Source organism: Athene noctua, chromosome 4 (assembly GCF_965140245.1).
Source record: "Athene noctua chromosome 4, bAthNoc1.hap1.1, whole genome shotgun sequence".
Classification (NCBI taxonomy): Eukaryota; Metazoa; Chordata; class Aves; order Strigiformes; family Strigidae; genus Athene; species Athene noctua.
Window position 1 is genome coordinate 64,445,228 of NC_134040.1, and position 286,254 is coordinate 64,731,481.

The 286,254-nt window shown below is 38.3% G+C and overlaps 1 protein-coding gene across 1 annotated transcript; it reads right to left on the minus strand.

The window, feature by feature from the left end:
• Positions 1-52,132: 52,132 nt before the first annotated feature.
• LOC141960443 (serine-rich coiled-coil domain-containing protein 1-like) lies at positions 52,133-186,091 on the minus strand. Its single transcript, XM_074905942.1, has 6 exons — positions 185,992-186,091; positions 178,907-178,984; positions 149,915-151,273; positions 147,168-147,355; positions 96,586-96,676; positions 52,133-52,257 (listed from the first exon to the last, which is right to left on the minus strand). Exons 3-6 carry the CDS (start codon positions 151,227-151,229, stop codon positions 52,133-52,135), a joined length of 1,719 nt encoding a protein of 572 aa, XP_074762043.1. The 5' UTR covers positions 151,230-151,273; positions 178,907-178,984; positions 185,992-186,091.
• Between the last annotated feature and the right edge of the window lie 100,163 nt (positions 186,092-286,254).

Below are 286,254 nucleotides of genomic sequence, written 5' to 3' on the forward strand. Positions count from 1 at the left end.
GCAACCTCCCATTCAGCCACAACACACATTCAGCTAAGTACACTCAAAAATTTCTTACTTAAAGAATTACAATCAATTGGGATCCAGGCTGTATCACAGAATCGTCTAGGTTGGAAAAGACCTTGAAAATCATCCAGTCCAACCATTAACATATCATTGGCAGTTCCCAACTACACCATTATCCCTAAGCACTATGCTGACCCTACTCTTAAATACCTCCAGGGATGGGGACTCCACCACTGCCCTGGGCAGCCCATTCCAATGCCTAAAACCCCTTCTGTAAAGAAATGCTTCTGAATATCTAGTCTAAACCTTCCCTGGTGCAACTTGAGGCCATTCCCTCTTGTCCTATCACTTGGTCCTTGGTTAAAGAGACTCATCCCCAGCTCTCTGCACCCTCCTTTCAGGTAGCTGTAGAGGGCGATGAGGTCTCCCCTCAGCCTCCTCTTCTCCAGACTAAACACCCCCAGTTCCCTCAGCCGCTCCTCGTACGACCTGTGCTCCAGACCCTGCACCAGCTTCGTTGCCCTTCTCTGGACACGCTCGAGTCATTCAATGTCCTTTTTGTAGTGAGGGGCCCAAAACTGAACACAGGAATGGAGGGGCGGCCTCCCCAGTGCCGAGTACAGGGGTAAGATCCCTTCCCTGTCCCTGCTGGCCACGCTATTGCTGACACAAGCCAGGATGCCATTGGCCTTCTTGGCCACCTGGGCACACTGCTGGCTCCTGTTCATCGGGCTGTCAATCAACCCCCCCAGGTCCCTCTCTGACTGGCAGCTCTCCAGCCACTCCTCCCCAAGCCTGTAGCGCTGCTGGGGGTTGTTGTGGCCCAAGGGCAGCCCCCGGCATTTGGCCTTATTGAAACTCCTCCAGTTGGCCTCAGCCCATGGCTCCAGCCTGTCCAGGTGTCTCTGCAGAGCCTCCCTACCCTCGAGCAGATCAACACTCCCACCCAGCTTGGGGTCATCTGCAAACTGACTGAGGGTGCACTCAATCCCCTTGTCTAGATCATCAATAAAGATGTTAAACAGGAGTAGCCCCAAAACCCAGCCCTGGGGGACACCACTCGTGACCAGCTACCAATTGGGTTTAACTCCATTCACCACAAATCTTTGGGCCCGGCCATCCAGACAGTTTTTTACCCAGCAAAGCGTGTGCCCATCCAAGCCTCAAGCAGCCAGTTTCGCCAGGAGAATGCTGTGGGAAATGGTGTCAAAGGCCTTGCTAAAGTCAAGGTAAACAACATCCACAGTCTCTCCCTCATCCAATAAGCAGATCACCCTGTTGTAGAAGGAGATCAGGTTTGTCAGGCAGGACCTGCCTTTCATAAACCCATGCTGACTAGGCCTGATCCCCTGGTGGTCCATTATATGACTTTTAATCGTGCTCTAGATGATCTGCTCCATGACCTTCCCTGGCACCGAGGTCAGACTGACAGGTCTCTAGTGTCTTGGATCGTCCTTTTGCCCTTCTTGTAGATGGGTGTCACATTTGCCAATCTCCAGTCCAACGGGACCTCCCCAGTTAGCCATGATTTCAGGTAAATCATGAAAAGTGGCTTGGCAAGCACATCTGCAAATTCTTTCAGTACCCTTGGGTGTAACTCATCTGGTCCCACAGACTTGTGTGCATCCAAGTGGTGCAGCAGGTCTCTGACCACCTCCACTTCAGCTGTGCTGACCTCAGTCTGCTTCCCCTCCCCACCTCCCAGCTCCTGGGGCTGGGTGTCCAGTGAACAGCCAGACCCACTGCTAAAGACTGAGGCAAAGTAGACGTTGAGCACCCCAGCCTTTTCCTCATCCTTAGTTACCATGTTTCCCTCTGCATCCAGTAAAGGAGGGAGATTTTCCCTCATGCTCCTTTTGCTGTTAACAAATTTATTGAAACATTTTTTGTTATCCTTAACAGCTGTAGCCAAGTTGAGCTCTAGCTGTGCTTTGGCTCTCCTAATGTTCTCCCTGCACAGCTTCACTACATCTTTATAGTCTTCATGAGAGACCTGCCCCCTCTTCCAAAGGCAACAGGTTCTCCTTTTGTTCTTGAGATCCTGCCAAAGGTCCCTGTTTAGCCAGGCCGGTCTCCTTCCCCGCCTGCTTGTTTTTCAGCCCACGGGAACAGCCTGCTCCTGTGCCTTTAAGACTTCACTCTTTAAGTATGTCCAATCTTCCTGGACTCTTGTATCCTTCAGGGCAGCCTCCCAAGGGATTCTGTTAATCTGTCTTTCGAACATGTCTAAGTTAGCCCTCCAAAAGTCTAAGGTGGCAGTTTTATTAACCTCTCTCTTTGTTTCTTGAAGGATCTAAAATTCAGTCATCTGATGATCACTGCACCGTAGACAGCCTCCAACCTTTAGCTCCCCCACAAGCTCTTCCCTGTTCACAAGAAGCAGGCCCAGGAGGGCACCTTACCTGGTCAGCTCACTCACCAGCTGTGTGAGGAAGTTATCCTCCACATATTCGAGGAACCTCTTGGATTGTTCCTTCTCTGCTGTGTTGTGTTCCCAGCAGATATCTGGGAGGTTAAAGTCCCCTACAAGAACAATGCAACTGACCACAAGATTTCTCCCAGCTGTTTATAGAAAGCTTCATCCACCTCACCGCTTTGGTTAGGAGGTCTATATCAGACTCCCACAGCAAGATCTGCTTTATTGGCCCTTAACCTAATCCAAACACTCTCAACCCTGTTTTCACTATACTTGATTTCTGAGCTCTCATAGCATTCTCTCACATAAAGGGCCACTCCACCACCACTCCTTCCCTGTCTGTCCCTCCTGAAGAGCTTGTAGCCATCGACTGCAGCACTCCAGTCATGTGAGGCATTCCACCACGTTTCAGTTATAGCTACTATGTCATAGTTGTCGTGCTGCATCATGGCCTCAAGCTCCCCCTGTTTGTTGCTCATACTGCGTGCATTGGTATAGACGCACTTGAGATGAACTAGTGAATCCAACACCTTTTTGTGAGTGTGGGCCCCATTCCCTACCAGACCCTTCTCAGATGCTTCCATGGTCCTAAACATCTTTCCCTTCTCTCAAATGAAGTGGCAGAGGGAGAGCCCTCACCAATCCACCATCCTTCAAGCCTTGGCATGCTTCTCTTGAGCTTGTTCCTAAAATGTCCAGTTATCCCCCCGGCCCCCCTCATATCTAGTTTAAAGCCCTGTCAATAAGCCCTGCTAAATCCTGCCTCAGAATCCTTTTCCCCCTCTGGGACAGCTGCATCCTACCTGTCTCATTTGTCACCAGCAGATCAGGTGCCTTATAAACCTCGCCATGGTCAAAGAATTCAAAATTCCAACGGTGGCACCAGTCTCTCAGCCACGTGTTAATCAGATATGTTTTCCACCCTCTATCAGTGTTTTTCCCTTCCACGTGAGGGATTGATGAAAACACAACCTGAGCTCCCGATCCTTCAATTAGCCACCCCAGTGCCTTGAAATTCTTTTTGAGTAACTTAAGACTTCTTTCTACCACCTCATATCTGCACTGTACACTACATTGTGTGCAAAGAAACCTAACACAGTATAAAATAGTTCAAGTATTTGAAACAGACTCACTTATTGGTTTTTGTAATTTCAGGCATTTTAAAAAACATTACCTCTAGCAACTGTAATATGCATTTTATCATTTTATATCAATATCTGATTTTAAAAGCATTTTAGAAAATTATAGGGATTTTTGAATGTGATTTTTACATCAGACCTGTCTGGAATTGATTTTGTAATCACAACTCTCTTTTGGCAGAAAATGCTACTAAATGCAGAGGATGCAAAGCTAGGCTAATACTAAAAGCAAGGGTTTTGCACATGATACTTGCATGCAATATATGTCTACAGCCAGACTAAGAAAAATGAGGAAGAAATCTACAATTTAAACATCATTTTCACTAATATCACACAGCAAGTAACTTTACTATCATAACCAGTCTTTGTTACCTAGGTGTGAGAGACTGAAATGTCACATGACTGTCTCAAAGCTTGCTTGTGTCTGTGCAAACCTCCAAGAGAAGCTGCTGTGGCCTGTGAACTGGTCTGGGGGATGCTGCCCAGAGAAGCAGAAGTGTGTTGAAGGATGCACCCCCCCCCACTTCCTTGCAGTTGCATTGTCCAGACTCTTTAGATAAGCCTCAAAGGGACAGAGGTGTGCTGAGCTGGCCCCATCCCATAGCCATTTGTGGCTCCATTGTGTAGGCCAGACCCCATGCATGCATTGCTAATGAAATGACAAGAGGCAAACGTTCCTGCCCTTGAAGCTGGATGAAACAAAACCTGTTGGACCACAGGAAAAAAAAAACAAACAACTAAAGGCGAGCAGATATGCTGATCAGCTGGTACGATGAACTTAAAAAGGTAGCAGAAAATCTTGCTCTTTGTGCATCCACCATCGAAGCCAGATCCGTGTGTACCCTTCACCGAAGAACTGAAGACTGAGGACCAACGGGACACCGCTGGATCCATGGTGGTGACTATTCTTGCAGCCCTATCCCGCTTCCTTGCTTTATTTCTGTGTTTTCCTTCCATTCTGTCCTATCGCTACCCCTCTTCACCTTTTTAATAATAAAAACCTGGTTTGGGTATATGGCATCTGACCACGTTTGTGTCTTAATCTTGCTCTTGGGATCGTATTGGAACCTCCCCTGACATTGGATCGGGACTGGGTACTTGTTCTTCAAAACACCCCCTTGTGCTGACCAGTTTTGAATGCTCCTGTTCCAAAGATTTGTTTCAATTAATACCAAGTACTGGTAAGAGCTCTCACAACATAACATACTAACTTCACAAATTCTGTTGTTCCTAAAAAACCTGATAGAGAGCATTATGAAACAGCATTACTGTTTACTAATATTTTTTTAGGAAATCTACAGCACAAAATATAAGCTGTTTTTTGCATAAGGCAAATTCTTCTGAATGTAGTTCAGTCTCCAAGATAAAGACATTTTGCCTCTTTTCCAGCTAAATATTTTGCCTGCAGTAGATCTTCAGATCTGCTATATTAACTTCTTTTAAACATAGATTTCTTCAGACTGCCCACAGTGATACATTTCATCCGCAACCAAAGATGGAAATAAATCATAAAAACAGACCAAATAAATGCTGTAACTGACACACAGACTATATCCTAACTGCTGCCCATTCAGGTTTCCTCTGAGATGCATATTTTATGTGTAAAATACTGGTGATTTGCAGTCAGTCATAGAGCACTCCAGCCTTTGTGCTAATGTCTGATTTCCACAAAAACCACAGCACATACAGAAGGACAGGAATGATGTGTAAACAGTTGTCACCTCCACGCAGAGATGGGACACAGCTGGAGAGCATCCTTTCCAGAAAGGCACCTTCTTTTAAACACAATCTTTTTCCTTCCATGTGCTAACCCCACCATCCACACCTCTGGCTCTCCCTCGGGGTGGAATCCTATGTTTTGAGAAGCTTGGATTGCATATTCGTTCAAAACAGGGACTGCTTAGATAAGTACCACTCCTCCTGGCATCTGTTGCTGGAAGGCTCTATATTTCCTCGGGGCTTTATGTGGTTTGGGTTGCATTTTAGAGGACATGGGAAGCAGTAACTGTTCATATATTTCTTCATTCTTTCTTCTTCTTTTAAGAAACTATACCTTAACACTACCCTCTTTTCAACCTTCCCTTTATACAAAAGAATATTTCTGCTTATCCCTCTACCCCTCAACCCAAATGACCCCTTACATTTCAGCTCTCCCTCAAAATAGAAAATGATGCATCTGTTCTTACACCTTGCTTATATACAAAATTAAAAATAAACCACCCAGAAAGTCCCCATGAAAATTCATCTAAAAGTTAATATTTTAATATGCAAGAACAAAACATTTTAGTATGCCCGTCTTAAAAGGGTCTAAAAACGTGCCTAAAAAATCTCAGTTTTCTTTTATCACTTTGTAACTACAACCTTGGCACTCATATATGTAGATATATATACACACATTACGAGACATCTTAACTGTAAACAGAAGCTAATAAAAAACCCCTACACCAACAAACCTGATCTAAGGTTCTCAAAGTTTATTCATGTAAGTAGTGATTCAATATAATTTGGCAGTATCTAAAAAGCACAGTAATCCTTGTCACATCAGGTTATTAGTCTGCCAGTCAGCTCTGTCTTCCTTTCCACTAGCAATATTAACAACTGGATTTTAAATATATTTCTTTTCCTTTGATAGTTCCACATATGCATTTTCACAATGACATAATTGCAAAGAACAAAGAATGAAAGATCCAAACTGTATGTTTAAGCGAAGAGGTGACATTAAGACATATTTTTGTGAGGAATACTGGGCACCTGTCTTACTAGAGAGAAAGAATGATTTAGTCTTATAAAGAGTCAGTCAAATCTCATAGGAAATATCCTCTGCTAGACTGCGGTTTCCAGCTTGCAAGCATAGAAAGTATTTTAATGCAGTAAAAGGGCTATAAGCCGTAACAAAAGGAATAAGAACAACCTGGCAAAATAGCATGCATTTTGAATTGAGGGTATGAATTTCATACAATTAAGGCTGTGATTTTAAAAACACTTGACAAAGCCATTCTTTGAGGCTATTCAGATAGCTCATCAAAAATGTACTCTCTTCACAAACCTTAAACCTGAAAAACAAGTTAAATATGTCAAGTAAATTATGCCAAGTGATACAGTCACTTTTGAGATCCAAAAGATACTTAAAGGTTGTGTCATTGAACATGGTAACAAATGTTGAGAACTCAGCTTGCAGAGCAGAAACCACAGCCCTAACTTGGGAACCTGAGGTTATTATAAAGTGGGTGGAGAAAAAGAAGTTGTTTATAACTAGAACAGGCTCAGAACAGGAACCCTGAACCAACCTGTGTGAAAAACTCAAGGGAGAAGACTGTCTTACGACTTTTCCATTCAAGGCAACTAAACTGCCTGAGAAATCCAAAACTGTAAAATTACCATCTGAATTGTCCAACAGCTGCTCTTTACAGATTACAACTGTCAGACACTCATTTTCTGTTTATTGTATTCAGGCATCTGAACCACCAGAACATGCTCCACCATTTCTTTCGACAAATGAAAGCAAGATGGAGAGAGGAAGCAAGAATACAGCTGTTTTCCTACCCCCATGATTGAACTATGCACTAATACAGAGTGGGCAATAACTAGATAGAAAGCAGCTTTGCAAAAAAGGACTTCAGGGTCCTATTGAACAACAAGTGAGTAGTAGTCAGAGCATGCCCCAGCAGTGATGAAGGCCAACCATATACAGAGCTGCAATAGTGAAGCCAACAGGTTGAGGGAAGTGATTCCTCCTATCCATTTGGCATTGGTGAGACCACCATTGTGGTATTACACCCAGTTTTGGGTGTCTGACAGTAAGACAGACATGCATCTACTGAAGTGGGGTCAGTGGATAGCCACTGAAGCCAGAGGCTGGAACAGTATGCTGTGTAAGGGGAAACGGAGAGAACAGGGTTTGTACAGTTTTAAAAAGAATCTCATTAATAGAATCATAGAATGGTTTGGATTGGAAGGGACCTTAAAGATCACCTCGTCACAACCCCCCTGCCATGGGCAGGGACACCTTCCACTAGCCCAGGTTGCTCAAAGCCCCGTCCAACCTGGCCTTGAACACTGCCAGGGAGGGGGCAGCCACAGCTTCTCTGGGCAACCTGTGCCAGTGTCTCACCACCCTCACAGTGAAGGATTTCTTCCTTATATCTAATCTAAATCTACCCTCTTTCAGTTTAAACCTGCTACGCCTTGTCCTATGACTACATGTCCTTGTGAAACATCCCTCCCCATCTTTCCTGCAGGCCCCCTTGAAGTACTGGAAGGCCACTATAAAGATCTCCTGGAGCCTTCTCTTCTCCAGGCTGAACAACCCCAACTCTCTCAGCCTGTCCTCACAGGGAGGTGCTCCAGACCCCTGATCATCTTCATGACCTCCTCTGGACCCGCTCAAGCAGGTCCATGACCTTCCTATGTTGGGGGGCCCAGAGCTGGACACAGCATTGAAGGTGAGGTCTCATGAGAGCAGAGGTGGAGAATCACCTCTCTTGACCTGCTGGCCACACTTTTCTTGATGCAGCCCACAATATGGTTGGCTTTCTATTGCTGATACTGGCATCAAACTGGTAGGAGTGGGATAAATTGAGGTTCCCGTCCCATGGGAACTTTAGCGTAAAGCCCTCTTCACCAGCTTGGCAAGCTTAGGACCAAAGATGCTCTTCCCCTTCTCTGACAGATAGACGCCACCAGCCCTCAGTAGTCCAGGTTTCTCAAAGCAAGTCCCATGGTCTAAACATCCAAACCCTCGGCTGTGGCACCAGTCCTGTAACCAACTGTTGATTTGCCAGATTCAACTGGCCCTTTCAAACCCCTTTCCTTTGACCAGGACTGATGAAAAAACTACCTCCACTCCAGAGTCCCTTACTGCCACTTCCCAGGCTCTGTAATCCCTTTTGATACTCCTCAGAGTGTTTCTGGCTGTATCCCTGGTGCCCACATGAAACAACAGCAGCAGATAAAACTGCTGCTAAAACTACCTAATGCCAGGTGCCGAAAAGATAGAGAATATAACAACATACAGATGCAAAACATAATAAATTCTTACTAGGTATACGAAAAAAATTGTTTCTCATGAGGATTGTCAAACACTGGAAGAGGGCCTCAGAGAGGCTGTCAGACCTCCACCCTTGCAGACACAACTGTAATGGACAAGGCCACGAGCAACCTCCTCCAAATGGACCTGCTCTGAGCAAAGCATTGGATTAGACTGCTCCAGAGACCCCTTCCCATGTAAATTATTCTATGGATCTATGACTGAGCTCAGGGATACCTTTTTTTATATCATTGTTATTATTACTGTTATACATAGACTGAGGTATTTCCTAATCTTTTTTGTGTATATGAACCTGGTTCTGAAAACCCAGCTACTTCTTACTTCACCAATAATTCTTCTCTCCTTACTGCCTTGAACACTTCAACATTCTCTGCTGGAAGTACCACTGCCTGATATACTGTCCGTCACTAGAGGCTACAGACATTTAGACTCCATGCACTCTGTGTTCTTTCCAAAACCAAAATTAAGTTTCAACTGAAATTCTGGATGGAAAAGTCCAAAGCCACTTATCCTTTACCTATTTGCTTACCTTGACACTTCCCTTTCCTTCTGTCTTCCTTACTTCCCTGTACTTCTAATGATTTATACAATACAAGTACATAGAAGCAGATAAAAATTAAGGGCTAACCATTCAATAGCTTATATTCTGTACTGAACAGTAAATACTAACTATTTTGATTAGCCTACTGGTTAATATGAGCGCATATACTATATGTAACCACCAAAATAATTCCAAATAATTGTCTAAAATATGTCAATTAAAATAAGTTCAGAGTGTCAAATAATAGATTAATTCACACACTGATGAAATATAGCTAGGTTGCAAAAACATTCCCATTCTCTCTCTTTCATGGACAACAGAAAAATAAAGCAAAGACATAAGAGCCTAACTGAATAAAAAGCCTAAATGTTTCATAATTTTAAAATCTGCAGTTAGATGAATCCTTTCTAAAATAAAATTAATGTAAGTTATTATATAATTTATTTCATAGATTTAAAATTGTAAGTGTTAATACAATTTCATTCTTAAAAAAAATTAACTGCGAGATAAACACTGAATGTGTTTAAGAGAGATACAGTGGAGTGTTATTATGTCAAAGGTGAAAAGGTGAATTATTAATCTAGTGTAGTTTGTTTCATAACCATGATAAAACACTACTTTTAAAAACCAAAATGCTTAGAGACTTTTGCAGAAATTAGTTTAATGTATCATACCTCAGGAACAACATAGTGAAGCCAGAGTATTTTGGAAAAAAATTGCAAGTGAATCTTTAATTCTCCAACAGTGGCAAAAAATGAACAGGCTGAACTGAAAAATATATCTGACATGTCTTAGACCTGAAATATTTGGAGATATAAATTGTATTTTAACATGGCCAGGTTTTGTTGGCAAATCTTGCAACAAGTTGACTAATGCTCCAGCTGGTATCAGTGACAGAGCTCTCATTGATTCCAAGCAACTGCTCCCATTCGGAGAATCAAAATGCTTTCCTAGCCCAAGGGAATATCTTAAATTCTTTCACAGCCATACACAAAAATAGAAAGAAACAAACAGAAAACCGAACCATGACTCCCTTTGTTTTTCTTTGCATACTTAATGTAGTCATTTCTCCCAAATCTCCTTGCAAGTGGGTTTAATGGGAAGAACACTCATCAAAACTAGCAAATATTTAGTGAAGTTCACAGAAAGTGAAATTATACTGTATTACACAGACAAAAGTAGCAGAAAAAAACCCTCTAAAATCCACCACACAAATCTCATCTTCAAAACGGACATCCCTTGTCATTCTCCGACAGACACTGGAAAACTTGCCTAGCTCCTGAGGGTGAAGTTAACAAAAACATCCAAGAGAGGCAAAACTAGATTCTTTCTAACACCTATAAATACTGTAATTTATTAATTTAGCTCCTTCTATCATGGCTCTTGATCATAGAAAAGATAAACAGATTGTAGCCATAAGAACCTTGGAAAGCAATCATGCTGTTCTTAGCATGACAATTACACTCATCTGAGAATGGTAAAATACTGACGAATGAAAGAAATCATGGACTAAGAATAGAGGGAGGAAAAAGAAAGAGACAAAGACAGAAAAGCAAATCAACATGTCACATAAGCCAGCAGAGTCGACATAATGATTTATTTCACAGTTTTCCCTGGCAAGGAATGCCTTCTTTTAACACCCTTAGGTTTTGAAATTGATGACTCAAAGGCTTTCTCCACTACTAACTGCTGTCAACTGAGACTCAATAATTTAGCAGTGGATTGTCATATGACTGACAAGTACGGTTTGATCTTCATCATCTTGTTATAGGATGCCATGCAACATGATGAATTGGCAATAATATGCTAAGATGTTAAGAAATGACAAACACTTCCCTCTGTCTCAAGTCCAAAGGATCTTTAACATGATAGTGCACAAGAAGATGTAATCTAAAAAAATGGAAAAAAGAATACAGCTACGGAGTCAGCTCATAGTTGATGGGGCAATATCCTCCAGCACAGGGCTGTATACCACATGGAAGTACAACTCTGCACAGGGTTCAGAAATAACAATGGGGTAAGTTCATTCCACCAGTCCAAATTGCTCTGTTTTCTGAGTTATGGCTGCTTAAGTCAAAATGTCAGACTGAACCATGAAAGAAAAATACCTGATTCCAGAAAAATCTTGAAAATTTCACTCCTAGAAGAGCCATCTAACCAAGAGGTAGGAAATATATTGGGGGGGGGGGTGCAGGGAATAAGAGGGGTTATTACCTTTTCTAGTTATTTTGATATATACTAAAGTCTTCCCCACTGGTAATGCCAATACATTTAGAGCTTTCCACCTCATTTCCTAGTTTCTAGATCTCTTTAACCCCCCACTTAAAAGACCATGCATTTCACAATAAATTCTTCATTATTAAATCTCTGTGCATCTTGTTTTTAACTTCTAAAATGCCATTTCCACAGCTGATAAAATCCAGGATATTAGAAAAGCACCTCTATTTCACTGAACTAAATTTGATGCTGTTGTGGCTTTGCGAGATAACAGTCTGTTCAAGATTTACAAGAGGCAAAGACAAGCATTTTCTTTAAATTATGTGGCACATTAGGATTTCTGCTTCAGTATTTCTATTTCATAGTCTACATTCAGTGCCTCTATCTAATTACTCAAACAACTGATGCATACTCTGTAACAGAGATGTACACCTCTACGAATCATTAGTTACATATATACACCCTAACACAGACTGAGCTCAAAATTAATTTTTAAAAAATTGTTAAAATATATGCCATTTTATGTGTGATGGCAACATCATAGTAAACCATATTAAACTGGTATTCAAATGGATGTATTAAAAGCAGTTCAACATGCAGAATTGCCTGACTGGATCCTTGTGGAGCTTCTGTAGAGCTAATCCAGCCAAGACAGAAAATTATTATTCATTTCATCTGATCAGCTAGGCATAAGGTAATATAATGAGGAAGCTCAGCTAGCAGGCTACTTAACATTTCTTCATTGAAGCACTGAAACCCCTACTAAATTTCTGTACTAAGAGACTTAAGAAAAAAATCTAATTCTAAATCTAAGCACCTTATGATTAACTGGTGCTTGGCTAGGGAAGGCACTGTAAAATCATCAATTGCAGTGGCACAGCAGAGGAAGGGTTTAACAAACAAATAAAAGACACCTGCAGTGACAGAGACCATATTTACTTGAGATTTGCATGCAGAGGCAAAGGTCAAATACATTTTTCTCCTATACCCTTCATGCAACAGTAACAACTGGTTTTTAGGATGCTATTGCTTTTTTGTAAGGCACAATAATGTTGACCTAAGGCCTCACTTCTTTCAAGTGTGCCATTCTTCTAGCAAAGGCTGTCTTCTTCAGCAAACCTTTTTGGGCAATATTATATTAATTCACTATTACTGTGTAAGGTACTGCTCACAGACAAAAAGAGCTGGTGGACAGTGTAAACTAGCAGGAAAAAAATTGAAAAAACAGGTTTGTTGACAGGAAAGCTAATACACAATGAGTTATCTTCAGCTATGATTACTGAATGATTATTTTTTGTCTTCAACTTCCAGCAATTCATTTCTAAGGATTTAATCCTGGTCAGGGCAGCTCATCCGCTGAAGCAGCTTGATATCAGCGCTCTGATTTCTGTGTATTCACATCATTATAGGATGTGAAACTCTATGTATTTTATTGATATTGAAACATTTTCTCTGTTAGAGAATCCCCTGGGGATGCATTTGCTGTCATCCCGGACTAACTGCCAGCTCCCCAGAACCCCAGAGTCAGCCTCCCACAGAGCCATGCCAGGGCTGCTGAAGGTTTTGATGGTCTAGTCACTTTTAACCAGAGACCTGAGAAATTAAGCAGTTTTGTTCAACAGCTGGAAAGAAGTATCATGAACAAAGTATTAGTTGTGTATGGTCACCTGCAAATTGAGAGGAAGCAAACGAGAGCAAAAAAGATCCCAAAGCAAAGAACTTCTAAAAATTCAGCTGCTTGTTCCTATCTTTTCAAAGCCATAAAATCCTCGCATAAGATGATTTTCTGTTTAAGACTCACGTTGGCACTTTCTGTCTCAGTACTTGCCAGGCAAAGGAAAAGATAGCTTCACCACATTTTGGCTTTTCCAATTGTTATCCCGGATAGAAAGTAACATAAAATGGTGTAGAGAAGTTTTAGATTTTTTTTGAAGAATTAATTTTACCAATGTTTCTCAGAAACATAAGACAGAGAGAGGGTATTCATTTTTCCACTCTAAACACCTGTTAAATAAAAGCATCTAGTGACATGACAAGGAATTCCTCAAATGGGAGGGGACAGCAGGAAGACAAAAAAGATGGAAAAGAAAATTAAGTTAATCCCAATGCTACATCTCTACCATTCAAATCCTCAATGGCTGTGCCAAGCTCCCATTTATTGTAGCAGACTAAACTGTCCAGGCAGAGTTTGGCCTATGTGTGCACTTCCAAGAAAAAAGAAGAAAAAAAAAAAAAAGAAAGAAAAAAAAAAGGGGGGGGGAGGGGAAAAAAAAAAAAAAAAAAGCCAGAACAGCTAAATACCAACTTGCCTTTATAAAGGAATTATCATTCCTAAACAGTACAAGAACCTGTAATTGCATTCTGGTGTTCTTTCTGCAGTAAGCAGGCAAACTTCCATGCTTCAGTAACAGGCTCATAAAAAGTGCCTGATGGACTGCAGAAGGTATTTCTACTACCCTGGAAAATTATATAAATCAAATGCTGAGCGATTGCCACTTTTCAGCTAAATGCTATTATAAATAACTGTTTGTATGGCCTTATCATTTTTTTCTACCTGTCAACTACTGGTAAAGATTCACTCCCTAAATCACAGTAATTTCCTTTCAGCTGTCAGAAAGGAGATTTAATATGGTGATAAAGAAATAGATGAACAAAGTGTGCTTTACTTTTTAAAAGAGTTGTATAATTTTGTGTAGTTGTTTCAAAGGCATTGTGCTTTCATTTTTCAGTTCATGTCCAAAGAATGACACCAATTTATTGTGACATATGATACTCTCTTTGAAAACTTTGATATAAATAACTTCATAAAGTTTTTTCTTCCCACTCAAACTTAGCACAAAAATTTGAGTTCAGAAATACTGTCTGTTATCAGGCTGCTTTCAGATTTTTTAAAGTAGAAAATCAGTCACTTATAATTTTACTGGAATTAGCATTCAAAGCTGAATATCCTTCCTCATCATTTGTAATATCATATAGAACATCTTAATGCAATTTATTTTGAGTACCTGAAAACCCCAATTCTATCAGAGGCACAAGGATTCATGTGTTCACATCTAATATCACAATAGTATTAATTGTACAGACTAACATGTGAATGGCAGGATATATAAATTTGGGGAATAAAAATTGCGTAGACTATGTCAGATATTAAGTCCTGTAAGAAATTAAGTCCTGCTCACTGATCTAATTTCCCTTCTACATTCTCACATGCCATCATGCAGATTGCAATAACTGATAGTGTAGAAGCTGATTTTTTTCATCCCCCAAAATAATATTATTTTTAAATTTAAAAATACTTTTCAAAATAAAACTGTGAAAAATGAATTACATTATGAACTGAAAACTGCAAATAGAAAGAGGAGACCCTTCAAACTATGGTTCGCAAAAATGAATATACTCGAATATTTCTGTTAGTCAAGAGTTTTAAACAGAAGAAGTGATATATTCCTACATGTAAATAATACCTTTGAGCTGCGATCATCCTTTGGCAGCAGTGAAATGGCATATGTAATTGCTAAAGTCAACAGATTTTATTCAAGAGCTTTGCTGCTTATGTTTACTATCCAATTTTACAGAGATTAATTTCACAAAAACAGAATTTTTATGTAGCAATATCCCCAGGGATATACAGTCATCAGTTCACATAATGATATTTTAGTAGATAGAAGAATAGCTCTAAGAGTCTTACAAAGAAATACAATACATACTTTTTAAAAAAATACACACAAAAGAAAACAAAAAACTAAATCCAGAGTATATTAATCGTCATTTCTTCCCTTTTTTGAGGGCTGAAAATAGAAATTTGCAACCACGAATGTTACTTTCAATATTGTCAATGAATAAAAGGGTCATCCTATGGAATTCTCAGACTGAAAATATTCATCCTCCCAAAACACAGGTTCATACTTAGAAATTAAAATAGTTTAGTGCTGCTGTGGGAGACACAAGCACCAGTAATGCCATGTGCTGCTCCAGGTGGTAGTTCTGGGGTGGTTAAAGCAGCTATTTCATATTAGCTTCTTTCCAAATCTCATTTTTTACCAACCTCACATATGATACATGAAAACACAGTTACGACCTGGTTTTCACACCTGCATTCAGAAATGACACACAACTGATTTCAAGGTACACCTTCATTCTCAGTAATTCATTACACCTGATGCAGGTTTATAAACCTGCTTTTCTTGCAGTGTCTTCCTTCACTTCAGATATACTCCCCCTTCTTACAGCCAGGAGGTGATGTATGGAAGAGGGCAGCCAGGCAAAGTGTGGGTTTATGAGGACATTTTCACTACTGACTTCCCAGGTGAACCATTTCAGTACTGAAAGACGAACGTTAAATGAACTGACAGATCCCAAAAGGCAGAGGTAAGGGCAACATATGTCTTTCCAACCTTTACTTGCTCAAACCATTTTCTGTCCTTCCAGCATCCCTCAGCTTTACAGGATACAGAGTTCTTATAAAACTTCTCCCTTTGACAAATTATCTTCTTTCCTGGAACAGGGCCGGTGTTCTTGTTGGCCCCATGATGCTAAGAAAGATATATTGACCTGACTTCTGGTGTTTTTTAAAAGATAGGTTTTCATCACAAAGGAAGTCACCGGTCATCAATTTAACCAAGTAGATACCACAGACCATACCTGAAGAGGCAAATCTTTTAGTGCACAGAATTTACTGGTATTTTTTATTGATGGTACTAATATAAACTTGAGCTAGGGCATGAATATAAAAATTAAATGTTATTACAGCTCTTCTTTTTCATTGTCCTTGTAAAACCATTTAGATTTAGTATTTAGGCATTTGTGGTAATGAGTTTGGTTCCCTTGGACTTAATTGACTTTACAGACCTGAACAGTAAGTGAACAATGTGTGTGGATATAATGTACATTTATTAAAGATTTTCCTGGAAGGCTGAGAAACAGTGCTTTGAATTCTGTTCTAGATTCTGTCAGCAAAGAGTCTACTATTTCTAGTCACTTCTATCCAAATATCATAATAAACATTTTTCTAAGCAGAAAATAAATTGCAGATTTAATCCAGACTTTCCTCTGAGAAGAAAGGACATAAGGAAATGGACCAAAATCGACCAGATGGATGTCAACAATACTCTTTGTTGCTTCTGTTCTTTCAGCTTTCTGGATATTTACTAAATTCCTGAGAATTACAAGAAAGAAGTATGCTCTGTTACTTTTCCACAGTGGAATCAATGAAGAGTCACATCAAACTTCTTGTTACTTTTCAGAACAATAACCAGATTTTCTTTATTATGAACTGTTTCCCTTTAATTCCTTTCCTTCTAATGCTAGAAAATATTTTTAAATTCCTGAAATTGATGCCGTAGCAATTTTCTGTATTTTAATATTATACCACAAGAAGCAACGGGTCCATACTATTTTCTATAACGTCAATTTAATGATATTTTTTTAAAAATTCACTCTCCCAGAAGCATAAAGGTTTCTTATACCATCAAAATACCACAGACATTATTAAAATACTCTTTTAAACAAATACTTTGGTTAGAGTTGCTTTCTAGTATTTCAAGGATAACCTGACATTTGAAACAACCTATTCAAAATGGCTGACTTTCTCTTTGCATTTCCTGCCATTCAAATGATTCAGCATGTGTCCATACAATAATCTGTTAGGAAAGGTCTGGTCTTTTTGAGAAAACATGTTAAAGAACATACAATTGCTGAACTCTTACAACATTTTGTAATTTCTAATGCCACAATGAAGCTTACTTCCCTCTTAAATTTTAAATATACAAAGACCGATTAAAATAAAAGCTATCATAATGTCAGATTATTAAAAGGAAGGCAAGAAGACAAACAGGTTTAAAATAACTTTTTTAAAACTGGGTAGTCCTCAAGTTTACTGTATCCATCTGTCATTAGTAAGGCACAGGTACTGTGGGCTAATTAAATGTTAATGAAATGTAAATAATCTGCTGGTCTCAAAGCATTAGCTAAGAACAGCTGCTCCAGCTCTCTGAAAGTGCTCATGTCAGCACCTCAAACAACATATAAAATCTGGCTTCAAAACATTTGAATAAAATAATAATGACTTCTTCATGTAACTCATTTCAGAGGACCTGCAATTATATTTGATTAAGGTAGAGGTGAAAGGTCAAAGTGATAGCAACAAAAGCTGAAGAGTTTCATGAAGCAATACAATTACATATGAGATTTTTCATCTCCTGTTTTGTTAAAATCTTTTTAGGTAAAGCACAATGTCTGTAAAAGCAGTACTGTATTAAGATGCTAATGATATTGACAAAAGAAACTTGTGCCAAAAATACTGTTACATACACAAAATCTTTATTCAAACAGTGCATTGGGCAAAGATAAGATTAAGCCCATATAGAGCCTGCTTTTTATGCATGAACTTCCTATTAGCCAGAAAGAAGTTGTGGTCCACCTGAGAACAACAAGGAAAGACAGAAAGGATTGGGCTGCCAAGTTAAATGTCACACACACAACATGCAGGAAGATAAGTTGTCACAGAATGTGCCAAGAACAAAACATACCACATCTTATCCATAGTAAGCAATTTAAAGGCAATAACCTCATGTTTAATTTGTATCCTTAAAAAGGAAATCTTTCTCCAGAATGGCAGAGGTCTTCCCTCAGCTCAGGCTGCATGCACTTTCACAGCTGCATTTTGCAAGCTACCAACCTAGAAGTTAGGCAACTCATTGGTTTGGGAGAGCTAATACATGTGCAGTCCAGATGGTCCAAGAAAGGTGCCTGTGCTCCATGTCTCCTTTTAGAAAAAGAGAGATACCATCTACAAGGAGAGGATTATGAACATCTTGCCTGAAGAACTGAGATGTCATAAATTGAAGAGAATGACTGTCCTCAACATCTTACTGAGATGCTCAGGCCCAGTCAGTATAGGTTTATGAAAGGCAGGTCCTGCTTGACAAACCTCATCTTCTGCAACAGGGCAACCTGCTTACTGGATAAGGGAAAGGCTGTGGGTGTTGTTTACCTTGACCTCAGTAAGGCCTTTGACACCATTTCCCACAGCATTCTCCTGGTGAAACTGGCGGCTCATGGCTTGGATGGGCACACGCTTCGCTGGGTAAAAAAATGTCTGGATGGCCGGGCCCAAAGAGTTGTGGTGAACGGAGTTAAATCTGGTGGGCAGCCAGTCACGAGTGGTGTCCCTCAGGGCTCGGTGTTGGGGCCTCTCCAATGAAGTGCCATTTGCATCCTGGCTTGTGTCAGCAATAGCGTGGCCAGCAGGGACAGGGAAGGGATCTGACCCCTGTACTCGGCACTGGTGAGGCCGCCCCTCGATTCCTGTGTTCAGTTTTGGGCCCCTCACTACAAGAAGGACATTGAATGACTCGAGCATGTCCAGAGAAGGGCAACAAAGCTGGTGCAGGGTCTGGAGCACAGGTCGTACGAGGAGCGGCTGAGGGAACTGGGGGTGTTTAGTCTGGAGAAGAGGAGGCTGAGGGGAGACCTCATCGCCCTCTACAGCTACCTGAAAGGAGGGTGCAGAGAGCTGGGGATGAGTCTCTTTAACCACGGACCAAGTGATAGGACAAGAGGGAATGGCCTCAAGTTGCACCAGGAAAGGTTTAGACTGGATAACAGGAAGAATTTCTTTACAGAAGGAGTTGTTAGGCGTTGGAATGGGCTGCCCAGGGAGGTGGTGGAGTCCCCATCCCTGGAGGTGTTTAAGCATAGGGTCGACATAGCGCTGAGGGATATGGTGTAGTTGGGAACTGTCAGTGTTAGGTTAATGGCTGGACTAGATGATCTTCAAGGTCTTTTCCAGCTTAGACGATTCTGTATTCTCCAGTTCATGATGAGACAAACCCTTCTCCTTCTAAGATTTGGTCAACCATTTCACCTCATCCCAAGTCAGATGAAGGTGGCCTTCTCAAGTTATCAAAGCACTTCTCCCCATCTTTAAACTTGTTTGTGCAAGAACGGAAGAATAAAGAACATTGTGTTCTGTTAGAATGTGATATATTTGGTAAAACCACCTTTGGTTTGAATGTTGTGTGCCAGAGTTTACAGCTGTCAACCATCCCCTGTACCCCCTTTAACCCGGTCTCCACGGGAAGCAAAGCAAAGAAATGACTGGAAACTCTCAGGATAGATTTCAGCCTTGAAGTTTCCAGTCCTGATGTCCAGAGGACTGTAATTTCTCATGCCCCACTGCCTAGACATAGGCTGTGAGATAGGCTCAAGCTCCTCCTACTAAGGCTGAACTAATGGAAGTGCTGTCACCAAACTACTTGAAAATAAGCAGATCCATCGTTACCCACATGTTTACAAAGACAGACACAAAATCAAGTATAAATCCCTCCACAAAAAATTCAGCATGCAACAGTAATGCAGGTGTTCCTATGTGCACACAAACTCACAACAGCATCCATTATAAAAACACACCTAACAACTAGAAAAGGTTATTGACCGATGGTTTCTAGGGACCCTCTAAGCAACCCGTAAATAAAGGGCTGCTGTTTGAAGTTATTCATATCAGTGCTGTACCAAGAAAAAGGATTTCCACTTCATACCAAAACCCATTCACACCCAAGATACACACCATTACTGCAAAGATGTAATATTTTTCTTCAAGAGGTACAGCAAAAAAATTCTTAAAAATACAGAGCAAGAGTAAAAAAAAATTCTCTTTGCTAAATGCCAACAAAGTCCATCTGACACAAACTGTGATTCTGAAACTATAAGGGAAATGGTTTACTCTGCTGTTGAATAATTTGGCATCTCTTCAGCAAGAAAGAAAATTGCTGGAAAGGAGAAACTCGATCATCAGTATGCTAGTCACATTCATACTTTCAAACAACACAAAGGAAAATTAAACAAACTACAATGTTACAAAGAGTGTCAAAATCAATTAAAAACTTCAGATTCTTTGGTGTTCTGAAATCAAGGGAGTTCTTGTTATAACCTAAACAAAAGTAGTAATTCCATTTACTATAGACATAGACTACATCAGTGTTTGTAAAATCCCTTTATACTGGGTGGGCACATGCATAAACACTGGCATTTGTCATATAGGAAGTCTGCACTTCTGTTTTCAGAAAAAATGTCAAATACTGGTTTTGAACCATTAATCAAGAATTTTCCAGCAACTCCTGCATTTGGAAAATATGAGCTCTTTTCAGTGCCTTCACTGAGTTTACTACACACGTCATCGGACTATGTATGGTGTATGTCCATTGTCAGAAACAAGGTCACCATTTTAAAGAATCTGATTTTTAATTGTAACAGGTCAAACATTTGCCCAACATAACTAAATTCATACTGCCTGTGCAGGTGTTGAAACTGAATCTTCGCAAAGACATTTTTCTAAATTAACCCAGGAACTTCCTAACTGAATAGCAAACATGAAGCAAGTAAACCACCTAGCTCACTGTTGAACTGCAGTAGTCTTTAGGCTGAAACCTATGGACTAAGCAACATCAAAGCAACTCACACCAGGGATTCAGGAGGGAAGCAAGGAATGTCACATCTAACCAGAACTGCAGGGAGAACAAGGCTGTCACTGTGGAACTAACCAAAATTAAATTTAATTTGGCCAGGAAAGGAGGGTTTTTCCCCAAAAGCACCATGGGATCTTTAATGACCACAAATGACTAAAATCATGATTTTACACCTCATTCAAAACCAAGAACCTAATGACTGTGAGCCCTTAAGTTTTCAGTTTGCAAATAAGTTGTAGAACAAAGCTGCTAAATCACCAACATCAATCTCCTTTTTCTTTAGGGATGCCCTACCTAGGTACACATCCAATCAGAATTATTTTGAGTCAAACTGTATGGTATCTTTAGCCATTATGGCAAAAAAAGTAGGAGAAAAATCTTGTTTATATTGTGCTTTATACTACAAATTATGTTGTCCTAAAAAACATTATAAGGTGATACACTCATTCCAGATTGCAAAATATGTTATTATGAAAAAGATGAAACACAATGGAATATTACTGTCATCTTCAAAGTTCTCCTACTTCACTTGGGGGAAACACAAAGAGATTTCAAGCTTTTCTCAATTTGTTTTTTAATGTTTAGATCATATCTTTCATCTTTTGAATATGTCATTATGCTGTTTTAATCTGTTGTATCTTGCTTCTTTTTAAGCACTTGTCCACATGCAGGGAGGCAATTAAGAAGGACTTTTTTCTGTGTGCAACTGAAAAAAGATAGGTTTAATATGAGTCACTCATACCACCAGTTTCTCTGATGAAAGACATAATCAAGAATGCATTAGCCTTCACACTGAGCAATAACTATGGACCATTTTTTAAAAGGGAAAAAAGAAAGACCTGAGGAACTATAGGCCAGTCAGTCTCACCTCTGTGCTTGGCAAGATCATGGAGCAGATCCTCCTGGAAAATATGCTAGAGCACATAGAAAATATGGGAAGTGATTGGTGACAGCTGACATGGCTTCACTAAGGGAAAATCATGCCTGACAAATTTGGTGGCCTTCTCCAATGGGGTTATAGTGTTGGTGAATAAGGGAAGGGCAACTGATGTCATCTACCTGGACTCATGCAAAGCATTTGACACTGTCCCGCACAACTTCCTTGGCTCTAAATTGGAGAGACATGGATGTGACAGATGGACCACTCAGTGGATAAGGAATTGGCTGGATGGTCACACTCAAAGAATTGCGGTCAATGGCTCAATGTCCAGGTGGAGAGCAGTGGCAACTGGCTGATGTTGGGACCAGTACATCTTTGTTGGCCACATGGACAGTGGGATCGAGTGCACCCTCAGCAAGTTGCTGACGACACCAAGATGTGTGGTGCAGTCAACACACTGGAGGGAAGGGATGTGCTGCCCAGAGGGACCTGAACAGGCTTGAGAGGTGGGGCTGTGCAAACCTCATGAAGTTCAATAAGGCCAAGTGAAAGGTCCTGCACATGGGCCAGGTCAATCCCAAGTACAAATACTGGCTGGGAGATGAGTGGATTGAGAGCAGCACTGAGGAGAAGTACTTGAGGATGTTCATGGATGGAAAACTAACTGTGAGACAGCAATGTGCACTCACAACAATAGAAAGCCAACCATATCCTGGGCTGCATCAAGTGTGGCTAGAAGGTCAAGGAAGGTGATTCTCCCCTTCTACTCTGCTCTCATGAGACACCACCTGGAATATTGTGTTCACCTCTGGGGTCCCCCAAAATAGGAAGGACATGGACCTGCTCAGGTGGGTCTAGATGAGGGCCAAAAAAATGATCAAGGGGGCTGAAGCACCTCCCCTGCGAGGACAGGCTGAGAAAGTTTGGGTTGTTCAGCCTGGAGATGAGGCTTCGGGGAGACCTTATAGAGGTCTTTCAAGTACTTAAAGGGGGACCGCAGGAAAGAAAGGAAGGGTCTCTTTATCAGGGCGTGTGGGGATAGGATGACGGATTATGGCTTTGAACTGAAAGAGGGCAGATTTAGATTAGGTATAAAGAAGAAATCCTTCACTGTGAGGGTGGTGAGACACTGGCACAGGTTGCCCAGAGCAGCTGTGGCTGCCCCCTCCCTGGCAGTGTTCAAGGCCAGGTTGGACGGGGCTTTGAGCAACCTGGGCTAGTGGAAGGTGTCCCTGCCCATGGCAGGGGGGGTGGACCTTGATGATCTTTAATGTCTCTTCCAACCCAAACCATTCTATGATTCTACCATTTTAAAAAAATCACATTTATTTCTGTAGAGAACAGGCAAGAAAAGAGGTAATATCCATATTTTAACTTCACTCTGTATAATTTCTCAGAAAACCCCAAAAACTTTCCTAACCTTTCCTATCAAAAAAGCCAATAAGGTAAGTCATCACAGATAAAGCATTTCTGAAGCCTCCATTTATTTTCCTTAAGTATTGTGAGTATATATTTTATCCAGCACTCTGGTAAAACCTTCTTACCTCTTAATCTACAATCTGACCTCAGAATTCAACCTACAATTCTGACCTCAGTCAGAACATGACTTTGACTCTTCTCTTTGCAATTAAATGAATGCAGCGTATTAGACTAAAACATTAAAAACCAAATCATCTTAGAAACAGGATCCTCTCTATTGTAACTGTGTGGATTTTTTTCCTCCCTCCCTCCCTGAGAAATAATAAATCTTGATAGGTCATCATTGGAGACTGAATCCTGCACATCATGAAGCTCCAACGCCTGTTCTGAAAGGATGATACCAGGTAATTTCTAAGGAGCCACAGATTCCTAAATATTAACATGTTGTCCCATCGTTAAGAAAGACAGAATACTTTCTGCATGATCACTGTATACTCCAGAAGCAAGGCCTTTCAAAAGTAACATTGAAGCAGACTGGAAACCCCTTTTTGTAGTATTTAAGTATCACAGTCATCCTGACAAAACAGCTGAAGGCACATTTAACTGATAAACCGACACTGCAAACTCTACCCATACTCAGAACAGAAATTTGAACGTGAATACCACACAGTCTAAAGCAATATATACAAATATACTTGAGAATAGTAAAAAAGTGTCTGTATTTTCTGTAAAACCCCAGCTGGTCTAATTACTGTTGATTAAATTCATGCAGAAAATAGAAAGGTAGCTAGTCTACACTCTGTTTCTTCAAGAAACATATTTTTAAATAAGTCTATTAACAAATGTTTTCCCCTACTTTGCCCATGTTGTGGGCTTTTCAACATTCTTAGTTCTATTTCACAGGTGTATTTTAGATGTAAAGGCAAAATGTAACCCCATTGCTGATATACAGCCAGTAAACGTGGATAGGAGGAAGAATAACTCCAGGCAGCAACTCAGATGCAAAACTGGCATTTCATGATGTAAAGTGTTGTATAAAACAGCACAGTGTCATGTGAAAAGCTGGGACACAGATATTTATAAAAGCCACATTAAGCAGGTGACCTTTCACTCCTAATTTGTCTTTCCAGTTGTTGATTGCACATAATTTACAAAAGTTTTTTAATCAGTTCAAATGAATATAACAATGAAAGCACTGCTAAACTGTGGGCCTTTTCCAGCTCTTGAGGGGTTTTTTTGTTACTCTCTTCCTTTTGTCAGGCTCATGTAACTGAAGAGTCTGTTTACAAGAACATGACAGAGGCCTTCAATAGTCTTTTCTTCTCCAGCATTACAGATTGTAGCTTGCTTTCTTACTATTAAGAACTACATGGCAACACAAAGCAGAGTACCATAAGAAAACTGTTTAAATTCTAGCCTACTGTGAGATTAATAAACCACGGAAATCTGACATTACTGCAGATGCAGAGCATTAATTCCTTCAGGCAAAGCTTTAAAAACATATTCCATAAAAGTATAGACAAAATACTTCATTATATTTGGGGAAAGCGGTGGCATCAATGGGTGACTTCAAAAGTACCTGTATTCCCTGAAATGCTATTCCACCTCTGCAATGTATTTTTTTGTATTTTAAAATAATTATAATGGAAATGATTACTGAAAAAAAAAAACAACCAGTAGATCCAAGTCAACAGATTTAGGATTTGCAGAATATCAAGACTGCTCCCACAGCTCTGCCAGGGTCCCTACTGCGTTACAACATACTGCTGTGCTGTCCCCAAGAATCTCCCCGCATCACTGCAACCCAGCTATTACAACTGCTCTCATCCACTTGTCCACAGCATCTACATCCTTCAACACTTGCTACAAATTTAGCTTCCATACCCCGTACGAATGGTTGCTGCCCAGTATATCAATTTCATAGGCTTCTCTGGGAATCCATCCTATCATTTGGCAAGGAATGCAGCTCTCCATCTGACTCCTATCATGAATTGAGATTATAGTTCAGGGAAAAGACTTTATGCTTTCATACAGAATATTTTGAAATAGGAAAACCAGTATGTTGATCTTCAAGCAAAACACGATTGTTGGCATTCTTTGTAAACTGTGACAATATGCATCTGTAAATAGGGATTAAATTTAACTGCCATTACAAATTATCAATATCACTATATGATTAATATAATTCAATGGTAAAAAATTCTACAGTCACAATCCTTGTAACCACTGGGGTCCTCACTGCAAACTTCACAACAGCTGGTGTAATTTTACAACATCAGTCTTCTTCACATACCCACCACAGCAGGAGCTCTTGTAAGGCTGCTGCTGTGCAAGGGAGGGTCTAGCTGGACAAAAGCATGGGTTGCATGTGTGTATTTCACTTCCAGTCCCATCCTCCAGACATGCACTGTAATGCCTTTTACGCCCAGTGACACGAAGATGACCTGTATGAGCTTAGTTTACCTCATTCCTTTCTTGGAAAACATACACCAAGATTAACAGATAGACCAGTATCAACACAGAGAACATCACACTGCTATAACATCGGTTCAGCTAAACACGTGATGCCTTCAAAGGAAATGTCAACTGAGAAATTCTGGACAGATGCACAAGTAGCATTACACTCTTTGCAGACACATAAATTAGCTTACTCAATGTGTAATCTGTGCATATTCATAAAATACGTATTTGCAAATACACTTCGCTCAATCTTAAATTTTACTGGTATGTCCTGGCAAGATGAGGAAGAGCTGAGAGGCAGGGCTGGAAGACTGCAGCTGGACAAATGGGCACTCAACTGTATAAGGGTTTCTAGCACCTAAGGCTGCCAGGCTTCTAAACCTGGGTTTTAAATGTGAAAAGTTGACAGGTGGCAGCAACAGTTACGATTACTATGAGTGTGAGTAGGCAGAGGTGGGAGCAAGTTTACACAAACTACGTCTGTCATGGGCAATGTGACCTGGTGGCAAAACTGTGATTTAAGACAGCCATAAAGGTAAAAACACATAGCTTACATCTATGATTGGCATAACTTCAAACAAGAGGTCTGTGAACAGCAAGTGGAGCCCATGTAATCACAAGAGGTATCAAAAACTAGTCAATATGAAAACAAGCTAGTTCTCATGTTCAGTAACTTTTTACTATCTGGAGGCAAAGATTCAGCTATGTACTTGCACTGAGAAGATAACTTGAAAACAGCCATGTTAAAAGTAAGTATCAAGAGCTCAGTGATATATTTTATGACAAAGCTTGGGACTTTTCATTCACTTTTGCTTGACTACAGCAAGTACTATTACTTGTACATAGCGATGTGCACTACAGTTCATTAAAGTAACATTAAATTGCCTGTCAATACCATATTTTTTCACTTATAGAATTTTGCAGTACTACAGAAATACTAAGGCAACATAAGAATGCAGCATAATATATGATACAAATATCAATTTAAGAGCAATAAAATGTTTCAATAACAAAATGAAGCTTCTTGCCCAATCACAGATTTGACAGTGAAAAAAAAGTAATAGTTTATTTATCTTGTCTGATGTTAATCTTTGTTGATATCCCCTAAGGTCAAATACATCCACATGAGCTTATGTTTTTATATGAAATTATGATTACTGCACAGGAGATGACTTTTTAAATTGCTTTCATAAGAGGAAAAAAGAGAGACCAATTTTGATCCTCAATCATTCAAGTGAATTTTCAAGTTTCCACTGCATTGCATATTTCTAAACAAAAGCAGAATTTACACCAAGGAGTTTTACCTGTGTTGTCACATGCAGGCCTGACATCTAAAACGGCAGAAGCTATTTTTCACATGATGTATCTTCTTATCATATACACACAATTTCTAAGTTCAAGACATACAAACTTGGAAATATTAATTTTATGTTAGGTATTAGTTAAAAATCAGAACAAAGCATATCCAGTTTTCCAGAGATTCCATCTGCTTACGTTGTTCATCATCACTTTGGCTTTGAACAACCTAAACATATATTGCCCTGCTGAGAAACAACAAATCATTCTGGAGAAGGGAAAAGATTTTTCTCTGGAGCTACTTTAGGCTGTACAGCTGATCATTTCAAATGACTGGAAAGGAAGAGTTGGATTTCCACAAAACTCTTCCCTCAAAATTCTTCTTCTGCACTAAGCAATACTACAGCAAATGCACAATATCCTCATGCAAGGAGGAAAGCAAGTTAAAGGTATTGCATCGTAAGAACCAACTTCCATTGGCTGGACAGAGGGCACTAAAAAGCAACCAAAAGCAATTTTTTTCGATATAACATTTTTATAGGTGTCATATACCATCTAAAAATCCTATGTGAGACTAATGATGTTTTTATATATTTTGCTATGTTGGCAAATAACTTCTCCACTCCTCAGATCTTGCACACTACTGCATACTAACAATACTAAATTCCTTCAAAGGGAACATTTTAACACAACTCTTTTCTTGCATGGTGATATAATCCAACCAAGACTTTTTTTTTTTTTAATGTGCTTATAATAAAATGCTCACAACAGTGAGAAAATTGAGATTTAAAGCAATATTGTTGGGCTTAAAACAGCATGAGTTCATTGGAACAAACTGAAAAAAATCTTAACACAATAATTTTGCTTCAGCTAATACCCCATCATTTCTGGATTTAAAAAAAAAAAAAGGGGGGGGGGGCAAACAAAACAAACAAAAAAAACCCAAACAAACAAAGCCCAACAAAAAGACAATCATTTCTAGCTTGGCAATGACAATGGGCTACAAAAAAAACCCCAAACAATCCAAATTTAAGTAAGCAAAGTATTAAATAAAATCAACAATCTATACAATCAATATTCTGGTATCCTTTTTTGCTCCCAACCACACTTCAATTCTATAAATGAAATCATACATTTGTATTTCCTTGTGCTGCAACATTTTAGGAAATCCTACTCGTGCAATTACTGCCAAGTACATTAGACATCAACTGAAGTTTTGACTAGGTTGTCATAAATGAACCTATACAGAAGAAAAATTAGTAAAAGTAATAGATCTACCCTTCAAAAAAAACCAGAAAAGACAATTTAATAGCTATAGCTCCTGTACCACTGGTATTTTAGCAGTGGAAATACAGACCGAAGTGAAATACATTCCAGAGGAAGTTGAGAAAAAAAGCAGCAAAACATCCCACTCCTGCAAAATCCCAAGACTTTATTACAATGATTTTTCTGCAGTTATTTGAGTAAACCAAATACACGAGGGAGTTTAACAAATTAAATGACTGATGGCTTAACAACTAAGGGAGGGGGAGGGGGTGTCTCTGGCCTAACAACATACCATCTCTGTTGGGATTGCTTTTTGGTTTTGCTTGTGTATCGTCAAACTGCATACAGATGAACAATACGAAACTTCATACCACTAATGTGGTTTCTTAGCAACTTAAAAAAAAATAATATTTAATACTGCCAAAATAGCTTTGACTGATAAAAACTTGAGTCTTTTATTATCTGCCTAATAGGATGCCACAGAAGGTTTCTTAGAGGAAACCTGGAAGGATTACTCCCAATATTAAGGGTACATATTACTTTCCATATTCTCTGAGCTCAGTAGGAATAAATATTCCCTCTGATTACGTTCTTTGGATCTGCCAAATACAGATTATGATGTTTCAGAATAAATTCTAGATTTTATTCTGAATAAATTGGCCTTTAACCACCTGAAAAAGATTGCACAATTTGGGTTAAAAGTATCACTATAATATTAAAAGTATGGCATTACATTCCCTGTTGCACCCTTTAGAAAAATAGTGCATAAATCATGCTTTTATAAATTATATATACAATCAGTGAGTTTCCAATAAAGTCTCACCACAAAGTAAATTAGATATTAAAGGAAGATATTAAGCTTTTAAAACATTAGCAATATCTAGTATAGCTTTAAATGCTTATCTGAAAACTGAAGTAATACAAAAGCATTCTGTCTTTGCCTGATGCTTTTTGTACAGACCCATTCTTTCCCATATCAGTGTTCTATTAATTCATTGGTACCAGAATCTACAACTCAGAATTAATTAAAGTCATCTATACAATTTATTCCCTGTGTAGGTGAAACTCTAGTGTTAGACATCTAACAATACCTCTGTCTCCTTAGATTCCCCCTTAGTACTGCTATTCTGTTGCTTAACTAGATTTGCTCATTCCTGTGTTGTAATAAACAGAGATTAGATCTGTTTTGCACTCATACCACTACATTTAATTAAACATAAATGGTTCATACTCTGCCTGCCGGCATGCATGGGTAACTCCCATTCAGCTGACCCACTGATTTCAACTCCCATTGACCAATTTCCTTTTATTTGAAGAACAAAACAATGACCAACAGTTTAAGTTCGTATGAGGTAGAAGTGAATTTAATGTGCAGTGAATATGGACACTGTAATTCAGAGAAGATTTTGATCTAAAGTGACTGAAAGACACTTTAGCATTTTAATATAATGGGATTTTTTAAAGTGAAGAACTTGATTTCATAAAACATCTACCCCTAAATTGTCAGTATTCATATCTTTTCTTTTTTTTTTTTTTAATAGAAAAGGTGAATGTTTCCACTATAATAGTGAATACACACGCAACTTTTGAGTTTCCACTGTATGGAATTATATCCATACACTAAGATTTTGGCTTAACTTGACTCGACACTTCTGTGGTTCTCTTCCAAACAGTAGCATGAAAAATCAGATAAGGAAAGTGTTGTGGACAGCTATGGTATCATCAGTTCATGCAAGACTAACAAATACCTTTAATCCAGAATTCAGCAAGTAGAGAAGGAGATAAGGATAGATAAGGGGATTCAGCAGCTAGATAAGGAGTATAATTTCACTGATTTTCTTTTTAAAAATGTCTTCATGTTCTCTTTTTTCAGCCTGTATACTAAAATTCCTAATGAGCTGAGATCTTTTTTAATCATTATTATGATTTGTTCATAGTTGATATTTATTTTAAAGGTTGTTCCTAATGAGTTGATATTGGTTTTAATGATTGTTACAGAAGGATTACTTTTAAATAGGAAATGTAAAGAAAAGATGTGAAGAACAGTGGACTGTTGGTTATTCTGTTCTGTTATTCAAGGGTGCTGACTTTGACAGGGATGAGTTCTTACAAAAATCTCGCTTGTTACTAACATCTACAGTAGCATGCTGAATTTTCTACATCATTTTTCAGCACCTCAAAATTCATGAAAATAAATGTTTGAGAACACTGTAAACAACAACTTGTGCTACACCTTGTGGCCTGAAAACATGTTAATCAACTTACCACACATCTGTTACCATGTCCTCGCCAAAGCATCTCCTTGAAACTCAATGCTATAAATCAGCTACATTAGTGCTTGGCTAGAGATTAGGACTGTGAGGGCAAAAAGCTCCTGAAGCAGATTTGCTGTTAAAAAAAACCCTTTTATTCTATTGATAGTGGTTATGTTTTACTAAGCTTCTGCTTCGCTCCAGACATTTGTGCCTCTCCCTCATTTGCCTGCTTTAGCTTTCTGCTCCCGTGTGATGCTGTAGCAAGTAGATGGGTGGTTGCGTCTTAAATTCAAGGTGGGGCAGGGATGAGGGAGATGGTGGAATAAGGAAGGCACGAAGCTCACTTTTTATCATCTATAGCTGAGAATAACTACGGTGTAAGTAGATGTTGCACAAACTCAGAACACTGCTGAGAGTTTGCAATTTCCAGTTTGGGAAACTGTGCAAGTATGTAGAAATCTTTCCCTAAATGCTCTGGTAGACTTTAAGACTGCAGGTTAAAACTCCCCCACTGCTGGAAGATTTAAGCACAGTGACAAAGCATAATGTACAGGGTTTGGAACCTGCAGCAGGTGACACTTGCCCGAGAACGCTTCAGTACAATGTGTGAAGTACCCAATTCAACTAGAATACTGCGATTAAATTCTTTACTTTTGCAAAATATGATTTGGAATCTTTATCCATCAGAAGTGGTTAAGATCCAGATTAAGCATCCTCATCTGGAAGAAGTAAGATCTTAAGTATCTAATAACTAATACTGAGTTAGAACTCCATTACCCTGAAAGATTTCAGTCTTCCTTAGTGAAATCACTATGGGTAGCAAATGGATTTATAAGTATGATTAATATCCAAAGTTAATTTTAAATGTACATGTAATGAAGGACAGAAAAGGTAAGAGATCACCAAATTTCTTTTTAATGGTAAAAACAGTATATGAGATTTTTTTTTGCTTTACAATCTTTGCCTCAAAAGAAAGAAATAGTTTAAATTATTCAAAATGAAGAAAGATTCCACTCTTTACAAGGATATAACCTTCGCCTGTTTGAATTACAGCTTTGTCCTTTGTATCTTCCCACTGAATAGTGGAAAATTTCTCAGTAGTTATACCGGAATAAAGAATGCTTTTATTTTTAATTTTTGTTTTTCTTTCCATTTTCAGTATTTATTTTCCTAAAGTTCTTTAAATATTGTCATGCAAAAGTACTTGTATTTACATTTCACAGACATGTATCTCCCAGTTTGCTTTAGTGAAAGAACAAACACGGGATAAAACAGCACAAGCTTTCCACAAAGCCTTATACACGGGCTTAAATTTCAATGGACCAGTCATTTGCTTAAATGTATGCAAATCTTCATAGCACTGTAGTTGAATTTTTTTAATATAACTTCATTATGACACTTTCATACTTCAGATAAAAGAGCATTTATGGCAAGTTACATTTTCTGCAAAACTCAGTACATCAAAATCTGTGACTTTTAGACATGGGAGTAATACAGAAGAGAATTTTCAAATCTATATCTATTTTTTCTCACTTTTCAATGGGGGATTTGTGCATCAAAGCTATATGAATCCAATTGGCTCCCATGAACTTTGTTGACTTTGTAATGTTCCAATATAGCCATTGTATTTTAGCACTCAAAAAAAAAAAATTTCAAGATGGGAGTTGAAAATCAATGGCTACTTGATTTCAAAAGGTACTACTCATACACGCTAAAGGCCCCCATTTTACAAGCACACATATGTAGAAGGACACATGCTCTCTACTAGTTTTTATAAGAGCAGTAGCACTACTCTTGGGCAGTACAGATTACTGGGTAGAAACACTAAGCATAATGCAGTACCCAACATTTTATCATTAAATACAGAGACCTTTTAATGTTAGGAAATTAAACTCTGCAAAGAGACTCTCAACTGCTCAACTGCTTTACCACTGTATTTGCATTAATATAAGAAATGGGAAGAGAGATTGAAATTAGTCTTTTGAAGACAGTGTAACAGCTGCCACATTTTTTACTTGTACTAAACTCATGGTTTAAAATTCTTAGTTTTAACTACTTTAATTCATCATTATCTGGAGGAAGTAGAAACCTTAGGATAGGCATGATCTTCAATCAAATTTTCCCTACAAATTTTGTCTGATCCAAGATTTTTCTTTATTTTTGCTTTGGCAGATGGATAAAGCCACTGTGAATTAAATTTTTAAAAATACAGCCTTTGACCAATATGTGATGTGATGTATTCATATAACCACCAATACGTATCCAAGGTGACAGATCTAAAATGAATTTTTCATAGGTGTGCTTGAATGAACATTATCCCTGTGTCATCAGTAAACAATGGGATTCACAACCCCAAGAAACCTGAGGAGTAGATGACGACATCACAAACCTGATTTCTGCTTATCAGAATTCATAGGATAGACAGGACTGAAGTGCATTTTTTTAGCAGCAGTCCTGATCACAAAATAGACACCTGTTATAAAGGAATGTCCTGATGTAAGCAAGTACAGCTTCAAGACTGGATGCCTCACAAAACACAGTAGCTCTATAAAAATGGTCTACAGCTAACCCCTGACTTATAACAAAAGACTGAACAAAGATTAGCATATGTTCTGTTCACCATCAACAATGAACAACATTTACAACATTGATCAGTATAATAGATATAAAGCATCAAGTTCTTTCCCTCCAATATCAATGAAGAATCTATAGAAAGGGCTACAACATAAAAGAAAATCTCAATCATGCTTGATAAAAACATCTCAAACACTGATCAACTGTATAAACCAAAAAAAAAAAAAGTGTTAGTAATTAATCTGTTCTCATTTGCAAGTAACTAATTGGCAGTATGTAACTATTTACTTATGTAAACAGCGACATGCTGACATAGGTACTCCAATGAATTTGTGTAGCATTCCGCTGAAGATAAAATACTCAATTTTTCAGTAAAACTAACAAGTGAACAAGAAAATGCTAAGTTAAGTGTTGTTTCTAGGGTCCAAGGAAGCTGCTCAGCAGCTATTTGAGGTTTCTTGTCACAGCATTGTATTGAACCACTGACACCTACAGGCATAGTTGCATATATTAATTCTTCAAGAAATACCTCTGCAGCTTCACTTGTTATGAGACAAGACACCTCTGAGGATAAGAAATGGAACTGCCCTGGACAGCCTGATTTATTGGCAAGGTACATGGGAATCCAATGCGGATGGCACATGCATCCCATTTCGTGTGAAGTATTTCTCCCCATTCTCCCCGCTGAAAAAGCAGCAAATGAGTAGATGAAATTTGTTTCTGCATTATCAGGAGTTTCCTAAGCATGTGTCATTATTCTGGTTTTATCCTGGTGTAAAGAAGATGTAGGCAACTAAACTGACCCTTATGAACCTCATGTATGGCCAATTAAAGACCCCCAACGATACACTGCTTATATGTATTGCCTAATAGATTTGAAATTTTGCCTGACTCCAATAGTTACTGGTTTGAAGTTGATCACAGGAAACCATGATGTATTATTAACTCGTTTATAATCACTGCTCTTAGTTTTGACTATTGCTGACTTCACTTCATTACATATAATAAGGACAATATATATGGAAAAGATTTTAGAAAGATTTCAGGGTCTAAGGAAAATTAGTTTAAAGCTAAGGAAAATTGCTTCCTTCACCTAAATCAGGCTGACTTTAAGCAAACTCCAGCGTAGTAACCGACCATCACACAAGCACATGTATGAAGATCATAAATACCTATTTTAAGACAAGATTAAAAAAACCCCAACCAGATTAATTAGCTGGTCCCGTAAGAATGACTCTACCAGATTTTCTCCATAGTGCTAGCAAAAATAATGCACAAAATTAAGCTTTCTGAAAGATCCGTTTTGCCCTTTACTTACTTTGCAAAGGTCATTTAAAAAAGGTAGATGTGGCAAATCAGGTCAATGCTACCTATAAGAGTAATAGATGCAAGGCTGCTTTTACTTCATCGAAAAGGAAGTAATCATTTGGCAATATACTGAATGCCCAAAATCACTGGAGTACCCCATTTATGAAGCCTTAGCAATGGCTAAACTCGAGTTAGCTTCCTCCAACCCAAGTGAGGAAAGCAATCTATAGAAACGTACTCATTATCTTTTTTTGTCTAAAGCTAGACTTCTTGTCTGCATTCTATTACTTTTTTTTTGACATGTTCTGAGGTCATCTTTGAAGCAGCTGTCAAGAAAGAAAAACGTGCCTTGCCGGAGGAAGCACACCCGTGCCTGGTCCTCCCAGCTGTGCACAGCCTGTGGCACAGCCAGGCTGCGCGGTGCCTGCACTCGCTGCTCCGGCCTCTGACTATCAGCGATACTACCAGGCTAGACAATGGGAAACAGGGCTCAAACGAGGAAGTATTTCAAACAGATAATGCTGACTCCTAAACTCATTTCAGTTCTGTTAGCAATTTGTCTGCAGGCAGCACAACAGATTTGTCTCAATTCCCATTAAAGGCAATTTCATCAGCTTTTCAATACGGCTTTGAACAGGCTCGGGATGGTAATGAAGCAGCACATAATAATCATGGCAGCTATACATTTGGAGCATATAGACTCTGCAGTAGTGCTCAGTGGGAATTTCACAGAGGACTACTAACAGAGATCTGCACAAAACCATCTGTAACACAACTTACTAGCTCCACAGCTCTCAAATCCTTCTCCTTCAGGGAGGAAAACGTCAAGGTCAATGAATATTTGGGAAGTTGAGAAGGCTGCTGAGCTCAATCATACCCAGCATTATCTAGCCCTAGTTTTCTGCTCATTCATTCTTGACAGCAATTTGGAGTTAAATTGAGAAATTTAAGGTTATTAAATGATCTAAACAAATTAATGTGGGTGAAAGCAAAAACAATTGTAAAGAGATGTGCTCTCCCCAAAATGCAGAATCCAGAAAATCACAGTTTATAACACTGTGCCTGCAAGATATAAAACACTTTCTTGCTTTTTAAAGGTGTCTTGTAAGAGAAGAGGAACTGCCCACACTGGTGAAGTAAAGGTCCCAAACAAGCAAAAATGTGTCAAAATCTAGAGACTTTTGCCTTGCTTGTGATTGCACACACGTATGTCAGTTAGTCCTGGGACTATCAATAATGATACAGAAGCATTTTCACAACAATACAGAGTCTTCCCTTTTTTCTCATATACAACTGTGAAAAATGCTGCACAACAATCTCATAATAAATATTACATCCAAACCAAAAGAGCTGAGAATTTTAAGTATATATCCTTAGTGCCCCTAAATACGTGTTTGTCAATGTACTCTTACTTCAGTACTAAAAATAAACGAGCTGTATGGTGCTTCAAATTGAAAGGTAGGCACTCTCACTTTACAAGTAAGCACAGAGAATTAGATTACATATTTAGCAGAGTTTATGTAACTACTGGGCTGTAGTTCAACATCAACACATTCCCACATCTGGAGTTTGAAAAAGATACACAGAAGTAACACAGTATTGTTTAATACATATTTAAATAATAGTTGATAACATATTTTCCGATTTATTTCTTTTAAAGGAAATCAAGGAACCTTCTCCTTTTTAAATTCATTGTCATATCATGAAAGTAGAGTGTGCTAAATGGCTTCAGTTAGTTTCCCTTACTCCAAGAGATCAAATTTCAAATGTTCCCAACTCTCGCAGATTGGGCTAGTTTCAGTACATAACTGAGCATTCCTAATGATTAAGCTTTTCAAGCCTCCTCCACAGATATATATATATAAAATTTCTGATTTCGATCAAGTATAAAAGACGCTTTAAATTATTTAATATTTGCTCTACTGCAAATACTCTACATCCTTGATGCTGTAAGTACTCCCCATCTGACATTCTTTTAACAAATATAAAAATTGAGGTACAGATGATAATGTTTAGAGCCAAAAAAGTAATAAAAATAATAATAATATTGCCAAACCAGGTGTTAACAAGTATAACATGCATAATATGATTGTGCAATCTTATTTGAAAACACCTAAGCTTTAGCGAAATACAGAACTGATAATTTTCTCTACTTTCTCCTCTAGAGTATACGTTCACTATTTCCAGGTTAAGAGAATAAAGATGAAAGTATGCCAAAGAAAGTGTGAAACTATAGTACAGATGCCCTGATCTAAGTAAGATTTATGACATAGTATTACATGTCTTGTAAATGGCCCCAGAAATAAAACAATTCATCCACATTGTTCTTTCATTCACTAATCCTCTTTGCAAAATGTTTTTTGCTACACAATTCAGAATCTCTAACTCCAAAAATCAGTGGTCGAAAAATGGGGGGAAAGCGGGAAAAGGGAACACAAAAACACCGACATATTGTAGAGAGATATTTAAAAGCTTTTCCTTCAAACATTTCATGGTATTTAGTCTTTTCCTTGGAAAGCTTTCATGGCTTTTGACTCAGAAGAACATAATTTCTCTTGTATACACACAGTGGTTTGTAATGCTGAAAAACCTCTCTCTAACTGTTCCCATAGTAACCAAAACCATTCTATTATATGTATTTAATTGTTGCTTTTTCAAGTATAATCTATTATTGTAGCTGGAGTCAGAGTGTTCTGTTGCCATCTAAATTACGGATTCCCTGAAGTCTATCAGGCTTTCATTATAAATTCAAGTTTGCTTTCAGTAATTCAGAATTTAAAGCCTTTAGTGTATTTTATTGTGTAGTATCAGATTTAAAAATATCAGGAATAAGTACATAGATAGCATAAAGCTGAAAGCATTAAATATTATTTTGAACAGGTGAATTTTAGTAATTTCAACTTTAAATATGAGGATAAACAATCCTTGCTAGAGCCAGTATCAAAATTCCCTACTTGAATAAGATACAACTCTTTTCTGAACTACGGCTCAGCTTTGTGATTCATTCCTGTAATGTACTTGGACTGAATTCTAATTTCTCTAAATGTATTCCTGATTTTAGGTGACGCCTTTAAAAAACAGAAGTAATTTCGGGGAGAATAGATGAAGAATGATGCTTTGCTGTCTTAAATAATCTGGTTTATATCAGCACTGTATTTATTCCCTGAACTTTAATGGCAGTGTATAATTTTAAACTGCAGCACAGCTGAAAAGTACAGAACTTGAAAACAGTTACAAATAGTATTTATTATTACATCATACTTGCATTACTCCATGTCAAGTCCATCTGATAGTAAAGTAAAATACATTTTGTGTGCTATTTTTAAGTGTGTTTGCTCCCACAACACCAGCACAGGATTTAGAAAATAATATGGCAATCCTACTTCTGAACACTTGTTCTTTCTCACTGACCCATAAGTGCTATTTTCTAGCTCCTCCATTAGTTATACCAAATAGGGGTATTTGGGATGCACTGTTCCTTGGAGAAGAAAGGAGGAGGTTTTTCTTTAGCTATGGAGGTACATGGCATGTTTTAGAATGCTGCAATGTAGTTTGCCAGAATTGACAACAAATAGTCAATATAGCAATGTTTATCTAGACAGTATGTCTGAAGATGTTTATGCAGAACGTTTTTTTTTTTTTTCCAGTCAAAAATATCAATCCCTTCTATTTATTCAGGTCCAGGTAAGGAATAGGAAAATAAGATTATAACACTAGATTAAAATTTAAAAAATATTACAAAAATAAGGCTCAAAATACAGCCCCATTAATAGAAGACTATTGTAGGTCAAAATAACTTGGCATCAACTTATCACTTATTTCATCTGTCAAAAAGGACTTCTGTTTCTCCTGTCCTGCATTTAAACTGTATGTATAAGACAAATTCAGATTTTAAAATAAAAGAATGCTCTTCATTCTTGGTTCTCATAATATTTATTCCTGGTTGGTTTGTGGCTCTGATTTGAGGTCTCTGTCACCTCTGCACATACTACTGCCAGGAGAGAGAAGTCCTTTTCAACTCAGTATCTTCTGAAGTAGTAACCTAGGCACATAGTAAAACTGTATATAAAGATGTATATTATAAAAAAGGACATAATAAAAAGATAATTGGAAGTGGGACTAGAATACTCCTGAAAAAGCAATATTAAAATTTTGAATAAAGGGCTAGGGATGAGGTAGTAAGTCAGTACAACAGTTAGATGAACATTACCATACTTTTGAGTGAATACCCTATAGGCTTTCTGTATAAACAAATAGATAGACAGATTATAAGCACAACTGATTAAAAACATGGGAAAGCTTACCTCAAAGCTACCCCTCTTTTTACGCTGCCTGTGCTCCCCTTGATTTTCCTAATAGCTTGCTCGCAGTAATCTTTTACCCACGTTTCCCCCATCCTATTTGTTTTGCTCATCCCAGGAATCCTCCTGGGATCTGGGAGATTCACTGAACATATAAACCAGCTGATTTTGGAGCAAAAAAGGGAGAGAGCTGCAGGTTGTAGCCTATGTCATACTTTGATGGATATATATACATGCTTCTGAAAAAGCCACCTCACAGTTAGGATGCAAGCACTGGCTTCTTTTTCTTTCCCTGCTTCTCTTTTTTGGAGGCATTTATTAAAGCCATACACAAGTTGATGTTGTGGGCTGCTTTAATGAAAGCTCTAAATCTGAATTATTAATAGGTGGATATATGCGCAATATGTGCTCTTACATATTTAATCAATGTAGCAGCAGCAAGTCTTTTTCATGTGTATCAAAAGCTACATCCTACTCCATTGTGTAATGAGAAAGACAGGATTAAAATACCAAAAGCAAAACAATTGTATTCAAAACAACTGGAGTAAAACCCTACCATATCCACAAAGACCTAGTAAATTAACTTGGTGCAGAAAGCACATGAAATACTTACAGGTATGGCACAGAAAAAAATATTATTTCCTCACAACATCAGTGAACTTTTTACATGGTGGCTACTGCAGCTACTACTGATAAAAGGCAGCTTGACCAACCCATCTCCTTAGTACAAGCAGAGCTTAACCTTGCTCCTGAAGCACAAGAGGAAGAACTTTTATTTGTATTCACTCCATAACTGCATGGATAATTTTTGCAGTGTTCAGCTGTTTTGAATTCATTGTTGCTTGGTACAATATTTTGTCTTTACAGCTTAACTTTATTGCAATATAACTGCAAATTTATGCTTCAATTCAACTGCACCAATGCTGCATGTGTCCTAGCATGTTGATGCAGTGTTCTTTCACTCCCAGCTTGCTTTTTTTTTTTCCCGTGCTGTAGGTGTCTTATATCTCCATATGGTGGCCAACACAGCCACTGTATTGACTGGAAAAAGCCAAGAGGGGAGAGGAGAAAAAGAGCGAGCAATAGCACTACTTAACATTTTTAGCAAAAGCCTTCCACCTCCGCTATCAGCAAATGCAAGCAAGTAAATCACAACATATTTAATACTCATCGTAAACATAGATTTTGATTGGTTACTAAAATCTCTCAGGGCCATTCATAAGTACATTGAAAATGTACATACACAAGGAAGAGGGATATTGCCTCTATATCTTCGTTACCTCCAGGAAAAAATAAGAACAAAACAAACTGGAGCCGGAGGTGGGGGTAAGGAGATTTGTTATTAAAATTATTTCTGTCCTTTCTCTCATATCTCTTTTTTACTCTGCAACACAGAGAAAATCTCGCTTTTACAAATACTGATATTTAGATTATGCACACTTCTGGAGCATCTCTCTCCATTTGGTTTTGCAAAATAAAAACTGAAATGCCACTGACTGTATGCAAAACATAGCATGCAGGTATGTGTATTTTTTTCACATAATTCATTCCCTCTAGGATGCAGGTAATACCTTAACTTAAAGACCATGAAGCACTTTCTACATTTTTAAGCATTATGCTGATTGAACTTCTCTTGCTCCAGTGGTATTCCTATTTAAGTCATGATAATACGATTCAGAGTAATATATTTTCTTAACAAAGTTAACTCTAATACAGCCACTGCACAGGATGATTGATGCTTTTAGGAATGTTCTGCAAAATACATAGTTTAGAAAAGCCCTCAATGAAACCAATAACAGCACCATCACAACACTATTGTTTTTCACAGATCAGATTCAAAAGAATACCTGATAACGTTTTCACTGAAAGCATACAATGAGCTATAAAACAGCACAGCATAGTCCAATAGCTATACCATGCCATCATAAATGCAAATCTACCTAGTTTTTTCCCTGACACCCCTTTCCCCCACCTTCCAGTGACAGTAAGAAATTACCAAGAAGTGATGGGTTTTGTTATGCTTCAGAGACATTATTAAATTACTGTGAAAGTGAAACAAATATATCTCTGCTATGTACTTGATCTGTTTTTTCTAGTTTTAATCTACAATACATTTGTCTAACCAAATTAAGTACTTTGCAATCCTAGCATTACATGCACAATCATATTTCCTTCATATTTGTTTTCCATTTTATGATGCTTTAATTGTTCACAAGTAATAACATAGTTGATTAATTTTTATATTTGAGCGGCAATTATGCTTTGAAATCTAATTTGTAAAAAATGGAGTTGTACTTTAATACCAACACCACAGACTTCTAAATGAGAAAACAAATTATCCCCCGGACCCCTCTCCACCACCACCACCACCACTTCCCACCTCTTTAGCATTTAGAGAATGATACCGCAGACAATGTTTCTGCTGCACAGAAGTACAGACCCAAACCTGCCTTAATTTCCTTGTGAGATGGTAAAATACAGCCACTGGCTGTGGCTCAAACAGAACTTGAATTACTGTTTAGCAGCAGCTGATGCTTTTACATACCAGAAAGTATAATTCTGTTTCTGGAGTGATCACCTCAGATTAAGCACTTCCACTTAATCTTGTGCAAGTCTGAGTCAAAGAAGTCAAGTTTAACAAATTTTTTTGCCCCAATTTTACAGCAGTATAACTTCTGTATCCTCTCAAGATTTTGGACATTCTAGCGTACAAGAAAAAGGAATAAATAGGCACAGCTGGCACTTCTCTCTTTCTCTCTATTTGAATTAAATGGGCTTTCTCCCAAAGCTCTCAGTTCTGTACTTTAAAAGCATGTTCCTTCGGTGAATTTTCACAGCGACTGTAAATTCTCATTAGGAAAAACCAGGCATAGAGGTTAACAATGGCATTTAACATTGTCTTACCGATTGCTGCAGTATGCTACAAGAATTGATCATTGAAATACAAATTTAACAACCACTATGCAACGTAAGTGCATATAAACTAACTTTACACTTAAGACTATCATAAAAATGGCTTTTTTGAAATGAGGAAAAAGACCAGACAGTTAGACCAAAGTGTTTGTTTTGAGGTTTCATTGTGCTGCACTGAAATCAAGTTCTTTCAGCCCCTTGAATAAGTACCTGATAAATAAAAACTTTAGATCTCCTTTAATACATGAAGCTGAGGGAGTAACAATGGTTATTCTGTTTATGTTGGCCGTGAATTTAGGCTGGATGAAATTAAAGTCTGTTTTCCACAGGAAACTTTTCTTTTAAAAATAGCCCAAGTAAACGAGTGAGTCATTTTCCACATGCTCAACTATAACCCTAGCTCAGAAAGACATTATGTCTGAGTGGCTTCGTACAGTCATCCCAGCAGATGATGGGTATGCTCTACAGGTTTTAGGCAGCTGCCATGTAGGATAATGGAAAACACCATAATTTTATTAGAATAATGAAGCCTGTAAGTGACTAATGCTACAATTTAGAACAGCAACTCTTCAGATACCGATCTCCAGATAAAATAATTGATGTTCGATTGCCTAAGCCTGTTACAGCAGCTCAGCTTCCTAGGATATCTCAACCATCTCTGCCTGCATTGCACCCATTTCAAGGTACCAGGTAACATTTTATTTACTTCAACTACATCTCCTTTTAGACTTGCTCCAGAGGTTAAGGAGTCTCGATATATATGTAATCATTTCCATTTCATCACACAATGAAAATCTCAGCACAAAATTAAAATTCAAACAAATATCCCATTTAGTCATAACCATACCTTATGGTTCATTGCTCTAATTACAACATATATGCCAAGAATTGCAATGATTACTCAAGATCATTAGCTTACAAGAGTTCTTGTTTGCTGAGTGTTAGGCTGTCACTTCAGCATTCGGTTGATACTGGTGGTTTGACTCATACTTCTCACCACTGTAAATAAAGCAGAAACTTCTAGACATTACAATACACACAGGATAAAATTTCCAATCTTGAACCAAGCGTATCTTAAGCACCTGCCTTTATATATCTATCTGGGTGACAACTGGCATCTTTTCAAATAAGATCTCTGATTAAATACTGCAAAATTACTTATCTTGATGTATTCCTTCTTTTTAAATTTCTGGACATGAAGGATGAGCAAATCTGATGACTGAAGCTTTCACTATGCAGAACTGTCCAGTATCACAGAGAAAAAAGAAAAGAAGGATGCATGGGAATGCACAAATTTTAATTTAATTTATGAATTAAAAAAATTATCTCATGTCTGATACATAAATGGATAATCTTACTCTAAAGGACATTCTTATTAGAGTGATGGCCAAAACCAGAATGACATTATGGTATCATAAAGGTATTTAAATTTAGGGATGTTAATGGAACAAAGTGATCTTTTATTCTTGCTTCAGGCTAAACCAGAGACATCTTCTAAATGTAACTGTGATTTGGTGACAACGTTTTTCTTATCATGACTTCAGGTCTGGTTAAGACATTGTAGTCACTGATGCAGTTATGTTGTCCATGCTTGCTGCTGAAGCAGGGGCAATTTATGTTCCAGATTACTATAATAGCATTGTCCTTTGTTTGTATAGTCCAATTCTTTAAGTCAGTTTTGATCATACTCTGTGCCAATGTAAATTACAACAACTATTTTGACTCCAAAGGCTCTATACAAGCCTTCACCATTTGGAGCTCAGTTGCACTATTTTTCAGCAAAGCTGTATTATCCCTACACATTTTTATTTCCTGAAGTTACTTTTATTAATAAAGATTACCTACACCATGATAAAATGCACTAGTCTTATTTTTATATCAACTTGGAAATGCCAGTGTTCTTGACACTCCATGCTCTGATTCCAAGTGACCTCATTAAGCACCTTGCTTAACATGTCATCCCTATATCTTTTCATGAACTGAAGTTCAGTAACATCAGTAATACTTTAAGGGCAATGATTAAAACACCTATGGTCAATTGTCCATTAGAAATCAAGTCTCTTGTCAGAGGGAAGAGGAAGCTTTCCAAGCAAATGACCATATTTGCAAAGGATCAGAGCTTTCTTGGCAGGGCTACAGATAAAATCTACTAACACTTTTCTTCCATAGTACAGTTGCCATCATTACTCTGCCTCCTACATTATTCACCACCACACAGGAAAAGACAGGACTTGAACTACAAAATATTGAAAATATTAAGGTCTGAAATTATAATTAGTTAGTAGCTCTCAAAAACCAGTTTATTCAACATTTGCAACTAAAGATCAAATTAAGCTGTACAGAACTTCTTAATCAACTGTCCAAGATATTTACAATACTTCGATTATTTTCCTGTCAATCTTTCCTATAAATTGCTTGTTGCTGTGACTGAGGAGGAATGTGAGAACTGATGATGCTTCCATTCTATAACCAGATACAAAGTTTTTCATATTCGTTTTGCAGTGCAATTATATTTCCTTTGCACAACTGTTATTTATTTTATAAATGTTTGTACAACATCATTATCATTTTTGCAGTGGCCAGACATGGAGAAAAAAAAAAAAAAGGAACATCAGAGTCTGGTTTATTCTTTTGTTTTTCCTTAAAACAAGCAGAAAGATATCAAAATTTCCTATCAAATTTCCTAACATGTAAGATACATTAATGTTTTTTAGCCATCCTTACATCTACACAGAGGAAGAGCTGCACCTCCACCAACAAAGGAGCATAAAGTAGGGAAGCTGCAGGGTGCTGCAAGGAGCACAGGTGGCAGGGAGGAGAAACGGCTGTGCTCCTCAGGGGTGCTGGGAGCAGATGTGGTGCAGTGAAGCAGAGGAAACACCCTGTGGAGGGGATGGGTGGGACCTGAACCCACATGTGCACGCCCCACCGTTCTGGCCTGCACCCTCAGGAGGCACAAGGATGGCTGGTTCCCAAAGGAGGACCTCCAGTACCCATGTGTTTTGAGAAATTCTTGGAATGCATTTGGCCCTTGCAGAAACATATTTGATTCCTACTAGTCCAGGAAGTTATTTTAATGGCGTATTTGACCAGTGACAGCATAAGCACATTTCTTATATTACTCAAAGTACCTGCATTAAAGAAATGGATATAAATTCTACCTCCTCTACTTCTTACCTTTAACTAAAGTGTTACAGTGGAAAGTACACTGTAATTCAGCTGAGCTGGAACCACAACTATCAAACCAACATCATTCCAGAGCAACACTGGGCATCCCTATACTATCCATATTACCCAAAGAATGACACATGCTTTCATAGTGCATCGTCCCAGTTATATAGGAAACTGAAACAGTTCAATCATCTTTTATCAGGTTGTCCAAACAAGTCTGAAAAGTGTTCATTTTTCACATTATCAAAACATGCCTTATTGAATGGGCTGTCAAAGTAGACACAAATCTTGCAGTGGGGTACCACCACCTGACAACCTGGCTGCCTTAGAGACTACACTTCACGTCACTAGTAAGGAGCACCAAAAATTACAGAGGTAGAACAACAACACTGTTGCTCTGAGGGGACAAAAAGTCTTTCCTGAGATTAATTAAGATATCAACAAAATTAGAGGGAGAGAAAAAGGAAAGGAAAATCTGCAACTAAATAAGTGAAGAGTACTATATAATCAGCTTGATTTGAACTCCTTTTGAAAGGAATTAGGCAAGGCTGCAAGAATCAAAAAGGATTACCAGTGTCTTCAGACGCAGTAATTACGTTTTTACAACTTGAATATCTCAGAAAGAAAATGCTCCTAAACTTTAGAATACTCTTACTGCAGCTACCAAATATAGGATATATACGCACCAAAACCTTCCTAGGTGCCAAACTGAGCATCTGTACTAAACACTGCAGTATAAAATGGCATTAAAGCTATAATTCTCCAACTTACTACCCTGTTTCCCATCAGGAAGAACCCAGCTAGTCACTGTGACTCCAAGGAGCCTTCTCACGTGTTTGAACTCACGCATAAGAATCTTGCACAGGTATGTATAGTCACAAGGCACAAGTTAAACAGCTTTGGAAGAGGCAGAATATTGAAAGGATTCACTACATAGGCACATTCAGGCATTTACCAGAAAAAAAATCTGACTTTTCCTAAGAGCCTGCAGAACTGCCAAAGGAACGGCAGCATACAGAATCATAGAATAGAATCATAGAATGGTTTGGGTTGGAAGGGACATTTAAAAGTCATCCAGTCCAACCCCCCTGCAATGAGCAGGGACATCTTCAACTAGATCAGGTTGCTCAGAGACCCATCCAGCCTGACCCTGAATGTTTTCAGGGATGGGGCATCTACCACCTCTCTGGGCAACCTGTTCCAGTGTTTCACCAGCCTCAACGTAAACAAATTCTTCCTTATATCTAGTCTGAACCCACCTTGTTTTAGTTTAAAATCATTATCTCTTGTCATATCACTTACTTAGGATCTTCATCTGTAAAACTCCCCTAGAGCTCAAGAAAATATTTCTGATATTGAAAACATTAGCAAATTACTGCATCTGCTTCATGATATGACAAAATCTGTAGCTCTAAAAACAATTTGGCAGCAAATAATTTCTTATAAATAAAAAATTATAAACATGATGGCAGTTGAAGTGCAAATGGACAAACCAGCTTTAAATTGGCCAGCTCAAAGGGCTACATGTTGCCATTGCTATCATGAACTGCAGGGCAGTCATATTCAAAGATACCAATCAAATGAAGTACACAAATACCTGCTTAAATTTAAATCCCAGAAATAAAACATTATGCACCTGAATTTCACTATACATTTTTCAAGCACTAGTAGCACAAGAATGGTTTTCTGTGTTTACATATGAACAGCACACAGAAGCAAAACACTGTCTGCTCAGACTTTTTCCACACTGTCCCTTGCAGTTTCAGCTTTCAGATAATAGTCTGTCCACAGAAGCTGAAACTAAGTTGTTTTAAAACATAACATCCAGTTCCCTGAGCCATGTCTCCTTCCCCATGCTCCCTTGTAAAAACTTGAAATAGAAGGGAGGATTCCTCATGTCACTGCTCTGTCCTAGCAGCTGATTTATTTATATTTGAATTCAGATAGGAAGAACTATCTGAAGAAGGAGGAAAAAGCTGAAGTGCTTAATGCCTTCTCTGCCTCAGTCTTTAATATAAGACTAGTTGTATTGAGGGAATCCAGCCTTCTCAGCCAGACGACAGAGACTGGGAGAACAACCCCCCTGTATTCCAGGAGGAGACGGTCAGTGGCCTGCTGCATTACGTAGACACACACAAGTCTATGGGACCAGACGAGATACACCCAAGGGTGCTGAAGGAGCTGGCTGGGGTGCTCGCCAAGCCGCTTTCCATCATATACGAGCAGTCCTGGCTGACCAGGGAGGTCTTGACTGATTGGAAATTGGCCAGTGTGACGCCCATATATAAGAAGGGTCAGAAGGATGATCCGGGAAATTACAGGCCTGTCAGCTTGACTTTGGTGCCCAGGAAGCTGATGGAGCAGCTCATCCTGAGTACCATCACACAACACATGAGGGACAACCAGATGCTCAGGCCCAGTCAGCATGGGTTTATGAAAGGCAGGTCCTGCCTGACAAACCTGATCTCCTTCTACGACAGGGCGACCTGCTTATTGGATGAGGGAAAGGCTGTGGATGTTGTTTACCTTGACTTCAGTAAGGCCTTTGACACCATTTCCCACAGCATTCTCCTGGTGAAACTGGCTGCTCGAGGCTTGGATGGGCACACGCTTTGCTGGGTAAAAAACTGTCTGGATGGCCGGGCCCAAAGAGTTGTGGTGAACGGAGTTAAATCCCGTTGGTGGCCGGTCACGAGTGGTGTCCCCCAGGGCTGGGTTCTGGGGCCACTCCTGTTTAACATCTTTATTGATGATCTAGACGAGGGGATCGAGTGCACCCTCAGTCAGTTTGCAGATGACCCCAAGCTGGGTGGGAGTGTTGATCTGCTCGAGGGTAGGGAGGCTCTGCAGAGAGACCTGGACAGGCTGGAGCCATGGGCTGAGGCCAACTGGAGGAGTTTCAATAAGGCCAGATGCCAGGGGCTGCCCTTGGGCCACAACAACCCCCAGCAGCGCTACAGGCTTGGGGAGGAGTGGCTGGAGAGCTGCCAGTCAGAGAGGGACCTGGGGGGGTTGACTGACAGCCCGATGAACAGGAGCCAGCAGTGTGCTCAGGTAGCCAAGAAGGCCAATGGCATCCTGGCCTGTGTCAGCAATAGCGTGGCCAGCAGGGACAGGGAAGGGATCTGACCCCTGTACTCGGCACTGGTGAGGCCACCCCTCGATTCCTGTGTTCAGTTTTGGGCCCCTCACTACAAAAAGGACATTGAATGACACATTGAGCGTGTCCAGAGAAGGGCAACGAAGCTGGTGCAGGGTCTGGAGCACAGGTCGTACGAGGAGCGGCTGAGGGAACTGGGGGTGTTTAGTCTGGAGAAGAGGAGGCTGAGGGGAGACCTCATCGCCCTCTACAGCTCCCTGAAAGGAGGGTGCAGAGAGCTGGGGATGAGTCTCTTGAACCAAGTAACAAGCAACAGGACAAGAGGCAATGGCCTCAAGTTGCACCAGGGAAGGTTTAGACTAGATATTAGAAAGAATTTCTTTCCAGAAGGGGTTGTTAGGCGTTGGAATGGGCTGCCCAGGGAGGTGGTAGAGTCCTCATCCCTGGAGGTGTGTAAGAGTGGCGTTGACTTAGTGCTGAGGGATATGGTGTAGTTGGGAACTGGTAATGTTCGGTTGATGATTGGACTGGATGATCTTCAAGGTCTCTTCCAACCTAAATAATTCTGTGAACTGAAATACAGACAGAATACATTGTTCAAAATGTTCAAATTTTTTTAGCATTTGGGCACCTTTGAGAGCAACTGACTGATGTATCACTACAACAACACAAAGATAACTTTAACGTTACAGAATCGTCTAGGTTGGAAAAGACTTTGAAGATCATCTAGTTCAGACAGCATGAGGTTTTTAAGTTCTTTTATTTCTACAAAACATAACAAAGTTAATGCAACATCCTAGACAAAGTGAAGGGCCCAGAGGACAAAGCAAGGTAGAGCTCACATTTCTTGTTTTTCATCCTGACCTCACACTGACATTCAGACTATATATATATTTCTCTGCATCACAGTCTTGTGGAATCGAAGGACAAAATTACTAAGGGGTGCTCTTGCTCATGCCAGCTGAGCACTGAAAGCACGCTTTGTGGACTGCAGAAAACAAGAAGTCTTGTGCATTTTTCACTCATTTAAAAAAAGTGAACTTCAGCCATTCCAAAATGCATATTTACAGAAGAGCAGCAAATCCCTATTGTACGCTACCAGCCTTCGAGGAAACACAGAATAATGGCCAGAGCACCTAGCAAGGACTTCATCTTCCTCCTGCATGTGATATAGCTTTACCAAACATGTTCCTACATGCTTCTTATGATGGGGATGTCACTCCCAGGCTGCTAAAGATATAGTGTTTGCTTGGCCAGAGTCTTCTCTGCTTATTTTATGGCTATCACATTAGTCAGCAAAGTGCATTCCTGCTGAATGACCGAGAGAGGGATATGCCCCATGCACAATCACACAAGAGTTAGCAATTACCTATATATCACTAAGGAATTGCTTCTTAACGAATGTTTTGAGCTTCTAAGAAAAATCACAGAGAAAAAAATTGGCCTTTTATTACTCCAATCCTGATAACTACTAATCACTGACACTTCAAAGAATCATTAAGCTTTGCTACTACCAATTCTGGCACGATTCTTTGTTGCTCATAATAAAATTACATTCAGCAAATACACTGCATTATTTAAAGCCAGTAAACAGTTTCTAAGACAAACTAACATCATTATTCAAATATTACACAATTCACATTAAAGGCTTTTTTTTTTTTTCCCCATGCCCAGCTTCATAGCTTCTGTCCTGAAGGTCTTGGAGATAATTCCACCATGGCTTACAATATAATTCTTTCTAGTTATGTGTAACTAACATCTTATTATCATTAATAAGTATTTTCTCTGTTTCCGATTACACATTGCTTCCTTATGCAGTTTTAGAAAGCATTAGGTATTCTAAATATACTCTGTCCAAGGCCCTGGTGGCAGCAACTTCTTCTTACAAGACCTCAACAGGTGGCCACAGCTCAGCCCTCTGCAATAGGCACAGTTTTGAGACATACAAGTCAAAACCGTTCAGGCTCACAAAGATGAGCATAAAAAACAAAGCATCAATGTTATTTCCCACAGAGGTAGTTACAAATACCAATAATTATAATTCATCTCCATGGACTCTGCACTGAAGTCTATGGAATTCAACACATGCCAAGACCTTCCTCTTGCTTGATGTTTAGTACTGTCAGAGACAGATGACACTAGATTACACACAGGAGTTGGGATCTCGTCTGCTTCCATTAAAACTGGATATGGGGAAAATTATCTACCTATAGAAAGTACAGGGTAAAAAGAGAGAAGTGAAAGGTATGCTGATGTTTCTCAGTACTTGGGATTTTCTTGTAGCTGCATGCTTTCACCTCCCTACAATTACTTTGAAGGTTTCTACAGTATTTGCTGACTTTCTGTTCTAACAACATGCAAAAGTTTTCCAGCAAGGTGTTTCTGTTTCATTTCTGATATAAAATCAGAGACTCATAGAATGGTTTGGCTTGGAAGGGACCTTAAAGATCTAGTTCCAACTCCCCTGCCATGGGCAGGGACACCTTCCACTAGCCCAGGTTGCTCAAAGCCCCGTCCAACCTGGCCTTGAACACTGCCAGGAGGGGGCAGCCACAGCCTCTCTGGGCAACATGTTCCAGTGTCTCACTACCCTCACAATGAAGGATTTCCTTACATCTAATTGAAATCCACCCTCTTTTAGTTTAAAGCCATTATCCTTTATACTATCATAAGAAATGCTGGTTTCAAGATACTAATACAATTATGCTGTTTCATGTGAAGAAGTTAGAATATATTTAATTTGTTTAAACACATACTTGTTTCTTTTGAAAGAATTCCAGAGCCACAAGTTTTTAGATGTGAAAACCTGAAGAGTAGGAGAGGCTAGAACATGTTGCTGAGACCTCTGAGTACATAAGACAAGCATGATTTAAGTCTTCGTGATTAGAAGATATCACTAGTCAGTTGCAAAGAAAAAAAAATTAAAAGCCAAGCACACCAAAAAGGAGATTAATATACTTGCTAATACCAATAAGGTGAAGGAAAAATAATCTCGAAGGTGGCATCATTCAGCTTTCAAGCACATACAAAACAGATACAGGAGTTTCCTTACTTTGAATTTATAAGAGATTATGAAATCCTGAAACTGGTGACAGTAGAGGAAAAAGTCAACCAAACAACAGTGCAGGGTTGCCTTTTAGTGGAAAGAAGGCAAAAGTATGTTATGCTCTTTGAATCACAAAAATTATTCTTGATTTCAACACAGTGCTTTTGCAGCCCATTGCCTTTCAAATCCCTTAGTATTCAGAAAGCCATACAACTGAAACACTAGAACAATTAGATGCTAACAATATTTCAAACTTTTAATCATTCTAATAATACCTAGCTGATAGGCAATATACTGTATTAAATTTTAAGTACAGGTAGACTAGATAAATTAGGTTTATCACCAGATTGAAAAGGACACCACAGTTAGATACAGACTTAAACCACAGATCTCTACCAAGATTCCATCCCATCTAATCTAATCCAATCCAATCCAATCCACTAGTGGTGTTTTGGAGGATTTTTTGGGAGGTGGGGGGATGTTTTCATTGTCGTACAGTAATAGGCATGGAAGTTAGGACTTCATAGAAAAGTTTAAAGCTAAGTCCGTGTATATCCAAAGAAGCGGAATACCAAACATAAATGATAAGGACCAGTAACGGGTGTTGTATTATCTATCATCATGTTTTCAATTACCTTCCACAGTTTAAAATGCACAGACTCAAAGTTTGTGTTGTGATTAAGTATTACCGTTATGTTTTCTTTCTTTTCATGAAAAAAAAGTTCTTTTCATTCTCCACGGACTCAATTGTTAAGAAACAACCATCATGCTCGGTACTGCAAGACAAATATTACTGCCTATGCTGTGATTATGATTCTCATCTAATGCAAGATATAAAATTACAATCTATTTGATGAAATAAAATTTCCTTGGAACACCACTACCACACTTTTGAAGATGTCATCATATCTCCTACCACAGGAGTAAAGTAGTCACTAAAAAATACAGAAATCTCAGATGAGCAGAGCACTTAGGAATTATGTTCTTTCTGAAAATCAACTACTGACTAGAAAAACTGTGCAAGAATGAAAGGACTATTTAAACAAAAAAGAATCACCTTATTAAGCCTGTTAAAAAGTCAATTTCTCAGAGTATAAATGCCCATTTTCCTCTATGTACCTCATTACCAAAAGCCTTGGAAAAACGTAGGCTAATGAAGAAAAGAAGCAGCCTAGCCTCAGGCCAATTTCTGCTTTTGGAAACGCCTGTGTAACTATTAATGAAACAGAATGCAGGTGTATATGCAAACCACAAGAAAGAATCTGGACTAGTGTTTAAATTGCACTTGCAATAGATCATGTTATTTGAATAACTCACTGTTTAGACACATCAGGCATTATTGTCTGTTCTTTTTTCCTTGTATCCACTGTCGGCTCTACAGGGGTAAGTACTACAGCAGCACATGAGACTATCGACTGGTATGAGTCTTCCCGGCAAACTGCAAAGGTAAAAAAAAATCTCAGCGTTAAAGAGTGAACTCTGTATTTTAAATGTTTAAAGGAAAAAATAATACTGTCAAGTCATACTGTGATAAACAAAAATGCTTACAATTAATCAGATTTCACTGTGGTCACCAATGAAAACCTCATTGTTTTTCACATTATTTAAAGTTCTTGCTTGGCACTTTTTTGGGGACAGACTGATGCCCCATCATCATTCATCACATTCTACCTAGCACATTATCCGATGTCTGTCTGCTGTAGTTCACTGGTGTGTCCAAGTCCCCAAAGGACTTACATTTCCATAAATTACATCAGAAAATGATGCACTACTACTTCCTTTTCCATCACAAACTGAAAATGAGAGTGGAAATTATGGTTTTCAGATAAACCTCCCACCTTCAAAAATTTCAGACTTTGTAAGAAAATAGATTTGAGAAAATCTGATTAGTGATTTGTCTTCAAGCATTACATCTCCCTTTAATCAAAAAATGCCAAACCCAAATGTTCTAGGACTGATATCTGATATATTGATTCATGCTTTCCATTTATACAAATTAGCTATGTATTACTGTGCTGAATGATATGATCTAACTTGGAAGATATTTAGAGCTAGAAGACTGATCATTATTTCAGCTGAGCATCTGGCTCAATTAGCACTAATAAATGAATACCCCAAAGTTCCGGACCTTCAAACACACAGCTATATTTGTTAAAAGTTATACATATTCTAAATTGCAAGTGTCACTAGTAATTTAGCACTTAGCAGTCACCATTCCTACTGATTTTGAAGGTATAGATTTTCTTTACAGCCAAGGTGTACTTTTATGATCCAAATAAAACCTTCAATTAAGAGTTGGTTGTATTGAACAAAGCACAGTAGCTTCTTATATTATACATTTATGGCACTGTTATATATATCATATATAAACAGAAAGAAATGTGGTGACCTATCTTTTAAACAGAAAAATCACACAGTATTTGATATGTAAAACATACAAAACTGTTTTATTGAGTGTACGCATGTACATACACAGCCAGTAACTTAGCATGTAAACCAAGGATGACCACAACAAATTCTCAGCAATGCAAAACCAGAAAGAACCTACTTTATAAGCATATACATTTATGAAAGATTGTGACAGCTGGAAACACTGAACTATGGCATTTATTTACCAGTAGAAAACTTGTTTCTGAAGACTTTCCTACTTTCCATCCTACATAATCGTGCCTTCCTAGTGCCCACAAAAAATGTACCTTTTGCACAACCTATGCTCCTCTTACAAGGGAAACAAAACCAGTTAATCTTCATCCACATTGTCTTGACTGGGCCAAGAACAACTAACTGTGGTCTTTTACCCTGAGCATTCAAATCCCATTCAGCATGAATTCAGCACACATCAGCAAGATAGACTGCATGCCCAATGAATACCCTGGAGCAATAACTGGTACTTTAAAGCAGCTGTAGAGGAGATTTTAAGGAACAGGTCAGAACAGGGTTGGATATAAAGGTCAGAAAAGCGCAAAGGTGTTCCTTTCTTCACAGCAATTCTGAGCCATTCAGCAAGCAGCAAAAATGGCAACAGCATAGACAGATTCTGTCAAGAAGAGAACATTTTTGCGGAGTACATGTAATTACATTTAACACATTTGATGTTCTCCAGCATCACTCATGCTTGTATTTTTAAATATTAACATGCATGTTGGGCTGAGTGACTATGACACATAAAGATGACTAGTACTGAAACCTTACCGTCATTTTTCTTTGGAACCAGAGCTACTCAAAACTTTGTCACTATCAGAGACACCCACCTCCAAAACTTGGTCATACCCAAAGAGAACTTGCTACACTGCCTACAGGTATACAAGTGGGATATACACTATAGCTTAATGCATAACAAATTAAGAAGGGAACCTATCCAAAGTATATTGAGTTAGAGAGAGTATGTAAGAAAAAAAGAATTTTAAATTATTTTTATACTACTATGTTACATGCAACCAGCAGACCACCTACTAGCAAGGTGCAATTCCGTAGGCTCCAATTCATGTACAAAATAGTACTTTCTCACTACAACCAGTGACTGAATATGTGCAAATAGGAACACTTATGTTTGACTGTAAGTCAAGAGTCAGATAAAGAATTGTAAAAAGATAGGTTTGTCAAAAGGCAATATTGATATTCAGTACCTGATTTTTAACCTGAAACACTAATAAAAAAGGGGGAGTAAAGGATGAAGCAAAAATGAATTTTTCTTTAAAAGACCTACGGTACCACTTGAATATCTAGTTATTACTTTAGAACTTTTAAAATGGTGACTACAGAAGCATCACAAGGTAGGATTTTCCCTAGATCAGCCACTGTCCATCAGGGCAGTTACAAAGATAGATAAAATACAAAATCACAATTAACAAAGACGACATTACTAGTCTCCTACCCTGTACAGGAATTTCACAAATGAATAAAACAATGAAATTGCTTCTGTTTAATAATTAACACTATATAGGAGTTGTATAATCCCCTAATTTACATCTGAAGATAAACCCAGTGGTCATCCAGTGGTCTGAGCTCATGGAATTTATTATCCTCCCATTCCAGACAGCAATACTTTTTGGTCTGGTTTTTGAAAACCACTACAATTCCTCCTTTTTAATCTCAGGTTTCTGTGCACACAGTCATAAGTCATTATGGGACAGTATAATTAACTAAAATGTCATGAAATAGCAAAAAGTAATTTTCACCTACTGGAGTGTATTCTCTTAGTATCTGTTCATAACTTGCATTAAAATAATGAGAATGTGCTTGAATGTGGACCCTCAACTTTAACATTGATGGGAATGGGCACTGTTATACTTAAGGAGACTGTTTTCATTTTGCACTTCAAACTTTTCTTGCATGTAGCCTCTTTTCTACACCATTTTTTATCTAAAAGTGGCCTACATTACCCCCAAAAAAGCCCATTAGTGATGTCCACATATCATATTCTTCATAAATCCAAATCTCTTAGATTCTCAAAATACTACAAACCTCAGCATAATTAACCCTTTTAAACATAAATCCTCTCACGTGTCCAATTTGCACTTTAACAGCCAGCAAGAACTTTACAAATTTAGCTTTACCATATGAATTGGTAAGGAAAATAGAGAAAAGCAGAATTTTCAATCATCTGAGCTGGTGTTTGGAAAAGCCAAGAATGTAAACAGCTCCCCCAGCCAATTACATTATTACTGACATGAGTGTGCAAGTCTCTGGGCCACCATTCAGCCAGTTTTCAATTCACCCCACTCTCTGTTCATCCAGCTCATACATCAAGAGCTTGTCTGTGAGGATCTTACAGGAGACAGAGTTGAAAGCCTTACTGAATTCATGGTACGCAATATCCACTGCTCCAATAAAGAAACCAGTAAGAGAATTCTCCCATCTATCAGCTACATTTTTGGCACACAAACATTACATACATGTTCTAAGTAAAGGTTCATTATCACACTTGCTGTTGCATACCTCCAGGAGTGTGGAAAAAACTGTACAAGGTATCAACATCTAGGGAAACAATCAGCTAATTTTATACTAACTGTAGCAATTTCTTTATGCTTAAGAGACTAATACTTAGTATCTCAGAATGTGTTATACACCAAGTACTTCCTGAAAAAATAAGTCATTTGCATGCAAGTGAGATGGCATCATAAAGGACAACTCTACAGAAAAATGAAACAACAGTCTAATATCATAATACTATTATAAAAAATCTGTACTGCTTTTGAAGTTGCATAATTTCTTCCTAGATTCTTCAATTTATACTTTAATGATGCATACAGTTTGTTTTCATTGCCAAGTGTTTTAAAAGTACCCCATCTATTTATCACTAGGAGTGCTGGCCTGGATTTACCCTCATTGGTTTAAGCAGTCCCAGAACATCATTCACTATCAAAGCAGATCTCTACATCTGGAGAAGAAAAACATTAGCTTTTTTTTTTTTCCTTCTTTGCTGTTTCTTTCAAGAACAATGAGAATGACTAATTAAACAGCTTTCTTCCACTTCGAACCAACCAGTGAAAAAATTTTATTTCCCTAAATAGTAGGACGGTAGGAAGCCTTCAACAGCTAGAATGTATCTCTCTGAAGAATAAAAATATTTTTAAGCTCTAAGGGTGTTATTTACAGTGTCTACTTCAAACATTGTTAATTGTATGTATTTTTTCCCCATTTTTTTTAGTAAGGAGAGAGAAAAATCTGGTTATCACCACTCACTATCAAAAAAAGTCTCCCTTGAAACACGATGCAAGTGATGGTTAGATGAAATTAGCAGCAAATACTACCTGCTTAGAGAAAACAGAAGGGAAATGTTCATATGCAATGTGCAATGAAGCATAAGGGATTCATGACACAGAGAGACAGAAAACAGTGAAGTATTTCTGGATTTGAAAAAGATGGGCACTTATTCTGACAATTCAAATTATTTACACTTGTGCCTGTAAAGTTTAAAATAATCATCTGTCATCGTTCAAGAGACAGATCAAATCTGGAAACAACTGCTGTTTCATACCAAAAAACCTTCTGCTTTGGTAAAAGCCAGGCAACCAGCCAGGAGCATGGAAGGTGCTAAGTACTTTCCCCTGAAATATCTGTCAGCTGCCACTGTAGAAGACAAAGGACTGAAGCATTGGGGAGTAATGTATGGATCCCAAGTATCCAACCACACATTCCTTTTACTACTTAAGGCCAGAAGATACACCAATTCTCAGTGTAGGCATTAACATTTTGGAACACTGTTTCCTAAAAATGACCCTGCCATGACAAGGCTCAGAAAATGAGCTACCCCCTGAGGTGCTCTGAACAAAGGACAGGGAAGAGCTGCCAGATATGCTACACATACACAGGTTTTTCATATAAGGGAAACATGAGGCAAAGAACTGTTACATGCGAGACAGAGATTTTGCTTAAAAAAAAAAAAAAAAAAAAAAAAAAAAAAAACACCAACCAACCGCCAGCCAAGGACTAATCTTTATAGACTAGTCTAGTTTTGAGGACAAGTGAAGACCTGAGAAAAGAAAAAGTAACATTTAAAACATTTAACTCAAGCTATTTTCCCAGAAAATCTACTCAACTAGAAATAGTTTATACAAGAGGATCTTGAAATCTAGTCAATTAATTCTGGTATCTCCAGTAAGAACTCTGGCTAATCACTGTGCTAATCCTTTCCTCACCACACTGACATGTCCTCTGATATTCTTGGTCCACTCAGCAGGCTCAGAAAAGAACCACTGTTCAGATCTGCCTCTTCATCAACCCCAAACATCACCTGCATGAAACACTTAGCAAAACCAAGTGTATGATTTCAGTTCCATATCATCTTTCTCAGCCCCAAAAACACAATAAAGTCTTTTAATACTTTGTTATTAAACCCTAAAGCCCAAAGAGACTTTCAGTCTCTTTAAAGAAACATAAAAGGTCAAGATACACGTGAAAGCAATTTTTTCCCATCTACTTAAAAAAGCCTAATATTAAAAAAAAAGTTTTTAAAAAAGCCTAATTTTCCTGATGCTTGATTCTAGATTTGATGGTGGTCTTTGGGGGGAAATAAGGAAACTAAATGGATCTCTATTTCATCAGTAGTTCAATAGTTATTCTAGGGCCCCTTGTCCCTTGGAAACATCCACATTTCACAGTATTGGCCAGATGAATACTTAAGAGAATGAGACTATACACTCACAGTCCCCAAAGGGTTTGCTGTAATAATTCTGCAATAAAACCACAGGCCCAGTTCTTAAACACTGCATAGTCACAATCAGAAATTTTGTAATAGCAACATTTACAGGCCCATTACAGGCAAATGAATTACTTTCTATCAGGTTCTTATGTTTCCTGGCAGTTTTGTAGTACTCAGAAAGGCTGCACACACGTATCTGCTTTGTGCTATCCACACCAGCAGCCAGCGGCGAAGGATACATAACATGGCACTAAGCAGGAGCCAGGGAATTCCAGCACACCAGCAGTTTTGCAGTGATCACCTGCACCCATGCTTTTGTATCCTAAATTTGTTTGTTGTCACAAGCCACTGTGATAATATGGTAATAGCCACATGTGAAATTTGGGCCTATTGACTTGTACTCTATGTATAAGAAATTAAACTGTAAGAAGCAGCAAATGCCACTTCTTTTAATGTTAATGCTTAATGGAATGCTGCCGTTAGTGTTGATACTGAATAGAAGGGTACACCCCGATCACCTAAGGACCCTATGGACATGGTAAGTGATGGAAACCCTGACTGCTAAAATAATCACTTTATGACGACACTGATGGCCCACTTGCATGTTTTCTGTTACATACACTGTATTGACAGAACGACTGTAGTTTGGTCTCTCTCCATATGGACAGGGCAGCACCTTAATTCCTGTTCAGAGCCTTATCAAGCAGCCTCCCTCAGCTTATAGTGACTTGCAGGCTTGCTTAAACAGTGGGGTTGCGTCTGTACTTATTAATCCCTCACGGACTTTATGAATTTGCTCAGTTACTTCCATTCTTGCATAAACTTACAGCACTCACAATGTCCTGTCTAGAGTTCCAAAGCTAAACTATAGGTTACATGAAGAACTATTCTTATTGGCACACTTTTAAAAAGTTTCATTTGACTTTCCCAATTTTAGTATCGAAAAAGACAATGCACAATTCCTCCTTCACTTTCCACTCAGGATTTTACAGACTTCTTTTGAATGCTTTGCCAGTCATCTCTGTTACTGGCTGCAAAATCTGTGTTTGTTCCTGTATAAAACCTGTTTCATATCTCTGACTATCTTGCTAACCTCTCCACAAACAACCACTCCTTGTTGCAGTTCCTGCAATAATGCATCACTGTGGCCACAGCAGAACTATAACTGGATTCACAGAAAATCAAGTAGGTTAGTTTTTCAGCTGTAACTACCATACACTTAAAACATGCTAAGTATATCTATTAATGCTTGTGGCTGCTTCTAAAATACTTTCTTATTCACAGTGAACTACTTAAAGCAAATATTGTTGCAAGCAGCCTACACAGGAATTGAAAAAATAACTTAAAAACAAAGCATATTCTATATCCAGTAGGCAGGTATTGCTTCTCAATATCAAAAAGCATTGTTTTAGTGTTATCATTAGGACTTCTGAAGTAACAACTAATTTTCATTAGCTTTTGGCAACACTATTAGTCAGGGTGATGCCACAGGCTTGCATTTTTAGTACTGTAGTCTGTGGCTTGTTTTGTGACATGGACATGAATAAAACCCATGTGCATAAAGCTTGTGATGAAAGAGAGTAATGAGCTGAACCTCAACAATCATGTTTAATTCTAAGTGCAGGAAGTTTCATAACTGAACAGTATAAATATCCATTAGAATAAAAATTAGTCGTTTGGTGTAGGATGCATGGCAATAATCACCATGTGGTCCAAGTAAGTGCATCACTTTATTCACAAAAAGGCTTTGAAGATAACCGATTAAATCACTTTCCCAGAGAAAATATCCGCAGGTAAGTTCATGGGGCAAAGGAGGCTCACCCAGACCTCCTCTGCCAGTAGCATGTCTGCTGGTCTCGGCCTATACACAAGCCTGAGTTCTCAAACTCCTTGGTCCTCCTGACTTACCAGCAGAGCCACAAAGTGAGAGGCTGCCTGCAGAAGCCCTTGCTGGGAAATAAGAAAGGAAAATGCCACAGTCCCGGGTGATGGAAGAAAGCAGATTAGCCAAAACCTCCACTTCTCTAGTAAGAGTGCAGAAGGTATTACTGAAAGTGCCAATTTCAGACAGAGGCATAAAGCCGCTCCCTGGCAATAGCCATAAGGAAACTGGGAAACTCTTGTCTCTCCTCCTAAAGGACATGGAGGAAATCCCAGCAGAGATATCACCAGCCTCAAGAGCTGGCTGCCTACAAATTCCCTTTTCAGCCAAGAGAAAAATACTCTTAGTTCTGTTTTTGATCACATTTGGGTTTCTATTTAAGCTGTGCAACATCTTCAAGGAAAGGAGAGAAACAGGAGCAACTCTGACACTGGCATCTTAAAAGAAGGAATATAAAAGACCTGCAGGGCATTTCTGTAGGCACAATACAAGCCCCTGAAGGAATGACTACTCTAACAACAATATTCTCAACTGCCATTCACCACAAGTAAAACTGTCAAAACTCAATAGCAAGTGTTTTCAGGAGCACAGAATCTTGGCTTGAACTATTATTCCTGGCCTAGCTGAAATAAAGACTGACAGGCAAGTAAGATTAATTCATTGTTGTTTGTGTTGAATGGCTGTAGTCACAAGAAATTAATTTAAACAATTAATACACAGATAAACCTCCAAAAGCATAGCTTCCCAAGAGAAATTATTAAATAAAATCACAATGTCAGCTCTCCTCGCAGTTTCTAAAACAAAAGCTCACCAGGAAAATTATGTGAGGTATTTTTGTTTTGCAAGAGTACGAGGTGATTTGGCTTTCTGTTCTAACCGTAACGGCAGCTGCTAGCAGGAGCATGAGGTACAGCTGCCAGTAGAGTTGTACATCATCTCAGTTGCAGAATGACAGCCTTTGTCAACCTCACTGACAAGCAACCCAGTCCCTACAGCAGCGTATTTGTCACAGCTCTTCCTGACTCATTCCTTCTTTCACAGAAGTCACTCATATACTGTGTATTATAAATTTACACCAGACATTGAAACAATTAGAGGATCCATAACAAAAATGCTCGCTCTCTCTTTTCTCAGGGAACACATCTTCTATATTTATTATAAAATTCAAATAATGTATTTTACACCTTTGCTCTCTCTAAGATGGGTGGATACTTTTTTAAAAAAAAAAATATTGAGGGAACTTTGCTGTCATTGTTTTTGTTTAGGGATTTAAATGGTCCCAACTCTGGAATCTTGCTTAGTTAATAACTCCAATATTTGCACACCTCCCTTAAGAAACTTCAAAATCACTATGTGCTTAACTGGTATTGAGGTTTTGGTTTGCTTTTCTTAGGTTTCAAATTATCAAAACTTGTAAAATCAGTTTTCTGGTACTATGTAATAAATCTAAACCAAATACATATCAGATAAAATCAATCTCTTTAGAAAATAAAAATAGGCATACATTGGGTAAAGTCAATTCCACCTTATTCTTCAGACTTTGTCAAAAGTAGTTACAGACCTTTCCTGGGCTAAGCTGTATCCTGGCCCCCATGCTCATACAGGATCCTACCAGAAAGAAAAATGAACTCGGATGTCTCTGCAGTCACTTAACAATCTTGCATAGGAGAATGCATAAGCAAACAACTGGCTACTACTCCAGCTGACTGCTCCAGTGTAAGCCCAAAGCAGTGGAGAAACAAGGAAGGTGGTTAGAGCACCACCCACAGTCTTGCCGGTTGATACTCCAGCAGCAAAGGGACAGGCCAGCAGCATTATAACCATCTATTGATATACCTCTGAACAAAGAAGGGAAATGGAGAGGCTTTAAGGAACAGCAGGTTTAATCCTGGGCTGAGACAGAATACACCACTTTGTGTGGTTATCTATGACTAGGCACTACATAAAACCTGCTTGTGAAGGAAGAGTACTTGTATGTTTGCAGGATTGGAAAGGGAAGTCTCTTCACTGGTATGCTGTGACAGCAAGCAAAAGATGGAGTTCAGAAGACAACCAGAGTCAGAATTTCCTAGGATGCTCACACAGCTTTTCATGAAATACCAGAGAAATGGTGTTCACAAGCTGTCTAGGTGACAAGAAAGGTCAGTGGTAGCTGTGGAAAGGAATGGTACAAAGTCACCTGTGTCACGAAGAAAACTAGGAAACAGAATATGACTGACTGTCCATTTGTCATGCCTGCACTTTTAAAATTTTGCCCATTTACATAACTTGCAGATTTTGCTATGCTTTGTGTTTGTCACATATAATTTACTAGATTTCAAGGCCAAATGAAACTATTCTGGCTGTCTGATCTGACATGTTGCACAGGTACATGCTGTGGTTCTTCCAAAAGTTCAATATTATAGTCACAATGCAAATCTTTGAAGAGTAGAGGTCACCGCTATGCCAAGTTCATAAGTGATCTGCTGAGTTCTTCAAATTAATGGTCAAAATAACAGCATAATTTTTCCAATTGATTTTTCAGAAGTACAGACTTCTAGCCAAACATCTATGCTGCAGATAGAGCATATGCCAAGTAAAATATATGCATCTGTCTGAAAAGCAATAAAACAATTGATCATTATACTGACACCTTTTCACACTTCCTCCAGAAGTCTCTAATATTTAAAAAAAAAAAAAAAAATCACTAAGATTTGAAATCTAACCAAGTTTTGAGGGCAATGTTTTTTCTTTTAAAGACAAATAAATTGAAATAGGAATAGATTATGCTTGGCAAAAGAGTCAGAATCAAAATGACAGGCAGGTCAAGCAAGTTTGGCAGTCCTGAAGAGCCATTAAACTGGATGATTCTAAAAAACAGGGTTTGAATGGAGACCAGTGCAGGATTATACCCCTAAAATCAAAGAATGCAGACCATCACTATGCCTCTGAAGTGGAGTTTTGGTTCACAACAAACCAGAGACTCAATGTGCTGCCTCTTTAAAAATGTCCAACACAAGTCTTCACTGTACAAGTATGGAATGGATGACTCTGAAGTCACTGAAGTCAGGTTCAACTGGGTTACCATCTCACCTTCCCAAAAAGATGACTGAAGGGTGCATTCATGATGCTGTATGTGATCCTGCATAGGAGAAAATCCCAGACCTCCCTAAATATCAGAGAAAGGTGTAACAAAAATCAAACTGTAGCTTTAAGAGCAACTACAACTATTGGGGGAAAAAAACAAACAAAATTGGTGGCTGTCTTTAGACATGTTTAAAATTAAGACCAATACCTTTCTGAAAGATGTATGTTAGTCAAGTATATATTTTAAGGTTCACTACAAGCATAACTATGCAAAGTATAATCACTTTGCTATTTAGACCAGATTTGATGAATTGAGGCCGCTATCCAACTGTGAAAGTCACAACAGCTAGTTGCTCAAGGTCAAAGTACAAGGGTGCAACATAAATACTTCAGTTATCCTGACCTCTAAACCAGTGGTTTTAATTATACAAGTGGTCATGGCAAGCAAAATAACATTAGCATGTATTGAGGTATTTTGGAGGCTGTTTTCCTTAAGAAAGTTATCTAAATCATTTTTCTCTTCCCATAATTTTCAAATCCAATATTGACATTCCAGCCTTATAGAGCTCAGCAGAATGAAAGAAGAATCATGTATCAGAAAATTAGATATCAACTACATTGTTTTAATTTCTTCCAAAAATATTTTCCACTGCATAGATCCTAACTATGCATAACTGACCGCGTGCTTGGCACGCGTATGTACATATGTCTGAAAAACTTCAGAGCCGGCTACCACGGGACAATGAAGCATCACACAGATAGACTGGTACTGGAAGCAGAATAGCCAGAGGTCAGTGGCCTCCAACCAGGCCTGTATTAGATACTCTCTAAGCTCGTTAAACACCACAGAACTTACCAGTGAGGAGTAATGCAAATTCCTAACATGAATCAAATAAAAAACTAACTTGAAAAGGAATTCAGTTGCTTCTCTTGTTGTTGCATGTTACAGGTGAAGTTCTTCACAGAACGCACTGATACAAATTTAAGAACCAATGCAACACCTAAACTCAAGCCATTACAAATTCATCAGGGTCTGTTCAGAATCTACCAGCTGTAACAAGTGCAAAGCAAAGAATGAACAAATAAGTCACTTTTATCGACAAGCAACGATTTGGAGACTAGATAATAAGAAAATATGAATTTGCATATTATCCCTCTACCTCGATTTAAGCACCTTTTCTCTGGTTTTGGCTCTAAAAAGGGAAGAGTGCCATTCAGTGGTCAGGTAGATTTACTGCACCTTTTAAATAATGCAATACTGTGCACTGGTAATATTAGTAAGAGAACTGAAAATGCTGAGCAATGACATAATTATTAATACTGTTGTTTTTATTTGATTAAATACTCTAAATATTTTTTGGAGGGGAAGTATAATATTTTATTTAAAGCATGATTTGAAACCTGCACTGAATCTTTATGTGGCTTGTCTCCCCCAACAGCAAAGAAGTACAAGCTCTTTCTCTTGCACTCCACCAGGTGATAATCTAGGCTATAAATTTCACGAATACAGAAAAGGATACAGGAAAATTCTGTAGGAGCTGGCAGGAAGACTACTCAAAGCTGTTCCAGAGAAAAAGTCAGTATGTTCTAAAACAGCAGAAGATGCACAGGAAATAGGAGTAGAACACACATTACTGATTTTCACAGGATAACTCTCCAGCTGCAAATAAAAAATAAATGGCCAAATTCACCTGGAGATTTCTCTGGATTCATCAGCCTCAGGACTTCTGAATCCAAGGTGAACTGGTTAAATAGAGGCAAAAAGATGAAAGCTCAATTCTCCAATTGCACCATTTGTCAAAGCAGATGAAGAGCGTTCATGAATATGGAAGACTGGTTGTGCATCTGTGAATCCAGCAAAATCTGGCCTAATGACTATTTAAATAGTGAGAACACATTCACAGCCCCATGTTCCATTTTCCCTTGGGAAATCTTCGATCTTTACTTCAGATGTCATGCCAGAGGCATCCAAGGGAGGAACCAGTCAAGTACAACAGATCCTTTTGAAAGTTAGCGGAGTGCGAATGGACCAGATTTCCAGAGGTGCCTAAAAATGAAGATAAATGACTTTTTTCTAATCCACAGTGACTCTGGAGACATCTTTTACCAACAACTAAGTACCAAGGAATCTGGCCTTATAAAATCAGCTAGATCCATCCGTGTCCACCACTTGTTTCCAAGGGACAATACTGCCCTTTACTACATATACATAGTTTGCTCCTAAGGGATGGTGCACACAACAATTCAGCCTCTAGAAAAATTGTAACCTACATAATGAAGCTGGAAAATTAGGTCCCAGGTTTCTAAACCATAGCACAGGTAATGGCACTGCTCCATTCTCATCCAAATGTCATCAGCCATCACATCCAGAACCTAATTTAAAATCCTCGCTCTCAATGGAAGGAGTTCCACTAACTTCAGGAATACTCTAGACACCAGGGCGCAAAGGTTATCCTTGTCTCTTCAAAGGGAGGGGTGACTAATGTGATCTTTGGTACACAGAGCATTTACTTGCATTTTGGAGTGCATGACCACCAGTTCTGGAACCTCCTTCTGACTAGTTCTTTAAGCTGCTGTGTATAAGAAGGTAATTTACTTCACTCTCTAGTGAACAATTATGCTCTTAGCTGATTGGAATTAAAGAGCGGGCCTAAGATTAAACACTTGACATTTGTTGAAAGCCCTCCAATTTAAAAACAAGAATTATTTGGAAGTTACCCAATATTTTAAATATCACGTGTATTAATCAAAATAAAAGTCCACTTCTGATAAAATCTTAAATGTTATGTACTGCATTTAATCTACAAATAATATTCAAAAGACAAAGATCAAAAAATTGAAAGAAACATACTTAACACACATCCTCCTTAAAAACACCTCTCACAATTGTCCTTTATGATTAAGTGATCTTTAAAAAGCTGGAAAATCAACAGTAGAGTAACACTGCATCTGAAAGAGTAACTCCTGTTTCAGTCAAAATATAGGTTTATAGCTCTTCAATAAATATATACAAACACCACCACTCAGATGTGAGATGCCATGCATAAAATGTGATAAAGTTACTGTGCTCAGGCCATCAGTATCCATTTAGATTTAAAAAGCAGGCAATGAATTTTCAACTCAAAGATTTCTTTTAGTTTTCTTTCCTATGTTCAAGTTCTCTTTATTAGCTTTGGTTTCAGAGGCACTGTCTAGTAAAGTATAAAGCATAAAATACTATTATGAAATAGCTGCAATCCCCTGGGATTAAACACTTGACCAAGGTTTCATATGACTACCATTCCTGTCTGCCTCGGTACAACTGTACAAGCAATGTGGGTAGCAATGATTATATACAGAACTGCTACCCACCAATGAAAAATGCTATGAAAGAGCAATACATTAAAATTTTATATTGCTACTACTTCTGAATTCTGAGCATCTATTTTGATTTTTAGATCTACTAATGGGTTTGTTGCTGAAATGTGTTTTTAATATTAAGTAATACATTAAACATTTTGCAACCTGTCAAGGCCGAGACAGCAGAGAGACTGTTCAATCTAACTAGCAAATGATTCCCAGAGCTGTACTGTCAGTATTAATGATGTCAGGCACAAACATGAAAGAAAGGAATGATTACTTACTTTACAGAACCATGATTCTTTCTGATAGAGTACGAAGCAAAGATTGCACAGTAAGGTATGGTTCACTGCAGCTTCAGATAGGATATACACAGCGCCCTGTGCCTACCAAGGAAGGGCAAGAACGACAGAACCAGCACTCTTCCTCAATCCTTTAAAATTCAAAGATGTAACAAGTAGCTAAAGACTGAAAACTAAGTCTGGGAGTCAGAACAGTTGTGGGATCAAGGATGACTATGAAGATCTCAGAGACATACATTTACTTTGGTGTATGTGAAACTTTCCTTACTTAGATAACTATTTTAAGTATTTTACTTATTAAAAAAGCAACCAACAAGCGGTGTCTTTTCAGGACGGTGGAAGTCAGGATTTCTGGCTGTATCAGTCAGAAGTAACAGCCCTCAGCTTGATGTCTGGCCTAGCAGCTAAAACCTAAGGGACAGGAACTTTTAAACAGTTCTAGGGGTCACAGTTATGGGGGGTCAATTTTCTAATGCTGGCATAGTCCTGAAGAAGCCAGAGGTAGCTTGTCTTCTAGCTGGAAGAACATGTTAAGAGCAAAAGAAATGTTATCCAACTGGAAGAAAACTGCAAGATAACAACATAAAGTCTCCAATCCATTTTGTGCAGAAACAGCTTAATGTTAAAACCATCCAGTTATACCTCTAAGTAATAAGGAAATGCATTTAGAAGGGTATACAAAGTGTATCAAAAGTAAAACCTTAGGTAAGTCCAAGACCCAGCTAATACGCCCAGTAGCTGTTCTTAGTAGGAGTTTCCCACCCCTCAATTAAAGACTATAACATGAAGTTGTAGAGCCTGCTGTGGAAGTTATCAGTGATGAAGTCCTTCTGCTGATATACAGAGGGCTGTACAGTCAATTAGCTCTGTACTCTCTTCCTTGGTTATGGAATATCTAACATTATGAATACAAAGAGAATGAGGAAATATCTCTAAATAAACCATTCAAAACCAGTCTGAAGTTCAGCATGCAGCAATGTATTGGGTTCAGCCTTTCTGACACATGGAAAACAAGGGAAGTAAGAACCACTTGGGGTTTCATTGTCTCATGGGATAATGAAACATCACAAGATGGGCCAAGACACTACTATTAAAAACAATCTGGTCACAAGAATTTGGAGGGCACTTGCACAGTCATACAGGTACATCCCCAGTGACATGTCCTTGAAAGATGGCAAAACGCAGCCATCTTGTATGAATTTTTGGGTAATGTACACTGATACTTACACAATGTCTTCCAAACAAGTGAAAATAAAACTGCAGGAAATAAACTGATTTAAAAGAGAGCTTGTCAAACAAGAGAGGGTTCCCTTGATAGGCTTCACAGTAAATGTCTCAACTAACTAACCAAGATTAGATCTACTGGATTAATACTACCTTCCAGTCTCTACCTTCTTGCTTTGAAATCTCAGCAGGAATGGTGTTTTGCTTGCTAGAGTCACTGAAATGAAAGGCAGAAAAACCTCCTGACACCCTGCCCACTTTTCTAGTGAATATAAGGCATGAAAATAAATGCTTTGGTTTTCCCAAGTGTTTAATACCAAACATGTATCACTTTTACTGTCAGAAAGTATTTTTTTTAAATATAAAATAGTGCATTTATTCAGATAATTCACAAAGATTCACAAATGTTAGTTCAGACTCACAAACAAACAAACAAACAAACAAAAAAAACACAAAACATCTACATCCAGCGTTTCAGCACTACCGGATCTATTCCTGATGCAAGGCTGTACTGCTCCAGACTTAGCAGAAAACCCAGAAAAAATTTAGAAATGAAAGGGACTGTAGGCCCCACCACATGCTGCCACCATCACTCAGCTTGCTGTGCAGTGCCTGGTCTCTGGGGGGGCAAAAGGCTCCACATGGTTACTGCCTGCTCCTGCCAGCAGGTAAGGCCAGGTAACCCCAGCCCCATGAGCCAGATACCAAGGCTACAGTGATAAGGGCTACAGGAAATTTCTCTGCCTGGTTGAGCAAAGGCAAAGAAGGGGTCAACTCTTATTTTAAGTTAGCAATGCTTCCCAAGGCACCTGTGGAGGAAATACAGGTGCTGAGCTGCTTTATCACATCCATCTTTGAGTCTAGCTCTTCCTTGTTTTTATAGACTTACCTGAGATTGTGAGCAAAATCTTAAAATATGACTTCAGTGTATCACTGATACTGGAAGGCAAAGAAAAAATACAAATTCTTCTGTATTTTAAAAATCTCAGCACTTATAAACTAAATTTTTTGTTGAGTATTTGAAGTTGGCCATACTTCGTTGTGATCACTGCCAGCAGAACGCTGCCCTCTGAGGTCTCCATGTTCACAGAGTATGGATGACAACAATATACCTAATTTTAAGCTTATCAACACTACCAATCCATTGTTAATGTTGAACATGAAACAGAAATTTACAGAGCTGCTACAAAAATATATGAAAGTTATTTAATAATATTTAAAAACTTAATAATAGCTATGCCATAACTTAAACATCTATAAGTTTTTATAAATTCTACCTAAAAAATGGAATAGGAAAGCTTTTTTAAAGTAATAATTTTCTGCAATTGTATATGCAGTCTACATTGATTCATGTATACTGTCATTTGAAGGCTAATACTGAGCACTCCTATTAACAGATGTTACCACACATCCAATAAGAAACATGCTGAATGTAGAGACCAGTAAACCTCTCCTTAATTTTAAAGGGATAAGAAGAAACAGGTACGTGAGAAACCCCACTGCTGTTAAGCTTGTTAGGGAAAAGACTTGTCTAACGTGTATCATGTACATTGCTTAGAATATTTAACAAAAAACCAAAATAATTTATTGCATACTCAGGTGGATCGCTCCCTCCCTCCCGTGTGCCATCAGCTTTACAGGTAAGTAAACTGGAAAGATGCAAAACATCAGTCCTGATGGGAAGCTTTGGCCACTTGTTTCTTTGTAGCCTCTATTTCTATATATGCAAGCAGGAGACATTCAATTCCAGCTGCTTCTCTCCCTGTCAACTAAATAGAAGACCTTTCCCCTTCCAGTTATGGAATGTCTCTGCTCTCGATTTTTAGGAAAATGTGACTGCCCGTTTAAAACAAATTTACTGATTTTTCACTGAACAAACAACAAAAGGGCAAGCTGAAATCAATTTGGACAGAATATCTTAGAAATAATTCTGTAGAATAAATAAAAGGACTCACTACATTACAAGCTCTATTTGCAGGCAAACTATTACTGTGCTGTTCAACAGCTACTTCACAGTCTTGACTATGGAGCTGCATTCCCTTGAGAGATATTTTCACTGTTTAGTTACTATTATTACAATGTGAGAACACTGAAGGTCCAATGTAACAGAAATTACTCTTGCATGTAATTTGCAGGAATGCTTTGTCAGGTACCTAAATTAGCGACAGTATTAGGATAGGAATATTCAACAACAGTAGTCAACTTTAAAAATTTTCTATCTTAAAATTTGCATTAACACAGCACTAACTTCGCATTTTTAAGAACATAGTAATCAGCGATGAAGTAAGCAATTCACTTTAAGTGGCTTACACTATGTATTAAGGTGGACATTCAAGTGGGCAGTTATTTCAGAAAGCTCCAGTTCCCAGTCAAACCAAGTGCAAAATCTTACTAATATTAGTGAGGAAAAAAAGCACACAGAATGTGCATGCACTGCATTTTGTATGCTGAATAAAAATAGGCAAGCAAATGCTCATTTCTGTGGAGTGCTGTGAACTACTTTTCTGTGTGGACATTAAGAAAAGTTTGTAAAACCACACAAAAAAGTATTTAGTCATTTATTTTCCTTGTGCCTTTGAAATTCATCCAATATTCAGTTAATTCAGAAACTAGCTCTCAGGGCCCGTATCTAATCAGCAAAGTTACTGTTAATGTCAAAAAGCATTTTGACTCGCAAGTTAAAAACAACCCATGATCACACCTTAAATTTTAATTCTTTTTCTAATCTTTTGTATGTCTAAATTTCTTATGGGCTTCAGATCTGTACCATTGCCTCCCTGATACAGAGTGCATGTACCATAGAGATCTTACACTATAAAAATTCCCACAGAGTCTAGCAAAGGCAGAAGCAGGGCCATGGCCCTGATACATAATGGGAACTGTGTCAGAGATAAACTTTGTAGAAGAATTTGCTGTTTAAGAATCTGATTAACCTTTACTAATTAGGTACCGGATAGAGAGGGATCATCATTCAACTTCTCAGTAATTTGTTGTGTTGATTTTACAGGGACAGGACTAAATCTGTAGTTGCTCTAAATGCTACAATCTTTTTGGATTTTGTTTTCATTGGCACAGCTTTTTAGGGATACTGATAAACATTCACTTAAAAACCACAGCCTCTATAGACATAATGACCTCTTTACTAGGTTGCTAATTACTGCTGAAACTAACAGTATCATATAAGATTTTAAAATAATTATATAACATGCAGGGAAAGATTAAACTTACCGACACATACGCAAATAAGCACAATCAGAATTATTCTGTCTATAATACATCTCAAGACCACAAACTGTCCCATCTACATGTTTTGGACTTTGCTGGCTTAAGGTACATATGAACAATTTTGATGGAGGGATGGGGGTGTAGGTGGGGATGAGGGTGCAGAAGGATAGGACACAATTTCTCCACATGTTGTGATATACCAGGTAATCGGATCACACAAGTTTTCCCTAATGCTTAAGAATACAATCGGAGTACAGAGTTATATGAGGGATGAATTTGGCCTTTTGAGCTGTTATCTTTTTTGTGGTTTTGAGTAAAAAAGTTTTGATCATATGCCATATTATAAATGAAATATATTAATTTCTGCACAATCTTTTCTACAAAAAGTTGGGTTTCCTCTTCTCTACTGCTAAGGTCTCCCAGGTAAAAACAGGAGAATGGATGAGAACAAACATAGTTTTAATCCAGAACAGAAACTCCCAGGTTACCATGTTATTCTGGCTTTTTTATTATAATATCTATATATAGAATTCCCTGTACTTACAAAACAATTTTAGGAAACGAATGATCACCTCTTTACTGAATTTTTTATATATAACTTTTTATTATCCTAAATGTAGGTAGACTACAGTCATAAGTATGGTAAGATACAAAATAATTTAAAAATCCCCAACTTCTACCAAAGCATACTTCTACAGAAATTTTTCCTTGTGGTCTTAATTCATATATATCAAGCACTTTATAGCCACTGAACCACCGCTTTCCTTCATATTCCCAATCAACGCCTGTAGTTGAAACTCTGTATTTGCAGGATCATAAAACCATATTCTTTTATAAAGTAAAAAACTCGTTTTAAAGACTTTTTTAAACTCTAAGGATTTTTAAAAGTTTACACTGAAAGTGCATTTTGAGTGAACCTTGCAATAAACTTCTTCAGACAAAACTGGAGTGCAGATGAAAAGGCTAGACATAACAGAAAATGGTCCTACATTCCTAAAGCCATCACTGATATAGCAAAGCTCCAGTAAGCAGATCAGTGCATCGTGCACATGTTTTCTGAATTCCAGGCTTCCCTTTTGTCCATTCTGTGAAAAGGTAAAGGTAAGGCCCAAGTTTAACACAGTTGTGCACATTGCTTTGCTTAGGCTGTAGGGCTTAACTGAAACAAGTTTTAGTAGATCCAAAAGTTTAAACAACTACAAAAGAAAACACCTAACTCTTTTTGGACTCTGGACTTTGGTCTGATTTCAGCAGTCCAGCAGACTCTTAGGAGCTTGTATATCACTGAAAGTCAAAGGAACAACCCAAAGTTAACAAGTGCTTTTATAAAATGACTTGTGCTCTGAAATCAGTTAGGTCTCACAATGTGAAGCACAACAATACCTTTAAAAAACAGGACATAGAGCTTTAGCTGAGGAAAAACGGGGATAACTCAAATTGAGCTTCGATATCTTACATATATGTATAGTTTGACATGGCTGTTTAATCAGTCCTCTTGGTAGCTTGGGAATACAAGCAGTATAAATCATCCATATACTAGAAACAGAAACAGCCTATCTATCTATCTAAAGCAGGTATGTACAATAATGTAGTCCCTGTGCAAGATCGATGTCTCTTCGCAGACATGTAAAATTGGAGAGGAGGGGTCACTCTTGCTTCCACTTATCCTCTTAACACTTAGGGGTTTTTGAGCAAACATTAATTTGAATTTTAAGTAACACCCATTTATTACCTGGCTCTGTAAAGGACAGCTAACACCTTAAAATGCTACTGCATTAATTATGTATATAAATCACTACACAAAGGACACACAGTTAATTTTAATCATTAATTAATTGTTTGCTGTTTTTGTTACAAAGACTCAAGGCTTAATTAAGTACCACAGGAATAGTCTTTCATGCTTTCTGACAGACACTGTCATAGATGAAAGTGTTCAGAGACATTATTCCTCCTCCCAATTAGGCTTATGTCCTATACAGTCACCCTACCAATTCAAGGTCCTACAACAAAGCATATTAAGAAACATTGCGTGGAGATATGTATGACAGATACAGCTACCTGCAGTTGACTGCATAGCCCCAGAGCATTTCCCCTGAAGCCTCTGAAGAGTCTACTGAGTACTCACTCAAACAACTCAACACTATCGTAACACTATTTATGCTGCACATGGTAGAGCTGTATCACTTATTTTCCAGCTTCTCTGAAATTTTCAGAGACTAACAAGAATCTTAAATGGTTGATGCTTCTTATACAGTTAAAATTCATTGACTTTGGAGACCTATGCACTGCGAGAATCTCGACCTGCACAGTGCTGTCCAGGTAATTTATTAAAAGATGCTGCAACTTCTTTTGCTAAAGAGTAAAGGCTAAAACCGTGCAGATAACTATACATGAAGAACAGAAGTGGTAATTAATTTAAAATAAAACAGTGAGGCAGTATTAAGCCAAGGTAAGAGTGTATCTGTGTATAACAGCAGTTATGCTCCACCAGTTCCTAAACCAATATACTTATACTGCTTGTATGACAAATTGTACCAGCTTGACAAAGCCCCATATAAAACTTTTGCCTTCTCACTAAGAACTTCACATAAGCAGTTAATAGATACAGCTCTCTTGCACTGGGTCATCTGGAGGGAATCTTAATTCACTATTTTGCTAGGATTTATCTTTTCCACACTAGCTGTCAATGCAAATCCTTCAGTTTCATCTAAACTTTCTCTTATAAGAAAGATCATAAAAACAGGCACACGTAAACCAGATGGAATTATTTCTTATTTCAGAATATTATTATTTATATTATTATTTATTTTATTATTTATTATTTCCTAGCAGTAGTATTCACTCAGTAGTCAATAACAACAGTGGATGTTAAGGATTATGGCAAACAAATCGAAATGATGATTTCTACCACAAAGAGGCTAGTAAGCACATTAACTAACAGAGTCTTGAATGAACAATGAGGTGCTGAATGCGTGCCCCTGACATGGGCACAGATGAGCCACGCATCTTCACCTTTAGCCCTGGAAGAGTGCTGATGTTTCTTACATTTAATACACTCTGCTGGGATTTCCACTTCTGTGGCATATGAGAGATTCTAAGCTTTTCTCCAATCCTCACATGGTCAGTTGAGTTCTGTTGCTTCTTGCTTTCATGTAAAAAAGGAACACTTTGGGAAATCCATTTAATGACAGCAAGGCTGAGAAGAACAAGTTATCTTTCAAGAGCAACATGAGCACCAAAACCTAACTACCGGAATTGGTACTATTAAAGTTTCTCTTTAGGCACCTTGGAAGCATTCACGGATGGTCAAACATGGAAAAGCAAAGACTAAGTGTGGATCTGAAAGTTACAAGTGCAAAGTTACAAGTGATCAAAGCCAAACCATTCCCTTTCTTTGAGCATTCTATTTAAACACCAAAAGATATAGGAATATTTGTATTATGTTGGGGACGGGTGTATGTACTTACTGAAAGCATTGTCTCAGCATGACTGTGTATGGGAGAGCCTCAGGGAGAGCCTGCGTTTATTTTCAACATTATTCTAGAGCAAATATGCTCCATTTATTACTACCACCTTTTTCTTTTCCCTTGTGTCAACATCAGAAAGCTTAGCATACCCTCTGGGTTTCTTTTTAGGCTAATGAATCATCGCTAATAAAAAACAGAAGCAGCTTGCAGTTCTGTTGATTGAAAAACCTGTTGATTAAGACCAAGAAGAGAAAAGTAGTTGACTCTTCTTTTTACACTTTCCTCCACTAATGTAGTAAAAGATCAAACAAAATTTTTAAAGTCTGTACATTTAGTTTGATAAGAGAATGAGCAAATTAGAATCAGAATATTCAACAGACGCTAACTTACTGCATAAGATGGTATTTCACCTGGACATTTTATTTGCTACAACGATGAAACCATATTGCTTCATGGAAGTCATGAATGAAAATAAATACAATGTGGTAACTGCTTGTATTTATAGCTCTGTATGTATCAAGAAACGGAACTAAATACCTGTGTCAATGAAGTTTAAACTGCCAGTTGATTAGTTATAGGGTAGTTTCAGTATCAGCTCTTTTACTTCTTTTACATAACATAAAGAACAGTTAAAATAATAATGGTGCCTACATCACAAAAAAAAAAAAAAAAAAAGAGTGTTTCAGATTTGTTACCCACATCAGGAGAAAAATTTTTTAAAAAAGAAAAAAATATTTATATCTTAGATCAGTATCTATTAAGTTTTAAAAAGTGTCTGTTACAGAAAATCATAAAAAATATTATTTTGATTAAGAATCAGGGCCACAGAGATAAAAAACCAGTGGCACTCTATAGACATATCTGTTCATTCATCTCACCATCTATTTTTGCTCTGCATTACTTCAGGCATCACTCAGATTATGAATGCTAAATACTATTCAAAATAAGGAAAAAGCTGAAACATGAAAAACTCTCAAGACAACTGGCTGCAGTCTCATAGCTGAGGCAATGAAAAGCTGGTAAGAAACACAGTGTAGGAAACATCCTGTATTGGCAGGAAAAAGGAAGAAGAAAAATAAACAAAAATGCACGTGCCAGATGATGTAATCAGCTCTTTTCTTCTGTAACTTCTGTGCAATCCAAACCCTTCTAGGTGAAATGAATCCTGCTGGTGAAGTGATTAGCAAAGAAAGAGGTAATGCTGGCATGTAAAATGTCAACAGTAAGCTATAGGGTTATTTGCCTACTGCTGTCAATGGGCATTTTATACTAGTTGGAGCATGGATGACAAATTCTAAATACCTGCGGTGAAAGCCTATGTATTTGAAAAAGAAACAACCCAGCAAAATGAGTCTTGTTAGGCATAGCTGGAGATTGAGTTTATCTCATATTTAGGAAGTTATCTTTATAGTTGTTGAAGTTAGCAACTTAATTTGCTTTGAATTTAAGAAATTAAAATTAATGGCAGCAAAAGAAAACAATTTTCAGTTCAATTTCAGCATAATGAACAGGAGCTGCATACATAAACAACAAAAGTGTTCTGCATTTTAAGATTACGTAGTGAACTTGATTCTCCAGCAGTTCTTCAAATGGAATTCCCATTTCAGTCAATTATAGACTGTTTACTCTACTGCTTTTTGAGCCTTCAAACACCACTGGGTTTAATTAATTAAACAAATAAGCAACACTGATTAATCAAGTGCACATGCAAAAGCCATTGAAAAATCATGATGAAGGAAACCTTCCCAGCAACTTCAAGAGGCTTTGAGATCAGGCTCTGCAAGACCACATCAACAATGGTCTACCAGGAATATAAATAAAAGACAAATAAGAGAACTGAGATTCTGCAGATGTGTATCTGTATACATGTGACTACAGCTTTACCACAGAACCTAACAGGCATCTAGCACTTCTCACATACAACCTAGTTGTATTTGCAAGCAAAACACAGATTAAGTCCTTATATCTGTTTTAAGAAGCAAAGATAGATTCCAAAAAAACAATAGTAGTATTCGGGTCAATGGGCATCTACAGCCGAGTTATTTATTCAGACTCCTTTATAGACAATGCAGAGAAACAGGCACATCTGAAGTACGTCTGACAACAAGCAGTGGTGTTCATCAGCCACCAAGTGTAGAAGAGTCCTTGATGGTTCAAAAGTAGATTTCTAAAATTAGGCAATATTAGTTTCAGCCCTGGGCAGTGACAGAGAGGAGAGAGAGTGACCAGGTGCAGAAGGAACAGTTTCAAGTTGCCTGCACTCATGGTCTGAGAACAGTGAGAGACATTGAAGGAAAAAGTGCTATATCTCTGGTTGTCCACTTAGACACTCAAAATGCCTGCTGTTAATCCTAACCAAAGACTGCAGTTAAACCAGGTGTTAAGTCCTAGAGACTTAGCTTCTGCCTGGATATTTAGCCAAATAAACCCAAGACAGAGTGAATAGCAACAACAACTTACTTGGTGTAGCTTGCAAGATCACCACTATTGGTCTGTCCACTCATAAGAATGTCTGGGCAGCTCTTTAATCATCTCCTGAACCACATTCAAAGGTAAATACCACTAATATTGATTTGTCTTAAAATGACAAGTTCTAAACTACAGAGGCTCAGGAACTGATTCACTAACAGCTCACACATCTGGCCAGAAGGCACAGGCTTACCAACAGGACAGTTCTCAATATTAACTAAACCACAGAGTAGAAACATGATTCTAAGTAGCTAACAACAGTAAAACATAGAGAGAAAGGCAAGCTTCCATGCCCTTTGACATCTTCAAATATGGGAAATTCCTGCAAGTCATATGCAGACCCTATGAGGACAGATAAATGAAGAAAAATCAAACTCATGTGTCTCTAGTAGAAGGAAGACTGCAACTACGCACAACCAAAAAAAGAGCTGAAATAATTTTAAAATGCAGAATACAACCCATGGTCTAAGACTGACATGGAAGGAGAGGGGGGGGGGGGGAAGGAAAAAGGAAAAAAAACACCTCTCAATATTACAGCTCACCTAAATGACTGACACTAATTATGACAACGACATGAATCTACAATGCATGAAGAAATATTCATCCTACAAAAATGTTTCACATTAATATAATTAGGCTACATTCATATATCAATAATTGACAACACTTATTTCTTCCAGCTAAGTGGCTTTAAATAACTTCATACGAAATACAATGAATGTAGGTTACTATGGTGATCAGTATAATTCAGGAATAATTGCTTTATATTTTAAACAAACACATCTAATTCTTCAACCTGAGGCTCAGAAAACATTTAGTAGTTGCTTTGAACTTCAGTTTTCCTGTTAAAGCCCATGACATACTGAGGAAACTATGACCTCCTCAAAGTGAATAATGCAATAAAATGATCAGTCCATGATGCTAAATTATGTATAAAACCATGCCCTTCTGCCCTTGATTTCTATTGAGTGATAATATTTGAAACATCACCAGAAGTATCATGAAATTTACCTGTGAACTGATATGACTGCATTTAACTGATCAATTTTCAGGCGTGGTATTCCAGGCTGTGATCTTCCCACCGCAACACAGACCGCATCACGCCCAACCGGTGTTTAGATGAGAAACCACTGGAAAAGCAGCAAACACCTGTGACTCAGGGATTCATCCTGTTTCTTCAACAAGAGCACTGGCTCCCTGTCCCAATATTGTGCAAGATGATATTGTGCCTTTTCATAGTTACAGCGTAGACAGACAGATGCTTAGTTCATTAACATAAGCCCAATGCTACTGATTTTTTTCCAGAACTAAAGTGATTTCTACTGGCTCATAAAATCTATGTTTGTTGGCTGGATGAAAGATGTCAAAATATTTTTCACACAAGTAGGGATGGTCAATTATGTGTTCTTTCAAAATTTCTATATTTTCTTCCTAGTTTTTAAAGAAAGTATTTTTCCACTTCTGCAAATAAAGATGTTAGCAATATCGTAATTAGTAACTTCTATAGCAGAAGCATCTAAACTCCCAATACTAGTGGGTGCCAGGAAACAGTACAGAGGAGAAGATCTTATAACCACAGGATCCAGAAAGTCACAAAACAATCCAATCTATGAATGGGTATGGAGCATATTGGTAAGCATAGGTGACACAAATGACTCAGTTAAGTCATCTTGGTGGTTTGTAGCTGTTTTTTTCCCCTCATTGTAGTTTGTTTTCCAAACTGGGTTTTAAAATAAGAATACAAATAGGGATATAATTCCATTAATATTGCTTGTGATGCCATAAAACATTTTGAGAACCTTCAGGATGAATGAAGAGCTTCAGTTAAAATTCATATGGAATAAATACTTGTGAACTAAACGCGTTTTACATGTTGGTACAATATGTATGCTGAGAGTATACCTATAGATCTGCTGAATGCAGAATGACAGCACAGAGCACTGGAGCCCTTGAAACAGCCCCTTTTTAAGTCCAGACTTATTATCACAGCCTGAAGATGCAGCTCTTGATGATCTCCTGTTTGCTTCTATTCACTGTCAATCAAGAGACTGAGCTTCCTATATTTTGTTTCATCATTGTCAATTTTAAAGCTATTTGCTTTCTCTTTTCTTAAAAGTAAACATCACTCGCAAAATTACAGGAAGAAAAGGCTTAACAAAGCATTTCTCAATTCAGCTGGTCTCAGAATATTATTTGCAAAACACTCTAAATTATTAAACTGCAGGATATATTATAGCACTTGCAATCACAGTATATAAACACCTATGAAATAAAGAAAGCATTCCAATAGGATCTTTATGTGAGAATAAATACTGATGAGCAAATAAAACATAGCATCTTGCAAAGGGCTATACAGACAATCTGTGTTACAGACAGAAGCAGATCTCAGATTTCCTGAACTGAGACTATCCACTTTTCTTGTAATCGGTATGATTTATTTCTGCCTGTCTGGAGAAGGGCTGTAATTCCATTAGTTTCTGGGAAGACCATAAAACATACCAGAAAAGAAGCTGTTCAGAATACAAAAGACTTAACATACAAGTGGAAAGTTACTGCTGGTTTAATTTAGGGTATTTATCAAGTAAAAGAAGAATGAATATTTTTTTAAACTAATCTGTTAATGTTTACACAGCCTCTACCTGTAATCCAGTTGGGAAAAAAAAAAAAAAAAAAAAAAAATCAAAACTAACAAGAAAAAATATTTCTCCCCTACTCTAGTTTTTTCCTCCTCAAGACCCAGAAATCCAACAACCAAACCTAAAACATTTTTGTGTCAGCATAATTACTGATTTCTGGACTAGAGGTACTACAGGGAATCCACAAATCTGCACAATACCCTTGAGTGCTACATACACTGTTAGAATTCCTCTGAATTATGTGAAAGATATAGGGGACTTCATGTTACTAGACAGTTCCCTACTGGGTACAAATGTGAAGAGGAACATGAATCAAATGTCACTGTCTCCAAAGTCACTACAAGTGAATTCTTTCATTTGACTCAATAGTCACCTATTTAAAGTGACAGTACTTGACTAAATTAAACCTCACAATGGTATTTTACATCCATTTGGTTCAGTGTATGTAATATACTACATACATCTCTAAGGAAAATAGCAAGCCTACGTGAAAAGATATGAATCTGTGAAATTCAGGTTATCCTTGCCCCTCTCCAGTTTCAAAAGCAAAGCGCAGTTCTGCATTCATTTGGAAACTGAAATAAAGTTCCTAACACAAATATTTATTTAAAGTAGATCTGTTTTTAAAATTATACAGAGAACACAAAACACTTGTGCTGTTCTCAAAGACAATATGCATCTAAGAAAGTTTATCACTATCTTACCAATGTGATATTTCCTTTTACCAAAAATGTTGAGAAGAATCACCTAATAAATAATGTATTGAATATTACATTCCCTTCCAAACTACTCTCCAATTACACAGGAAGTGCTAGAGGGCATGAAGAGATCCCTAGTCCACAACCACAAAACCCCATTTGCTACATTAACAGGAAAAGGAAACTTGCTGCTTGAAGATGAGTGAAATTCAATGTTCCTTCCTCATTAGAAATTCTGAATAACTCTCACACTTTCCACAAGAACTCCCTTTTGAAAATGTCTGCTGCGTCACCTCCAGAATATGTGAGCTGCTCTTATTCCCAATTTCAAGGGACAAACTATAGAAGTAATAAGCAGTAATGACTCAGCAGCATTGCTCTGCTGCCACCTCAAGAATTAAGAAAATAAAGCGTTGTCAGTATTATAAGCATTCAAGAAGTCTTGTTTCTGTAATGTTATCTGACACAAACACTCTTAAATCTTGTCAGGATAGTATATTTTTTCAGAATGAGTACCAGTTTAAAAAAATGTTTTGGAAAAAAAATCACAGGGAACGGTCCAAAGCTGTACAATAAATACAGTGTGATACACCTATGGTATTTGCTATGGAAAATACAATTAAACCTTTTTAAGCTACGTTAAATTCAATGGTGAAAGACTGCAAAAAATGGACAGATAAATCCTATCCTCTGCTCAGACAGCACACTTGCTATTACTTTTAAGATACTTTGAAAGGTGTGAAAAGTTATTAGTTTATTCTTGCAATCTGGACAGCTGTACTACACAGGATGATGCATATGAATATCAAGAAGAAAAACAAAACCAACCAAACAAAAAACCCCCAAACAACTACTGAGATCATTAAAGAGCAGAAGGCCATACCCAACTAAGTATGGAAAGCGCATCAGCACTTGAGAAATTACAGTTCACCACATTGCTAATAACCTCAAGAAAAATGGCTCCATAGATCTATTCTTCCTGTAATGTAGTCTATACCTAACCTACTTTATTTTTGCATGCATACATATCCTATTTACTATATATGTATGCACTGCATCAGATAAAGAAAATACTGACAGTATTTTGATTTTTATCATATCATCACATCTGATGCTTGAACAATGAGTGCTCCATAACTCCATAAAACCACTTTAATCAGTCTGGGATACCTCCATAAGTGATTTGATTACTTGGTACCTAACCAGAAGGGTAAAGAGTAGAGGTTAAAGCACTTAACAGCACAGACCACATACTCAGGTAGGAGCTGATATACCATTAAAACTCAGTAGATGCAGCCTCTGCTTGTTGAAACAAAACTCAAGAAATTGTGATTCGATTCTACAAAACACAAGCTCTTTCCAAATAAACTCGTTTAAGTCTTTCACTGGATTTTGACTCATTTTTCTAGAGGTATTCTAGATGTTCATACAGGTCATGTCAGAGATGGAAAATCCTACACTCAAAAAATCTTCTGAAAATATGTGTGGAAGAGAAGAAAGCAAGAGTATAGTTTTAGTCACCTACTGGAAAAAATTATCAGAAAATACATGCTCAATATATAAAATTCAGAAAGAAAACTGTGACATCGTGGTCTTTGTTTCAGGTAACAAAAATCAAATATCCTCATTAAGAGTCCCCTATTCAGATTAATTTAGGTATGTAGGAACCTACACATGTGATTAAGGCTGCCAAGAAGGACGAAGATTCTGTTCAGGAGAACCCAGACTGCAGCACTTTCTAGGCTGACTTGAACCTATTTCAGTGAAAACTGCTACAAAAATAGACATAGGGCCCAGCAATTTCTTCTGTTAGATGCAGAATATTCAGGAATTATAGTTATGCAAGAGAAACAAAATGAATTTATATAAGAAGAGAGATAATCAGGGACCTAATCTAATCCTAACCTGTTTCTACTTTATTAAACAACCAATCTCACATCACTTCTTAAACAGGAGCCTAGTGGGTTAAAAGGCATGCTGAGATTTTAAATGAACATCATCTAAATGAACCTTGAATAAGTTATTTTTGCTGTGGGTTTTCTTTTCCTCCGTACATAATTGTTTTCAAGGTCTCCTCAGACTACTGAGCATAGAAAATTGGCAATTATTAAAAAAAAAAATCTGTTTAAAGAAAATATTTATTAGGAATAAAGTTTTCATATTACCTACTTCTACACTGCTCGGATGATTAAGAACAAGTCAGGAATGATGTCCTCATTGTTTGGGGAAAATAGTTTGTATGGACTAAGCCTCACTAGAGAGGAGTACCTTCTGAAGGAATTTTTCTTGAAAAGATATTAACATTTTAATTGAAATAAACATACTGTGCTTTGCTACCAACTCTAATCTTCCTTGAAATATAAACAAAAGTTTTGTGGTATCTTCAAATCTTTTTCTCTCACATCCATGCCTTGAAAGCACATGAAATTAAACAGCTAGACAGCATGTCCAAATTTATTTTAGGAAAAACAATCATTACTCATTTAATGTGATCTTTTGTTCCCCTAAACTATGCTGCTATTAGCACCACAATTCACAAAAAATTAGTCTATACATTAGCTATCTGTAACTATACATTTCCTCATCTGGGCTACACAGTTGAGTCTCCTACCATATCTGTTAGCAATACTGTACTTACACATTCTTTTAGCCACAACATAATTTAAGCCAAATGACAGCAACTGAATAGCTATATAAATTCAGTCTCCCAGGGGGCACTATATGAACCAAGTCCAAGCTCCTAGGACCAAGGTCACTTATGAGTGAGCTTAAATTTGAAACGTATGATCCCACTGACTTCAGTGGAGATAGTTATGTGCCTTAGGCTAAATACATGCTTGATGTCCCACTGAGACGCTTTCACAGCTAATTCTTGAAGCACCACACAATTTCTGTTTCCCAAAGGAAAGATGTCTTTTTTCTAAGTACTCTTTGATACACTAGTAGTGTAGTTCCCACAAACTAGCAAACATGCACATTTACAAATGAGTAAGGACATAGAATAGATCTGAATCTATAATGAAATTTTTAAAAATAAATCAAAGGGATAAGTGGTAAATGTAAAACATGATGAATCATTCTTGATACAGATAGGAATTTGAATAAAACAGTAAAAGCAATGACATAAATCCTGATGAGATTCCAAAATTTCAAATATATTTTTGCATCAATATATATAGGGACAAATCATCCCCACACACAGTTAGAAAGTAGGCTGATCTCCAAGCAGTTCTGCTGACTCCAGAATGCCTAACCTATAATTTATAAATACAACTATCATTATTAAATAATCATGGTGACTCTATTCTGCAACATAAAAAACAATATAGTTTATTGGGAAACAGCATTCTCCATTATTATATCAGTTAAAAACTGGCAAACTTAACTAATGTCTTGGTTGTGTGGACTTCTAAGCTTCAATGCAAGCAAGACTTAACCATCTCTGATCTACAGTTTAAAAATATACTGTTACCTGAAAACAAGAACTAACTGAACATTGAAAAGTTACAGGCTGTCTGCATCATACCTCAGTATGAGACTTGAAAAAGAATGTAAAGCAGAAAGAAGCCTATCAAAATATTTCTTTTATACAAAGCAAACAGTACTAGGTCAAGAGAAAGATTAAAGATGAACAAGTAAGATGTTTTTGCACAACACCTAAAATGAGCTGAATCTGAAAAAGCAGTAACTGATTTTATAGGCTAGAGTTGCAATCATAATAAATCCAAATATCATCTAAGATAACATAGGCTTCTGCATATTCCAGGAAAGTACAGAAAGCTTGTTAGTAAAGAAGAGAGAAAAGACATGCTAAATATGACAGAGCGGGGAGGAGAAGGGGGCAAAACAATCTCACTTGTATTTAAGAAGAAAGTTACACAATTGAAAATGTCTTTTAGTTACAGTTACAAAACCTGGGAAATATAAATTCTCACACTGGAAGAAAGCACAGCCTTTTCTGCCATCTCCTCTGGCCTCCCTGCATTCCATTTGACACCCTTCTAGCACCTGCACCTGAGCTGATTCAATGGCTCATTATTCCTGTATGCCAAGAGAAGAAATCCTCAGGAGCTTTTCTTGCAGGTTAGATAAGAGTGCAGGCTATTGCGAGACTAAATATACCATATAACACACCTCTCCATCACTTCTTACCCATACTCTGTGTTTGCTGGTGGGGAACAAAGGGAACAAGGGGAGCAACGCAGAGAGAGAACATGCTTGTATTAGAGAGCTTCTGCTTATGACCCTTGAAGCTTGAAGAACACACTGCTGGATTTCATTCAAACTGTTGATTTATTTTCAGAATAGATGGACAGAATAACACTTCTGCTGGTATCTGAAAGCTGGGAGAGTTTGAAAAAATCCTTTTGAGCTCCTTGCCATATACCATTCTAAACCAAATTTAAAGCAGCTTCATTCCAATGTTATTTTTCCCAGAAGCTAAAGGTGAGATTTTCCCATGCCATTTTTCCTTGCTGCCTCTATTAAGTTCTTTTCCCCTTTCTGTTTACTCCTACTATTTATGACCTGTGATAACTCAGTGTCAAAAGATCACAATATGAGATTCCACAAAAACTCAGTACAAGGCGATGCCTTTTGCCTGGTGAACTCCTTCCACAGGCAAAGCCACCCCTTCCAGATACACAATGATACAGTCACCAGTTTCTCCACGTGAGTGAGTCCACACAGCTCTGTGCAGTCCATCAGTAAATACACGTGTGCTGTATTTGCAAACCGAGAGACTTTGATTGAAAATCCTCAGAACCAGGAGCTATTTGCATTTAATCTAATACATGCTGACAATAAGATGGTTAAGTAACCTATCCATGTCATTCTAGCCTAAAAACCAGAATTTAGAACAAGTACATCGTGTCAGTAATGATATATTAAGAAACATAAAGAATACCTTTTCCTGTACTCCCAATCCTGCAAAAATCTCCAAACAAGACAAATAAACAAATTAAAGATTGAGCAGGGAAGAAAACAATGAAATTGAACCTTAGAAATAGAGTTATTCCATGTTTTATTCATGGAGAAAACGTATTAGAAATATAGAGGCTTGTCAAAACTATTTTCTATGAAATTAACAGTTTGGTGAAAAAGCACAAAAATAATATTACAACACAGCTGTACTTTCATTTTATCTACTGCCTGCTTTTCAAACTCCAAATAAGTGTATTTTTTACAGTAAATTGCTTTTTTATAAAGAAAAATTTCTGTGAGAAAAAAATTGGTTAAGTCAGGAAGATCTTCAACAGGTTAATCATGTTGCCTTGGCTTTTGACAGTCAGCAAAATCATAATCTATTATAATAAAGAGAAATTTACTACCATGACTTTTTTTTTTTCCCCCTCATAAGTGTTTCTCAGGTCCTAGGGACTCTCTAGTTTCCTTAACCTTTGCAAAGACAACACTTTAATCCTTTTTACAGAAAAATATGTGAACTGTATTAGTGGGACTGGAAATATTTAGAGAAGGAAGAGAAAATGAGCACATTATCCATCCTGCAACCAAAATGCACTACACTCATTTTCTGTCTTCTTTCTCACCCTTGCAGATTCAGCAGTTATGGTGTTACAAACAAAACCTGTCACTAGTTCCCAGAAGTTGGGTGTGAGGAATTAAAGCATTTTAAACTCTGAAACAGCTCAAAGAAATGCCTTCAGTTCATCAGATGTGTTTTACACTTACGTACATTCTACTACTAGATACATACATTTACATACCTACTACTCTCAGCACATAAGCACAGCACCACGGGCTGAGGGCTGCTGCACAGGGCCATCACCTCCAGTGAGCTCCAGCCTAAATTATACTGCTGCCACTTGCTCATTTGCAGCTTCAACTAGTAGCAAAAATGAACTCATACACCAGAGACACACAGACATGCACAGACACTGACACAGCTGGACACACTGACAAGAGCATCAGCAACTACATACAGGACTTGTATAAAATGCAAGCGCAGCCAGCCAGGTCCCCTCCTCCTCTAGCGCTGGTGAAGACTGCAGGGTGACTAGTGAAAGCACCCACCTTCCCACTCTGAATTCACACAGACATTCGTGGATCCTAAAGTACCAGCACTGTCCCCCTGTCTGCCTGGCACCCCTGCCCACAATCAGCCCCTCTTAGCTCTTATGATAATCCTCTGCTTTAGCAACTGCCTATTTTATTGGCAGCTTAATTGACCTTAACAACATACTACTCATCATAACTAACTACAACTCTTTTTCCCACTATGCAAATATACTGCCTGCAGGAATAGGCCATTTTTTCTTTTTTTTTTGTGCAAATGTGAAAGAATTTCAATTTCACCATTGTTTGTGGTGAAAGAGAAAGTTTTGATAGAGCAAGATTCAAGGAGCTCTCAAATTACCTATTCATCTCTATGCTCTTGGACGTTGAGAAACCTTCACTGGCAATCAACTTCTCAGAGGCTAATGCATGGTTCAGTAACCCTCTAAATATCAAACTGATAAATGCTTAGTTCTGTGAAAAAAAGAAAATCATATGGATACCCACAAATTCAGTGTATTATCAATTTGTGTATAACTTGCCACTTGGAGATCCATCAGTATATATGTTATCCATCCTGCAATAGACCACTTACTGCTTGTTCTCCAAAGTCCATTCTGAATATTTTCAACTGCAACCACAATTTCCTTTAAATCTTAACTGGAAATAGATTCTCTCTCCTAAAGATGTTACACTATGGAAATTGGGGGGGGGGAGGGGGAAGGGAACAAAAACACCACCACCACAAGCCAGTAATACTGATGTTATTCTCAGCAGGTGTAATGCATTGTCTTTCGCAGAAGCTACTGGAGTGGTGGCAAGCAGGTGCTTTGAGAAACTTTCACTTTAAAGCTGCTCCCTATAGGAAGGGTTGCATTGAAATCAGGTGTGTGAGGAGGAGATGGCCGGGCATCACTCACTTCAGGTCAGATTGAACAATCCTAAAATAAGATTTATGTCAATTTGTTCCTTTGGCAAAGAAAGGTGTATGATTTCCTTCTTACAACATACTGCAGAAAACTAGCTAAGCTATACAACCCAAAAGCACAGAATTCTTCAGGGGGTCTCTGAGAAGCCAAAACATTCTCAGGAAGCCCATGCACTCCTTGACTGCCCTTCTAAAGCTGAAACTAGGCTGCAACAACTGTCAGGGCTTACTTACCTGCATGACATTTATTTGTGAATTCCTTCCCCCTCATCAAGTTGAAGGTAAAACCAGAAATAATAATCGAAAAAATCCAAACAATATTAAGTATTTGACAGAATCCTCACAGGAACAAAAGAAGGGACAACAGGCTCTCTCATCGCAAGAGACTCAGGTACAAGACATATAACAATAAAGTTAACTATTATTTTCAAACACTACAGTAGATATGACTCAATCTTTGAGTAATGATGGATAGTAGGTACAATTTTGGAAAGATTTTAAAAGTAATTTAGTTTTGAGCCCAGGCTTTAGCTGATGAGTATGGTGGGCTTTTGCAGTATTTTTTCCTGCTGTTATAAAGAAACCTGTATTTTGCTTTGGCATTTTTTCAGCAGAAGGAAAGACAAAAATAACAGGAGCAGTAACAGTAGTAGAAACACCAGCAACAGCAATGTTGCAGTCTGCTCCACTTCCAATAATGATGTATGAAGAATCACAAAATATAACATAATTGGCCTCTAAAGACTGTAATGACTCTAGTTACTAATGCAGCTCCATCCCAATGGTATCTTATGTATCTCTCAGACTTTAATGCCAAATCCCTGTGACTATGGAAGTACTAGTTTCTACGTACCACGAGCAAATTAATGAATACAGACTACGGTAACACTGGAAATTTGCATCAAAGAACCCAGCTCAACACGGGAGACCTAAACGTAGGTTTTAACTACTAGACTACCCTTAATTTCTTTACCTAAGAGTAGAGCTACGAGGAACCCAGAGATAAATACTTCAAAATGTCAAAAGCCATCACTAACTTACACTTTTTATACACATACTTTTTCAGTCTGACCTTGAAGTAGGATCACTGAAGAAGTTGTATAGAAAGTGCAGTTGTTTTTAGATAAACTGTCATGGATGTTCTGCAGAATATTTGTGAGCTCATAATTGTTCCTTTTATTCCCAAATCTCTTGGTTATACTCACAGAAAACTCTGAAGAAACAGCACGCTCCTCTCAAGTTTTCATCACGTTTCCATTTTGGCAAGACATCTAGTCCAGATCTTTGTAAACTCATAAAGCAGGAGAGAAAAGCAGCACTTGGCACCCTACTTAGTCCTTGCCATCTAAAAGTGCAGAATTGCTTTAAACAGGATGGTATGCTTTGATTTGTCATAATGTTTATGGTTACTTTTATTTTCTGCTTGCAGATATTATTAAAAAAGATATTTGATCTCAATGTATGTATAAAATCAAAGGAATAAAGAAAGGCAGTGTGTCTAATTTAATTACTGTCCTGGTTCTTTCAGTAAATGGTGGCTGAGCATACCAATATGAATGAGGATTTGTAACTAAACGTCACACTATAATTATGAAAGAGCAGGAAATTGAGATAGAGACTCTGAGTCTAATTGCTCCATGATAACCATATAAATGCATCTCACTCAAAGTATTCTTTCATGACCCTGGAGTTCAGGGCTGCTCTTTTGCCCCTCTTGTCTATTTATCAAGAAAAAACCTCTTGGCATCTATATCATGGCTGTGATGTTCTGTGATGCTGATCTTCTAACTGCTCCATTTAACTGAATAGGATTTACAAGTACGTATCAGTAATAAAATTTTTATCAGCCAGAAAGGAATCTAACATATATCCACCATTTGAACACAGCAATCCTTCACTGCTCTTCACACCAAAAAAAGAGCCAAATCTAATTCGCTCAAGAAACTGAGTATTTTCCTTGATCCATTGAGAATATTCAGCACAGGCCAATTATCTGTATCTCAGACATGTTTTAAACATATTCTGAAGGAAGCACAACTAGAAGCTAGTGCTACACGCCTCCTGTGGCTCATCAGCTAGGCTCATTCGCAACTCAACTTTTCAAGTAAAACACATGAAGTCTTTTAAGATAAAGTTAAATTGGTAGCAGTTCTGGAGGGATTTTTCCTCATTTAAAATTGGATTAAGATTACACCATTCACCTACATAAATAACAGAACAGAAACAGGACTCGGACTCTCAGTTTAGTAGTACTTTCCCAGAATATGGCTCCAGAATGCTGGAAGACTAACTTTATAGTAGCCTATGATTTCTATTTAGTTTCATTCCAATTTAATACTCCTTCTCTAGACATTATTTCTTCTTCTCCTTACTTTCAGTAACTTAAGCATCAACACTTCTAAGAACACACCTAGCCACAAGCATGCAATGGTTATTTTTGACTAACACAAACATGCTATTTTCATTTGATAATGCTACCTATTCTTTCACTGCAAAGCCCACAAAAATCCATTTCCCCCATGCCCAGTGCTCTTTCAGAAGCTGTAGATCAGTGTTAAAAGAGTTTAAAAGATGACAAATTTTATTTTATTTCCCTGCAGACCTTAAGTTACTCCATTACTGTGTCAGATTTATTAAACAATGCTTCGGGGAAAATGTGTAGCTTAGTACAAGAAGTCATTCTGAAAATACAAAAATCCCTCTGTTTCTAACTTTTCTAGCTACGGAGAAACTAGCTGCGTGTGACTCTCCGTTCTATATTTGAAAGCCATGATGGAAGTTGGATGTATGTGTGAAATCAGGCCACAGTTCTGGCTTGTGCTGCTCTCCCTTCACAAGAAGCTTCACAGATGAATAGCAAGCATTTACTCAGTGAGCCTTTTTCCCTTGCAAAACTAAAAACTAACATGAACTTCCCACTTTAATTGCTATTAGAATATCCTTCGTGGTGTAATTAATCAGCTTTTGCTACAGTTAATACTGCTTACTTTTTTTATTATCTTATTGTCCAGAATCTGTAAGGATAATGCAAGACGCTACCAAGTGCCTTTTTGACAGAGAGACAAAGCTCTGTTACTTTACCATCACAATCTTTATTTTGTTCAAAACCTGTAAATATAAACTGAACTGTTATGACACATTTCAAGCAGAAAACTGAAGGGATGCTGCCCTAGTTTAACCTGTTCTGTAATGTATACATCTCTAAAGGGGGCATCTGGGAATGGTGAAGCTTTCAAAAAAGTTCAAGGAGTTGCATGCCCAGTTCCAATTAAAAATCAAAATATGTCGTTGTTTTTAAACACAGAAACATAATTTGCTGCCAACGATACATTAATGAGTAAAGTAAAACATTCAAATTACCTAAGTATCTCTTCTCTGGTTCTAAGCTGTTGACTGACAAAAAAATACATATTTGGGTTCTTTTTTTCCTATTCTCTATTTAAAGGCAAATTAAAAACACTGAAAAATCTGTTTTTCTTGCACTAACAAACATAAATGGATTACACGAACACTTGAAGACAACTTCTGCTTGGGAGCAGGAGGTCTGCTTTGCTAGAAATCTCGGGAAAACATCCAGCAAGTGCCATTTGCCCCTTTTGAGTTTCTGTGCCAGTGACACTGCCTGACAAAACAAGGTACCATCTAACCAGACAAGAGCAGTGCTCGTGCCAGAGCTCACTGCCCAGGCACGCTGCCCTCCGCAGAAACTGATGGCTTCTGACAAGAGCCACCCTTGGCTGGGAGGACTGGCCCCATCACCAAAGAAGGCATCCTGCAACCCCCCTGCTTCGGGCATGCCAACAGTTAATGCTTTTGGCTTCAATGAATCCCAGCTGATCCACGATAGCTAAAGGGCTGGCTTTCAGTGTTTTGCTGTCAAAACAAGTAGTGTAACTTCTAAATACAGCATATTTCTCTATTTCCTCATTACATTTAGGTGAAGTTTCACATTTCAAAAGCAAGCAAATTTCTTTCTGTTTTACAGTTTGTAACTACCTGTGGTAATGACCCACTACCAGCACTGATTTTTTTTTTTGTACTTTAATAGCATTTGTATTTGTCCTACTCCTGGTGAAAAAAAAGACAAAACAAAACAAAAAAACCTCCCCAAAACACTGAAGTGGTTTCAACTCAGCTCAGCACTCCTACCCTCCATTAAAAAATTAATAAAAATAATTAGTACATTTAATTAATAGACACAGGAAGAGTTCCAAACCCACCACAGAATTTTCACACAGTTTGCTCATCACATTCAAAATAACTCAGCAACTACCTAATTAATATCATTGGGTCATTACACCAACACTTGGCTGGCTACTGATGGCAACTGATCTGCAGGCTATCTGAATTTAAAAGAAATACAACAAAAATTCCTGACTTTTACTTTAAAAAAAAAAGTGCACTTTTGTTGGTGAGGCTGCTAATAGCTTATGTAAATATATTGCTAGAAGATCAACATCTGATATGTTGACTGTAATTTGACTTTTAAATAACTATGTTTGAATTGTGCATCCATCTCAAAAAACAAAACACTATTTCTACCTTGCCCTACGAAGTCTGCAAAACCCATAGAGCTATCCATCAAATATTTTTTATTTTTTTTTTTCAGTGAAAAAGCAAATATTTGTATTGTTATATAGTACTCTAGCCCAAAGCACTGTTTTGGATCTCACTAATGTGCACTAAATAAAAACTACATAATACAAACACATAACGATGGTCAGAGCCCACACTTTCCAACCACTTCACAAAGATGTGCCTCTCCCTGCTCATTACTGACAGTGCTAAGTAGACACTATATCACAGCATTACATTTTAAACATAAAGAGCATCTATTTAATAACCATTTTTCTGGTTTTTATTAGGTATACACAAGCGTTACATCATAAGAGTGATACTACTATATCAGAACTTCACATGTTCATTCCTTTCAGTTATATTAACATAAAGCTATACCAAGAACAGGCCTTTCCTTCTCAACAACCACAAATAGAAGAAAACATATATAGGGCATATAAGCGTCATTGCCAGGATGTCAAAAGTCATTTTGGCAAGTCACATATACTGTTTTTATTCATAAACCTTGAGCAAGTACCAAAGCATGTACTACCACATTCATAGAATTAAGCACACACTTAAAAAGCTTCTAGCAGAGATTGTCTTAGGTTTGAACAAAATGTGCCCTATCCCTGAAACTGTTTGGGTTTTAGGAGATGAACAATATTTAGATGGATGCTAAAGTACGCTTTCATATCTCCACTTTAAATTCTTTTTTTTTCCAGAAAATAAGGCAAATAATTTCAATTCTGAAATATGCTGGGTGAAATAACTACGCTTTATATATATGTTGGATCGCTGCTTTACAGATGAGGCTGAGGCATTAAATCAAAAATGGCTAAAGCTCCGGCTGAAGACAAATCTCTTCCAAAAATTATAGGGAGCTACATTATTCAAAACTATTCCGCAAGCATTCAAGCAACAACATGATGGATGTGGCAGGCCAGTCTGAGTACACAGCTAATCAATATTGCACTTGTGAATAGTCACTGCGTAGCGTGGAGCCTGATGGGGAGATGACACACGCATGTGTTCAATATTCGGCACCATGAGCAGTCCCCCCGACTTCAGATGGACCACTCACTACAAATCCCAGCTACAAACATACATCTGTCTAGAAAGATACCGGAGTATCAGTTTTATGACACCTATGGCAAATAGTTAAGAAATTACAAAAGACCTTGGATATCTATGCCTTTGTGAACTTTTAGAAAAGGCTACTATTACTGCAGTCATGATTTAGTGACAACACTAACCATACAAAACCAAGTATTTGGTTTTTCAATAGGCTATGGCACAGCACAAGCACAAAACTCACCCACATTAATGTGCATTACTTGAATAAATTCCACACTGCTTATATCACTGAATATAAAGGTCTTCCTTATACATTTGAGTAATCAATACTTGGAATCATATACGTCATGTTTCACCAGGGAAAAGGAAAATGAATGAGATTAAATTAATTCTGTCACTTTCTATAAACCAGCAATGGCTTCCCGCTACAGAAACCACTAACTTCATTATTTTACAACAGGAAATCAACGCTGTAGCATATTTTAAAAGTCTAATTTACTTGGAGTAATAAAAAGGCACCCTCAAGGCTCATCATGTATGTCATATTATGCTTAGTTTTAAACATTCCAGCTTAAGAGCAGTATGCAAAAATCTCAGCAAATCAAGTTGATTAATATTTTGCATTTGTATGCAGTAGTGCTCTCCACTCACCAAGTAGTATATAAATATTATTTTATTAAATTTCAAAACAATTGTGTTAGGTGGGATAATGAAATATCTGTCTTACATTCTTTATCTTGGCAATAAAGCCTTTAAAACAGACGCAAAAGTAGTAAATTAATGCAGTAAACTCATTTATGGACAGAAGGTCAGGAATGAGGGAATTCCAGTCTTCTGTAGCTGTGCTAAGACTAGCAGGGCACAGAAATCTACATTGAAAATAGAAGCATAAAGTTTGCAGGTATCTCGTTATAGTGAATTGCATGGTTAAAGAAAAAGTTAGGGATATTTTTTATTTTTCCAGTACTCATCAGGGTTCATAGTGCCTTTTTGCAGAAACCCTGTTTCATGAGGTTGCTGCTGGAGGGCAACCAGCTCATTAGGAAAAAGCTGAGAGGACAGAATAAGAGCACAAGTAAAAAAAGAGTTGAAGTAATAAATTAAAAAAAAAAAAAATCACAAACAATGAAAGAGATAACAGAGTGTTTCTAGCTTTAATGTTTTAATTAATACAGCATTACACTTTCTGGAACAATGTCTCCTTGCCTGCCAATTGGCTCCTAGCTCATTTTTTAAAACTCACTCCTTAATAGCCATTTCTCCCAGAAATCCTTCCAATAGTATCTTATTTTCAATTCATAAGTGGTCACTAAAATTATGGTAGTTCGATACAATTATTTTGTTAATTTATTATTATATTGTCAACTTCTGTAGAAAGTCAAAACCACATATCCTTACCCTAGCAAATACTCTTCAACCACAGCAGTTAAAAGCAGAAGCTATTGTAAATTGGGCCTTAACTAACAAGTCTCTAAAAAGTCTAGTCTCTAAAAATCTAGAGCTCCTAACGGCAGTTAAGAGACTTTTTCAATTTGCCATTAACCAAACTATCAATTGTATTTATTAACTGTGGCACTACAAGTCAGAATTTCTATGCTTCAATGATACGTCTTGCTGCACACAGCCTCCTAACCAAGGAATATTGTGATATTCAAGTCAAAGACATGATGTTAGCCCTTGTACTCATGTAACTTATCATTTTAGAGATTTTCATAGGTCTTGAAGAATAGGAACTTGCCTGATTCAGTAGTTATACTTCTAACATCCAAAGAACTGAATTTTTTTCCAATTACACCTCTTCATATTTCAATATATTTGTTAAAATACTGAACGGAACTTGTTTTGGAACATTGCCCTCTGTAGTAATTCCCCACAGAATTCCTTATAAAGAGACAAAGTGGAGCACAAGCAAATTGTAATATGGCTTTAGAACTGATGGTCTTAACCAAATAAATGCAATAATCAGCATCAGTATTTAGAACATCAAGAGGATTTTTATTGCACTACAAATAGTCACAGTAGTGTTGATAACTTAGACTTCCAGAAGAGATCTTTCTGTTTTAAAAGGATCTCATTTGCTCTGGATGATGAGCCAAGAACAGAAAGATTATGTGTCATATCACATCTCTATCTTAATTACTTTTCTATCAAATATAATGTCATTTGGACATTATGAACTTAGCTGTTCCAGAAGCTGCTCCAAATCTTTATAATAATGTACTGGACATAACTTTTACATCACTGTTAACTCAATGTTTTATAAATATAAAAAAGAAGGAAAACACAGGTGAGGGTAAGAGCAACATGTTAGGGAAGTTTATTTATGGAAAATGATTCTGCCAATTAATTTGTTTCCAACAAGTCCAGGGAATGAACAAGTCTAAGACACTATGATTTCTTATAAAATGTAATGCTTGCTTTTGAAGCTTTTTGACCCACATTTCTTCATCCATGAGTTGACTTTTTGTAACCAGAGTAAGAGAGTTATTCAGTACTGGCTGGAAAGGGCCTTTTCTGTACAGTTTATTTGTTGCATTCTAGCTCCCAGTAATTTAGGACATTATGATCACGCACATATTGCCGCTACAACCTTCCATACTCTCTACTTTGCTCACTACCAAATAAAATGGAACGGATGTTTTATCCTGTAAGTGGATATGCAAACAGATTTAAAAAGTACAATATAATGGTTAAATAGAATTATCATAGATATAATTCAGATAACTCAAATATATGCACAGAATTATCATACACAGAACATTTGAAACAGAAGCATAATTCAAGCAGTTTCTCTGTAACCATTGCTAAATGTGCATCAAAGTGGAGACCAGAACTGAAGATGGTGCACACCGACAGGCACATGTCTCATGAACGCCACTTCCACACGAGTGTGTAACAACGCGCACTACAGTTACCTATGTCAGTGGGTGAAGAAAGAGGGGTCAGAAAACAGCAGGTAGAAGAGAGGGTGAACATTACTGCTGCTTAAAAGCACGTCACTGCCATAACAGAGCATCACAACAGAGTACAGACTCAGAGCTCTGTTATCTACAAACCTCACATACATTTTAAGTCTCTCCAAACCCTGTGGAGTTAGCAGGACTTTCTTCCTGTTCATGGACTAGGCCTACGCTGTCCCACATCACAGCCAAAGGAAATGCAGGATTCCCCACTGCAGGTGCCACGACTTACCAAGACCTTATATAATCCTACTATAAAATCATTCTGAACACACCATGATTTGACCTTGGTTACTGCTATTAATCAAGGCAGTGCCACAGTGCCTTACCAACCATGAGAGAAAGGATTAAGTTACACTCATGTCTCAAGTCAAACCCTTTTTATTGGAAGCATATTATTCCAGCACACACAAAACAGTCTCACAATTATATCAGCAGTGGTCTTTTTCGTAACTGCCTGGGGTAGGCAGCAGTTGTTTTAAGTATCTAGAAAATCAGATGTGCCTGCCCTTGGTGCTGGAATTCTTCTGTAGCTGTAAACATCACTTCCTTTTCATAACTGACCATACGAAATCCAAATGCACTATAAAAAGTATCTTTCTGTTAAATGGCAAACATGGCAAACACATTTAGAAACAACACTACAAAATGCATACTACTTTTTCCCTTCCAAAAAAATTACTTTTTTATTTCCAAACAATTACACTGAGTACATTTATATTATATTTCTAGAATCATAATATCTTGCTGAAAATATTCAGTATTTATCTGACTTACCAGAACGATGGTGATGTTCTTCTAGGAACTCCAAGTCAAGCATTAGGTCATCTTCATCCAACTCACAGGAACCCAAGTTATTCAAAACATCCTAATACATAATAAAAAAAAAAAAAAAAAGGCATCATTTAGACAGATGTGTTAATCAAACTGTTCTGCACAAAATAATGAGCAATTAGATCTGGGAAATATGTTTAAGCAGGAGCTACAAAAAATATTTCTGCTAACATTGGACCGGTGAAAAATGGATGAAACAACTGTCTGACTAGAAATGTATCCATCACCATTTGTTGTTTTTACAGGATCTTGAATATTTAAAAAAAGAAACCCCAAAGTACAAATAATACCATCTATATAACTCTTTTTTTTTTGTGCTGTTGAATGATGGGGTTTTGTCTTCAAAGTTTAATAATAACTTTTTATGAAGCATAAAAATATTATTTTTAGCACAACATAAAAGTATCAGTACTTGTTTTTCATTAAATTTTGGAATTCTAAGCACTGCCTGCCCTTACCAATATACTCTGAAGAGAGATTTACTGTTCTATTTATCCAAGGGATAAAGAGACACAAATTTATGATAAACAGGAAATTCAGGCATGAATGATCAATTTATGAATTTTTAAGTATTACGGTGGGTGGCAAAGGCTTACACAGACAAAGAAAGCCTGACTAAATGTGGTTGCTCAGGTCCCCATTCCCTTTTTGTGATTCAATTTGTTTCCCAAGTTTTAACCAGGGACAGCTAAGGCAGGCTTGTTCAATGTATCCTCTGGAAAGTCAAAAAGGGGTGGGGGGTTTGCAATCAAAATAGAGCAAAGTAGTAGCTTTTTGCACTGTGTTTTTCCCTACGGGATTAGCTTCTTGAAGGATAAAACGACTAGTTATGTCTCAGGTAGACATCTTTACTCTGTAAAATCAGAGTACAGCAATATCACTATTTAGGCTTTGTTTGAGGTCATGAAACGGTGTTCAGCTCAGTCTTTGCAAAGCCCTACCTGGACAACCAGTGCCTGTAGCCAAACACAGGAATGACAGTCAGTCTCGGAGAAGACGCACTGCCAATGGGGTATAGAGCTGCATGCAGGGAGCCCCAGCTGAAGAAAACCTCTCCTCTCTACCATCCAGGGAGAAACAGCAGCATGGAGAAGGCAACCCACACTGGGACAGTTCACTTTTTTTTGTACACTTTCCTACACTCACCACAGGCAACTTTGCCTTATTGCCTCATTTTCCAATTTTTTTCTACCAACATAAAGCTGCTATAGTCAATGTATTAAAAGAGATTCTCCATTTTCTTTCCATGTGTATTTCATTCTATAGTCATTTCTTTTGACCTGATAGTGTAAGTCACCAACAAGTCACAATCAAAGATAATTCATGCATTCTCCAGCTGGCATTTTGTTTGCAAATCTGCAAGTGATATTGCAACAGGCTTAATTCTTCGGTTTGTTCACAGCAAAAAAAGTCAGTAGATCCTGCATAAGGTGCTGGCACCCCACACATCTCACATGCTCCCAGAACAAATGTAACCCACAGAACACTGGAATTCTGTGTAGAAGACAACAGGTGATCATCCCAAAGAGACATTGAGATGTCTGTGAGGTATAGCAATCTGATGTACAGAAAGTAGATAAACATAACAGGAGTATACATTAAACTAGCAAAAGCTCTCCCTGACTTCAGTGCCAATCCTATTTTTTTAATGGTCCTTATGATTCTTTGAAGAATTACCCATCCTTACTAGATAACCATGCTTATTCACACCCACAACCTATTCAACCCTTTTGAGTAATTATTTTTTCAAATTCTATTTTATACTCTTCCACAAACAACATGCAGGCAACACAAGGACTTTTTCTTGTATTCTTTCCCTGACTTACCACGAACACAAGAAAACCTCTTCTGAGATACAGAACCCACGGCTAATGCTGTTGCTATACCTACAGATGCCACACACAGAAAATGACAATTGTCAAGTGCAGAGACCTCCACACAAGCAGTGAGCAGCACTGTACAGGAAGAAAATACACATCACATGAATATCAGAGTGACATCAAACACGTATCATCTTATTCCCTGTATCTTAACTCAAAGAGCTCCTGACAAGCCTTCGCCATAGTGACTGTTTCTTTCCCTCATGCCAGCAAAAATGTAGATGTTCAATAATCAAATTATTTATTACTATACAATATAAAAACATAAAAATGAAACATGAAAATGCAATATGCAGATACATTCTGTCAGGTACCTGATGCTTACATAGACACAAACTTCTCTAGTCTGGATATGCCTGAACACTTAAACCCAAACTAAAACTGGTTTACTAAAAATTTTTAAGAAAATGTGTGCTCTATTAAATGGCACAATGCACATTGTTCAGTGTTAGAGATAACCTAAATCTTAAATAACTTTTGAATCACCATTGGAGCTAGTGAAACACTGAAGATTGAAAATCTCATTTAGGACTTATGTGTATCCTTCAATACCTCAATATCTTTCAAAATAGTAGCAGCAAGACACTTCGAAGATTTGTTCTCTGTTCTTTTTCACAAATTCCAAGAGTACTGCCTGGTATGACTAAAGTATCTTCAGTCTAACGGTTATTACCAGCTGTATTTCAGATGGAGAATCAATAACTATGGCAAATTAAGAGCAGATGAACACAAGGAAATGATGTCCAAACAAAGGAACAGTTTTGGGGTTTTTACTCCCTTTTTAAATTCAGACATTATTATGCACTTGAGCTTGATCAAATGGTATATTAGACTACTTAGAGAATACGCAACATACCTAGTCTATATACTGTTTTATTAAATGTAAGAAAAGCATTTTGGTGACAAAGTCCAGAACAAACCCTGCAATTTTTAAGCAACACCAAAAAGGTTTTCATGCCACTAGAGGCAAAAAGTAAAAAGGTTGAAGTACACAAGTTTGTTCTGTACCTTAAAATTGTCATGTATATTACAGTTGATTAACTGAACCCATACCGATATTAATGCTAAGCATCCTCTGATGAGCCATACCAGTAGTAACGAGCATGACTAAGCATCTCCTACATCTTGTGCGGTAACTTACATGTGGTCTGAAATCTTGGGAGACTTCCTGCAAAAACATAGTGATTCACAGTCTTCATCAAAAAACAGATTCTATTAGACTGGGAAAAACAAACACAACCGAACAGAACCACAGTTTTCTAAACTGAATAAACTCCACCAGGTAAGATGGACCAAAAGGAAAAAAATTGTAGACAACTCTCCCACTACAATATTATTGTTTTTCAGTCAGGTCTTCGCTTCCAATAACCTTCAGAGCAGAGGCAAACCATGCTCCATCTATCCTCTCTGTCCTTTGGGGTTGATGTGCACCCTGCTCCTTACAGCAATATCTGTTTGTCCACATGAGCTGAGAGCTCGAAGCTACCTTCCCAATGCACCTGCAACCCCCTTGCCTTCCCTTTCCTACAGCCTCTTCAACTGTACCAACAAAGTAGGCAAGATAAAGTGACAATGAAAAGCTCTCAGGTTTATTCTTCTCAGAAGTACCTCCACCAAGGAAACAGTCTCACCCTTTCCCCAGAAGTTCACTTGTTGTTTATTAAGGGGACAAACCACAGAACTGAGAAAATAAACATAATCTGTACAACAGTTCAAGCTGCTTTTGGTAACTGATAATGGCTGTAGCAGAACAGAATGCTAATCGAAGAATTGCATTGGTAACTCTTCAGTAATAATTTTCATGTTTAAAATTCTTTCAGCAATAAGAAGTATGAACTGCTGGTTTTCATCCAACAGCTAGGCATCTCACTCAAAGCTCACTGTCACAAAGTCACAAAACTCAATTTAGTTGTAACCAGGCCCACATGCTCTCAATATTCTTAAGAAATATGACCTAAGAATTGTTTTATTATCTAAAGATACACCATGATTTGGTATGGATATAGTTCAGAAACAGCTGAAACATCACAGGGATAGAGATGTATTAGACATAAGTTCCTGTCACCCAGAGGGTGTGCATCTGGAGAGTAAGTTTACTCAGGGTTGCTGAAAGGGGCCTCCTTGCTACATTAGTTCCCTCCCTATCTCCATCTTTCTCTCTTACCAGCTTCCCTTCAGTCCTTTTCCAGAATAGTCAAATATTTAATTATTTTTAGACCTGTTCCAGCTCAGATGCTACAACACTTAAAATCAGATGGAACAAATAAAAGCAGCTTTAGTAGCAAATACATATAAAGTGCCCAACATACCAGGTCTCATCTACTATTAGGCTTAATCAAACAACAAAAAGTAAATAACATTTATTTAGGAAGCCCCCTCTACTATTTGGCTTTTTTAATTATTATTCCAAACAATCAACTTACACATAGAAATACCTGGTGAAATTACTGCTTACAGAATTACAGTATTCTCCTCTAAAAATTTACAACTCTGGTATTCAAAAATTACAATAAAACATACATATGAATATACAAATCCATTAAAGGATATTATTTTGTTAAGCAGTGCAATTCAATTCCAAAATGGACCTAGCAAAACTGTATCAACTGCACAATATATATAAACTAAGAAGGGTAAATCCATGTAGAATTCAATATTTACAAGTAATATGCAAATTCAAGATGAATAATTTGGTTTAGGTGACAAATCTGTCCATTTGAAACAGCAATCAATAGCACCAATCCAAAGATTCATTTCTTGATGTTTTCACACATTTTTAATCTAGACTTCTTGCTCCCATACCATTGAAATAATAAGTAACTGCAAGGTTCTGAAGGCAGCAGACACAGGTTCTCTGTCACTACCAGCATCTCGGGAGAGTTGTAGATATTATTTTGTAATTTTATTCTAATTAACATGCAGTCCCTAGTCAATATGATGTTCAAAGACTCCTGTTTCTTTTTCATTTTCTATGCTGATATCTTGAGGGAAATTCAGCCCTGACAAATTTTGCTTCCCTGAGCAAGGAGATGCAGAGTATTTTTCTGACCAGTGAATTTGTATATCCACACACAGGTTGCCACTGGAGCCTGGCATTTTCCAGTGCTTTTCAGGGTTCTTTTACACTGGCAGACGAGATTTCCATTTCCTTAAATTATAGTGATACTGCAAGAAAATCTTGACTATTGCTTGGAGATTGTTCGAGACCTTTGAGAACTTGAAGTCCAGAAAGCAATTTAATGAAGCTACAACACTGAAGCACTGACATATTTGCAATTACTCAATTCATAAACATTGCTGTCAGACATAAATGGCTGAAGATCGTATTCACAGAAGTCACTGAAAGTTAACTTGGGTTATACATACATTGATATCACTTTATCATCTGAACTTGAAGATATTGACTAAATTTTGACTTTAATGTATCTTTTGATCAAGCTTTCCACCTTTGCTCAGCAAACTATTTTTCCTGGAAAGCTTTTTGTCCCTGTGCTTCCTCTGATGCATGTCTGTGCAAAATATGCGCCACTGCTGCAATTCCAACTGAGCAGATGAGCTTTGGTCACAGGCCTCCCTCTCTGAAACGCTGTTCTTCATCATCCTCTATGTTGTATACAGATGCATTTCTCCTTGAGAAACTGTAATCCTGCTTCACTGACACTTTAGACTGTATCAGGAAAGCCCTAAAAAATCCAGGGGAATAATTTCTTGAAGCTGTTTTTTTCCACTGACATAACAGTCCATGTCTCATTTCATAAGTGATTTTGTGGCAATCACTGGATTTTCAAAGTAATTTTTAGAACCACAAAAACAAAATTTTAAAAACCCACTTTTCAAAAAAATGCTTTGGGTTCTGTTTTGTTTTCCTTTCACCCTATGTTCGCCTCTAGACATCTTCCTGATCATCTTCCTCTGTGTTACTGTTCTTAACTACTTTCAATACAGACTGAATCAATACAGGTTCCATACGAAAATAAAGATTTTCATATCTTATTGGGGGGTTGGGGTTTTTTTTCAAAATATAACATTTTAGTGTTCATACCTCCCCACTGAAATTATGTACTAAATGTGGTTTATAAAATCCCTCTCAGAGAAAAACAGCCCAGTATTGCATGTGTAACAGTATGTTACCATTTAATATTACAGATTGCTTTTTCTCCTCACTATAGAAATATAAGTGGGGGGCTATTTCAGATCAATGTTTTTGCAAGAGCACATAGAAAACACACTCTAGGGACAATAATTCGACTCTTTTGTAAAGTCATATGTGTGACAATTCACCTGTATCTACTCAGGGTCACTGCATATCTGATGCTGGAAAAGATCAGAATTAAATACTTATTTCAAGTCTGAAATTATTTCTAGAGATTGCCAAAAGATAGTACTTCATCAAAATTGTATTCAGCAAAGGAACATGGCATACAATCAGCATAAGAATGAAAACTGAGATATACTCAAGGAAAAAGAAAGACCTTGAGCTATTTAAAGTAATGTTAACTCTGAGAACCGTACCTGAATAATTCATGGACATAATGAAGTATTTCCCCTTCTGCACTCTCCCACACACTTCAAAGGGAAAATGAAAGTACACAAAACCCAGCAAACAGAAAAACCTTTAAAAACAGAGAATCCCTGCCAACAGCCTAAAAACCTCTGTATCAGATATAAAGCTTACGGATGCCTTTCATATACCAAGAGCAGCTTAAAAGCATTCTTTTTTTCCTGAATAGCACCACCCAAAAAGCCTATTATTCCCTACTTGAATAAATGAGGGACTTCAGAAAAGAAAAAAATAAATCTTGTAACGTTTGGTAAGAACATTTTCTGTAGCTAATGTGTGGAAATCCATTTATATTATAAATTAATGTGCCCTTAAGAACCAAAGACAGAAAATTATCAGTGGAGGGAACTGTCTAACTATAGAGCTCAGATCCATCATACTATTCTTCAAAATATTTTTTTGCATGCATGCTTTCGGCTGTGTAAGGAAAGCACAGTATTTTCCATCCTATTCTTGTTTCTGCCCTTTTGATTCTCTGTGCATTAAATCAATGTCTGCAATGATGCTCCTTTTGCCTGAGTGATTATAACTAATGGACTCTCGTAATAGGTCTCAGTTTGCACTCACCCACACAGGGCTCATTCTACCACAGTATGGTCGGCTCGCTGAAGCCACAGAAGTGTAACACTGCAAAGCCCAAGCACCACTGATGGCAGGAACAGAAGTTGACCATGCTCCTGTCCAGCCACAGTGTCAGCCAAGATCAGACGACAGGGAAAAGTGGCACCTACCTTCAGAAGTTCACAGGCAAAAGCATTCAAGCAAATATTGTGTTGATGTATAGCACCAACGTTCACTCCCTCCATCTTAAGCAGCTTTTCTATCATTGGGACAGCATGCATAGGGATCATAGGGTGGGTGCTTTGACACCCAGAAGCCACTAGCCCACCTCCCACTGCAAACCGCCAAGGGATTCTCTTCCTACATAGCATCTGTAGATGCTGCCAGTTGGTCTTGGATACATCTACTGCTGTTTAGTGATCCAAACACTACAATACTGGTGAGGGTAACATGCAGCTGAAAGCCACTGGTTGGCAGCACTGATCACAGCGCAATTGTGTAACCTGCCTCTAAAAGAGCACCTGTGAATGCCAGTGGAGTCATCTTTGCAGGAGTAACCAAAGACATACTTAGCATTTGCTTGTCTTGAACGCATACATATGCACACTAAAATGGAGGGGCAATAGCCGATGTTTTTGTAACACAGCAATGCCACTAATAGTGTAACCTGTAACAACATACAAGTACTTTATAATACGGCTAAGCAGAGGTATATAAATAACATGCAACTCCAACAACTCAAACAAATGGTGGCATACTTGCACAAACAATGTACTGGAAAACACACAAGCAAAAAAAACAAAAAAAAAACAAAAAACAAACAAACAAACAAACAAACAAAAAAAAACAAAAACAAAAAAAAAAAACCAGTAATATGACAACAAAGGTGGTATAACAGGCAGGAAAGGTGTGTGATAGAACCAGAATTAGTCCTGGTCCCAAAACTATGATGACCCGTAGCAGAGGCAGATAGGGTCCTCTCCCTTTCCTTTTGGAGAAGAGGCTGAGAAGCACAAAACCACCAAGTATCTGTGAGCACAGATGGGGAAGGAAGCAGCAGCACACTGTGGCTCCAGTTTCCAACACCTGACAGCACAGGAGCCTGGCCCCACCAGCTTCAGTGAGGGCAACAGCGAGGACAATCATCACTGGTACGCACACACCAGCAAAACTGGCCTGCCTTGTTTGTCAGACTGCTCAACAGCCCCACTGCAACCATCTTTAATTCCTACACTTACATGCACATACGTGTATGTGCATACACTCACTTGCAACACAAAGGCCAGCTGCACAGACAAACAGCTTTCAGAGTGCTGGGAGGTAACAGGCATTTAAGATTTAGCATCCTCTGTGCATCTATTAAAGGATTCTAATAAATCCAGGTTCAAGTCAACCCTAGATAAGGATCAGCTCTTGACAAAGCTGATGAAGACAGCAATCATCCAACCTTGAATTTACTACCTAGCAAAAGAATACCAAAGTAAAAACCACATTTTAAAAGTGTACAAGCTTATGTGCACCAGAAAGCTTGAGATCCGAGTCTGTGAAGAAAAAAAAAAAAAAATCATTTCAGATAGACATATTTTGCTGACTCTTTGCTGTTCTTTCAAATAATTCTAGAGTGCTCAGATTCACTTTGGTTCTAAACAGAATCAAGACAATTGGATTTTCTGTGTTCAAAAGAAAAAAGTGTATGTTTTTCATACATCAATCTATAATTTCATTAACAGATTCCTAGAAAAAAAAAATCTTCTGTTAAGAAAATATGAAAATACAGTCAAAGAAATGCAATAAAGCTTACAATGACCAAATAAAGCCTCCTTTAATAGATTTTCTTTTTCCTCCTCACTCATACACACATATGCTTTCCTCCCAGCAGAGGGATACATCTGCAACACATAATTTGCGTTGTGGATTAGTTAATGCTTTTACAGCTTTTGTAATAGGCAAAGCGCTATACAAGCATTCTAGTGCAGTCATTATCATCATATAGCTTTGGGAAAATTTTCACATCTCATGTGCCAGATTTTTCTGCCAAACACAGAAAAAGCTCCTTGAGTATCTCTACCCTGCATTTATATAGGATATAATTTAGACCATTCTGTGATGTTTATTTGCATATACCTTAGAGATGTGAGTACAACAGGTTATTCAACACATGGATTGGTCAGGTAAATTTTTCCAATATCACTTGAGTTAAACACGTAACTTATGGCTAAACCCTTTGGCAACTAGAAACTACTGGCTATGTCCTGACAGCACCCAAGTCAATACTTCAACCAGTACCTAAAGGGTCAAAAATTGCTTTATGACCCCTAATCAATCTTCAATTTCATTTTTGCCTTTTCTTGGCCAGTAGTACACAGAGAGAGGAAAGAAGAAAAAACAAACCAAAAAAAGGGTGAGAACCTGGCTGCCAAAAAAAGAAACATTTAAATTCAGGGGATACAAGAGGGAGAACCTTAGCATTTATAATCTTGATAAACCAGTACCACTCCCTAAGTGGCAAACCATGGCAATCTCTTTAAAGAATATTATTCTTCTGACAAACCACATCAGAACAATTCTTCCTCTTCCACCACCCAGTACCAGCCACATTCATCTGGCAGAAACAGTTGAATTCAAGCCCTATTTCCCAAAACAGGACTAACATTACTTAGCACATGTTTTCAGTATTTCTGAAAAGCAATGCAGGAAAAGATACATATATGGTATCAAGCTCAAGACCTGATAGATTCTTCTTGCAAATAACCTCTCCCCAAAATGTCCCAGTTCTAGTTGTATCATCTATACTGTTGGTGTCAGTACTTTTGGATGCCTAATGAAGTCCATTTTATGACCTAAGCATTATTTTATTTATAAGAAAAGACTAAGAATTTGCTACATATGAAAAACTCAAAACTCTCCTACACATATTAAATATTTTTGTCTAATGACATGAAAATTTAATATTTTTTCCCTCCCAATATTATTATAAGCCAATTGAAGACTGAACCTTTGTTTCTACTTCTAATTGGTTGCCTGTAATATTGGTGATAAGTCACTAAAATGTGAGCCCTGTAAATGAAACCACAAGTGACCCTTTACTATAGCATTGTTAATGCAGTATCATAATAGATATGCTATTGCTAATATTATTTGAATTCTTTCTGTTTCCATGGTAACTTTGGCCTACAGCTGCTCTAGTAAACAGGGGTTTAAGACATTCTTTGACAAAGGCTCTGCTTAAATGTCATTTTTCCCCATTTTCTTCGTTTTGTTCTTTTTTATTTTGAAAAAAAACTGTAATGGCAACTAATGGTCCAGAAGATAGGGTTTTTTTATTATTGCAGTTGAATGGGCAGTGAATTGGGAACTTGAGGAAGCAAGGCAACCTGTAACAAGCTTTGACTAATGATCAGCAGTACAAAATACAATATTCCATCCTGGAGAGGTATCTAAATCTCACAGAGACTGAGAAACAACAATCCCTTGCTGGAAATTCTGTAATGCATACATTTTAAAGGCTTTGTTACTTCTCCTCTGTATTTTCAAAACTCTGATGCTTAAAATGACTCTTTCAGTATCCACATGTGCATTTTCTTCTAACAAACATTTAGATCCTAAACATCAGAATGAAAGAACAGCATGAATAGCTATGGAACAGTGACCAATTCTTTCATTTGACTTACACAGGTGCTTAAACTGAACAGAAAAATTTAGTTTGCCAGACATGCCCAGCTTAAGAAGAGAACACTGTACTGATGTCAGAGGTCACCTGGCTTTTATATCCGAATTTAGAGATGACCAAACCTGTATATTCAGCTACTAGTCACCTTGTCGACCACAAGCGGGGATAACCACAGAATCTGGTTGTGTCACATCATTTGTGCCCTCGCCCCCCAAAAAATCTGCTGATGAAGTCAGTATGCTATTGAGGGGATGATCTCCTTGTAGGAGCAAAGTGGAAATACCTGAGAACAGGACACTGCTTGAACTAAGGCCAGGGTAGATATTTAGGCTATTCCTTAAGCTTTTGGGTACCCCTGTCTGTTCAGCCTACCCCAACAAGTTTTATTACTGCTTCAGAGCCCAAAGAAACAGCTAAGGATGATTCTCTTTGTAAGACAATGATTTCATAGTCCATTTTCAGTACAATATACCCTTAAAAATGTTAATTACTTCTTAAACTGCTGCTTGCCAGCAGAACATCCAAACCTTCAATGATTTCCTAGAGTCAATATAATTGTTTATAAATCAGACTGATGTCAGGTTTATCAGATCAGGAAAATGTAATTGCTGATGCATTCTAATCAGTGAAATGTTACAGACAATAATGTTACATATAATATATTATATATACCTATATCTGGAGCCTAAATAATGTTATATACATATCATAGAGACAGGATCAGTGTCTGATTCTTCAGAAGAATACAGTATTCTAAAAACCTATGTACTGAATTTGTCACAAAGTAAATCTCAAAACCTCCTGTTCACTTGGCTTACAGGTCTTTTACCCACAATTCTGTTCCCATTTATTTCTGTTCTCTGTGTGGCTTTGCAGCTTAAATGGTATCTGCAATATTTCTTTGATGCTTCCCATTCTTCCTATAAAGTTAACAGAAATAATGTGCATATAATAAAGAATAGCAAAGACATAGTGTATTTTTTGTTTAAAAGGACAATGATTGAAAATATGCACTCATTCAGCAACTTACTTGGTTAAAGGCTCTCTGGTTTGCCATTAAATATCATATACCTAGTCACAGAAATCTTCATCCTGAGAACATGAAAAGTCTGCTATTTAAACAAGCAGGGATGAGTAGCTTATTACACTGACAAGTTAGACATCAGACCTGAGACTGTCAGGAAAGACTTAGCTCTGCTAGAAAGCACTCCAAAGGCCTTTTTCACTAATCAACATTTATGCATCTTCAGTATAGAGAGCAATTGAAATTCTTTGAGGTCATGGTGACACCGTCAGAAACTTTCTCAAGTCCTTACCAGAAAAGACTGTCATTATAATGATTTTCACTTGCCATCAATTCCCAGCTGCCTAATTTAGTAGGGTAGAAAGCAGTCTCCCTAGTACTAATTAGAATAAATTTTTAATTTAATAGTGTAATGTGCTCCAGTTTTGGGTTTTTCTTCCTTTCAGTGAGTCAATGCTCTCATTTGTTAACAGATAGGTGCTCAGGGCATACAGTTAAGAGGCCTAAAATAAGATAGCCTCTTGGTCAAAAGTCTAGGTTTAAAAAGAATCAACAATACATTCATCACAGGGTAGATTTCTTTAGTACAGTTATGATTTTCTTCCACAAAGACGTAAAACACAGCCTTCTGTTCTGAATAGGATAGCAACATTCATAGGTTCAATTAAGAAAATGTTGCTGTTTCATTCCCACTCTAGACAGTCAACACCACAAAAATCCAAACTTGCTCAGTGCTAAGGACAGGTTTTTATCCCATAATTTGAATAAAGTGGATCTCATGGACTAAACTTCAGTAGGGCCATCACAATAAACTCATCTAGAGAATTCTTACCATGAAATGCTTTTCAGCAAATAACAACACATAAGCTTAAAAAATTTATGCTAAGAACAATGTAGACTCTTAAATTAAGAAACCTGTCCTTAATGTCTATGTAGTCAGGACTTTACAGAATAAACTGAAGTATTACACAGTAAATATTTACTGTCTTAGCAATAGCAGACTGCCATTATTTTCAAATGTTTACTAGAATGAAGAAGCACTTGTACTATACTTTTCAGTTTAGTACTTCTGTAGTATACTATACTAACATTAGTGAAGTTACAATTACTTGATTTTCTCTTATTGCCTTGATTTTCACCCAGATTCAAATCTCACTTCAGTCAACAGGTTCTAATAATGCTCTCTACAAGGATTAGCAGACATCTTCACACATCCAAAATAAAGTGCTATGTTCTTTCTTGGTCAATATCCCTATTTTTAAGATGCCTTCTGTAGCTACTGTTGCTTTCAGGGTAAGATAAGAGCAAAGTACAGAGATAAAGAGGTTTTAGAAACATGCAGTAGAATCTACATAAAGTTTAAATACTACTGGATGCACTGAGCAAAAGAAATCAGATCAAGTATCAGAGCCCTTCTACAGCCTTAATTCTGTATGTATAGACTGCATTATGCCAAAAGTCAGTTTTGGTTTTCCTTCTATTTACGGGAGTCATAAAGAAAATAGAGTCATTATGATAAAGCCGGCACATGTAAATGTCATTCTGGTGTTCAATACTATGCAGTACTATTATCCCCAGCTCTGCAGTGGAAGGGCACGTGTGAATAAATGACAACTTATTAGGCTACTTTCCTAAAGAATAAGGTTTAAGTCATCCCCTTTTCTAAGCACAAACTTTTTCTGTTCTTTTCCCAGGAAATTTTGAACCTCTTTACCAACATTAACTGAATTGGACAGAAAGGTGGCCGTCGAAAAGGCAAAACGCAGAAGCTAAGCAACAGCAGATATTTGGATGAAAGAGTGAGATTCAAGAAGTGCATCTGCTATGAGCAAAAGTGCTGTACAAACTCACACCTTACAATGGTGGGTATGAAATATTCTTTTTTCTCGACTGCACGAAGTTTCAGCTGAACCCTACGTCCTTCTTTGATACTGACATTAATCCATCTGTCCCCAAACATAAATCCCTTTGCAAGTCAGGTTTCCCTAGTTCCAGCGCTCATAAAACTCATTTGCTTGCAACACAATCAAACAGTGAATAATCTATTATTACTTTCCATACACTAATTAATACAGATCAACTCAACATCCTATTGTTTTTGGGAGATAAATCAGAGACAGGTGAAAATTACTCCACAGAATGAGATGGCTGTACTGCTGGGACCAGAACAGAGTCTTTCATTTCTGCTCCTCCCTTATTCAGCCATATCAGGCAATTGCTTAACTTTACTGTATCATAATTTGAACAAATGCCCACCTAATGGAACTGACTAAAAAGAGATGGAGTTCTTAATTTGCCAGAGGATCTTAAACTGGTTTGTCTGTGCTGCCATACTAGCTGCTAAACCCCATCTGTCCTTACAGTTCCTGAAACTAATGAGTATGTACCACTATAATCATAGGTAGCCTGCTGTTACACTAACAGAAGGCAGAGGTTTTTCTTTTTTAAATCTGTATTCACCTCAGATCAGTGAGCATCCTACGCTGTTAGAGAACTATATACAAATTATTGTAGTTAGACATTTACTGAGTTAAAGGTTAGGTGTAAAGGCTACAGTTGTATTACTTATATACATGTGATAATGGAAACCGACTGAGGAAGAGGCAAGTTCCTTCAATAGCCAAACGCATACAAATACAGATCAAACACATACAAATCAGTTCATCTGCTTCAGCAAACAAAAAAACAAACACAAACTTTCAGGATCTTCCTCCCTGCTCTGACTCCACCACTGAACAGAGTCCATTCAAAGATCAATGACCAGGTAATAAAAGGTGTAAGGAACGGTCCTACCTGAGAGATGACCAGTTAGTTATGATGTTAAGCTCCTAAAACAGCTGTGCCACATAGACACAACAACCCTGTTGCCCAACTGGCAGAGATTTAGGAGTGCAAGAGGCAGACATTTGAAATTACTGGGCTAGAACACTAAAAGATCCCAAAACCCACCAAAACAAACAAATCATACGCACTTAGAACTATAAGCACATTGAACTAATTTCAGTTTTCATCTGTTCTTTTAGGGCATGAGAAAGGAAACAAAACTTAAAACTTCATTTTCCTTCTGCTGGTCACTACCTGGGCAGTACTTCATCACAAGTGTGATAAGCTTGCACTGCTCTCAGCTCCAGTCCTGCACTTCGGCCAGAGGTAAGCACCCTTCTACACTACAAATAATTTGATGCTGTGTACTTCCTTCTTCAAGATGGTGATTCAGACTATCCACAGAAGAATGAACTGCAAAGATGTAATGGGTTTGTTATTTTCCTTTTGCTCAGGATACATAGGAGGCTGGCACGACAAAACTTGACAATACAGTGTATCAGTGAAGGTTTGGCATTCCGATCCCTGGTGAAATTCCAGTTCAATCTATGACAATGTAAACCTCAAATGTTAAAAAAACCCAACCTTTGTGTGCAAAACCACGTCATACAGTGTTTTTCAGGTACCACAATAACTGTTCATCCATGGGATTTTCCATGCACTATCTACAAAAGTAAAATATGACACTAAAGATTCTTGTGTCATTTATCAAATACAAAGCTGAGAAAAACTACTAATGCACACATACTTGCCATGTATAAAATAGGTCTCCAAAAGTATATATTCTTATTATTTTATAAGGTTACATCAATAGACCTATGGTTTGCAGGCCATAAAAATCCAGGATTCAGACTAATACCTTTGAATATTCGCCAGTGGAAGATATGCTTGCACTGACAAAAGTAGCATCCTTTATATGCTCCACTTAGTGCATGGGTTGGGCTAAGTGTCCAAGGAAAAGTAGACTTCATGCCTTTTGGAAAAAAAGCAGGTGATAATCTGCTTTTACTCAACAACACTCTGCTTTAAAAAAGGCATTTTCAGGGGAATCAGAGCCAGTATATGATTTACTTGGTTACACAGCTTGTGAAAGTCTTCTGACTTACTATAACTAATATTAATCTTGTTTTTTAATTTGTCTGGATATGAAATGAAAGAAGATAAAAACTTGACACATGACTGTATTTTATTTCATTTTTTTTGAGTTTGACCAAACTATAAACTAGAAGCACTCAAACATTACACCTGAAAGGCAGCATAACCTAAAGTAACATCAGTCAAATGAGAAACTCGGAGCTTTTATATAATTTCATCACTCTCTGCTTCATTACATCAGGTAATCTCTTCAACCTGAAGGTACTGTCTCCACTCCTACTCCATGTCTGTCTAGCTTATTCAAATAGTAAGTCTCTGAACAAATGACTCTGTAGGTGATTTTTTCCCCTCACATTCAGCAGCACATTCTTCAGGGAGAGCTGATCACCAACCCCATCTCTCTGCTCCATTCCTCCTCTACTTTATTGCAACCTTATGAGGACACATGGTACAAGTATTCAGTACTGAACTCCAACAAGTTACCACTAGAAGTGTTAAAATGAATTTTTTTAAGTAATTCATCTTAACAGTCTGTGATATTAAACTTTTGTGGCCCAGGAGCAGTCACATCACATTCTACTTTCCCAACCAGAAAAGGAGCCTGGTGGAATACAGAGAGCTGTAACTGCCTCAGCCAGGATAGCTTCTTTCATCTGCAGCATCGTATGCCTATGCAGAACACCAAGTGTGCCTTTCAATCAATGTCTTCATGCCAGTGTTCATATACTTAAAAAACAAATAGCAGTAATTTCGTGCAATAGTAAATAAAGAAAATTCACAAGATATCTTCACTTTTTCTTTGCATGGTGTCATATCACATGAAATCTGTGTACAATGTCTCTGTACTATTAAGTCATTCTTTTCTGAAATGTGTTGAGATAATTTATAGTAAAAAGGAAACCAAACCTAACCTCTGTTATGCAGCAATACAGTAGGATTTTTTTCCCCTTCCCTATCGTACTTGCATTGCTAATGATCAACAACTTTGAACAACTGAATACTCCACCTCTATTACCTAAAAAGCTGCGAATTTCTCTTACAGCCTCTTGCTCCTTACAGAGGTGGAGTAAAACTGTGCTGAGCCAGCCTGTCCATTACAGCACTCAAAGCATTTCTCTGCATCACAAGGAGAACTGCTTAGCCTACCAGTTGCCCAGTGCGTTTAGGCATCTCTTCCCCGTAGGCCACACCACACAACCTTGAAGTTGAAGCTTGGCACCTCATCCTGAAGAGCTTCAACATAAGGATTTGACTTGCCATAGTAATTTATCTGTCAGGCTTCATAAAGAGCTGAGCAATCTCAGATACTTCAGTCCAAAAGACAACACGCTGCCACTTTCATAGCATCAAAGGGTTACTGATCCCTGGCTATGACAATGGCGTCATCAGAAATAAAAGCTCAGAGGCTTCCTTGTCACAGGTCTCACCTGCTAAGAAACCAGAGCACTTCACTTGCTTTCCTCCCCATGCCCCAACACTTTTTTCTATGCTGCAGAGTGGCAGCTTCTCCTAAATGCTTACAAAATATTATCACACTGTTATTTGTATAAAATAAGGAAATCATAATTTATGTTTTAATCAAAAGGCTTAGCTTTTATACCACAAAAGAAATCGAGCAGCCTTCTACTCCAATGCACAGACACATTTTACATCAGCGTTCATCGTTACAAAGAAGCCTACTGCCATCGAGTGGCTAAAAGGAAAACTAAATTCTTGGCAAAATACACGTGAGTCCGCAAAAAGCCTGTAGATCCTAATTTTGATGCATTTCCCAAAAGAATGACTTTAAATTGTAGTTGGCAGTCTGTTTGTGTTAAGAAAATCAGGTAATCGGAAATTAATTTCTAAGCTCAACAATCAACAGAGATCTTCCTGGATCTCTGAAAGAGACAAATGATGTATTGATACTGCAGCCTAATTGCCTTCATTTTTTGCCTCAGGGTTCTGTATCATAAATTTGAACTATAATGGAAAGGTATATGAATTTAAATGCTAATACTATTCAGAATGTAAGAAGTACATCACTACTGCCGTTACCAGTGGCAGACCTGATAGCTTTCTGGCACACTTTTAAATTAAATCTGTGTGCCGTTCCAACCAAATTCAGTGCTATACATGAATTTCAACCAAACACACGTGCTTTATTTTCAAACTAAAAATAACAGGATGATATGGTACTGCCTTCTGCCCTTTAATACAAACTTTATATTTCAAAATTTCATTTGGAAAAAAAAAAAAAAAAGCTTTTAGAAAGTGAATTTAAAAAAAAAAAAAATGCCAGAAGGATTTTTTTAATCCTCAGAACAAGGTCTCACTTAACAAGAAAAAAGCACTTGTGATTGACAACCACTTGTCTCACTGCTTATTTCTTCATGGGAGCTCTTAAACTGGGCATAATCTTGTTAAGGGACTGTGGCACACTCCTGGTGATTTGAAGGTACTATCAAAGAAGACACTGTGCAAGTTCTTCAGGTGTGACTTGTCATTTTCTATTACTGATATAAAAAAACCCAAGTATAATAATTCTAACAAATTTCTGTATCCATATAGATCATATCACATGGTTATGCATTATACCACATAGATATTCTACATTCATCTGTTCCATTATCCACAAAAAGAAATTGTTCAGGATAGTGAATGCTGTCTTGTTTCATGTGGTACACTGTACTAGAAATATTGATAGTTTCTACTACTAGCTGATGGTTTCAATTCAAGCAGAAAGCAAAAAAAAAATTATTACTTCAGATTCATTTTTGCACAACTGAAACTCCTTCCACTCAGGTCAGAGAAAATAACAGCCTCTGACATAAGCAATCTTCCTGTACTCTAAGTCAGCAATAGGCAAAAAGTAAAGTTGCTAAAGGTTGCATCTTTTTTTTTTTAATATTGGGAGGTAGTTAAATTCCATAGCAAGATAACTCTAATCATGGATTGTCTGTGCACTCAGAAAAGAACACTTGATTTAATCTCTACAGTCTAACTAATAATCTTTGCTACTTTTAGTTGATACTACAGCCCTTAACACAATGTGGTAACAAATGGAAATAAAAGAAAAAGGCTCTGGGAGGAGCTAAAAGCAGTCTGCCATTAATTAGTGTTGAGAAGGTTAGAGAGAAGACAAAACCAGGCTCTTCACAGCAGAGTGTGGCACAAGGTGAAGAGATAACAAGAGATATATATTGAAACAAGAGGTTCAGGCTGGATGTAACGAGAAACTCATTGCCTGTGAGGACAGTCAGGTACTGAAACAATTCCTGAGCTGTGCCGTCTCCAGCCTTGAAGACTTTCAAGATCTAGCTGGATCAAGCCCTGAGCAACCTGGTCTGATCTCACACCTGGCCCTGCTGTGAGAGGAGGTCAGACTAGCAACCTCCAGAGGTTCCTTCCAACGTGAATGATCCTAGAATTATACAAGAAACCTAAGGCAAGATCTATCTTTCTATTCAGTATTTCAAATTAAGCTAGTAAGAAAGAAAATGACAGGAAGCAAAAAACATCACAAACAAGAGTTAAGACATTTCCAAATGCAATATTGGGAAAATAAGCTTGACTGAAAATAAGTGTATCACTGTTTATTGCATGCAGTAATTTTCCAGTAGTGATAAGGTAATAAAATTAGAGTTCCTTTCACAGACAACTCTTGTATTAAATACATGTTCAAGCAAAGGTTCCCATCTGTAGAGGCCTAGAGACTTTCTTGGAATTTATTAGGGAAAGTTAGATGGGATTTCTTACCAAATAAGGTTGTCCTCTCAATGATCTCCAAGAAAGAATTTGCAATCTTCTAGATATCAAATGTTCATATTTTTTCACTTACTATCACCAGAGTGTGTCACACTGGAGTTTTTTTCCTTTTTTTTCTTTTCTTTTATTCATCAATTGCATTGTGTGTTTCTAATTAAGAGAAGTCCTTCCTTATTTACTTGTGTGTAAAGCCCATGAAAGATAAACTTCTCGTCAGTGGGACATTGAACCTTCTTGGTTCCCAGCTCATGGCTGAGGGTCAACACACAGCAATTATAAATACAAATGAAAACTATTTCCCCGAGGATACCGTGCAGAAGGAGAGGTTCATTTACACAACATTCAAATTAGCAACCAAAGCATATTCTGTGGTTGTTTGATGTCCAGAATATTTTTCTATGACTGTGAAAAAAATCTTTCCAGAGTTAAGCTTCTAAATTTATGAGTTATGAAATTACTTTATGACACCACAGTTTTTAATTATAGTACTACTGAAGAAAAATTTCAAACCCATTTGCATTTGCTGATACAATATCATAAGATTATGTTTTATGGTGATTCAGATAAGGGAGACGTTATTATTACTAAATTTAAAGAATAAAAGTTAGGAAAAAAAAGATTATAGGTTTTTGTAATTCATTTTGAAGCTTAATTTCAGTGTCTGAACAGTAAATTCTAATGAACAGCAGAACTCTCTATGTGAAATCCAAGTAACTTGTGGTCCGTCCACAGGCATATATTCAGAGCTTACATTACAAGTCCACAATGTAGTAGGTGCTCTACAAATTTATCCAAAGGCTGTTTAGTGGCCCTAGGTGATTTGCTCATTTCTTACAAAACAACTCACTGAATCAGCTGCTTAGCAAAGACAACAAAGCAGTCATGAGTTTACATGCAGTGTCCCTCAAACTGTCCTGTCATCTCACAGACATGCAAATTAATCACTGTCCCAAGAACATTTGCAAATATTCTTTATCCAAATAAGAGTCATGAAACTCCTTTAAACAGAAGTTGGTTTTCAGAACACAGATGTTACATTCTACCAACTTAAAATGCAAGGTTAATCAAATTTCAGGCAGAGTTTTTGACTAGAACTATGCATTGACGAACAGGAGCCAGGATCAAGACCAAGAAACAGCACTTTTAAATTTATTCACTTAGTGAAATGACTGCCCCAGCAGTGCAGTCTCCAATGAAAAATTCTTCTACCACTAAGAAGTAAGTAGGCAGCAGAAATGTGCAACTAACATCAGCACAAGTGTGATTTTTTCAAAGCACTTACTCTGAAGCAGTTCTGTAACTGAACATCACTGACCCTCCTAGATGTTTTAGAAGGGCCCTGTACTTTTAGGGAAGTCGGTTGCCTGGCTTCACAGGGGTTCAGATCAAATGGGAGCTCTGTTGAAGAATTTTACAGCGCAAGTCAAAGTGCTCTTATTCTAGAATTAAAATGAAGGTTTAGTGAAAAGGATTTTTTGGTGAGACATTGATGAATCTTTTCATTTAACTCCCAGAAACTAAAATTATCATGTAAATTCAGTGAAATTTACTTTTTTTTTAAACCAACAAAATTCAGAATTTCACTTTAGCTGGATATTCAGCCCTCGTTTCCCCAAATTCTTGGCAGTCTGATGCAACCATAAGCATATGCTTTTCTTTCCTTACTATCACTGTGACATCTTCCAATGCTGGGATTGTTGGGTTTGTTTTGGAGGTGTTTGGGGTTTCTTTTCATTTTAGATGGTCTTTATAAGCAGCACAATCACAGGTTCCTCATTTTCAAAAGTGGAACCATAGACATACTAGATAAATCCTACATGAACACAAAACAATTCTGTATCATTAGGCACCAAATCTTTTGGCTTTTTCAGAAATGTCCAAGGTCATTATAAATAGGATACAACCGCCTTACAATTACAACAATAAGCATTATTTGACCATATGGAATTATCTGAAAAAGTTCCAGTTTTGACCCAGTTGGCTTGATTACCATTCAATCCTAGTACCAACATCAACACTCTTAACCAAAACAAGGCTTAGCAAGCATCAATGTTTTGCACTTCTTTCATTTTTTCATCTCAGGATCCAGATAATTCAGGATATGTGCTACAATAACAAGGAGGCAGAAATACCGTTTTTCTCAAATTCCCAGGGTCTTTTTTACATAGCACAGTAAAACAAGAAATCCAAGGTCTCCATTCCTCTGCTACAGTCCATTCTCCCCATGAATACAGTTCCATCATAATGGGCCTCTTGCTGAGTTTTGATTTGAGTAACGAAAAACCTCCAAGTATTGTATTACTACTAGTTTTGTAGTGTTAGTCTTCAGACCAAGATATACTCCCCAATGAAGATACAGTGTTAGTACAAAAAGCTGTAATTTCATTAGTGGTCATTGCAGGTACAAAAATGAGAGAGGGACTACCTCAATGGCCAGCAGATGTTTTAGGGCTGGGGGAACAAATGACACACATACAGTGTTACATTAGCACATCACTAAAGTGAAGTTCTGATCTGAAATTAATTGCATTCTCATAAGGTGGCACATTGACTAATAAGGAAAAGTACTTGCTGAAGGCAGCAATTTTTCCTGTTAGTAATGCTTCTGCTCATCCCAATTATTCTCATGAGCACCACAGCACAGTATTTAATCAAGAAAAGGAATAGAAAATGAAGTGGTAAATAGGGGGAATGATGGGACACCCTTAGCAGAGCTATCTCCCATCTTAAAACACTGGATATTTTTCTTCTAAACTGCACATAATACATTCAGTGAATACTAATACATTCTTTCAACTATGTAAAATGAAATCCGCTTGGCAAATTTACTGCTGCAGGACTTTCAGAGAATTCTATAAAATAAAGATAATAAATTTACACAGAAATATTTTGTGTATGGGGGGTGGGAGGGTTTAAAACAATGGTTTGTTCCTTGAAAGATCTGGCCAATCTTTTGGGGGAAGAAAAATAATGTAAATTCTACTTCTGAACACAAGGCCAGTTATCACCTTTTCCCCTCATTAAGAAAATGATAAAAGCATTTTTTCATACTCAGGTTCAGTTTCAAATTGCATCAATTCCATCAGAATCACTCTACCTAGTTTCACTGTTGCTCTGCAGTGGCCAACAGGATGCTCTAAAGGCAGAGGAAGTTAATGGAATTTAAGATGACCAATCCTGCCAGTACCACCTGAAACATCTGAAGCCTCAAAACAGAAAATTTTGCTTCTGAAAAAAGAGTGAGATTATATCAGCTTGGTGGACAAAACTGGTGCTTAGTTTTCCACCAGCTTGCAGGTGTGCTAGCATACCTTGGTACTACAACTGAAGGAAGTTTGTAAATGTCACTGTCAGAAAGTTTATAAAACTACCCTGGTTGTTAAAAAAAAATGCAAAGACAGGCACTATGACAACTGTTATTTCTGGACATCTGAACTCATGACAAATTCATATAATTAAACATACATATATGCACACATGAGCTAATATAAAACTCTTCTCACACAAATATGCACTCCAGATTATCTCTGACAGAAGATATGGGCCCAATGACTTAATAGCAATGACTGCTACCAAATGGAAAAGATACTTTCAGTTAATGGTGATCTAACAGCGCTTTCAATGAGTACTTCAGGTTCTTGTTGATTCTGTGGTGTTGACTCCTCTTATAACAGGCTTTTCTTCCTCCTCCACTCCTGTGACACATGCAGAGAATAAATGAATCATCTGTTGAAAATCCTGCCTGTTTTGACTTTGCGCCTTCTACACACATCAACCTTACCTGCTGGCGAGTCATGCTGAAGCCTCACACCTGCCCATAGAGTGCACAGCACAGAAAACTCAGAATTGTGGAAAGTTATAGAAAGACTAAAGCAGGATAAAAGCAGTTACAGAGTCAAGTCTGCTACCCCAAGGCAGCAGGAAATACATGTATCTAATTCCTATCCACTGCTTATCGTATTTGTTCTTAGAGACTTCCAGTGATGGAGATTCCACAATACCCTTAGTCAAACTACTTCTGTTTTTTACCATGCTTACCATCAGAAAGCATTTCTTAACACACATCCTGGACCCTCCTTAATGCAAATTAAGGCCAATACTTCTTGTCCTAATCATTTTGAATACAGAGAATAGATTATTTCCTCCATCTTTCCAGCAGAATTTAATATAATTTGACAGTAATTATTACTTCCTCCTCAAATTTATCTTACTCTATTTGACCTCAAATCATTCAAATACTGTCCAGAGTTTTCTTTGATCATTCCTATTGCTTCTCCTTCCCACGTGCTTCACCAGTGTTTGAGATATGGGTTCCTAAACTGAACACAGTACTCAAGGTTGAAACGTGAGTTCATGTTTCTGCATCCCTTAGAATTAGGGGGTATCACTTCCAAATAGAAAGAGTGTTCCAGTAATAGCTATTCAAAGTTATGCAACTTTCAAGACCGCGTTAAAGTACTGCCATACAGTATACTCTATAAATCAGGATATGGATGTTAAGATTAAGATATATCCAAAATAATGTTTTCAGTTCAGCAGCTTCTGCACTTCCAGATACTAATGTGTGGGAAGATGTACCAGCAGCAGAGCTTATTTCCACTGCTCTCTTCCCCTGCTGCTATACACACAGGATTGGGCCTGGCTTTTCATATTTAGACACTCTTCTCCCAAATATAAATAAGGACAGGACATACAACCTCCAAGGGCTCACGTTGCCCACCAGCAGTGTGGGGTTTTTTTCCTGCTAGACCAAGTTTAATATAACTGAAAAAGTGTGTTCTAAAAACACTAGTTTATGATTTGCGCCTGAAGCATCCATATATTTTTGGCACTTTATTTACCTGCAACAGGCTATGAGGAGCTCTGCATCGGTATCTCTTAATCTATAGAAGTGTGTTTTATTATTATACTGGTGAGTGAAAAACTAGCTACCTCACAGTATAACATACTCTAAGTACTGCAAATCCAAGCTCGGGTTTCTCATCCACAGTTCCACAGTCTGTGTTGATCTGTAAGATTCGAGCAGAGCCCAGCCAGAGAAGATTGCTCTCCTGGTGATACAGAGTTTTGTTAACTTGATCAAGGGTGGTATTAAAGCATTAAGTAAAACCTTAAATCACTGCCTGTTGCAGCTATTGCACAGACACTCACACACCTGAAATTTGTTAGTATGGGCAACCACATTGATAAAAACAACATAAGAACACACAACAGCAAGTAAAACCATATAAAACTGCAAGTTATAATGGGTGCTGCACTTTCAGTGAATACACAGAATTAACATCAGATTAATCTTCATCCTCAATGGAGAAATTCAAGGGGTTTTTTCCTCTTTTTTAACATTCTCTTCACTTTCTTTTTATAAATAAATACATAAAAAGGAAGAAAACTAACCACTGTGGATCTATACACTGCAGTGAGAAATTTACATGCCCAATTCTACCTATCTGTCTTTTTAGTTCAACTTGGATACCATTACTTCACGTCCATAGGTAAAATTATCTAAACAAATGAAAACTAGTACCACAAAGGGAAAAAGCAAAACTCACCACATGTACTTGCCACTGAAGTACTGCTTGCAACAGTATCACTACTGATCTCAATCCAAGTGGGAAAAAAGTTTGATCCAGTAATCTGGAGAAAATCACTCTTCCACTATGAGCATACAGAATCGATTAAACCTAAACACGCCATTTTTCACACAGGCTACTAAGCAGTCCACAAGTGGGAGTGGAGGGGTGTTTGGGTTTTAGTTATATTAATAAAACCATAGAATTTTGGTTTTGGTCCCCTGCCATGGATAGCTGCTTGCCTAGTCATATTTGATATGTAGCCAAAATAACACTCCAAGCTTTCCAGAAAAGCAAAACTCATTTGAAAAAAAAGCAAAATTTCATATTATAATACTTTAACCAACTTCAACTGAATGTTCCCAATGCTTCCTGAACATCATGGTCCCTGATGTCCCAGCAAGCATCACTGTCAAAAAACCCCATCTGAAGTATAAAAAGCAATAGGCTTCAGATGCCTCCTTCAAATAGTTTTTCTGGAGGCACTGTTCAGGAAAAGCCTTGTTTTTCTTATCAAAACAGAACATTCAGTCTCATGCTGAGATTTTTTACATGCAAATTTTTTTATATTCTGAGGTGACTATCATATGCTTCAATATAGCACCTTCAGGATTAATAGTAAATTTTAATACTATATTTATACAGAGAACAAAAAACACAAAACCTAATAGCAGATAATTCTAAAACCAAAAAAAACCTAGTCACTCACAAACTGTACCTCTGACACCAGCTCGAATGCCTTTAATTGCCAAAGAAATAACATTATTAGTTAATACTCATGGTACCTTGCTAAATTTCTCTTACAGGTCTGCTTTATCAAACTTATTCTGCATACATGTAATTTTCTGTTCCAGATAAACAGCTTAGGTTCATTGTAACAGTTCAGCCATGCCTGCAGGCTAACTGGAGTCAGAGTTTTCATTTTCAACCCAAGATTGGATGCGCTTGGCCAGTCAATGCACCACAAACCTCATTTTTTTTCCTCTAGTAATATAAACACAATAAAGCCAGTCAAGTTAATGGAGGTTTGCAGTGCAGTAAAAACTAGAACAGGGTTGGCTGGGTAGATACCTGTTCGTAATTTAAAAGCAAAAGGAAAGATACATTTTTCTTCCCACATAACGGAAATTAAGATTTTCCTTAAACAAATCACATTAAGTATCTCCTTCACCCATGAGAATATTAATACTTGAAATAAATGTTTTACTGAAATAAAAAGGAGATTTCTGTTTATTGCTTGTAAGGCTAACAGGAAAAATTTACTTTCCTCTTGGCAAATACCACTGGACTGAAATGTCAATAGCCTCATAAAACAAATGGATACATATAAATTACCTATGACATTTTTAATGAATCGAAAATGAATTCTGAACAATGTAATAGTAACTTCACTTGTTGAATTAACATTTTGAAATATATTTCCAGATATATGTCAAAACCGCCTGAAATCTGTAGAACTGAATCAATAATAAACTGAAGAATATAATATGAATTAGCTATCTCAGAATTACAAGCATAAATATTTGTTTATCTTTCCTTTGTTATGCATGTATACACAGTTGATTCTGATTCTATTCATTACAGCAAAATACAGCAAAACTTGTACAGGCCTTTAGCTCTTGTATACGTTCAGACACTAAACTGAAAGAGATAGTAAAAACCATCCAGTAGAATATCTTATCACCTTATGATTCTAGGGAGATAATCCCTCCTTACATCAGCATTTTCACAGCCAGGAAGATGACTGGGTTTGGGTTTTTTCCCAGATAGGGAAAAAAAAGAAGGCATTTAAACAACTTAGCCCTATCTATGCAGCAAGCCTATGAGAGAGGTTAAGGGAGAACCTCACAGTTAACAGCTCCTCATCTTTTCACAAACTACAGTTCCAGGCATAGCAAATCAAAGTCCTTCTCCAAGAAATGTGAACTCAAAAAATCTGTCCAGGTTTTATTACTGTGCCTTCGCCATAGTAACTCAGAAAAACAACAAAGACATTCATGCTATATTACACCGTATGTACATAGAGCATAACTAACATTATTATGAACTATTTTCTTTCTATTATGGTAAACAAACCTGTACTACCCAGAGATCTGGGTGATGAAATTATCAGAATTATTTCAAAATTCATACAGCATTCCAAGCTTGCCACAAGCTTTGTACAGATATAAAGGCAATGCTGTGACTATAAAGAGTCTGCAAGTTAAACAGATAAGATAAATGCAGTTCTCCATCAGTCCTGGATACAGAAAACAGAAATGGAAAATAATATCAGCATGACTGACAGTGTTCCATTAACAACCATGATGGAGAGTTTCAAGCGGGAAAAATGCAAATTAGGAGAATTTAAGAGCACAGTGATTACAGGATTTTCCAAAAAGGAATGGAATAATTTAATAATGAGGCTATAACTTTCTTCTTACAATGTTAAACTTCCTATTTATAATGTATGTATTTGTGTTAAGGAGCCAAAAGTCTGTATTATGTGCTTGGTGAACTGTAACTGTATGTAATGGTATGAGTATTACTGGGGTAGCCAATTATGCAGAATGACCATCAGTGTACTACCTTTTTTTTTTTTTTTTTTTAACATCTTTATTTGTAATTACAGTGCACTGTTGATCCTTATTCCCTTCTTACACAGTGCTTATACCGTAGCAAGGAAGGAGCCTCTAATTCCTAAAGGACCTATTTATGAGTTGTTGACTTGAAAAGACAATCATTTGTCTTTCTTGAGAATGTAATGGGTAAAATGTAGTGAATCAAGCCTAAAACAGATTTCACCCTGGAATCAGTAAACAGGAAGTACATGATATAGTGCTGTATAATACACATGTATTTAGAAATAAATCCCAAAGGCAGCAGCAAACCGAATTACCCTAATACATCAATCAACAGAGGGAAGCAGGTAATAAAAGTAATATCTGTTCTCTGAATATTAAGCTGTTATCTCTTTATCTGTTATTTCCATATTCTTTCTTTTTATCTCCACCTGTACTTTCAGCTTACTGGCTAAATTGAGATAAAATTAATTCTCCCTTAAAAAGATATTTTAATACCTGCTTGCAATAGCAGTAATCATATTCCTATTCCACCCTTTTGCAACCCTCTGTGAGGGGCCAACGACACAGCAAGCATTTTTCATATCAGACTCTTTTTCTAGCAGTAGGAGCATTTACCGTAACAAGTTCCTGTCAGTCTTTTTGCAAAAATGAGAAAAGAAAATTCCTGTACTACCACAGGCATTTTTGAGAGCAATGATACTTTTTGCTTTTTCCTGACCCTTTTTTCCTAGAGTATGTTAAGATAAAAGGGGGTTGAAGTACTGTTTTGAATGCATTTTTTTACTTTTTCAGGCAAAAAGGAATCTACTTGCTTAGTGACTGACATTTCTAAATTGATGACAGTGAAGATTTATTTACAGACCACAAAAATTTAGTGTGCTCTTTCACTCATTTCTCAGGTCTTCAATTCCAGGATCATACAATAAGAGGGCACCATATCACTTCAATTCATGTAAGAACCAGGAAAAATATAACCTCATTAAAACGAAGCCTTTGACTAAATTTATACTATTTCTTTTCTGGTGTTGAAATAAAAAAGCCATACTGAGAAAGAAGGTTAAATGGAGCATAAAATGAGCAATCTAAACTGCAGGTGTTTTCCAGTATTTGACAATTCAACTTATATTTGAATATCATGAAGAGTAATGGCATGATCCTTGGTTATATCCAGCCTTTTACAGCCTGTCTTTCCTCATGCAAAATTTCAATTGATTTTATTAGGAATTCCTCAATACATTTTTTTTGTTCTAATAAAAAATACAGTCCTAATACAAAAACTTTTATACTCTGTATACTATGATGCTCTAAGAAATAAAAAGGGAGTGTGTATTTTTTCAAAGGTTACGGAAAAGTTATTTCAGATAATATCAACAACTAAAGTTCCTCAACATGCAGTCTGAAGTATTATTAAAAAATGCTAATCAACCTATGAATTTCAGAGTAACAGTTGTAGAAGTCAGTTGTAGTTTCTTCTTGAAAGTCTGCAATGAAATATTTATGTGTCTGATAAATAGCAGACTGCGGCTGCTTGAGATCAACTGAGATGAGTGAGGCTGGGATGAGCAGTATGTAAGTGTGCAACAACATTACATGTTTTTTAGATTCCTCAATTCAAATGCTCTTTTAGGTCCTGGCCTCCTGACTTCAAGGCTCACAGACCCAAGGGGAAAAAAACTGTCCAGAAAAAAATGCTGTTATTTGGTGTTTTGTTTCAAAGTTTATAGTATGTGTGCTGGTAGTTAACCAGAACACTGTTTCTACCATGTCTACTAATGATGAATAACACCCTAGTGCTTGATGACATCTACTCTTTCATAAAGTTGTGTTCCATCTCCTCTCCCTGAATCCATTCTTCTACCACAAGACCTCTAAGGACAGCAAATCAAGTGAAAATCTGAAATGAATTATTTTCACTGGCTTGCTGCAACTGTTTGTGATGCCCTCTGATACACTTTCAGCCAGGATTTTTGGTTATTTTTTTGAAAACATTTAGCAACAAAACTAAGATGACTGTAGGATGCAAAATTTCCTAGCAAATTAAAAAAACATTTCCAGAGAAAGCACAGATCTAAAGCAGGGCAGCATAAAAATAATGCTGTCTCACAACTATTATACATGGCAGCATCAGTCAGCTTGTATCGGAAAAGGACCTCTGTAAAATGCAACAGAGTATTTATTTATCTATATTAAACCAATTGCCATTTAATAAAATAGGAACTATTGTGTACAGAATCTCAAGGTGAACCTCAAGCTGTATCAGCTGGGTCAGATCAGATGAAGTTAAAAACCTGTCTCATTTACATAACAAGTACCAAAACACCCTGCAGATACTTAAGAATCCAGCTAATCCAACAGTACAGAGAGTCAAGAGGACAAACGTTATCCACTGAAAGAGGTAACCATGTGGTACACTCAAAAATTGGGCCAGATCCACATAGCACATGATTTGCCATCACAGAGAACACATCAACAAAGCTGGGTCAGATGCTTTAATAGTGAGCCAGACTCTCAAAGACAAACCAGACCAACGAGGCTAATCTGTTGAGGTCCTCTCAGCAGTCAGCAAGGAAGAACAGTAAGAAAACTTACACATTGTTTTGAAGGGAGGTGGAAACTAGCTACTCTTAGTTATCTCCTGAAGGAGCCTTTTCCTCCACCGACTACAAAATATACCCAGGAAATTAACCATAATTTAAAGTTAAGTTTTACAAATCCACCGGGTACGTGCTATACAAGATCACAGAGGAAAAATGTCCATGTGTTAGGAGATGGGAAGACTTGAATCCATATGCAGTAGAAATAAGATGATATGTAAGTAATTTATTTATTACACTAGAGATAACACAAAATATTTATATGAGTTAGCTGAAGTTTCCCTTCCTTTAGCTTAAGGACTTGCTCAGTAAAAAAATCAGAGATGTAATCTTCTGTATATAAAGAGAAATGTTGGGAACCTATGCAAAATCTAATCAACTCTGCTTGCTAGTTGCAAGACAGCCCTGAAGGAATGAAGCTGTTCACACCAATCCCTTGAAACACTTGGTTACAGCCAGATTTCACCAAGCCTTTAGAAAAAACAATAAGGGAAAAGCAGCCAGGGAAATATTTTACTGCCTGAAACCCTACAAGAAGTTAAAAGCATGAGCAGTGCTTTAGCATGGAAGAACCACCAGGGTTATCTTATGTCAGAAAAGGAAAATATGTGGGGCTGTTACAGACCTTGAAGAGACAGCAAATAGGTGCTCTCTGAAATGGGCTTGTACATTCACAAAGGCTTTGGTTATCTGAAAAAGGAGGACCCTTCTGGACTCAAGAGAGAGAACTAAGCCAATTAGCCACCAGGGCAAACCAAAGCAAGTGCCAGATTACTGCAGCTACCAAAGAGAAACAGCTCTACTCATCCTCTTCACAGCCTTCTTTTTTAAGGAAAGGGAAGGAATGGCAGCCAAGCACAATATGAAATTCAGTAGATAATGTCTTTGCTCTCTGAAGAGGTAATCAGAAACAGCACAATAAAATCAAATAGCCCACAGGTTCTCAACAACATCTGGTGCAGAAAGCTTCATCTCCAGGTGCCATAAAAGGTTTATCTTGCCATCTTTTTATATGGCAACATGACATAAGCTTTCTGTCTTTGTGGTCTCCTCTTAGCATTTATTCCTGTGGATATCTACCTAATTTTTCTACTGTTGCTAAATAAAACCGTTGCTTTTAAAACAGAGTACTGCAGCCATTTCATCCACAACCGGGATATAAGGCTGAAGACAGGGTTTTGATTCTTAATCATGAATGATGCACCTGTGATTAGCAGAGAAAGTTGCAATCAGCCAAGCTAGATTGTGTACCTGCTCAATTGTTCTCTGCTGTCCACATCTCTCAGGAGAAAGGACCCTGTCAGACAGAACCTGTGAGACAGCAGCAGTCTCTGCAGCTATCACACAAAGATATAAGATATACAAAGCATCGTTAATTGTAACGCAATCAAAGCACAAGTCCCTGAGCTCATCACTGCCACTACGTACAAATGAAATTTTCTGTTACCATGAACACCTTCTATTAGCTTATGTCACCTCCTGCAGCACCTCATGTGCAAATGTTATAAGAACACTTTATAGGCTGACAGTTCAAGTTAACAAGTGTAGAGAAAATAACATGACAAGTGTGTGGAAATGACACAAGTATTCCCCTTGTGAGCTTAGTCCCCTAATAAAGCTTGTCAGCTTTCACCTGCAAATGTAAATGATGAAAACTGTCAAATTAAGGAAGGCACAATTTTTTTTAAATCAACAAAATAAATATGAAGAAATAGGAGCTTGCAGTCAATAGGTGCAGTGGGAGATGAGCAATAGCATCATCGTTGTAAAAAGCAGCTGTATAAAAAAAGTTGATTAACCAGGTATATTTTTAATTTTTCAGATGTACTACTGCTTTTCCAGACTCTACATATGTGAAAAATAGATAGCTTACATTCTGCTTGTGTCAGCTGAAAGCACATAAAAGCAGGGAGATGAGAAACCAAGAGATGCTGAAAAACTACATTAGCAGGATTGTTGTAAACGTGATTGACTAAAGATCTAGGAGAGGCAAGGTTTATTAGAAGAAATAATAACTTTTACTGGACCAATTTTATAGCTAAAAGACCAGACACATTCCCTGGACACAAACACTTCTTCCAGGATAATTACTTATTACCTAAGGAACAGGCCCTGAAAAGGATTTATGGGCCAAAATCTTGTCCCTTTTCTCCCTCTATTTCAATTAGACTAATAAAGTATATTAACTGTACTACTTGTGTCTTTCTGCACCATGGTGCAGTACATCTTTTGACAAGAACAAATATCTCTTCACAATGTCTGTGGAATTCAATGCAAGTGGATGATAGATTAATTAACCGATGAAGAATATTCCTGTAAAGGCTGACAGACAAGCAGTTATGATTTCCAAAAAATATGCATGTAGCCCTCAGACAAATAAAAGAAGAATTAAGAACAGCATAACACTGAAACAAAGAAAATTAAAGAAAAAAACAAAGAAAAACAAAGTCAATTATTTCCCATAACACCTTGGAATAATTTCATATGTCATCCCGTTGAGCTACAATAGGACTTCTACTTCAGTAAATACAACTGATAACACGAAACGTATGCTGCTGCCTGCACTTTATTTTCTGTAATGCATAAATAGTTGCATCAGCTTTACAGGAAACACCACAGTGGAAAATAGGCCAATTAGGCACAAATTTAGAAAGAGTTACTCTCTTCACTGAGCTAAATGCTTTATGAGGGACTAGATATTCATATCATTTGCACAAGTAACATCTACGTGAAGTCAGTATACTTTGCAGCAAAGAATTCATCTTCTTGGGAGGTGCAGTTTATTTTACTCTGCAAAATTAAGTTACTCACTGCTATCGCAGTTATCAATTATACATAAAACAGTAAGACAGGAATGAGGTGGTGATTTTTGTCTTTCTGTACCAGCTATTTTCACAAATGCTTGACATGGTATTTATTATTATTATTATTTTGTTAGAATCAAACATATTCATTTTTTTACCTTTGCTTAACCCACCTTCCCCCCAAAAAATTAATGCAGCCAAGTAAAAAACTGTCGAACCAATAAAAAGACTCAAAATATTCTGCTAGGTAAGATATGTAAAGACCTCAACCTGTTCAACTGGAAAGAAGAAAAGACCAGGAACATAGCTTCATTTACACTTCACAAGCAGCTTTAATGGACAGAAAAATGCCAGGTACTAGAATATGTCCTTAATGCTAGGTATAGAAGACAAATCGAGGCCTAGTGGCTAGAAGAAAAGACACAATTTCCATTTATTTAGGAATTAGGCCTGTTTTTTCCAAATAGTCTTTAGCTTTGGTTTGTTGGTGTGGTTTTTTTAAAAAACCCTCACACCTTTGGAATAACCTAGCAAGTGAAAGTGCAGCTGTTCCATCTCTTCCTATTTTTTACATCATTACTCCAATAGAACTCACTGTCCTTGACTCAGAGGTAACTGGTACACTTTTGTGACATATCCTGTACAAAAGATCTAGCCAGAGGATCCAATGGTCCTTTCAAGCTCTAGAAAACTATCAGCCTTTTTTTTTCTGTTGAAACCTGTTGCTACATATGTACCAGGAAGTTGTTTGGTATCACTTCTTGCATACATGAGCTTTATTCCCCTTTAATTTGTGACTGCCCCATCTCTGAAGTTTTACCACATCACACGCATTGGTGCTTCCCTCTGCTTGGACACAGCATCACCTCTTACCTTAGTAAACACAAGTACAGGAAAGAACAAAATAGTCTGGTTTTGGTCTAGAAATACTGCTAGTAAAAATAGTTTCCAACAGTTTGTCTAAGAAAATAAATGTTAAAATAGGAGGGATCTCAGGCAATAACACAGTTTGGGGTGGTTTTTTTCTTCTATTCATAGATGTATATTCTTTTAATTTATACCCAGGAATATCGTTACATACATAGTCCTATTCAAGTTCATCTTTACTGTGAAGCCACCCATACGAGTAAAAACTTTTATGATTTCAGTCTTCCCTGTATTACATATTGCTTGAACTTTGAAGTATAACATTCCCTACAAATACCTATTAGCATGTGGCTTTTGTAACACTAGCGTGCAAACCCTGTATGTAGCAACAGCATATCAAAATGGAACTCAGGTCTGAAATGAAATTCTAATTCATGTTAGGATCTGCTAATCCCTTCTGCTCACCTTGAATATGAAAAAAACTTGCAGTACATCTATAACAAAAACGTTGCCTGAAGGTGCATCTTTCGACCTTTGAAATATGTAGAATGAATAAAATCTGAAATTTCCTTTGTTATTTGCCAAACAATTCTAAGCTTGAACAAAGCCCTTGACAGAACCTGCAGTGTTTGTTCTATTTTTGGTAAAGAAATACTGTTTGCCATCACAACATAGAGACAGAATAACAAGTGATGAGTTTGTTCACCAACTCTTAAAACATGCAATAACAATTCAAGCATATGATCATGAAAAAGTTTTTACTTACCCATAGGAACATTGGCTTTTCTTTCCTCACAACACCACCACCCAGGCTTATGAACAATTTAGTTTTAGCAGCTTCATGTGTTAGCTCCAAAAAGAAGAGATCCATTAAAAAAACTAATGTGATTCTCTGATTCTGTGAAACTGAAACGCACATTACAGGGACAACAGAAGATCCTAAAACCTTTTATCAGACACCCTGCTGCATGGAAATTTTTTTTAAAATAAATATTGAACAACAACAGATATCTTTGAACTTCTCCAGTTAATAGACCTTACAGACCTCCTACATTGCAGCAATAAATATGCCTCAAGAAATCAGTGTATCATTTCATAGCATTTAATAATGCCACAAATGCCTTTGTTATGCAGACTGTATAGAAGGGTGAATGCTACCCGGTAGCAAAACCATGCATTAATGGTGCCTGCCTTTCTTCTGTTAGTAAGCATAGCATCCCTGCTTCACTTCTATTCTTTTCCACCTGTAGGTCCTTCCAGTAGACAACTGAGTCCACTTAAAGCACTGAGTTCAGAATAGTTTGGCATCCAGTTTCACAACTCAAGTTATTAAAACAAAAACTGCTGTGATTCATGAACCGTGGCTGAATGCCTGACTATTCCTTTCACTTAAGTTCAAGGTTTTTATTCATGTATCTGTATTTCTTTGAAATAAAAACCTTACAAAGACACCAACACGCTGAGAATTCCATGTCTTGTCTTATCAGTGCCTAATACCGGCAATGAAGAATCTGACATCCACAAACCCCCACCCTAAATCCGTCTGTTGTGAAGATTTCATTTGCACAAATAAGCTTCATAGGTTGCTACTCACTTCTCAAGGGGTTGTTTTACTCCTGATTTTGCATCTGGGCACAGAAAAGTACGGAGGACTTTTTATTTTTCCGTTATTTTCTTATTTTAGAAATGCCAAGATAAATAAAAGTATATGCATATTTATGAATATATACATTCACAAGACCTCAGGAACACTCTATTTCATGTAAATGTACCAGTTCTGAACATATCTTGTTACCAAACCATACTGTTTTGAGGAATTAACTTTACTTCTGCTTCCCTTCTGCTCTTAGAAACCTGAAAAGCAGTATGAATAGTTTGACAGCTTGTCTCTGAAATAGAGGTAGTTCTCACTTATTGATGATGAGTCTTGTTTAAGACATAAAAATTTTCCCACTGTGATCAAAGCATAGAATGTAATCCTCCTTTATTTTAACCTCTTCTTCCAATACAAAGGATTCAGATTTAGAAGGGATTCAGTGTGAAAACAAGTTAATTTTATGCATGACTGAGATTAGCTGAGAACTTATTTACATTAATTAGACACTGCGTTACATAAAACACATATCCTTAACATGTGCCTGGGAGCAAGCAGCATCTGAAGCCCAGTCATGACTCTGTCTTAATTTCCTTTATTAATTTTTCATTCTGCATAATCTTTAATGATTGCATGCACACTTCCTCTGGCATAGGAATAGGCAATACAAAGAACAACATTCTAAGGTATGTGGAAAGACAAAAGTTCCCAAAAGTTACCTTTTGTCTGACATACGGGGAAAAAAAAAAAAATTCCTGAAACTTATCTCTAGTGATCAGTTTAACAGTGTAGGTGTGAAAAAGGCACATGTAAATAGGCATCTCAGAAAATCTTTATATCACTATGAGGCTGACCTAGCATCACATCACCAGCAGCAGCCAGTCTCCAATCTCCCGCACAAGGCTGTAGTTTGACATGCACTTTAAGGTACCAGCCACATCAAAAAAGATGTTTTCTCCACTTGCCACCCTCAACTAGCAATTCTCCTATGCCCACATCACACTCTGCAGCGTGGTATCATGACTACAGTGAACCAAACTGGGGTTAATTGATCCAACTGTTGCTTGGTTATTTTTGATCACAGAATTTTCTGTCCAGCAGAACCCCTGAAGCATAGGGTTAAAACATTCCAAGTACAGTATGAATAAATGGGTGACACCACATCTTTTAATAAATCCCTTAGAAATATCAACACATTAGACACACAGAATTCATTTCAGAAGCTTACTTTTCTATCTGCAGGAATATGCTCTCCTGAATACAATTCTGTCCATAAAAGAGTTTGTGGTCTCTACTGACTGCTTTTTTTTTTCCCCTCTTCATCTAAATCCACTTAATACAGCCTCAGTCTTGTTCTGAAACTGTTCATAAATTCCTTTTAATGTGTCACATTTATATTTTTAGATATTGCCCTGAAGAATGCGAAATCATTTAAGGAAACAATTCATCACATAAGCCTTATTCACAGAGTAAAGCAAAAAATATTTCCTATGTTATATACCCACAAAATAAGGGACACAACAGTGACATCTAAACAACAGCTGTGAAAACACTTGCCCCTGGTAAATATCAGGTGAAAGGAGAAAAAGATACAGAAAAAGAAATATTGCAGTCTATTGCAAAAAGAGCATATAATTGTCACATCAGAAAGGAAAAAATGGATTTTGTATAAAGACTTGAATTAACAAATTAGGGAAGATGTCAGTGCTGGGAATACTTTGTGATTTAAATTTGATCAGAGCTCACTTGAATAGAAGTTATAGGCATAAATCTCTATGAAACAAGATGCAAAAATATTCCCTTTCCTTTTTTTTTCTTTCCCCTTTTAGATGCTCAGAGCAGGTAAAGTGTTTCAAAAGAAAAGGTATAGCTTTGATAACAAGATCAAATTGCTTTCCATGTCATTTCAGTTCTTAAAAAGACAAAAATGACAACTCCTTATTTTCATCTGAAGGAAAAACTCTGTTAAATTGTGACTAATGAAAATACAAAAAAGACTTAATACTACCATCCCCACTGCCACATTTACAGTAGGAAAATTGCATTACTTCCCTCTTTCAGCTGAAATGCCTGACAGGTTGCTGCCAGCAATGCATATTTTACAGGCTGACTTATTTTCCTCTGAACACGGTCCCTTAGAGCAAATATTCATAGATAATAAGACTAACCCCTGGATTTCAATATTTGAGGTAACAGAAAGGTTACAAATTTTTCTTGGCAACCAGTTCTGTCAGCTCTTGACCTGTTTAGTTCCCAGCTTCTCCCTTAATCCCTGCCTGATTTACAAAAACACAGAAAATCTCTCTCCCATCTTTCCAGCTCCTTCCACTGACCTACTTCCCATCCTCTTAACTTTCAGAGCTTCACTAGACCCAAATTGCCTCTAAACTTCTTTCCTTCTCAATGCTTTATCACTTCTTTTTTCACGTTACCTGCAGTGAACTCCACCCCACACTCAATCCCAGTTTTCTTACTTTCAACCCTCCCTCTCTTACCAGCACTTCATAATCCTCCCCATTTTCTAATAGGAACATAGCCCATCCTCCAGTAAGTCCTACCCTTTCTTTAACCTCCTCACTCCTCTTTGGATCAGGTCCTGACTTTCCCCACTCCCACTTCCTCCACTCTAGTAAGGAGCCAGATTTCAAAAGTTGGCAAATTTATAAAGACAAAAGTCTGACAGGGAACAGTCTGCCACGTCTTCCTATTTAGAAAGGCAGTTTCATTTAACTAAGTGTTCCCTCCCACTATTTACTCATTTCACTTTGCACAACACAAGTTTCACAATGTTTATTTTGGGATAATTTCCTCAAAAGATATTTCAGACACTGAAAATCTCATCATTTCAGGTTAGAGTAAGTATTTCAGAACTGGTGTGTCTTACTCTCATCAACTACAACATGCCAAAAAAAGATGACAGGAGACTTCTCATGCAAATGCAAACTTCTGATTTTTGGAGCAGTCAAAACCAACCTCATTTCCTTTGATATACTCAAAAAATTTATCCAGTGAAGAATCTTATAGGAGTCATTTTTAGGAGACAACATGAGTTCAGCTACAGTGCTGCCTGTTTTACAGAAACAGACATAACAGGGTGGGTATGTGGGAGTGTAATTTAAAACATGCATATGAATAACAAACACTTAAGCAAGAAAAATTTAAGCCCTTCTTGTTATCCAAGATATCTGTCTGAGCAACCGCAATAGACTTTGGTGGAGAATCTTCCATGAGCCTTGGATTGAATATATCTCCCCATACTGTTGCAGATGTTCAAAGTCCTGAGCAAGCCATTACTAACTTTTTAACTAACCTCCCCAGGTTTTCTTTGGTATCAAACACTGCATTTTATAAGTGCCTTGCACTGTTCGAGCTATTACTTACTACTACTTCTCAAGTACCAATGTTCTTCTGACTATCAGCTCCAAATCATAACAACTATCCACTGTTTATGTAATTATAAATTCTAGACAATTATCTGACACTAATATTCTTCAAAATCAAGAAATCTTCTCAAAGCACAACCATGCAGAATGCTTGTTTCTTTATCAAGCATTCAAATACAAGAATATACATTGCTGTCTTGAAATTAAAGTGTATTAATTTCAGAAAGGGTTGTGTTGTTTGGGGGGTTGTGTGTGGTTTGAATGATGAAAACATCTATTCAGTGAGTTATGAAAACTTAAAAAGAAAGACATTAAGCTATTCACCAGGCCTACGTTATTTCAATGAATTTTATTAGTTTTACTGAATGAATGCTATGAATAAAGAAAATTATCTCTGAGGCAACAAGATGTGTTTTAACACCTCATTCATTTTCTGAATGATATATTTTTGCCTATTCCTCTGTTAAAAGGTGAATTAACCTAGATAAGCATTCCCAAACCTAATTTCCATATTTCAATCATTAACATCACATGCAAAATGTGATCCTGAGTCTTTAACGGGCTAGCAGGCATTTGACTCTAAATCAGAAAACACTGTTGTTCTAAACGTCAAGCCTTTGAGGTCTGCAGCTAGTTTTCCAGCCACTGCCACATCCTCAACCCAAGGTTCACCTAGCATTGCCTTCAGCGGCAGACTGGCAAGACAAGAACTGCGAATATAATGACCAAACAAGTGACTCAACAGCATTTCCATTTCTCACTCCATTACCTTCTTTTTATCAGCGAAAGGGATCAAAGGCATGGAAACAGCACCCTACCCTGAATTCCTTAACCTGGAGGAAAAAAATGCTGTATTTATTCTGAATTTATTCTCACATAAGCAAAAAATACAAACAGGCAGCTTACAGGAAAGCTGTGCAGAACTCTCACTGAAAGACCATTCTTGGTCACATTGTTCAAGGGACCTGCTATTCAGCAGGAAATGATGTGCACAAGAAAGGAGAGGAGATAGGTTAGTACTCTATGAACAAGATTGTGGCAATTTTTCTATTTTTGTTTTCATAAAAAACAAGTGAGTATAAACTACCTGTGAATCATCTGACCTAGATGATGAAAAACCCAAGACATTGCTTAATTTGTATTCTTCAGTGAATTAGGTCTCCATTAACTGTCTCCCTTAGAGAAGTCATCTAGTGATTTCTGTTTTCCTATTGTATGTACTATTTGCATATGCTAACTTGAGAAGATATACCACAGCTGCAGAAAAACTGCCAGTGCTCTTCCAAGATAAAAGACATGGCGGTAACCTTCCAGTGCATAAAAGGAATTAAATTAAAATTATTTACCTTTTTTTCTTAAGTAGTACTTTTTGTTACCAATACTGGCTAGAAAGATTTTTCCACTTAAGTATATTATTTATTGCATAAAGACCTCTCTTTTACTTAAAATTCCAGTGTAGTAATTGAAATACCTATATTAGATCAGCCACACTAGGTCACATAACCTTATAATCTGTCTCCATTAATGATAACTCTCAGGTTCCCCTGAGATCTCATTGTAGAAGAAGCACACAGGGTATATCAAGTGGTACTCTTCCGATTCCTTCAGAAACATTTGTTAAGAGTCCTGGTTGCCTCCTCCACACCCCCTTACACTTCTACTTTCCTATCCACCATTGTAGTATGTCACAGGAATTCCCTATCAGCTTCTTCCTTTCTCTGGCAGACCTGGTCCATACCAAAGGATAGGGAAATGTAAGAGGGTGTGTGTACATATGGGGATGATCCCAGTTCCTGTGAATTTATGATTTCTTCCCACCAAAGCACGTCTGCAGGCAGAGCATGACTGGGCAGAGCTCACTGACCCAATAAATGAGTTGGGAATGCAATGGGAGGTGTCAAAAGAGCTCTGTTCAGTATTCCCTGCAGCTCTCTGCCCTTGCATTTCAACCTTGGACTCTCATCTCTTACCAGTATCAAAGGGTTTCGAGCATCTGACATACAGTGGGGAATAATGACAACAGAGCCAGACTCCTCTTAGTGATACCCAGTGAATAGATGAGAAGGTGCAAACTGAAATACAAAAAACCCAAGGGAAAGGTTTGGGGTTTTTTTAAACCATAAGATTTGACAAAAACCTGGACAGGTTGCCAAGAGAGGTTCTGAAATCTTCACCCTCAGGGATGTTCAAAACCTAACTAGACACGTCCCTGGGTAAACCCCAGCTGACCCTGTTTTGAGCAGAGGCATCGGACCAGACAATCTCCAGAGATGCCTTCCAATCTCAGTGACTCTGTTCCTCTCCTACTACTGATTAATCTACTGTGACAGTCAGTAGGGAGTATTGATTATATTTGTCAGAGGATTGTTAGATCCTTGGTAAATCCCTTTCTCACATCTCGACAGCATGACAGGCACTGCTCAGAAGGTAAAGGTCTTCACCACAAATCAGTTGTTTCTTTGAAGGTGGCATGTAGGTAGTGACATGCAGATTTTAGTAGCCCACATGCACAGACTGAAGACCACAGAATGTTGGGTTTTTTCCCCCCCAACAACACGGCATAATAATTTTGCTACTGTACTCAGAACATGTTGTGCTTGTGGAAAATGTGATAATTAATAGGAAAGTAAAATGAAAAAAAAATAAAATCAAAAAAGAACAAAGCTGCTTTTGCTTGACAAATACAGTTATCTCTTTAAACAACATTGATCATTACTGTGCATTTTAACACATTACCAGATATTTCTGTACAGAAAGAAACCTTCCCCTTCATGTAGGAAAATAAATCCTTAAAAACAATATCAGTTCAAGAAGATAAGCAGCTTTGGAACACACTTTCTATTAACATTAACTGGCAAAATTGTTTGGGGAAAGTAGTGAGACTAGCACAGAAGTGTGTTTTGTTAGAAAAAAAAAACATTAATTACGTGTGGTTTACACTTAGATTTTTGCGTCTCAATTAAACAGCTAAGTATTCCAGAAAAATAAACATAACATTATGGACGACACCCATCTGTAGTTTTAAAATTCTGGTCCCTGTAAATTAGTTCAGACAATACTTAACAGCAAGTACTCTCATATTACAACTTCACAAGAAAATATCGGATACTCAGCTTGTACTGGTTTTGACTGGGAAAGAGTTAAATTTCTTCATAGTAGTCTGCACGGTGCTATGTTTTGGATCTGTGATGAAAACAGTGCTGATAACACAGGGAGGGGTGTTTTAGCTATTGCTGAGCAGTGCTTGCATAGTGTCAAGGCTTTTTCTGCTCCTCACACTGCCCACCAGTGAGTAGGCTGAGTGTGCGCAAGAGGCTGATAGGGCACACAACCAGGACAGCTGACCCCAACTGACCAAAGGGATATCCCTGACCATACGATGTTGTGCTCAGCAATAAAAGCTGGGGGAAAGAAGGAAGAAGGGGGGATATTTGCAGTTATGGCATCTGTCCTCCCAAGCACATGTGATGGGGACCTGCTTTCCTGGAAATAGCTGAACACTGCCTGCCGATGGGAACTGGTGAATGAATTCCTTTTTGTGCTTTGCTTGTGCTTTTGCTTTACCTGTTAAACCGTCTTTATCTCAACCCTCAAGTTTTTGCACTTTTACCATTCTGATTATCCTCCTCATCCTGATGGAGGCTGTAAGCGAGCAGCTTCATGGTGATGAGCTGCCCGCTGGGGTTAACCCCTGACATAACTAAAAGAACTAATTCTGTCCCCTTTTCACTACATAACAATATATTTGTCCTCTCCAGAATTTAAAATTGCTAATAACTCATCATATCTTCTACCTCTATTAACATTACTCTGTTCAATCAGAATAATTACAGCAATGTTAGAATAACAGTTTACCCTTTTTTGGGCTATAATCGTTATGTCCTTAAAGAAGTGCATAGAACATCATAGTATAAATATTGTCACATCTAAATTGATTTCGGCTAGTTCCTTGATCTCAATAATTAATTCAAAGTGCCTAACAACTGCAATCTGATTTTCACAGGTTCCTAATACGTTAAGAAATGTATATTATGCTACAGACATTAATTTCCCACTGGGTGTTTAGCTGAAAAGCTTCCAGTTGACTTGACCTAAAAATCACAGACAAAATGCTTAAATCCCAATTTGCCACTTTCATTTTTTTTTATGTTAGTAGTATGTGAAAGGCACTTTATCCACGCTAAATTAAAAATATGTCCCAAATTACTACTTACCTACAGTCAGCAGTTTACTCCTATTTAGATAGCACTGTTCAGCCTTATATTATCAAAGTAGTAACTTTAAGTGGCTTCCACAGACTCTTTCCACAAAGGAGCAAAACGCCAAATTCATTGCAAAAGGGGAAATTTTGTTACTTTAGGTACAAAGATAGTTATAAATGAATGCTGTCAAGTCCACTTCACATGAAGGGTGAACTGCTGTCTTACAGGGTTTGCTTGAACAGTTCAGTAAGAACTGATGTTCCTAAATATTCTTCCCTGAGATGCCCAGCATAGCAGAGAGGAATTTGTATTAAGGGGAAATCCCATAATTCAGTGACAGAACAAAATGTAACATCTATTTTAACTACGAAAAAAACTTTCATGAATATCACAGATACCACATATATGTATAGCAAGTTAACAAGTTTACAGTTATTCAGATAAAACATAACGTTGTTAGTTATTAAGAAGCCTGTGCAGAGGACATTAAAGGAGCGTGTGCATTTTGCATTTTTATATTCCTATTTTTATAACAGTTGTGGTATATCTTAAAAAGGTTCTTTTGTTTGGGGATTGTTTTCTGAACCTGAACTGAAACCCTGAGCACTCAAATCCTTTCCATAACTTTCATTCACTGCCTTTCCAGTGCAGGCTGTCAAGACAGAAGCTTATCTGCTGTTAAGACATTAATCATTAATGTGTCTCCAGCCTGTAGATGGAGAGTGTATCCCATAGGATTTCCTCAAGCTGCTACAGGTCACATTTACAGGTCACAAAAACAACCACCTTCAATTCCACTTTTAAATCTACTGGTCACACACTGTAACTCATAAACCATTCAACTCATGTATTTTCAATAGCATCTGACACCTAATGTGTTGGCCAAAGACTGCATAAAAATCTCATCTTCCAAATGGTCTCAGCATAGACTGTCAGAAGGTATGAAGTGGAAGGTCAAGTCCATATTCAAGGAGAAAAGAGCAGAAGAAAATAATGTTAAAGGAACATGGAGCAAATACAAAAATCACTTCAACCATCTCCAGACTAGCAGTCAACCCAGTTTTTCCCATAATCAGTGCTTCATCAGACACCAGCAAAATGTCATACTATTCATCATAGAGAAGAGAAACACAAAAAAACATTTTAGCCCTTATTCATGTACATTCAGTGAAGTCTATGGGGGCACAGGATCCTGTTGTTCGTTTCATGATGTAGCAACTAGGCTAGAACTGGTGCTTGATAATAAGATTACTCAAGAAACACCAAAAGTAAAGTCATCTTTGAGAAGCACTGGTCACACTTCCATGAGCTGCAGATTTGGATACGGCTTCATTATGTACAATATCAAACACAAGGATAGATTTGGATACAGTGGTTTGGGTAACTGTTCCATCATTGCAAGTACAATTTCTGAAATATACTTGAAACCTAATTATTAATTGCTAAGTCACCCCAAATCACCTAGGTATCAAAACCTAGGTACAGTTGCTCGCACAGAATATCCAGGACACCTAAGTATAATTTAGACACCAGCTGCTAATTAGATAATTATCATAAACAGACATTCCAAGCAGGGGCCATAACACATTTCCATTAAAGTGACCTATGTTTTGCCTTTCTGCACCCTCTAGAGATACAGCAGGAATCTCAAATACTTACAGTTCATATCTCTTTTGCTAGCATCTCACTGTTTCTGTGTAAATTATTTACCTTTGTTATGTCTTCCCACAGTTGCAGACAACCCTCTCTACACTAAAGTAGTCAATTATTAATTTTACAAATTTAATGCTTAACTCACATATTCAACCCCTCCCATTATGACATTTAACCCTGCAGTAGCCCATGAAATATTACCCTCCTTCCCAACAGTGGTATACATATACTTTTCTTAATTTATATTGTAAATATACTTACTGAGACGTTAGATGCTCAGAGCATCCTCATATAATAAGCATAGTACAAGCATGAGGAAAAGGAGATTTTGCCCAAGTGCCAGCATGGAATGCATAAGCAAAAAAGCCTCAGTAATACAGAACGAACACGCATCTTGAAAAATTATCTTAGTTCAGTATTGTGTTGTTACTTGTAGGGAAGTCAAAAAAAAAAGAAAATTGAAATTGAGAAAGCAAATGAAGAAACTTTTGTGGTAACTGCAATTACACTAGTGCATGACAGGCAGTGCAGGAGAAAACAGGAATGCAGCTATTTGACAGCTTGACAAGCAGGCAATGAAGACTTGTATCACTGTTAAAGCTGAGGGGAAAAAAGACAGGATGACCTTAGGTCATAAAAGTCCTTTAACTGGCAACAAGCAGTTTCATCTAATGTATTGTAACCATGGGAAAGATGCACAGAAAGAAATGGCACAGTCAGAGCAACAATCCAGAAAAATAAGTTGAGCAGCTCTAATTGGACTGACATAAGTGCCTTGCTCTAGGCAAAAGAAGAGCATGATGCAGCACTGAGGGCAAACATAAATACTTTTATCTGCAAAGATGAAAACTTATAGCTGAATTTAAGAAATTAAAAATAGACAACATTTAGAGGAGATGCAAGTATGAGAAACTGAAGAAAGACCTGTGCTTGAGAGAGTGCCCAGAGAAATGCCATCCTGCAATGTTCACTGAGACAGGATAAATCAAAAAAATAAGGTTTCTTTTAGTTATATGACACATATGCTGATAGTCAGGTGTGTGCAAGGGAGCAGTCACAAATACAGACAATTATTTTCTACGTAAACAATTGCAGAGGGACAGAAAGACACATTTGAGAGAGCCAAATGTAAGTGGGCGGTTCCGTTCAGCCTCATGTATGCAGTCGTATTTCTGGAAAGAGTAAAAACACATGTGTGCACACAGCACAGTGCAGCTCACAACTTGAATTTGGGCAGTGTGGTCTAGGAGCTCCAACAATCCTCTGAACTTTTTTTAACTTGTAGTAACATACAGCTACTTTCATTTGTATCATCCTTTATGACTATCTGGTTTTAATGACTGTAATTTGTTAGTATTTAAAAATCTCTATCAGGATCTTTTTTAAAAATATATAAATTTTTAGGGGTTTTTTTTAAACATTTCCTCTCTACTACTGGTAAAGGTGGTATTTGGGATAGTCATCTTTCCATATTAGCCACTACTTTGAGGAGTGATGGATAAATTTTTTGCTCACACACACCTCAACTTCTACTCTTACACATCAACTCTTTTTTCCTGCTGTTCTATCTCCTAATCCTCTTAAAGAATTTACAGTGATCTGGGTGTGATCCTATTTTTTTCAATGTGGTTATTCGAATTCTCTCCTACATTTCAATGACCTACATTTACATTCTTTTCATTGGTCTTGCAGGGCTGCATATTTCAGGTCATTCGGGTATTTTACCATGCTGCTTTGCATTTTCTTTCTTTCTTTTTGCCTTTTTTCAGAGAAAAAGAACCACCTAGCTAGAGAACAGAGAGGTCAGCTATAGCTGCTATCAATCTTCTGAGACGTAGTTAACTAGTCTACATGTTATGTGTAAATTTTTTAAGTTGTAACTGATGACTTCATAGTTGGTACATCTGAATGACCATAGCTTCTATAGCAATATAAATTAAAGTGCATCAGTATCAACCATGTTCATTTGAAAAGGGTCTATTATACTGCATAGACTAATCAGCATTAAACTGTTCCAAAAAGGTGTCCTTAACTTCAGTTTTCACCTTATGTGTTAACTGTAGTACTACAGTCTGAAACCACTTTTAATGAAATTGTGGCATCTTGTGGAAGAAATCGGTCACTGCAAGAATGATGGCTTTGAAACCATTCTGATGGAAAATGCATATTTAGTAATCTAAGCAGTTAATCTCAAGGGTCTGTTTTAGTTCATTATTTACATTACTATGAAATTGGCATGTTTGCAGAGTTACTTTGAAAGACTGTTTTATTTCCCTAAATCTCATTTATGAGTAGCATTGCTCTTGTCCAGATTATCACTACTTCCCACACCTCTCAAGCGAGTTAATGCCACTCCTGGGGGAGGTGGTGACCATCTTTGTAGTTCTGATACACATTCTCAGTATTTAGGAGATCCACCTATCCAAGCTTTTATCTATCGCCTTCAGAAATAGCACTACCAATCCTGAAAGAATATTCTGCTGAGCAAGTTGTTTAGGAAGAAGAACAGTTTCTCAGATACTAATTTTCTTCTTCTTCTTCTTCTCATCTCTGTGAAAACCTAGCATCCCCTCAGTTCTTCTGGCTCCTTACTCCCACCAGCCCCTCAGCAGAAGCCACCCACACTGCTTGCCAAGAAGAAAAAGAAAGCAAACAGGGTCTTGGAGGACCTTCTTCAGTTTGTGAGGAAAGGGTATCTTCTACACTACAAAGCTCTTAACATGATGTCTGGATGATGCCAGAAAACCAGCATCCACAGCTACTACCACTCAGTTGGTGCCTCGGAGGACAACTGAATAGCAGTGCTGCCCTCGTCAGGGAGGCCTCAGCCATCTCCCATGAACTTGCTATCCCTTAAAATGCCTGTGGTTCATTTCCTTTCAAAATTGAACAAAATGAATACGTGTATCCACAGAAGAGTGACTAATGTTTTTTTTAGGTACAAGAGAAAATGAGGTTAAGGTTTTTAATAATACTTTATTTAGTAACTCCAATTCTTTACCTAGTATTTATTGTTCATTAAGATCATTCACTGGTAACAATATGTTACTGTGCTGCTAAACATTGCTTGTGAGAAGTATTTTGAAGGGGCCTTTTTACTGTTCAGATATGTATTATCACGACATTCAATTTCTTCCATTTTTAATTCCTCTTCCTTCCAGGAAACAATGCTTACTCTTTTGAATTTTTTTTGGGGGGTGGGGGGTGGGGCACATGTGTGGAAGGGAGTGTAGTGTTGGTTTTGGTTGGTTTACTACTTCTTATACCTCACTTTTTACTAAAAAAGCTTTTATCTAGCATTTTTTCTTAACATATGAAGGTGATATCCATATGTATCAGGATATATTTTACCTTCACGCATAAGTATGCCATTATCTTGATGTAAAAGTTCTTGGTCTGTGACTGCAATACCAATAAGCGTGAGCAAGCACTTGTGAATTTGTGGACAATCTTGCTAATGGAACTGGAAAAAACCCTGTGGATTTCATACACAAAACATGAAGAAACTCAAATCACCACCTAACTCCCATGCACAGTTTGCTTACTTCCTGTTGTTCCTGTGTTGCCACCTTCCTGGTCCCATCATTATTACACTCCCAATATTAATACAGGGCTAAATAGAATGAAGCACTATGGCATCAGTCTAGCCTAGTATTAAAATTAACACAGAGATCTGCCTAACAGCTTGGGTCTAACAACCCAAATAAGGCTTACAGGCTTGAGCCACAGCTAACCAGCCTTTTAGGACAGGAACTATATCTGTGTAACACTGTGCATGCCTACATGAAACAGCATCTTTAAATGTCATCATGTTCTTTCTGGCTTGGAAAAATGTTATTCACAGATACTTAAATGTGATCTTCCTGCAGAAACAGAAAAACATGCTATACCTATATGCTTTAATAGCGCAAACGTTTCTTCTACTATTTAGCAATTCTATCTCTTTATTCCTATGCTGTATCTCTGGATGTATTAATCCAGTGGATTGGAAAAAAAAAAAAATCAAGGTTGTTTGGGTTTTTTTTTTAAATAAGTTTTGCATTACTGTACTACTTCATCTGAGAAGTTAGCAACAATGTAGAAACCATAAAGGCTTCCTTCCTAAAATTAATTTGCCTCCTGCCCTCTCAGGGAATATAAAATTCATCAGTGAATGCTAATAAATCTGCACGATCTGATACTGCTAAGAGGAGAATAACCCTGTCATTGAAGTATAGGTAATCCAATCTGTCCAGGTTACACAAAGTGAGTGCACAGGCAAACATTTCCGTAAAAAACATCAAGTAACTCCATTTTAGTTGAGTGTTTTTAGTGACCATTGCTTCAGGACACTGGTACACTGAAAAATCTGCTGTGCATTGGCCACACATAGTAAGAATGTGCTTAGTACTGATGTAATTTTCTCCTGCCGTCCACAGAAGCATTTGTAAGCCCAGCCACAAAGGAACATTTGAATGATACATTCAGACTCATGGGTGCGATATACCAAAAAAACCTACAAACTTCACATCCTCTTGAGAAACATCCAAACCCCAGTTTCCCACCACAGGTTCTGTAAAGGCATTTCACACTAAATTAGATCCTTCTCTGGGAAGCTATTTTAAAATGACCAACCAGTAACTAGTATGGGCAAATCTCACAAAGGAAGACAATTTTAGCCTTCCTTGACTTCTTGGGTGAGAAAGAAGATTTTACATTTAGGGGCAGCCAAAGCAGCACACAGTCATAAAAGTTGTCTAAACAATGGTATGAGTTGTTGAGATTTTGTATTAGACTGTAAAACTCCACCCAAAGAGCACATAACTGGAAATCTAACGTCAGTTTGAACCAATCAGTTTCACATCTCTGAAAAGCTGAAAAAATTCTCTCTTCAAAAGAGCAGTTGTGTGTTCACATCTGAGTCTCTCAGGGATGTGTTTGGTCTTGCATCATTGTAACACAATAGCTATTATGTAAACCTGAAACAGGAAAACCCCTTTAATTTACACATCTGTTTAGAAACTAGGCAGGGGTAAGAAACTTACTTCTTGCTTTCCAAGAAAAGCTGTTTTCAGACGAGTACAAAGTGAATCCTTCTTTTTTCAGCTAGCATGATGAATAAAATATTTTGATCTAATAATGTCCATAAAAGTTGTCTTAGTGATTCCCATAAGCTGAAGAGCAGATACCACTGCTGTAGATGTTCAATCTTAATATTTCCTTCACTCACCGGAGAGCACATGTCTAAGTATAAATTACACTCACCTTGAAATGTTTATTCTCACTGGCTATAGGAACACATAAACCTGTCAGTCAGTCAGTTCCTTCTACTACTGCTTCACTAGAGGAGGTTTCAGAAGTACTCTCATACAGTTATCTGATCTGTCTTAGTTGTTCTGGTCCTCGGGACCCACAGGGGTTCACGAGATCCTTTCCTCCCCTCCTTACCTTGCACTCAGATGAAAGCTTTCAAACTCATCACCAGTTTTGAAAGGGATCGCTCAGACATTTCAAACGAGCCTCTTTACAGGTAACTTCCTCTCTATCCAATTTCTGATCTAAATCTCATCTCACTCATCAGACATACTGTGTTAGTTGTTTCATGAACGCAAAAAGCAAGTGTTGCCACGAAGTAGTTCACTGTATTTAACCTCAGAAATAGTCATACTGAATTTTGCTGCAGTCTCCCAGTATTTTTCTCCCAGGCTAATCAGCAAAGCATGCCAAGAATCTCTTCACAGAAAATGTGCAAACGTTTTCACATCATCATCTCCTGAAAAAAATACTTTTTAATATTTGTAGCTGAGCCTGGATCATATTTTGGAAGCCTGAGACAGCTTGGGGTTTTTTTCCCCCCTTTATTATCATCCATTACTTGTAAAGTTGCTGCTTCTCATTATAGTTACACCAATCACAGAAAAACAAAAACTTAGGCATATGGAAATAAAACTCACCATGCTGTTCATTTTTGAAGAGGATGAGCTTGCTCTCTGCTTTCGTAGGCTGTTAAGCTCTTCTGTATTTCCATCCTTTGGTTTTATGATCAGCCGACTGCCTCCAGCAGTACCTTCTGAAGAGGATCTCAGTCGTTTCTCAACAAATCTGCCTTCTCGGTATGGACTGAAGCTATTGGCAAGATCAGCTACAAATAGAGAAGTAACCAGCAATCATTAGAAAGAACTATTGTTCTATGTTCTGTAGAAAGCAGATCCTGCTCACCCAGATAAAACTGTCACCTGGGCCACCACTTCACTCTTCAGCCCCCAGTGACTAGCACGCTCGGCACACTACAGCCAAGTCCATGGCTCCTCACAGAATCCAGAGGGACCTTTGCTCCATCCTTTCCTTTCCTCCCTCATTCTAGGACATTTCCAAACTGCTGTTCAGTAAAATCACAAACTATCACTTGGCTCACTGCGGCCAAAACCCAACCTGCCTTACCCTGTGTCCAGAGGCAAATCTAGGTTTTGTATGGCCAGGTCACAGCCTTGTTATCCCTGCACAGAACAGGGATGCACATCGGTTTTGGCTTCTGTTTGGTCTTCCTAACTCAGGTCTGCACCCACACCCTCCAAACCCAGCCTGCAGCCAGCAGGCTGAATCCCAGTCCCAATTACTGCTGTTAAACAATAACACATCAGAAAAGAGGAGGAAAAAGTATATTTTGAGGCATTAGGACAAATTTAGAGATAGAGAAAGAGAAAAACATAAGAGCATAATAAACGTAACACAGAAAATCTTACCTTCTTCTGCCTTTTGCAAGAGAACAGACATTTTCTCTAAGGCTTTTCAAAAAAATCCGTATCACATAGAAATATATAAAGGCATACTAAGAAATATATGGGACATCAAACTTGCTCATACATTAATGTCACATTCACAATACTATCTACAATGATATTAGCTATGAATCCTGCTACAGAAAATATCTATTAAAAAAAATGATACAGAAATATTTTACATTCACATCTGTTTTTAAGTATTATTTTAGCAAAACCAAGTGTTCAAACCAGACTGTAACGGATAAAATTACTTTTAACCTTATCTTACTGAATGCCATGTAAGCTTTTTCTATATTTGTTTCATTTCATACGACAGGATTTTATATCTTTTTTCAATGGTCCTTTTGTATGCTTGGCCAGTTTCTAATTTTAAATACATTCTTCACCACACAAGTCAAAAAAAATTGCGTTTTGAACAGCACTATAAAACCATAACAATCATCAACTTTTATGTATTAGCTCTATTATGTATTAGCTCTAGTGTTTCTGTGAACAGGAATCCCATTTACAAAAATCCCTTTGTCACAGTTTCAATTCCAGTTAGCTGCCTTCGAATAATAAATATACAACTGCCAATGCATGAGTTTCAAATGCCCTACATATTCCTAAACATCACTCCAAGCTACTCACTTGCTGTTCTGCAGTACACTCTAGTAAGTCATATTCAAAAGGATGAGCTCATTCACAGATGAGTCAAGGTTGCAAGGAAGGCCAACCAAGTGGTCAAGACTGGTAACATACATAAATGGAAATATTTTGACTAAGGTTCTGAGGGAAAGAGTTCTCTTCTGGTGAAAGCTAATTTAGTGGATTAATTTGATTTTATCTTGCCATTTATGTACAAGATAAACAACCAAGACTTGCAGTGACAAATAATTCCAAAACCAAGATTGCTTTGGATTGCTTATAATCTACATGTCTAGATAAATATCCAAGCAAAAAGATGGGTATGAATTCATATGAGTTTACATCTTTTCATCTTTTAATACAAACACTGTGATTGAGGTCTTGTTACCTCACAAATTTTGGCCCACCAGATACAGCCTCATAATTATGCAAGAAAGTACCAGTGCTTAGGCTGGTTTGAGAAAATAAACTGTCAGAGATAAATGCCTTCTGACATGTGTTCTTCACTCAAGGGCCTGGTGCCTTTATTCATCTGCATCTCTATAGACTGGGATTTCTAGGTAAAGCCTTTCCACTTAATCTTGTTAATATTTCCAAATTTCTTTTCAGAAGCTAAAGATCCAGTGTGAAATTTAGATGGCAATTTACTGACATGGAAGTCCCAGACACAACTGTAATTAACTCTCTCCATTTCACAGATTACATAATGAGAACTTGCACAATGTTATTTCTGATGGAAGCAGAAACAGGAGGTCTTACACTCTGCCACAGAAACATCTACTCCAAGCTACTCTATAACACCAGTTGAATAGAGCAAGCAAGAATCAGGAAATTTTGAAACCCAGCTCAATATAAGATAAACTGTGTTATTTTTCATAACCAGACTAAAAGAAGGTACATTTCTCTGGCAATGTTTCCATCTCAAAAAATACAACTATTTGGCTCAAATCCAAAATAGGCATGGCCCAAAAATCCCAGCTGCAGCCTTCAACAAGAGATGAGAATCAGTGCTCTCTTTCTTAATTCATTTTCTACCACAGGAGAGCATAGCTATGAACAGCACTGGTGGGTGTTAGCAAACTGTAAGGTGTGAGCTTAAAAAATCATAGACTTTTTGTTTAATTCCTATAATTTGGGGAGGAGGACACAATGCGTAACTTTTGAACTTCCTAGCTAGCACTTGCAACACTACAAAAACACTTTATGACCAATACTTACAAAAAGAACTGAGGCAAAAAAAAAAACCAAAAAAAAAACACCAAACCCAACAATGAAAAGATCACAAAACATACCTTTAGAACGGTTTGTTTCATAACCCTGTTGTGTTTTAAAGGGCTGAGGTTCAGAACATAGAACATTCTTAGACTCCATCACAGGAATTGTCTCTCTCGTGTGCTTGGACGGCGTGCTTCCATTTCTGTCCCCACTCAAACCCTGTGCTTTTGAAGATAGTATCACTGGTTCTTCTCTACGCTGTAACGCAAAGGTTTCTAAACGTGCATTTGCTGAGTTAATTTCTCCTATGTGCCTAGCATCATTCATGTGTAGTTCATTGGCTTGCAACAATACTTTTGTTTGATTAGCAGCTGAGGTTTTGAATAAGGTACTATTTTCAACACTACACGAGCTTGCATGACTCACAGGAGATACACCAGCAGAATGGCCAGTACTTTCCTCAATATCCATTTCCCTCACAGGAGCAGCAGCAGGATTAAAGAAGATCTGAGAGGTAGAGACATTGTGGCCAAAATCCTCTGTGAGCAGCACCCCAGTCCCGCTGCTGGGAAGAGCGTCAACATCCGAAACAGAATCCTCCGTCAGGGCAACAAAGTCAGAGGGGGTCTGGGCAGCCGTGAGGTCAGCTGAGAGCAGCGGGGACTGCAAGGAGCTTCCCATGCACTCTGTCGTCTCGGCCGAACACGGAGGAGAGGACTTGGTGATCACAGGTTCGCTTTCTGCGTATGATTTAACCTCCAGCAAGCACCTGGACTGCTGCACAGACGTAACTGATTGACTCTCCGGAACTGGTTTGGAAAATCTGTAGTGTGACGAAAAAGATTTAGGGAGAAGTTTCCGTGTGGATTGTTTGACAGAGTACCGGCTCTGCTCTTCTGCAAAGCCTGAATCATCACCCTCATTCTTCCCAGAGCTTATACAATTTATAAACACATTCTTATTAGCTGAGGGCTCCTTTCCCTTTTCAAAATCGTCTGTCAAAGACCTTGTTATCTTCTTGCTACGTGAGCTGCCAAAGCTAACTGAATGCCTTCCTCTACTTTTAATGTGTTCCTCTAAGTTCAGTTTTTGAAAAGTGTCAAGAGACGACTGGGCACCATTTGAGATATTAACATTTTGACTAGCTGAGTCAGGCTTCTGCTCACTCCCTTTCTTGTTATGGAAGCTAATGGAAGGAGTGCGGAAAATACTCCGGCGCTTGCCTGTGCTCCCTGAGCTAGAGTTAGTGCTGGATGGAGAGGAGGTATGGACACCAATGGCATTAGCAGAAGAAGGTGAGGAAGGTAGGGAGTCGTGTCTCCGGCTAATACTTCTCCTGAATATTGGCAACCGAGATACTAGAGTCGATCGTCTGGATCCTGAGTCCCCCATCAGGGCACAAAGTGTCCGTGGCTCTTTGCAGCCAATAATCTAATCTGGGATGGAAAAAAAAAAAAAAAAAAAAAAAGAAAAAGAAAAGAAGAAATAAATTATTAAATAAATGATTCAGCCTCAAAATCCACTTGAACAGACTTTAAGTCAGCCTAAATACATGAGATGCCAACAATTTTATGTATAGCTGCAAGTTGTTGCGTATACATTACTGAAGATTTTTAGAATTTCAAAGGGATATTCAATAGGCAGCAGTGAAAACTCAGAAGCTGAGCAAAGATGTGTCTAAAAACATTCTATAAATGAGAGATACAGTACTATATATATTATACAATGCAGATGACACTGGGTAACAGTATAAAATCTACATGCCAGAAGATACACAAATATATCACCCAAATGTCCTTGTTTTTTTAAGTTCTTGGGACAAGTCTTATAAACTGTAAGCTCTCTTAGAAAGACTTGAGTTTTTGTGATCTGAGTAGAACAAAACATTATTTTGTGTTCCTAAATACTCAGATTTTTTGCACAAAAAAAAGAGGATTTAAATTTTCCAATCTTCACGGAACTTTCAGATGGATTTTTAATTTCTTTATGTGTTCCTGCTAAAGGCTATATGTATGTATATATAGAGCGAGAAAATGCTGGCATTGCAGTCCAGCTAAAATATGCACGACCAAAAATTCTTCCTAAGGAACTAAAGTTCTAGGAATTCACTGTCAAAATATGGGATCATGTTTCTAGATTTGAACTTTAATGTTTCATTTGAACGCTTCTCTGAAATCCTCTTGTAGCTTACTTGCTTATAATTAGCCATTTTTGCAGCTTTTTCAAAGTAGCAAAGAGTGTTTCATACACAGACACTTGGCATTTTTTATAAATATTTAAGCCATAAAAACTTATTTTGATCAGCACAGCAGATGTACTAGAAGAAAATTAATCTTGATGAAGTATATACCAGTTCTATCTCCTTTTTGTTCTCATTATAATAAACTGTCACTGTGAGAGACAGGACCACAGAGGGAGCAATAAAAACATGTGATATATAATCACAAGAATAGGAGAGGCTGTAGGTATAATGCCAGAGTGCAACTTCATGAGCTGCAAGTGTTCAGCACATAAGAATAAAAATCAGATCATTTATCTAAACAATGTTTGTATGTCAAATGCAAAACCAAATTCATTCATCTAATGAGCAATTTCATGTGTTATGCAGCTACAACAAATATCTATGAACAATATATATATTTACATAGTGTGTGTATATACACACATACATAAAAACAAATATGGAAACAGAATATTTAAGGAGTAATAAAACTATATATATGTTATGTTATTGTGAAAAAAATGGTAACAAGTAAGTTCAGAGACTATTTCTGACTAGACATTGGACTGTACTTTCTACATGGTTAACATTTTTAAAAAAAAAAAATAGTACATCTCAAATCTGAACATGCACCGCCAAGCAGCCACAATATTCACAAGCACCAGGAATCAATAAGCAATTTTGTAGTTTACAATGAGAGAAACGACTTGGGAACAATCACTAATTCCTAGAAGTCATTGGTGATCTCTGATAACAAGCTAAAACCCAACCTAGACAATACCCAGGGTCTTGCGACTAGAACCCAAATTTGAGTTCAGTCTGATTGGGACAGAACTGATGGTACAGGCACACACAGACATCATCAGAATAACCACATTCACCAGACGAACATGGCCAGTTGTTCCATTTCACTGACACGTAAGGCAGTCTGTAAAAACAAAAGCAGAGGCAACGGCACAAAGCAGCAGAGGCCCTGTGAACTCACACAGGGGCTTACATTACACCTGCTTGCTCATCTGTCCACAATTCAGTCTACTGAAAATAGGCTTTCGAAAGCCTCATATAACCTTCTCCAGTCTCCCCATATAAACCTCTCTTGGTTCTTTAACCACTACCAGACCTATTGTGTTGGGTTTGGGTTTTTTTTGCTTTTGTAAACGCATACCTGCAGGCGTGCCGATATGTATGGATATGCACACACACAACGCAAGATCATATACAGATGCTATTTTTCCTTGCATTTTAAGGAGACAACTTCTGAAGAAAAGACTTTAGAATGCAGTTTTACAGCTGCAGTGGATGAGCAAAATATGTTTAAAATACATTAAATCACTATAGGCATTTTATGCTCAGACAGAACATTTGCTCACATTAGTCCCCTTCCTACCTACACCTTAATTGTCAGGTCACTGGAGAACAAACCATCCTGGTTTATAATTATAAGATTCTCCGAGTTGAGAGCAGAAGGAAGCAGAAAACTGAGCAAAAAGCACATACTGTAACTTTCACTGGAAATACAAAGGCTGTGTCTAAATAATAATAGAAATTATTGCTAATAACTGAACTGTGAACATACACGGCCTTAGCTTTCCAGGTGGTAACAAGTTTTAATAGAATACATTGCCTCTAACTGCAGATAACAAAATGGCATTTATTCAGCCATTCTTCCTTCCTTGCCTCTTGAAGGAAGGGCACAAATAAACTGTCATTTCTCCTATTGTCCAAGCAGCAGAAATCCTCACCCATAAAATATGAACCAACTATAATATACTGTTCTTTCTAGGTCTACAATAGCTATCAGAGGACATTTCTTAAAACACACACATTCATGTACACATACATGTATATATGCATATGTGAATGCTTATGTGCATATACAGTTTGAATAATTTGAATATTGTCCATATTTTATTAATATTTTGAATATTATTTGCATATACTGTGTTTTTTATATATGCACATTTTGCAGTGTAAAAGTGCCAAAGTTTAGCACTTCAAGTGGCAATTCTGCTGGCAACACAGGAAAAAATAATATACATTTCAAGATATAAATACACTCAGAAATTAATAAAATAAGATCTTTCACTAAATTTTTTTCACACATTGTAGAGGGGTTATAAACTGCCATATATGTCCTATTATGAGAAAAAAAGGTGTTTCCTTTCAGTCTTCACACTTAACATAATTATTTCTGCTTACCACTTTATAGCAGTGACCCTTACAGAGTGAAATTCACTTCAGCTACATATCCTCTATGAAACCACTAATTTTCTTTATCTAACATCCTCATCCCTACTGGCATCATCTCAAAAGCCGCAACAGAGGAAAAAAGAAGACAGCAGACACCTCTGCAATGGTATTATGCCATTCCAGATGACCCTTTCAAATTTAAACTGGACAACAACTCTGATCCTACAGCCAATTTAGGACCTAAGAAAAAGCTCCTTGTATCTTAAAATGATTACGTTTTTAGAATACTAACAAGAAGCCACGTAAAGAAGAAGGATCAAGGAAAAGTGAGAGTCTAAGAAAGCTTTCAATTAGATCAGGCTCCTTGTTTAGGACAAAATATAATTTGCATCATTATCATATAATGTGAACTGTCAAAAAATAGTCTACACAGTATTCTGCAGATATCTGAATCTTGGTCAAATACATAAACAATTACTTTGCAATACTTTTCAATTCTAAAATCCAGTTATTGCTGAAACTGAAGTATTTAATGCTGCACTAGATAGACATTCAAATTTTGCTTTTTATGGAATGGATTTTTGATGCACATTTTTTCATCTGGCATTACACAAGACAAAGTTTGATATACTGAAGGAAAGTAAGTAAACTATTTTGAAAACATTTAATTGCAGCCAGAGTAATGCTGGATTATTTCAGGATCTGCCCTTCCTCAAGGGCTTAGCTACAGCTCAGTTTCTGAACTCCTGTGCTGAAATCAACGTAAATGAGAAACAGGCAAAGTGCAAACAAAACATTTTCCCTCTTATTAGCAATTTTTAAAAGTTGATCATATGGAAATTGTTTCCTTTCACACTGGTCTGGACCAAGATGTTACAAAACGCAAATTAATCTCAGAAATAACTTAAAGTCATGTATTTAATTTCCGGAGAAAACACAGAGGCCAAATTTTTTTATACTTGGGCCTTATTCTTCGCACACAGGAGATCTTTGGAGGAACTATCCGATTATACAATATTAGGTCTTTATCTTGCCTACAGTAGTTGTATGAGTATAAAATACAGAAATGTACAGGGTAAGAATTACACAAGCTCTACATTTTATGTATTACTGTATCGTGTCAAAAGAAACGAAATGCTCAACTTTCAGACAGTGACTGTAACAGCAGAAAGAACCCCGCAAGTGTTAAAACAGGTAAAATTGTCAAAAAATTACACCAATGTCTCCAGAGAAATCTATTCCACCAATGCACCATCTGAAAAACAAAACTCAGTATTTTTTATTTCAGGTTCTACAAGTGGTTACTCACACAAGTGTGCTGGAGTGCGGTGTAGTCAACAAAGAGCAACACTCACTGTCGGTTTTGAACTCCAGTAGATGGAGCCACGGATCTGCTTTTTCATTGACTGCAAGTATGAAAAAGCAACAGTCGGTGGCTTTTGCATTTCTCATCGCCTCTGAGGCAACATTTAGGATCTGAAATTATTTGTGTATATTATCATTATCATAATTACACGTACATACCGAAAGCTAATATATACTTATTCAGAGAACTGTAATGCATAGGCCAGTACAAACACTCCCTTTGTAAATAACCAAACTGCTATTACCTCTCAACACTTTTTAAACAGAGCTTTCCTAAAAGATGTTCTCCTTAAAGATGAATGTCCTAGAATATCAAACAATATCTTCCACGCAAAGAACAAAACTGAAATATCTAAGTTTAAACTGGGAGATGACATTGACAATGTAGAGGAAAAGCCTCAACTTTATTATCAGAGCAGAACATCAATACTCATCTGGTCCCTGCCTCTCTTCTCCACAGCAGTGTGATTTTTTGGGCTGTGCTCATAGTTTAAGGAAGATGACACATTTTCTTTGAATTAGGAACCATATAATAAATCAAAAGACACAGGACTAATATGTGAACCTTAACTGTGAACTTACTCCATCCCTCAAGTGAGCCCTACCATACTGCAGGAGGCACTGATCACGACAGACATAGTCTCTATATGCTAGCTGGCTCTAGATTTAGACAGAAATTAAATTTACTCTGGGATACTACAAATACCCACAGAAACACATGAAAATACATATTTTTAATTGTTGTGAGTCAACGAAGTCCTAATGCAGCTGATACACTTCTAAGGAGCTGTCCTTTAGGCCAACAGATAACATCATGGCCTGTGGCTCCCACACAGATCATTAAACTTCCATCATTCAGATTCCAGCACTATGTTGTCCTCAGCATTTAAGCATTATCACCTTCAACACCGTTCTAATTTTATTCCAATATTATTTGTCTCTCTAGCACATTTGTGACTTATTAACTGAACAGCTCCCAGAGGTAACTACATGTGAGCAATTCTGTACAGAAAGAACATAAGAGCCAAAAAGGCCATTAAAATATTGTTTTGCATTTAAAACAAAACCAAACAAACACCCGCATATAGATTCTCAGGGCTAGGATAACGTAACTGGATTAATATGGACTTACTGAAAATACTTGCAAAACTAAATGCCTGTACAATAGAAGGCACTAGGTAAGAAAGGTGGAATTGTTGATACTGAAACAATTTGTTTTTGCAAACAAAACAGGTGAAATTCCCTCTAATACATAAAGGGTCCATTTGCTTTTATGAATAACGCTCTTTTCTTTCCTTGTGTAAGTAACTTTGCAGCGTGGTACAGAGCTCAAGAATTTCTTTTGAAGAATAGCAGCCACATATTCTCTGTGTGAAATTTTATAAGCTAATACCATGTCTGCACTTGCTTGGAGTTTAACTTTTCTCAACAGTTTTTATAAACAAAAGAATACCCAACATACAAAGCTAGAGCTTTACAAAATGATGTATGTCTATCCATGCACACACATACAACTCCACACACTTTTTCCTTCTGTACTGAAACCAATCCAGCAAAACAGCTTTTATATATCAGGGAATTACTTGAGCGTGTTCAAAGAAGGACAATGAAGCTGGTGAAGGGTCTAGAGCACATGACTTACGAGGGGCAGCTGAGGGAACTGGAGGTGTTTAGTCTGGAGAAGAGGAGGCTGAGGGGAGACCTCATCACCCTCTACAGCTACCTGAAAGGAGGGTGCAGAGAGCTGGGGATGAGTCTCTTTAACCAAGTAATATGCGATAGGACAAGAGGGAATGGCCTCAAATTGTGCCAGGGAAGGTTTAGACTGGATATTAGGAAGCATTTCTTTAGAGAAGGGGTTGTGAGGCATTGGAATGGGCTGCCCAGGGAGGTGGTGGAGTCCCCATCCCTGGAGGTGTTTAAGAGTGGAGTTGACATAGCTCTGAGGGATATGGTGTAGTTGGGAACTGTCAGTGTTAGGTTAATGGTTGGACTAGGTGATCTTCAAGGTCTTTTCCAACCTAGACGATTCTGCGATTCTGTGGGAAAAAAGAACACAAAATCCAAGCACTGAGGTATCCTAAGGCAAGACATGAGATTTTTTTCAGTTTCCTGTGTCCTGCAGCCCAAGGCTGTCTTTATTTTCAAATCCTTATGTGCTTTCAGGAAATAAGAGGCAACAGGCAGATAAATTTGCAATAAATAAACCTGAAGACACACACACCTCAAAATCCCATCTCCCATTTTGACTGGTCTTGTACCAGTTGAAGACAGCTAATTCATAAATCTCTAACTGATATTCCCAGGGCTGAGATGAAATTACAGGTGTAAAAGATATTCAAAGAAGAAAACTGGTGATAAGTTATCTATATATCCTCTTTTGACTTTAAATTTGACAGAAGACAAACGTTAGCATGAGACAGGTCACACACAACTCATTCATTATCTCTAGGTATGTAAATTTATCCTACTTGTACCAGGTAAACTGCGGGCTTACTAAAAGAGAACCAGGGAAACTCGTCTATAGAAACCTAGAGGCCACAGTTCTCTCCTGCCTACATTTAAATCATTCCCTACTTCAAAAAGCCTCTGTATCACACCAAAGGTTATCAAAGCACTTCTGTGTAATGTACAAAATATCAGGACAGAATTGAACCAAACTTACTCGTAGTCTTTTACATATACCCAGCAGTCAGTTACTCTTCAGTAAGTGCTGGGATCATGTGCTGGCAAAAAGTTGACTGTGTGAAGAAGACAAATGACTAACTTTCACCTAGTCAACAATCAGACACAAAACAGGTCAGAAACAGGGCAACGACCATACCACAGCGAAGCAGCAGTCACATTCATGTGACTGGTTTTTGGTGTGTTGTGCTGTTTTTTTAACAGAGGAGAAAAGATCTATCTCACCTTTATCAATTTTTGAGATTCTAGAGAAATGTACAGTGCATTTCTACATCTGGCATTCACAGTACTCATAGTTTAATTAGAAACAGTTGCAAGTATAAATAATAACCTGGAAATAGAAGTATCGAAGAGTACATGCTTGCTTTGTCATTCAAATGTCATGGCATCCTCTCCCCTGATTACCTTTCCCAAATGTGCTTCAGCAATGAATTATTCACTTTTAACAGGTAAAACGGACTTACGCAGGTCCCTGAATGCATGTGGAAATCGTATCATAATGGGATGAAAAAGATATTGACTAATGTTGAGACATCTTTGGTGGACACAGAGATGGTAGTTTGGTGACTGGGTAGGACTCAATAGGATCAAATGGCATCCGTCTTCTCTCACATCTTTCTCTCCTCTCACCCCCACTCATGATGCACATGGTAGTGTTTTTATAATGCTTAGAGATAGCAAAAAATCTTTTTCAATTAAGGCTTTAAGGAAAATAATTATGTTTGGTCTTCACACTAAATAGTAGAATTTCGTCATAAATATGGGATATGTTCATTTACAGACAGCAATTTGACATTCAGCTGTATTCAAGGATCTTCTTTCTTTATGCAGAAAAAAACAGGTGTAACATGCCCACTAGAGCACTCATTTACACACTGGAAAACAACAGATCTAGCATTTGTCTCTGCTCAGGACATTAAGAGAGATAGAGACTCCTTGCCCGTCATTTGTTCTGGAATTCAAATAGAACAGATCACCACTGAGGAATCCAGCTGGTATTCTCATGAGGAAAATACAGGAAATAACACAGCCCTAGCTCCATACCCATGGTGCACTGTTCACTGCTTAGAATTCGTTGGTAGCATGAAGCAAAGCCCCAGTATTGGTTACAATTCCTACAGGCATTCAAAGCATCTCCATCAGGTTCCCCACAAAAAAAAACCCAAACAACTTCCTTAAAATATTCTGCTGGCTCACAAGACACCATAAGTGGCTCTAAAGCATGATCCAGTTGATTTGCACAGTCAGTGCAAATTTAAGTTCTGCTTTAATGTGCTCCTTCTAAAAATCTCTCTTTCAATGTACTACAAATGCACACCTCTTGCTCACTTCAAGCAACCATCTCATAGCTGTCTCAGCACTACATGGTCCCAGCAGAACTGCAAGTATTTGTTCTGTGCTCTCCTGTGTCTATTCCTCTTATCTTCCAGAATCACAACTTCACTGTCATCAACAATTTATTTTTTATGCTAAAGCTCCCTGCACATTTTCCAATCTAGCTGCTTTTCAGTCTTAAGTGCTGCCTGTTTCTGACATGTATATGGCAACCACAGTGACAAGGGCTAGGGTCATTCATTACCTTCATCACCAGCTAAATGTGTGACCTTAACTGCATTAAAACGGACCAAATCCTCATCTGTTGTAAATTCATGGGGCTCCACTGAAGTGAATCACACTGATTTAAACCATTTGGCCTTTCATCCCTATAAGCCTCAGTCACCCCATCTGTAACTCTTTAACTCTTGCAAAAGCAACACTTGGATGTATATGATCTAATTACTCTTAGCACAGACTCCCAATTTAAGTGGATGGAAGTAGGATTTTGTTTTCATCTTTTTTTATGCTGACCAAGTACAAAATCCCTTAATGGATCATAATGAAAATTGATAAAACCCTAAAAAATTAATCATGAAGTTTTGAAGATCCATATACCTGTGCTCCATTCCTGCTTCTCCCTAACTCTCTGCTCAGAGCTGCTGTTGAAAACAGAGTATTAAGATAGAGGGACCTTGGCCCACCTTACATCCTCACAGTGAAAAGGACTGAGCAATCAAAATTCTTCTGGGGGATCCAGATAAGTGAAATTATTTTAAAAGTAAAATAAATCAATGTGTCTAACAGTATTCACGAAAGCTTTGCCTAACATTAGGCAGACTAATTTACAGATTGGTCTTTGATTAATAATAAGGTAATTGTAGTACATCACTGTAGCAGCTGTTGACTATGTTACCACAAAATAATACATCATTAACAGCAACAGGAGCAAGAATGTTCTTATCCAAGTTCCCCTAAGCTCAACATTAGAGAACAACAGTTCCCAACTCATGCCTTGAAAGAAGTCTGGTGGTGCAAAATGAATTTATAATCCTGTCAGACTGTTCCAGGCAAGGTACTCACAGCTTACTAAACTCTAATGAAAGAGAACCACATGATTCCTGTTCCCTGAAGGTTTTACCACACAAAAGATGCATGCCTCGTGGGGCTCAATATTAAATACATTCAGACTTACCACCCCTAATACTGTGTAATTTTATTATTTTAACTGCAAACTAATTGCTTGAGTTTCTTTATATGTTAATATACTCCAATGGACACCACTTAGAAAAAGGATACACTTTTAGGAATCAATCATACTACATTTAGAAATAAATCATAATACTTACCACATTCTGCCTAAGACTTCCATCAATCTCAGCAAAGACTCTGGCAATTCCCCCTCTGTTATACTGAAAATAAAACTATTTCTAGATTTATCAGACTCATTTCTATCTTCCTACTAATAAAAACAATGACAGAGAAGAAAACCCAAGACAACTGAATATATTCATATACCCTAATTCTGATCATGAGTTGTTAATCAAACATCAAAACACAGTGGCTCACGTTTCTGTGGCAATGACTATAGCACACTTTAGGAAAATCAAGTGCCATGGCACTAATGCCCAGAACCACATACGCGAAGTTTACACACATATATTAAAGACCTGCATTTTGTTTTGAAAACTGAAGGTTAAGAAGGTTCAAGCATGAAACTGAAGCCCACAAAGTAAGCACAGAAAAGGAAAGAAGTAACCAGCTTGCAAACTCAGAGCTGCCTAACAAGATGTAAAAAAGCATTTAAGTTCATATGAGTCCTAGAAAAATAAACACCTAATTTAATTTGCTTTCCTCTGGATTCAGGAATCAACTCTTTGGGAATTCACAGCGCTTAGTCACAAAGCAACACAGGGTTTTGTTAATGTCAGGATTCAAAACAAAGTTCAACACAAAAAAATTTACAAAAAGATGGTATATTAGAGTTTCCATTTACCTCGAGTACCAAATAAATATCCAGATACTTAGCAATAATCTGCTCTATGACCAAGGGACCCATGAGAACCTATCCTTCTCATCTAACATGTGGATCATATTTAAGCATTGTAGTTTTGTCGTTTAAAAGCAGCTTGAGACACTAGATGGAAGATGGCAGAAAAGTATTGCTTGCTTCATTGGAGAATTATGATGCTTTATACCAGGAATATTTTAACCTAAATTCATGTGTAAAAGTTTGAAGCCTTAGATACAAGAAAGGAATGTTTCACTGTGAGGGTGGTGAGACACTGGCACAGGTTGCCCAGAGCAGCTGTGGCTGCCCCCTCCCTGGCAGTGTTCAAGGCCAGGTTGGACGGGGCTTTGAGCAACCTGCGTTAGGGGAAGGGGTCCCTGCCCAAGACAGGGGGGGTGGAACTAGATGGTCTTTAAGGTCTCTTCCAAACCAAAACATTCTATGATTCTGTGAATTAGTATTTGGGAAACTGCTAAAGACCTTTGGATGATACCTAATGTTATTTATGAAGATTAATTAAAAAGTAAGAAAAGTAGTTTGCCAAATTAATTTGCTACAACTTTTTCACATAAGTTTTCATTTAAATTATTCATGTCAACACCTCACAAACTCAAGACAACTCTAATATTCAGTACAAAAAGAAGCAGCCTGTCCACAAGTACTGTCAAAACCAGGTTTCACACTCAGGTCAGTACTATTTGGGAATCAAATACTAAATCGGCTTTCCAAACAAATGCTGCTCCCAGGCACCCTCATTAATACAAAAGATGTTGTAGGAAGAAAAGGTGAAAGAGACATGGAATGGTAAAAAGCAACTCTTTGGGAAGAATAATGGGCAAGAAGAAATAGTGATTATATTACAGGAGAGTGTTTCCAGAAAAGGAAAGCTATATGGTGGCTGCTATGAACAAATCACTAAATTTGTTTCAAACAGCTTGCTCGAGAAACAAGAAAGTGTACATATAGACCCAAAATGATGAAAACAGTTGTTTCGGTTGAGATATTCAATTAGTCATCTTTTACAACTGCCTTTTGTTCTAAAGTTCATTGCCTTCCCAAATTGCCTCTCACAACTGAGGCAATTACCTCGTACTTGAACCTCCCTCCACCACCATTTTCAACAGTTTCAAACAATTATCCCCAAAACTCAACAGAACAGGTGGCAGTTAATCTTACCAGGTAATTTTTTTACTTTACATTCCTAGATGTCTCTGATGTGCCTTGTCATTGTTAACCAAAACAAAGCTGTACAGCTTTGAAGGGTCTTTAATCAGACTCCATCACTATGTCCAAGTTGGTATCATTTGCTCCTCTCTAACAGCAAAGGTAGCTCTCAAAGCTAGTCTGATTTTCTGAGAGATCATCCAAAGGCATTTTTATAAAAGCTAGTGTTTTAAGTCAGTCCTGGAAGTCCAGTCAAAAAATTAACTTCTTAGGAGGGTATGATCCATTTGCACTCTGCCTCCTGGTTGGAATGACAGAGAGCAGATGACTACAAGTTTGGTAGGAAGAAGAACTGCTATTTCTTTACAACATGTTCCCTCAAATCTCGAAAACACAGATCTGTAGCTTACATTTTGCCTCCAACAATTTTCAGCATATAAAAAAGTACAGCAAATAAAAAGAGACAGAGAAGTGAGAGCAAGGATACCAACAGCAACAGAGAAACGATGACAGAAATAATCTCTCACATCAATTCAGAGTTTGGAGACCTATCTCAAGGCAATGGAATATAGAGAACAGGTAAGGCATCATCCTAACAGGAGAGATGCCTGTTGAAATAGAACTGCTCAAAAACTCAAGGAAGAAATTCAAATCTCCTCTCAACCTAGAGAGAAGATAAATGTCTAGAACAGACGGTTAAAGAAAAACAGCTGGAAAATGCAACATCTTAAAAGAGTTAATAAAAGAGACAAAGATCAGAAAAAATAGAAGTTTGGTGATAAAACCATGTCTGAACAAGGAAGAGTCCAAGTCAAGCCGATTCTATTTATTTTTTTTTTAATTCCATTGAAAGATACTATACAGAAGAGTTTACTGACACTTACTGCTTAATGACATTACCTTAGAGCCAAAGTCAACTGGAACTTACAAAAAGGACCTTCTGAACAAGCATGCTACCAGGTTTTGTTTTTTCTTGTGCTAACTCATAGATGCTAACTAATTCAATTCTGCCAACCACTTAAGCACATGCTTGACTTTAAGAATGAGAATAATCTCATCCCTATTCAATAAAACATTTAAAAGCACATACTTAACTTTCAAAACATGAGTGGTCCCATTGACTTCAATGGGACATAAGTACAATGCTGAGTGCTTTGCTGGATCAGTGCACAAGGATATAATTTAACCCCCTTTCACTGGATGATTTGGACATCCTGTCTTGCCATTTCATAATAGAAGACAGAATAGCAAAACAAACTTTAAAGGGTAAAATTAACTATAGTAGCTGTAAACCAAATTGCCCTATTCTGAATGCTTTTTAGGGTTATTGTAAAAGCTGACATGAATTCTCAGTATGTTTTATACAGTAGGAACAAATGAAATGAATATATTGTTTTCTTAAATTTATGCACAAGCCTAATTGCTATGCAGGCACAATTAAGAAGATCTAAGAAATGCAAAACCAAGATACCATATGGTTCTCAGTTCCAAAAATCAGAGACATAAAAGCATATTTTACACAGTTGTGTGTGAACACAAAACTCTGATTAAAAGACAGCTAAATACAGCAGGTCTCCATGATTTCTGAGTTTTTAAACACAATTTCGAATGCATAAAAGAGGTGTCAAAAAACAAGCCTGGGTATTTCCCAATTACCTCAATCACTCTTAGTAAGTAAACAGTTTGCATACTATTTAAATGTTAATAATTTCAGGTAAAAAAATTTATTTGGAAGCACAAATTTCTCCATTTCTGCATATATACTTATGAGATACCAACATTTGTGTATTACTGACCTCTGACTCTATACACATCTGAGGTTTTGCCGATTTAGTTATCTTTTGAGATAAGTAGTTTTGCACATTGTTCATTTTACACAAGCATATTTTGGGTGCTTTAGTAGCACTGGTGAGTCTGAAGAAAGTTGGGGGGGATTATATTAGTAAATAGGATGGAAAATTCAGAAAATTAAGCTGTATTATTTCATTTATTCATTATGTTAGCACTCACAACTAAGTAACTACAAGCCCACAGCTAAAAGTTTTGGACAGCTTTTAATTTTAGCTCATGATAGTGTCTATTCATGACTTACTCCATCACAACTAAGCTCTACAATATTAAATAGCAATAATTCTTTCATACTTTTAAAGTGGCCTACAAAAATCAGAAAGTGTATTGTGAATACAAACATACAGTCTCTCAGCTGCTGCAAAAGCAGTTATTCAAGGCTCATCCTTTCTCCATGGCCCTCAAGGGATCAGATAACAAAACTCACACTCCAGCAGGAAATATTCCTATTGAAGATTGTATTACAAAGACTGATCCTTCCCACTATAAGGGCTTGCTTTCACATATTCAATAATTTTAGCTTATTCTGCTTAGATGTATCTGCTTTAAAGTGGAAAATGTCAGTCAGAAAGCTTTGCTACTCCTGAAAGAGAAGCCAACAACTGATTTATTACAGTAAATACCTCAGTGTCCAAGTGCACACCAATAATGAGTCGTATCCCTCAAGGGTCTGTACTGGAACCAATGCTATTTAATATCTTCACCAATGACACAGACAGTGGAATTGAGAGCACCCTCAGCAAGCCTGCAGATGACACCAAGCAGAGTGGCGCAGCTGCTGTGCTAGAGGGAAGGGACATCATCCAGAGGGACATTAACAGGCTTGAGGAGTGAGCCCATGCAAACTTCATGAAGTTCAACTTTAAGTGCAAGGTCCTGCACATGGTTTGGGGCAATCTCCAATATCAATACAGACTGGGGAATTAATTGGTTTAGAGCAGCCCTGTAGAGAAGGACTTGGGGATACTGGTGGGTGGAACATTGGACAGGGGAAGGCCACAAAAATGACCAGGGGGTGGGAACACCTCTCTGATGAGGACAGGTTGAGTTGGAGTTGTTCAGCCAGAAAAAGAGAAGGCTCCAGGGAGACCTTATTGCAGCCTTTCACTACTTAAAGGGGGCTTAAAGAAAGAAAGAGACTTTTCACCAGGGCCTGTAGTGACAGGACAAGAGGCAACAGTTTTAAACCAAAGGAGGGTAGGTTTAGATTGGACAACAGGAAGAAATTCTTTACTGTGAGGGTGCTGAGACACTGAAACAGGTTGCCCAGAAAAGATGCAGATGCTCCTTCCCTGGCAGTGTTCAAGGCCAGGTTGGACGGGGCTTTGAGCAACCTGATCTAGTAAAAGATTCCCCTGCTCATGGCAGAGGGGTGGAACTAGATGATCTTTAAGGGTCCCTTCCAACACAAACCTTTCTATGATTCTGTGAGCCTGCCCAATTCCCAGAGCTGCAAAGTGTGGAAAGGCTAAAACCTGTCAGCTGCACAAAGCCTGCTAGAGTAACTCCACAAAGCAAGGGATCTTGTATGCTAGTGTCAAACTTAAATTCCAGGTGGCTGACAAAGGTGCCCCAAAACTGATTTTGAGACATCTAGTTCTGGAAAAATCCCTTAATGAGCAATGTAAAAATCAAAATAAACCAGCGTTGTGATTCATACTCTGCACACTGGAAAACATCTTCTATTTAGAACAGCTGCTGAACCAGGCCCTCCTACACCATAGCACAACACGTGAATGTATTCCCAAAACACACATATTTACATCTGCATATAAAAACACCTACTGATCTCCATATATTCTAATTTTCATGTGCTCCTTGATCTTTTTGTTTGTTACATAATGAAGTTTTCAAAGTGGCACAAACCAGTAAGTTAAAAGCTTAACTAGTAAGTTAAAAATGAGGACACTTAAGCTACTGTTATTAACAGCTTCTGTGAATAAAAACTCTTGTTAATACCTGAAATAAGCATACTCACTCAACGGTGAAACTCTTTGCATATTTGCAGCTCTCCTTGTATTTTCATGAACTTATTTTCCAGAAATGAAATGTGTTCTTTGATTATTATTCTTCAGGAAAAAAAAAAAAAAAATTATCTAATCAAAATGCTCTACTACTTATAAAACACATAAACAGGGAAGGTTCTGTTAGAAGATGCAAACTGCCACCAAAATTCAAAAGAATAACATCAGCTGAATTCCAACAGTGGCAGTCAGATTAAGCAACCTTATTCTGAAACTGAATCAGCCTTCTGAATCCTGGTGCAGTACACCTACTTGTTATTCTTGCGGGGATATGCATAGACGGCATAACCAAGATATGAATAGCATGAATCAGGAGCAAGCATACACTATCTAGAAGTCTCACCAGGATGGTGACTATATTAATACTTAGCCTAGTAGCTCTCATTAGTCCTGTCAACCGCATGTGTTAGACAATAAGCAGCAGCTTTGCACTTGTAAATCAGACATTTAAGCAAGTATCCTGCTTGCAGACTCCCTCTGTACACTGTAAAAACAAAGCTAACAAAATGACATGGAGAAAAGGAGTTATAGTCCAGAGCAGAAAGGTTTGGAAGTAAAGAAGGAGAGCTCTGTTGCCGGACAGCAAATTGCCAGCTTCAGTGCAAACCTCTCTGCTTTAGCAGAGTAGGATGTATTTTGTATGAAATTTCTAGGATTTAAAAAGTGTTATCAAGAAATTGAACCAGTGACAGCACTGTGCCATCTGCCAACTTGGATGAGATATTCAAAAATATCTAATGCACAGCAGTCTTAACTAGTCAGTCTTACTGATACCTTTTGAAAAAATCACAATTCTGTGCAGAGGGACAATGAGTACTTTTAGAAATCTACTATATCTGACTACTGTTAACATAGGTTGTAGAAAAACACTGTACAAACATCATGAGATAATTTCACAGGGTGTTATATTCAATGCCTTTTATGTTCAGTGATGACACAGGATGGCAACATTATATCTCACTCATTTTCTTCTGTCGAGAGCATATGTCACAAAGGCAAATCTCACACATACCAAACGCGGATGACGACTAAGAAACAAGGTAATAATCCTCCAGCGCCTGACAGGGACCAGACAGTGAAACGAAGTAAAGGAAAATACTGACTGGAAATGAAGTCTTTTCTTAAACAGAAAAATGCTGCTGAAAGCAGCTTCAGGTTTTTATTCTTAAATTGGTGACAGAAGTACCTAGTATTAAAAAAAAAAAAAAAAGCTTATTATTTCAGCAGCCACATATTACTTGGATTAGATCAGTACCTGAATGTCCTGTCTCATGCACCCTACAGTACACAATACACCTCCATTTAAGAAAATATGGTCCATACTTCAATGGTCTTACATCTCCAATACAAAACAGATACCTGAACTTAAACAAAAGTGCAAGATGAAATTAAAATAATGGTGTAGAAATCATAGTCAATTTGTTACACTATCAAGTTTTCTACTGTAGTTCTAAGTCTTACAAAAAGAGTTACACATTACATAGAAAGCTGATGGAAGTCAGTAGAAATTGGTCTTCCTTCTCCCCTGCCTTGCCTCTAGAGATAATATGGTATTTTTATAGCTTTTTTAGTTACCCACAACCTCTTCTTTCATGTTATATTAGGTTTTATTATCATCTCTTATAATTCAAATAATAATTTCTTAGGTCTTCTATGGTCAACCAAAATACAGGAGATGTCACTTTGGTTAGTACACCCCTTGGTCTTTATCTTTCTATCTGCATTCACTGAGTACCCACGTCAGTGGGATATCACTGAAATTCCTCTGTTTCTTCCCTTCACTGACTTTTGCCATTCCCTACCAAATCTTCTGAGCAGACCACAGTCCCCAAGGGATTCCAAAAATGTCCCTTCAGGCATACTTTTAAAGCCTTTAATTGTCTATGTTGTTTCTTAGTTAATGCCCAATTCTCAAATCAATTAAAAAAAAACTAAACAACTTTGTAGTTGTTTTACATATATGAAATTTAAATTTTTTATGCTTTTTTGAAAGATAAGTATCTCATCTTTGTCTCTTTCTGTCTTCAACCTAGCTGGAAACTGGATGGAGTCCTTTAACTTCCATTACACCCTGAAAATTACACTATTGCTGTATTACTTTTCCCATAACAACATCAGTAAAATTAACTCCTCTGCTTTAGTCCTGAATTCCTGTCAAGCAGAACAGATATTGCACTCTGTGTCACCTCTTAAGCTCATTACTGCTCTAATAATTATGTCCAGGGCTACAACATTTTTAGGCTGTGAGCCAAAGGCCATTCTGTAAAATACTATGAACCATTCTCTTTCAGTCTGTTCTTTTGATCCAGTAACTCTTTTAGAAGAGATGGCTAGGTGAAAAATAGTTGTAGCTCCAGGAAGGTCAACTAACAGCAGCTCTGATCCTCATGAGTTACTTTCCCTTTGTTATATAAACTCCATAAACACAACCCATGCAATTCTTCACCCTGCTACAATATTAAATATATATTCTCAGATCCCTATGGTCAGGTCTCAGTTTTACTCTTAGATTTATCTCTGTCTTAGAGCAATGGGGCAGGACACGGCTTTTCTCATGTCAAGATTCTAGCTGACTGCTTTTATACTCTACCTCATTCTTGACTCAGAACTTTCCAAGTTCTTCACAATAAGTCAGGTAAAACAGACATGTACAGCATTTTTACAACAACTAAAGGAAATATGATCATGTGAAATTTTTTGACTACCTCTTCAAATTAAACTTTTGTTATATTACTGTACATATCACAGCAGGGTGCCCCAAAAGGCACAGGAAGGTGGCTGGGTTGCACCACAGGCACCTGGAGGACGCTGGGGAACCAGAAAAGGGGCAGAACCACCCTGGGATGTTCTGAGAAGCCCCTGGGGCACAAACAAAGTTCAGATAAGGCCTGCATTCACCCACCAAAATGCATACAGGGGCTGCTCAGGTCTACGGAAAGGCACACAGGGAATCCTGGGGCACCCCAACAGTGGTGCACAACACATGGTCCGGGCCAGGGCCATGCTGGCTGTGTTGAGGACCATTGTGGGACCCATAGCCCTTGGCAGCAGAGCCCAAGGCCCAGCCTGGAGGTGTGCAAAGGGCAGTCTGTGGAGGTGAGGGCAGCCCTGAATCACTGCTGGGACTGGGGGGCAGCCACACACATGCGAGTGTCCAGGCAGTGCCCCTACCCTGGCACAGCTCCTCCTCACTAGGCACTGGGGAACACAGCCCAAAGGCCCTGGGGCTCAGGCCCACTCCCCCAGTGGGGAGACAGAGCAGCAGACTGAGATGACACGACAGGGCATTTGGTGATAGCCAAAGCCATTACCCTCACATTGCACTGATGCCAGCGCTACTGGTGAGAGATAATCTGTGCACAGACTGCAGCTCATCAGTGAGCAGCGTGATGCTCAGCCCAGGTCTCTCTCTCCCTGGTCATCACTCTCTGCAGTCTCAACCTTTCCAGCCATCCCACCTGGGCCATGCTCATGTGGGATGTGCCTCACCAGGACCTGCAACAACAGGGCACTGGCACAAGGAGCCAGTGCTCCTACCAGTCCTGCCCAGCAGAGCAGCTTCCATTCTCTCCCCAGCTAGGTATAACCCTGGGGTCCCTGGAGGTGGCCCATTTGAAGTGCTCAGACCTGTGCCTGCTGTTGCAAAACTCCAAGAGATGCCTCAGAGAGGCAAGTGAGGGTGATCAGGTGGGTGGGATGGTGCCAGGTGGCTTGGAGCCAGGAGCCAAGGGCTTGGGCCAATAATGCACAGGACAAGAACCAGCAGTCCATGTGGAGAAAGCAAAGGGCTCTTCCCCAGCCCTTTGCCCAACCCCAGGAGGCAGAGGTGGGTCTCTGTCACAGAGGAGGAAACGAGGACAGGCTGACCCACAAAGGGAACAAGACAGAGCCTGCCTGGGGTGTTCTTCACACAACCTGCTGCCTGGGGCAGCCCAGCCAGGTCTGAGCTTCTCCAAGAGAGGCCAAGCCCAGCCAGAGAGTTCTTAACACCTGAGGCCCCTGCCTCTTTCATCATGCTCCCTTCTCTGCTGTTTTCAGGAGATGGGCCAAACACCCTCAGCTTCTCCAGGGACATGCTGCCAGAGTGATTGCTCCTGCAAGAAATACAAGTTGATTTGCTGGCTGAAGGAAAATCCTGATTGATGGAGAGATACCTAAGGCACCTACACCACTGGTACCTGCAGGAGGACATTCTCCAGAGACAAGTGAAGAAGAAAATGTGGAAAGACTTGAAAGAGACAGATTTCTCCACTTGAACATACATCCACAGCTCCAGTAAGGCTCTGGGTGGGGGGGAAGACATTGCACGGGATGCAGCGAGCAATGCTGTCCCTGTGAACTGGGACATCTCTGACAATAAATGTTTTTTTATGAAACTAGCTGCAAGCTAAATGTAACATCGAATGAATGTTCAAAGATACAGAGGCAAGTTAGTCTGCACAGGGATGTTGCCAAGTGCCTCCCAACCAAAAAGAAATCACATTCATGCTAATTGTTCAGGGTTCTCCAAAGAAAAAGCAGGAAACAAGGAGGACTGCACCATCAGCAGTTAAAGCACAGTCACAAAAATCAAACCCCTCCCTACACTGCCTGTGAATAACATTATTCCTATAATTAGTCCCACAGGATTAAGGGAGACTGCTCTCACATTGTAAGTTAAACACATCCAAATGCCTGCACAGACCAGCATAAAATTCTACTTCTTGTTCCACTGCCAAATCACCTTCTTTATTCCTATCACCCTGTTACGCCTTCCTCTTCATTCAAAGAGAACATGTTCTCTTCCTCAGCTAAGTATTGTAATCACGTCTTTGACCCACTTTTAGCCAATTTAAGTATTACTACAAATCAAGGCAGGGATTTGGGAACCCATCACTATAACACCTATGACTTTCCACTGTGAAGAAGGGACAACCACCCAATTGAAAGGGGCACAGGAACCCAATGAAAAGAGAATGAAGAGATGTAGGAGGCAAATCTGACAGAAGTAGCCCCGGGGCTTGAGACCCTCTGGTCACTGGCCAAAAATGAACTGGCCAGAATCTGGTCTGAAATGCCATCATTTTCAGATTTTGGCCACATTTAATGAAGACAGCACACTCCCTTGTACATACGTGAGGTATGTACAAGCATGTCCATGAATGGATGATTGGTTATGAACATATACAAGCAAGAAGTCTTTTGGAGGGACTACAAGATGTAAAGACCATTCCTTATACCACCATAATTTCCCACTGTGATGTACATATCTTGACATGCAAAATTTGTCAGCCAAAATATGCTATAGTGAATATTCTATTTGTAATGTTACCAGAAGAGGAATCTTGCACTATTCATAATGGCTAACAACATATCTCTCAAGGTTTCTGGACACATTTTGTCAATATGACACAGTAGCTTTGCAGAAAAAAAGCAAACATACATGCAACACATTTTGGTTTTATTCAATAATTTTGCCATATCAACACCTTACTGTAACTTGTTTTCCTGATTGAGTTATTGCTGTTAATGTACAAGTTCATTATATATCAAGTTCAGTTATCTGAATCCTTCATCAATGCCTTCAGCAGCTCAGAGCAAGAAATGGGTCAGGATGAAGTCTAGAACATTGATTTTAATCTATTTTAATCTATTTTCTTATCATAATCCTAATTTCAGAGTTGAGCATTTTGAGATACACCCATTCCAACTGGTTTAAGAGAGAACACCATTACTAAAGACAGTTATTTCAAACAAGAAAGGGGCTGTCTTTTCATCTGTGCAGGCCATGGCCCAAAAGCATTCCAGTATCACTTTATATCCAGTGGTCAAAAAAGTGAAATTCTGAAATACCACTCCCAAATACAACTGATACAGCTGTAACAGGAATGTGTGCATGGTCTTTCAAGGCCAACCAAAGTTTTCCAAGTGTAAAAGTGTTTTGAGTCCTGGGAGGTTTTTCATGCTAATAAGGAGAGTAAAGTACTGAAGTATGTGAAAGCAGGTTACTCCTGCTGAAAAGACAGGGCACTATTTCTTAAATAAACATGGCTTTTAGAGAAATGGTTTCATAATTGTAGAAGACCTACTTATCTTCAAATCTGAAGCCTAGGAGATTTGCTTCTTCATACAAAGAAGGTGATTTAGCCTTAGAATAATAGGCATAGAAGAAAAACAAATGTGTTTCAGAGCCATAGCTACCTGACTGTCCTGCAAAAATTAAGAGCGCAGCAAAAGTCAAGTCAACAGATGCCTTTAGTAGACAGGGGAGTTAACGACAAAGCAACTCTCTCACCCCTCACAACTTCAGCTTCACTTAAAACTGACCTTCATTAAACTACTCTTCTTTCTACTGATGGTCAGAGTTAAACCCCTGCAGAGCCAAGATTTCATGTTTGATCTAATAGAAAGTCAGCTCAGATCATCAGCACATTATTTGCATATTACTTGCACAACTCCTCCAGGAGAGGTTGGACAAGGGGGGAAAAAAAAGCGCCTTTTGAGAAGTTTAAAAAACGTGATCATTCTATGAATGCAGGTGTAGGCAAATGCAGAAGAACAGACGTATTTCATGAACCTCATAACTGGAAAACTCCAATGCCAAAATGAGGTCCACATCCCTAGAGACAGCTACTGGATAGGTCCAGGGGCAAAAAGACTAACAGCATGGTGCAACTTTTGGAATTAAATCTGACCAGGAGATCTGGAACCGTGTCAGGAACTAGATCAGTGAGAATAACTTTTGGAGGCTACTCCTTCAGCTTCATTAGAAATAGCAAGTGAAAGCCCAAAAAGTAAGATGTGCTGAATGCTAAACTTAATGACTGTCTTCCTAGCGAGAATAATAGCCATGCCACACCACCAGAACTACAGTGCATATATCAGATTAGTGCAACTAAAGCAGTCTTACACAGTTTGATCACTCATCCATGTATCATCAAGAAATATCACTGAATAACAGAAGGATTTTTTTGTTTGTGTTTTATCCTCAGAACAGACTTTGAATACCACAGTGGCCCAATGAGGCAAAAGAATACAAGATGCAATGAAGAAATGTATTAGAAATTTGTCCACATACAGAAAACATGCCATTTTTTCCCTTTTATTGCCTTCTTATGACTTTGTGCATAACAAAAAAAAATGAGTACTCAGCCTTGCCTCGTTCTCAAGTAGATAAGGGATAGAGATCAAACATCTACAGCCTGCAAAACTGCTACCAGGCAAAAGTCTGACAGTTACTGATTGGTTTAAGGAGAATTAAAGAAAAACAATTTTTAATACACTGTAAACAAACTGTAGTAAGAGACAATATACTTTGTAGGGAATAGATCAAGTTTCACACCTGGCAAAACTGCTAAAAGAGCTTTTACAGTTAAAAAAAATATTGAATAAAAGGGAAGTCTTTTGCCTTTTCTTACAGCTTTAGTACTATTTTCAAGAACCTAAGAACCAAAGTCCCATAAGATTACATCTATCTCTAGCAAAGGGCTGTCTAAGAAAGTCGTAAGATCATGAGTTTTTCCCTGAAGGAATTATACACATTTCTACACATTATGCACATATTAGACATTTTTCCATAGAAGTTTAAGGCTGAATTGGAAAAAGGAAGTTAATCAATACATTCCTCAGGAGGCTATAAAGGCTAACATACTACTCACAACAAACATACAAGAATCCTCTTAGAGAACATGACTAGACAGGAACAATTTAACTGACATTTTTAAAATTATATCCTATTACAGCCAGTCAATCCCTCTCCACTTCCCAAATTAAGGCTGATTTTAGTGAATTTTTAATTCAGCTTATGTTCTTCAGACTACTCCAAGGTTGAGCTGACCTTTCAAAACTTGCAGTGGAAATCTGGCCTTTTCCCATTTCCATTATCTTGTAGCCTGTTCTGACAAAACTTTATACCTACGTTCCACCTCCTCAGTATTCAATGGTATTATAGAAACCAAGCACCTTCGATCAGTCAAGAAAACTGGGAATAGCATCCAGTACCTGGAATTCCCTTTATTAATAAAATATATAGAATTCAAAAGGGGTAAAGAGACTGAGGAGACAATGTCTTTCAGCACTGCCTCCAAGGTGGTACTGTGTCATTTAACAGATGCTATGCCCCTGGGCAGCTCCCCATCAACCCTGCAGCTGTGGCTGTCTTTGCAGAAACATCAGTCTTCAAGACACCTGTGGTGTCCCCCTGCATCTCTCCGGTGCCTTGTGTGATCTTGGGGAAGTCACCGAGTCATTCAAGCATTAAAATGGTTAACTGTTTCAGGGTTATTGAAAAGATTTATTGCATTGCCCATGTAAGACCTCTAAAATGTTTAAGTGGCAAACCCTTCTGAAACACAAATAGGCACAGCAAACAGCGAGGACAAATAGCACCAAAAAGAAGGACTGATTTACAAATGAAACACAAATTAATTACGAATTATTTTAGTATTATCCCAAACCCTCAAGTGGGAAAGTTCTGTTGCTAATTGTTAGACCGTACATCTGCTGTTTGCTGAGAACATATGGTGCAATTTTAACGGGAACTGCTGACTAAGGCAATACAGCACTTTATTTGGATAATAAAGCATAACTTGAGAAGCACTTGCATTGTTCATCATCTTGCACTAACCACATACAAGTTGTTCTAGCACCGACTATCAGGATTTGGGCACATGTCTACATGGCCCAGATTTGAACTGTTCAGTCCATATCTGTATTTCTTCTTTCTGAATATGTAGCTATGACCCAAAGTCACTCAACACACCAAATAATAAAGGAGTAAAGGACATCTATCACTCTCTGGGTTACTGGCAATAGTGCGCTAACCTCCAGAGAAAATAATATTTTCAGAATTATCTTTGTTTTGATAAAAACTTTTTTATAAAGAAGTCTGAGTGACAGCATCAGACTTATGATCTGTCCTGAAAGCCTGTACTGAACTCTAAAACCAAGATATGCCCATCAAAAAACTGCTAATTTGTGTGTGCTAACCAATTTGAAATGTATGAATAAGCGTAAATTATTTCATACTTACTTGAACTTTTTATTACTCCAGTCCTCCACCACCACCCATTCTTCAGTATGCAAGACACTCCCGTGTTTATTTGAGCAGATGAATCATCTAATTTGACACAAAAGCAAGTGGACGTATTGGACACTATGGATTAGTCCTACTGTGTTTCATCTGCTTTCAACAGACAAAAAGGATATTCAGCATCTTATTGCTGATTTTACTAAGATTTCTGGTTTTCTTACACCCTTGCAATGAATTACAAAATATACCTTTTCCTCTTACTCCACTTTGACAGATTAGCAGTCTGAATTTGCCAAGCACAGGAATTCAGCTCTCCACAATGTCGAATGAGGAAGTCATTAGCAGGTCAAAGCTCAAATGCTGGTGTGCTGTTTAAAGTTATTTTCATTCTTATACAAATACTTCATAGGTATGAAATGCACATGGCACTTTCACACGCTTGCTCCTGTCTGATTTGAGGAAACCATATGCAAGAAAATATTTTCAGAATTCAACCCAATAGGTTACACTAACTGTTATGGTCTCATCTTTATCCATTATGACTGCAGCTTTAAGAATCTCCTTTATATGGAGGACCTGAAGAAAATAACAAACAAAAGGCAGACACACCCATGAAATGGAGAAAGCAGCCAACTACTCAGACTTTACACTTTGCTCAGGAGGATGGCTATTAGAATACAAGGAACAAAATAAATCCAATTTTTAAATGGAAAATACAAGGAAAGTGAGGTTTTAGGAACAAGGTTACTAAAAACAGAGGTGGAGTCAAACTATTAGAGTATTCCTAAACATACATAGGAGATACAGTTGGACAGGCAATTCAGCCTCTACTGAAAATGTAACTAGAAGTTCTTTAATATAATTATTAAATTATAGATAGTGCATTATAGATAGTATTATAGTGTATTACAGCCCAACACAAAACTTCCAGCCCACAAAAACAAAGCATTGCTGGGAATTTCCACACCAAAGACACTGGTAAAAATCCAGAAGCTTAACACCAGGATTTCTGTAGCTGATTTTATACTATTACATATAACTGTACTTACAATGCATGTAACTCCGTTGCTTTAATCCAAACCAACTGAAGTTACATGCTAATAGTAAATCACGGAGTGCTAATCCTGCCTCTGGTCAGCCAATTCATACCTGTCATCTGCAAACAAAAGGTGCTGTGGAAGAATAAACCAATGTTTGTTTGTAAAAAGTCCTGGATCTATGTTTTCATTCCTCTCTGTTCCCACAACTTCTGCTCTGACCTTCTCTTCAGGATAGTTTATGTTGTGTAAAGTTTTCAAGCTGGGGATGGCAGTGCAAGGCACACACCTGCACGGCTGCTCCTGGTCTGGCCCCGACACCTGTCCATTGTACCAGCAGAACTCTTCTGCACCATGCCCAGGGACCTGCTCCAAAACAACTCCCCAAAAGACCTCTAAAAGCTTCACATGTCAACAACCAATGCTATAATCCTCAAACTCTGACAGACACAAACTTTCTGACCCAATAGCACAAACCCAGGTTTCCCTCTGCAGTTTCTGAAGCTGACAGCAATATAAGGCAGCACAGTGAGCTGCTGGAAAGGCAGTACACGCAGAAGGTGCTGTAGCAAAGCAGTATAACATAGCATTAGCAGCTCATACTGCTTCTGTGGAGATTATGAAAAGACTGAATCTCAATGCTGTGACCAGGACTGCTGAAATAAGTAAAGCTAATCAAGTGAAAGACATTATATAAAATCTATATTTTTACACAACTAAGACTGCTTAATAGTTTCAAGAGCTACTGTTGACAGACATAAGTAAAAGGCATTATTGAATGAGAGAGGGTAAGGCTTGTAAGGTTGGCCAGGAATATTTACTTGAGTCATTCCCCCATTTAGCAACAGACTGTACAGGAACACAATATGTAAAAGGAAGCATTTCCAAGGCAAAAACTAGAAGAGAAGCTGGCAACAATTCCCTGATGCTCTCCTTTGGGCTACATAAACTATTTTGTCTCTTTATTTAAGGGAGGTAGGAATACTTGAGCGAAATAAAAACCCACAGACGAGCTCCTATTCTGATAACCTCTCTTTAAATTGCATGGGAAAAGCCAAATGGAAAGTGTAACTCATTAAGCTATAATTATTAATTTCGTGAGTAAAAGGTCAAATCAACCCCTACTTCTGAGAATATATGCAACCTCACTATGAGAAAAGGAGGAAACATTTATTGTGCCAAGAAACGTCTGAGCATAACAGGCCAGGTGCAGTGATGGTACAAAGGTGCCTACAGCTACAATGCTCCCAAGAGAGGACGACCACAGCAGTGCCACAAGAAGATAATATCAGACATCAGCTGAAACGACATCAACCTGACAGGATTCAGGACCAAGGATTGTATGAAACTTCATCTATAAACACAGTCCACAATTCACAATCAGAAGCGCCTCAGGCACAACAGGACATAAAATAACAGTGCACAGTTCATACCACTTTATACAAGGAAGGCTGAATTACACCCAGTTATACCTTGCTTGCCCATCTACCTGCAGCATTTCAAGTTAATGTGTTATTATATCACTTGCACTTCAAAACTGTTAGAAGCTTTGTTTTGCGCCATGCTTTACAAATTAAGGCATACTGAACTCTATGTGAAACACAGATTAATTACCCAATAGTTTGTTTTTTTCTGTTACATAGAAGACAATAAAATACATCAACATCTTTTGACCCAAAACCAGTGCTTGCTAGTGTAACAGTGGCTATGACTGCCAGAATATTCAGGATTGAGTCAAAGACCTCAGGAACTAAAAGCATGGATTTCTTTAGAGCAAATCCTTTGGCTGTAGTTTGGTCTGGTAAACCATGCAGAAATTCAGTTCTTCCACAGATGGAATCTAAAACACATGCTGATGGCTGCACTCACTAGAGGTAACTCTCTCACTCTGCCTCACAGGGATTCTAAAAATAAAAAGACAATAGCCAGAAAGCTCTCTAATTGCTTGTACTAAATATTCTAAACACGACTTCAAGCAATATTAGTGTTTGGATATATAGGGAAGCAAATGTAAAAGAGACAGTAAATGAATCAAAGGTGCCAAGGTTTTGTCTAGACTAGAGACAAGCATCAAATTTAGCAGCAAGCCCTCTGGAAAGCTTGTACTGGTACAAGAGCCAAAGAACAGACTCTACATGCACAATTTGCCTCATCAAAGAAATTCCATTGCCAATCATCATGTTCTGAAAATAAGACTCACCATTTCTTTAGAACCAGGATCTGAGCACAGCAAAGAGCAACGGGAAGGTAATGCAGGCCAAAAAGACCCAGTTTCAAACTGGAAGAATGGAAAGCAGAAAAAAAGTGAGGCTAAAGGTGGTGAGGGGTGTCAAGAAGAAGAGGTAAGGGCAAGAACATATCTTTATCACCTGGACATTAATAATTTCTGCTATTTTTCTTCTAGTTTTATTTCAGCCACCTTCTCTATCATAGATCAGCAAAATAAAATGAGTGACTCAGAATGCAAGGGAAAAATAATCTGGAATTTGAATCCATTAAGTTTGAAAAGTAAGATGTGACAGCCAAACTGGTTTCATAAATTAAGAATCTTCCCAGTCTCATGGAGCATCACTGACATCTCAAAATGAACATTTTAAAATAACTGAGAAGTACTGAAAAAATTGAAAGAGATCTATTCTTGTATTTTTCTTGCTGTGATGCAAGAAATTTTGTCCCACCACATCACAGCAATGGCTTGTCTGCTGATTAAGTGACAAAAGAAGTGGGTTTCTGCAACATCTTGGGTTGGTTCTGGTTTTATCAGTAAGCTTTAAATAGCACCCACCATACTACCACAACCATCAATACATGACAAACAGAAACAGTAAGAAAACTGTACAGCAGTTGTAAGTGGTTGTAGGGCACAGCATAGCTTTTACTTTCATGTCTCTATCTGAACTGTAATTTTGGTGATATCAGTATCAAAGCACTAGAAATGACTGACTGCTATCAAATTGAACTGTGCAGGCACACACACTCAATAGCCCCTAAAAATCAATACTGTTATTTAGGTTAGCAACAATGAACTGCATACAGTGCTCCTAGGCTAGACTCCAGGGGTAAACACTGTATTCCCACTGGTTTTTATAACAGCATAAAAACGGTTGCAAGTCAAAGGTAGCTTACTGATACTTCAGAGGTGGTTCTTCAGAGGGTTTCTCAATTACTTGATCTGAAGAAGCAGCTGTCTATGAGAATGCAAGTCTATGGCTTCAGGCCTTAAATCTTTATTAAGCATTTTCCAGTCCTTTTTCCCCCAAATGAATGTTAGCAGGAAAGGACATCCAGTAGCATCAAAACCAGATACTGCCATTTGTCTTAATTTATAACGTAACAGAAAAGAAACTTTGCATTATTAGATATTACAGCCATGTTTATGAAACCACCTGCAAAAAACAACTTATTCCTTCCATCTCTAAGAGAGTCAAAGAAATTTAACTATGTTTTAGTTAGTACTTAACTGCTTACTTTCAGGAAAAAATACTATTTTGCTATTTTTTTTACAAATGAATTAATGCCAATTAAAACACTAAAATCAATAAATGTTAAATAAAACTGATTTTTTTTTTAATATTGGTGAAGACGTCTTTATTTTTCCTGACATTACATCACTTGAAAAATAAAACCAAAGTTAATTTTATATATGACTGCTTACCCAAAGTATTCTCATAATGTCATGGATCAATGCTTGAAGCACAGTATATGTCTCAGTAGCACTGAAGTGATCAATATGATTGTCTGAACAGCCATCTGAAAAGCTGTTATTTTAAAGATTAGCTCCCTGAAGACACATAAACACTATCATGACTGTTATCTCAAATGCCCTGTTTACTACACAAAATTACTCTAAAAATATATTGTTTCATCCCATATTGAAAGTATGTTTTAAAAATCAAACACAGAAGATGCTTGTTTTTAGCATCAATCCTTTCTATTTTTTTCCTACTCCAAAAGTCTTGCAGCACATGAGACTACCAGTTAAAGCTCAATTAGGTCAATTCTTAGAAGGATCCATGCTAAGATGTTTGGTTTGGCATTATCAGGTATTGTGTTGGCAGTGTGTTCACAACCCAGAAAAAAAGTCCAAGTATCAGCTGCTCCTAGAGACTGTGGTCTACCTACAGTAATCAGCATAACCCAGTGCTCACTTCTGGATGGTAGCTTACCTGGATAAGGATTTGTTCCTCAGATAAACTTTCAGCACTGGACATGCAATGCCAGTTCAAGGCCCTTGCTCTCACAAAGTCCAACTTCATTAACTATTCTATATAGACTAAAGTAAACAACTTGGAAAACTCTTTAGCTTATGACACAGCAGAATGAAAAGTGGACAGACCTTGGAAAACTGGGTGACTGGTATATCAGTTTTCCACACTGTGTGAACAAGTATTGCTGTGAAGACTGTTGAACTATAACTGAAATACCAGTGCTTCAAAGTAAAGTTTGACTTAAGGATCTTTTTAACAAAAAAGAAAAATTACCATTTTTATTTTTAACACTGCTAATTCTTCCTCAATTGCCTAGAATAACACTGGTGTTTATCTAGTCTAAGACTGAAATGGGTTTTGTTTCAAAGAAGCAGAGAGAACTGCAAATGTGTTAAGACATACTTTCAGCAGCAGGCCATGCAGTCATAATGGTAGGAAAACACCGTTCGTACATTAGCCAACCTGCTCACAGAGAACAGCAGATGCAAATTGCCCTTGAATAGCATTACCCCACATTTCCACTCAGAAAGATATTTTTGTGAGCTTGGGTTCGACAGCTGACACAGCAGCTCAACAAACTTGGGTGCTACCTTATTATTACGGGTTCTATTAGAATCACTGTTAATTAGGGAACTGTCAGCACTTCCATTATGAATTCTTTTCCAGGGGTTAATAACTGAGCTGTAAAATCTGCTTCAGGATGGGATTTTGCATCTGGGTGTGAAAGCCTTTTTTGGTGCAAGAAAAAAAGGTCTGGGTTTTTCCTCTTTTCTCTGAATATGGAGAATTATAATGCTTAAAAACATCTGAAAGCATTCTGAAATACAATGCCTATAACAATAGAGCAGCACTTTCAGAGTTTTTAAGAAAATAATTCAATACAAATGTATTCTTGTGGTTCTATAGCCATAAAATGGACAAGAGATTTATGAGATGCAGAGACAGTTCCTGCCAGTGGACTCTCTTGTGACTTGAGGCAGGTAACAGTGTCCCCGTGCTTTGCCTTCCCTGTCTCTGGAAGAAGGATAATTGGTGTAATAATCTACACATGAAATGCACTCACCGAAATCTAGGGAATACACTGTGTAACTGACGTCCTTTTTAATACAATATGCAACTGTTGAGCCTTGCACATCAGCAGACTCTACATGCTTCACATGCACATAGATGCTATGTGTATGGCAAGTCAGGTCAGCGTCAGCTTCATAAATATACCCGTTCCATATAATCAGTGAGAGGGCTAATATCAGTTTCAAGATCCTGATTACACCTGAACATTGAAGAGAGCTTAATACACATATTACAATAGCCTAACCATTTGTTAATACCCAAATTACTGTACCAAGAAATCTCTCTAAGCTGTTTAATCAAATATAAAAAAATGTGAACAAGGTTTTTGTTTACTCCAAGATTTTCAGAGTCACCAGTGTTGGTATTACCTTTAGCCACCTCCCTATGTTTATCTGATCAGAAGTCAGTGTTATAAAAACTGATCTCTTTAAATCCTAGAGAACTTTTTTGCCTCTCAAAACCTCCCATATATAAAAGGTAAACCAACAACAGAACAGCTCTTGGAAGTAGCACAATTAGAAAAATTGCCCTAATTTCAAAATTGAACAAATTGATTATTCCAGGGAGTATTCATAGGTATACTTCTTCCCTGAGGGTTTTTAAACAGAAGGACTCACATCAAGAGACTTGAAGCCTAGTGCTGCAGTCTTTCCATCAACAGAATCTCAGGGCTGTTTGTGAATGGAGATACTGCAGTTATCAGTCTCTTCCACGGCATAATACTGACCAGAACAATTAACCACTATATCTGTAGAGGGAAAATGAGCTTTGGGCTTTAATCTTATGACAGTATGTTCACAATCACTTAATACTTGCAATGCTTCATCTCTAAGAGTATAACAGTACCCTTTTTTAGAAAATAAATAAATAAAAGGCGGCTCCATAAGTACTTAAGGCACAAACTAAATGACAGCAGAAATCATAACAAGTGAAACAGTTGAAATCAACACTTCATTGTACCAGTACCACTTACAATGTACACATGTTCTCACTTCAGATAAAAATAATATCATTTGCCTATAACTGTGGCTTCAGGAAATGTGTAAAAAAATTGCCTTTGATTCACTACTAGAATTACATTATTCCTTCAAATAAACACAAACAAACAAAAGTACCCCTTGTTTTACTCTAGGTAAGTGGTAAAGATAAAACACACACTCAAGTACTCCTTCCTACCATGTAAGATGATCTGAATATCCAAATTCCTGGTACTCCTCAGAAGCCTGGAACCACAGGAAGCAGACAGGGGAACCACTGAGTGGTATGATAGTTAGGGATGCTTTAATACATAAAACACCCCTCTTTTCCTTTACATCTCTACTTTCTCATAATGGAGAACAACTATGAAAAAGAAAACAGTCTCACCTAAGCCACTGTTTGCAACAAAAATCTACCATAGGTTTAAGTATTTTACTGAGTAGAGATCAACTTAAAACTAAATCCACAACAGAGTCTGGTTTTAGAAGACTATGTTAAATTGATAATAAAATGACCACACATTTTTTTCCGGAAAAAAAATGAAGGATGTCTGTCTGTTACCTTTGGATTCAAATAACAAGTATTTTAATAAAGTCTTAATATACCACTCCACTACATGATGAAGAATCCAGCACTTCGTAGATTGTGTGAACTATGCTGCAGAACCTGGGAGGCCATTACCTTGTTTAAGCATCTTTAGCACTTTAACAAACCACTGAATTAAAAGAGGAAGTGCGGCTTCCAAAGGTCTTGTCCACAAGGACCCAGTGTCACCACACTGTCTCTTTCTCTACATGTTCTAAAGCAGAGATATCTTACAGAGTTTACCAAATACTAGATTCCCTATTATAGTAAAACAAGATGACCCAGCAATTTACAGGAACAAACTAAGGCCTTATGTTTTACAGCTATTCAGATTCAACTGACATACAGAATGAACTTTGCAAGCAACAAAGAACCTCTAATAAAGACTATTGAAAAAAAAAAAAAAACTCCAACCCAAACCAGAAAACCCCATACACTTACAAAAACTGCACAAGGCCAGAGGAATACATTTTATTACAATTTTAACAATGTTTCAAGAGGAGATAAAGTAAGAAAAAGCAAACAAACAAAAACGCCCCACAATACTCAAACCTCCTAAGTTCAATTCAACTTAGTGGATCTCCTAATTTAAATTTACTTCTTGTAAAGCAAAGTACATGAAGATATCAATTTGCAGTATTTTCTTTCTTCTAAAAACTAGGAAAAAGCTTGCTGAATCTTATTCAGGGAGTGCAAAGTTCAGACAGCTCATTTAGTCCATTACAAGCCTCACTACCAAATTACAACTGTAGTTTGAATGAAGGAATGGGTCAATATGTACTGTTCAGCCTCTTCCATAACCAAATAAATAAAAGGTCTATCTTCTCAAAATCAATATCGATACAGAAAATCCATACTGGCAAATAAAGTTAATACACTGTGGATTTAACCAAGTGAAAAATTACTGTATCTTCATTCTCTACCTGAAAGAAAATACACAAATTATGTGCAGAATGAGATGTCTGTAATCAGCATTTGTCAGCTGATAAATTTTCTATTGCTGCTTCACTCTCTTAGTAATATATAGATGTGTATACTGAATACTTCTAACAGTACTCAACTGTTTTAAAGAAGCCAGTTTCCTAAAGCAAAATCTTATTCTACTTCAAACAAGAGAAAGAGCAAACCACCTTAAAGTTTTATTGTAGCTACGGTCAGATGATACTCATCCAAGTTACAAATTCTTTTAAAACAAGTAACTACCTTTGAACTACATGGCCTTACCTGTATTTCTCTTAAGCAAGTTGTTTGTCATAAGCTTTACTACAGAATTAAGCAGAACAGGACAGCACATGAAGAAATAAATTAGTGTAGTTGAAATATTAAAAAAAAAAAAAGTCATGGAAAGAGTATTCCTAGAAGCAGAGCTTTAAATTTAAATATAATTTAAAAATATATAAATAAATGAAGCAACAGGGCATGGAAAATTATGCTGCTGCGTTTCTGATCCACACAGATTGCTGTGAGCACTTAGGGGTTTTTATGATGAAAACCAGAGTTTCTTGAACAAGTTCCACGAACTATGGTCTCATTATGGGCACCCTAAGGCAAACAAGTTAAGTAAGAACTGTTCATCCAGGTTTCAGCTCCAGCCATTCAAAGGCACTTCTGGGTGGTGCCACATAGGTTTGTAGAAATTAAAGAGTAAACGTCAGAAGCACAGTCATCAATCACAAGACAGCAAGCAAAAACAGCAGAGGTAGCCTAAGAATCCTACAAGAACCCTGAGGAAAACAAGAGGATTGAGGAAAAAAAAAAAAAAAAAAAAAAGAGGAAAAAAATGATGACAAGGGAAAATAAGTTTTATAGACAAAAGTGATCTTACGGAGAGGAGAGTGAGGAACATTAGAAGAGATAAAGACTATAGCATTTAAGAGAGAGAAAAAACCTTACTGCTAGCAGAGAAGTGCAGAGGCAGAATTTTGTTTTCCTCACTATATTTTTGGAAGCTCAGCTATCTCCAATCCGCCTCCTTTCAGCTGCATATGCACAGATCCCAGCACTTACATGGAGCTCACACAAATTTAACCAAACACTGCACTTTTACATCTGTACAGATTAGACCAAAGAAACAAAGCTTGATTCACTTTCTAAAATCCATGGCAACTTGATCAATTGTAAGGACATAGAAGGCATTATTAGAACAGCATAATCTCACTCCATAGTTCTGTATTATCCACCACCTCCTTGCTCACCTGTCACAGACACCCATTCCTTCTCCTCCATTCCAAGGCCACATCCTCACAATCCATTAATTTTAATTAGTCTTTCATTCCTATGCCCTTAAATACCATATTCTAAGTGGTCTTCTGAACACGATTTTTCTACTAGTGACTGCTTTGCTGTATGGGCTGTAATCCTTTGAAGTAAAAATGGATCCAGTAAAACCCTTTTTAAAATATTTGTCCACTGCCTAGCAGGGAAAACAGCAAGCACTGCTCACCTCACAGACGTTCCACCTTCTTCAACACGTGAAAGCATTCACCCATGCTCTATGATAAGCTTCCTCCCCCTTCCCTCTTGCTTTTCGTGCAGCATCTTCCCTGGTGAATACAGTTATCCTCCAGATGTAACTAATCCAGTAATAGAAGGTGGCAGGCAGGCAGAAAGGCCTTAGGACAGGGTGAAGCACAAGCTGGCCCTTGGCAAAGTTACAACTATTTCCCTGAAGAAGCATCTAATCCGACTGCCAGGGACAGGGAAGACGCAGGCTGCGTTTTCCCTCTCTGCACAATTACTAGCAGAGATGTGAAACAAGGATTGATTTCCAGGCTCACACCCTCACTGAGGACTCTCCCCAGCAGTCTCTCCTATTCCATTTTTCACCAAATGCACACATATGCACTCAGCAAGAGAAAAGAGAGAAAAAGCTGTCCCACTGAAAGGAGTGATCCCAGAGTCACCGGCCTCACAAAAGTCAGTGAGTATGCCTGAGGGAGAAGATAAGTATCAACAGTCCTATCTTTTCCTGCAAACTGAGGGGAACCTTAAATCCTTTCTTTTTAGTGAAAAATGCCCAAAAATTAGAATAAAACTGATTTTGTGTCTTAACAAAATAGTTTTTAAGTTAAATTAGTTTATTTCAGTCTACTATATATTTAAGCAATAATCCTTTTTGGCTGAGCCTTTTTTTTTTTTTAATTTGTTTTATAGTTCAGCCTCCAAACTAAACATCAATTAAATTTCAGACCTCAGACTTTTTGGTTTAGTACCCCAGTACAACTTCCACAGCTCTCAAGGATTAAGACATCTAGAAGCCAAAGATAATTATTTCTTGAAAACCCCACCTGTCTAACTGTATATTAGACTCTTTCTTTTGGCTCTGACTTAAGTATTTTTGGAAGAAGTACATTCTACAATAAATGAAGAGAGTAAGAACAGAGAAACATATACAGTGCAGGGCATAAGAAAGTGACATTGATGCACCAAATAGAAACAATTCCTCCTCATTCTTAAAACCTAGCAATCCTCTTATCCAATCTTTAAAATAGACAATGCTCATTATACAATATGTAAGCACTGTCAACATTCATAAAAAGACATATATTACATTCTAAACACATATACTAAACACACTCCTATTAAAATCAAAAAAAACATCACTATCACACAGACTGGAATAAAGCACCCTGTTTACTGCAAAATTCTTAAAAAGAGATAAGTGGAAAGGGTTGTGTGACAATTTTACATGCAATTATACATTTTGAAGTCAACAGGCTCCAATATACAGAACAACAAGTGTTCATCTAACAAAAAAAATTAATCTTAAAATAGATCCATATGTACATAGAATTAGATTAGCAAAACTCTGTGTGTTGTACACATATTAAAGAAACAGAAAATAATCCTTGCTCTTTTCCACTTTTCAGTACAAAGCATCACTTATTCTGCATTTATCTATGAAGTTGATTCTAATGAATTATGGCATTAAGGTGAGTTAAATCAACAGAAGAGTCTGGTGCCAGGAGAGTTTGAATATACATAAGCACAAATTCACTTTCCTACCCTTTCTAAATAAACCTGGTGTCGAAATACGCCTTTATATTAATCCAGCAGATCTTGACAACTACTGAAATCATGAACTGGACTGACAGATCAGAGCTGCTATGTCTTCAAATTGATCATGGTGCGTTTGTACTGCCACTACAAGGTTCCTAATGCAGATAAGCATGTAAAGACCTGACTGTGAGGCAATGTGGACCTCACGTTCATCAGCTACATCATCCATTCAAAATGAAGTTACACACATTAGCTAATAAATGAACACAAATAGAAATCTACTCCAGAGAGCTCCCACTTCTGACTGAAGGGTAATGATTTTGAGATCTGGTCACTAGCACTGGGACTCAGACTTCTCCCAGTTCAGGAATTACTGTATTCCCACCGATGGAAACTGCTTTTAATCTTTACTTGGAGATTTTGTTCGCTGAACTTGTGGCAGCTGCAGCTTTGAGTTGCAATAAAACTGCATGTAGCAGGAGCATAAATCACCTCCTTCTTAGATATAATCACAAAAGATGGAAAGAAAGATTTTTCACACATCAATGAGCAGAAATACATATTGTTAAGTGTACTGCTTTAATCCATTAGCATGGGAGTCACTTTAGTGTTCACTTTAATGATTAATGCAAGAATCAGTCCACGCTAAAAACATGATGTCTGTCCATTTGTGGGATCTTTTACATATTTTCCAAAAACTATTCTTCACCATACCTTGTACCATTCATGACTCCAGAAAAATGTTTTATGAGTTTTAATTTGGAATCTGTAATAAGGTTCAGTCTCGTTTGACTATCATTTATCAATTAACATTTATCATAGCAAATCATAATGCAGCTGTGTTTCAGATAGAAAGCATTTCTGTGGATGAGAGGGAGGTAGCAATTTCAACAACAAAAAAAAAATCATAAGCATCACCATCAAGCTCTATGTATGCTCTGAGAATGCAATTAGAGTGATCTCAACATACAATAGGTCTGAACTATTGAACTGCAATTAGTAAAAACCCTTTTCAAATGTGCTGTATGGACAAAAAATGATACAGAATGCATACCAGATTTAGAAATCAACAGTGCAGCTGCGCTTAGTAAGGTACTAAATTAACTGGAAAAATACATGAGCTAGCTCAAGGGCTTGTTTACCAAGTGTTAAATACATTTTACACAACTTCACTGGGTTGTTGAAACAGAGCCCTTCAAACTAAGAAATGGGAATTCTACCTGGCAGGAATGCCCTAGCCACACAGAAGAACACTTACATACTTGGCAATGCCCTAAAACACAACAGCACAGGTCAGACAAGCCCTTACGTCTTAAAAAGACAACTCCCATGGAGCCTCACATTCCTCTGCTGTAACCCTTCACATAAGGCCAGCTGAGGGAAGGGGTCTAAAGACCAGCACTTAAGAGTGCAGTCCAGTCTAGAATTGCAGAGGGACTCAGAACAACATCTGGAGGAGGGGGTGCAACCTACATCCTAAGCAATTTACACTACTTAAATGGTGCACCAGCTGGAAATTCCTGCTGGATGTCACACTGCTGTCCAGACATGCTGCTTTCCATTAAGAAAAAGCTTATCAGTCATAAATGCGTGTACCTCAATAATATTCAAAAAATAAAGGAAGGGTGATTGCAGACCAAATCTAGTAGCATGAATCTGTTCCTTGTTTTCAGTACTGAAAGAAATAAATTAATTGTTTTTCTTGATTTTTTTGTTCCCTTTTAAAATATTTCCTTTCTTAAGGGTAGAAACAAAACACAATATTGTCCTTTTTGTTTGCTGTCAGGCCTGCCAAATCCACGAGCGAACAATTGCGAGACACTTCAACCCATCCTGGCTCCACAGAAGGGCTTTGGCCTCCTCTCCCACCCAGCTGAGCCTCACTGCCACCTCATCCTTTCCTGCTGGCATGGGTGCTATTTGGGCATAAAATGTATCAACTCGGAGAACTTAACTAGTTGAAAACTAACCAGACAAAAGTGAATTCTCCACAGGCTTAAGTTATGATGCACCTAGGGTGAGGAAGAGCCACACAATGCTAATGCTTGGGACAAAGACAAGAGCAGGATCGTCCCTCTGGTGGCAGCATGGACATCTGAGGAATTTAAGTAACTGACCACTGCTGCAACATGTAATAATGACTGTGAAAAATAAAGTGGCAGTACACTGTCTTGTTATAATTTTGCTCAGTTTAGTTTTAAGACATGTCTCATGGTTTCACCCTCACCCTCTAGTGGATGCCTCAAGTAAAGCTTTGTCAAAAGCACTAAAGATCAATATTCTTTGCTGCTAATTTACTATCCTGACAAAAATCATCCCTGTCCATCTTTACACACTATGCTGAAGAAAGGTTTTGTAACAAAATCAGTAATACTAGTATTAGAAATAATCAGTGTATGCTATGGCTGAAAAGCTGCTCATTATTTCTTCAACTGTAAGTCTAAGAAAAGCTCATTCACCTACTCAGCCCCAGAGAATGCCTAAAGATACACAAAACTATATGCTAATGTATGGATATATCGCATTCTATCCAGGAAACACCTGTGTACATGTAAGGGAACTTGTAGCATTTCCGCGGAGTTTCAAACAAATTATTCCTTCCTTCCTTTCAGAGCAAATGGCTAAAATTTGTTCTATTGCAAGATGAATACAGGATAACATTTTAACCTTTACACGTTTACAAATTTTTGCAGGAAGTTTTCACACTGCTCCCACCATCTCTTTTCTGTAACCACAAGGCTACACAAAGACCTTTCTCTCCTTCACATGTATTCTGCAGCAGAGAGAGTTTTGCAAGCTGATCTGTGCTGTTTTGCAAACAGAACTTCTCTGCACACAGGAAGGCTGCCCTGTCACCACTAATTGCATTCCAGACACAGTAACTGTGCAGCCAGCACTAGCCAAACCTAGGATACACAGATCCTTGCACTATCAAGCATAATAATTTGAGTGGCTGTCAAATCTTATTCTATATTTACCTTACACCCTCAATAGCACTGTGAGTAGTTCCAATGGAAGGGAAGGGGAAGACTTTTCACATAATTTCCTATTTAGGCTAGTACCTGTTCATTCTACCTCAAGAGAACAGTATTTATCCCCTTAAACAGTATTAAGAACCAACATATGAGCCTTTCTGATACTTATTAAAAGCCTTCCATCCTTTAGGGATGAACACAGGAGAAATTCGCATCTTCCAAGTCTGATTGTGTGACTCACTTCTTGTGCTTCCTCCACAGGAAGGGACTAAAGAACTGTCCAAAGCAGTTCTGCTCCCGGGATTTAAAGGAAAAACATGTATATTGTTTAATTCTTGGATATAATTTCATAGAAAAAGTAAATTTCTGAAAAACTATTAGGGAAATTAATTCCTTTATCGCCTCTAATTTTAAGTTTTCCATCGCATTCATTCTTACATCTTGAAACAGAGACTAATTTCCATTAGTCAGAATAGATAAAGAAATTGGTTTATTACATGATACCTGGTAGTTTTCCAAAACAATCACCTTTGCGCTCCAGAGAAATCAGCACTGTGTAGAGAAAAAGGGACACCACAAAGAAAAGCAGCACTCGTTATACATATTTTTTAAAAAAACAAACCTCACCCACATCACTTACCAAAACAAAAACAAACAAAAACCCCACAAAACAAACTCTGCTTTTTTCAGTTGTTCTCTTCCCTCCTCCCCTACCTTTCACTGCACTTAGGTAAGAGATGCATTGGATGAACCATGTGCTGGCTCTGAGACTAAAGCACAAGGGAAGGCTATTTTCTGAGGGCCATTTGACAGAGAAAGTTGCAGGGGGGGGGGAGATGGAAGCTCTTGCCAAAGCTTCACACACACACACACCCCCACACACCCCAGCTCCCCTTGGCCCATGCTGAGGATAGCAGGAAAATTACACAAGAAAGACCTCTCTCAAACAGAGATGTCTGGAAGCTTTTATCATATTACTGTTGGACGTATGGCAAAAAGGCTCCAAAACTGCAGGAAAATATCCTGGATATATCTTACTCTTCTTGTTCTATGAGCACAGCCGTAATAAAATTTCCCTACATTACAGGATAATCAGTATATGCATGTTTCCACTTACTGTTTTGAATACTTATTTTCAGAATATTTTCAGTAAATCAGAAGAACAGAATCAAAACAAGGCCGGTTCCAAGCCCTATGACCACTTCTTCAATGCTTTGCCTTTCATGTTTTGCCATATTTTTCACATTTTTTTATTCTAGAACTATGCTTTTAGGGCTTCTACTGCATTTGCTTGAAGAAAAAAAAAATAAAAGCTACAAAAATTCTATCACATTATTTTCTTTCTTAAAAATGCTCCAATATTCAAAGGTATTTTGTTGACAACTAGTTTGATATGAAGTAACAATACAGAACGCCCAACAATCAGTGCAGCACTCCCAACAATCATCATCTAATATGCACTAAAAGTCCCTTAGACAAGATGTTTCTGTTAAATAGGTATTAAGAGCAGATGCCGACAGAGATGATAACACAGGCTTACCTCCTTGCAAAGAAACAAACTAGGAGCATCAGCTCATTTTACACTGGTCACTGAAAAGCTGACAGGTAGTGCAAGCTACAAGTTGCTGTTCATAAGACTTCAAATACTTAATATACCCAAATGCAATAGTAGTATACAAATAGCTGTCTGAACGAAACACTGACTTTGGTTCTGGAAGAGCTACAGCTTATTATCAGCATGCTGAACCCTACATCCTCGACCTAGATTCTCCTCACACACACACAGAGGCACCCATGCTAGGGTTGCATTAAAAGGTAAGACTCTTATAAGCATTTCTTTCAGCATGTTCAATCCTGTTTACAAGCTATACTTCTCATTAAGAAGACAGAAGTTTATACCTCTTATTAAGAAGACAGAAGTTTATTACATTTGAAGCCATTTTCCTTTGAACACAATGCAGGAAGGCACCAGTTGTCAGAATACTGAAATAAGGCCCATGAATGTCTTTGAAAATATGTATCAATTAAAATGAGTGTTTTAAATAGCAGATGAACAATACTCCACCTCCAAGACTCCCTCTTTGTACAGAAAAGCTGTATCTACTGTGACAATGCCTTTAATTTTAACACTCACCTTCTTTCTGAAGGAGGGTTAGTAGCCCCATTACTAAAGTGCCTGTCACGAAGACATTTTTTGTCAAGTTGAAAACAGAGTTAGCTTAACCCCATTAAAGCATTACAGAGGATTGGAGGATCTTGCTTTCAAACATGTGCCTTTCAATTGTATCACAACAAATAAAAATATTATAGTAGTGCTTGAGAAGCCTGGTGCTTCCACCAACTGGCTATCAAATTCGTGTCATTAGCTACACTTTATCAACACCCACAGCTCGGTGCATTGTACCAAACAGAACTGACATCATTTGATGCAAATGATTCTTGAGGGGGAAGAATCCTGCAAAGGAGTGGGTGTGGAGTTACAGGGCAGTGAACTGAATGTTTAACACAAGTTGGGCTCTGCAGGGGAAATGTTTTAACAGCTACCGTGGTAGTGTCTCTCTCCTTTGTAAACTAGGATCCTAGTTTTCTCTTACCTCAGTGATGAACACAGTGCAGCTAAACAACAAGAACTGTAGCTGACTTTTCTTGATTCTGCACCATTTCACCATCACATCTCTATGTTTAGACTGCATTTTAAATATGTATTTGACACAACATATACATCTTTATGACTGATTTGGTGACATTTGGCTTTCACTCATTCTTATCTTAAGAAGCCAAGAAGCTGTGAAAACGCATTTGAGGAAAAGGCAACTTAATTTAATAGACACAGCTTTAAACTAAATGAATATGAGAAAAGTAACTCAGAAATAGATTCCAATAAGGGGATTACAAATCACTCTCAATTGCATTTTCAGAGTTCTCTCAATCTCAATACTCGCTACATGTGCTTACAGATGTGATGTGATACTCCACTTCAAGGATGGGCAGATGCCCTCAGGGTACAAACATTCACACCGAGTATAATTCAGGCTTTATCAGAATCTAGTTATTGCTCTGTGAAGGCCAGGTCCTGTGCTGCATAGAGAATGTGCTTGTGGAAAGGGGACTCATTTCACTGCTTGTCTCTCTGCAGTACAGTTCAGAGGCCTTACATATCCTTCTTACACAGGTGTAAAAGAGATTTTAAAACTTCCATGAGAAAACAAACACTTGTTAAACAACTCATAAAAATGGGCTAAACTGAAGACACAAGAAAACACAATACTAGGACATGATCACCCAATTAGATTTAATTCAATATGCTATTCATCAGCTTTTTTTGTAAGTAACACACATCTGCACTAGTACATATTAATAGTAAACGGACCATTCCGAATTCCGAATTCTTATTGACAGAGAATCTACAATGAAATAAAAATACTATGCTGTCTTAAAAATTGCAGGACTCCTATTAGGAAAAAAAAAAAAAAAAAAAAAAAAAAAAAGCAGCTCACTGGAAAAAAAGATGCCAACTATTTCCAGATAAAAAGTGGGGGAAAAAAACTTGCACACTTTTCATCCTCTCTGCCAGCCCATGCTTTTTGCTTTTAGAGTTGCTAGACAGGATCAGTGAGACCCAAGTAATTTTACAATGCATTCTTTCTCCTGTTTTTCTTCTAAATTTCCCAAGTATCTCTAGCGTGTTTTTAATATTTCTGAGCAAATATATCTTTATTGAGTGCAGCGAGCTGCACATACAACAGCTTGAATTTTACACTTGTAAATGTAAGTGTATGTGGATGAGTAAGCACAAGAGGCTATAATTAGCTCTGTCACTCCCTGGTCTGTTTTCACAGATTGGCATAAAATCAGGAGCAGTCTATACAACTGAATCTTATTGGACTCACTAGTTTTGCAAATAATGAACAAAAAAGAATCTTCCACAGATGTGGGATGAACATTTCCATTTAAACATACTTAAAGTAATGCATCTCAAAGTCAAAATGTGATTATATGCAGAAAATACCTGTTCCCAAGAAAATACTAGTGTTTTAAATCTGAAGACAGAAAGGACTGCTAATCTGCCTTCTTATATTTAAAAAAAAAAAAAAAAAATAATAATTTCATTTCATCCTACAATAATTGTTTTCCAATAACAGATGAAAAAATCCTTAAAACTATCAAAAAAAACCAAAACCAAACAAAAAATAACACACAAAAAAACCCCAAACCACAAGAAAAAACAGATTCCATCACAGTGTTCTGCAAAAACATCACTGCAACCCAAAACCTATACTCTGTATCATCATCCAGTCTAGCAGATTATGGTACCAAGTAATTTAAAAAATTGTGTAACATGCTATCCAAAACAAAACTGGTGTTAGCAGTGTCAAAAATGGATACTTACAAATCAAACAGCTTGCCAATTTGTTTTAACAGTCTCCTACTAATCTCTGTTTATGTACTAAGTATCTTAAGCAAATACACACTTGTATCTCTACAAATGACACAGAATGGTACACGTGACATTGTATACTATCAGTAGGCAGCTTTCAAGAAGGAGTATCTAAATTTGTAGGTGCAGTTTTTCTAGCTTTGTTGTCTTAGAGAAGACACACATACACGGTTAGATCAAGGATAATTTGTCACCACTTCAAATACTAAGTGTTCCATGTCCAGCATTACTAGGTCACTAATAATTCAGACAGTTTTGTGAATTTTTAAAAGTTGCTTTTATGAACGTGTAGGAAGCACTGCACACAAAGCCTGCCAGCTCAAGCCTGAGCTGTAAGTGTATCCAAGCAGAGGCTGTGCTGAGCTGTAAGCGGCACAAATGCCTTACTGAGCACCCACTGCCAGGTGAGACCCCACTCCCAAGCTGTGGGTGTCAGCTACAAGGATACTAAAGGTCACTGTCACACTCTGTCTGAGCTCTCAGGCCCTTTTTCAGTGTTATACACCTTGTATTTTTGGTATAAGGCATTTCACAGATTGAAAGGAAGCAAAATATAAAGTCAGAGCCTGTGCGGTCTATAGTTAGCTCAATATTGAATTAGACAGTGGCTTTCTTAGCTTGAACTCTTTAATTTTGCAGATTTGTGCTTCTGACACTGAGACAGCTCCTAAAAATCAGTCATTCAGACACTGTAAGTATTTTTATCTCGATATATGTATGTATTATCCTCCAAAGGGATGAAGCCTTGAAAGTCCACTGAGCTCACTATCTTAGCAACACGTAAATTACTCTAAGAATATTTTATTTATGTTTGCCTCTACTGTAAACTCAAATATTCCCAGAAAAGAGTTACAGTTCATTAAAATACTTTTTATTTTATGTCCTTTCTGACAAGCCAGAGTTGTCAGCTGAATGTACCACTCTCAGATTTATATATTTTATTTCATTTTCATTATGGGATTATAAAGAGATATAAATTCAAAAAGACTACATAGACATTTTGTCATTTAATACTGTTGTCCAACGTCAGCCAGTGTCTCTGGCCATTCTGCTGCTCTACATGGCACACTTCCTGTGCATTAAAACACCAGCTGTTTGATCAAGATCACTAAGAATATGCTACTGCAAGGAACAAGAGCAACAGATAGTATAAACATTGTCAACTTGGGACTAATTTTTAACATTTCTTATTTCATATGAAAATCACCGATGAACGAAGTTCCAAGAATGTATTTTTACATTTCAGTACATTTTGTTTCAGCTTAGTGAGCAATTCTTTTGTTACACCGAAATAACTGAATTACCTAACTGGAGTAACTCTGTGATCTTACTGCAGCAACCTTTGGGCTCCCTTCTCAGGCCTGGCCAGTTGAACACTGTTGCCCTGTTTCCCATTGCCTCCTATCAGGCTGCAAGTCCCTGGGGCTAGGAACTTTCTGCTTGTACTTTAGAAAACATAGAACAATCCAAAATAAACTATTAGCAAATGTCTGACACTGAGGTGACCTCTTGCAGTTCTTTTTCTTTTTTTAACAGCAAAAAACAACAAAACACGCCCCCATTTAAATTGGAAATTACAGACAGACTGAAAACCAGATTCTGATAAATAAAAGTGGGATCCTTTAAGGAAGTGAAACACTGACCTGATCCAACAAAGAATTTTGCCAATGATTAACTTCAAGTACACAAAGTGATCCTACACAGCTCAACAGAACTACTAAAAAATCTGCTTAACTGTCAGCCAGGGATAAAGCCTGGCTGCTCGCAATCATTCTTGACATCATGTGCCAATTCTGCTGGTCAGTGATGGAGATCCAAAAGCAGTACTTCTATTCACCGTAAATGGTACCATTTTAATGTATTAGTAAGTGTCAGATGAACCCAAGCACTTGCACACACCAGAGAAGTTTTACTGAAATCAGTCAACTAGTTATTTTATATAAAAACAAAAGCATGCATACAATATTTTCAAAAAGTGTCTCTGACCATTACTCCCTCTCAACTGTAAAACATCCAGAACTGAAATACATCCATCACGGACAACATTAAGACTACTTTTGCGGAGACACAATCACATATTCGCTACAACTGACTAAATTCTTTTTGCCCCCTTGACATAAATATTTTCAAGCATGTAGCACAATAGTGTATTTCATTATCCCATCTTGAATGAGATGTTCAAAAGCATGTGGAGCTTGTTACTTTCAATAACATTACACTAATACTAAGAAATTCTGAAAGCACCATTACATAGTAATTGCAATACTTGCTGATGATCACCAGTGTTTCATGGAAAAGTTATTCTAAAATGAAAAGGAAAGACTTAGTGTCATAATACTGAATTTTGGGTGGTTTTCCACCATATCATGCAAATATATATAATTAAGTTGGTCAGAGAAGTTCCACCATATCTGACTTAAGAGTATATTATGAATCCAGCTTCCTTAAGCTCCTTCGATGAAGAACAGTGGGCTCTATCAGGGAGCAAATCAGGGAAGTAATCCAATTTAGATGTTCTTAACTGCTTTACAGAGAAGCCTCTCTGTCTCCACCGACCATAGAGGAAAAATAGACTTCTAATGTAATAATCCAAGTTATGTGACTGAAGTTAGATGATGTGGATACTTCTTGCCCTCAAAAATGCACATCTTTAAAATCAAAACACATTCTGAAATATGACAACTTATCAATTCATTCATGAAACTGAAGACACATCTTGAAAACCTACACCTCTACATCACATCTCACCTTCCCTGGAGAAGAAACCAACCAGTGTCAGCATGTCGCATCCCCCTACTACTAATCAGTACCAATGGGATCTGCGACAATTGCAGGTACACAGTTCTGCACTGAACACTGTAATAACTCACAGGACCAGTTCCCTCACTCACTTGTAAGCCAAGATGGCAGTTGTCACATAGAACCCTGCTTTCTCCTCCAAGCATGTAACCCAGAACAACTACACACACTCATCTTTCAGTAGTAACATTAGCAGAAATGCCATTCTCACCCATTCCTCACTTCACACCAGCTTAAACATGCATCAGAGATGACAAGAAGCTCCCTCTTTCCCACAAAATTTCTGTTTTACGTCATACTTTCATTCAATAAAGCTAAAACACCAACAGCAAACTCATTGCCATTGCTCTCCTGGCTGAAAGGTATCAAAATTATTCCAACATTGCAGTCATCATAAAGCATTATAGCCATAGAGGTGGAACCTCATAGCCTGCATTTAACGACACAGGAGATTAGGAAGGGTTATGAAGACGACATCATTTCCAGGAGATGGTTCAACTGTTCCCAAACTGTTCTTCATCTGCAATGCTACACAGAGATTATTTTAGAAATCTTAAGAATGCGGCCCACCATATCTTGAGGGTAGCAGGAAATACTCTGGAAGTTTCCTAAAGCATGTCAGGGGATTAAACCCAAAAAATTAATCCATTTGGCCATATTAAGCTTAGTTAGCATTAAGGTAACCACCTGACCTTCACCAATAGGAAAATTTTTAAAATACTCTGAAATGTGAGAAAAATAAATCCATACTCACCATTTTGTCCAAATGTAACAAAATATAATATAGCCCATTGCATAAAATTTGTAATTGTTACACACATGCAGAGAAAAGTATTTTAAGTAAGGTTATTAAAATAAAACATTTCCATTAACAACATTACAATTACAAAATACAAGGAAATATAATTCCCTGGAAGAAAGCCATAAGGCTTCCTTTTGGAGGCTATTTCTGTGTAAATAACATACAAAGAACTTCACACCAACTTTCAAGAAAATTTCACTCGATTTTTTTTTCAATATCTTTTAAAGAAAAGCATAATAGCAGATACTTTAGGAAGAAAAGGGTTATCATCTTATTTTGATTTCACCTGAAGCACAAGCTAAGCAAGATCTTCCAAACCCTTCTTCTTGCCTCCCTTACTGTAAATTACAAGTTTTATCATAACTGATTCAGATCTGATCAATGTTGGGCAAAGTTTTTTACTAGCTGTACCCATTTTCTGGAAGCCAGTTCATTTTTTCCACAAGTGGCAATTCCTTCATGCTGAATTCAGATATCACATGAGCCACTACAAGGCAGGCAGGCTTTCTTCCTGCAGACGAACTTGTATAGCATTACAATTTTTACTGTTCAAATGCTAGGTTGTTTCCAAGTGTGGCAACCAAACAGTAATTTTAATCAGGTTAGAAGAGAATCCTCTAGCCCCTGTGTCATCAATATCATTTCCAAGGGATGAGCACATTTGCATAGAAAGCTTAGTAACCATCCTCACCAAAGTCCAAACAACCTGCTGATAGGAGTCTCCTGAATAACCTTCAGCTGAGATACTGGACTTACTCTTCTTTATTGAAAAAGATTTGGCATAAACAAAAAGCACACCATCACCTATTCCAACAATTAACAGAAGTTCTACTTTGTATTTTTCCAATATTAATACCATAGCTGCAATAGTAAAAGATGTTTCTGATGTAAAAAATAAACACTTAGAAGTTACACCTAGCACTATACATAAATACACCTGTGTTTTGTTCTTTTAAAAGCTATGCAATATTCCTGTTAAAGTAGCTTCACTATTTTTCATGGATGAACTAGTCTCCGTTCCTGAAGGGGCACAAGGAACTTGAAAACGTTTTCAATTTTTAAAGGTGGTTTGGTTTTTTTTTAATCAGCATTTCCAACATGTTTTCACAAATCAAAGGGAATAATAGTGTAAAGGTTTATATTATTGGAGGACTGATGTGTACCAATGCAGCCACCCTCAAAAGCATTCCTTCTGTCTTCTATGCCTCTAATGTAAGCAGTCAGATTTAAAAGGTCTGCAATTTCAAAGACTTAGGTAAAAATCCTTGCTGAAACCCTGATTTCTGTGTATTGTTTCTGACGTTTCACAATGTCGCCAGACAAACTACATACTCTCCAAGAGATCAATCACAGCTACATAGAGAGTCATTTACTGTGTCCCATAACAGACTGCTAGACCAATTTCAGTACATGAGAATTACAGTAACCTCCAGCATGAAAAAGGAGTTAGATATTCAATTAGATGAGAGGATTGCTTTTTGCTCTGCAGATTGAGGTTGAGAAGGGGGGAGGGAATCCCCATTATAGGCAGGCTTAAGTAATCTGTACATCCGTGGCTTCCGTGACTCCTTTTTTTTTTGTGACTACAGGATCTAAAAAGGTAGAATAATGGGGGGGGGGGGGGGGGGGGGGGGAACGGACGTAAATCCGGCTACAATCTTCTAGCAAATTTTCTGTAAAATGAAACAAAACAAAAAAAAAAGAAAAACTATGCACATTTTTTTTCTTCACTTATTCATTACATGTGTACAGAATGAAGCTTATCTTATTCACACACCAAGTCTCATCAAAGTATCTGTTGATCAGGACAGCGAGTGATGTTAAGTAGATGCCCATAGCCCCACTCCACCACATGGTTAAGACAGACGTACTGCTCTGATCAGAGCAATAGCCCACAGAATTTAGGGTACTGTACTCAGTAAAACATCTCAGCCAAAGCAGGTTACAATTTTCCAATTAAATATACAATGAGATAAAGTTCAATTCTAAATGGCTTGAGACAGACACAGATGGGGTTTTTGGCTGTTGTTTTACTTTTAGTAAGAAACCCGTGTTTCATTTTACTGCAAGGACAATACACAGTAAACAATAATTCAACATTTCTAATATTCTTTCACCTCCCCTTTAATTAGAGAAATGTAAAAGGAAAAAATGTAAAGAAGGAATAGATTTCCAACAAAATGTGGGGGAAAAAAATAGCAGTGTAATATAAAGAGGGAAACAGACTATGAGAACAAATACTTTGAGTGACAAGGTAATTATATTTGAGGTTAACATCTCCCCCCTCAGCATTAAATATCTAACTATAATGAAATCTCCTATATACCCAGACGGGTTATCAGAGTATAATACATTTCAGGACATACTCAGCTGTTGAATCAGTGTGTTTGAGCATCAGCTAATAATCTCTCAAAAAACATAGTACCTTCTGTTCAATATTCATTCATAAAGTCCAGATCAACACAGAACATACTTGAAATTGCAGCCAGTCCTGAATAAACAGATACTAAGAAGCAGATTTTTTTTTTCCTAGTTGACTGTATCTGGCTCATGTACTCTGTCTTCTTCTCTCACATTACTAATTGGCCATAGATTTTTTATAAAATGTATGCTACATCAACAAACAAGAAACATTTTATTCACTTTTAAACTCTATTTTTATTCCATGTTTCCTTGTATGTACTCTTTCAGTAGTAAACAAACTAAAGCTGTTCAGCTCTGATTAGCTCTTGTAATAGTCTCAGTATGGCAGTTCTACACATCTTTTCCCAAAGCATACCAGATTCTCTCTATCAAGGTACCCATCTGTACTGACATGGAGATTGACTTCCTAATCCACTTCTAAATTTTCTAACACATATGAAGCTGCTGCTATTACATTACCCTAATAATATTTTTGGTAATAGAGCCAGGCACCACACTTTATCTCCCCGTGGTGCTGTGCCAACCCTCATGTAGCACCTCTGCATTTCAAGCGTCTCATTGTTATAGATGAAGTGATGCAACATCCACTATATAAATTGAGATTACTGAACCTTTAAGTCCACTTCCTATCTTTTTACATAGATGATTTGACTGTAAAAAAACCTTTTTATCCCTTTAATGCCACTAGCTCTTGTATCGTTCTAAGGTGAGCAGAGGGGGGAAGTGGCACTACAGGTCCCTACAGCAATCAGCTTATAGAGCAAAGCATGATAACCTTTATCTTAGCATGCATAACTACTAATGCTGTTGCAGATTATTAAATTATCTGGACCTGTTAGAATCTAACTCCAATATTTAACTCTCTGATTTCCAGCAGGCAGTCTGCAGTGACATTTCCTGGTAGAATACATGCCACAATTTAAATTGCAAAAATTGCTTGGGTATACAGTGTTTATGTTCAACGCTTCCAAGAAGAATGTTCCAATACAGAAGAAAACCACCTATTCTCAGCATTATATTGATAGTAACGTCCAGATGGCTAAAAAAACCAGGCTCTTTCCATTACTCATCTTTCTATATTCATAAAGCTTTGGTTATTTAGCATGGATTTCAACATCCTTAATAAAGCCAAACATCTTTCAGTTCCATGGTTTCTAGTCTTTTTCCTTTATTCATCTAAGCAGATAATCATCTGTTTGGATATAAACATAGAATAACCCTACTGTCATTGGCAGAGTTACACCAGGATCCTAGTAGTCTAAATTTGAGACCAAAATTTTACCCATTATCAGTATCCCACTACCTGAGGTGTTCCAAGTGACCCCCTGTGTTAGGTTTGTGTGTGTGGTGGGTTTTGGTGGCAGAGGAGACCCCTGTGAGAAGCTTCTTGAAGCTCCCCCAGCTTCAAGTCTGACCCAACTCTGGCCAGGGCAAAGCCTCTATGATAACATATTTAAGGGGAACCGGGGAGGAAGAGCTGGGATTTGTGAGGAGAAGTTATGAAAAGGACACCTATGCAAACACCAAGGTCAGGTGATGAAAGGAGAAGGAGGGGAGGAGCACCAGAGCGCCTCCCTGCCACCCATGGAGGTCCGTGGTGAAGTAGATGCCCACCTGCAGCCCATGGAGGACCCCACACCAGAGCAAGAGGCTGCACCCGAAGAAGGCCAGAACTCTGAGAGAAGTCCTCACTCTTGTAGTTCGGCACTGGGAGGACTGCAACATATGGGAGGGAACCATGCTGGAGCAGCTCAAGAAGAGCTGCAGCCCATGGGTAGGACTCATGTCACAGAAAGTTCATGGAGGACTGTCTCCTGTGGGAGGGACCCCACACTGGAGCAGGGGAGGAGTATGAGGAGCCTTCGCCCTAGGAGGAAGGAGCAGTAGGAACAATGGGTGATGAACTGACTGCACCCCCTTATTCCCAGCCCCCTACGCCACTGTGGGGGAGAAGGTAGAGAAAGCAGGAGCACAGCTGAGCCCAGGAAGAAGGGAGGGGTGAGGACAAAGCAGTTTTAAGACGTGGTTATATTTTTCACTGTCTTATCTTGTTTAAGTTTTGGTGGTATTTGAATTAAACTGATGTTCTTTTTCTTCCCCTAATTTGTCTTTTGTCCATGACCATAATAGGTGAGTCATCCCTCCCTGTTCTTATCTTGGTTCCTGAACCTTTTGCTTTCTTTTCTCCTTACCATTCCTGAGGGGGAAGGAGCAAGCAAGCAGATTCAGGGTGCTCAGTTGCCCTCTGGGCTCAAACCACAACACCCCTGATTGACCAGTGATCAACACCATGCCTATTCAAATACTGGAAAACATAACTTTATTTGCATATGCAATAGCCCAAGCATGGTTTTTGAGATAATCATCTACTATTCTGGAATACATTTTTTAGGCTGCACAGATGCCATAAGCTCTGAAAAGCAGCTAGGGCTACTGTTCACAACACCACTTGGATAATTTCTTTAAAAATTGTACAAATAAATCAGACCTGTTACTCAGGTGACTAAAAAACTTGGGCTTGTAATTAAGAGATCTCAGCATCATGTCATTTATTTTAAAATTCCTGTTAGCCAATATGGAAATTCAGCTTTCTTAATAAGGAGCAATCAGGACCTCACATTTTTGAAAAACTTCAGAATTCCTGCCCTGATCACAGTATTTACCATTCCTTCAAGATCTAAACTGCTAAGAAAAGACAAAAAAAAAAATCTGGTTCCAAGCTAAGTTTCTCAGTATGAGTAGACAGAAAACAAAGGAGAGTTGTTTCTCTGTATCAAGAAAAGACTAAAAAGAATAGGCCTATGTGTGATACTGGATTGCTAGTATTCATATAAACAGTGCATTAATTTAGCAATCTTGAGAACTTCACCACTGATCAGATCAGATAAAATGTTCAGTTAACATGTTAACCCAAGTGTCACCAGACAGTGCAATCAGACAAAAGAGCATGAGTGGAATTGCTGCCTACTGAGGTGATGAACTAGATGTTTAATTACACCTGTTCAGATTGGTCTTTAAAAAAAAATTTGTATTACCTGCTTCAGCCCTATTTCCCCCCAAAATTCTTAAACATTAGTATGAACTACCATAGAGAAAGTTCCACACACAAAAGTGGAGAAGACTTTAAAAGAAGTAGAAAGCATAATTAAGCAAAGGTGTGTACGAAAATTAAAATCTAAAGACAAAGTGAGCTTTTACTTACAACTAACCTGTGCATATACACTGGCTTTCCAGGTGTTTATGATTTTTACTACAACACGGTGCCTCTAACAGACATTCATCTATTCTTAGCTGCCTCTTGAAGTAAAAGCACAAACAGACCAACACAGAAGATCCTCTATGTTGTTTATGTAGTCAGGGTTTACTTGTCTTGTCTTTTTTTAATTGAAAAAAAAAAAAAAATCCATCTGTCATCAAGGGTAATCAATATGCTTCACATAATGAACAAAATCTGTAATTCTGTGGGATTTTAGGACATTCATAGATGCTTTACAACACAGTGATTTATGTTCCCAGCTCTCATTTTTGGAGGTGTACCAAAGATTGCAAATATCTGGCCCACTACCAACTGCAAAGGTTAGAATTTGGAATGAATCAAAAACTGTGTTCAATTTTACGGATAAGACAATGCTGATGACTAAAATATTTAATGTCAACATCCTATTCAAATATTTTGTTAAATCTTAACTTTCAGTGCTTTAGCAAATCTCAAAAGTGCAAGGAATAAAAGCAATGCCTATGTAGGAGACACATCTGCAACTCCTCCCAGAGCCCTTGTCACTCTTTACAGCTCAAGGCAGGACACCAGAATAAACAGGCCACAGACCGATCTATTTCAGCCATATCTGTGTTCCTACTTTGTAAAATGCCTAATGCAAAGTCCAAACCTTAACTAAGTTGTGCAGTGAAAGAAAGCAAAGGGGCAACAACATATAGGACTGATTATTCTTATCTGACAAAGACAATAAAAAAATCACCATCTCAGCTGAGTCCATTTGACTTCTCAGGAAATAATAATTTATCATAATCATCTGCTAAACAAGTTTCTGTTTCTGGAAGGTGTAAAAAAATACTTTAAATAAAAAGCAATCTTTTTTTAATATTTAAATGCCAATCCCATTTCCTGAAACTGTAGCTCTACATTGCTCTACAAAAACCTAATACCAGGTTAAGAAAAACAAAAGTCCAAGACATTTGATGATGAATCTTCTTTCCTGATCTGATCAGCCTTTTTCCCCCCTTACTTGACACCTTCTTCTCTTTCCTATAGGATTTTTCAACTCCAAGCCCCTGTGGGATCACTGGAAGTGACATCCTATTCTCCTTGGACAGGATGGGGCAAGACACACAAAAAGTGCACTTACACTTGGCAAAGCCACAGTCCAGGCAACTATTGCAGAAGCTCAGAGGACTGCAGGAGCCCAAGGCACTCATTATTAACATACCCCACACCAAAGGCAGAGGAGCACAACACTAAAGCTATGCCTACAATTGGCAGCTGGAGGTGAGGAAAATCTGTAACATCAGCGGTCCTGATTTTGATGTACCAGCAAAAGAGAGCACTGGGAAGAAGTGCTTCAGTGCTTCTAAAGTGCTCAGGAAGAACATACTTTAATGTGCTTGGTAACAAAACTGGGATTTAAGCAGGGATTTGTGACAGGTCCTCTGCTGGCAAAAATTAACAAAAGTCTACTAAAGTGAATGAAGCAATGGTGATGGTGTGGTCTGACAATATTTTTTGCTGCTGGTACTCAGCTTACTTTGACATTGCTAATCAATCTGCTAATGAAATTAAATAACAATGGTAGCAACTGTTTTTCTACACAAATTCCCAGGTGTATGCACTATCTTGCTGTGAACCCAATATGACATGCATAGATATTTGCTCTTCCTTTCCTCTGACTTAAGCATAGGACGTAAAATATATTGCACCTCTTAAATCATGTAATCTTGTTCTTTTTCATAATTCAAAGCATTTCTGCTTTCCATATTAAGACAATCTTATTCGTTCACTTAAGGAGAAGCTATTTGCCAGGAGACCAATATGCTATTTCCAATTCTGTCTTCTCTGAGCTTTAATTTTTTATACATCTGCAAAAGGAGGAAATGCCAACTTTGTTAGACTCCTCAAGTTCACTGTTTGGAAGGTACCACACAAATGCTGATCACTCCTCATCTGAGGCATACTAAGAGAATATAGCTATATTAGCTGTTTCCCAGTGAAAACCTCAGAGGGCCTAAAAGTACATAGGAAGCAAAACTTCATGGTGTACTGTCAGAGGAGAGATCTGTTAAGAAATATGCAGGGTGGACTCCTCAAGAGCTATCAAGAGGGAAGGACAACGAAAGGTGGCTGGCACCTCTGACAATAGTCTTTACAACACGAAATAATGAGGTGTAGCAAGGCCCACTCTGCTCTCCTGGCCTGGCTGTCCCCATTGCTCCTGCCCACATTCTGCACTGTGTGGCTTTTTCAACCTTAGAAAACAATTAATTAATATCTGTAAAGTATTTTTGGAAAGGTCAAGCACTGTGTAAGTACTAAATGTTATTGCTATGGTAAGGAGATAGAAATGGTTTTTAAGTAGTTGAAAAATATATGCTATTAGTATTAATAAAGCATTACATGTTCTTACAGCAGAACAGATATTTGGTCTTAAATTTTAATCCACCTTACTTTTACTTACACCATAGTTCACAGGGAAATATAAATTTAAAAAAAAAAAAAAAATTTAAAACAATTTCTAAGGTCATCATTACTGCAGAAATCTCTTGCCAAAACCAACATTTAGTCAAAGGGATCACACAAGTATTTTCACCAGGCAGTAGCAAACACCTTTATCATAGAAATCATGTATGCAAAAGGATGGAAGCTTATGTAAACATGTACATTTTACACAGTATATATGTACAAACACAGTGAATGTCACATTTGCTCAGAAACTTTTTCAGAAGAAAAAGAAGCAAAGCAAGATTCACTGACAGACTGTCCATCTAACTCTGGTGCTGCTGCTTTTCCTCTGAAAGCCTCTCCTGGTCCCCAGCTGAACAGGTTCACTGCAAAGAGCTACAGCTGTCCACCTGTCATATGGCAAATGGAGAATCATTCAAGGTCAGAAGTCCTATTGTCATCCTCTAACACACCATCAAGCTCCTCCTGGCACGCAATCTGCACATCACTCTTTCCTTGACACCAGATTTCTCCATTCCCTCCTCACAAGCCCTTACAGCTGTCCCTCTCTAGCTCTATCACTCATCGTCCACATTTTCCCATGAGAGCACGTTTCCATTTCTGATACAGGCACCACCAATGTCCTGAGGATCCCTCTTTTGCTATAACCAAAACTGGAACATGGTATTGAAACGGTTGATCCAAACCAGTCCAGAAATTCATCTTCTACAGCTGACTGGACAGAAACAAGGACAGTCCTTAGAACAGGCACCCCCATCCAAATCCTTCAATCCTTCAGTCAGCAAAACGCTTATGACCAGCCTCTCAGTTAACAACCAGTGTTCCCACTATAGTCTGTTACATGGCATCCCAGTAGTTTTAGCTGATGCACAAAGGACAGCCTTTGAACACACCCTTTAGTTGCAATATCCTAGATATCTAAACTTCAGCTTTGCCACAGATGCTGTATTTTGTGGTTTCATTTTTGTCACATTTCATTAGCATAGATTATTAAATAACATTTTTAATGAAGAAATAAACATGGAGGGGGGGATTTATGCCTCTAAGTCATTAAAATATTGAACTTCCCACTATGTCATTAGCTGTGTAGGTCTACTGAGTCTTTAATCATATTTTGAAGAACGAGAAATCAGAGACATGGAAACCACATGAAAGAAATGGCCTTAATCCAAAAGGAAATAATGTATCATCCTAAACTATATAACTCAGTAGTAGTTTAATTATAGCTTGCCTAATTATACCTTATGACACTACTCTACAATACTGTAGTATAAAATCAACTCTCACATGCACAAAACCTTTATTAAAAAAGCATTATGACTGTGCTATACACAAGAAAGTCAGAAGTTTACAGTCAGACAAGAAACATGCCATATGTGCTTCCTACACACTTCACCCCATGAAAAGCCACCACAACAATCTTCTGAAGAATCCAGCTGTGGCAAAGTGATGGACAACATACGGTATGCCTCAACTATCTACAAACTTTTTCAGTTTGTTTTCCTCTTGAAATGTCAATGTGTTTGAATATAACTTGGCATAAAGATTTCTTTGGAGAAGTACCATTTCCAAGAAAGAAAGAAAGGAAAAATTTCATACACTTAAGTCCTAAAAATACAGAAAACAATGGTGGAAATAAATGAGAGAAACCTGGTTAAGTTAGGGTCTTTGTACTGGACAGCTCAGACAAAAGACTGGTAAAGCTCACTTTCATTTTCTGTGGGTTCAAATTTACAGTAAACTATTCAGAAATCCACTAGAGTCCAGGAAAACTTCAATATGGAAACATGTTCATAACAGTTTCAAGTCATGTACTGACTGCATAAAGTCTTTTCTAAAGCTCCAGGTCAGCATCGAATGCCCATAGAAATACTAAGTCAACACACTAGGATACAGGAAAGTATAAATATTTCTCCCTTTAATCTCCAGATGATTATAGACTTTATTAAACAGATGCCACCCATCCTTCATTTCAGTTAGCTGAAAGAACCAGTTAGATGCACGTTTTCATAACGAAAATGTGAATTCACTGTGAAGCTTTGTCTAACAACAGGCTTGTACAGCAAAGCCTAAGCAGAGTTAAGCCATGGCCTCCGAGGGCTCCTCCCGGAACAGACTGCTAACATAGCATAGGGAGTGACTGTAACTGCATGCATCCACAGACGGAAAAGGCAAAAGGCCAGCAGATAACAAGGAAAGTAGCTACCGTCATAGCTGGGAGGGTTGGGGGAAAGAAACATAAATTTCTGGTTAGCAAAATCCATAATCACTCAATTTCTGAGTTAGAAAAATGCTTGATTTTTTAATTCAGTATTCTCAAGAAAGCAAGACTTTAAGCATACTCTTACACAAAGGAATTGCAAGCTTTTAGAAAACCACTTAGGCCAGCAGGAGAAGCCTACCATGAGAGCTGTGAGCACTGGCTAGCCATGTGGGCCCTGCAGAGGAGAGCCTGTGGGCCATACTGGGCACGTGGGACACCTCCATCTGGCCCGTCACCTGGAGGAGACACAGAACAGCTGTTCAAGCAGTGATCGCAGACCTAGCAGCTGAACACCTCTTGAACACAGTCTGGCATACAAGCATAGATGCCACTTCTGCAGCGGCCTGGGGCATGTTATTTGCTGCTAAGGATGGAGGGAAGCACTTTTCAGGTCCTGGATCCCTCTTTTTACCCTAAAAACTTGAGCCACCCTTAGGCCATATCAAAATAAGTTCCTCCAACAGATTTTACGACAAATTTCATTCAATATATAGACTTACACAGAACAGTCTGCTATGAGAAAATGAACTGTATCCATATTTATTTTTTTAAGTCCCACGGAAACCAATTAAATTAATTAAACTCTCTCCATCAGCTTTCTTATTAAGCCAGTCCTAATATGCAAGAACATGAAGATGGAAGAGGCTAGATCATTTTCCTACTCTAAACTGTGAAAAAAAATAAATTAATGGACAGAATAATCAGCATGAACAGTGCAAATGCTTCCATATTAAAAATATTTTAGTGTTAAACAGAAGATACCTGGACTGCAGACTCTTTGAAAGTGATCACTTTTTTAATCCATCCATCACAGAATCTTAAAATAAAGTTTACAATGTGATAGTATGCATCCCAGAAATTACTCTGTTCTCAGATTTTAGGGACAGAGTAACCAAGATGAGTACTGCTTCAGACCTCCTATGTAATAGTCTACACAAATCAGTTCCCTCAAATTCAGACTTCAGATTTTATGCAAACTCTGGGACTTCCAACTACTAACTAAACACCACCCTATTTCAAGAAGCTTCCTCTTACTTGGACATACATTTCCATATTTACATTTACCAAGTTCCTTTTTTTTTTTTTCCCTGTTAAACAAGCAGACCTTTTCTAACCCCGTGGGTTAAAATACTTTCTGATTCTTGAATAAGGTTCCTTCATTTTCTTTAAAACTTGCACAAGCTGACATCGTATTTTTCAATGTAAGAAACCAAACTGACTCATTCCAACAAGCAATCTCACTAACGAAGTACACATCAGGAAAAACACCTCCTTTATTTCTGGTCAGTACTCCCCTATGCAGAGACATATTGTAGCCTCATCCCCTATATGAAATAGGGATTGGTTACCCACTACCTCAGTAAGTCACTTTTTTTTTTTTTCATGTATTTTAGGAGTGAAGAAAATCTTTATTTCGTATTCATGCAATGTTTTATTATTAAAACGAACGCTGTACAAGTGACTTCATCTTATTACGCAGCATAGATCAGTCTTTGAAATGGAATTCCTCTTATTACATATACACTAACAATCTTTTTGTTCATCTAGAATCTGGAAGTTTAAGAACTGATTTTTGAAAAGAAGTGATGCTAGCCATGGACACAGTGCTTTTCACATCGTTATGTGAACTCCTGTTAAGGAGTCTGTAACATACACAAGCTATGTAAGAATGTAGGGGAGATCAAATTTAAAACACAAACACCTCAGGATTTTTTCTTCCTATGAATAGAGTTGAGAGGCTAAAATACCATTAGGCATGAGAAATCTAACGTTAATCTGAAGTCATGTTACAGAATCTGAAATTAATTCAGCTGCCAAGAAATTGTTGCCATCATTTGATACACAGAAAACAAGATCTCCCTTGTTTGGCCACGTGGGACAGTGGATTATCAAAGTTCAAAAAACAAAGAGAAGATCAGCAGCATTCCCTTAGCTCACAGAATAAGATTGTCAACTCATAGAATTTGTATTATCTTGGGACACTGCGGACATAACTAGCTCTCACAAAGACTTTCCGTTCTTAATTTCCACAATTGCAATCAATTTTAATTTGAGGATGCTTTGTGAATGTAGAACTTTGATCTGGTGTGGCCATTCCTAAAATGCAGCCAGCCTGCACACTGGACTCAGGCAGGGCAAAATCTTATGTCCAGGAAGAACATAATATACTGCCCCCCAGAAATATTCTTCCCATGTCCTACCATTTTCACATCAGGATTTCTGTATACTTGCTAACATTCCTTGGATTTCACTTCCATAAACTTGTCCTGCATTACCTTGAAAACATCCAGACTTTTAACTTTTGCCACATACTTTGGCATCAAGCTTCAAGTTTACATACCCACTGCACAAGGACGATGTTAGAAAACATTATTTTTTTTAAACTGGCTACACCTCATTCCATTTGTCACTGCCAATAACAATCAATAAACACAGATAACATATTTTAAGCACAAAAACCAACTTAATATTATTTTGACTGTATTTTTTACATCACAACTTATCTAGAGAATGTATATATTGGGGAAGCAAAAATCCTTCAAAAATCTTTAAAACTTGGTAACTGCATTTCCTGAGAGCACTCCTTCCTTCCATCAAGTTGTGCAAGTAATTAAAATTAACTACAGCCTTCTCTCTTAAATCCACACATTTAAGTGATTGCCACCATGAAATTTAAAATATTTTAGATATCTATGCCTTACTACACCTGAGCAGTGACATCCCCAAGTTCATGTCTTGAACTAATACTTCATTTCAGTAGAGCCTATGGAGGGAAAATAACAGGATACCTGAAACTTCTATCATGAACCAAAAAAATTATAAAGAAAAATTCAAAGAAGGGAGAGTTGCTGAAACTGTGTTTTAAATGCACTTTAAATGTTTAAAATATCTTAATAAATTATGCATTAACCATTTAAAAATACAGGGATTAGTTCTCAGATTTTGTATCTGTAGATTATTTTCTTGATCTCCATCACTCACTTGGTCTCTGCTTTCTAGGGAAGAGTGTTGAAACCACAGTAACAGCCTGAATTACTTATCGATTTAGGGAAAGATTAACCCAGCTTTTCAGTAATGATAGTATTTTCTCAAAAGCCCATGTTGGTCATGACTAGCTTTAATGACATACTGTTTATTGCATTCAGGACATTCACAAAATGTGATTTAGATGAATGAGGTACTTTAGCATGGAAAACATTGCTGGGAGTTGTGTGCCTTACTCAGCTCTTCAAAAGATGACAGCCTGTTCCTCCACAACAATCACAGGTAATCATATTCCTTTCAACTACAGTATCGCATACACACCATAAAGTAGGCCAGGAGCTGCCAGAAAGCTGTTGTCTTGCTAGAAGTATATACCATTCCCCTCCTCCTGTGGTTTCAAATCTAGCAAGATCTCCCCAACAGATAGAAACAGTGAAGTGTCAGATGAGGATAAAGGATGAGCACAATCCAGAAAGCTACCTGAAGTGTACAGTCATTGACATGGTAGGGATTTGGAGACACAGACAGTTAACAAGGCATGCAGGGTAAAACCAGACTGTGAGCACAGGGATCCCAAGGATGAACAGGCTGGAAAGCACACAATTCCTCTTGCTGGAACAGACCTAGCAGACCTGTTCCTTGTGAAAACTTTGCTGTGCAAGCTGTTGTTTCAGGTACAGTATGAAAAAGAAGGTCCTGAATCCAAAGCTGCTAGGCTGAGCGACCAAAGGAAAGGATCTAAGGATCTGTATTGTTCTGGTGAAACAGAAGACCCACATGCTGCTCCATTTTAACAGACAGATCCCAAAAAAGAGACAGAAGGTAAAAGCAGCATAAAAGGCTGCAATACACAGGGACCCTGTCAAGCTGCTCACAATACATCCTTACAGTGAACGAAGGGTAAGCACCAGGACAGATGGCAGAAACTTTTAAAGCCTACCCGTGGCTTTTTTTTCCTTGGTAATCAGATGTAGCTGTAGAGATTAACACAACATAGTAAACAGTTTGAGGATTACACTGAAATTCATCTCTGTATGTATCTACTCCTAGACAAATAAACAAATATAAAATATATCCTGTTTCATCTCCAGCCAGGATATGATTTCAATCTCCATCCAATTTGACCTCTCCAGTAAATGCCACTCAGGAAAACCCTCAAGGCATTGAACGGACAAAGTGAGGTATGCAAATACTCCATTCTAGCACAGCACATGTCTCCATGGGTCTTCAATTGATTTTGAAAACTAGATTCATGACGAAACATTGCACCCTTTATAAAAATCTTCCCAGAATGATATGACAGGCTATGACCTAGCATTCATTACAGGAGAAACACCTGTTCATTTTTCATGCATTAAGTAACTAATGGCAAAAATCTAGTTAAGAGAGGAAAAAAAAAACCCTCACGGCAAAATATCTCCTAAAATAATTTCACCTATACATATCAAAGTAAGTGGCATCTTTCCCTTAACACCACAAACGTATGTAGATTATTACTTTGTTCAGTTATATTGACTTCACTAGGAGCATACTGTGAGTAAGGATTGTAGGACAGGGAATAAAGAGAATCCCATTTTGTTCATAATAGCTTTTGATTTGGGAATCCAGAAGACATCTAAGCAGTATATTCTGGTTAATTTACTTTGATATGTCAAGATTAACTCCAGGGAAATAAAAATAATACATTCAAGGATTCTTTCCACCGTTCCTGTAATTGTTTCTATTGTCACAGATTCATTAAATCCCTCTGTTAAATCCCCAAGCATTACAGATCCGCTATATTCAAGATAATAAAGTAGCCCACAAAACAACTTTCCTGAATAACAATCATTCATAATTGATAAATTACAAAAGGTCTAATATATATATACAGTAACCAGAGCAAAACTGAAGTGCAACCAGCACTGACTGAAGCATAACTAACATGAACAAAGGCAAAACTATCACAGCGCAAAAGCAAGAATCCCAGTTTAAAAAGGATGCTTCACCCCAAGTTACTCTGCTGCACCCTGCATACCAGTTTATCTCCGTTGAAATTTTCATTCCACCAGACAGGTGCACACAAGCTCAGCAAATGGTTTTACAGGAACATGGCAATGCACACCTGTCTGACACCAAACCAAACCCATCTTTATATATAAACACGATCTTCAATAATCACTATAGTGCCCTGCCCAAACTGTTTTCCAAAATAAATAACCACATGAGGAGGTTTTTGCTGTTGTTACTGTGCCAAACTCTCACACCATATGATTATTTTTCAGCCACTCTCCTTAATATTTATTCTGCATGTTCTCCACAGTAAATTGTGATCAGCTACAGTTCAGAAATGTAGTAAGTTTTCTAAATCTTAGAAGACTGAAGTACTGAAACTTATCATTCCATATGTCTGTTAAGCTTCTCTTGACACAAAGACTCCCTTGCTTTATTTCTAAGCTCATTTGCTACTAGAGCAACAAGGCACTTAAAACACTTCTGTAGGATTGCACACTCTTTGAATACAAATATTTGGATTTTGTATACACTACTAATTGGTAACTGTTTTGCTATTGCACAGAAAAACAGATGCCTGCCTCTGAAGTTTTCTCCTACTTCTCTACTTTTAACACACCTCCTTAAGACAGAGGTACCACGGAGATGTTGAATGGCAACAGAACATACTTCAGTAGCTACTCATCTTCAGCTGGGTATCTTGTAATCAGGATCTTTCCTTCAGTTACACTATGGGCAGCCCAATGCACAGTTCACTAAACTGCATGGCTAATGTTCTTCCAAGCACTTCGGGGCATTAGATCAGAGCAAAACCAATTAATCTGCACCTTGACAGGAGGGTTTGTTTGGGCTTTCCCCATCCTTTTCTGACACCAAACACACACACAAAAAAAAAGTCTGGCCTTCTTTGCTTGTGCTGATAGGTTTGTTGGATGTCAATGAAAACAGACTAAAATATACAATACCTGTTACCTTTTCAGTCAAAAGCTGAGTTTAACAAAAGCTTCATATCCGCAACATGCCTCCTTGAGGACTTCGGGTAGGTAAGTATTAAAAACAAAGCCAAATCTTCAGGTGGTGTAAATGCATACAGCATATGGACTTAAACAAATCAATTCCCATCAGCCCAACACCCTGAATGAATGCTCCACCCTATGCTTTTAGAAAATGTAATCGAAAATAACCCAGGGGGAGGGAGGAAGACCATTCAAAAAAAAAAAACAAAAACAAAAACAAAAGAGCAACCAACACCCCACCCAAAAAAAAAAAAAAAAAAAAAACCAACCAAAAAACCCCCAAACAAAACAGAAAACCACAAAAAAAAAAAAAAAAATTACTCAGGCTTTTTTCTCACATATAATTATGAGCACCAGATATAACAAGACCTAGTTGCCTACAGATTTGCATGTTGTGGTTAGTTCATTTTAATGTCTAACAAGCTCCCAGCAGCCAGGACACACAAAACTCTTCTAGGTTGACTCTTTTATACTGATGACAGAATGAGCTCACCAGGCAGCTTTTCTCTCAGCCAGAGAACGTATGTGAGACTCTCTCCTACAATTTCTCAAAACATACTAAAACTTAATAATTAAGTTTTAAGACTTCCATTCCTTTGTTAAATACTGCAAAAGCAACAGAGTTCAAAAACATCTGGTGCAGAGTAATATACGAACAATACACCAGGACAGTAGGATAGCAAGTATTGTTTCCATAGAAAATCAGGATAAGCTATTTTCACTGTTTTCATCTATCCTCTGGGCAACACAATTTACCAAGGGTTTGCAAGCTTCATTTTTGACTTCCATGACAGAAAAACAGTTTCAAGGGGAATGGAGGAGACCAACAATATACCAAGGAGAAAGTGCTAAAGGCACTGTAGTTGAAAACCTATTGCATTGCCTGCCTATTCCATCCTTCTTTCACTCAGCACTGCTCAGCCTAACAAATACAAGGCCAAAAGGAAGCTACAAGCAATAGGTGAATTTAGATCCACTGAAGGAAGCAGTACTATAACACTAGCTGAGTATCTAGACACATAAGCATATATTTGTAAACAGCTTTTAATTCCTTCATTATTTATTACTAAAAAAAAATCTCCATAGATTTCATATAATTACTGTTTTCACTATCTAAATTAGAAAGAAACAGTAGTTTCTGAAAACCAGCAACAAAAACCTGGGCAACAAAAGGAGATCAAACTTTTTTTTTTTTTTTTTTTGAACTGGGGAAGTGGGCCATCTTGACTGTCCTTTCAAGCCTCCCTCAAATCCATGACTTGAAACAGTTGTTCAGTTCCCCACAGTTCCTCACCAATACCTCCCATGCCTCTCTCAAGCTGTTCTGTGTCACGTCAAGTCTTGTTTTATTTTAACTGTACAAACTCTTTATGACAAGGACTTAAGTCTATATTTAGAAAATGCTGCATAAAGATATAGGGCTGTGTAAGTGTTTTACAATTTCTCTGGTGTTCAACTTCAGCATTTTGTAAGTCACATGCATTGTCTTGGGCAAATGCAAATTATAAGAAAAAAAAGAATCATTAATATGAGTAGAGAATTGATTCCTTTATACATACTTTTTTTCACCTTGACTATTTTCAAAGTGTATAGAATCACAATAAAATTGCTACACTGGAGGATCTCAATCAAAATCAAATGAAAGCATGAGAAAATAAACTCTAGAATTCTCACACCCTTTTCCAACAATAACTTCTTGCTTACCCTTCTTTAGTGAACAGTATCATCCTAAGGCCTTCTTGAACAAAGGCTACAGTACAATTGCTAATACACAGGTTTCAGAAACATCTCGCCCACAACACATTAAACTCCTTAAAAACAGGATGAGTAGTAGTTTTTTGGTTTGTTATTTTCGCCCCTCTAGTTAATAAGCATTTAGAGATCTAATAGTATATTTTAAAAGCTGTAAACTTATGTTTGCATTTTACTGTACTAGAGCAAGTAAATGAAAGAAATCCTTTGTTATGAACCATTCACTATTCCTGTTCGATATCTAGAACAGAGCGTAGCTTTCAACTGAAAGCATCACAGCTTACCTTCTGACTTTCACAAAGAATATCTGAATTTTATACATGTATGCATGTACACAGTATGCACGCAGTATTTACTCCAGAAAACTGATCCTTACAGTGTCTAGGGAGTATTTTGTATCCTGTAAGCAACTCACTGAATGGGTTAGCTAAAAACATCATTCAAGTCTTATTACGCCCTAGTCTTCTTCCTCTGCTAACACTCTTAATTTGAAACTGTTACAGGTATAAACGATGTGTCTCTTGACAAAGAAGATGCAGATGCCTAATCAAGTTATTAGGCCTTTAGCTACACCACCTAAGGTGGCTATTTGCATGCTCTTAGCTCATGTCACTAAATGAAAAAAGCTCATACTAACTTTTCTGTACACTAAAGTGTAGCAGAACTGCAGATCTGACAGTCTAAAACAGCCTTGTAGTTTACGGTTCCAACTTTCGCCTGATAAAAGTTTAATCTTGAACAAAATCTGTCACTAATAAACAACTGTACATTAAGGGCCATACTTGCTTATCTAAAGACTGGTATGAAATTTGCTGAGACCCCGCCACAGACAGACAGACCAAAACCGTATTTGACCAAGATCGAGATGTTAATTTTAAAATGATGATTTAGAGAGGGTAGAGATTACCTTGTGGCTAATGTGACTAATCCCTGAATTTCTTCTAACAGCCCTTTTGTGGTAGAACAAAGGCTTAAAAGCTGATTTTTCTTTCATTCCCCACCACCTCTCCTCTACGTCTTTTTCTTCCCCATCTCAGCAGATGTCCCAGCGTTTACTAACTATAAAATAAAGATTAGCAGATAAAAAGAATCCATTTGTGGTGTCAGTTCCTAACAGCTGACAAACTAATTTCTCTATATTCCTTTTACTTCCTCCCCATCTACCCCACATGCATGTTTTCCACAACTCTCCTCTCAATTTTACTTTGAAACACAGTTTTCCCAAATCCTAGATTCTTCCTTCTACTTTCCCATTATTAATAAACTTCTGAAAAACTAAAATCCAGGCAATCATTTTAACATCCCTGGTCTTCAAAAGATAAAATAAATAAAAAATAAAAATAAAATAAATAAAAAATCTTCTGCTCCAGCTGGACTTCATAAAAATTCTAAATGCCTTGTTTTCCACCTGATATTGTGCCCTTACATAATTATCATTAGTATAGAATATATGCCCATATGTATAGAACAGTTTATTTTCAGATAAACTGAACTGACATAAATTTTATTTGCAGTGTCCTGACCATTCTAAAATTCCTATTCCTATTCTTCCGGACTCTCAACTCATTGTAAGACAAAAATCTGATAACCTAATTTTTAGAGGTACTAAGAATTTAATGATGTAACAAAACCCATCAAAACAGTACAGGCTCAGTAACTTCTGAAAATCATTCCCTGACAAAAATAAATGTGTACAAAGTAAACAGACACTAAAATGTTATTTAAGGATATAATCAAGAGCTCATTAAAATCATCAGCAGTTTTGCCACTAGCTTACAGGGCCAACAATTCTCACAGGGCTTATAACTGCTACGTTAAAAAAAATAGGTTCAAAATGCTAACAAATTATGATGCTTGAGTCTTCCACCCACAGTACAATCGCTGCACTAACTATAGTTACAAAACACTAGAGAAGTCACACAAAACAAAACGACATTATTTTGCTGCCTACACTGAGGGCAGAGCTCTGCATCACCTTTGCCCACCATATTCCTTAGACCACATCTACTTTGATATTGGGAAACTGCAAAACCAAAAGAGAACAGAAGATACCTACATGGCTCTCCTGTCTCAGGGTCCTTGGCACCTCATTAACCTCTGACAGAGGGAACATAGGTGGAGCAATTGGAGTGCCTTCAGAGATTGACTCTGGAAGACACACAGGTGTGCCTTCACATACCACTTTGGTTTTTTTCCCAGTAGCCAAGTAGTCATGCAACACAATGTTTGCACTTCTACATGCACACTGAAGCTAGCGTGTGTTACATGATAGTAATTTGTAAATGTCATTTTCTACAGATCCTGTGTGTCCCAACAATATTTAAGTATCAAAAAATATTGAAAGTTTTATGTGCATTGATATTTATTATCTATAGCTACTTTGTCATATGCATAATTGATACCTTGCACTCACAGCTGAAGGCACGATCTGCTCTCAAGGTATTTGAGAGGTCTGAAAATCTGAAAGAACGTACGTCGACTTGAAGCACCACTTTAATATGTAGAAAGCCACATCATTTTCCCTATTGCCATTTTCTGCCAGTCACGTCCCTTCAGCAATATTGAGAGAAAAAACATTAATATATCATTGGAAGAATCTGCTTACCAAGGCAGTTTATTAATATTTCTGAATACTGCAAATTAAATTAGCTTGTTAGCACTTTCATCCTTTCAACATATAAATTAGGTTCTTATTTTAAATTTCTGTGTTAACAACAGAATAAATATTATTTTTCTGTCACAGACTAAAGCAGTAAGTATGGTAACAATTAATAAAGAAAATGAAAGGCAATCTTATTTTTGGCAGGACTGTTATTCTGTTTCCATTGTACGTGTGCCACAACATGTTCAGCTGGTCATCAAGAATCCAGCCTGCATATTTTAAAGTTATAAAACCTGTTAAAGCAGTCACCAAGGCTCCTATTCAAATCAGTAGCAGTTCTGTCATGAGCTTAAATGGCCGAAACTTCTTCAAGAATTGATAGTAAAACTTTGCTCTTCCCCTCTCTACTCATCAGTCATATAGTAAAAAAATGAATGCAGAACACTTTAAATAAATGAATAAATAAATAAATGGGCAAGGATAGTTCAAAAATATACCCCCTGGATTGGGGTATAGTGAGAAGACACTGTAGAATTTGGAACTGTTACCTAGCACACAGAACAAAATACAAAGCCCAAAGCGCTGGTTTATTTGGCTGCTGGCAGAGGGGGCAGAAGCTGCCATTACCACCTCAGCACAGCACACCCCTCCTAATGCCTTCTGGCTGTACCAGGTGACTTCAACTTTCTCAGGGTCCGAGATTTTGCTGGCACGGCTAATGATGACAGGTTAACATCACTGGAAGGTGACATTTGCACAAATGTCATTGCTTCAGAGGTTCTGCTTCACATCACTATGTCACAAGCAGCATATAGATGAGGAACCTGTTGAATGCTTCTATACTTTCACCCAAATCTAAATCTTCCTGTACTATACAAAATCAGTACATCACTTGAGAGCTGCTATTTTCACATGAAAACATCTGAAGAGATCACATCAAGATGGCACATCAAAAAAAAGCAGAAAAGAGGCCAGAAAACAAGAGTGAAAGAAACAAAAACCGAAAAGAAAGCTGGAGCTGGAAATGCACTAGAACCAGTCAATATATTTTCATAAGCAATGACTTGCACTACCAAAATGTATAGGCAAAGAGTATTTTTTAAAGCTTCCTACCAGCCTGCCACAACTAGTTCTTCACACTGGAAGACAGCTGTGACCCTCAGAAGCATTACTGGCCGAGTTGGATCTCAAATTCCTGATATGCTAGAGCATTATAAAAAATTAAGTGGTATTTCCTTAAATAATGTAAAAGTGACATTACATTCTAGGAGTGTTGAACTGCTTTCTCTCAAACTTAACACCCAAAAATACCCAGGAAAAGCTTTTTCTCCTAGACCGCAAAAAAATAATCTGCTAGTATTAGTCTTTATAGAGAAAATGCTGCATAACTTTACACTTTATCCAAACCCTGCAACTGGATATGCAGGAAGTTTCCACATCTATTCCAAACTATCAAAAAAACTATACTAACACAGTTAAGTCATTGAGATAAGACTGTGGGACTTGTGATGCATATTCCGGTTCAACTGCCTTTCTCTAGCACATATCAACTACGTGACTTCAACACAATCATTGAGTCAATTTTCCATCTGTGAAGAAAACAATTACACATTCATATCTCAGCACTCACAGGGGCTTACATAGCAATAACTACGGCAAAAAAAATAGTACCATCTATAGGCAACTTAGAACATCATCATTCAGATCTTATAATACACCTCAATGGTGTATTTCTTTTCTTTTAGTTTTTGTGCTGAAATATAAAATGCATGGAACAGATTACAGTGCACATTGTAAAAAACTTCTTGCTTATTCCACATTCAGGACTTCTCTGCTTTTACTTATTGCTTGCCTGTAATTTATTTTCCCTTATACTATCATTGTATTTTATCATAAAAGAACTATCCTGTACAGGACAGATCATGTTTCAGGTAAAAGCAGTAGACTTCGTAGGAAACATTAACATTTTGTTGCCATACAATGAAAAAATGATACTATAGTCTTCAGTCACAGAGCATGTGAGTTTACATCATCTCAGCAATACACTCTACCATGTAGTGCGGTGAGAACAAGTCAAAAAGCTATTTACAATTTCATGTAAAATATATGGTTGCATCTTCCATAATCTCAATGTTAAAGGCCCTTGCTGAAACATAGGAGTATATATCAAATGGCACAAGCACAAATCACACTACACATTTTAAGTGCTTACAAGTTCTGCCATCACATACAGCCAGCACATTCAATAGCTGAAGTCTAACACAAGAGCACATTTACTTTATCAAGGTAACCCAAGTTTACTATCATTGCAGAAAACTGCCAAATAAATGCAATAAACAAGAGAAAAACTTGATGAAGCTGCATAGCTATTTCTCAGGAAGCAAACCCAGCACCTACTTGCCATTATTTATGTGTACGTTTCCTGTTGTTTCCTGCCCTGTGAGGAGCCCCTCCAAGTGCCGAAAACTGCTTCGTAAGGGAAAGACCCGAAGCAATGAATCTTCTAACAAGCAGTAACTTCTGCAAGACAGAGGATATAGTTCAGTTCTTCCCCCTAACAAGCTGGTAATCACTCCAAAAACAAAGTATGCACTGCTTATTAATTTGACTTGAAGTGTCTGTAAGGGGTTTTTTCCATAAATACTTTCACTGACACACAAATGCTGTTTCATCTCATGCTTTACTTGTATTAATCAACCTCAGAAAAACAACTTGTGCAGCTTTCATTTCTTAACCGTGCCTCAAAGGTCTGTAACACCTGGTAAATACACAGCCTCCTTATATTAGGACATCTTCAGAAGTAAGTGAAAGCAACCCACAAAGTTGAACTCTGTGAAAATGTCATGACCTCAGGATGATTTTTAATCTACTTTATTTTGAAAAGGTACTTTTCTCAGTGACTCGTATCTGCACAATTCACAGCAACACATAAAAACCATACATTGACCTTATGCAGTTCTGACCTTCCAAATACGCCAGATGGGCTAATCTAACAAAGTCAGAGCATCTTTCAGTAACCTTCATGGAGAAGTGGGAATTTGTCCGGATGGAGCAACATCTCTACATCTCTCTTGAAGTTTGTGAAAAACTCTACCAAGTGAACAAAAACACTACCAAATTTATTTTAGAGTTGTTCAACATCCAGCTATTAACTATAAATGCTTACATGAGGCATTAGGCTTGAATCAAGAAGGAGAAATTCAACCACACATAGCTTACGCAGCATGACAGATCATGTTCACTCACAAACATATGCTTAGATCTGAAGATACAAGATGCTTCTTCAGCATCTTCTGTGAATAACAGACTTAAATACCGAAGTATTTATACCAAGCTATCTCCTGTAACCCAGACATGGTACGGACCCTACGTACTGTTCTGGGTCCTCCTTCCGGTACAGCTCCCCATGCCCACCCCCCTTCTCAAGCCTGCACCAAGCTCTCCACACGCAGGCCTTCTTCAAGCCAAAGTGCACTAGCTATTTCAATAGACCTGCCAGGGACTACAGCCAGGGCTACAGGACCTCACCCTGTGGGCTCTCAGACAACTTTCCCACTGAACTAAATTCCCTCACCTAACTGCTGCAGAAAGCTGCTGCTGCATTTATTAACCCTCCAGGCCTAACTCAGGTAGTTCTTCAAACTACAGGGATCATTGTAGTCCAGACTCCAAGCAGTAAAGGAACCCCCAATTTGCAGAAACTATCCCTTGTTTGTACAACATGTTTTCAGCAGACCCTGGACAGCCATGTATTACCTTCTCCTGAGACAGTACACTGCCTATTTAGGGGATGTTGCTCTCCATTTGGGATACTTGAGATGAATACCAACTTCCAGGGGAAAACAGTCATCATTACGTCTCTAAGAGGACTTTTCTAAGTCTAGTCTTTCCTCTGGGCTATCCCAAGTCTGAGTCAGCCCTTCCCATTTCCATTTGTAAGAAAACATTCTTGAAATATTTTTTACTGTTTCTGCAATAATTCTGTCCTACAGCAGCCTCAAAAATCATGGCTAAAGCAAGCCACTGCAGAGATAATAAACAATGCAAAAATATTCTTTGTACTATTACTACTTCTAGCTAAATAAATACAAATATTGCTGTCCTTTATACCAATTGCATTTGTACTACAGAAACACATACAGTGAGCAGTTGTAAAGAGGACAAGAACCCTCCTGAATGATTAGGCGCAATGTCTTTGCTATCTGAGCTTTTCCAGTTCATTAATATTTCACTTTTATATATTCCTCGGCTGCTTTTACAACATGTTCCTTTCTCTCCTTCTTAAGTATGAGCAAGAAGAATTGTTTGAAGTAACTAGTAGACCTTGCCTCACATCCCCACCTCGGTGCCCCCTGAGAGTTTAACACTTCAAGTGCAATATATACTAGATAGAAAAACACAGCTGGAGTAGAAGAGGATAAGAGGAGATTCTGAATCTCCCTTCTAGTTACATTCAACTATAAAGGTGTGCAATAAGAAAATAAAGCATACCACAGTTCCTCTCTATGCCAAGAGACTTACTGTTGTCAATCTCAAAGGTGAGAAGGTGAACAAAGCTGTGGGGAGTTCCTGTCTCTGTGGAAAAGCGGAATCACCCTGTGCCCTCTCAAGCCAGGTTGCAGGAACGCTCTTTTCCTTGCCAAAAGTTAAAGATAACCTCTTTCAGCCAGGAGAAGCAACACAAAAAACAATATAGAGGAAATACGGGATTTTCATGAATCTCTTTCATAATAAGCACTACCATCACCATCTGCTCCACTTTTTAAACGTGCCATGAGATTTTGGAAAACACGGGCAGCGTCCCCCAGCTCCTGCCTCCAAATCCAACCCCACAGCAAAGGCCACACAGGACAGCCAGTGCCTCGGCCCTACCGTTCACATTTCTGAACACATTTGTCCCGGACCTCCCCTTCAGCTTTATTGCAAATTTCTCAATAAACACGGGGGGGGGGGGGGGGGGGAAGAAAAAAGAAAGAAAGAAGAAACGCCCAAAACAAACCAAAAAAGCATCTGATCTTCTTCCCCTTCACCTGCAGCATACAGCTGACTCCCGGTGAGAGGTGCAGCCGCCGCGGGCACCGGCTCCCTCGCTGTGCCCCGGCGCAGGCCGGGCCGGGGCCCACAGCGCCCGGGCCCCCCCTCGCAGCACCGCGGCCCCGCTGGCACTGCCTCTGCCCCGGGCTGCGCCGGCCCCCGGGTGACACCTGCGGGCACCGAGCCCCTGCCCGCCCCGCCACAAAGGCGCTACCGCCGGCGTCCCCCTCGCTAATCCCCGCCGCTACCGGAGCGCGGCTCCCGGGGATCAGCGCGGAGCTGCGGCACCGGCAGCTCCGATCCGTCGCCGCCACTGCAGCCGCGCCGCGGGTCGGCGCAGGGCGGCCGGGAGCCGCCGCCCCGCCGGCGGGGAAGGCGAGGCCAGGCGAGGGGTTGGGCCGCCCGCGCCCCGGCGCGACACCCGCCCGCATCCCCTCAGCACCTGGGAGGCGAGGCGGCCCCCCCGCCGCCGCGCACCCCTGCCCTCCCGCGCCAGCCGCCGCGCAGGCAGCCCGGCGGCGCCCCGCGGCCTGGCCCGGCGTCCCCCTGCTCCTCAGCGCGGCGGAACGGCCCGGGGCGGGGGGCGCGTTACCTGGCCGGGCTCCTCCAGCGCCCGGGTCCGCTCGCCGTCCGCCGGCGGGGGCTGGGGACGCTCCCGACCCCTGCGGCGCCGCCACCGCCCCGCTCGGTGGGTGGGTGGGTCGGTGTCTCCCGCGTCCCCCCGGCGCGGGGGGAATAATCCGTCCGGAGCGGCGGCGCCCCGGCCCGTCCGTCTGTCGGTCGGTCGGTCTGTCGGTCCGTCCGTCAGTCCGTCATGTTGCAGCCGGGCGTGTGTGTCTCTGTGTGTGTGTGTGTGTGCGTGTGCGTGTGTGTGTGTGCGCGCGGCGTGGGGGGCGGGCCGGGGCGGCGCTTCCGCGCGTGTGCCGGTGCGGCGCGCGTGTGCCCGCGGCGTGATGCGGGGCGGCCTCTCTCTGCGCGTGTGTCCGTGATGAGCGTGTCCGCCCGGCGCGGCGTGGGTCCCGGCTGTCCCCGGGTGTGTGGGCGCGCCGCTGTGCGCGCCTGGCGCGGCGGGCGCTGCGCGTCCCCGTGCCTGTCCGTGTCCGCGCGTGTCCCGTCCCCCACCGCCGGTGAGGCGGGGACCGGGGGGCCGGGGGCGCCGCACCCCGCCGGGCTCCGCGGCAGCGCGGGGCCCGGCCGGCAGAAGCTGCTTCCCCGCCTTCCGCGGGCGAGGGGCGAACACGCAGGGGGTTCGGCGGGGGGGGTGTTAGTCCGAGTCTCCCCGCGAGGAATTCAGCTCCGCTCCGGTGTGTTTACACTCACCATCTGCTCGGGGATTTGTATTTATATTTTTCCCTTTCCCGAAGGGCGGTGGAGCCGTCTGATTTCACTTCCTCATCCTCTTTACAGATACGTGTTTTGTAATTATTTTCCACTCGTTCGGTGGCCATCCCGGCGCACTGCCCATCCTAGGCAGGGAATAAGGAAACGGCGATTAAGAAGTAGTCTCTGCTCCAAAGACAGGGCTTGTCTGTGCCGCAGTAGGAGCAGGAATGATTCCCTTGAAATACTGGGATAGGGCTGAGGTCAATTTAAATGTGTTAAGTTTCTTATTCAATTCAGGAAGAAAAGGTAAAACAGGAATAACCATGTTCTCTGCAACTAATACTTAAGGAATATGACTGAGTTTTCATACTCTTTTTTTCTTGATACAGGATCCTTCCTGCATCACGTACCAAAGTGAACTATCTTGCCTCAGTAAGGACATCATCTGAGTAAAATGAGTGACAATTCACAGTGACAGACTGCAGATATGTGCCCTGTCCCCTCATATGACAAAAAATAACACGCATCACTCAATGAACTGAAGAAACACATTGACTTTGCAGACTTAAGTCTCCAGAGGAACAAAGCACGTTCTTCATTCAGTAACATGATCGTTCATCCTGAAACTGAAGAACTCAAAGAATTTTTAAATATTAGGTGTATACAGAGAACTGCAGATCAGAATGGAGTCGGTCAGAGTTCTGAAGAATTTTGAGCAAAACCCATTTCCACAAAATACAGCTACAATTAAACAGCAACAACGAGGTTCTGCTGAAATTCTGAGTAAGAATTGTGTGAAAGTGCAGAAGCAGTTGTGTCTGTGTCATATTTGGTATGAAAGAGTCAGGAAACTGAATGCTTATAAATACATCTTTACAAAAGCTAAACTTTCCGACGAGTGAGTTCACCATACCTAATTACATTTATCTATAACTCTGTCAGTCTGTTCAACATGTTCACAAGACTGTTATATGAAATGTAATAATCAAACCCAAAGGTACTTCTGTTTCTTCTTGGGCCAGATAATAAACCTAAAACAGATAAAATGTTCTACAGTCACAAAGGCAAGTTTGGCGTATGCAGCACACTGCAATGGTGCTACATGGAGAGAAACAGATTTTTAGTCACCTGTCATCCACATTTAAAAAGCAAAAAAATCTCAGGTGACACTGCCTTAAGAATAGAAGTTCTCTATCAAAAGTATCTACCTTCACAGTTTGGGAATTTCAAACAAGAATATGCAGTAACCAGACCATTTTACTGAGAGCTAGTTCACAGCCCAGCAAAGCATTTAAGTATGTACCCAACTCTATGTGCATAAGCTGTTTCAGTGAAGACAGGGGTACTTGCCATATGTAAAATTATGGGTGTGCTTAGCCACTCTATTAAGCTGAGACAGCCTTGAAGTTAGAGGCACGGGAATCTGTGTTTTGCCGAACCAGGGTTTTCCTAGAAGTCTTGCATGATTTTCAAACTCCGTCTCTCGCCCTCCTTCTTTCTTATATTCAGCAGAAGATGCCCAGATCTTCCTAATGGTTAACTCTCCAGCACATCTCTATAAGCTCTCCTCCCTGCTGTTGCCCTAAAAGGTGAGCTCCTGTCATCAAGCAGCACTTCCCGACACACTCACAGGTGATGCTTCCAGTGAAGCCAGCAAGGCTTTGATCAGCCCTGTGACACAGCAGACAAAAAACAGCCAGCAGCTAGAGGTTGTATGGAATAATGGCAGCTTTTCCAACACTAAATTGCATTCTAGTGAACTGGGTGCGAAAAAAAGACCCAAACATTGTAATAATTTTAAGCAACGAGCAATACCTGTTTTAAAGTAGGTTTGCTAACTGACACCCCAGCAGATAGGTGTGGAGCTACAGGAGGAGGAACACTTGTGGCCACCATGCCCTGGACCTGCCCAAGCACATGTAATTCGGTTCTCTTCTCCCACCAGTTTCTTAATGGTAAGGCCTGGGTCACTTCAGCAGAAAGCCTCTCGATATGGCAGGGCATCTCACCAAAATCTTCATTAGGATTTGCTAGCACAACAAAACCTTAAGAGGAAGTTTCAGATTCAGAGATGTTTGGATTCACCGGGAACAAGATGTTCTCATTGACTGAAAAATATATGTCTTGAAAGTCACTACAATTGACATGTCTGATTCCCTTGCACCGTCTGTCTGCTGCTTCCATTCCCTCAGTCTGTGTTCATTCCTTGTTGCCTGACTAATGTTTTCACATGATCCTCCATGCCTGGTGCTGCCTCCTTCCTAATAAATAAGAGGGATGTGGTTTTTTCACACTTTTATCACTTTTCCCCCCCCCCAACTATGAGTGTGGATCCATCACAAGGCAGGCACAGGGGAAGCTGAGGCATGTGAGATCAAATCAGTTTCAACAGGCATGTCCACCAGGGTTGAGCATACATCCCCATGTAACCTTCCTCAAGGCCTCAGTCCTTCACCAAACAAACATCTCTGTATTCCTGAGACAAGTCTTTGGCACAGGGAAGTGCTAGTCTGCCTTGTTCAACAGACTGGACACCCAGTAGTTGTCTGCATGACTGACCCTAACTGCATTGAATTTGGGGCTGGCCATAGCTATAAACAGTCCTTTGGGAGTAAAACAGACTCATCTCTTTTCTGTAGGAGCATTTTATGAGCCTGAAAGGAACCGGTTCTGAGAGGACAGACAAGTACACCTAGCAGTGACTCACGACCATGGGCTGTGAGAGAGACCTAATCTCGGCACTGAGGTACTATGGGGCATCTTGGGAGGTTCAGGGACTATAAGGCTGTATGGACTTCATTGAAGGTTTTTCTCTACAACAGTATTTGAGGCAAGTTGGCATTGGGGGTGTTGCTACGCCACAGCAACCATGAAGCACTCTGGTCAGGTCCTGTTTTATCTTACCATCGTAGGGGAGGGCAGAGGAGGCCTCTGGTACCAAATTGCTTCCACTCTCCTTTCAAGAAACATCTGTTCAGTGGAGCATTGTCACGCTAATCAATATGTATTGGTTTTGTATTGCATATGATCATATCCACTTATGCCTTCGGAGCAAGGATTAATCAAGTGACCTTCCACTTACTGTATGGTGCCATGTATGTACAATGTACTGAATAAATACTGTCACTGAAACTGGTCAGTTTATTAAAAGAGATTAATTTTATCATGCTAACACTGAAATCTCAAGGGAAGTTGAAGTCCACTTTAGTTAGTCATAAAAGAATAGTAATCTGAAGCAGTTTTTAAATCAATGTTCATGGATTTTGTCCCTTTCTTTTAAACAGTCTGTAAAGTGATTTATAGCCTCTGTCACTGGGCTTCCTTGGTGCCAATGGCACAAACGATGCCACTTTTTAGGAATATAACCACCTTCACTACTGAAGCCAGGAAGAACAATTACAATTAGAAATACAGAGTTTCTATTCATTCAAAAAGATAAATGCTCCTGACACTCTCAAAATTTATTTTATTAAATTGAACAAAGAAAGGTGATTTGACTACCTCTGTAGTGACATGAATTTACCTTTAATGAAAAATCTCCAGTTTTGCATCAGAAAAGGATCAATCCCCATGCCCTTCCTCTTATTGTTTAGTCCGTTAAAACAGCTCACTTCGCCTATTTTGGCTTTGCTGTTTCTTTTCAAAGAGTTAACACAGATATTGTCATTGTTCACTGCTGGAAATTGTGATGCCAGTGAACGTATAACTACCACAGAAGGGCAGCAAAAAGATTTCTCTGTAACAAACCAGCTTTGTGAATACATTTTTTAGCAAGTCCGAATTTAAGCACTGTCAGTATGCACACTGCCTGCTCTACCATTATCGATATAATCAAAATAGTGAAAATCTTATCAGCTCTAATATTCATATAAATGAACCTGTGGTATAGTGGTATAGTTTAAATTTCCATATGGAAATATGCTATAGCTGGAGATTGCAGTTTTGTATAAGCATAAGTGTATTTATTCCAATGTTTCACTGGCAAAACTGTCTTGGTGAAAAAAATAACATTTTAACTCAGAAGGATGTTTTCCCAGTAAAATCTGTGCAAAAAGGCTGAGAGTCCAATCCTGCAGTAGGTGAGCAACATCTTGGTTCTCCATTGTAATCCCTGAAGCTCCACGTGGATACGTAAATGTGAAGGACTCCAAAGGGCTTGGGTGTTGTATTTTCACAAACAGCAGCTAATAAAAGCATCCAATGACTGCCTTGTATGTTTGCATGCCTTTTTATTTGGACAACAAAAGTCCGCATAAAGTCAGTTTTAGTTTTCATTCTGAGCTCTTTCACTTGAAGGATCCCCATGGCAAAATATTTTGGTTCTCCAGGCTACCAGGGTTTATTTGTTTGTCATTTGTCTGTTCAGCTTTGTAACCTTTGTACTTAAGTTGTGGAAATATTTTGGTTTGTCTAGGGATTTTTTTAAAGGTTATTTTTATAACATTTATATGTTTGGCAAAATTGAAGTTGACAAGCATCCTTTTCAGCCTTGTTATTTATCCATTGTACAAAACAGGAATAGGAAGGAAGCCTGCTGAAAGGGAAAACTGTATTTCTATTTGAAACACATTGAGTGTTAGCACTGAAAACATAGTCTGAAGGTGGTATTCTGTACCAGAAAATAAACGTTTAAAAAAGAATAACATATGCCTCATTTTATCGTATCTGTGACTCTGATGCATCATCACAGCAGGAGCTTTCCACAGTACCACTGGACGTGGGGGGCTGAGCAAATTCTGCATTTAAGTCTCATTAATTAGGTTTGCCTTAGGCCTAAATAGCACCTACAGTTGTTCAGTTAGCATGGAATTATGAAAGTTTTCCTCATATGTTTAGTGAGCAGCAACTTCTCTGCTTTTCAGACAAAAGACCACACATGAGACAAAAGGAGTTAAGCATCATCTGAGAATATGCAGAGGAATGTAGGATGTCCAGCTGTATACATGAATACATGGAAAGGTATAAGGTGCACCCATGTATTATGCAGTGTAACACCTAAAAGACCAGTTAATGAAAAGGTTTCCAGCACAGATAGACTAAGAACCCTGCAATCCATTGTTACAACTGTTACAGACACTCCATACCACAGGTTTTGCTCGATACCGCTGACCCAGGTAGAACAATGCCGGCTTTCCAGCAGTCCCTTCCCAAATACTCCCTTTCACTTCTGCTGCTGTAGATCCAACTTCTCCCCAGAGATGTCCGTTCTTCATGTGCTCATCAGTTCATACTGACTTTATAGAGGAGAAAATATTTGTTTCTCTACTTCTTTAGCTTAGTAAATGAAAAAAAAATCTACTAGTCAAAACATCTAGTTAAAGTTTAAATATTGGTCAAAGAATAAGAATTAATATCAAAACCAGAAGAATGTGTCATGTATTTTATATTATTCAACTGGCTTGTATGATCTATAACCAGCATCTTGACAACACCCAGAAAAATGTATAAGCTTATTCAGTTACTGATGTTCTTCTACACAGCATTGGTCACATTGGCAAGAATTTGGAACGTTGTACATGGATGATCACCCGTGCTTTTTCAGGAAGGTGAAGGATTTGATCTTTGTATAAAATATCAACTCCGCTAAAAAGCACATTAGTTTTTAGACCTTTAGCTGTCAGACAAACAAACCTGTGGCAGATCTTGAATGCCTATACAACAGTAAAGATGTACCCAAGTAAAAATTAGAGCATGTAGATTTAACTAAAAAGTTACAGTTTAGACTTAACTAAAAACTAAAGTTTTTTAATCCAGGAGGAGGATTGTTTATGGGCTTCTGTAATGCAATGTGTCTGAATACTCGGGCTGCAGCTGGAGAGTGGACGTATGGGACTAAATGAACTGACAGGCTCTCACTGGAAGCCCCTGGCTGAGCTGGGGTTAGAAAGAAGCTTGCTCAGTCTGACCCTGTCACCTTTTCCACAGAACCACCCTCATTTTGTATTTGCTACCACGTGCAATGCATCTCGGGCAGGTATGTGTAAATGTAAGACAGTGATTTTAAAGCATAGTACTTGCATGGATATTTTCAAATTTTGTACCAAAGTCCGCAAGAGTTTGGTGCCTTGCATTTCACTTCAGATTGTTCTAGCAGCAGGGGCAGCTTTGCTTCATCAGCCATTGCACTGGCGTGTGCCATCACAAGGCTCCAGGAGAGGAGGCATCAAGCCACAAGCTCTCACAATGCGCAATCAAACTGAGATTCAAAGACATGCTAAGATGCATCCATTTTCACATTCATATCTATTATGCCTAGTTTCACACTTAGTATTTATCAAACAGAGTGCATTTTCTTTATTCAAACATCTCATTTTAAAGTCAGTTCCCAAAAATATTCTAGTCTCTATTAGAGATGGACAGTCATTGAAACCCATGTTCTGGTTCTGATTAAAGTTCAAGGTCTGCAGCTAGTGGCTGGAAATCTAGTCTGCTTAATGAATTTACTGGGCTTTGGCTCACATCCTAAAGGATATTTATTACTTCATTACATCCTCTATTATTACACAGTATTATTGTTACGAACATCACAAACACCCATGATGTATAGCTCTATCATCGTCAGTATGAGAAAAAAATCAGCACACTTCCCCAAATATAGAAACACTCAGTGTTGCCTCATGCACTGAATATTTGAGCAGGCTCATATTTTGGCTCAGGTCCCTGAAGCACTTACACCTTCCTAGGGAACATGCATCTGGAAAAGAAGATCTATGCTAGCAGAAGTCTGGTGGTCAGTGAAAGGCACCAGCTCCCTACTGCTCTTCTCATGTGGAATTTTCTTTCCCAGTCAGTGATCAGTTTATATGACCTGAAGAATGACACCAGAAAGGTCTGTTAAATTCAACCTGGGTAATTTAATTATTTATGCTTTTTGTAGTCACATAAGTATGATAACTGGTATTAAACAGCCAAATTTTCAGTAGTGTGGATTTCAAAAGCATTAGCAAACAGAGCAGCATAGAGGATGAGGGTAGAAAGGTACATGAAATTCACAGAGTTCAGAAGAGCCCAAACATGGCCAAATCCATACACTTCACAACTAAATAAATAAGAAAAACTATTCAAAACACAAAACTTATTTCCACTAACATATAGCGATAATAATTCATGTCACAACATTTCCTGACTTTTATAACCCTATTTACTCTTCCCCCGAGTATAATTTTATGTTTATCATGACAATCTCTGAATCATATACAGATAATAAATAGGCTCCTTCTGAGATACATGTACAGAGTAGTTATGAAATAAACTCATATATTAGTCCCGAGTGTTGTAGCAAGTAAAATGTGCCAGTATATTAAATATGTGTTCATTAACACACACACACACAAATGCAGTGTGCCTTTCCCTCCCAAGGGCAACAGTAAGTTATGCCTCAACAAGCAGCATGGATTTATGTCCCTAAATGCTCCTCTCTTCAATAAACATTTGTATACCTCCCATGAAACATGAGGAATAATGTATCCTTCAGTTAATTCCAAGACACTGAACTGATCTTTGAGGAAAAAAAAAAAAAAAAAAAGTAATTCTATTGATTAAATGAATATTTAAAAAAATCATTACAGGAAAACAAAATATTTTTTCTGTATTGTAGGTATAAAGCATTTTTGCACAAACTGTAGTTTCTTTTCTTTGACCAGATCCTGTGTCTGAAGTGACTATACATAGGATTCTTTCAGGCAGAAATTGTCACAGTCTGTGTTTTAGCCCAGCAGGATTCTGGTGTTCATTGATAATTTGGGGGAGTAAATAAGTCTGAGAGATTCTGGAAAGTACATAGGAGCTAGGGACCTAAATCCTATGAAAATACTGGAAATTGTATACTAACGCCCACAGACTTCCCCAAATATTCCATCCTAAATGAATGTGCTCTTTAAGACCACACTTTCTTTTGAGTCTATATGAAACATCTCTTTTGTAAAAAGTAGCACCAGTTGGTGCCTGCAGATTTTATTTAGAAATTATGACTATCATCTGCATTATACAAAACCACAAAATTTTAGCTCCCATAGAAGACATACTGACTCGGTGAAAGAGGAAGCTTGCTATGGAAACTCATGAACAAATATACATCTATTTTGCTAATACCTGAGTGAAGAACACAAACTTGTATCCGCTGAACTTGATGGCAAAGGCCTCAGTAATTTTAAAGGAAGCAGCACTGGATTTGTATCAGTGTGTGAATTATCAATAATCACAGTACTAAACATGTCCTCTATGTAAGGATGGTACTTATATTTAGAGTCTCAAGAGTTTCTACCTGCCTCTTTGCCAAAAATGGAATTTAGGCCTTAGTTATTAGGAACAGAGCAGGGCTTGGAGCTGTGTATTTTAAAGCGTCTATAGCATTAATAGCATTAATATAATTAATTAATAATTAATATATTAATATTAATAAAATCCAGACGGGAGGATGATTATACTCTAATATATTTAAAAAGAGAAAGGTAATTACACATATTTGGTGCCTGACCTAAATACTGTTAAAAACATGTTGAGGAAAAAAAACCTCAGTTGTCTGCAGAAAGCACTTAGAATACTGAACTGCCATTCTTTAAAATTGCTCCCACAGTTGTAGAGGTGAGAATAAAGATGAATTATGAAAAATTGGTTCTTCTACAATAATAGCTTTAATTAGAAAAGGTAATAAGATCTAAAAATTTTTTTAAAAACTATACATGTTCTAAATCTACAAATACATAGAGCACATCCCTGTGAGCAGAGGCAGAATTTTATCCTGTTCCAACTTTCACCAGCTAACTTTTCCACAAAGACATGCTCTCAGAAGCACCAGACAGAACAAATGATTTAGTGTTTGCAAATGGAGAAATCTGTCTTTAAAAATTACTTAAACTTGCCTTCAAAACACATGCAGAAATTTCTGAATTATCATTGATAGTATATGCAGTGTTCAAATAAAACTCACTGTTAGGCTCAACTATCAACACCACTATTCTTCAGCTTTTAAATAGTGTGAAAAAAGAGGGTCGGAGAAGAAAGGCAGCAGAAGTGCTAATGCAATTGTTTGATGTGTGTATGTGAGAGGCAGAGAGGAGGAGGCAGGCTGCTGTCAGTGGGAATCGCTGTGCTTTATACTTCTGCACCCTCTTTAGTGGAAAATAATTATAGCTGTACATAAAAATCATACTGCTGATTTTATTGGTCTAGTGTTGCTATTACTTACATCACCACTGAACAGTCCATTTTTCACAGATCTTTTTTCCTGTCCCTCACTGTTTGCTATAGCCAGTGAAGAGAGCTGTGAATGCATCTGCCCCTGCACCATTCAGTATGGCGGTTTGCCAGTGGAGAGTGACTGACTTCACTTCAAAATGTTTCCTGTTTAATTAGTGTGAAAAAAACCAGCAACCCAATTATCTAAAAGAACCATGTGGGTTCTCTTCACAGCAAGCAAAATAACACTGCTGACAACCTCTAGTGCAGGAATATCTAGGTGGTTTTTCAGAAGACTGATCAGATATTTAACAGCATGTTCTTAGAATAACAGGTTTGGCTATAAATCTTCACGTTTCATGCCTGGCCTACTAGGAGAATGTCATGCTAGAGTTTCAATGCTTAAAGTTGGGGTTCAGTCATTACCCCTGCAAGAAAGCTTCCTCCCAGCCTGCTGCCTGCACCTTCCCCATGCCCCTGCACAGGATCAGAAACCCTCAGCGAGACACTGGGTAAAATGCTTTAAAGCAATCAGGACTTGAGGGCTGACAAATAGGTGGGGAAACCTGAAGCAGGTATATCCTCAACACAACACTAATAGAAGTAAAGTCAGGTTTTACAGCATCCTTCTTGGGTACAACATCCTGTATCTACCAAAATCAATTGGAAAATTACCTTTGACTTCAATGTTGGGTCCACTGCAATCTGTTTGTCCCTTGGACTTGATCCAGATCCACTTATTTCAACTCCACTCACGTTAATCTAACTACACACGGAAGTTGGGCTGAGAGCTGAAGCTCATTTTGTAGAACAGTTCCTTTTATTCTAATAAAAGACCTAAAAATACTATTGCTATGTGTTGTATATAAAATAATCCATTGATTTATGGTTGAAGTGCATAATTTGAAATGCACGCTGAAATGTTTTACTTCTACAAGCCAGAGGCAAAAAAAAAAAAAATTCCTTTGCAATTAAAAAGCCCATTACATCAATAGAATTTTATGTGTGGACGTGTGTAGAAGTTCAGAGTTTTACATAAAATTGTTTGGTTTTTACTTATCATATTGTGGGAATATGCTCTGACCTACCACAGGATAAATTTCTGGAATCTCAGATTCTATTATTTACTCAGCACTTAAAGGAGAGATGATGTTCACCACTGGCTGGAAAACTCATTTGCACAAATTATTGCAGTATTTATAGAAAAAAGCCTCCTGACACTGATTGTAGAGTAAGATTTTCTTGAGAAAAAAACAGGCAGAAGGTATCCAGGGCCTCACTGTGGTCATGCCAGGGGCCAGATTTTCAGGGAAAAATGAGGGCATCTTTCAGCTTTATTCAGGGACTGCTGCTATCACTCATTATTGGGTTGGCTGCTACCATGGCCTGCTTGCAAATATGGTTTTGACATTAGTATGCAGTTAACTGCATATATAGGGATATTGTCCAAATAGCTAGAAGGCATGGCAAGTGCCAAAACATCTACTAGTACAGTGAAGGGATTGACCCAGGGGGTCAGAGAGTCTCCACTCAACCCAGCTCTCTGATGTTCAGGTAAGCACTGTAACCAGGCAGCTATTTCCTATTCTTTCCAATCTACATTGCATAAACAAGCGCACATTTATCAGACTGGCCTTTTGTATCTGCAGGCAAGTGCAGTAACCTATGGAGCCAGAATCCAGTTGTCTCTTTCTCAAGGTACATTCAGGTAAACATCTCCAGAAGAAGAAACAGAGGGAGACCTCAGCCCTCCAGAGTACCTGTTTGTCAGCACCATCCTTCTGAGGAGTAAATCTTGGGGATTCATGTTTTTGTGAAACAGGCAGGACAGGAACATGAACTTCAGCTTCTCACATGTGGCTGCTTTAATCACAAGCCATTGGAAACCCGGCAATATTGTGCTATGTACCTCCACCCAGTCCCCACTGGGCAGGAATAATTTAGGTCAGAAGGGATCTCAGGAGGTCATCTGGTCCAAGCCCTGATTGAAGCAATGTCAACTTCAAAGATGTATCTGACTAAAGTCACACTTTGGAATAAACTCCCGGAAAAGAGTCACACTTTGGATCTCAAATGAAGGGGTGGGTGGCATGTACATAAACTCCTGTTCTTTCTTGTAATATTCACTTCCTAGTGGTTACAAGAACCATGGGATTTTCTGGTTTCAGGTGATTCTTTCCTCAGACTTTCTTTTACTTTTTCTCCAAAGGAGCCTGGATGCCCAATTTAGGCCTGAATGCTGAGTCACGTGGGGAAACCCCAGGAAGGTGTCCCTGACCTGCTGAACACCCTTGCTCCTCTGCAAGTGCTGCAGCACTCAAAAGCATTTTTACCGTGACAGGCATTTGCCTGTGGACCCTCCAAGATGTCAGATCAACGCCTGTAAAATGGGGATTGCCAGATAAAGTCATCAGGCAAAGGACGGTCCAGAGGCAGTGGCTCTGGTATCAGAGCTCTAACATTTCTTTTAGTTGCGGTATATTACTGCAAATTGTAGAGACACCCTGCTCAGTCTTTCATGAGGGATTTTATGAAGCACACTGTTTGCTGATTACCAATGTCAGGTATTAAAAAAAAAAAAAATCTTAAAAATCTAAATGGAATCTTTACAATGGATCTTGACAATGGAAAGTATAGACTGAAATCTCAGCTAAGAGAGAGACTCAAAATCCCATTAGTATGTGAATTGTTATTTAAATAAAGAAAATGCAGGACAGGATATGAGTGAAGATGGTTATGGTAGAAAAAACTATGGGTACAGTAGAAGAAAGTATGACTCAATACCAGTCACCCTAACACATGACAGAGCTTGTGATGTGGTAGAGATCTGTGGGGCAAAGTCTGTGAACTAACCAGCCTCTTCACAAGCTGATAAAATGATTGAGTAAAGTAAGAAAAAATTAACAAATAAAGCCATCTGGACGTTAGAATGGTAGCAATGCAGTTAATTATTTACAATGGGTTAGGACCAAGGGATAGAAAGTTTATAACTTTCACATAAATAACTCATGCTTTTTTTCAGTCACAGAGCCCAAGCAACACTGAAATGGTCAGTGACCAAGGGGTACTAGTGATTCACCAGTCAATTATAGCTACAGCTAGACACAGCTTAAACTCCAAGTTGAATCAAACTGTGCTTTATGGCATAACCTTAGATGAGTCAGTTGATCATCTTGTTTCACAAGCATTCCACCTGGATGCATGAAAACCTGTGATGATTTAATCTGTAACACAACTATCAAAAATAACAAATATTCAAGAGAATTTCATGTGTCTGATCGTTGCAAACTAATTAATAAGAAAAGTTGGTCTGGTAGCTAAAAGACTGCTTTCACAAAAGGGATAATGAGGGGTGTTGGAGTTCTGGTACAACTAGGGTGAATGAGGTGGTCAGAGAGCTCACACATGCTCTGCTGACATACAGCTGCAGGAATCTGTATCAGTTTTGTGCCAGAAATAAATATGCTTTGATCTCTTTAGTGAACAGAACGTGTGAACCATGGCAGAACCAGATATTCGAGTTTGTCCACCTCCTGGGAAACCAAACACCATCTCTTTGACCCGAGTGCCTCCTCTCCCTGTGGGAGAGGCCAGGCTGGGTGCACAGGCAGGTGCTTGGGTGGAGAGGAGAGGAGGGTCTCCTGTGAGCCCTCCAGCCACAGGGAAATAAAGAAGTGACCCCACAATTAGACAAGCAAAGGGCAAAGACAAGGAGGCCCTTCAGAAAACGCTGGGAAAAAGCCAGAGGAATAGGTCTTGCTCTGGTAGGGTTTTTTGTTACCAAACCTTAAGGAGGGGACTTGAAGAAACAGTTTAAGCTTACCTTTTAAATGAGGTACAACTTGTACATAACCTTTCCACAGCATCTCCTCATTTCTTCTTAAATGATATACGACTCACACACTTGAATCCCATTTACAAAAAAAAAAAGATCCTTTCTGAACAACATGTTAGAAATATTTTCTTTCTCCTGATGAAGTACTATGTCAACCCACTGAACTAATGCAAACCCATGTTTATAAGTAATAACTAGTAATAACATTGCACATCTGAGATGTTTCCTTCTGTCTGCTAACCAAAATACAGAGAAAAGTAAAATTATGTTTTATGATACAGATCAAAAATACTTAGGCTTTCTTTTCCTAGGGTGTTTAATTATTATTTGCCAATGTGCATTCAATCTTCTATCATAGCTGATAAGGCCAACTTTTCACCTTCCTGTTTTGTCATGTAAAAACAGGACATCATTCTACTGGGAAAAATAATTCTCAACAATAAAGAGGTTGCTTCTTTGACATTTGCTAAGATATTGCTGAAAAATCTCTTTAGTATGGATCACTTCACCTCACTGAGTAGAACTGACTGGAAACTAAGCTCTAAAGCATGATGCCTACCATTGTGTCTAAAATGAAAATGCAATATCTACATTTCTCATAGCTTAAAGAAAGACATACCCCCTGCCAGGCAAAATACACATGCATGTACTCTGCTCTCTGCCTCAAGTTCATGCTGCAACATAACAAATGACAGTTCTCAGATACTTTATTCACAGAGGGGTGAAAAGGAAAAATAGTACTAAGATCAAGATGGACATGTCTGCAAAACCAGCATAATTTTTAGACTGGTTCAAAAAGATAATCTTGACAGTCCAGTTATAGTGAAAGTCCAGTGGTAGTTCTACATCCATAAAGATATGGAGCACTTTTGGTTAAAATTGTATGTGGCATATAGCTGATGTCTCAAGGATAAATAGGTCTTAGGGGCAGAGGGAAAGGAATCTCAGTCAGATTCCCTGACCTGACTCTCATTTGCCAGCATTGCACATGACGCATTCCCAAACAAAAGACGCAGTTTTATAGGGACCTTTAATTTTCTTAATTTCATGAGAAAATCATTACACATTAGGCTATGAAGCACATGGTTAGGTAGTTTGTCAATGGTTATCTGATAATGTATGACAATTTACAGTGATTGTCTATAGAGTTAAAGACTTTCAGTGTCATCAAAATTAGTTGCTGAGATTTTGACATGCAAATTAAGAAACATGAAGAAATTAAGAAGAAAGATACTGCTTTTTTGAGGAAGAAGAAGAATACTTAGGCAGATGCAAGAAGAATCTTGGAATGCTGTTTTATCTTTTCCTTCTTTTTAATCGACAGCATGATTACATTATACATGGGCTGCCTTAGTCTACACAAGAATAACTTAAGTAACTGAGATATATCTTAATGCCTCCAATACAGAGCCATTGGGCTGAGTCAGCTTGGTGCTTAGAAAAAACAAGAGAGGTGATACATCTTCCTTCAGTTTTCTCTGGCATTTGAGGTTCTCAGACCCAAACCTGTCCTTGGTTTCTGCTGCAGGTTGTAGGAGATGATGACGGTTTTGGAGTCTGCATGATTTCCACCCAGAACTCCCCTTCAACCCAACCCACCAAAGCACACTTTGTACCTGCCTGGAAGGAGCCCTAGCATCCCCTCCCATTCTTTGGCAAAACAGGAGGTGCTTTGTATTCTGATTTACAGATAATGAAGCTGCACATTTAACCTTGCCTTTTGTTTCCCATCTCCTTTCCAGAGGAGGTCCATGAAGATGATCAGGGGGCTGGAGCACCTCCTCTGTGAGGACAGGCTGAGAGAGCTGGGGTTGTTCAGCCTGGAGAAGAGAAGGATCCAGGGAGACCTTATAGCAGTCTTTCTGTACTTAAAGGGCGCCTGCAGGAAAGATGGGGAGGGAGTCTTCATCAGGGGGTGTAGGGATAGGATGAGAGATTATGGTTTTAAACTGAGAGAGGATAGATTTAGATTAGATGTAAGGAAGAAACTCTTCACTGTGAGGGTGGTGAGACACTGGCACAGGTTGCCCAGAGAAGCTGTGGCTGCCCCCTCCCTGGAAGTGTTCAAGGCCAGGTTGGACGGGGCTTTGAGCAACCTGGGTTAGGGGAAGGGGTCCTTGCCCATGTCATCGGGGTTGGAACTAGACGATTTTTAAGGTCCCTTCCAACCCTAGCCATGCTGTGATTCTTTTTCAGTTTGCTGCTTCTGCAGTGTTGGCCCCTGCACTTAAAATAATTGCCTTATTAACAAAGGTCAAGTACTAGCCGTATGTCCTTTAGCACTTAAAATCCCTCCTTTTTCAGTGAGCTTCATTGCTCAGCTAACCTTAAATAATCTTAAATAGCTGCTGCTGCTCCTGTGTAGTGTTTTGTCCACATTAAAACAAATCTTGCAGATACTGGCTCATGAAAGAGCAGCATTTACTATAACACAAGCAGGACTGAACCATGTGCCAGGTGTCTCCTTTTAAGCTACATGTATGTTAAGCAGTCAAGTGTTGCATACATTACTATAGATTAACAAAAAAGTGTTTCCATTATTCCTTTCAAGTCACTTAGTTTGCTGAAAGCTCAGGTATTAACTTTTTTTCAGAGAACTATCCATCTATATATATTTGTTGTAAATGTCTGTGGTGTATAGAAAGCTAATGCAAGGTTAGTAATAATTAAAATTAATTGTGGAACTTAATTACAACAGAATAGAATAAACATCAATAGTAATATGTGCATTAAAATACACTGTCAATAGCTGTGCGCATTTAAGTACTCATAAACAGCTTGTAGCTGCATATGGGTTTACCACCTAAGCAATTCACAGTATGTGTGAATTCATTGTAAACTATTTTAAGAGTGCAGCAATTAATGCCACTAGATAATTCACAGCACAAATGGCAATACAGCCAGTGTCCATGTAAGCACTGGGGGTAAAAAGATCATAACGATTGGTACTGTTTCAGAGCCATATCAGATTAATTCAGAAGGGAGACTTAAATTGTTATGCCTTATTTATGCCTTAGACATAGAAATCACAAAACAAATGAATGCTTATCCTTGGAATGCATTCTACTCAATACTCTGCTTTTCATAAAGCCCACAGCTTGTCTTCATTCATGAACTATCCTATTGTAAATCAGATGACACTTGACAGGATGTTTTTGTATTTCATCTTTTTAGCGAAACAGAGCATCAGTTGCCAAAGATAGCCAAGTCAATATGAGAATGAACATAAATGAGAGGAAATGTATCCACAGAAAATGCGGTCAACTGCTTCTATTGTTATTTCAAGCACGTGAGGAGACAGACCTGTATTTCACTTAACCCGTTTACAGTCCATTCTATATTTATGAAATCGAGCTGATGGGTGCAGATGGCTGGAGGGTGATTTGTGGTTACAAGCATAAAAAAGGGTCGGGAACTCCAGGCTCTGCGTGTGGATCTTCCACAAGAACTGACATGAACCTTCCTGCACTCAGTGTAGTCATACCTCTGTTTAAAACTGGGCAAAGATACTGCCTCATCTTAGTAAAGCTTTTTATGTTTTCCATTAAACATGAGACAACGTATGTTTAAAATAATACTGTAGCTGACAATTTTGCATTGATTGGATTAAAGTAGCAGTAAAATTCCTGTGATTTTACCCTTCTTGATCTGCTCCGTGGGTAGAAAACAGCATAAAAAGAGTCAGCCAAGGATCAGATCATCATATTACTAACTCAGGTAGTACCACATGCTAACAGGTTAGAAACATCCCACCATACAGACTAAACAAGTTGAATAATGGTACAAAAAGCTTTAAAAGTTTCACCAGAAGTTGGAAAATAAGAAATTGATTTTAGCTTATTTTTTCCCCCAGTACATTTTTTCCTGTTTCCAACCACCAAGCAGTTTGATTTGTATCCACCAAAACAAGCCATCAGGATACACAGAAGGTATGGAAGTCCCTGTGCCTGTTAACGTGCCTATAATGATAAATGCAGATGTGTCCACCGCACCTCTGCTATGAGACCACTGCAAGGCAGTTTGGCAGGGAAAACCAAAGCGAATAACTGCAGTGTAAGATGCAGAGCCCTAGACAAAGTACCGATTCATGAGAGTGAGTTCAGTGCAAGCCATCGTGAGCTGCCCAACTGAACTCACTCAAGAGCAGCCTGGGAGCATCACGGTGAGCCTAGAAGTGCTCACATTTTGAATAGAAGTCTCTTCCTTAGCAGTGTCAGTCATTCCTGGACTTCCAAGAGCAAGCTGACTTCCAGCACCCTCTAAGGAGGGGAAAAAAATTAAAATTGCATCTTTATCATCATATCAGGCTTCCCCAGGGCTCTCCCAAAGACCAAGTCTGAAGACTGTACAACAGTGCTGCCTCAAGCATGACCCCAAGCATAGCCAGAGGCTGTCCGTCAGATCTCCAGCAAGAGGAGACAGCTTAAAACAGACGCAGACAGACATTTGCAGACAGACTGTCAGCATCAGGGTGCCGGGAATCTGCAAGGAAGGTTGGACATGGAAGATGCAAGTCTACGGCCATTCGTGCTTCTTCCTGTGATCACCGTACCTATACAGTGCTGAGGTGTGATATCAAAATAATGTGTGTTTGCAGGAGCATTAGCAATAATAAAATCCCTCAGTATCAGCAATTCAAAGATGGTTATGAGAAAAGGGAAAGGATCTGTTACCGGTCTTGTCATCTTTCTGCTGAACTCTACCCTCATTTTCATAAGCAGCACAAGGTCGTAGCTACAGTCCATATTAGTAGGAGTTACTGTACACTAACATATCACAATGGAAACTAAACCCTTTATCTTCTGAGCAGACCCCTAGTTTATTTTCTTCTGTGGTGGAACAGAGATTTTGTGTAGCCTACGTTACAAAACTAGTTTATAAGCTATTTATTCTAATACCTTCTTTTCAGAGCCTTAGAAATACTCCTCAATGAATAGTTAGCACCAGCAAAGCACATAATTTTTTTTGCTTTACAGAAATCAGCTTTGCATTAGAGACCAAATCAGGGGGGATTGGTTTTAGAAGGCACTTAATGTCTGCAAATTAAATGTGTGGAGTGAGGAACAATTAAGTTTGTAGTAAATCCTTGGGTCCAGTTGCAAGCTGCTTCATGAGTCATGACCTGCATGACACTTGAGAAAATACAGGGAACAGTATCAAAAAGGAAGAAACCTCTATGCACTTGCTATGTCCCTTCTGCCAAAGTACCGTCAGTTCCTTCCTTAGGCTGCTTCAGCCTATCATATAGGAGTAGGAACATTTGTGTAGTTCTCACTGAATATGCATTTAGATGGCTTGAATTTATTTGAGTCTTTCCAGATACATTCAGAAATTACTCTAGCCTACCAGTCAATAGAGGAGCGCATCAGCCCTAACCATAGTTGTTAACATCTCAGCATGTGACAAACCTTTGGTTTTTCCTTAATACAGTTCTTTCAGTAGCAGACAGTAGTCAGTGTTGGAAAGAAGCATAAAAATAATCACCTGGAGCCTGACTGCATTGCTAGACAGAAGTGTGCAGGGCAACTGTGTGTTTACACAAAGAAAGCTTTAAATCATTTTCATGTCCTGTAGCTCTAGGTCGACTGCCCAAGTCCATGCTCTTCACATAGCTGTCACAACAGTGACTCAGACTGAAGGACACAGAGAATTTCAGTGTTACATCTCCTCGGCCCGCTCTCAGAGAGGTCAATGGCACATGAAATAGTGTAGTGACAGTGTGACATATGGTGGTGCCCACATAACACGAAGGAGATTTTGCATCTCGTTCAACAGGGACAAACACCAAATATCTTAAGAATGCCCATCAACCCATCTGAGCTGTCAAATACTCACTGACGAACAGGGTTGCGTAACAATAATAAAAATATATTTGCCAGATAAGGCCCAGGGATAGTGAAGTGTTTCAACTAGGCAACACAGTTAAATCATCCTTTCTGAACTGCAAAACATATTTCAGTTTGTTGTGATGCCTCTGGTTCCCAAGCTCAGGAAAAGCTCCTGCATTAACCAAAGTGACTCACATGATACTTTTTCCTAAGTATCACTGAATCTTGAGTTCAGCTAATCAGTTCTTACAAGATTTTATTGACTACAGCAGACAACTCCACATTTCTGACAACTGTTTTGGCTAGAATAGCAAACAGCATTTAATCCTGCTCCAAGAGTGCAATCTGGTGGTTCCCTTCACATATCAAAGAACAAAATGTTACCTATGATATTTTTAAGTTCACTAGTTAAGAGGAGTTACTACAAATATCTCATATGAACTCATGTGCTTTACTAGATTAGGTGTTAAAATTTAATCTAGAAATGTCTACATTAAAACTAGCTTTTTCTTGAGCAATATCTTTTATTTTAAAATGACACCCAGATCTAAGGATGTCAAATGAAGAAAAAATCTATTTTTTCTCCAGGCATTTTTATTCCAATGGCTAATTGTTCTTAAAAGTAAATATTAAAACCCGTAATTAGCTTTCTTGATTACTCAGAATAATTTGATCCTTATGCTATTCATTTTTCATTATTTAATAAGCAATAGGCAAGGGGCTGGAGACAGGAAACAATCTATGTTTTCTGCAGGAGGACAGTGGTGGAAATGAGAAAACCCCAGGAAAACAGATCCACCTCCAAATGACAAATTTTTCACAATGTGAAAACCTAGAGAACTCCACTGAACTCACTAATTGTACCAATTAAGACTAGTTAATAACAAGATTTTATTTTTAATTCTTAGATCTTTCTATGTTAACTTATTCAAGTTTCTGTGATTACCTATCAACAGACAAAAATATCTGAGCAGACTGAAAAAAGGCTTGCAGCTTTTCCATTAATAGTTTTGTAGCTTCTCCCAAGAATCACTTAAATTCACTCCAGGTTGAAGTTTTACATTTAGATTGGTGAAGGACCTTGTTCTAATATTCTAATATTCTGTAGAATATGGATGCTCACACAGGACACATTCATGGTCATAATTCAAGTCAGTTTACAGAGCTCTGAAAAAGCAAATTAATTCTTGAGATGGGACTTCACAGGTTCGAAATCTTGTACTGTTGAACAGTAATTCACTCTCTCCATATATGTCCTATATAATTAAGCCGTACACCACTGTAGAACCTGAAGGCTGTAGAGACATTGAAAATAACACGTACCTCCCTACAGCAAGAAGCCAGTGGAGGTGTGGGGAAGGGATCAGCAGCTTTGCCACTTACTGAAACAGGTATCTATGATAATTAAGGGTTAGATGTTCTCCAGCTTGAGCAGCCTTTCACAGGCCAGTTATAAAAAAAAACCCCAAAACCAAACCAACATGGGTTTATTTCACAGGGTTATGTCTGCATACGTGCTTATCAGAGGCATGCTTTAGTATATGTCTGCTAGAATACAGACAAATGCATCACATTTTCAAAACAGGAATAATATTTTAGCAGGAGCATCAGTAGGAGATGCAAAGCTATTTACTGTTCCTGATGTGGTCTGCCTTTTCAAAATGAGCAGAAAATGGCAAGTTTGGTCCCACTGATCTAGTGACATATTCAATTTTGGCATCTCAGAGTGACATGAAATAGCAGAAAAGTTAAGGTACTTTTATGCCAATTGATAGATGAGTTCAGGTTTAAATCCAGATTAGTAAAAGCAGTTACTTTCTACCACGTTTTCTCTTATTTTTCTTTTTGTGGCTACAGAACATATTTTCCCTTATTAGCCTAACCAATCACTAGCACGGGCAGATGTTTGATACTCTGCTTTATGAACTGTTCGTCACCTGAAACATGATTTTTAGAGCCAGCATCTTCAAAATGGCCAGCCACCTGGTAGGAAAATCTGATGTTTGCTGTTTAGCACCTACCTGAACCCCCCTCCCAGCCTCTGGAAGGGCAACCTGGCAGCAGCAGCAATGTGTGTTTGCTGACACTGGTAATCCCTTGGATTCATATGACAGACCCTTAATTTTCAGAAACACAGAAGTAATCGTTCCCTCAGTATCTCTCTCATGATATATTGGTTTACTTTTTGTTTCTCTCTGTGGATCCACAGGCTTCAAATGAAAACAATAAAGCAACCTCTTTTTTTTCTTTTTTTTTTTTAACTGCAAATTTCTTTCTAATGAAGCTGCCATTTCCTGAAATTCACCTTAAAACAGTGGGGCCAAATAATTATACCAACATGTACATATTTAATTATGTAGGAAGCACAGACATTATAAACTTGTTAGGCTGAAGAAACGCTTCTATGGAAAGTAAGTTGTAGCACAACAAGTAATAGTGAATGATATGATATGAATGAACGATATGATACGGGTATGTTACCCAGAACTTATAGACTAGTTAGCATTTCCTTAAGGAGCTCAGAAGCTAAAATTTAAATCACTAGAAAAACAAGTCCTAGCTTGCCTGTTTAATATAGGCTAGTGCACCCTACCTTTGGGCTTTAATGACAAGGGGGCTGTTAAAACACAGAAATACCCTAATTCTGAGGCATGAGAAGTCCTTGACAGAACATAGGAAGACATGCACTGTGACATTTTATTTGCTGGCTTCTTGGACCTCACATATCCTTGAAAAAAAATGTTTGTACCTTCCTTTAAACAGTAATATGGAAGAACTATTTTCTCATGTTCTATATGTTCTCTTTTTTGCCTTAGCAGTAAGTTATATTTGCACATATCTCTGCAGAGATAATCTTAAAAGAGAGCCATAACTTCCTAAAAAAATGTAAAAACAGATACTAGTGACCCTTTCATTACTAGAAATGGAATCTGCTAACTAACAATTTCCATCACTGTCATACAATACACACATCTCAGCAGAAAATACCCCTTTTCACCCTATGTGGAATATACATATTTAATTCACTTGATCTCTAGGAATATTGAGTTTCATTACCTAAAACCATCTATCTTCAAAACAAATTTTACTAGGTGGAAGCACTGCACATCCAAAATAAAGAACAGTAAGAAGCAAGTTTTAGGAAGAGCTAAAGAACATCTTCTCATCATCAGTTTTCTGCATGTGTGTCTGCAGAAAGCAATAAACATCCTTCAGTTTAGACTTCATCACCCACTGTATTCACCATGGGGAGGAAGGACAAACCAAGCACAGAAGGGAAAGGTAATCCATCAAGACCCTGAATGCTAGTATAAATTCTGCAGGAAGGAGTCATAGATTAGGCAAGGAGATCCTGGGGCACAGAACCTTGCTTGAATATCATGCATACAAGAGTGGTTGCATAGACACAAACAGCTGCTTTTTCTAGATCTAGCCTTTTGCATCTATGATATATGTATTAATAGTATTAACTTCATGGGAAAGACTTCGTAATTACTTCTGCAGAGAAAGGAGCTTATGCAGCTCTTAACGCATGGACATTCTCTAAGCTGACTTTCCAATACCTAGATTTATCTGCCGTATTTCAAAAGCAGTTTCTAGAGACAGGATATTAAGGAGCAACACTTTTCACTATATCTTTCTTTTAGTTTTTGTCTGTAGTCTTATTTTAGTCTCCCTAGATAAGCATGCATTTCAATTTCACATTCTCTTAATTAGCTATTATCATAACTGGAATATTATGGATCGAGTTGAGACTATAGTGTGAAATTTCACATCTCCCCAGTGTACCAATCTGACAATTAGGCAGAGTACAAGCACAAGGCTGCACAGCAACTGCACAAACACTCCAGACTGAGAACAGTTTTATACAGATAATAAAATGAATACAAAAAGTGTTTTTAAGAAAGGGTGACTATTTGCTATTTTCTTTAATCACTTTGCTGCAGTTACAGCCCAGACCATACAAACCAGCAGAACTCACCACCTCTTCCTTGTTCCCTTTCTGTTCAACTAAAGAAGCTATCTTCTCTTCATTGTTCTTTAGATTTACCTCAGTCCTTTGAGGTGAATCAGGAAGGCTCTGAGAGCAGCAAGGCAAAGCACTTGGCTGCTTCTAGATGTACTTTCTGGATGCTGAGAGCAGTTGTAGGGGCCTCTTCCCAGATCTCTCTCATCTCCTTGAGCATTTCTTGCAGAGGACACAGGTACGTATGAACAGAAGCAAGGTCTGCTCTGTCACACATCAGATAAAAGACACCACTCCTGCACAGCAGTTAAGAAGCAATGAAGTAAGATCTCTTTCAGTTGGCATATACTGTTAATAAAAGACTCATGACATAGTCATGTGTTGCTGGTGAAGACAGCAATCAAAAGATTAGAGTCCCTTGAAGAAACAACACTAAAACTCAATTTCCATTAAAACCAATATGAAACAAACAAACAAAAAAATCTCTTCATAAGTTGAAATTAAACTGATCTCCTAACTTTTTTCCAGGCATCACAACCTGAAAAAAACTGCCATATTTCTTCCAGGAGTGATCATTCTTTTTTCTTTCACCTGAGCTTTGCTATGGCTCTTAACCAGCATAGGACTATAAACGCCAGAGCCAGTCCACTTAGCCAGACCTTTTCTCCACAAAATAAATGGAAGGAATAGTACAGCTACACCTGATGAGAAACAGAAGGAGAAAGAAAATAATAAGCCCTTTCTTGTCCTCATTCGGTCAGGCAACAGTAGCCCTCAAATGATAAAATATTATGAATTAACCCTAAAGCAAGCCCCCAAAGCTTATTTGGACCTGAAGCAGGATCTGTTTAAATCTGTCAGCTGAACTGATTCCCAATACCCAGCGTTTATTTTATCACAGAGCAGGACTAGCTACTCAGCTGTGGCCATTTTTAGCTTATTTTAGGAACAAAATGGGGGTTTTGCCATCAAGTTAATTTTAACAAATACATTTACTGTAAAATAGAAAGGGGAAGAGGAGAAGTTTTTTGGAAAAGATGGAAGCTTTTGGACCATTTAGAATGGATATAACATGTTTATTTAATACACAGAAGATGGTTAAATAAAATAAAAGTGGAAGTCTTTATCCCACATAGAAGAAATGTTTGATGTTGGACAACTTTTACCCTTAATTTTTGTCTGGACTTTTGAACAAGTGCCCTTCTATAAAGAGGTGAATATTAAGATCAAAATAGGTATCAGTAAGAGGGAAAGGAATCAGATATTACAGAAAGTTGAGGAGGTGAGGGTTGGAATCTCATTATACTAATACCTGAGTGTATTGCAAAAATTAATTAATTTTCATTGCACTCTTTGTGAGATGAGGAGATGATAGTATCTGTGTTATACAGCAAAGGAACTGAAGCACAGACCAGTAAGGGGAAAAAAAAGACTTTCACCATGGGGATCTCATTTGATCGACATATCACATGAATTTTCAGAGCACACAGTATTACATAGCACTTAGTATAGTTAAAGCTAAGCCTTTACACACCAGTTTATCCCCCCCAAAAAAGTACCTGATAAATCAGCTTTTGTAAATAGTGTGTTCCGAGCATTGTCATGCCAGAGTATGAATTAACAGTTAATAGCAGAGGGTTTTGCCTCATTCTTAAAAAAATTAAGATTGTAGGAATCTCCCCATATTTTCTACAACACCTGAGATTAAGAGGCACCCAGTAAGTGTGGTGGTCCAGACCCCCTGGGCCACGCTGTGATGTCAGGACCGGTCAACATTGTGTTCTTGTCTTGGTTACAAATGCAGTGAGTTGGGATGATCAGGCAATCCATGACTGTACCAAACTCCTGCTGCCTGACAGTGAGTTGGGATGATTAGGTTCTCCCCAACCATACCTGGAACTCCTGTTACCACATCTATAAGCCCTGCAACCTGGATTGTAGCCCACTCTGGAAGGCACCAGAATTACATGACAAGAATTGTGACTGAAATGAAAAATCACTGAATAAAGTCAATCATCTTGTGATCCTATAAACAGCGATCCTAAGTGAGAGCCTCTGAGTTCTCTAGGATATCCCAGTATCTCCCTCTGAGTTGGGATGCCTCTCAGAGCAGATTTCACAAGGATTTTAGAGAACAGATTTTGCAAAGACTTCCAAGATCGTCCACTGGTAGATGCCTATGAAGGAAGAGGGTTTAAGGTCTTCTACTGACAAATACTGATGAAGGGAGAATAATGAGTAATTCACTACAAATAGATTTTGCAACATTTCAGTGATCATTTGGTACCAATAATTAACCATCATAGGTAAGATATATATATACCTCTATATCTGTGTGTGTGTTTGTGTGTGTGTATTCAATTTAGGAAACTTTATAGTGTTGATTATAACAAATTTTATTAAATCACACCTATAAGCAACGAATGATTAAATATCATTAGAAATCATTCAACCTAATCTTGTGGTTTACCATGATAGTGTTAATAAAATGGTGTGGGATCCATAATCACTAATTTCCCAACAAATTAGCATAACTCAACAAGGTATTTTCCTTACCCTCTCCATCCCTTCCACTAGGCATAAACCATTGACCAAGTCTGGGACTAAGATTGTATTTAGCCACACTTACACTCCTCTCTGAGCAGGAGTTTAGAAAGCAAGGAGGACCAATCTGAACCTTGTGACTCAATGGGAGGGTCTCCCTCACCTTTTTACATCTTCAGTCTCAGTATAAATAATTTTAGACTGATCCTAACTCGGTTTTCTTTTGTATATTTCTTTTATGTAGTAATAGAACCCTGCCATCAAACTTTGTTAAGTCACACTTTTAGAAATTCACGTTAAAATCACTTTTTGCTAATACCTTTGACAGCGATTCTTTAAGTGATCTAAAACACTCATCTGTGACAGTAAGACAAATTGTTATAAGAACAGACAGAAACTTTTGCATACAGTCTATGTGTGAATTAACACTGAGTGGTCTGTTTTCGGTGTCAGCTAGCCTTCATTTCCTGAGGTCTGTATCTGATGTTAATGATACAACAGGAGCTAATTAGTGAATAGTCAAGTGCGTACTAGAGAAGCCCTACTTTTTTTCCCCACTTTTCACCTTAAAAGTCATGGCCATTCCCTGCTTGCGTTCCGTTCCATAATTGCGTTATATGGATTACTTAAGTGCCAATGTAAGCTGCATGAAAAAGATAAAACTAAACTAAGAGATGAGTGAAAAGGATATGACCTTCTTAGTCAAGGTCACTGATAGTGTAATTATTCTGATAAGCTAAGCATAATGATCTCATGTGCTATCAAGACACACAGGCTATTCGGTTCAGTGAAAATACATTTACATTTTCCAGTATACAATTCATGCATATGCTTTTAAAACATGTATCATAGGTTAAAGCTACCCATGTTGATCTGCCTGAACAGGACTGTGTGCCAGGATGATGCTGCCAATGGAAGAAAGAAAGGTATTGGAAAAGGTTATTGCATGCAAAGCTGCCCTAGAGATCCCTCCTAATGGGCAAGCAAAAGCAGAGGGATCCAGATCTGAATTTCTCAGCTCTTGGCAGGAATTTTTCTGCTGTGTCACAGAGCTCTAGGAAACCAGGGATGTAGGTGGTACAGCAGAGCAGCCTCAGCCTCAGCTGCAGCGGAGCCCAGTGTCAGTGTATAAGGTCTGGGAAGCACCATCAGACTCCCCAGAGAGGATGCACCAGCAGCAGGACCAAGCTTCAGCGGCTGTGTTACTTCTCGGGCCAGGGCCAAAGCTGACAGGGAGACACCTCACAGTCCCCACCAGAAAACTTGACTAAATCAATTCCCTTGCCTTCTCTGGATTCACACTATACTGTTCCACAAGCTCTAGTGCAGACTAGACAAAAAAAAAGAACCAAAAAAAAATCACCTGCTCTGTGCCACTGGCATATGTCTGCAGAATCAGATGAAATGAGTCCATGTGGGTTTGTTGTGGGGTGTAAAGTTCAGAGGGAATTGCTCTCATTTTCCCAACAAACAGTGGGTTGAAAGAAAGCTCAGCCCTCATAATAATCCCTGAATTTAAAAAAGCCTTAATCTTTATTCACAAGAAAATCACTTATGCATGCGCATTTAACAAGACAAAATGCAAAGTTTCATTGAACTTCGGGTTGATTGCACGTTTTTCTTTTTTGTTTCTTAGGCTCTACAGATAAATTTCAGTATATCCAGTAAAAAATATGTTATATCATGCAGGTTCCTATAAAATCAAGGCAAGGATTTTCAGCACATAAAAAACCCATCTAGCCTGTGACTAAGACACTTGGGCAATGTCATACCAAATATTGCAGTGGTTGCAAGGACCTGTATTTAACACATGACCAAACACCATGCACTGTTCTGTGTGACTGGCAGAAATTTATGTACCCACTGCACTGGAATGGCTATCCCCATTGAACAAAAGAAGCTGGGGAAAGGGATGGGCAGCTACTGAAAATGCAGCCAGCCAGCACACGAAAGGCTTCAGAAAGAATCAGCTTCTGTGGGCATGCAGAGTCTGCCACTGGAGCTGAAGACAGACCTGGACCCGTGTGGAGAAACAAGGCTGCAAAGAAATAATTCCTTAGTATTCATATTAGATGAAAAGAAGTTGATTCCAGTGAAGAAAAGCAGTGATTCATGTTCCTAAAGTTCTACCAAAGATCAGATGTCTTTTGGGCTCCTTTTTAAGCCACAGCAATGGCAGAATATGTATTTATTTGATAGAAAAAAGTCTTTTTAGACTGAGAAGGAAATAGAGTTTCCCATTGAAGATATCAAAATTATATGCTCTTCTGTGACTTGCTCTGTGTATTTGATCCTCAGTAATATATATCACCTGCTCAGTAGCCTCTGGACTGTGGTAAATGTTTGTGCTGCCACACTTAATCTTCCGATCAGCACATCTTCTCTGGTTTTGTTTGTTCATAAGTGTAACATATCTCTAAGTAAAGCAACTGAGATTTAAATAAATTAATCATAAAAATCATCACACTGTAGTGGAGTGGTTTTCCCTCTGTGCCTTTGCATTTATTTCATGATCTTACTGAGAAAGTCTATAGTTGCTTGTTCTGCTTTCACACATCCACAAAAGTGCAAAAGATGCATAAAATACACAAGTTGATGGACAGATATTTACAATAGAGGATAACAGACAACATACCTCCCTATTCCAGCATAGCTTCTAAATAATATTTTTCTTCTGCTACAGATATTTTTACTCTTTGTGAAACCACTGAGGCTGGTTTAAGTCTTGAGACTCAACAGCTCACAGACAGCACTGGAGCAACATTTCTCTTATTCCCAGATCTAGTTCATCATGAGTCCAAGGCAAGAAAAGTCCAACAAGCATTATGAAACAATGAGATTTGGGAAAATATTCTTGTTGACCATTTAATTTTTACTTAATTGCAGTCCCAAAAGATGACATGGAACCTGTTTTTTCCTCTGTGACCTAGCCACTTTAATCCTTGGCTACGGCCTAGCAGCTATTCTTTTTCAAGCCTAGGATATTTGTTCTTTGACTCCAAAATAAAATATTCTCTCATCTTATTCCACACCGGTACACCCTTTCTTCTTGATTTCAGGTCAAGGAAGGCACTAACTACACTCTACACAATAGAAGTCTCTGAATTGCTATGTAAGCTGTTAGGAAAATTAATGTATTCAAGTCTCTGCAAACCTCCTTCTTCCTTAATCCTCATTTCGAGGTTGGCAAATCGTCTTTTCCTTGGTGACTTTACCTCTTCCATGGAATATTTACCTTTAATTACATTTTGCTATACATAATCCAAGCCATCCAATGTAGTATATGTGACAACACAGAAAATGGTTTCATAGCTAGGATGACACTTAGGCTGAAGGAAGGCTCTCAGGAATACAAAGAAATACCATGTGTTTTTTCCTGCATGTTAAAAGAATCAAGGTCATAGGTAAAAGCAAAACCAAAAATCTGGAATGTTTCTGATTTTGCTAGGTTCACATAGTTATGTTAACCTGATAATATAAAAGAAGCTTCAAAAAAGACATAACAATTCAATGTGAAACCTGCCTTAAAATTATGTTCACTTTCTCTCTAGATTTCTACAAATCACTTTTCTCCTGCTTTGCTTCTCAGACAGAAAGATTTCCCTGAAAAAGAAATTCCTTTTGCTATGTGTCTGTAGAGCCTACTTCACAAGGTCCACAGCAGCTGGGATCTTTCAGTGCTATGGAAAAAAAATCAGTTAAAAACTATTGCTTTAAGAGGAAAAACACACTCCGTAGTCTTTCATGCAGCAACCATCCAACAGGACTAATTTGAATATATGAGAAAACAAATGGCTTCTGAGGGCTGCAGTAATCGAGGGAATTGCCTGGGTTGGATAGGGAATCAAAAGCAACGATGTGAGCTACGTGATAGACCACCGCCCACACAGGGCAAACATTATATTTAAAAGTTACTTTTACAGATGTTAAAATGATGAAAGATTGCTGTCCCAGATGAGATAACAATTCTGGAGTATCACTGGGGAACAAGCAGCATCTGGATTTACTTTTTCATTTGGCTTATGGTATATCATCCTCTGAGCAAGTCCAGGATGCCTTGATTTTTTTGAGAGCATACCTTGTTCTGCCTTGCAATAATTGTGTCATTACTGTATATGGTCACCTAAACATCATCCCGTTCGGAAGTGTTGCAAGTTGAACAGACAGAAAAATCAAGATATTCCTAACAACTAATAATTTTCAAAACCATTAGCTAAAATGCTTTCAAAACCAAATCCATGTTACAAGTATGTTGGTAGTGTCAGTAATTTCAGAGCTGTCTTGGGTCCTATATGCCATTAAAACATTTGATGGAAGGTGCCTTAAATACGGTTCTCCTGTTATACTGTCTGCTGCTGTATTTCTGCTTTAGAGAATTAAGCAAGAAATGTCCTTATTTTCTCTGTCTTTACTAAATTAAACTCTGCTCACATTAATCTGCTCCATACAGTCGTTAGCTGAGTTATATTTCATATGCAGGATAATAAGATGGGATTTATTGTAGACATCCCACAATTCCAGATGTGGCCACATGGTCATGGGTTGAAAAAGTCAATTCCCCTCTCTGCCCCCACTTCATTCCTGTGTCAGATACCGGTTCTGAATAGCCAAGTAATATGCCAATGCTGTCTGACAGAGGACACAGAAGAATGCACACCATAAATGCCAAATTAATAAAACTGGTGGTTTTCTCTGATGAGAAAAACCTGTAAGCTTATTTTCAGCTATGGGAAGCAAATATATTACAAATGAACAATAGGTAGGGATGGAAGGATTACAAATTTCTCAGTTCCAGACAAATTATCTTAATTAGACAAGTCTTTCTTCTCCATCTCTCCTTTTTTTTCTGAAATTATTTTGCTCAACAATGAACACCGTGCTCTGTCTGCTTACAGAGTAATGAAAAAGAACAGCTGTGTGTCTATGTTTCCACAGCAATCGAAGAAAAAAGGCAAAGAGTCTGTTTTCTTTTTTCCTCTTGCAATCATGCACTTCTGATACCAGTAGTGGGTTTTAGGCATTTAGCCCAGTTGATGTCAAGAATGCTACAGTGATTAAATATTATCTTGTCACATCTGTTTAGAAGCAATACATAACTCTAAAAAAATCTAGGTCATGATAGCTTATTAGCCACTCATTTACACTGGCAAGACACAGTAACTTATGTAAGACTCAGACCTATGTAGAAGACAGAAAGTCAAGAGATGTGGGAGTTGTTAATGATAGATCTGACAGGAAATCCTGTATTTGCAAATAGAGGCTCACTTTGTCCAGCACAATGTCCTGGCTAGAATGTGAGTGGGACTTTAAAAAAAAAAGAATGAAAGGGGAAAAAAATTACAGTGAGAGGATTAAGCAAATAATGATCTGTTATAAGCAGCATAGAGCCATGTCATGCTTTAGGGTACTCTCAAGAAAAATTAAGAGAGCAAGACACATGTCTGGTAAGAGACAACATACTGTGGGAGTCCTGGGTTAAAGTCTTTCATCTTTCATATGGACAGTTTCTCCAAAACTCTTTGCTTTGATATGGAGTAGATAAAATTTTTCTCTATATGGTTGAGGTCTATTGACAAGACTATACAAAACAAAATTATTGTCTGATCCTGATGGATATAATGTGTTGAATAACATACTTCATTATCAATCTTTATTTGCTAGGAATGGGAGCTGGAAGTATATTCCCCATGACAACCAATGTCCATGCAATGATGGGCTGTCTGCATGTTCTAGATTACCCTACCAATCATGGTACTCTGTGAATGATAAACACAAGTAGTATAGAAACATCAGCTTCACAGAGTTTTCAGGGTTTGGGAGGGGGCTATTATTTATTTTGTGCATCTTTTCTCTGCAGCACCCTTTCATTTGAGGAGAAGATTGGGCAGTCATTGCAATAAAAAGAAGAGAACTCCAGGGCTGATGAGCTTTTAAGTGTCTCTGGTCTGTATTTCCAGCTGTCAGTATGGAAGCACTTAGAGACAGAGTATGGTAGGGAAAAGGTTATAATGTTTCCTATGTCTTTTTCCAGGTGTACAGATCTACAAAGAAAACACTGGATGACTCCTTGTTCTTTACAATCCACATACCCACAGATCAGGGAAATCTGTGCTTGTCAATGCCTTCCTGGGAACGGGTTTCTGGAATTTTTTCCTCATATTTGTCAAAGCCTCTTGCAATCTTCCCTCAGCTTAAACTATGATCAAACACATTTGTGAAGGTGGACTCCTGTGCCTGAAGGGCATGGATCTGTATGGAGGGGTGACATGGGCTGGAGCCAAGGACTGTAAGCTGTGCCTTCTTGCTTAGTTGTACAGCACCTCAGACATTTTGGATTGTCAGAGTCTTGCCATAGAAAAGTATTAATGAACAGAATAAAATACAGCAGGAAGTAGAGTAAAATAATCATTTTTACCAGAGTTAAACTTGCATTTGCCTACTTGGTTTTTAGCCAGTAATTTGACAGACAGTAACTCTCTGGATAAAAACACCACTCAGATATCTTTGCCAGTAATACGTATTTAAGTAGAAGAGGCTGACACGGATCCAGCTGATACAGCCGTATGCTTGTGGGTTTTTCTTCCATTTCAGTTGTGGGGGTTTGTCTTACTTTGCTCTTCTGTGATTTGTTCTTCTCCAGCTACCAATTTTAGAGATTGGGAGGTTTTAACATGATGAGGACTCTAGGGAAATAAGGAACAGAACTGCTTATGCCATTTCTTTTGGGACTACTTCTGTGTTTTTACTCTAATCCTAGTGTTTTGGTTGCGTAAATAGAGATTATGTGAAAGAATACAAAAGATGTTAAGCTACAGAATTTCCTCCCTCTTGTGAGCACAGACTGGCAGCACCTTGGCTGGAAATCTTTCAGATGTAGGAGATCAGGGGAGGGTAAAGCAGATGCGTAATGAGTTATTGCTAGCTAACAAAGCTAAGTGTGATAATAAAAGCATGTTTAATGGAACAGGCATAAAAGAAGAACCAGGGAAAAGCAGGTCCACTGATAAATGAGGGGGATAATCAAATTAACAAGAATTTTATAATGGCAGGGTTAATGAACTGTTATCTTATATCAGTCACCCAGAAGAGAAAAAAGGTGAAGAGGTATGAGGGATTATGCATTAATGAAGACCTGGATAATAGGAAAGAAAGAGTTGACTGAAGTAATAGAATAATACTGGGGAATTTTTAGGAGAAGATTTTAATTAAGTGATGGGAATAATAAAAATGTTTTGGAATCTCCATCATTGTTCAAATTCAAGCTACAAAATATTCAGGAAGGCAAAGAAAAATTGCTGCTGTGAGAGGGCCTGATTCAAGGGCCAAAGCAGATAACAGTGTCTATTAACGAGAGTGTTTCCCTGCCTTCAGCAGGTTTGGATTCAGACCTGAGCAGGTGAGCAGGTCGTGTGGGGTGCTCAGCCCTGCAAGGCAGAGACAACTCTGGATTCTGTCCAAAAAAGCACTTCAATGGGCGATAAAATTTAAAGTACAAAAGTTGCTTTCTTATCTGCCATGTGACTCTGAGGTTTCTTATGGTTAATCATCTGCTTTGCTCAACCTGGGCCTGATCGCTCTTTAGTTTTCAGGACTGGCCCTATCTGAATCTGGTATTTCTATCTTTCCAAGCTTTGTAGTCCAAACTTGCTGGTAGCCAACAGGAGCTGTTGCATTCTGCAATACACCTTTCCCAAAAAGGGAAGGAATGAACTAGATCTGTAAGTATGTTGTTACGAGAGAAGAATTCAAATGAAGGTTGCTTGTTTTGCAGAGGATTTATTCCTTTGTGTGCCCTATATGTACATAGTAGGAGCCATCATCTTCTGATCAAGGTAAAATGTAATAAGTGACTGGTAAATGGTTCTTTTTGTAATACTCTGCAGAACAACTGGAGTTCTTGACACACATTATAAGGGGACACCAAAACTGTGGTTTCTGTAGACAGAGGTTTATACCTGTTTTAAAAAGAACATATGTTGGTGCTGTTCTTATTGATCTTTACACAAAAAGGATTTCTGCATTCAAATTGCAAATGCACAAAATAGAAAAGGGTAGGAACTACAAGACTGCTTTCTAGTTTGATACTTATTCTATACATGAAATTGATAGACGGATTTGTGATTGCTTATTAGGAAGGGGACAAATCCTTAGCTAGGAAGACATTTCTATTCAAATTCATGTATTTCCATATTAAAAGAGGATTATAAAATTATTAACCTTTTTATGTTACAGTTAGCAATTATATTTCTTAGCATCTGAACATTTAAATTTAAAATATTTTTATGCAGTCTGGAAAATGATTTGTATAAATAGTTTTTCTTTTATAAACTGTATGAAAAATAAGGCAGTCAGACATTCTGCTGTTGGCAAAAGGCAATTTAAATCATCACCCTCGTGGTCCTTCTAATCCACTTGTGTGTTTATGGAGGAGAAAGTGCACGTAGGCACTTTACGTCCCCAGCAGGGTAAAGCTGTTAGAACTGGAGAGTGTTTTGTCTATGAATTTTGGCTTTTCCTAAAATGTGGATTTTCCTGTCATGCATTACAGCTGGTCTCAGCCAGAAGTCTGTAGGGAGTTCCCTGTGGAAGCAGAACTGCAGCTAGCTATGAACTTTTCAAGGGGTGCTCTGCAGCTGCTGGCACAGCTGGCTGGCAGTTGGCAAGTCCCTTCCCTCTGTCTGCCACCATCCTCGTGCTCAGAAGGGAAGCTGGAGACAAACCTCCTTTTCCACAGCAGATCAGCTCTACTGGTTGTGTTATATGATCTCCTTTTGCTCCACAATTTTATCTGGAAGGCCTTGGATTCACACCTAGTGAAGTTCCTGGCTCTGTCACTGCGCTGTAGAGCTGCTCTGTTACCAGACCCCTGACATGTCTCCAGTGATAAGGGACTATGCATATAATACAGTAAAATAATGCCTCAGTCCTGAAAGCCTGATTTAATCTTTTCCCCCTCGTCTTTCATGTCAGTTACATCAGGGGGAGAACAACCGTTCTTGCTTCCTGACTTCAATTACCATAAAGGAAATTCAAGTAGTATTTAGGTCCACTAAGGACAGGTAGTAAGTCTTCCACTAGACTTGAAGGAGTATTTTAGTTTGTGCTTACTGGGCTCAGAAAGAAACCCAGCCCAACAGCCCCATCCAAAAGGCAGTCATGCTGAAAAGCAGAAAAACTCAAGCTGTTTTATCAAATGCCAGAGAGATTTTCAGTTTTTCTGAGCAGTAGGATGCTTGTGGAAACAGATTTCATCCTACCAGAAATCTCTGGTTAGTTTAATGGTAGCTTCATGTGAAGTATGAGCTTTCTGGGACTGCATAAGTGGATAAAAACTACAGTTTTTTATTTGAGCCCTTTTAAAAAAATCATCTAATGATTTCACTCTGTATGTGTTAAAAATGTTGCAAAGCACAAACTCATTTCTTATCAGACTAAGAGAAATGGGCTCATTTAAGTCCATAGTATTTCAAATGAATCAATGTTCTTCAAAAATCTGATCATCTAAAGAGCTATTCCTTCCTGCCCAACATGCCTTTTATTTTTCAGTCTCCTGATAAAATGATTGTATTGTTTCTCTGTATGAAATACTAATTCATTTCAACTGACCTGTCTTCTTTTCGTCAGAAGTGCTGTCAAATAGAAGCTCAGAAATTACTTTCCTTACTAGAGGGGAAAAAAACAGCTTTCACCAACACATGCTATCATTCTTACCTGATCAGAAAGCAAACTGTCAGTAGACATTTTAAAAATAAGATTTAAAGAGGATTTATGTATTAATCTATTTTCAGTACAATTTATAATCCACTCACTTAAATTTCTAAAACTAATTGTATATAATTATATATCCAAATTCAATAAAACTTTTAATATGAAGTCTTATTTTTCTGTTCCCCCGAAGACACTTGTAATTTTTGTTGGAGGCCTTGTTTGATGGCATTGTGCTGTTAAACATATCAACACATTCCTGGACTCCAGACTCATCAGGTGGGACATTCAGATTACATAGCGAGATGGACACATTGAATGCATTCATTAAAATTTTGATTTTTTTTCTACCCACAATACAGGACACAGCTTGCTTCAACACACCATGAAGACTGACTGTGGAAGCTTAAATGCTGATGAGGTAAGTTTCTAATAGTTAACTTCAAGTAAAGGTTTTCAAATGTATGATGGATGCATCCACTAGAACTCCCATCTGTGGTTTTTTAAAGTTCCTACATCCAGGCCTCACTTGCTGGCCTGATTTGAAAATATTTGAGCTCTCCTACTTTGTAACACGTTCAGTATATTCAAACATCAGATTTTCTGCTTCTACTTGGAGGCAGAGAAACTAAGTTTAAGCAATATTCCTAATACAGAAAAAGGCATTATGTACTATACATTGTTTTCCATCTCACTCATGAAAATAATTCTTGTGCAGATAATTTTAGTAATCTTGGTTGGGTATTTCACAATTTCAGAATACTATGGAGAAGTCTTAAGTGCAATAGAACAGAGGAGACAAAGGCAAGACCTTTGTAGAGAAATGCTAATAAGACCATGCATGTAAAATGTTCACCTAGAGACTGTATTGATCCTAGAAGATCACCTTAATCACAGATGAAAGAATGCCAATACTAGTTAAACACAAAGAAGGGGGGGGGGGGGGGATATGATGCTTATATATATATATATTGCATAAAATTATAAATTCAGAGGTCTGGAAATTTTACATTAGAAAGATAATAATTAGAAAGAACAGTGGTACCAAGCATTTCCAAAAGTACCTACCATAAGAAGAGCAATACTGCGATACTGTGTTGCTTCAGTATGTTTTGAGCCTCTAGGGAAAAAGAAAAAGCAGGGCTGTGATAGTAACACAACAAAAATAAACTAAATCAGCAATGAAATGAAATTACAGGCCAAGATGAGGACACGCACTCTTGTTTACAAGCTTTGCATAAGAGTGGCAAATGTGAATGTATAATACAAGATCTGTTCTGCTGCTGTCTTGCTACAAGTCTGAACTAGACCTGGAAGAAGTAAGAAAATATTATTTGGCAAAGGCTTCAAGTAATTCAAAATCTGTCTTGGCTTCATTATGAATTAGAATGAAACACAGTGATTTTGAAACCACTAGTGTAGAAATATTCTGGGAAGAAAATTATTTTATTTGGAAGCTCTTGTTTTGAATGCAGAAAGCACTTCATTCTGAAAAAATTAGAAGATATAATAATGAACTGCAAACTGAACAAAAAGTCATTACAGTTATAAGTAATTAATTCCACAATGTCAAAATATCACCAGGCTTTGATCTTTTCAGTATCAGTATTGGAGAACAGGAGGGTTGCAAAGATTTTGGAAAGGGAGAGAGCACCTCTGCTCTAGAGGCAGCTTGTACTAAGATAAATAAAAGGAGTTTCTGACCAAGACAGCTGAAGTGGATGCTGCTTGCTTGGAAAGCCAGGGTTGCGGTATCAGAAATGTTACCAGACCAGCTCTATTTTGTTTCCCCCCCTCGTGCCTCTCCCACCCCCTCCCCTGGCCGCAGGTTTAGCATGCGCGGTGGGCTGCTCTCCCTCACATGCTCTCTCATTAACTAGATCTTCAGTTCATGCTTGCATCTCTCACTTAGTATGGCTGCTGTCACCAATAATACATTCTCTTTGATTCCCTTTGTCATTTTCTCCCCTCCATGGCCCTCCAGAAGACATCAGGAAATTCGCATTTTTATCTTAACAGTACACAACTCAAGAAGGAACAGTGAAGATTACTCATGACACACGCACTGGAAATGGCATAACAGACAAGTCTTATTTGATATATATGCAGGTGTGCCCTACATAGATCCTTTGGCAAAGCACTACTCCCTAATCAGCCAGACTCCTCTTATGATTATAGTCATTCAGTTAGGATTTTCAAAGCAATCTCTGCACACCGTTAGTGAAATGTGAGAAATCAGTACTCCTCTACTCCACCCTTCTCCCATCCTCCATTACAGAGATTTACAAGGAAATAGTGGTGTGTGGTTTTTTTAAAATAAGCATTCAAGCAGACAAAAAGTGCTGGAAATGTTAACTTATCTGTATCACACACGTTGTCATACACTAAGTCAAAAGTGGTTTCAGGCACACCTATATTATTCTACACGAGACACTTATTACTTGGAAAGCCAGTCTTTGGTCTCTTTTGGGTTCCTTATTTTTTCAAGGGAAAACAGGTGGTTTTGTTTCAGTATTTACTTTTAAAATGCTGCATGAGTGAGTGTTTTATCTTGATACATCACTTGCTTTGTTAGACTTTCCAGACTTTGCTGGTTGCATCCAAAGGTCTTCTCAGTCTGCCAACACAGCACCCAAAGCATTTAGTCACTCCAGGGCAATTGTAGGTGTGCCTAAAATTAAGCTCGTGCTTCAGGTTTTTTGTGCCTAAAGTGGTGACAGAGCGCTCCAAAGATTAAAGCCACAATTTCAATGTTCAGTTTCTAACAGATGTTGCTTCATAGATTATTCTGTAAAATAACAGACTGAGCTGCTTTTTTTTTCTCTGCTGCCTGCCTATGAATTTTTAAAATAAAGATTACTAGAATGATGCCATTGTACTTCTCAGACTCATGTTAATATAATGGATTGCTTGTCAGCAGAAAGGAGCAATGAGTCACAAATGATATGACAATGGGAAAAACAAGTCAGTTTTGTAATGAGGGGATTAAATCTGAGGTGTGATGGTCTTTGCCTTTCAGAAAGATTTTATAGCAGGTGCGACCGATTAAAAATACAACCTTATAAGAAAGTTAAAGACAAAACATGTGGTTAATACACCCTTAAGTTCACATGCAGATAAGCAGCATTCATCAAAAGGTGGAAATCTGGCTTAAACATTGTAGATAAATAGAGTTGGGTTCAGTGCAAGAATAAAATGTAATTATAGCCGCGCACATATACCCCTAGAGAACAGCAAAAAGATAACTTCCTTCTGATCACAAACAATTAGCAGCTGGCAGGAAGACTAGCATAGTTTTTTACTTTTTATTCTAATGAGTGCAACTGTGGAAATAGCATTATTATTTATCTAGGCCCCAGTCCAAGACAGCACTTAATCTTATCGGCAGGAATTTTAACCCCAACATGTGGCTGAGGCAATTAGGTTAGCAACATTAAAGAGTGATTAGTTGTTCGCAGCCACTGTTCAAGAAAGTGTTTGTGCATGCAGAGAGCACTTGGCTGTGTAGGTCCTAGAGATATCCAGCCCAAGCTTGCTTGTTGGCTTTCCCTCAGGAAGCGTGAAGGAGTAGGGACAGCACCTGCAGAAGAGGGCACCTTCCCCAGGACACTGCAGGCTCTTGAAAGTGGCTGGAGTAGAAACAGGCTAAAACAACACTGACAAAAGCAGCAAGCAGCACAATACTGCATGGCTACCTTTGCCTAACCATTGGGTCTAGTTGAAACAATACTAAAAAAGCTGTACTAATTAGGGCTTTATGCTTTCTTTTTAATTTTTTATGCTTATATCCTCTTTTTCTAAATTTCTTTTGTAACAGCAGCATTATATTTTCACAAGACTTTTGAAGTCCTTAATGTTGACCTTGGAAAACTCTTAGACTTCTGTTTTAAGGCTTTGTTTCAAGATACTGTTTCAATTTTATGAAAGGAAGAAACAAAATTAATACAAATAGAGGAAAATCTTAAAGAAATCATGTGTCTTGCTACTTTAGCCTTCTGATATAGCTCTGCCGTACCACTCAGAGTCTTTCATCTGCTTTATGTATTCTCATGATTATTTTGGAACAGTTTAGACAGTTGCTGCCCAATTACTTCATTGCAACATCCCAGCTAAGCAGCTTTTCTAGGCTGTGTGAAGGCTTTGAGTCCACTTAGAAAACTTAGCCATGTTATTCTGAAATGTCTTCAGTGACGATTTAAATTAATTCATCCCGCTACATTGAAACGGGCTGAAATCCCGTGTCCATCAGAACACACTGCCTCCAGGAAGGTGGCACAGACTGGTAGAAGAGTCTTCAGTTTAGCTACACCATCAAAGAAAGACAAGTAAACGTACCTTCATGAAACTATCAATATTTCCATTCACAGATCCAGCCTGAAATGGCTTTCTACTGCCATCTTTGTTCCTTTTGTCATCAGGAATGCTCTATTCTATATGTTGTCAGATATATGTTCGGCATACAGTATTTGAAAGAGCTTTCATTGGGTTTTATTTCTTTTAAGCCAAAGAATCATAGTAAATAACCTGTCTAGGTCAAAGCAATATCTCCTAATGTAATTACAAGCCCATAAAAGCCCGAGGCACATATGCAGGTCCATAATGCAGTATTCATCACCACAATAACTAATTTAGAGCTGGCTGTTGATTGTACCTTTTTTCTATTAAAATACACTGAAACATCTGTCTTCTTATTTTCTCTTTTAAACACCTATGAAATCCATAGGCCTGCTCTGGGCTGATGCCTTCTGTGTTACTGGGATACAAGCAGGTCATATTTGTGGGGTCCTAGGAACTCAGCGTGTATTACTTATGGCTGATGTTACCTGAAGAGAAGACGGATTTTAAAATACGTATACTGAAATATTACTTCTTGCAGACCCAATATTATTTAGACCTTAAAGAAATAGTATATTAGGCAGATTAAAGCTCCTCATTGATAAGAAAAACCACCGTTTGGTGGCTGAAGTGTTGTGACATTAAAAAAAAAAAAAAAGATGAGCAAATATATAAAGATCTGATTCATGATCCTTAACTCTAACATACAGCACATTATCTTATCTTTTTTTGTCAAGACTTCAATGTTATGTCCTGTTCTGTGCTCTGAAAATGGCTAAATGGTGATTTTTAAGTCAGTGATGTAAGCACCCTTTTATTCTCATCACCTTGAGAAAGGCTGAAAGTGCACAGAAGTCTTGGCACACCTTTCCAAATCCTTGTGGCATTTTATAACAAATGTTCTTGATACAGCAAGAGCCAAAGTCATATGCTATAATTGCTTAAAGGATACAACAAGGTGTGCCAAAATTTGGTGTTTATCAGAGCAATCCAGCCTAGCCCAATGGTATTATTTAATGCACTCAGCACCCTATAAGACCCTTGCAGAGAGGTTTCAATTGGTTAAAGAAGACCCTGTGCAAAGCCCCTATACGGAGGCAAGTTTAACTCAGAGAAAAATCTGGTTCAGCCCCCTAAAAGCAGAATTTGGCCTGGAATCAAAAACACAACAGCACAAATTCTAGCCTACCTGCCTCACTGATCAAGAGACACTTTACCTGCTGTTTGCAATACAGACCAATGTGACCTACACTTTTCCTGCCAACAAAATTATCAACCCAGCTTTGATATTTATTGCTGGTGATGTAAAAAGTACGAAAACCCCAAAGCGATTTTTCTGTCTCAAACTCAATTTGCAGCATGGGCTGCAAAGCTCACAAAACCCAAACTTCTATTTCTTATGGCAAATTGAGCTCCCACTGGATTTCTTCATTTTCTTTCCTCCACTTCAGAGAAGTAATAGGTTATCATCTTCCACACAGATTATTTGTGCAGAGGTTCTCAGCTCCATCAGAGCCCCAGCTCTCCCCTTCACTTGGTTTAAATCTTACCCTTGAGCTCCAGTTGGGGGACAGTGGAGGAAGCCCTGTTCCAAGCTGAATTATCTTCCTCGTAGGATCTTCAAAAGGGCATGGGAAAGGGACCCCTCTAAGAACTTGCATTTGAAAATTCCCAGGTAGACTCTCCCAAGTGATTGGTCTGGGTGATTTTAAAAGACAAGGGTGATGCTGAAGTGGTAACAGAGCCCTGTGAATGGAGATTTCTGCTTTCACCATTGGTGGCCACCATGGTCCACAGAGCAAGAGTTTAATTCAGACTAAAATATGAGCTACAGCATGCTGAGCTAAAGTGCCTGTGGTGATTTTGTAAGATTACTCTTGCTCCTAAGTATCAGTCAGCAAAATCTGCAAAATACACACAGCACAGGACTAAGAATATTTTGGGCCTTACTCTGAAAGTTACTGAATAAAATGTATATAGTACTTCTGTTCATTTTTTTGCTATTTCAGATGCATTTTTTTGCTAAGAACATATTTTGCTGTTAATACACATGTTGATGATTCTAAAAAAAATAATCTCAGTTCTCAGATGCTTAGAAAAAATATATTGACCAAAGTGTGGCACATATTGTAAGAAGGATTAATTTTAAATTATGCAGTGTAGAGTCAACCTGGAAATTTCAAAGCACATCATTAGATGCTTTGAAAACATTTCAATCAACCTTCACTTGGCTCAAAAATCCCTCCTTTCTGATTTTGCATAAACAAGCTTGCCCTGTCCTTACTGATGCTGCAAGGACTACCAACAAGGTGCTAATGAGGATTTTTTTGTGTGTGGGTAGGGACAGATCACTTAACAAAGAATTTGACTAATCTGACAAGGTCACTTCTATATAAGCAGCCAAACATCTGTCAGCCTGTAATGACTTCTTCTGATCAATAATGACATGGCCAGATTTGAAACTGGTAACCTGGAGGCAAAAGGCTTTGTACCCTGTTACTAATCTCCTGAGCTTTCCAGTCCCCTCTGAGGTGCTGCTTTCTAATGAATACATTCTACATTCAAAATGACAAATGGCTTCAATTAAAATAATAATAATAAAAAAAGAAAAGGTCTTTGGGAAAATATTCTTGTTGTTGAGCGAACAACCCTACAGTATTACTCATTTATTCTTTTAAGCCACTGAAGTTAATATGTCAATCCTATAAATTAAATGTTTCTGTGTGAATCATGAAGATAGATGCCTGGAAGCCGCATTGCCTTGGGACAGACATCTGCTGTTCCTCCTGCACTCATGATGAGATGGGAAACATGGGCTGTTGAGAGCCAGGATCAAGAGAGATGTGGCCCCAAGAGTGTTGTTGGTATCTATAGAATTGAAGCCCTATCTCTCTTAAGGATTTATAATTGTTACAGGTGTCACATATAGAAGACAGCAAAGACTGCAGACACCGCAACCTCGGTGAGCTCAGTTAGCACGAGACAGAAAGCTCACTCTGATTAATGCAAAGATGTAGAAATGAGGTAGAAAGGCCAGAATCTGCAAAACTGAGCTTTTAACAAGGAGTTTTGCTTCTTTACTCCTCATTCCAGATTTTTTTTCATGCCATTACCTGCAACACAAGCACTTTCTTTCAGCTTTCGTTGCTGGCAGCAGACGGAAAGCTAACACAGGGGTCTAAGTGTACAATAGTCTGCTTTGTGCACCCCACATATCTTCTGACCACTTTGATGGTGCGCTTTTCAAAGTTAAGCCTTTAATTCAGATATTCAGGGTCTAATCCTGACATTCCTCCTGAAGCCTAAGGTCAATCAAAAGCTGCACAGATCATATTCCTCACAGATGTACACGCCAAGCAGTCCCAAATCCACCTGAGTTACAAAGCAGCAAGTTCAGGATGTGAAGAGGAGAGACCATGCTAGAAAAATTACAAAATCTTGCATTGATTTTAAGCAAAATATTTTAGAAGTATATCATTTCAGTAGGGCAACATGCAATGCGGCAAACTTTACTGGCTCATATAACTTGATTAAGCTTAAATTTTGCTGCTTAAGCCTTCTTGAGGAAGCTGAATGGGGACAGAGGTTGAGACTCTACAGCAGCACTGAAGCTTTTTGGCCTGAACTCTTCACTGCTCACATAATCATCTAGGTTGGAAAAGACCTTGCAGATCATCCAGTCCAACCATTAACATAACACTGACAGTTCCCAACTACACCATATCCATCAGTGCTATATCAACCTGACAAACTCCACCACCTCTCTGGGCAGCCCATTCCAACTCCTAACAGCCCATTCTGGAAAGAAATACTTCCTAATATCCAGTCTAAACCTTCCCTGGTACAACTTGAGGCCATTCCCTCTTGTCCTATCGCTTATTACTCAGTTAAAGAAAGTCATCCCCAGTTCTCTGCAACCTCCTTTCAGGAGCTGTAGAGGGCTATGAGGTCTCCCCTCAGCCTCCTCTTCTCCAGACTAAACACCCCCAGTTCCCTCAGCCGCTCCTCGTACGACCTGTGCTCCAGACCCTGCACCAGCTTCGTTGCCCTTCTCTGGACACGCTCGAGTCATTCAATGTCCTTTTTGGAGTGAGGGGCCCAAAACTGAACACAGGAATCGAGGGGCGGCCTCCCCAGTGCCGAGTACAGGGGTCAGATCCCTTCCCTGTCCCTGCTGGCCACGCTATTGCTGACACAAGCCAGGATGCCATTGGCCTTCTTGGCCACCTGGGCACACTGCTGGCTCCTGTTCATCGGGCTGTCAATCCACACCCCCAGGTCCCTCTCTGACTGGCATCTCTCCAGCCACTCCTCCCCAAGCCTGTAGCGCTGCTGGGGGCTGTTGTGGCCCAAGGGCAGCCCCCGGCATTTGGCCTTATTGAAACTCCTCCAGTTGGCCTCAGCCCATGGCTCCAGCCTGTCCAGGTCTCTCTGCAGAGCCTCCCTACCCTCGAGCAGATCAACACTCCCACCCAACTTGGGGTCATCTGCAAACTGACTGAGGGTGCACTCGATCCCCTTGTCTAGATCATCAATAAAGATGTTAAACAGGAGTGGCCCCAAAACCCGGCCCTGGGGGACACCACTCGTGACCGGCCACCAACTGGATTTAACTCCGTTCACCCCAACTCTTTGGGCCCGGCCATCCAGACAGTTTTATACTCAGCAAAGTGTGTGCCCAACCAAGCTGCGAGCAGCCAGTTTTGCCAGGAGAATGCTGCGGGAAATGATTGAAGTGCTATTTCTTGGATAACAAGCCCAAGCCAGAGCTGACCTATAGATGAATCCCGTATATTTTATAACTGAAACCATTGTGCTAGTAGGTATTGTACTAAGTTATAACAACCTACTTATGCTGATGTAAGAAGTGCTAAAGCATTGAAGTACTCAAGCCTGAACAACAGGCCCCAAGCCGAAGCTGCTAACTTAGTATGCAATCATTAACAAAGTATGTAAGCCAGCCAGTGAAAGATGCAGCTTAGAATATAATCAGTAGCAGGGATGAAATGCTGAGAGAATGTATCCAACTTCCCTTGTTTAGCCTTGTTCAAGGCTGAGAACCCAAGTATCTGGCCTTGTTAGAAACTCCCTTGGTTTCCCCCCCCAAGCCCTGGCCAGGCTTTGGGTAGAATCCAACAGGAGGATGAAACCAGAAATTTTCCGCTCAAAACAAAGGTGCCAGCTATTCTGGCTGCTGATCTCTAGTATATAAGGCTGGACGCACTCACAGTGACTTTGGCAGCCTCACCTACGGGTGGAGGCACCGCGTAGGATTTCCCCCTTGTTGGTACAGGCTCTGCAAACCCTCGCTGTAACCGGGGCTGCCCAGTGACTGCGGGTCTGGGTGATGGTAACACTTGCATAGCAAGTGGTGATGTATTTTTCTTGATCACTATTCTCTCTCTTGTGTAGTAATGATTTGATGCATTACCCTGTATATTCTCTTGTTTGTTGCATTAAGTACACTATTCTGCTTTTTCTTACTGCATATTTTCTGTATTACACCGTTACATTACTTTGTTATCACCAGCAAAATACACCTGCTCTTTTCACTCTGCTGTCCGAGTTTAATTGTTATCCTTAATCAGCAAAACAATCATGTCAAAGGCCTTACTGAAGTCAAGGTAAGCAACATCCACAGCCTTTCCCTTATCCAATAAGCAGGTTGCCCTGTCGTAGAAGGAGATCAGGTTTGTCAAGCAGGACCTGCCTTTCATAAACCCATGCTACCCACCTTGCAGCCCCCAAACCCTCAGAGCTAGTAAGGCTGTGATCAGCTATCCCAGCATAACTTTGAGCAGCTCTACTTATCTACATTTCACTCTTGTCTCACTGCTGGATGCCACAGGAGCAGCTGCCAGATCACGCAGCTTCACTCAGCCTGCACTGCCCAAGCTTCATTGTGCAAAGAGGTCTTTGCCTTGCTCTCTTTCTTTATTACAGCTGCCCCAGGATTGCTCTATCAGGTCGCCATTTGAATATCTGATGGTTTGCAACCTGCTGCCTGTGCATTAAATTCCACCAATGTCTTAAGCTTGGTCACCAGAGGCGAGCTAGGTGTGAAATGTTACCATCTGAGCTCTTCTAAAATGGTTCACAACTACTTCTACTGGCATAAATGGTACAAAGCCTGGGCTGTAGGAAATTACCAGAAGTTTTAAAGTGGCTACAAGCTGATCCAGAGTTCCATGTTGCCTGTAAAAAGAGGATTCACAGACAAGAAAACACATCACCACTTTAGAACCACTTCTCTTCATGACATTGCTGTGAAATACAAATTTTTCCTTCCTCTCTCCAAACTGTTGGGAGAATTTTCTACGAAATAACTTTACTGAAAGGTCACCTAGATGGTTGGGTCCAGGAATTTCCATCCATCTCCCTTTTTTGAAGTTCAGGGACTACCAACTCTACTCTTTGAAAAGCCTTCAGAGTTTGTTATCTTCAACCCAGCCCAGTGAGTAGCTCCAACAAAAACAAATTGGTTGTTTCATAAGGAAATATTAAAAGGACATAAAGATGGTTCTTTTTGTCAATCAAATATCTTAAAAAAAGCCCTACACAGCTGAACTACTGCAGTTCTGGCTCCTGTCTATGTTCATTTCAATAGGAGCCTAGAGTATAAAACTGCACTGGCACTTCAAATGAAATCCTTATCAACTATAATCCTCTGGACCTGATTACACTCCAAATTCAGGAAAATTAGTATCTACATGCCTTGTTCATTAGCAGCAATGCCACTATTAAAGAAATTGTGTAATGGGGTGCAGCATTTATGCAAGCTGAATGCCTGTGATGACACAAATTAGATGTTACTTCAGCATATCATAAAAGCTTAGGCAGCACTATAGTGTTTTTATAAATGTGAAATTACCTACCTCACCCTTCACAAGAAAATCTGTAGCTATCATATAATCAAATAGCAAAATTTATTAGTATTAAAAAGCAGCAAACTAATAGTAAAAGATGTCACACTGCAGTCTTATCATAAGTGTATCATGCTCTGTGGCTTGAAACTGTAATGAAATCAAACACAAAGTTTTCCATTAATGATCTAAGATGCAACACAGCTAGGGAATAGCTGGTTTGGCTTTTATCTTAACTCTTGAATTTTGGGGCACATTGTCAGTCTACTGTACACTTAGAAATACACAGTTCTATACAATATAGTTCTGTCGTGTGCATACACTGTGATTCTGCACTTCACCATTAACTGAATGCAGGTAGCCCAACTAGTTAAACACCACTCTGCATTTACAGGAAGCAATTTAAATGAAAATTTCAGAGGTCCATCCAGCTGTCCAGCATATCACTTTAAAGTCTACTACCCAAAGCATAGTAGTAGGCAGATATAAAATCTTGGTCTGTGGAAGTTTTTTGGCTCTGACACTGAAGATCTGGAACTTGAATCCACCTTAGCAAGATATCTATGCTATAATTTATTTTAGCTTTGTTAGAAATTGGAATTCGCTGATGCTTCTCTTGTACTGTATGAAATGCTAAGGAGTCTGTTCAGATTTACAGTTCACTGATCTGTGCTGAAAGTATGTATTATGATAAGCAGAGGAATGAATGGAAGGGAAAATTGTCTATCAGCGCTCTCAGAGAGGTGAAGTTCTCAAGAAAAGCAATCATGAAAGTTATAAAACAGCTACGTTTTTCAAGGCTAGGTCTGAGAACATTTCCCCATCAGCTCTAGTAAATTGTATCATACTTGGGCGTATCTGTCAGTATATTACTGTCACTATTAAACATCTGATAGAAACAGGGCATCTGCAGAATCTGAGTGAAAGAAATGAACACCAGCAGTAGGACAGCAATTCAGTGGTAAATGCATTCTTTGTCATTTGGAAGCAACTACACAGAGCAATCTGAACTGTAATTCAGAGATGTTAGGAGCATTCAGAGGGCTTTCACCTGAAAAAGCACCAAATGTCACTATGATTACTTATATAACAGTCCAAACTGCTATGTAAGAAGTCATTTAAAGGCTTAAGGTAGTTTAAGGATTTTCTTGATGCTTACACTGATATTGCCATAATACCTGCTTTATAGATTGCCACTATTTTTACATCATTTTTATAAAGAGGATTTAAAGCTCTAAGCCATAACCTGAATGAAAACCAACAACCACAAAAAAACAACCAAAACAAAAAAGCCCAAAACCAAACCTAACACCACCACCCCACCCCCCCCCAAAACCCAAACAAGCCCACTTTATATATCTTAGGAAAATCAAGACAAACTTTTGTGCCAGCTTTAGTCCTATGGCTTTCTAGTTCATGTAACTGGTATGACTTGAAGAACTAAGAAAAAACTCACCTTATTAGCTGGCTTGTTTATCTCCCTAAATACATTCTCAGAGTCAGAATGCAAAAAGTTAACACTTTTTGAAATTCCATTTTATTCTTTTAAGTGATGCAAAATAATCTTAGTAAGAGAAATGCAAGGGACTCTCCTAGCTGCCACATCCCATCAATGCTAACCAAGCACTATCTGCAGGATCTTCATCAAGCTCGTCTGTACCTCAGCTGCACCTTAGCACCTGGGATCAAGATGATTGGCAACAACTGCTGATTTATTTGATTGTTATCATGCTTGAGGGTGGCACTGTCTCTTTTCATGTCTGTCAGCACTTAACAGACAATAACAGTTAATTGTAATTAGTAACCATCCCTAAACCTGTGCCAAACCCCAACTTGACTTCAGAATCCTGGCAGAAATACTAGCAGCATATGTAAATTTCTCTGCTCATTCCTCCCCAAACCAGGGAAGCTTTCCACTTTTCTGGGCAGGATCAGCTGGAGGTTCCTTAGTGTTTGTGAGATGTAATGTGATATTAGAAGAATAGAGGAGAATAATAAAAGGACTCAGATCTTATCTGCCCTTTCTCACTTGCCATGTGTGCTTCATGGCTGCACCTCAGCGCCTTGTCAGCCATGGCAGATCAGCGAGGTGGAGCAGGCACCTTAGGAAGGGCTCTTCTGCATCGCTGGCTCAGGCTCTCTTGGCTCTTCCAAGCTACAGCTGTAAGGAAGCAGAGACTTCAACCCAGTTTTCGAAGAAGAAATGTCAGCATCATTAGTTATCATACCTAGCACCGAGTATTTTCTACACCCTACAAAGCCAAAACCAGCTCAGGGGATCTGCAGTGCGGGATTTAAAGTGCGTCTGCCCTGTGCAATGACTTGGGTGTTGAAGTGTCTCAGGGCGTTAGCTCAGACAACTGACACAGTGCAATCACTCCGCTGGAAAGCAGGTTTAGCCACCACGGGAAGAACAGGGTAATATTCCAACTCTCCTGCATCTCCTACTGAAGGCCAGGCAGGCTGCAGATCTTACAGGAGTAGCTGCCATTGCATAATTAAAGCTTCCCTTCTCTCTTCCTTCTGCTTAGCAAGTATCTTGGGAAAGACAAAGTGATGCAGCTGGAGTGAGAAATACAGCTGCTGAGGTAAGCAGGGACACCAGCAATCTCAAAGAGCGAGCTGGAACAAATGAAAATGTAAGGCCGGGAGAGCAAAAATGTTGCAAATGGTTCGGACTTAGAAGTGCATGACAAACTACCTCTGAGCAATCAGTAAATGCTGCCTATCCAGTATCTCCATTATAATTCAAGTATCAGTACTTTGCTCAGACATGACTGGTTTTACTCAGGATTTCCAAATCATAGTGGGAAAGCAGTAGCTATACAGCTGGTTGTGAATGGATTCCTATCCAAAATAAAAACCAGGAAACAATAAAACTCAGAGTCTACACAGGTGGAGGCTGAACCACTGGAGGTACTCTTGAATGGCCTTGAAGCTGGCTGACTGGGCAAAGAGTGCTGCAGTCAACATAAGATGCCAATCAAATTGTTTTTCTAAAATTGCAGTCAGAGGAAATAAACTTGCAGCAAGCTGGGAACATGGAGATGTCTCTTGTTTTATTTAATCACAGCCGTGGAGAGCAGCCTCTCATTTCTGCTGCTCTTTCTGTCCAGATGTCTGTAGCACTTCTCCACCAGGAATGCTGGTAGCTGCTGGAGAACCTCTCACCCCCTCCAATGCCAAGCACTTTGTGACCATTGCCATATGCCTGCTCAAATGTCTAGTGCTGATTGCCCAACATGGTGCCACTCCCCCTCTCTTTAACCTTATTGAGAGCGTAAAAGAGAGAACTCCCATACACAGCCTCCTCATTATGACCCACAGTGTGGTGCCCTTAAATAACACCTTTTTTGTGTAGGTCTAATTGGCCAATATATAGTAGCTGATATTGGCTCCTTTGAGTACTCACACAGCACACTGGGAATGAGTGCATGTAATTTATCATGTCAAACTCATTTTCTTTTACACTGTATTGTTCCTGCCTTTCTTCTTCCAGAGAGTTATTATTCTGCGTGAATTTCCTTTGTAATTAAGTGGCTTGGTTGCCGTTCCCAGCTCTGGAAAAATGACAAAGGGAAAAAATGAGGGAGCCACCGCCTCAGATTGGTTTGCATTCAGCAGGGTTGCCTGCCGTTTGTGGAGACCAGCAGATGTCAGCCTAAATTGAAAAATGGAAAAGAAATACTGTATCATAATGTTAGCATCTCCCTTGCCAGATGGGAGCCTTACACAACATGGCAGGAGCAGTTAGCCAGAAGTGGTTAAAATTCAGTGTTGGAACAAGTATGGTTACGCTGCATGCACTGATAGTGTGTTTTTATTATAAAACTTAATTGTATCATAGATCAATGATAGTTTAATTTATGAGGATTGATTTTGTTAATTCAGGCAGTTCAAAAGGCACTGTTAAAGCTTCAGTTCATTTAACTGTATCTGACTTAAGCTTTGCTCATGCTATCAGAAGATAAATGACTATATAAACTAATACCTTCACCCTCCTCTTCATATATTTCTTTCATCATCTGTCACTAACTGTGAGCTACATTTAAATGCAAAGTGTTATTTGGGCAGGGTACAGCACTGGGCTTTGAACACTTAGGATCCAGTAACAAAAGCATCACATGATTATTTTCACATGCACAGTTACTGATTCTTCTGGCATTTTATTATCACCATATCCATGAATTTCATAATAGATAATTGTTGCACTCATACAAATCAGCAACAGGAGAGTGGTGAATGCTGTGTCAGAAGAAAAAAAAAGGGATGGACAAGCCTATTCAAGACATGGTTTATGTAGACTACAAATTACCAGCTATGGTACATAAACAAAAACACAAATCCAGTACAAGCAAACATAATGTTAAGTTTCCAAGAGTCTTACAGGACTCTTGAAGGTCCAGATCAGAAAGCCAGGGTTTACATAAAAACCTTAACATTTACTCAAAACTGACATTTCCCACCAATCCACCACACGCACATTTCTATCCCAGATTTTTCAGGCAAAAGATCTGAGAGTTAGAAAATCAAGCAAACAAATTTCCAACCAAAAAACAAGCTCATGATTTTTATGCAAGTACACTGCATTTTTGAGCCCCGAGAATTCTCACCCTAAATATGAAAGTGGTTTCCTGAAACAAGTCAAATCACAGGGAGGGACTTGTTTGTCAGCTTTAAATAGACTGTTTTCAAGGAAAAGCATTCATAGTTCCATCTTAATTTCACACGCTGATTTTTGCTTCTTCACCTGCCTCTTGATTAATCTGATAAAGTCAGTCAACACTCACTCCCCTCTTGTGTTGCCTGTGACGAGCCAAATTACGCCGGATGCACCTTGCTGCAATCTCTGCACTTTACAGTGAGTCTGAGTACACTTTTATCACCACAACCAGCAATCAATAAACATGAGGTTTCACTTCTTTTTTTTGATCTTTAATGCCATGCTTATCCTGTATTACCTTCAATAGAGTTGGGGAGAGGAACAGAATCATAGAATATCTCAAGTTGGAAGGGACCCATGTACTGTTCTTATGAAAAACCAAGAAAAGGAGGTGCAATTTTCTACAGAGACTGAGTGAAACAGGAAGGCTTCACCATGTGACAATCATGAACTGTGCAGAGATGATGGAAAAGCAAATAAGTCATCTTGCTGTCAACAAAGTGTCATGTCACAGGAAAGTGCAAAATGGAAAGCTTTCTTAATATCTGTTCTGATTCAACAATATTGGTTGAAAAAATGAGAAACAGAATCATATCTATTGTTATTAATTTTGTGTTGTAATGTTAAAGGAACAACACCCCCTGCCATACCAGCTCCTGAAGCCAGCTTTACTTCACCTGTTTTGAAATCAGCTGAACAGTGCCGACTCGGACCATCTGATGCTTGCTTGAGTTTTTGGAAAAAACGGCAGAAAAAAGTCATTATAGAGTTGACAATCATATCATCATCAAAAATGTCAGTCACAGAATAAAGTCAGAGCACAAAGAATGGCACACAAGGAAAGATTAGCCCACAAATTGCAAGTTGCATTACAACAGCAATAACCAATACAGGGGATAAAAAGCAAAATTTGAACTATGGTCCAAAACACATTCGTTGTGTTCATTTCTGTCCTCTGTCAATTCCTCCTATATCTTTAACAATTAAAGTCAACACACCCATAGCCAAGTGATTGTGGTTCTAGGAGTCTCTCAAACCACACAGACAGAAGGTGCACCCAAGCATGTCGGTCATTGCCCTTTCCCAGGCCACACACTCCCAAATGTGTCATGTAGGGGACTCTCCTGTCCTCTTGGATCAGGGAGCAAGACATGCTCTTGCTGGATCTTTATGTTTCCTTTGCTGGTTTCAGGGTTTCTCAGACAGATTTCCAGTTTACAGGACAGGTGGAAAGAGGTGATCAGTCAACTCTGAGCTCCTAAAAGAATGTTGTCTCTCCCCTTCAAACCACCTGATGAAGAACAGGTGTCCCCGACACCTCCCAAGCAGAGGGATGTTCTTCCCCTGGAAGTGGCAAATTGGAGAGGACAAAGCAGAGCAGGTGGGCTGATCCTCTCACCACGTTTTCCCATCTGAGTTGAGACAGTTTTTCAGAACAAACTTGGGCCCCATGGTGTTTCATCTTTTTTCAAGCATTACCTTAAGACCAACTTTTTCTGCTCTGCCTCCTCCAAGACTTACCTTGTCTCTCCCTCTCCTGCGTCACACAACACAAGTTATAATAGCATATATTGGTGGGAAAGGAACCAAGCAGTAGCAATTTGTAATAGTTTGCTACAAAACAGCACAAGGACAAATTGATCTGGCTTAGAAAAATCAGGAATATATGAAAACATGTTCTTCTCATCATAAAAATTTTTCAGGTCTTCCCTTCATGGCAGCAAACCTGATATAAATGCTTAATTGTGATCAAAGGTGTGTGCTGATTGGGTAAAATGTCACTGCCTAGCTCGAGAACAGCTCAAGTCTTTCGAGAAAGAAAGTCAGTGGTAGGACAAAAATACTATTTCAGTGTCTCTCTTGCTCTTTGTTTTATCTTGCTCACCAGCTGGACTCATTCTCCCTTCCTTGAGAAGACCTGAATCTATTTGGAAGCATACCTTGAGCTGAGCTTTGGCCCTCTGGAAATGACACAGATGCCATGAATGTTAGCTAATGAACCACTGCCCACAAGAATTTTCCCCTTGTATTTCCTTTTTTTTTTTTCTTAATCTTGCTTTTTTCTATATTTTTCTCCTCTGTTTCAGTATCTCTTGTTAAATACTGCTTTTCCTTTGTCGCTTGCTGCTTTCCAGTCTTGGATGCTCCCCTCCAGCAGCATGGCAGCCTTCAGCTCACAGTGCATTTTCTTTCCTCTCCCTGTGAGGCGTTTCCCTTAATGCTGACTTCTCTCACTCCAGTAACATACTTTCTTTCCTCATTATCAGGATGCATCTCACAACTAGGCTTTTAAAGTTTTTTTGTTGTACATTCTCAACAGTTTCTCCTTTTCTTCCACTCCCACTTTCATTTTCTGGTGACATTCCCAGGCTCATGCCGTGCAGCCACCTGTTAGGAAGCAGAAAGCAGGAGCCTCTGGGGAACGGACTGTCATATTTATGTGCTCAGCGCTAAGCTACGGTTGTGGGCAGGTGGCGTGTAACTCATCATGGCACAAACACAAATGTATTAGACTGGTAGCAATGTTACAGTCATTTAAGGGGCGCAGATCCTGTAGGGAAGAGAAACTGGAAATCTGAAACAGAGCCACATGTCTACCAGAGGAACATAAGTGAACTCTTGACAGTGTAATTATACTCGACAGAGCACTCAAAAATAATAACTATCCTTAAGAATCAAGCTGCTTGTATTAATCTTGTTGGAAAAACTGTTTTAAATGGTATTGGTACAAAGGAAGGAGAGGGCAGAAAAAGCATGATGCTTTCCTTTTGTTTTTATTGGGCTTGTCTTTAAGTCTTGAATTGGTACACTTCTGTACATCTGCACATTACAATAATTATCAAATTAGCCCTGTAAATCCTGAACTCATTCCATTTGGTCAGATAAAAGGATTGTGAATACACATGCGCAAAAAAGACATGTAATTTGGAGGATTTTAGATTTGCAAGCATATCTGGCAATTCATGTAAAACTGGCAACATACAAGTAAATCAGAGTGAATTTCCAAAGCAAAATGTCACTATTTTCTGAAAGATTAGAGCAGTTCAACAATCTGGATAGTTTTATGTAGGAATTGGGTTCACAGCTTCCAGGAAAATAGAGGAAAATTTGTGACTTCAAAATGTGCAATTTAGATCTGCCAGCTGCAAAGAGAATTAGTCCTGTAATGCAACTGGGTGTAAAAATGGGGGGATTTTTTAAAAGGGTTGCTACTGTCTCTGTGAAAGCATTTTTGTACCTATGTATTTGTGCAAAGCCTCTTTGAATTTTAAAGTGAATTTTGAAGTGAAGAAGAACTTCAAAACCTTTGGGGACTCCAGAGGAATACATAGTTTCAAGGTAACTGTTTGAAACTGTGTGACAAAAGAGTCCCACTCCCAACAAGAAAGTATCAGACATCAGTCCCAGGAGGTAAGGAAAACAGAATCATTCTGTGTATTTTAAATTACTTTTCATAATCAAAATGTATAAAACCATGTATGGCACCAGTTTAGGAGCTAAGATCTCTGCAATTACATGTAAGTGTGGCTTTACTAAAGTTAGTTTTTATGCTGAGAGACATAGAAGTCTCTCATTTATCTTTGGTTCTGGGTGTCTGTGGCACTTTCTGGTTCCATGTGAAACCCACCATCTAGAAATTGTTTTTGTTTGCATCAGTCCCAGGCTGGGAGTCCTCAAGCCAGACAAAAAAGCCCAGGCTGGTGAGATGGAAATTGCAATTGCAATCCCTGTATCACAGAAAGAGACTGTGTGGGATTCGCTGCAGAAAGATTGAAATACTGCGAAAGTATTGACCACTTTGGAGATGAACTGCTGTGATCAATTCTGTCAGGTCTGACAGAAAGGTCCAACAACATCAGCACTTGCAGCATGCTTCTTCTCAGCACACACAAGCATATGACTGGTGCTGTAACTCTGCGGAGGATAGTCATCGTGCTGGGGAAAGATCAAAACCCAAACAAAATTCCTCATTAAAGGTGTTATTTGGGAAGTGACTTCATAACCAAGCTGTCATTGCCAGCATTTTTGAAAATAATTGTAGGAAGAAAAGTAGTGAATTGGATGGTGATGAAAGATTACTCCAATACAGTCCTTATACCACCAGACATCATTATTTTAGTCAATAGCTAAGAAGCAAGAGCTATCCAGTTTATAAAGACAGCAGCATACCTGGTTATAGGCAACACTTCATCCTGAGATCAGTGATCCACACTAAGACCATCAGTGGCTTAGGAGCAAGTTACCAGCATTCACTAGTCACACTCTTCATAGATGGCAAACAGACATTGTTCTTCATAATACTCACGCTGACTGCAGGCTGTGAAGCTCATAATTGTATCTTAGAGTGTCCTGAAGGTGAAAAGGTACAAACACAACAGCAGACTAGCAAGAAAACTTGACTTGAGCAGGAACCTGGCTCTTAACCTGTCAACACTGTCAGGCACTTCTACTTCTCTGATATTTCAAATTTTTATATGCCTGCTGTAAATGTTAATTTCTTCTGTCAAACACATTGCTCTTTTCAACATCATTGCAGTAAAGTACCTGTGGTGCACATTTTCCTCCATATAGCTCTATCCCAACAGACAGCAGGAACGACACACATACAGTTCAATATTTATTCATTGCTGGAACTACCTAAGCTGAAGTTTTAAAAACTTTGCCACATTAATACCACCATTATCACTACTCTCCGTATGCAGGAAGAACAGCCTTCCTCCCTCCTAGAAGTTCAATACAGTTAGCAGAACTAAAGTGCTACAAAACCAACTCTCCATTTTTAGCTTCCCTCAATATATACGGAAAGATTGTTCGACAATTTTGCTACTATCTTTAAAGTCAGTCTTGAGATTTTTAACAGCAAAGTGCGATCTCATTATTTTCTTAAACAAATATTTTTGTACTAGATATTACTTGGCTTAAATTTGATTCAGCAGTTCTCATTTAGATAAGGATTGAACGTTTTCCATGGTAAGTTATTGCAAAAGTATATTCAGAATTGCATGCAGTTGGCATCAGATAATTCGACATGAGATGGACACTTCACTCAATGAATTTATTTTTATCAGTGTTCATAAGCCAAAGGAAAGCTCTGTACATACACATCAATGCACAAGCTGGAGTTAGGCTTGTTACACACCCGTTTGTAAGCGATACCCCAGTTCTGATCTAATACCTGGAGATGACACAATTAGAGCTGAGATTGCCCAAGATGCCCAGATGCCCCCCAAGTTAATCATGTCCTTCTCGGTAACAAGGCAAGCATGCTATTCACATCCACTCAGATTCAGTCTTGCTGTTCCCATTGATAGTTTTCCTGGAAAGTTTCAGAAGTCACATGATTCTTCATTCGGTACCTCCTTTCTGCTTTCAGGTGGGCATCAAGACTTTACCTGTGTTTAAATGCTTTAATTAAAGCTAATTTTAGAGATCTATATGTCTTGCCATTCATCCTCTGTCTTCAGCAAATAGGAAGTTTTTCTGATCGACACAGAATAGCATTTTTCACCTGACACTCAGCAGTGGTAAAAAGCTCTACAAGTCTATCCTGTACACCAGGCAACAAATTTACATACCAGCTCTTGACTAACTCTTCCTGCACTGTTTTTAATTACTCTTTGGTTTTAACTGTCCTCCTCCACCTTTGTATCTTTGAACCTGATTCTAATCCTGTTTCAAAACCTGCTGGCTACAGCTTTTTTCTGGGCAGCATTGCTGGGCGACCAACAGTATATATTAACCTGTAAAGATGTCCAAGTGTTTTTATAACAGGTCAATTATTTTTCTCTGCCAGTAGAGAGCCTTTGATGTACACATGTGGTCTCATTGACAGTCACTGTGAAAATAACCTCAGAGAGTATGATCTGCAGACAGAGGTATTTAACAAACTACCAAATGAGTCAGGTGGTATATACATCTGTAAAAATGAAAAGCATAGCATGAAGTTTAAAACACGGGACCACTAGACAGCTTCTCAGCCATGTGCATTTTCTCCTCTAACAAAACTATATATCACCTGGTTGAAACATAATTTCCTCCCACCAGCTTTTTGTGTTATTGTTTGTGGGGAAAAAAAAAATCCACACACAAATAACAGCAAAGTAATACTGTGTTTGTGTACAAATAGATTGAAAGAATACTCTATCCCTTCTTCCACACAAGCTTTTGGGAGTTTTGTAGTGTACTATAACAGAACTAAAATTGCAGTAATCAGGGTGCCTGTAGGATTTAGCAAACTAATTTTTTTTTTTTTTTTTTTTTTTTAAAGGAGCTTGTTTTAAGGCTCAGAAGAAGTCTGGTACAAGGCTATTGAATCACAAAAATTTCCAAATTCATCGTAATCTGGTCATTTTCAAAACTGACAGGGAAATAGAAAGAAATGCAGGGTGGGAGTCAGCAAAGGCTGAGAAAAGGCAGGGCTGTGGTTCAGCTCAGAGTCACAGTGAACACACACAGGTGCTGTGAGAGCCTGAAACCCATGTACATAGTGCATCTGGCACAGGGCTCCACTGGAGCAGTGGTTCAAGCTCTCAGACTCCACTGGTATTTGTAGTGAGGCTTTGTACTTGTGCAGTAACATCACATGCCCACCAAATCAACTTCACATCACACCACAGGGGTGAAGTCCCACAAGAAAATCTACCTCACACAGTGAAACATGGAAACTGGTTTCCTAGACAACAACTCCCGGAGAAAAGTTAGTTTCTATTCTTAAATAATTCAAAATTAAGCCTTTCTACATCATAGGGGAGACAGCTATAAAGGCTCACCTTTCATACAGCTCCTCTCACCTGGCCATCGTATTTGTTGATGAATACTCTCCCTTTGAGAGAGGTTGAGTCTATTAAAATATCTTAGTTTTAATTTATTTTTCTCTTAATCTTTATTTAGAAAGGCATATGTATTGTTATTTATGCATTTTCTTTAAAGCTTCCAAATGTTTAATTTTGCAGATATTTGCTAGATAAAAAACTAACTTCCAGACGGTTTAATATGTGGTTGTTTGTAAGATACATCAAAAATTTATTTTATGTTTTACTAGGTACAAATAAGGGCTGTGTTATTTCCCTGGCTTATGCATCTGTGCCTTTCCGTCACAATTACTTAAATATCTGAACTTCCTTTGGGGAAAATGGCCATATGTACTAGTTAAGTCAACATACAAACCTATGCAAACAAGACAAGCCCACGGACAAATTGAAGGGTGGACCTAGATCTATATAATTTGCCCTAGAAGCTGGGAGTTCCTCATAACTCTCATCATACTTCTGTTTAGCTTACACAAAAAATTCACTGTGTAAAGGGATGACCTTTAGCACTTTTTGGCCAAGATAGGCTGTATTTAATATATTGCTGATGGCATTCCACAGTTTCCTTTTAACTTTTAGTGAGATCTCTCTCCTTTTCCTGTAAGCAGAGTTCCTGTTTTTCCAGAATTAATTGTATATGATACTGTGGACCTATTAACAAGCTGTAGTAATGCCCAGGTGTTGGGGCCAACGTAACAGAGCAATAAACTTAGACCCTAGAAATTATTGACAAAAACCATACCTGATGTCTACTATGTTCTTCTAGAACAAAGTATATTTTAAATACACTGAGCCTGAACATTAGCTCTTGCTTGTAGAAGCTGGTAATAGCACTTTGCTTGTCAGAACAATTTTCTCATGTATTTTTTCAGCAAGTAACAATAAGTAGCCTACCAATGGATAGCTGAACTTTTTTTTTTTTCCCCAAGGCAATTTGCAGAAGAGTCGGAATAGTCAGATAGAGCTGAAGATAATTCTCTGTCTAAATATGTCCATCATTCTATGATTTTTTTTTTTTTTTTGTCACTGTTCTTGACTTTGCATTTAGGTAAGAAAGAAGAATGCTCTAGCAGACGGTTAGTGTCAGATGTGTGTTTTCATTTGAGACATTCAAGCCTTCATCACTCTAAATTTGTGTGGATGTGAGATATACTGGTTTCCAATAATGGGTTCAAAGAGCTTTCAAAATGCATTTTGTATTATAAAGAACTTGTGAGCACTTCAGATCATTTGCATAGTATCTCCCAATTCCTGCAGATCCGAATAGCAAGCTTTCTGGAAGTACTTGTAGGCTGTTTGTAAACAGCTATGGTCTGTTTTGTTTGCAACTTGCATTTTCTAAGATAAGAATCTTCAACAGCAACCACCACAATAAATATTTTCAGAAACACTTCAGATTGTTTACATGTAATATGTGAATGCAGAAGACTGTTTTCAGCTAGCAGCCACCACAGATTTCTGGGGGTGGGAAGCAGGGCAAGGAAGTTCATTACGAGCCAGTGTGTTGGTTATAACGTATCTCTAGCAACTTCAGCTAGGAAGCAGCTTGCTGATGAAGTTTTCTTACCAAGCACTCTTGACTTAAGTCCTGTCTAAAGACAGTGGTTCATTATATTTCACTCTAGACAGCTCTCCTGCCATCATACAAAAAGAAAGAATGGCAGCTTTGCAAAGAAAAAATGGCTACAATGGGATTTCTGCTGTATATTTTAAATACAAAGTGGTGATAAATACTTGTACTTCTTACAGAACATTGCTGAAAATGTGATTAAGCCAGGAAGATTTAATAAGTACAAAAACTTTCTCCACAATAACTAAAGAAGATTTTTGTCTTCTGCTTCTGATAACACTCTAACATGGGAAGAGGAGTATGGGGCTCAGGCTTTCTAGCAGTCAGCTGAGAGTAGAAAGAAACATGGATTAAACAAAGTAAATGAAAAAAATGGATGAAAAAATGTAGACCTTGCTAACTCTGTGATACACCGGATGGCCTGAAGGGGTTAATGAATTCCGTGGAGCTTCTAGGCAATAGTTCCTTCACCCAAGTAGCAGCCAATTAAAGATGTGTAAAAAGACGGTATACATTTTTGTTCTTTGGAAACATCGGTGCATTTTTTTCTTATTTTATTTTGCACTCTTCTGCTCACCTGCCATTTAGCTGCTAGGAAGATTCAGCTTTGCAAATGTCTCAACGCACTTGTTATCCCACTGTCAAAGGTCAAATTCATCAGATACTCACTGATTTGGGTGGGGTTTAGCTGCAGTGTTGCTTCTAATAGAAGCACTCAGGTTAATGCCTGAATTCAGAAATAATGGCTTTCTTCTCACTTGCTGCCAACGTTATTATCTCAGAAAAAAAAAAAAAAAAGAAAGAAAATAATTAAACAAAAATATCCCAGATACATGGACAGAAGGCAATACCCCTAAGTCAGCATCGGGCAGGCATGTGTTAGCAGGGAAGTTTGGCATGAGCTGGAGCAGAGCAGCGTTGTGCTGGCTATTCAGCTAGAAAAGGTATGTGAAGAAAATAAACTGCTGATCTCAGTGGGAATGCTAAGTATATGAGGGTCTGGGGAATGCATTCAGTGATAACTTGGTTGGTATAGGTGAGGAAATGATAATGCAGGCTCCAAAGTAAATTGGATGGGCTTGTCAAAGCCAAACCAGACAAAATGTTGCCATGGTTATTGAGTCACCCAAATAAAGAGAACACCGCTCACTCTGAAGTACAAAGGCTCAGGATGGCTTTGTGGTCCCTCACAGGGGCTGTGGGTAGAGATGAACGTTCAGATCTGCTGCCTGCTGTCATTAGGGAATGCAAATCAGAGTGTGCAAATGAAAGCAGAGGGGTGACAAGGTGCCTCAGGATCCAGCTTTCCTGGTT

Coding starts and splice junctions, on each gene's coding strand:
- LOC141960443 (XM_074905942.1), bottom strand. CDS start 151,229: ATGGGGGACTCAGGATCCAGACGATCGACTCTAGTATCTCGGTTGCCA. Junction 147,356..149,914: donor TGAAACAAACCGTTCTAAAG/GTATGTTTTGTG, acceptor CTCTATTTGTAG/CTGATCTTGCCAATAGCTTC. Junction 52,258..96,585: donor AGAACATCACCATCGTTCTG/GTAAGTCAGATA, acceptor TTACCTTTGCAG/TTTGCCGGGAAGACTCATAC.